The sequence below is a fragment of the Melanostigma gelatinosum genome, assembly GCF_949748355.1.
Source record: "Melanostigma gelatinosum genome assembly, chromosome: 10".
Taxonomy (NCBI): domain Eukaryota; kingdom Metazoa; phylum Chordata; class Actinopteri; order Perciformes; family Zoarcidae; genus Melanostigma; species Melanostigma gelatinosum.
The window spans coordinates 19,837,644-20,042,972 of NC_136643.1; the positions used below are offsets into that span (position 1 = coordinate 19,837,644).

Here is a 205,329-nt window from a genome sequence, read left to right on the forward strand (position 1 = left end):
TGTGTGTGTGTGTGTGTGTGTGTGTGTGTGTGTGTGTGTGTGTGTGTGTGTTTAGAGGTTGTTCTTGCTCTGAATTACACTCATGACTGCATCTCGTAATTACAGCATTGTACTAGTGTGTGTTGTGCGGCGTTGTGCTGCACCGAGATAAGACATCACGCTACAACGGGATAACCGTCACAATGTTGCAATAGCAGACAGATGGAGAAGTCAATAAAAAAGGGTGAAACTTGTGACGCAGAAATTGAGATGATGGTAAATGGGTCCTTGAAGTCACCGGAATATCATGGAGTGATAATGTACAATTATGCTCTGCATTTGAGGATTTTGTTCCTGGTTGTGCTCAGGTGACAGTTCTGCAAGAACTGATCCACCAAACACAGAACCTGATAGAACTGATGACATTAACAATTTACAGCTCCTGAATGTTACTAGCAGGTAGAAAAATCGGTTGTTGGCTCATGAGTAACAAATTACTTTGTTTTATTCTGGTGGCCAAACAAAAATATTACTTTTATATAATTACTGACGTAGACTTCACTTCCTTAAACTTCATCCATTCTGATATTCCAGATGAAACACATAGGTTAGTGTTTGACACATCCTATTGAAAGCTATTAAAATGCATATTAAGTGAATATACGTACTGTATGTACTTCACCTGCCTATACTTTCTACATGTAAAGAGGACTGAGTTGATCAGTGTAGGTGCAAAAGTTATTTGAGCACAACATTGTGGCTACAGAGAAACTGGCAAGACTTTATGAGATTAAAAATAGATTTTCTCAAGATGATCAAGTCTAACATCTATTTTTTTTTAAGTTGTTGAATAGTTTCCCTTAAGGCCTGTTTTCTTGATCGTGACATGATTGGTTGTATCTTACACCCGACGCAAAGCGGCCCAACTGTCATTGCTTGTTTCAGACTGCCGCAGTTGTAATTGCACACAAGCAGAAAATGTACTTGCGTCCATTTGGGTGTGTTGTTCTTAAAAGGGTGGTCAGGCACATTGTTGATGCATTGCTATCTTGAGAGAGCAGAAACTGATTGGGAAAAAAAACCTAGTCTAAAGTCAATGGTGCAATATTTTATTGCTATTTACCTGGCATGTTATTTCGATAGGAAGATGTGCCTCCAAATTGTGAGCGTCAAATACTAAATTTGCACGTCAGACCATGTGCTATCGATCTTTTAAACAGGGCCCGACTTCTCTCTTTGCCCGAACAAATGTCTTGCCATCTTCCGTAATCTTCAAACTTTGGAGTTTATACTCATCTGGATCCTTCCTGAGGTTTGAGAATGAGAACAAAGGCCTTTGTTTGAAATCATGAGGTTCAAAGCATGTATTCCCAGGCACTGAGGAGAAACCGGTGCCTTTGATCGCCACCTTGCTGTGGACAGGAATGGTGAACTGCTGCTTATTGCTTTGGATCTGTGTTTACTTTGCATCAAGGGTACTTTTCAGGAAGAGAGATTTTATATCCTCCGACATTGTGTTAGGAAAGAGAACATACACAAGCACAGGGATTTGGCCGAGTAAAAATAAATTAGTCAGGCTTCAAAGCTCTAAGACATGAAAACTTTATTTTCTCTATTTTACTCTATTTCTTTCCCTCCCTGTCTCCTTATAACGCCCCAACACCAACTGCTGCTCTCTCTCTTTGAAAAGACACATTTTGACAAAGATGATGGCTTCATTTTGCCGGGCTATTGCTAAGGAAATTACAGCTCTTGCATTTCCAGCAGTTTGGCATTTCAGACAAAGCTTGGAAATGCACCAGACACATTGTTACACACAATTATCTGCTCTGTGAGATGTATTTTAGTTTAAGTCTGTGATTGTTGTGAAGCTGTCAACAATCACAGCTTCACAAAACCCAGCTTGGGCTTGCAATCAATTGGAAGAAGAGCACCTCACTCTTTTACCTCCTAAATAATGCATCTCTCGCTGGCTATCGTAACCCAGACAGACAAATGTTTTGGAGGTGGCACGCAGGATTAAAAAGTCGTACAACTTCTAGCTCTCAAGATGGCAGCCTAAACTGAGATGCTATGAGGTGCAAGGGTTTTGATACTTAAAGCCTCATTGTAGGTGTCCCAGACCTTGCCAACTATTTTCCAGGTACACCAGACAGAGTATGCATTATTCATTGCCTCATCATATTCTGGAAGACCCGTCATGTCTTTGTGAGTGGATGGAGAAAATCCTGTTACTGTGTTTGGGCTCCGAACAAGGATTGGCTACATCGAGATTCTGATAATAATGGTGTTGAGAGTCCGGCAACATTTCCGTCTCTTCATCAAGGGCAGAAATGTCTCAGTACTACAAGGCTGCAGCATATGCCAACAGGTAGAGAGGTGTTGGATTGTCTTTGCTGTTGAATGTTGCGTTCTTAAATCTGAGGTCGTGTTCCAAGTGTTGCACATCCCCAGCCTCTTACACATCGGCGCACACATTGTGCTCAAGAGCGGCTCATCAGTGTAAGAATAACAGATCCATCAATCTGGATCTGGTTAGGGCATGTGGAGGAGTACATGTTTTCCTCAAGCCAGAACACTCTGTAGTTCTACCCGTCACCAGAGGACGATTGAACTTCAGAGGCTGATGCACTCACCTTGGCCCTGACAGTTGGTGAAAGCTTTTCTCTCTCCATGTGATTCCCCCACTGTTGGGGTGACTCAAGAAGGAGAAGCTTAATGTTAATGTGGGTTGTGACATCACAAGCAAACGGCATGATTGCTGCATGGTCCATTTTGGCTTGAAACCACCTCCACACTCTAGGAAAGCCAAATGTGGAAGGAGGACACAAGGATGGAGCCAAGCTTATGACGTACTGTCAAAAATCAGCCAACAAGATGTAGTAGCGGAACTTGGTGTTCTGTGGGCTTGGGTAGTCTACAGAAAACAAATAAGCATCGGGAAAAAACAAAGTGAAGTGGAAAGTGGATTGATAATGCCTGGTCACATACTGCCCCCTTAAAGTAAAACTCTGCAGATCCACAGCCGACTTTGAGACAGCACAGCAGCACTTGCAGACCATCTCCTCCGGCGCTCACTTTTGCCGATGGGTGAGCTAGGAGGGGGGGGTTTTAATTTGCTTGCACCACATGTGCTGCAGTGACACAGAGCCGGCCGAAAACCACCAAAGCCTCACCCCGAGAAAGCCCTTGTTGAAGGAAAAGGCAGAGGAATTAGTAGCTAGCCAGTGAATAGCGAAGCTGTCTTTTTTTATTACTTTACGTAATAAATACTTAAATGTCAATTAGATAGTAATCTGCAGGAGAAATAAAGAAAAACCGATCAAAATTGGTTATAATAATTGTCCACACATTATTATTTGACCTGGACAGATGTGATCACTACAAGCAGTTTCCACTGTAATTCAGCTGTTTTCTGACGCCACTGTTGGAGAGAGAGCCATCCCTCAATGAAACACTTCTTAAATGGGGTCAGGTATTACTATTGACACATGTAGTCTTCATGGGACTGTCTGGGTAGTCTTTTCAAAACCAATGGCCAAATCCCTCTCGACCTGTTGTTTATTCAGACAGTGTCGCTGCTTGCCTTACATCAGCCTAGAGGGTGATGAAACAGCACCCCTCTGGAGTGCAATGTGTGGTCAAAGATGGTATTGTGCTGCTATAGCCTAGTCATTAAGAAGAACATATTCAGAGTAATATCCCTATAACCATAGTCATGCTGTCAGCATACCCGTCATTGGAGTACAATTGAGAGCTGAAGTCTTGAGACAGCAGCAGGGGACGCTCTCTGACGTTTTCCAGCACAGCCTGGCCTGGAATCTTATAATAGAGTGATGTGTATGTCGGTGTGTATTGCTAAAAGCTCTCTCCACAGCCACCCCTCCTCCTCTGAAGTCTGTAAGGGATTCACACCAACTTCATTTCAAATTTGTTTTGCTTGCACCATCAAACTCTGTCACCATCACAAACTGTGATATTGGAGGAGGAGCTAGGCCAAAGTACTAACCCCCTCCCAGACAAGAAGAAAAAGAGGCTCGTTAAGTCGCTTCTTGTCACGCAAGCCTCCACTTGTTTTATTTATTCATGACTTAGTCACTAAAAAGTGAGCTGTTGTCATCACTGCCTCTGGTGTTTAAAAGGGAGCAACCTATGGAGCGTTATGAGACTTAGAAAAATGAACATGAAACATGTCCACATACTCCGCTGGATGTCTGCATATATGCATCTGTTAACACGCTTTTTTTGGTGTCCAGTTGCCAGAATCAACAGGTCAGTTTCGTTTCCCCTGAAAGTTTTTCCCCACATTGTTAGTGCTGGCCTTGCAGCCAACTGGGCCGAACCATCTGGCAAATGCCAGAATCGACAGATTGCAAGTCTGAGTCGAGGTGTGCACCAAGTCATTTTAAATCCTCCCTGTTTGCTGTGAAATATGTATGAGAAGCAGAATGGATTCACCAGAGCTTGCAGCCTTTAATGTTAAAACAGTAAAACAGTATAGTAAACTGAAAGATATGTGGCAAACTGTGGTCAAACAGAAACACTAAGTATTATTATGAGGAAGACATTGTAGAATTTCCTAACCATATTATTTCAATATGAAGGAAGATGTTATGGACATTCACAAAAGAGTCCATTTCTCTTACAATGTACTTGACCTTCAATTCTTCACTCATAAGACAGATGAAATCAAAATGTCCTCTCATACAGCAATTCAAAGTCTCAATTATATGATCATTACATCCACATATCCATTTTTTCAATTAATTGGTGACTTCTATGAGGCCGAGCAAGTGGGGAGATGAATAGCCGACACATGAGAAAATAAATGATAGGTGGTGATGTGGAGGAGTGAAGTGGCGGAGTAGCTGTTGTTGACAGTGTTGGAGCAAAGCCTACAGCAGCAGAAGGGTAGACAGCAGCTGTGTGATAGTCCTTATGCAGGTCAGTTGGGTTCGGTTTGGTGGCTCAAATTTATTGTCATGTACTTTGATCAGATAATTCAAAAATATACCTTTTTATCCTATTGCATCCCACAAAACAAAAAATAAAAAATAATGCTTAATTATTTTAATTTGTATTCATGCAATATGATACAATATGCTCTGTTTTATTATTCCCGCACCCTGTCGCATTATTATTATTAGAGTTTTGATTAATAGTCTAATAATTAATGTTCACTATCTGTGACTACAAAATTAAGAAGAGATCTGAGCAGCATCAGGTATAAAATGGTACGTAATAGGTTTATTAAAGAAAAGCAACAACGGGTGTAGCCTAAATTTATTGTTATTATTTTTAAACCGTTGCCCACGTTATTTTTCTAGTGTTTGAATTGAATCATTTAAAAAAGTCAAATCACATTAATGAGCAACATCAGATACATTTACACATATAGTATTAAGGCAAATTTCATCATCACATCACATCCGACAATGTTAAAGCTAATCATGGCATGATTAACAGCTCAGCATCGGAGCAACTTAAGCTGACATTAATCATATAGGATGAAATGCTTCACAGCTCAAAATTCTCAACAATATTATATTATGTACATCTGAACTATTCACCTGAACAATAATGACATTCGATCAGCCAGACGGTTTCACCAGAAAGACGCTCGTCATTATGCAGAAAAATGTCCTTGTCCACTTACTTTTGCATTCATAAATATTGGCTTCATCTGCAATTTATGTTGTATGATTAAAAACATTTTAGAATTGTTTTTGTAGATTCGTATGGCATTCAAAAGCCCAAATCAGACTCTGAATGTATTTTGTTTTTTTCTGCCCTTCTGAACACATCTGTCAATCTGCGAGAGATCGAGTTGGAAGTGCAAATTATCCTCTCAGCATGCCCTTACCCTTGAGGCCCTGTTTTGATTCCTTTGTCCTCTGCCCTGGCTCTTTATCCTTCCCCTTTTCCTCCTTTCTCCATTTAATTTCCCTCTTCACAGTGTCCTGGACAGGTTCTGTCTTTATCATAAGCGCCATTTAATCTGCAATGGAAAATACATTGTACACAATTGGTGGGCCCTAATCAATTTATACAATGTAATTACTCCATTCTCGATCGTCTCATAAACGACAAACCTGGTCCCAGAGCAACTAATTAGAAGGGAACAGGATTTGCGGGCTAATATAATTCATTATTTTCAAATTACAGCCAGAGAAGTTGTCACAACATAATGATCAGGCAAATGAACACAGTTGTTTTCTGCTGCTGGGCCTCTTGCTTTGTTCTGAAAAGAATGCGGAATTGTGGTGGTTGCCTCTCAAGCTGCGGCAATGCTGGGGCTCTCCTGGGGTCTCTCCTGGGGTCTCTCCTGGGGTCTCTCCTGGGTCTATCCTGGGGTCTCTCCCGGGGTCTCTCCCGGGTCTCTCCTGGGGTCTCTCCTGGGGTCTCTCCCGGGTCGTGCTCTTTTGGCATGTTTGCAAGGGAAAAAACATGGTTCTTCTTTCCTTCTATTTATTTGGGAAATTACGGCTAAACACATGATTAACTCCATCTTTTTGCAAAGTTGCAGACTTGAAGTCTAAGACAAGTGGAAAAACCTAGACACAGAAAAATGTCATACTTGAGGTGTCCTTGAACAAGACATGGCGCAACAAGGCGGACAGCCCTCAACCGTGACAGCGAGTTGCTCAACAGAGGTAGGTTGTGGTTATACTCTGAGAATTAATCCAACAGCATGAATGTAATGCTGCAAAAGAACTTGGATGTCCTGTCAACTGGATGAAGAATGCAGTTGTAATTGTATATAATTGTGTACATTCACAGATATGTACCTGTGTTTTGATGTGCATACACATACATGCACATCAAGCATTGGTGTGTATGCTTACATGTATCCAAGTCCGTGTGTGTGTGTGTGTGTGTGTGTGTGCACGCAAGACAGAGAAAACTAATTCATTCGATGCCTGGTGTTTGAACTACTAGAACAAACAGCCATAGGGGTGTGGCTGTCAACAATCATTAGTGCTGCTGTCACCGTCGCAACTCCAATAATTACTGCCACTGTAAACCCGCCAGCATCACTACACCCAGCATGCAGCTACCTGAGACAGCATTAGTCCGGTTCTGTGCAGCCACTTAGGCCTGTCAATTAGCTTGAGTCACAGCAGATTTATTTACATGAGAATGTGCTTTTGTAATGTCCCGGTGAGAGACGTGCCATTTTGCAGAAGCATGGGGTCGACAGCTGTCTTGATGTTGTTTCATTTCCCTGTCAACTTCAATGAATGAAGACGCACGCTGGTCGGTGTGCAGTCTGTGCTCGATACTCTGTGTAAAGCAATGAGGGTTGGAAAAGGGAGTTTTAGAATAGGATTGCATGATGTTTCTTTGTACTTTTTTGTAATTACACGATTCCTTGACATTAGGATTCTTGATAATTGTTTTGTGTCAAGTGTTCTTTGTGGATGTTATATCATGCTGGTAATCTTTTGAAACAATATGACAGTTGTGGTTAATACCAGGACACAAATAAACTGTTGCGGATTCTTGTGTTTACTTTGTTTTGTTTTTCTGAATGAAATAAAAGATGATATTTAATGTTTCTTAAAATATAAATGATGAAAAATGCAGTTTATAATGTAAACAATGCAGTGCAGGGTAAATCTAACATTTCTGGTTAGTTTACATGAATTGCCGAATCCATTTGTCTTTTATGTCATTTTCATATTTCTTGCTCAAATTTCATAGTCTGTGTTTTTAACAGTCGTAGCTTCTCTCTTTATACTCTGAGGTGATTATATTCCATTCGGGTTGGAATTTGCTGCATAACAAATTGTGTACATACGTATGTTTCTTATTGTTTTTCATAAAATAGGAGCATTTGAATTTGGCAAAGCTGTGTGGGGCTTGTTTACCCAGTTATTGTTTTGCAAGGCATGCACTGAGCACATTTAGCTTTTGTAATTTGACATTTCTAATATGCATGTTCTCAATTGTTATGGAATAATTGGTTGGCTGTAATGTGCTGGTTGCTGGGTGCTCTAACGACAGCACGCCATGAATACCAATGTGGCATTCCCAGCATGAAGAGACATGCAGGCTTATTGTTGCCGTCACGAGCCAAAAAATGAGGATTTCAAGAAAACATCGATATATTTACGATTTACAACTTACTTTCATGAGTTTCAAGTGCTTTCTTCACCAAAAAGTTACACAGGCTTTCAATTTGACTAAATATGCCATGACATTGGGAGCAAAACAGAGAGCGAGAACGAATGGGAGAAAAAGTGAGAGAGTGAGCGCTCAGGATAAAACGGGCCAGCGAAGCTGGAAGAGGAGAACCAAGGATAGGTCGATGCAGGGTCGGTGAAGGCCCGGCGGCCATGGATCCTTCTCTAGGAGGACAGACACTGATAAGGCCTAGGTAGCTCATACAGAGCTGAGGTTTAAGAGGGCACCAAGATAACAGCCTGCTGATAGGACCAGCCAACGCAGCTGGACTCCAGATAAGAGGCAAGGACTTGTTGCCCTCAACAGGAACAAGACTTCTAATTTGAGCAGGACAGGTATTCTGCGATGCCAGCAGGGGCGGGCTGGCCATCGGGATACCGGGGGAATCCCCGGTAGGCCGACGGGGTTTTGGGCCAGTCCAATACCGGACCACCTCCATCATCAACCGGCCCTCGCTGTGATATCGCCGACCCCGACTGTATACTATGCTTCACAGAACACGTTAAATTTACTCGAATACTTAAAGCTCATGGTCACTGACGAAGATTTATACTACTCCTCGCGATCTGTATTCACACTCGTGCTTTCCATCTGCGAGCCAGCAACACCCCTACACACACACAATCACACCCAGAATGCAATCTGCCCCAAAGAGGCGGGTCTATGAAGCAGTTTAGCCAATGATGCTTTAATGCTGATTGAAGATATAAATGAGTGAAATACAATTTAGCCAATCAGCGTCCTCAAATAGATTCAGCGCCGGAGGTGGCATTCTGGTCTACAGTAGTTCACGAAGCTTCTCTGATCTGAACTACAGACAAGCCGCCTAAGCCCCGCCTCTTCACGTTTAGAATGCCACATATAGATAGTGACATATCTGCGATATGTTATCCTTCCACAATTAATTATAGATCACTACAGCATTTTATGTAGATATTTTTATTTATCATATTACTATTATTTTATTTTGGGGGGGGAGGGGATTAGTAATGTAATACCGATTCAGCAGCATTAACTAAGGTACCACACTTTTACCTTATTGCTCTCTTGAGTGAAGCGGACTAAGAGTTTGGACTTCCACGCTTCAGGCGACATCCTGCCAGCAACAAGGGGTTTTCTTTCATTTCATTTTTCCAACTTGTGTGTGTTGCGTTTGTTGTAAACTCGAATTAAAGGTAACCTGAATATAGTTATTGTATCGTTTCCTGTTAAAGGGAATTATTACGGTAACCCTCAAGTTACTAAAGGGAAATAGAAAACAGCCCTACCTAGAACATGTGCACCAGCGCCACTGCGTAGAACCATATTCATCTAGCAAACGATACCTACCTTGGAGTGTTACAATAGCGAGTATCATTTTATTCAATGTGTCCATCCGGGCAAATTGGTGGATCCAAATGTTATAAAAAAAAACATATATGATGTAATTTCTTTGTAATCATCCAAAATAATGTTAAGTGTATGGGTATTTTTCCAAGTAGGCCACTGACTGGTCGGTACGTGCGATGCATTGAGTGGGCAACGCGCCGTGTATTGAGTGGGCCGGTCTGACAGTAACTCCCGGGCCACTTTTTCCCCCCAGTCCGCCCCTGGATGCCAGCATTACTGTTTTTTTCAAGTGTATTCTGTGGTATAGAGAATACTATACCCAACAACGTGCTGACTTGTTTTTATGATCCCTGACCATTCAAATGTACGATTGCTTTTAAATTCTAATGCCACCCAAACATTTTAAATGAATTGTTGTTGACTATTCTTTTTAACATAAATGTCCTATCTTGTCTTATTATTTAGGTGAGTATACAGTAATTATTATTTTTTTATTGACTTGTTATTAGAGTAGAAGTTAAACTGAACGGACACTTTCTAAAAAAGAATTGAGCAAAACACTTAATGTTTTGGAATTAAAAGGTTATTTTGCCAGCATTGTTCCAAGAAATTGAATTGGTTTTGGCCCATATCAGTCAAAGCCTAATTTCAGCTGCTCTTATGTGTATTATTTATGACACACAGCTGTGTGTTCTGTACACTTCTACCCAGAGTTGTGCTATTTTACCTTTCTATTTTATTGTGCATCAGTTGAAAAACAAAAGTCAGACCCACAAATGGAGCCAAGGACTAAAGGCGATAAGTAGGAAATGTGTCATTTTGAAAAGAAACACACTTATTCTCTGATCCCTCCCGTTTAGTATTTGTCTCACTCTGCATGCTCCTCCTACAAGCTGTTTGAAGTTAACCCAGGCTACCGATCGTCTCGTTAGCTTGATAGTTTGGATATGCAATCTAGGAGTGATTTATCACCGGGCCACTAAAACAGCCTCCCCACTTACTGGTGGATGTTGTTGTTTTGTATATATTTTTTTTATTTTATGACAAATTGCACCAAGTGGTGCACATTTAACTCAGTCCACACTCAACTCGCACTTGTCTTCTACAGTATGGGCTTTTTCCCCCATTGTGAGATAAATCTGTTTCAACTCAGTGTCAGCTAAATTACAGTATCGACAAAAGAATAAGATGAAATAATTCATCCATGCACATTCTGAATAAATGAATGTTTTTTGAAGAGGAGAATACTATGTGGCTAGACTTTGGTGGAGGTTATAATTACTGTATATAAATGTATATGCGTGTACGTCTCTTGTGTCTGCCATTATGTATTTAGGAGAGATAAATAATGTACAATAAAGAATATCTTTTCAGGACTAGTTACATCCGCTCCATAATTTAATGCCGGCAAAGGTGTTGAGGGAGGCCAGTCACGCAATGGGCAAAGCATTTCAACTTCGGCCAACTTCTGATACGACCAAAGTTAACTCTCCAACTTCACTATATTACCATTCATGCCGCGGAAGGACACTATTAACTGCCTTATTAAGCTGTCTCATATATTTATCTTAACATCCCCTGATCTTTCAGACTACTGTCTGGTGGGGATTTAGAGATTTTTTTAGAACGGATAAATGAAAGTTATCAGTTCATTCTGTTGAAGATCAGGTTCTTTATAAGGTAATAATGAAGAGCTGAGGCAGAGATTGAGAATGAAAGGAAATGTCTTCAACTTCTGTGTGTCCTCATATAAGCCACTTATATAATCAGTAATATAAGGACACAGCCAACGCTTTTACTCATCATGTGTATTTGTACATCTGCTGGTTAGGTTTGCTGCATCTCTACCCTATCAGTATGATCATAATACAAATACGTTGGTATATTTCTCTTATATCCCCTTTCTTCGTTTAATTTTCAGTGAAACATTTGCACACACACCATACAACACGCCATCTGTCAAGGGGGTGGCTGCGGGTTATTCATCAATCAAAGTGAGAATGAGAAAGACAAAGACTTTGTGTGTGCACGAATCTAAAGTATGGGTGTGTGTTCCTCACCAGTACGACTGTACACCTGCAGACAGATGTGTGTGCGTGTGCGTGTGTGTGTGTGTGTGTGTGTGTGTGTGTGAGGCCAGACTCCTGCTACTCTGTCAGCCATCTCCCTGTGCTCTCTCTGTGGCTCCACCCCTGCTGTTTCTGCATAGGGAACAACTGGGGACGGGGCTGGACTGGTATCAATAATGCTACAAACCCCTGTGGATATATGTTCCATACGCTCCACTATTGATGACAGTGTGCTCCCCCCCCCGTTCATCAATGTATGAGGGCAAAGTGTCTGGGTACCAATTCAGGTTGCAAAAAGAGTTTGCAAATGTAGTCAGGCACAAGAAGTGTGTCCGCATATATGCGTGTTCCGTGCATGGATGTAGAGGAAGCATTCATTTGACAGCCGAAAGGAATCATTTCCAACGCACAAAGACGGCGGGTTTGGCAGATGTTCTGTCCAACTGTCTCATTTCATGCCCTCTTGGTTTTCTATCTGGTGGTTTGTTGTGCGCTTGACGTCTTCAAATTTAATCAGAGAAAGCAAAAAAAGCAAAGAAAAACAGACTTAGGTACACCGTCTTATGAGTGCCAAAGATGCAACAAAGAGATCTGTTTAATTATGATTTATGGTGTCTGCCTCTGATGTACAGTATTCAGGATTTGATGACAGATGTTCTTCATCAATGGGGAGCCATATAGGAGTGTAATAGTTTATGGGTATGCCGGCCTGATAATTCAATGCTTTTTTATATTGGAACAACTCAGCTGGGAGCCATGAAAGAAACCTCTGGGTGCAATCTGTCTCGATTACTGGCCAGACACCTCCTAGTGTGCCATCGTGAAGCAATTAGACCGCACTTAAACATCCTCAGTCTGAGTCATTTGCTTCCTTCCCTGTACATCGTTGCTGTCATTTTTCCAGTTTGTCTCAAACATCATTTATTTTTCCCAATTTCCCTCTTCTTAATTTTTCTCATCTGTCATGATGAACTCTATTTATCCATTACTTTAGCCAGCTCTCTTGTGCTATGTATCGTTCTCTCCTGAGTCACCTTCACACTTCTCCTCCTCCTCCTCCTCCTCCTCCTCCTCCTCCGCTGTGTTTTATGGCTAAAAGCTGTTATTCCGCTCGGCTGCAGCCCGACTCCTTCCTGTAATATTTCATTCATCAGAACAATTAAAGCGGAACATTGGTTTCCAGGGTGATAATTAGGGTTTGATGAGTGAACCTGAACGCCACCAGGACAAGACAGCTTGATTACTCTCATTTGCCGGTCTCTGTGCTGTTCCCGGGTTATTATCCATTGTCTTGTCAAGTAAATAGAAGAAGAAAACAGCCATGAAATGGAGTGGTGAGACCTAGAGACACAGATAGAAATAGAAGTGTGGCGGTAGAAAGAGTCATGGGAGAGTTTGTTGGAGATGAGTGGCTTGTAATAGGAGCAGGTCTTCCGGATAGCGATACATCACATTAACCCCGTCTCCTGCTGCTTTTCAGTAAAACACCCATAGCATCTCTAACGTTGTGCCCTGCCAACCCGTTCTCATCGGAAACAGGCGCACGGAGGCAACTTTTTGCGGATAAATGCAATGCATATTGGCTTGCATCAAACTCCAATGTGAACACACCCGTATCCTTCTTACGCAATCAGGGCAACTGAGTAAAGTGTCAGTACGAAAAAAGTTCTCTTTTCCGAAACTTTAGTGGTTTTGTTGCCTCGATTTAAACTTCCAGTAAAGACGGATGTTTTGGGGTGGGAATGTGTTGTCCCTGCACCAAGGAACTTTCTCGCAACATTTCAGCGGACATAAAATTCCATTCTCTGGTTTTACGATGTAATTATTCTGATTTTACTCATAATTAGACTTTTTTTAAGCCCACACAAGAAGATTATTCATGTGACGGTTCACCTTCACCTCCAAACTTATCTATATGCAGATGAGAGTTTCACACCAGACCAAATACTTATGTAATAGAGTTTCTCTGTTAGAAGAGAAACTCAAGACTTCAAGAAGAAAAATATATAAAACAAATGAAATGAAAACAGAAAAAGTAGAATCCTAAAATCTCTTCATTTAAATATTGATGATTAAATCAACCTTATTTATGTAATGAAAAGGCGACATATTTTGAGTATTTCTTTACATTATGAAAACTGGCAGCTACGCAGCAACGTGTGATTGTGACGGACACGTCAACAATGACTTTGCTTGCAATGTGGCATACAGAACAGCTACCAACAGCCATAAAGAGTCCTTGTTGCTGCAAACAATGCAAATTACAATCAAACATGCATGACTTACAGACTTTGACATTGTTTGATACGCTTCAACATGACTGTGTTGTTCTGTACCACTTCAAGTCACACACTTTTGTCTCAATTGCAAAGTTGTAGAGGCCAATTTCAGTACTCCGGGGGCCTGTTGGTACACCGCAGTGTGTGCATACGTGCTTACCTACATGTCAGAACTCAAGTATTCATCGTCAATATGCTCAATATATTCTCTAAGAAGTATCAACCAATCATTTAATCTGACATTACCTATTCAAGGTTGTGACCTGGGAGGATCAACCAATGAAAGAGCTGTTTAATCTTGACCTCCTGAACACCAAGCATCACCGTGTGTTTGTCAATATGCATGTGTGTGTGTGTGTGTGTGTGTGTAGACTGCAGTGGGAGTGACCCAAATGCTCGAGAAGTTTGCATTAGCTCGACAGGTAAGCAGCTGTCAGCCTTTTTTTCCAGATGTAAATGTTTTTGACCTTCTGGAGAAGCTGTTTCTCGCAGCGTGTAGCACTAGAATAATAGCCGTGTGATGCTTGACGCTACAGCTGACCTCTCCGTGTGCACACAAAACAGCTTTCCCACCAAGTGGAAGTAATTTGCCTCCAGTCCTTCTTCCCTCTATCTTTTCTTTTAAGGGCAGCTGAGTGACATTTCGTGGGGCCGTGGCACTTGCATCTCAATTGTAATCACTTCAAACTTGTGACGCTTCATTTGCTTAACGATTAAGCACAGAGTGCAGGCTGAAAGAATTTCGCTGCTAATTCGATGCTTTAATGAGCCTGGTAATTCGAGCTAAATGTTAGTGAACAGTAGGTATACAGTTCAGAGCCCAAGCAGCGGTTTCCAGCTAAACCCAATGGGACAGGATGTCTCTGAACAGCTATGGTGCCATGAGATAAATCAGAACAACACGGAACTCCTTTTAACGGACAGCCAGAAATAACTATCAATAGTCACTACAAAAAATGTTATGGGTGATCGCAGAGATGCGATTCCCAAAATCAAACTATCATTGTAATTGAAAATGATTTGCTGGGAAGCGCGCCAGAATGTAGACCACATTATAATCATGTATATCTTTTTTAAAAAAACAATTTCAGGGACAGCAATTTAAAGAATCTTAAAATACATAAATAGAAAAATGTATCTCAAAATCGAATTGTATTAAAAATGGGTCTCTGGAGGAGTGAGAAGTGGTAAAAAGCTGACGTTGGGTGAGGATGTCAGAGAGAAAGAGGAGGAGAGAGGAAGTGGTGTTCCCCCTGCAGCACTCTGTCGGCTCGGCGTTCACGGTGGCTGAGCAGAGTGGAAGGCTCGGCCGGCCCGCAGGGAGCACTTGGCACGCCATCAGCTCTGCACCGGGCACGCTCGTCGCCCAGCCAGCGCAGCCCAAACACACAAGCATCGGGGATCAAAACAACGCCAAACAAACACGCGCCGAACACACTGACAACGTGTGTGTGTGGGGGGGGGGGGGGCTCAGCCTCAGCAGAGCAGCAGTGTGGGCTACTGTGTCTGCTGCTGTTGCCTCGTCCTGCTCTGCCATATGTGACCACTGAAGGATAACTGCGGAGATTTGACTCACTCCACTTCCAGAGACATGGATCAAAATGTCCCTAACAACTTTAAGTCTCCTAAAGGTTACAAGCACATTTGTAGCCTTCAGATCAATACCTTTAGGTCAATACAATGGGTCTGAAACATATTTCAGACCCATTGTATTGGCTATATTTTATCACAATACAGATGAAAAACAATCAAATCAAAACACCCACTCATTTACTCATGTTAGTTTTCTGTTTTGGCAGCAATCTAACATGTTTACTTGTGCCACTGTCAAAGGCTGTTAAAAGGCGTGAGTAAGTTAATGTGTGCTTCTGATTATATTGTAGAATATTTGAAAAACCATAAAACTGCGTGAAATTACGTTTTTTCCTAATTCTTGCTTTGTACTATATATCTACATGGACACAGTTATGGATGGTAAACAAAATATAGTTATGGTATGTTTGGGTTTTCAGAAGTTCCAACATTTAAGGAGATATGTTTGTGCTTCACAATCACCATTCCAACCTCCACACACCTGCCTCACATAGAGGATGCACTACTCTCTGTACTGGCCTTGGACAACTGGAGCAGAAATGTTGTATAGATATGCAGACAATATAGACATAATTGTTAGGCTGAAATATTTCATATATTAATTTGATTGCCCTTTTAAAAATAACACATCGATCTACCACTTCCAACTGCATATTTCTGAACATTACGTCAGTTTCACATCCTGCAGGGTGCTTGGACATCCAGTGATTAAGAGCAAAGTCTTTTTCTCCTTCTTGGCCTCCTCATAAAGGAGAGACACTGTGTCCCTCCTTTCCCCCCTTCTTTTTACTCAGTGCCAGTTGACTACGTTCCAGTAAAGCAAAATAAAAAAGAGATGTAAATGGCAGCACCATCTGGAGTGTGCCCTGCTGAAGAGCGAACTGAGAGGTGGACGGGGGTTGATTTCAATCAGCTCCTTTACATCACAAGAGTCACTCTATCAGGAACCCCCAGGCAGCAGCTCTTAGAATACTCTCCCTATACTAATTCCTGTCCTTCAAAAGTCCATATTTAATTTGAATTAAGTCATCAGTACATTACTTGGCAAGAATGTGTTTTGGACGAAATGCGTTGTGTTGCAATAGAAAATGTAACACCCAAACAGTAACGGGCAGAGCGGCGGAGTGTAATCCGTAGACCACAAGGAGGGCAGAGGATGCCACGGGGTTTCAGCGGGTGAAAGACGGTACGACATGACAACCCCAGACTGCAGGACCAGAGTTTATATAGAGACAGGGGACTCATTAGTGGGCCCTCAGTCTGGTGTGTCAGGCTGCAGGAGGTGATCGGCTGGAGTGTCCTCAGCTGTGCACAATCAAGGGTGCGGCCATGGGAGGTGTCTGGAGGCAGAGGACAAACAGAGCACATGGCACACAATAACAAACAGGGGAATGACAGGACACATGAGGAGAGGAGATCAGGGGAAACACACACCGGGTCAGACAGGGATCCTGGATCCTGACAGTCCTTGTAAGAGTTTTAGTGTTCCTGAGAAGTTTTTACACCACAGGTCTTCAAAGCACCGATCAACTCTGGCCATGAATAATCCAACACCGGTCAACCATGATACACTAATTAATTAACAACTTCCTGTTTAATCTAATTAAACAGGTTGTCAGCACGGAAGTCCAGCCTTGAGACTTTCTCACCTTTTCTTGGATCCAACCCCACAGAGTTTGACTTGTATATAATTAGACAGGTGTAGCCATCTTAATTGCTTTTTCTTCACATCAATTAGCGATGGATAATTCGTTAAGATGAACACTAATCTGTGTAGGCCACTATAGCTCTTTATCCTCTGGAGCTGAGGGAAGTCACGTAACTGAGTGAAAGGTTCAAATGCCAGTGTCAGCAACACAGCCACCGTCTTTCAGGTTAACACTCGTTCTTTTTATCATTTTAAACGTCAGTTCAGACCAAACCATTTTTGGCACACACATCCAGGTGTGATGAAAGATGTATCTACTTAAAGGCAGCTTTCATTTTATTTCTTTTTTTACTATTCATTGATATAAATTCACAGTGTATGTGTACAATGTACACGTTCTTTTTCTTCCGTGTCAGAGACAGCAGCAGAAGTTCAAGTATGAACAATGCAGTTTTGACCGTTTTCTGCTGTTTTAATGCATCATTCTTCGAGTATACGATTGAAGGAATTGGAACATACTATAATAAAGGTTTCCGGTTGAAAAACAGCTGACTCAAGTGGCAGCGAGGCGACAACAAATCAAATGTAACTTTCGTTTTTCAAACCGTCAGATTGATTTAGGAATTAAAAGTGTTACATAAAAAGAAACGAGACTGAAAGGTAGTGTTAGCAGACAGTCGACTGTACAGGGTGTCAGACAAGCAGCAGAAGTGATGGCCATGGTTATCATCACTGTCAACCACCATTGTCATTACAATAAGCCTCTCTACCTACCCGTGGTTATAAAAGTAGGAACGATGGAGGGAAGTAAATGTAGGAGTGCAGCAGGGAGAGTATAGAGGATGATGATGGAAGAGGAGAGAGGAATATACAGGACATATAAAAAAGGAAATGATGCAGGTCGGGGGGGCGGGGTTGGCAAGAGGACAAGATGAGAAGAGATGACGAAAGGAAGCAAAGTCAGCCTGGGAAGATGTGGAGGGGGAAAGGCTAGAGAAGGGGGACAAAAAAGAAAGGGAAGGGGAGGAGGAGAAGAGTGAGCACTGCGTTCTTGGCAAGTTCACGTGTGTCTGCATCCTTAACGAACTTCACCAGTTTCAAGAAGCCTTTCCGAGTATGTAACACGTACTTGAAGACTTTAGAGATGTTTACACACCATTAACGACCCCAAGATCCGAAGTAAATGTAACAGGCTACCTCTCACTCCTTCTGCACAATCTGAACCATATTCTTAAAGATAAAAAGAAAACCTTTTCATTCCGAATTTAGTTTTAATAGTGTTTTCAACATTCTCTAATCCACATGTATGCCTCAGGGCTTTTTTTGGAGTTGACGTTTTGGGCTACACATTGTATTTGTTAATATGTTTGATGCATATATTTATTACTTTTACATTTATGTTCATGCTGCTTTATGGAGGCACTGTAAAAAAAAAAGAAGAACTGCCATTGGTTACAAATACAACACCCCCCAGTCGGACCAGGCCTGCCTGCATAGCTTGGAGCCTGTCATGTATGGGGGTGTGGTAAAGATTATGATGGTTGTAAAAGGAGGGTCGGGGGTATTGGCGAACACTCGAAAACACATGTGAGACTTGGCACGCCATGCATTGGTCTGGCATACTTGCACACCCTCTGCTGTGTTGGAGTTACTTGAACAGTCGCACGGGATGACGGGTGTGTGTGTGTTTATAGGCGTGTGCTTTTCATAATTAATCGTCTGCCCATCATAAAGTTTACTTATCACATCTGTGTATATTTCTGCAATGCCTCAACTTTGGTTTTAAATGTTCCTGATCAAGGCCACTCCTGACTCTGTGAGGTAGGAGTGTTTCCATCTGCAGGCTTGCTGTCAGCGATCATTTGTAGTGAGCCATCAGTCAAAATGAACAGCCTCATCGAGCATTCAGGACGGGCATCAATTAAAACCAGTGGAGCTCAATATTGTTTTATGGTATATTTACATTTTAAAGCTTGATTTAATTATCCTGGCAGAAGAGCGCTTCCACTGTGGCCCTCCCTCGCTCAACGCCCACACATCACTTCCTGCCATTAAAATATGGATGGTAATAATCGACAGACTTAGTGCTGAGCTGGCCACAGCAACTTCTTGGTGCAGGATGTAGAGTTCAAAGAAAATCTTTAACAATCAACAAATAGGAAAAAGTTCATTCACGTCTGGATATTACATTACAATGTCGTTTTTCATGAACACAGCAGGCATGAAAGACCCTATACTGTCTTGACAGAGGTAACTACTTCATAATGCAGTTGTGCAGCATCACATTTGCATAATGTCCTCGGACTTGTGAAAATGCAGAGGTTTTGTGTCATCAACCTGTGGTTGTGTTTTCAAATATTTCTTTACAGTCGTTCACAAATTACATTTGTATTGACACTTGAAAGTATATCCTTTGTAATTGAATCTTCTGTGAGTTCATCTGTTTGAACATGATGTTAAAATGGCCCATTTAGCCAAAGAAATTACATTCACAAATAATGATGAGTGTTGTAGCCTGTCCAGACTGTGTAGTCCAAATGAACACATACTGCATGTTTCCACATTGCAGTGATTTTGTTCTGTTGGCTCACAGGATACCTTTTCTTTGATCTCACGAAGGGAACTGGTGTGCCTTCTAATGGCTCACCTCTTGATTGGTGTTAAATCACAGTGCAGCAACACTGTTTGTTCATAACATTTGACTATGTGCAAATAGAGTGATCATAGTATGAGGTTATTATTGTATTAAAATTGTGATGAAAAAAATTCACAGGCAAAATTCCATTCATTTTCTAACATCATTTTTTAACGATACTGCATCTACTAAAGTGTATTATTTCCTGTTCCCTAAGTAAGCAGTTGTGATGATGCTTTTAGCTTGCACGCAGGAAGTTCCTCCAATTTTCATGAATTTGTAAGGTGTGGGAGTACCATAAGGTCTAATCCTGACGCCATCCTGAGTCAACAACGATGAATATCTCCCACTTGACAACCCCGCTTTCTGCCCACAGTACAGTGGAGTGCTAGACAGTTTGAGCTCTTTTTTATTGGCTTAAGTGCAAAAACGGAACAACAGTCCTCTTGAAGGCGTAGGCTGGATGGGCTATTTTTACTCATATAGGTGCAGTCGATGTGCCATTTGCCTTCTTTGGCACCCACCAGACAGACACGTTACCTGACATTATACTTGTGTTATACACACTGTGTATGCATATGTATGTGTTTGTACAGCATGTGAATGTAGGCTTATACAATACTGTGATTGTAGGTGTATGTAAATATGTAAATGTGCTTTGGTTTTTAGAATTGTGTCCAGAACGGGCCACTAAAAATCTCTCCCAGTCTAGAGCAGTTCAGATTTGACACAGGGACCCTTTATATTTGTGTTATAGATGGCAATTAAGACTTGGAAATCAAAACAAATCTGGGAGTATTTTTAGTTTTAAGGCCATTGTCTACAGTCGAAGAAGAAGGAGCTGGCACAGACTGAAGGAGCAGAGTGCAGCTGAGAAAACAAAGAAGCTGCAGGAAGATAATGACAAAGGAGGAAGGAGGATAAAAGAAACTCAATGTGGAGATGAATAGAGTGGATTAAAGGTGTGAGAATCTGGGGGGGGAAGACGAAATGGCAGACAACTGAAAGGAGGTAGATGGACGAAGTGATGTGGAGAAAGGATTAAGAGATGGGCCGCTAAGTGTCCATTGTGGGTGGGATGATAGGGGTGAATTGTGAGGAAAGCATCCTACAGGCATGATGTACAAATATTTGGAAGGTAGATGGAAGAGAAAGCGAGAAAGAGAGGGACAGGTGCTGATGGAAGGTGTATTAAGTCAATGGGATAATGATGTGTCAAAGCATGACCAAGCTGTGAAAATGGGGGAATGTCTTTCATCATCACTAAAGTGTCCTCTCCCTGACCTCTTCAGGTGAAAATTAAAATGGTGGGGACTCGATGGAAAAACTGTTTCCATTTACTTCTAAGTGGAGCAACATTGATTCTGTGTTGAAAGCAGGGCCTGGAGGCTTACTGACACAGGAGTCTGTTTCTCTCCCTCTGATAGAAATACAGATCATCATGACATCTATCTGTGTCTGCATATCCCCTTATTGTCTTTCATCACAACATCCTTAATCATTAAATACAAATAGCTGTCCTAATAACAAGGTTATTCAAACATCTTGCACAGTGAGTCCCACAACTTTGTTTCCTGTATCTTCATCATCAATATATAAAATGAATAAAACATTTAAAGGTAAACAGCATCATAGATCATGTAAATAAATGTCTATTTGAACTGATATATCACAATATTGTTCCAAGCTTTATCCCATTCCAAGCAGACCTTTACATTTTCTGTGTTGATGATGTATCTGGAAAAATTGTATCCTAATGCCTTTACGTAACCACTTTCCCATGGCCTTGATGGATAACATTGTGAGACGTGAAGGAGAATCTGTAAGGACTTTGGAAAAGACAGCTAAGATGCGAAGAGAATCCAACTGCTCTTACACTCGGCAATGTATAACGATGCAACGGCAAATGTTGTTGACATGCGTCAATTAAACTGTTGCTGCAGCAAGGAATTGTTGCATTATCTTTTTTCCTTTCATGAAGAAGGGTCCAGCGTGTCTAATGCTATATCTCTAATGAGATAAGAAACAAAGACTTGGATGATTCGTCCGGTTCTTATCATGGCTTCCACTTGTTACATCCCGGTCATTTCTCTCAGTCCGCTTCGCGGAAAAAAAAGACGATTGGACCGTAGCCTATGTCCGGTCCCAAAGCCCCATAGCATGTTGCGTGTGCTGTAACCCAGCATGAAGGTTTAGCCTATAGCGTGACCAAGTAGTGCCTTGAGGGCAAGGGCGAGAAGGTAAAAGAGGAGACAGCTCCAGGCATTCACACACACACACACACACACTCTCACAGAGACATACACACATAAACATAACCTGCACTATTTCCTCAGGTACAAAAAAGGGAGAAGTGTAAAATCGCAGACACACGCACAAACACAGGGATGCCCAATCACACAATTGAAGACAGCGATGAACAAATACATACTGTAGTAAAACGTGTCAACGCAGAGAACACACATCATCCAGGTAAATATGCCAATAAAGTAAATAAAGTCTTATTTTCTGGATTAAAAAATGCTTAATTCTGACAATAAGTCGTGTTTTTGAGCAACACAAACAAATGATGGCAATGCTTTCCTTTTTTTCTGTAAAATAAAATATGCCAACTCTACCAGACGGAGTTGACAGTGAGAAGGCCACAGATTTCAACTAATATCCCTGTTCTACTGTGTTCCAATATTGTGAAGCAATTAAAGTACAGCCCAAGCAGAGGTTAAGCGGTGGGGAATATTCAGAGTGAAGTTGGAGTGGAAGGCTGGATTTTCAGCAGCTAAGGTAACTGCTAAGTGACTAAGATTGAATACGATGAATTGCAAATCCCTGGTGATACATTATGTTCTTTTCGTTCAATAAGGTAAGAATGAATAAATGGATGTGTTCCTCTGACTTCATTGAGGTTCAGTGTCACATAATCTTTGTTCAAATGAACAACGGAGTTGAAAAAAACTACAACAATAAAAAAAACTTTTTGAGATAAAGACCAGCAAATGAACCTCACTTTTCAGGATTTTCAATCTATTTGTCTGAAAACAAGGCCCTCTGATATTCGATTGGCCTCAGTATGCTGTGTGAATGCCCTCACACAGTCACAGCTATGCAACACTTATGAATGCTTTGAGAGAAACGGCACAGTGACACATATTGACTTCCGCTGGGCTGGAGACAGTATTGATTTCCCAGTCAGAGATCCAGAGGCATACAGCGGGGGAGAGAGTGGGCATATTAACTCACCGGATGCATTCCCAGCCACATTGCCGCTTCTACAAAATATCTCTAAACCAGTCCAAACCAGATTTTATCTGCAAAATAAAGATTTCAAACATCAAAGGATTTGGCCTATAAGAAATATTTCAAATTATAATGTGTTTATACTGGTGCAAAGCGTTCTCTTGGTCTGCACTGTAGCTTTACAAGCAGGGAAAAAACACCTTGTCATACTAGAATGAGAGAAAGTGTAATTGTCTATCAGGAAAAAGGCACACCTGACCTGACTTGTGCTCTTGCGTGTGCATTGGTGGCGTGTTTCACATACTTGTGCAGTAGTGTTCACCTTGGTGAAGCGCAATGAGGTTAATGTTGGCCACATCAGCAGGTGACTTAAAAAGCGTTTAGCAGATATAATTGATGATGCAATTACTGTCTGGATAAAGACAAAGTCTGTTTCCCCTCTAGCATTACGCCCAAAGAGACATACATCTTGCTGCCGGCAGGCCTCTCCTCCTCATTCCTCCACTCTGTCAGCAGGATTTTAGTAGTTAGTGCATATCATATAGCCATTAGGTCAATATCGGCAAAGGGCTGAAACAGAGGTAGAATACTTCTCATGTACAATTACATAAAACCCTTTTTTTTGGTTTAATAGCATGGCCAACTGTTATTATCCTTTTAATATAACATCTAAACATTGGTAATTTGCCTTTAATTAAATTGATTTGCATATAGGTTCTCAAAAATCCATTGAAAGGCATGCTAAACAGAATGCAAATGAAGTCAGAGGAACATACTAAAAACAGGCCAGAGAGGTTTCAAAAAACCCTGAAGAAATACAATACAAATCTAAGATCGGTCATATTGACAGGCACGCGCCTGACTTGAATTAAAGGTGATACCTCCATTTAACCCTATGACTACCAGCCACATGACAATAATTAACCCCTGCCCAGGTTCAACTTCCAGGTGAAGTAGTCCAATGATGGGTCAGGACAAACTCATTCACGTCATTGGGTGTGTTGATTTGGGTTTGGATAGTCCACCCTTCACCTAATTAGAGCCTTGTGAGACTCCCTGGCTGGCTGCTGGTGGTAACCTGCAATATAAGCACAACCTGTCCGTGTGAGGAGTGTGTGTGAGTGGCACAGAGTCCATTTCACACAGCAGGTGGGGACTTTTACTGTTATTACCTTGGGGCTGTTATGCAGACAGATGCCTTCCCAGCGGGAGATACTTGAGTGAGCAACACACACTTATGGATTTAGGATGCAAACTCACACCCACCTAGCTTCAATTGTATTTACTCACAAACACACGCATTGTAAGACCAATATTAGTAGGTCTGGGTATTGGTGCTTGATACCTTTAAGGTATCGAACACGATAACCTAGTACCAAGTAGTATTGAAACTTCTCCAGTGTAGCAGGGACTGCCTTCCTGCACATGACTCTGAACATGGAGATGTCTGAGCTAGCAGCTAGCGGCTAATGGTGCTAACAGGGCTAACAACGGCAACAGTGGTGAAAGAGTTAGCCTGCGGGGGAACCAGAGGGTGGGAACTAAGCTTCCGTGAAAACTCGGCGACATCGTTATCAGCAGTAACCGCTGTATGAGATTAGTGCAGCTAATTAGCCAGTGGGACAAACATACCCAGACCTTCCTTTCAAATGACGGGTATCAAATGAAGTACTCTTATCTGTGTTTTTGAGTACTGTTTTGTCATTTTTTCAACCCTAGATCTTGGTTTAGTGATACTGGCCTTTTAATAGAGCTGCAATTAGTAACATTTCATCCTAAACTCAGAAATATATGAAATCATAGGAATGGTATTATCACACTATGTGTCTGGCGGTTCAAGTGGCCATAGCTGTCACAGTTTTACTACGGGTGTTTACTTGACAGTTTCTCTTTAGCTCCATGTTTTTCAGACACACTGTAGGTGGTGGCAGGCAGAGAGACAGGGGCTTGTGGCTTACCAATTTACTAATTGGTAAGCCTGTCAACCTGTGCTGCAGTATCATTGACCTTGTCTTTGCTTTGGTGTTTTCCTGTGCAGGGAGTGTCACTATTATGCCGAGGATTTCAATAGAAGCATTTCACCGCATGTTATGCAATTCCTGCTGTGCAAAACAATGTGACTAGACGTGTTCAGGCGATGAATATGATGATGATGTTCCAATTCCTGCTTTAGAGTGTATTTTACTCGTATTGTCTTCTGGAAAATCCCTTGTGTGTATTTAATGTCAGTCCTCTTGTTATGTCAAATTTAACATTACATTTAAACTGGTGAAATAACATTTGTCTTACTATTCTATTATTGTATCTTCCTGCCCAGTGACTACCGGCTGAAAATAGCAATTTGCTAAAACCTATTAAAAAAGACAAATTCCACGTCCACTTGTTTTATTGGAGGTTAATGTTATCGGTGCATTGTCCCTGTTCAAATAAAGAAACATAATACATCATACTGGACATAGGGTATGGTATAGTATAGCATACTGAAGCATGTATAAACTGTAGTATAGTATGGTAAAGTAAGGTAGTATAGTCAATTATAGAATAGTATTGCATGTGCAGTAATATAGTATCGTTTAGCATAGTATAGAGTAAGGAAGTATAGTATAGTATAGCATACTATAGTATAGTACACTGCAATATAGTATATCATAGTATAATATGTTAGTGGTAGTAGTAGTAGTAGTAGTAGTAGTAGTAGTAGTAGTAGTAGTACAGAGTAGAGTATAGTAACATAGTATAATATGGTTTAGTTCATCATAGTTTATGTAATTATATTACAGTATAGTATGGTGCAGTAGTATAGTATTATATATTAAAGAATATTTTGGTGTAAATTATTGTGCAAAACATAATAAAAAATCACTTGCTCTCTGGATATCCAATTCTTCAACATACTTTGGTGTTTCTACAAAGTTTCTTCAAAAACGATGTATTGTTGTGTTTTATTGATACCAGTGAGACTGTACAATGTGATGAGCTGTGAAATCACCATGGGCTGACGGTATGTCTGTCGTTGAAATGTCCTTACCTGTTAACAAGTCGTCCTGCCTGTGGATCTGTGTGCTTGTATGTGTAGCTTGTTTTCTTTATGTGGTGTGTGTGTGTGTGTGTGTGTGTGTGCGTGTGTGTGTGTGTGTGTGTGTGTGTGTGTGTGTGTGTGTGTGTGTGTGTGTGTGTGTGTGTGTGTGTGTGTGTGTGTGTTCAAATAGTGTGCACTCTGAGTGCTGGGTGGATGCATGTGAGCTTTTTCCCCTGTGAAGGTAGAAATTATGTTAAGTATGGATTCATACATTTGTTTAGTGACAACTAAATATGTATTGATTTGTAGAAAAAAACCTGATATTTATTGATGTTATGGTCGTGTCATTAAAGTCAACCAGCCTTCATCTAATAATATGCTACACAGACAATTGAATGAGTCGATGGAAAAAGGTTTTCTGAAAACATATCTAAACAGTGCCCTGTTACTGATCCGATATCCCAACTCTTTTCCAAAATTTAAAACCTGAGCATGTGACAGTTATTGGTGTGAACCAAGGGCTGAAGACAGGTGAAAATCTATAGCATAAACAGTAATGTCAAACCCTGCTGCAAATGTTATGATTAATTCCCCGCTTCGCACGTGAAGAAAATAATCAAGAAAAATCCTCCTTCCTCACTTCCTCATTAAAAGGTATTTTTTTGCCTCTCTGTCTCTTTTTTTTCTGTCATCACTCTCATTACTCACATAATTCTGTTACCTAGCCCCAAGATGAGACATCAATTCTTCTGCCACTGAGAATTGCAAATTAGCTTTGAGTTAGCTCTTGAGGAGATGGGAGGAGACAGGAGTGGGAGGTGGAGAAGAAATAAGCTGATGAGTATGTAGGAATCATCCCTTATTAACAGTGGGAGAGAAACAGTGCTGGAACATTTCTTGAGACTTTAAGTGACAAATTGGGGCGTTTTATTGTCATGAATGACGATTTGCATCAGAGCAGCGTGCTGTGTTGGCTTCATTCCAGTGTGGTCCGGGTCTCGCGGACCAGGCTCCAGCCAGGGAGAAATTAGCATGCCACCGAGACTCAAACTGGCTTTGCAAGGTCAGTTGAATGGAAAAATAATGAGCAATGAGCTAAACATAGGGGAAATTAGACCAACCTGTCTGCTAAGCGTAAAGCAGAGATGTTATACATAAACATGTTAAAACACACTGATCCTTTACACTCTGGCTATGGTATGCATGCTTTGTCAAATATTGCCTCCTTTTGATATTTGAACATTTTCCCTCATACTCTTACACAAAGGCCAGACAGGGATTAAATTTCAAGCATAAATAAATATTGTGAAAAGGTCACCTTTCCATCTGTTATTTGTGCAGCCTCTAAAAGTAATTACATAGAATGTTGTCGGCAAAGCTTTCGTTGTCGAAACAACATATCTCCCCGAGCTCATTTCATATACACCTCATATTTTTGTGACAGTTTCTATGACTCTTATGGCTGTATTACATTACAAAAATACCTTTACATGAAAGCAATATTCATCATACTTTATAACAAGGATATAAGTATTTTTTGAGTGCTCAAATGATACACTGCTATAAGCAGATAAAACATTTTAAACATATGTATGATGCATAGCCATTGGCATAAGGTGTTTCCAATATTCTTGCTGTGCTAATATGAGTCATATTTTTAATTGACGGAAATTTTTCTTTTCTCTTGGGTCTTACAGCAATTATCCCTTTTTATAGAAAAAAATACCATTGTACAAACATTCAAAGCTTTTAACACCAGAAGAGTAAGGTATGTAAAAACATGTGTTATCGCAGTGCCGTGGAATTAAACCTCATGAACTAATAGGCATTTATGCATGCATTATGAATGACGTAATAAGCTGCGTCTTCCCTGCAGCACAGCATCGCGTGCTTGCCTCCTTTTAGGAGAGGCAACAGAAAGAGGTCAAATGTGACATCAGGGGAAGGCAAGTGATGGCACTGAAGCACCACACTGCACTTTGAAGAGAGACAGAGAGCGAGAGAGAAATTTCTCTTGGGAGTGATTTTAAAGGCCAGGTGGTTATCTTGTGTTGTAACTTTAGAGCCAGGTTACCTTGGCTGTTCTCACCAGGGAAGTTTTCTTCCACAATAGAATTTGGTAGCGTCTCTGAAAAACAAAGCACTGGTATGTCATTAGCAATTAAGACATTTTATTTTTCCATTTGTGAAGATTTCTTTCTTTGATATTTCTTTGATATTGTTTTCGGAATTTATTGATATATTTAAGAGTAGCCTGTGAAAGGCTAGTCAATATTTATACTATACTATACATTGGCTATTGTAATTTCTCATAGACCAAACAGATCCACTGATGGATCTGTAGAACTGGAACAATATTTCTCCACTGTTAAACTCAAATAAATTTACCGTCCTGAAAGCTCCAATCAGGGTGTCTTGTTTGCAGTTACAAAGTAATTAGCATGTAGCAAAGTTGCTCTTCTTATAACCAACATATAAACTGGTATCGTAGCACTTCAAAAACACTAATTAATCTCAATACTAATATTACTGATCCTACATGCAGGCCGAGGTGAAACGATTAAAGACTCTGTATGTGTAGATTTTGTGACAAATTCGAAAGGCTGCATGAAATATCCACTATGGGGTTGTGTAGTGGTTTTTTGACACTCCAGGATTGCAGTTTAAAAGCCTGAGCCATCTGTGCCAAGGTCTAATGTGAAGCAGCTTGTCGTAAACTCTTTGTTGGCCTCACGGTCCAGGAACCATGAGGCTAATAACATCGCTGGTGTTAAAATTTACTGTCTTCCTACTCGCCAGAGTCAGATCCCTCATTGATCAGAGTAAATCAACTCTCACCAAACCGTAAAACATCATCTCAGAGTGATACTGCTAATGATCTGCCCCAACAGACGACACCCGCTGTCTGGAGGGTTGCTGCTGTATCAAAGCCATGCTGTCTGTCTCCTCTACCCCCATGGCCTCATCACACTTCATCTAATAATGGGAATTTACTGCAGGTCTTTTTTTTTTGTCTTGCTCACTTGGCGAGATAAACAGGCGATTGATGAATCTGGCGTAATGCACAGGCTTACGGGCACAGACAGCACACAGCCCACAGTAAATATGTGCAGACAGGATCGGATTTCAGCATTAGCTGTGAGGAGATGCATTTATTTGCCTCTCACCCAGACTCATAACAGCACTGAGTCTCAATTACCACGTCTGAGAGGTGCAGATAATACATGCAAACGGCACCACTCCCAGCCATTACCAGCACATATATACAGTTTGCTTTTCACACTGTCTGTCTGAACTGCACTTCATTTAACGATGTTTGTAACATCTGCAGTATCGGGATTATTCTCGGAATGATGAGTGAGTGTGTGTGGTTGCTACATGTGCTTGACCATGTGTGTTTACATATGCCACGGTACCCAGCCAGTACATGGAGAAATAAAAGGATCAGATGGTCTCGCTCTCTGCTTGAAAATGTCATTGATCACTGTCACATCATTTAAAATGGGTCTACTCCAGATGAGAGTCCATGTGTAATGAAGTAGCACGCTCCAGCTACACTTTCTCATGTCACGATTTATTTTTATTTATGGGGCATTGATAATTAATGAGGGCTACTAAGTTACAGAAATTACATTTTTTTTACATTTTGGCCCTGGGATTCTCACTGCATCCCAAAGTAGTACTACATAAAAACTCTACCCGGGTTCCATAGACCGTTTTTGCAATAGGAAAGTGACAACGTTACAACGCAAGAGAGAGGCCTTGCATAGCCAAGAAGCTTAAAAATTGAATTATTTGGCCCATACATTGAGCAAGTAAGTCGGTCTAAAAACAATTGAATAAAGCACAGAAAGGTTTTCAAATATCACACACCCTCGTTTTAATTGTCAGCATTGAGACCTTTTAAACAAAAGCATCTTGACTTGCCATTTCTAAAGTGTAGACCTAAAATAACTGTGAATTGAGACTCAACTTGAGCATGCCCTTTAAAAGGACCTGAGATTGCCTTTCGACTTGACATAAGACTTTCTCTGTCAAAATTGAAACATGACTTATCTGATGATTTAAGACTTGACCTGGAGACTTACTCTCAGACTTGAGACTTGACCTGGACATGCCCCAACAGCTCTCACAGGAATCGCAGGGAACATCATGATACTGTAACTTCATACCCCCTCAACTTCACGGAGTTCTCATTCCTTGGACACCCAGACTCTGTGTTAAGCACCAGGAGAAGGCCCTGCTAAGCCAGGATCTTAGCCGCAGTGCAGTGCTTGCAGCCTGGGTACACTGTCAGGCCCCTCCTCACTCCTCTGCCCACTGGATGTCAACCCTGAATTGTGTTTTGATGTTTCTTCAGACCTACAATTGAGCTCCATTCTCAGCAGCCAAAACAGACATTTGTCGAATCATATGCATCAGGGCACTTTTTTTTCTCCCTCTCATCCGCCGCCACTTTCTCTCTCAACTGTGCCTTCCCCAGTTTTAACTCTACCACTGCACTCAGTAACGTCAACCAGTATGAGGATATGAGTGGCCACGAGCCCCCCTGCTGCGAGCGGTGTCACATGTGATTACCATTATTTATAAAACTCACTCAGGCTTGGTTGCCTCGTCGGCCTCTCCCGGCCCTTGGCCCTGCACACTACAGTCAATATTTGCACGCAATCCTGAACTGTTGAGAGTTTCCATGGTGGTGAGAGCCTCCATTACATGAAATATTCAGGGCGCGCGGAGACTCCCGTGAGGCCCAGCGCAGGGTTTTTATTCCGATTTGATTATACGACATGATTTTTTCATGAGCTATGACAGTCCTGTTGAGTTAGAGTCAGCTCTGAATCCTTGTCATAGTCACGGAAGCCAGGGAGGAGGAGGAGGAGGAGGAGGAGGAGGAGGAGGAGGAGGAGGAGGAGGAGCAGGCTGTCCTATTCCCTTAGTCCATCTTTAACTCTCCCTGTGTGAATAAGGGGAGAACTAATTTAACCACCCCCCCCCCCAAAAAACGAAGATGCCTTCTAGAAAACACAAGATATACATCACGTGGACACATGCTTGGTATTATATAATGACATCATGTCATAGATAAAAGATCATACCAGTACCAAATCCCTTTTGCTCTTTCTCCAGGTGTTACAGATATCAAAGTTTTTAGACTGATGTTGGCCGTGTCCAAAAATTGGTTCTGATATTCAGTTTTTCTTGCTTCATGTTGAAGTCTCTGAAAGTGCTATTAGAGGGTGGGACAGTACAACTCAAAAAAACAACATTAAGAAATCAAAAATTGTCATGATCACAGCTATATTAAACAACCACCAATAGTTGTATGTAAACCAGTACAAATATAACAATACTGTCAGTTTAGGGTATATCGTCTTCATAGTCAGTATTCAGTATTGATCAGTCTTACAGTGAATATGTTACCAAACGAACTCCAGCACATGAAGAAATGAAAGGAATAGATAGAGATAGCCTGTTAACTCCGTCCAAATGCATGCTGTGGTCGAGTCAAGATACTATAAGGTGTTGCAGAAATGGCAGTAAAATTGGTGAGGAATTTTCACTCAAATCTGCTCCTCTGATCATTTAGAAAAGTCCTATAATGAATTGAGTTGCGACGGTTTACTCAGAAAAAAGTTTTGGGAAACACTGCAGGATATCAAGGACTCAGTGCTGGTTAAAATGGTCAGCTTGAGACCTTGAGTACAAGAATACCTAAGTGAGTGTGAATGAGAGAGAGAGAAAGGGGTAATGCATAATAAGGTATTTGAGGATAACAGTGGTGCCACAGACAGTTATGGTATAATGAGCGTAAAATGATCATTAGGGGCTTCTAATGGCAAAATCAGTCATGCTACCACACACAAACACAGACCGTGTTAAGGTGAGTTACCGCTGTGTTGTTGCTGTGTGATAACGTCATGCTCCGTTACAATATTATATATTCTTCTGTTGTGGAGAAGCAGAACCTGACATGTTTGAAACATCTCACAATAGAAACACAACATTTATCATTGAGTTATTAAAATAATTTCACCTGCCGCTAAAGCTACACACCATGCACCATTTGACTGGTTTTAATGAATAGATTCCAGTGTAGAATACAAAACACAGATTGTTTATTAATCACATCACATGAGCTAATATGTGAGAATCAATTACAGAATCAATTCCTGCAGATGTCTGTAGGATGGCAGGAAGAGTTGGACAGGATGAGGATAGAGGGGTTGCTTCCAGCTTTCTTTTATTGACCAATATGTTATATGATAGTTTGAAGTTGATGTTAACGCTTGTTGATGGATTTTGTAAAAGTGCACACTTTATGTATTTATATATTATCGTTAAAAAAGCATGCTTTTTACATTATGACATTATCCGTCAAAATGATTATCATCAGTTTCGAAAATAAATGACCCACCTGAAAGGTGCAACGTTATTAGTGAAACATATTGATGCAATATCAGTCAGAATATTTGATCACATTATTGATCAAGGTACAACAAGAATGGGTTTTGTTCCATTTTTAATGAAACTCGATAATTGTTCAGGTGTTTTCATTATATTTTTTGTAAATGTTTACATCAATAGGTGCTAATCCACTTTTTTTTAGATTTCCAAAATTTGGACGGAAATACCTTGAGAAAAGGTTATCTGAATATTCAGCGTGTTTGTAATATTCAGCGGTGAAGAGTTTCTGTGATATTCTCAGACACTGATACTGACAGTCAAGGTCACTCTCAACACATGCCTTTGGTCCACTGCACCAGATGATTGTCAGCTGAGTCCGACATTGTCAATTTGGTCTTTTGATTCACACAAACACGTATTTAAAGACGCACACATACATGCTCGCACACGCAGAGTGAGAGTGAGAGATTGTTGGCTCCTGGCTTTGACAGACTGAATCCTGGCTTTCCAAACAGGGACCTGTTTATGTGTGACCCAGCTTGAAACGATTTGATTGGTCAGGGCCCACCAACGTGCACAGAATGATAGCAGGGGGGGTTACACACACACACACACACACACACACACATACTTCCCTCTTTCATTGCCAGGCTAATTGCTTTCCTTAGCGCCATGCATGCTTTAGTGACACCAGCTTACTTTTCTAACAACGGCATACATTAATGTAGAGCTCGATTCTTTTTACATCCATCATAGGAACTTTTAACTTCTGATGAATGTAGCATATTCTATAATGTGACCATGTTATTAGAGTTTTCCTTTATGATAATATGTTTTGCATGAATTCAAATGATTTGAAGTGAGGAAAAAATTATATTACTGCCAGAAGTGGATCAGACGTATTGAAAATAACCGTTCTGCACTAAGTAGCTGCGTGATTAATTGTAAGTGTAATCGTAAAAAAAAAAAATGTGTATCTATAGTTTTATAGTTTTTGTAGAATGCCAGCTTGACTAGTCCTTTTAATTGCCATCTTCAGGGCTATCATCAATATTATTCATAACTGTGATTTATTTTATGCTGTTAGAGTGGCCTATTAATCTATTATACACCTGCAGTGAAGTATTTGCTCTAGAATTGTTTTTGCTATCAAATATCTTAAATCCAGGTCTGCAACAATCATCTTATTACAAGATAATAATGATCTTACTTAAATGTCACTCCACCCAACTCCAGCACTTCTGATGCTTGGTCAGTGCCCTTTGGTGTCTGGTATAGATGCGCCGCACTTTCAGATAACTCCAATGTACAGCAAACCAGCCTCATTAGTAGACGCTTGGAGCGACTGGTGAATTAAAAGGAGTGACACAGGGCAGGCGGGAGGATAGACAAACACCGGACTTTCTTTCAGCGAAACTAAAAGTAAACGTGAACATTTTGTCACGTCAGTCATGAGGTCAGTCGTTAGTCACATGAGTCATTAGTGTCATTAGTGACATGACTCACGCGAGTCGCTAGTCACGGGACTCGTTTGTCACTCTGAAGTGACATGAGCCGTGAGTCGTTAACATCAGGGGCTTCATTGGCTCTACAGACTGGAAAGTTCTGGTTTTGAAAGTGCTGTTCTGGATTTTGGCCTGCAAAACCTGCAGATGGAGCATTTTAATAAACCAGGTTGGACTGTGTGAGGAGACATTCATTTTCAAAATATGTCTTTTCCAAACTATAACTAAATGCATATACCAAAAGCAAACTTCACCATGCAATTAGGAAAAAATAAATGTTTTCTAAATACATGTTTGAATTCATAGTGACTTAAAAAAACAGGAATTCAATTATTGTATCATAATTCTCACATTTTTTGGGTTGGTTTGTCTCATATTGGTTGCTCTCTGACTTTGGGAGAGATGGATTGAAAATGTGCATTTTTTCGGTATTTTAATATCTCACAAAACACTTGCACACAGGAAATACACGACATGCATATTTATGTTGACCGTCTAGCCGTTCTTTGCGGGCCATCACAAATCTACGATTCTTCTTGGCTGCTCTCATCAAACCCATCCATGCAGACCTCCAATTAATCAATTTTGTCAGGAGAAAAAGGTCAAGTTTGCATATTTGCTATTCAAGAAGCCATTCTTACCATTTTATTTCAAAGAGTATATCGTGATGGAGGCTTGCTTCTCTGCAGCAAATCAACCCCATCACTTGAGAGTGCTGCTCTTTCTGATGACTGCAGGGATCGGAGTGAGCGACTGTGTCAGATTGCTTGACAATCAGTCTGAGGTAGAGCGCCCCAACAGTGGCAGAGTGAAACAATCGACAATGTTATTGTTCCTCCCCATTCGGGACATTGCATATCCTCTTTGGCACAGCATTAACTTCACCAGTGGAAACAATGTGCACTGAGCTGTGATACAATATGAACATTTATAACGTATTGATCCTCGGGAAATTCATGGCAAAAAGCCAAAATGTAAATGATAAATGATAAACGGTGAGCCGGAATGTAGGAAAAGACTGCTGTTTGTCATCACTGGTCTAATTGAAGAGGTAAGCGCTTCATCACTTTAGCCGAAGGGGGAGGAGAAATGAAGAGTCCAGACTGTGGCTATTTATTACGGTGCTAATTATAGGAATATGCCTTGGGCTTAGCAACAGTCCCTGGCACGACACTATCTGTAATCTATTCCAAAAGTTGAGAGTACTTTACAAGGTTAGAAACGGGATGAAATAGACTGCACAGTGGATGTAGCTGATGCTGTATTATCAGACGGTATTATCTTCAAACAAAAACAACTAAATTAGCTTTGGAATTAAATGAAAGTTGGATTGCTACTGTTATTAGTGTGTTCCTGTTTGTGTGCGCAGCTGTGTGAGGGTGAATATGGTTCGACAGCTGTGGACAGAGAGCCCGACTCGAGGAAAGTGAAGAGGTCTTAAATAAGGCAGTAGCTTTCTGAGCAGTTACACTCTTCTCTGTACATCCTCTCTGAAAGGCTGCTATTACCATGTCAGCTGCCATAATGCTGACGTGAAGAAGATAGCTCCAGCTAATTATTCACTCTCTTCTTCAGTCAGTAGAAAGCGAGAGGACTGGCAAACATATACATTGTGACATGGACAAAGGCATGATAATAACTCCAACTAATGAAAGACTAAATATGATTAAATATTTAATATATTGATCATTAGATCTGAATGATCTGCCAGCTTTGTGAAAATACTATTACACTCTTGGCCTACTTTTGCCCTCTAAGAAAGGGAGACACTGCTGGAATACAGTTCAGGCTTGAAAACGGAGACGCACCTCGACTTCTTCGGCTGCCTCACCTCTCCACCAGGAGGGCTCAGTGAAGCCTCCAATGTTAAAATCAAGTTTTGATATTTAAATTGTGATGCCTTTAAGACTGTGTTAGCAACCACCAGCTTGCTAGCCCAAACTTAAAACTTAAAATGTCTTTAAGCTTAAAGGCCAACGCAAGAAGAAAAATGTAGATTTAAAAATGCCAAGGAGAAGTGACAACAACGATGGCGACCCGCTATCGACAAGACGCTACGATCAAGCCTGTTCTAAATCAGATATAATGACAGCCAATAGCACAAAGAATGCTTTGTCAATAACACAATAATGTCTGCTTGCACAGTATGAATGCTGTTGAAATAAACCAGGATATATATATATATATATGTATATATATATATATATATATATATATATATATATATATATATCAGCATATATATATATATATATATATATATATATATCAGCATATATATATATATATGGCAGTATTTCTAACTTTTTTCGAAGAGTTTTGTGGATGTTACCTTTGAACTTGTTCTTCTACAGTTTCCTGTATTTACATTTTACGTCTTTGCTAATCAAATGTAAGAGTCCTCTCACTGTATATATATATATATATATATTCTTTATTATTATTTGTCTGTTATGAAGTGACTTCTTTTCGAGTTTGGATACTTTGCTTTGAGGAAACTTCCGAAAGCTTTAATAATAAGACCGGAAGTAGTCCTCTCTTCAAAATCACTCAAACTCAAAGGTCTCAATGCTGCTGCTGCTCACAATTCAGCGGGCCCCTGGTGACAAGTGTATTTAAATGGCTTAAAAGATTATATTCTGTCTGATGTTTATCTTCCTTCTCAGTGAAGTTACTTACAAGTACTTGCATTAGCCTAATGAGACAGCTCTTCAAGTATGACTGCTTCTATCCATCCTCTGAAATAACCCTATCCTCATGGAACGTACATCATGTTTATGCTTATAATGAATTGGAAGATAAATGTTGTCCACGTCAAATGTATCAGCTTTCAAAGACGTTAGTAAAGTCTTAAGGCCCTTATACGCTGAGGGTGCTACAAATAAATGTCACAAAGACTATTCATTCCGGGCAGCGATGCAAATTCGCGACAGTTGCAACAATTTTTATGTTAAAAGGTTTGAATAGATTTGCGAAGGCAGAGGGGTGCATGGGATCCTTAACAGAGCAGCGTCTGGCAGTTTATCTGAGGGCAATTGTTTCTTTACCTAACCTACTGTACGTTTGTTTTATTAAGGATCCTTTCAGTCAAATGCTGAGTAAATCTGAGTTCCCTTTGGTAAACAGTTACGCATACCACAAGTTCAGGGCTTTTATTGTGAAAGGTAAACACAGAGGGAGGGGATTTGAAATGCGCTGCTTTTATTAAGGTTGAAAGGAGGAATACAGTTTGCCTTCTTGGTTTGGCCTATGGAGCCTCCATGTTATTTTACAATATATTGCACCGATTGAATATGTCTGATTTGGACAATGTGACGGTTGATTCCTTTATTCGCTGTAGGAAAGTTTAGAAAAATCAAACTCACTCCCAAAAAGATTTGCTTTCAATAATCACATTCAAAACAGTAAAAAACAATTGAAAATTGCCCCCCAAAAAATCCCTGGTGTGTAAAGGCTTTTATAGATAAAAAGATCCTTTGCGTGCTTGTTTCTAATCTATGTAAGAGAGCAAGGCAACATAAATAGCACAAACAGTTATGACTTTTAGCAACATAAGTGTTTTAATGCATGCTCAGGTATGTTATCGTCATGTCACTTGACAAATCATCTGTGCCCACTGTATGATGACAACGTATTTTCAACTCTAAGGCAGGGAGCAGCACAGACACATTGCTATTACATTATTTATCAGGCAGGATAGCACTTAACTATTAGCGGGGCCTTTTACCTCACACACATGCATGTTGGCACTAGAAGCGTATGCACGCATGCTTATCCACACTCTCACACACACGCACACACACGAACCTGCACTTGTCCGTGAGTGACAGAGGATTTTTGCCTCGTCATTGTTTATCCCCCATCCACCATTGATTTAACTGAGTTGGACGTGTCACTCTAATCCCTCAGGTTATTGGAATTTTGTTCAAAAAAAAAAAAAAAGGCTTATGGGAATGGACAGGCATCTTAAAAAGGGACAGGAAATTCTCCCAGGATCCATCAAATCACTGTGTAACAGTGCTGACGTAGAGGTATTGATGCCATCTCCTTGTCTGGGTGATTTTGTCAAACACACAAAGATAGAATGATAACGAATCACCAATATGTATTTGTTACACTTTAGAGCAACATGACCGAGTTACTCGTATTTACTTCTATCAAAGAATTAAATCACCTTCAGTGTTTTATTTCTAAATCAGCTTTATTTCTTTCAATTTGAGCTAAACTGATTCATGCCAGAAACAACAATGTTTAAATCCAGTGTCAGAAGTCATTGTAGATGGATTTGTTTGGTTTGGAGTATTCTCCAAATGTCATCAAATAAACAACGTTTCACCTTGTTATCGCCAAATACTAACATTGGATTTGTCGTAAATATTTGTGTAAACCTAAAGCTGGGAAATAGTCTCTTTTTTTTACGTTCCCCAAACCCTTTGACTGTTAATATTTCAGGAAAAAGCTCCAGAGGGAGTTGAAAGTTGCTTTAGTTCAGGTGCAGACCAGCTGGAAAACCGATGTGCACGCTGCCAAAGAGTCATGGGCCTAACCCAGGTGTTCTTCTGTTGACCAATGGATTTCTGTATGCTCTGTTGACAACTGCTTTGAGCTGCTTTGTTTGTCATTGTAAACTGCAAATAAACTATAGACACCAGGTGAAAATGACCTGATCTACCTCCACCACTCGGCCAATCCTTCACTGACACTCACTAGAAATCCATAACAGATTTAGCATGATTACCACATATCGTCAACTATTAAGAATTTTGCTCTATTTTTCTTAACTTTTTGCTTGCGACTCATGAAGAAAGGATTAGAAGCCTATAAGTAGCCACAACTTGTAAATCAACTTGTCAGTCAGTGTGAAAGAGCAAGGTGGCCCCTTGCTCTTTCACACTGTATAGATGTGATGTTTTTATTTTGTGCATGGATTTTAATAAACAATATATCATTATTTATCTGACGAAAATGAAGTCCAATGCTACCTAGAGGTTGGGTATCTTCAATGACTTGCAAATGTATTTGTCAGTTCAGTTCATTTCAGCTCCATCAGTACACATTCTTGGTTTTAGTACAAATTCAATTAGCTTACAGTTTATAACAGTGGTCTTTTTTTTTTTTTTTGCTGAAATAGTGTTTTTACAGCAGGAAAAATAAAGACAACTGCTGCTGTATCCAGTTAAGGTCATGAGAGCCAGGCTCTAAAAAGGCGTGTCTGACAGAGTGGTGCTCTCTCACCCCATTTAGCCCCTGTGATGGATGGATCATTTTATACTCCATTAATCCATCCATTTGTCAATTACCAATGGAAATTTTGGGGTTGAGGGTGAGGTGTTGGCAGGTTTCAGGAACTGTCAAATTGCTGAATGCCACCTTAGATCACTGCTGACCGCAATTACAGAACCTGTCTAAAAGTAGCAGAAACAAAAATTAAAAAAAGTTGCAACGGGTGATGATGACATTGTGCTACCTTATTATTATCAACATCATTTCCAGTGGGATTCATTTTGCATTTGTACTGTGAACATGATCGGCTGAGTGTCGTTCATTATTTGCTTGTATAATCATTCTCTGCAAGACAAGTGGCTTGCTGATGGCACTCCACTGAGAAAATTATACTCTGTTTCTACTAGAGAACATTGCCTTTACAGACAATGGATAACGCTGATGGATTTGTTCCCGGACCTTTCAGAACTCCTTTAATGAAGGACAATTTGCAGGAATTATGGGAGATTATGCAAATAAGTGTGCAATGTTGTACTCAAGGGTTTGTTGTTCCGTCCCTCTTATCGGAAGAGTAGAAGAGCCTATTAGAAGACTCTTTATTTTCTGCATTATGCTGAATAGCATTCAACTATATACGTTTACAAATGTTGGAAGGTGTCTATCACACTGTGCTGTCTTTCTAATTGGCTATGTAGTATAAACATATTGTACATCTTTACCCTAAAAACGTGCGACTGTAAGGATGTAAATAAGCTTTTAATGAAACAGGTAAATGTAATTAAAAAATGTATCTTTGTCATAGCCAGGAGACAGAGAAGCGAAACAAAGCTTTTTAAATAGCCGAAAGGACATTATGGAGGTTGAAAAAAACTGTTTATGAGAAGCTATCTGCTGTCAGTCCCTGGAAATTACCCCTGCCTGTGAAGGCATCCCGTTTCCTTCCTTCATCTCTGAACGATGGGCGGATGTCTCTTTAACAGCTGGGGTTACCGACACACCGGCTCGCAGGCCTGATGAGCTGCTCTCTCTATTTGCTCTGCTCATTCTCCTGAGCCCCGTGGCCATCCAGATTAGAGCCTATGGCCCATTAGGCAGCCAGGGAGGTGGGCCACCTCAGAGGTGTAGCACAATAGTGTAGCTACTGTATGAGAGTGTGTATATGCAGTAAGATAGACACTGCAAGTCATTCTGGGTGGAAAGAAAATCGAAAATTGGTCTGTATAGGAGAGCTTGTGCTCTTGATTCTCTATTCTTTTTTGGGACCAAATGCCCTAACAGGGACTGAAACCTGAGGAAAATAAAGTTCTCTTTGCAGTTTAAAATTCACAAGGAGTTTTTTGCAAGTATGACAGGTATTACGGTTTAATCAAGACTAGGCTTCATGTTTATTTATTACTGTGAACACACCAGTTTAAGAAGAATGAAGGAGAAAAATATCAAAGTCGGGACAGACGAATTGAGAAAGTCACTTTTCAATTGGTGTCGCAGACTGTTACATTACACAGGATTTCTATGAATGAAATTGCAGTTAGTTCTTTTCATTACATTTCATACTGACTATCCCGGTCTTCCTATTCGCAGTCTTCCATTTGAAACAAACTCCCTCTATCTTAAAGGTAAGTAACAGTTTAAAGCATTTGAATGTGTTGTTCACATCAAATTAAAATGTCCTCAAAGTATATTCATATAAAAATGTACATAGATGTGTGCATCACAAATCAAGTATGAGAACCAAAATGTATGTCACGTTCTGTGTACAATTCTACTTCACGGACTATATAAAACCACTGGGAATGTGTTACTGGAAACTAGTCTTCATGTTTCGTCTTTCTGAGATGCTGGTAGCTTTTACAGACAAAATCAGCCCAGAAAGCTTCCAGCTTCATGCTGCAGTGAAGTAATTTTGTCTTTTTTTCACAGATTTCAGAAATATACACATTGCACATGAATACAAAGCCAAGTCAGCAACAACACTCGCTCTCACGGGCATTTTTAATGTAATTAGCCAATTGAATGGGTGTAATCAGTGGTTATCTGTTTCTGGGCCAAACTGCAACATTGGTGGTTGTGAATGTTAAACTTAACTTCGTGAATTTAAACAAAACAACTTTAGGTTTAGCAAACAAAACAATTTGGTCAGGTTTTGAAAAAGATTGTGGTTTGGGTTAAAATAAGTATGTAAGTAATTTAACAAAGGTAAAATCAGGCATCGTCGGCTTTTGGTTTTACAGGGGACATGAACATTGGTCTCCCGACTAAAGGTCCTGTGTTTATGTTTGTTTGACCCATCCATGGACCCCAACCGCCACCCAATACAGGCTTTGCTGCTCCTTATACCATGTCACCTGACTTTCAATTGTAGCGATGAACCTGCAGAGAATGTTCCCGTAGTAAAGGACACAGCAGGCAACTGTTTTCATGAAGAAAAGATGAAGAAAACCTGTCAAACTGAATTCACACTGCCTATTCAGCACCGAATAGCAAACTGACATGGTTGGGGATTAGCTGGAGAACAGAGAGGAGCATTTCACAGCTAGAAACAGATATATTCGTAGGAGTTGGTAGAGACCAAAATAGAGCTAAAGTCAGACTGAACATTGGACTCACATTCCCCAGTTGGCCTTATTAACTTAATTGATACGTCAACGTTGTGTTCACAGCTTGTCTCCGCTGCCCACAAGTGGCCAAAAAAATCAGTTGTCGAAGGTTGATTCGGATAATTTTCTGCACATGGGACATGCTTGATTTTACCCTCATGGCAATGGAGCTATTCTCTATTTGCCGAAATGACCATGTGACAATAACAAAACATACTGTTGGTTTGACGCTATACGCGCGTAAGAAGTTTAGAGTCGGTGCGCAGCAATGCGTCCACCCATACCTGAACATGTGAAGGTTAATGCTCCACCCTCGGGGGCCTGTGTTTACAGGCCAGACAGCTTCATACCAACGAGTCATGGAAATCAAAAGCTGAGCTTGATTTTAAAAAGCAAATTGGAAGACAATGCGGACTGTAAATTGCTGCAGGCAATTTTGAAGCACTGTAATCATGGTTTCGTTTTTGAGAAATTGTTTTTTTCCACTGTCGCCCTTTTCTGTTGTACGATTTGAAAATAGTCATTGTCATCTTCGTCTTGGGCAACAGAATATATCTTGTCATAGATCGCTGAATGCTTCCTCAGGGCCAATGCAATAATCAAGAAGAGGAAAATGGGTTTAAAAAAAACGTTTATGGAGAATGAGGTGCTATGTCCTACCATGGAAACAAATGTGCTGAAACCCACTAGATCATTGCTGAGTGAATGTCTATAAATTGTATATAATTCTATCAGGACAATTGTGTAAATGGTACACTGGAGCAGTGGGTAATTAACACTGAGATTCAGGTGTCATTTATTTGCTAAGCTAGATCAACACTGTTAACTGCTCTATAACTTGGACAGCTTCACATCCAGTATCTATAGGCTTGAATTGGAGAGTTGGACTTAATTTGGCTTTTGAGGTCGAATGCTATATTGTTATTCAGCTGAGATATATGAGATATTTTTCAACGAGAACATTTTTCTTTGTTTTCTTGTCAGTATCCCCTCAATGTTTAAGGGGATTAAGTTGAAGGACATCACGTAAAAAGCTAAAACTCTTGATTAAAGCCCTTACTCATAAAATGAATAATGTTTATACAAGTGTGTGAGCAGCTCAGTATTATGCGAGGTACATTGCATATTTAACAGAAAGACACCCCAGACGTTGTTGAGATACATTCTTGACTCACAATAGCTTTATTTTATCATTGCTTTTTCCATTAGAGTTAAGGACACTTCTCCATATGATTGAGCCCACCTGTGTCTTATCCCGTATTTATTGCCTGTGGAGCAGTTGTTGTCCCTCAATACCCTGAAGAAGACTGTCATGTCAAAACATTGGTCAAGTACTAAACCCCTTTTTGCATCGTGGCTGGATTGTGCAACTATGTTTCTTTTCACTTGTATTTTCACTGTGGTCAGCACCTCTCCAACACCGCAGTGTGTGCTCCTCCCCTCTTTCATCCTGAGAAGCATTTGGGGTGAAATTCTCCTTTTGGCCGAAGTTTGTAACAGTTAGGATTCAATCCACGTGTGGGACAGTTCTGTATGGGCTGGCACTCCATTGGGAAAAGAACATTAGTGAAGCTATAAGCGGTATAAAGTCTCATTGTCTCTGTCAGTTGTGCTGATGTCGTCTCGTTCCAGGTCTTTGCTCGTGATGAGTACAGATGGACTGAGCTTGTTCTCTCTGGACACGGGGAATCATAGCTCACAGTTAGGCTCCCTGTACACTACAGTCACACCTCATTGACCAACATTACAGCAAAAGACCAAATCACTGCATGGTGGGGGGGGGGGGCGGGGGGGCAGTAGAGGACCTCCTCTCATCAGTTTGCCCTTTTTGCTCCATTATCATCCTCTAAAGGTGTGAGTGAGGATTTAAGTAATCAGCAATATGTCCCGTTTTGCATTTTTAGCTGTAGTGTTAGTAGAAATAGCGTAAGAAGTAAAGTAGTAAATTGTGTATTCCTGAGTTGATTTACTCATAACCATGTAGTTTATGGAAAATAAGCAATTTCTGGCAGAAAGGCAAACATTTGCTGTCATGTAGGTTGCCGTTGAGGTATAAAGGCACAAATTACTGTGTGAAAGGGCTTAGAATACACTTTTGCCATCAGTCTAAACTTTCTACAAAATGTAACCATCTTTTTATAGCATACATCTGCCCGGGGACGTTAATAGCTTGATCCATTTTTGTAGAGTGTGCGGCCTCAATCCAGCTACAATAGACAAAAGCAGGCCGCTGTGGTCAATATATTCTACTCCACAACCCTCCGTCCTCCAATGTGTTTGCACATTGAGCAGCACAAAGTCAGTAGTCGTTTGGCAGCTTCTCCGCATTGTTTGGTGATTGGCTGGGAGCTAAGTGGTGTTGACAGATTGCGATGTTGATGTATTTACCTCCTCTGTGCTGACAGGAAGCTGTCCCTATACGTCCTGATTGACTGGGTCTCATCACAGAGGCCATGCATCGCTTTGTTTAAGCCGGTCAGGTTGGGGAGGGTTTGCTTACTCACTCGATGAGACGTCCATGAAGATGAGAAGAAGACCTTCCCTAATCTTGGCTGACATTGGCCGCTTGGCAAGCAGAGCAGCTCACGGATGCACTGCAAATGTGCGGATGTGGAGCTACACTTCCTCCGAGACGAAGTTTGGTTCTCACAATGTTTCGGAGTGTTCCAATATCAATAGCATTATACTTGATCGGCTTCGATGAAATACAAAATCCATCCTAAACAAATCTTTTTGATGATTTCAATGACTACAAAGCAGGTGTCCGCATGGCCAACATGACGTCACACCATCAGACATGGCCCTTTGCGGGGGTTCAGTTTTCACTTGTCTGTGCACATCCTATAGTTTCCAACTACGCAGACTCGTTTGGGCAGAGGCAATGGAGAACTTTGAGGAGCTTTGAGAATGTCGGTTTGCCGCAGGGAGTATAAAAGATCCAAACTCTACTCATCACAATTCCACATCAGCTTATGTCCGTGCAGCCATCCTTGTGGAAAGTATAACAGAGGCCTGAGTGTGACCCAACCAGTGCCCCTTAGCCAGACATCAGTGCATCATGACTTTAAGTGAGGGATTCATCGGACGACACCTTTTGAATTGGACAATTTGTATTAAATTGACTGTACATTCATCATGTAGTATTGTTTATATGTAGTCATCAAAGAATCTAAAATGTGGGCACATCCCAATAAATCACTGTGCTGCCAATGGAAATTTCCACAATTCACTGTCTGTGGGGGTCCCACAATTTGTCTCCAGGTGACATCACCACCACGGTTCTGATTTACTGATTAAAACTGAGGTATAAGATGATTCTTCCCCTTAACTGCAGGTAAAAGAAGCTGCAGAACACAACGTTTTACAGTAGATTACAATAAATGCATATATTCTTTTTTTTTCATTGGCCATTTATTTCAAACGGTTCAGTTAAACATTATCATTATTTATTTATAGTTATTTAATTCCCTTCATATTTTAGTAACAGGTACTAACGGCATGTTCTCTCCGATGGGGCTCATCACAAGTCTATTTGACCACATTGAGGTCCTTGTGGGACAATTTGGGAAGCCCTGCACTTGAACCAATGAGATAACGCACACACACACACGCGCACGCACGCGCGCACACACGCCGCTGCCTTGTCAGCTAACCCCCTCTAGTGCCGAGCACCCTGCACAGATGCGCACAGTCTCACCACCGTAGCCGCCGCTTCAGCTGCTCCTTCGCTGCATCCCGAAACATTTCCTCTGCTCACCGGCCCCAGCGCGCGCTGCTGCAGCGGACCGGGCTGGAGACAAGGGAGCCGGTAGTCCGCGGCACATTGCTTGTGCTGGCAGTATTTCTAAAGTCTGTCACGAGTCCGTGCGCCACGGAGACGCACTAGATTGACGTGGACATTTTAGAGTGTCTTTGAAACAATGCAACACCGGCGACTGAAGTCCGCGGGAAATCTGCAAAGTTATTCCGAGCCATAGGTGTTTCTCACCTGTCTGAAAATTTCGATTTCACTTTAGATATTCTCGGCCACTTCATCCAAAATCTGTCCGTTCCGCGCCACCGCCGCCTGCAGGTATGGACCGCCTTATGTTCTGTCCCTCGGCAGTTTTCTCCAACCGGAACCGAATGTAAGGACCAGTGGATCGGTGCTTGAGGAGGATCCAGCCGCGCTTTTCCTCTGACCACGTTACCTCTCGGCCAGAAGTCCCTCGTATAAAGACCGGTGATAAATGTTGCAGCAGACATGAGTTTTGGAAACAGATTTTTCCTCGTTTCACTCTTTCTTGGATTTTCCCTCACTCGCTTCAGCAACAGCAACCAAGGTGAGTTTAATGATTCACTCCTCCCTGAACTTGTTTTCCTTCACTTCAAACACGTTAATATGGACGCTGTTTGACACAGACAGCACCGGCGCCACTGCAGGAACTACGAAAGTAACAGACTTACAAAAGTAAGTGGTTCAACCTCAAAAAAGACACATCGAGGCAGCAAACTATCACTTAGAAGAGGTCTTGCACTGTTGATATCCATGTATATGTCTTTGTCCTATGGCAATGTTTTGTTTGTGAAATAAAATATATTATCACTCTTAATAATTGCTACTTTGCACATATGATAAGATTCAGATTAAACGTTTGTTATTTCCCAGTGGAGTTCAATGGATCAGCTCAGTTTTTATCCCAACAGTGAAACAGATAATGAAATGAAACACAGTTTTTATGGAAATCAGTTGCTGAAGTGACAAACCTGAGGCTGCTATAATTACTCACTCTGCATTACACACACACACACACACACACACACACACACAAGGACGGCCACAGACACAGTAGACAGTAAGACAGATCAGCCGCAGATTGAATCATTAAGTGCGCGACGGAGTGATAATCTGCGTGCGCCTGTTTGAGTGCAGACTTGAGTGTCTGTCTTGTGCACACACAGTAAAAGCTTCTGAGCTACCAAAGATGCACTTATTCGTGAGAGTGTGTGTGCATGTGCACGTGTAAATGGCCTTGTGTGTGCACTTTGCTCCTAAATGCACACGATGTCTCTATGTGGTGTGGGTACAGTGTCGAAGTGGCATTGTGCACACAGGGCATCGCTCCTGCACGTGCCCTTCGTCTGCATAAGCTTGCATTCCACTTGTGTTTTTATTTGATGCTCGAGTATTCGTGCGTATGGTCACACGCTTCTCGGTGTGTGTGTGTGTCAGTGTTCCGTCGTACACACACGCAGCATTAATGAGGTTTAAAATGGTCTTATTGATTGCCCCCCCAGGTTATATTTTATTGTTCTCTCAGTTCAATAAGAGCGATGCTACTCCATGTTTGCCAAGACAGCTGCTACATAACAGCCTCACTCTGTGTTTTTCTCTGCCACAGATTGAATGATTGAACCGATGTCTGCTTTCTATTGTACTTTAGTCTCTCATATTGACTAGTCTGGGACCAGGTCCTTGTCTATACCACAGAGTGGTGCAGCTCAGAATAAACCATTTTAAAAAGCTGATGATAACTCAGATGAGAAAGAAAAGTGTGTCATTAGGGGCTGAGGGATTTATGTTTCTCAGCATGACACGCTTGTTTCTCAACATATTGCTTTTGTCCAAATAATTTCAGGGTTCCGCTGTGTGGCTTGTTGAGGGCAGTTTAATGGTGTGCGTGGTTATTGATAAGACTAAATTGCGCAGGGGGCATGAATGAAAGTGTCTTTCTCCACCTTTGCACCCAATTTACGTTGAGATCCAGCCCCCTCATGGCCAGCAAGGTAAACAAGTACCTACACATATTGTTTTTCCTGCTGGGCTACATTACACGGGGGCGTTTTCGGAACTCCAAAGATTGGGGATTTCACAGACAAAATCGGGCGAGATGTCAGCTGTCAGGAGAACAATAAAAACCAATCACCTTTTGCTTCTCGCCTGTGTGCCTCCGCTCACAGCAACGCATCCGATGATCCCTCACATCAACCGACTGGGATTGCAGACAGTTATTAACAAATCTCTACTCACTCACTGCCAAGTTTGAACAAGCCCTTCTCCCCCCATCAATATATCTCTTTCCATAATCTTTACTTTTATTCGCCTTTTTCCCCCCATTTTCCTCCCTTGTGAAGTCGGCAGCAGCTATATTTATTACAATGAACATTCACAAATCTCATTTCATAACCTGATTTCTTGAGCCCTTGTAGAATTTTCCCAAGCAGAAGATTGCTCATAAACAGCAAATCGGTGGAAGATGTTTTTGTTTCACACTTCTGACATTGTTCAGATTATTATTATTATTTTTTTCAGGCATGAAAAATCAAGAAAACAACCAATCCTTGGGAAATGGGAGTGAGCTCAAAGCACCACATGTGACTTTTGTTTGTTGGTGAAATGCATCTCAATGACACACTGCTGGATTGTTGATAGTTTAAAGCCAGTTAGTAACACATAGGAGGAAACTGTCTATTGAGCTGCTTACAAATATAGATTGCAAGACTTAAACAGATCTATGAGATCATCATCTAAATAATAGCTTTTTGCATTTATTCATGTGAATGGCCGCATTGCTTTTGCTCTCATTGGAACCACCCGCAGAGCACCAAGATCAGCAACACTGCTGTAGCAAGGAAAATCAATCAGTCAATCCACAGTAGCCCCAGTGTGTATATATGATATTTTCTTCATCAGTTTCAGTATGCATGCATTGGGGTTTATTCTGAAAACTAATTAAGAAACAAGCAATTGAATATGAGTTTTTACACCTGGATGTTCTTCAGATTTGTCTTCCTAGATGTACAAGGCTGTGCATGTACTAGTAAGCTATGTAATGGCTGTAAAATGTAGTTTTATCCAAGTTTAAGTTCCCTCAGTTTCCACCCTGAAGCACATGCTGCTACATGTAATACAATGTGTTTACACAAAGGTGAAATGATTTCTGCCTTTCTCGAAGGCATTCCTGCATTACGATAATGATTGTTGAGTTGTGCTGTACGTGAGCGTGATGGCTGCCTGGTGTGCAAGATCCACTTCATACTTTACACTTGAGGGAAATAACTCTTATCACTCATGAATAGTCAAGCAAATAGTATTCAGTGAATGCTGTTTCATTTTTAAATGTCATTTTTATGAATTAAAAATGGTAAAAACTGTCCATTGCTGTGTACAAATCTTGAAAAGCAGCTACAAAATGTTCTCTCACTTGTGAGTAACATACATATACACGACTGTATATAAAAGGGCATTCAAAGCTTATCTCATTGAAGACTGCTGGTTGCACTCTGTGAGCACTTCTATACCTCTCATTTACAAACACTTACAGCAGATGACACCCTAGGTACCGCTTTAGAGTCAGAGTCAGGGGACTCTAGCGACTCACGTGACGAACAAATGTCTAAAGAGTCATGGGACTAGCGACTGACGTGTTTGATGGTGGTGCGGAGCGGAAACAGTGTTGAAAATCTTGTCATGCCTGTCAGGTTTCCTTTGCTATGGATAGTCTTCCATTACACCAGCATGTCATCCCCTCTGTTGAGAGCCCAGCACTTTGTTTACACCACTAAATGACAGTGTGCAATCAAAAGTCTCTGTTCATCAAATGCTGTTGTTTGTCATTAGACTCGCTGTGCACTGAAATGGGTGGCAGGGAACCTGCAAATGAAATGGATTTGTTTAGAAGTAAGGCTTGCTTTGCTTTTTGAGTCGTAGTTCAAGGGAGAAAAAACATTTCTACCGCATATAAAAAATGTTGATTAAATATTTCTCCCCAAAAGAAACCAATGTGCTGTTAGAAGCAAATGCTTATAATGCACATAATAAGCCACAATAATGGATGTTTTAAGAGCCACAATGAATTCTTGAATTTTGATTCAGGACAGTCCTATGGAGACACGTTACCCTAACCCCCCCCAAAAAGAGCCTTTTTTTGTAGGACTCCTTGAACGAGGTGAAGATATAGCCTGCACCTTGAGACAGCTGGTGTCACTTTTGTCTGAACACTCAAACTGTTCCCAATTCTAATTTCCACCATGTAACACTGGTTGAGACTGGCTCTGGGTCTTTTGTGCGGGCTGTAGTTATTTTGAGGTGTTTGTGTTGCCTGAGAAAGCTATAGGCCAGACAGGAGATGTCATCATTTTACTGTAGCTCCATATATTTATGAGTAGGCCAGCTCATGTTCTATTTATATCCAACCAGTGGAAGTCCCAAAGGACCCTCAGCTCCAAGCAGGGTCTGTGGGTGCTGAGAGAGAGAGAGAGAGAGAGGAGAGGAGAGAGAGAGAGAGAGATGAGAGAGAGAGAGGAGAGAGAGAGAGAGAGAGAGAGAGAGAGAGAGAGAGAGAGAGAGAGAGAGAGAGAGAGAGAGAGAGAGAGAGAGAGAGAGATCTACCCGCACAAACAGTGAAGGAAAAGTGCGCACACACAAGTGTGTACTAAGATGTGCACATGAACACTTAATTGAATAATTAGTTTTCAGTTTGCTGTTGTTAGTTCACACCTGTAACTCCTCTAATATCAATTCAAAGCACACCAGAGGTGTCTTTTGTGCAGATCAATCACCTCTGTACTGTCACACTTCAATATACAGTATGCCATGATCTTGGTTTAGGTTTAGTTTGTTTCCTGTTTTATTTTGAAGTTCCCTGCCTCTTTGTCCTGTTTTTGTTTGACTTCCTGTCTCTGTTGTTTTCTTTTTTTTCCTGTGGATTCTGTTGGATTTCTCTCGTGGGCCTTGCTCTTTCCCCTTGCGTTTCTTCCACCTATCAGCCTGCCCTCGTGTCTGCCCACCTGTGTCTTGATGTCTGATTAGTTTCTTGTGAATTTACAGTCTTGTCTTTTGTCTGTTGGTTGTCAGTTTGTCTGCTACGTTTCCTGTTTGTATCCCTCCTCGTGCAATAGTCTGATTTATCTGATCCTCTCTCATGTCATTTTGCTCATTCTGTTTTTTTGGGCCCATCCCCTGTTGTCTGTTCGCCAGACCGGGACACAATTTGTTGCGCTGTACAAGTTTTGCAACGGCTGTTTCAAATTTTTCTTAGCTCTTATGAAGTTTAAGGAACACGGTTTTGGCCCAACGCTGCAAAGTTCTCTTTTGGATACTTCTCCACACTGCCTCCTAATGTACATCAGCTGTTCTTTATTTATAGCAAGGTGTAGTGTGAAACTGCTCACTGCAATTCTCAGTAATTGGGCCATCCTCCAGGGACTGTGCTGCTTAGTGCTTACCTGCCCACGGTAGACAAATGGTGTCCATTAACACCATTGCATTGCCAGCTAGTCGCCCAGCATGGAACTGGCACAGACGGAGAGAAATATATTAAAGGAAGCTGGCAAAGCAGAGAGGACAAGATTGGAAGAAGACTGAAAATATCTGCATGATGATTTCTCTTTGCTGTTTTGGACAGGATAGTCAATCAGTAAAATCATCTTAAATCATCATCTGCTACATTTTCATATAAATCAATGTCCATTTTCTACAGCTTAGCCTCAGATTGATATAACTCAAGAGTTTTCCTTAAATGTGCTGTTTGCTTTTGTAAGATCTTCAGCATGACATATCTGCAGTACCTGATTTCATTAACTTTATGTCTTCAAGTTGTCTTGAATAAACAGAAGAAGAACTGGGTAGGTATGAGCAGTTGATGTCATGTGGTCTGACATATAGAAAGGCACAACCTATTGAAATTCAAATTTTCTCAACAAAAAACTACAAGGTCACTCGGTGAGCGCAGACCTCTCAAGGCAACATGCTCTATCTCGCAATGCTAGCGAAAGTGAAGAATGACGTTTGTGATTCAGACTCGCTCCTTTGACCCATGCTTCACCCTTCTACCAAGTTTGTGGAAAATGGGGCGAGAGGTTTTTCTGTAATCCTGCTGACAGACAGACAGACAACCAAACCATATACCAACAAACATAACCTCCTTGGCTGAGGTAATAGGAGGAGTAAAATTATGGAGTTTATGTCAATTATCATAATTTGATAACATTCATCAGAAACCTTACTCAAAATCTATTGGTATTACTCAAAAGGCATATTGGTCAGGCCTTAGATATGACTAGCAAACTGTCAACTATTGCATGCAATTGTCTCACGCTCTTCTCTTTCACTCTTGCTGCACAGGATGTCTGTCTCTTTCCCTGAGTCCTCCCTTATGCTTAGGGAATCTGATTTTACCAATCCCCAGCTGTCAGTCATTCACACAGAATATGGATTTGTACAGATAACATTTCTATAGTGCTGCCTTTAAATCTAAAGGGAAAACACATTTCTCTCTCCTTAAAAAACCCTCACTTATAGCCCAGGTTACAGGAAGCACACATTATGTTTTAGAATACATTCTCTGGGACACTAGGAGTTCCTGCTCCATTAACATGACCTCAGCAGCTCATTGCTTTTACCTCTCCTTGCATATGTCAATGGATCTTTGGTTGGTGGGGAAAAGAGTTATACGAGTCCCTGTATCCCACTGTGAAAACCCCCTTTTTATATTATGGCAGAATCTACAGCAGAAGTTCATATAGGAGCAGGTTATATTGCATTCTTGACTAGTTTTTTTGAGGAATATTTTTTAAAGCAGTTAGCAGATGCTGTTAGCAGAGTCACAAAGTCACGGAATAAGGAATCATTTTCCTGCTGTACAACCACTCTGACGCTGCGAGCATCAATCTGTATGTTTTGACAACTCGGGGTCTCATATCCTGGATGGTTTTCTTAACTCTTGGATGTCGTGATACACCCGTTTGGCTCGATCCAAAACAGGTGTTAAACTATGACGCTGCAGTGTGTCATATATACCAGTTCTCTGGGAGATGGGTGGAAGTGGAGGAGCATTTAGTTGTGTATGACAGACACATACATGCAAGCACAATGAAAAGCTCAGTGAGCAGATGCTTGGACAATGTCTGTCAACCACGCTCCATCAACGGTGTATTGGCTCGTAGCTCGGGAACAGAGACAATCAAAACGGTCCCTTCTTCCTTTATGCTTGCCTTCATCTTGTCAGAGTACATTCACAGATACAATGACTTAATTTCAAAATATTACGATCAATTTGCAAATGATAATACAAAAGAATTTAAAGTAATGCTTCCTTTGATGTACATTCAGTTGTTAGAATTATCTATCCCAAAGCAGCGATGTTAATGGAGATTTATCAAGGAAATATTTCCACTGATAGAAAGTTGTGTTGGCATAATGAGCCCCCCAAGGACCACTTACAGAGCTCTAAGTAGACAGTCTTGACCGACTGATGCTTAAAACTCAGTCGCTATCCAAGTAGAAGAATACTCTATGATCTGTCAGAAATCAGTGTCAGTATAAAGCATGTGGGATTCACAGCTGGACACTAAGTCAATGGCTACTCAAGGACAAGTTTAAAGATGAGATTTGTGTCCGCTGATTTTTGATGACTCATAGCTCGTAAGATAAATGATTGGCTTAGACTCAAGCCTCTTGAGTCGCGTGTTGTAGTCTTTTCGGCCAGCTATCACTCTAGCCCTGAATACCAGTTGGTTCCCTATACCTACTTCCTGATGCAGTGCATCCATGTAATATGTATGGATTTTGAAAATACAACATTTGTGTCTACTATCTGTTCTCTAATGTTGTCACAACTGTAGATAAACATTTGTTTTTTTTATTGAAGTGGAATTATATTGGCATCACACTGAAGGTAAATCCAGGAAGCCATGTCTGCTCCTTTTCACTGTATATCATTTGTCTTCGTGAGAGACACGTACCTCCTGAATTATTAAATATTCTGTCCTTGAGAACAAGACACAATATTGTCAAGGATGGCAATAGTTCCAGTGTAAAATTGCTTTGTTTTTTACCACTACCTGCAAGGTTAGAGTCAGTCAACTGACAATGATATCATGCTGTACCAATATTAATGTCACTGTATGTTAATATCTATCTCAAAGCTCTGATTTACATACCTAAAAAACATACCAGAATATTGATTAATAATTAGCATAATTAAACACATATTCTCAGGGAATAAGAAGGGTTAAGGATAGGTCCATCCCTGAGTTTATCTCTTGAACAGCCTCAGTCATAGGCAGGAGAAAAGCCTGTTGTTGTTAATGAGATTGGGGTAAAGCTGTGAAAGGGATGGCAGGGGAGGGAATGGACTGGACAGCAATCTGACTGTAATCCATCAATCCCCAAATTGTGTCGCAAGTGGAAAATATGTTGCCCCGACTGTATACGCCGCCATGCTCATAAATATTTATCCATGAAACTCAGTTCTGTTCACATAAAAAAATGTCTAAATGATCACGCTTATGACTGATATTTCAATTTCCGTGTGAAAATAGGACTTTTTTTGTGTTTTGACAGATTGCTAATGGTTGTATTTTTCTCTTGCCTCTTTTTCCCCATTTCAGTTGTGCTGCTGGATACAACGTCTGTGCTGGGAGAGCTTGGATGGAAGACGTATCCTATAAACGGGGTAAGGAGAGCAACTCTTGCCTGAGCTTACTTTCCAGTGCGCCTTATTAAAAATGCATGACCATATCTGCATCAATGCCATCAATTATATTGATTTCACCGGTCAGAATGGGTAGCAGGGATCTGTTTCGTATTCACATCCTGGATTTTTTTCAGACCCCTTTGTCCACATGGGAAATACTCTAACTTGGAGAAAGATAATGAGGCAAGGTCTCTAAGGAAGCTTCCCTTATGCTGTTCAATCTTCCCCTGTCAATATTTTGTGTCCCTTTAGGCCCTCAGAAATATTTTAATGACTCTTTAAATGTTAGCCAAAGGAAAGCACATAAAGTCCAGCCGATGCTCACAAAGGTAAATGCATTTTGCAAAAACTTACTGTTCAAGTTTCCCTTTCACCTCTGTTTGTTTCTCAGTTACTAGTGAAGAAATAACTGCATGGCCTGTACCTTATTCTGTATTTTGGTCAGTCAATTTCCCAAAAGAGTATTCCCATTTTGTTTTGGCAGTAAATGCCTCGAGCTCTTTAAAAGTATCTTGTCCAACTGAAAATCAAAACTTTTGACATTGCAGCAAGTGCCAAACTGAAGGTATCATAGCAATGAAATATAGATACGCTGACACCAAACTGTACTATCCTCAGATCAAAACCTTCATGTTGTATCAAAACCTCTCTTATGTTCTGTCAGAATACCTGAGAGATTGAAATTGTCCTCTTGTTATATAGTGCACAACAAATGCAGAATTGGCCTACTTCCACCTCTTTTTTCACCTCTATTGTCCTGGTTTTGTCTCACCTCTGTTTGTGGCACAGTCCAATGCAAGATGGAGACTGATTACAGGATGGTGGCTATCCAACTGTGTCCATGCAACTCTGACTATAAGCAGTCCTTGTTCGACCATGTTTAACTCCCCATTTTCCCCAGGTATACGTGTAGCAAATCTATGGTTCATTGCCAGGAAAATGCCTGAGGAGTTAATCTTCTTTTATGTAGTGTCTTTCAAAATGTCAAGTACTCAATGAGGTTACTGCTTGTGGGTGCAATTACGATCCGTGTGCTATCTTATCAGTCGTGATCTCTCATGACATAATAAAGATTCATAAATAAGTCTGTTGAGGAGCAAAATGGTTGATCATTTTTTTTTTACTCCAGTTGATTGTACAGCCATGTTTACAGTGTGAGCATGAATTGCGTGAGAAGCTAGTGTGATGGGTTCTGTAGTGCCAACACTTTTAACATATGCATCCAAAATAAAAAATATTTTAAAAGTGAATATTTGTCCCCAGAACGCTGACGTTTTCCTCCGTTATCTTCAATATTCCTGCTAAGATCCAGTGACCGTGCCATGAGCCTGTGTTTGTAAAAGGAAAGGACTCAAAGGGTTTACGAGCAGTACCAGCAACACAAAGTAGTGCAAAGATAGCATAGTAGCTCGCTGAAAACCAAATCTTCAAGTAGGGGTTCATCTTGAACTCACTGTTCCATCTATCTCCCGGGAATGCGATAATCAAAAATGATCAAGATTATCAAGAGAAAGGGCAATAACTGTAAAAGAGAAAAAGCAAAGAGATAAATGACCTGAAGGAGCCTGAATAGTCAGACAGTAGGGGTGTAACGGTACGCGTATTCGTATTGAACCGTTCGGTACGAGGCTCACGGTTCGGTACGCATGATGAACCGAATATGTTTGAATTTAAAAAAATTAAATAAAAAAAAACAAAAAAAAACAACCTTTATTTAATCAGGTAGTCCCATTGAGATTAAAAATCTCTTTTTAATCGTGCACAAAACACGTGCACAAAAAATTTAAATACTTGCTCTTTGATTTTTATGTCATATGGTGCATTCTCATCAATAAAGTATATATTAAAAAACAAACAAAAAAAAAATCTCTTTTGCAAGATGTAAGTAACAATACAAGATGTAAGCAAGATGTAAGCAACAATACTACATAACATTAAGGAGCAGTTTTTGTTTTTTATGCTTATGTGTTGCTAAGAAGACACCCCAGAAGATGGGTCACTCAGGTATAGTTCCATCATTGTTCAAAGTCAAAGAATAACTTCATGATGTTAGTTGTAATGAATAAATATATTTTAAAATCAAGTACATTTCTCTGGCATTTATAGTTTTCTACTGCACCGAAACGTACCGAACCGTGGCTCCACTGTATCGTACCAAACCCAACCGTGGATTTTGTGAACCGTTACACCCCTATCAGACAGTGACGGTTCTAACAGCTCCTACTCTTGTTTAGGTTGTGTTTAAATGTTTGAGAGGCCTGGCTGTAAGCACAATTCATTAGATCTTTCCTGTTTGAGCTATGCAGTGTTTCCTCCACCCTCCACTCTTCTTACAACTCCACGTAAAGTCTCCATAGGGTTTTGACTTTACATGATCCTCTGCTGGAAGAACCCTAAGGTCCCCCCAGCCCTTCCCTGTCTCGCTATCTCTCCCTGCAAGGCCCTTGGTGGCCCATATCAGGGTTATGGAGGTGATTACATCATGTAGGTCGTGCTGACAGCCGCCCACAGCATTAAGGAAGAGGAGAGAGGGAGGCTGTTCCCTCCATGATTAAGCTGTCAGCCCTCTCCCATCCTCACTCATCCGCTGTCCTCCGATTTACCATTAATATTTATGGCATCGAGGTGAGAGGGCCTGAGGGAAGGTGTGAAGATCTGGGGCGGTTAAATAGTTTAAATCCCCCTCACTACCAGGGAGCCAGCAAGAGGAAGTCAATCCCCACCATATTAGACACAGCCTGGTATCAGTGCGATACAGCAGCACACCATGTAGCTGCCTATCAGACTCGCACACTGGTTCGAGTTCCGGATATGAACCGCTGTCGGTCAGTCCTGCCCAATGCACATATTAAAATAATTTCAACTGCTCCAGCATGATTACCCGATGATGAGTTCGCCAGGAATATAGCTGGTCGTATGATATGAAGGTGAAGTGGAAATTGGGGTGAATATTTATGGATGAGTTTTCATCAAAAGCCAGTAAACAACCCTTGTAAAGAGAGTGAGGTGAGTGGTTTTGTAGAAGAGGAAGGTGTGGTGGCCTGCCAGCTTTAAAACACAGCACACTGTGGCATTCTTTACATTTCTGTTTTCACCGTGGTCAGCAGCTATCCAACACTGTGTGTTCATCCTCTCTCTCTCTCATCCATTCTGCATACTCCCAACATTTTTGAAGTGCCCTTGAGCAAGACACAGGAGCCCTAGAACTACTTACTCACTGTCAAATATTGTGGGTAAACATCACCAAAATGTAAAATCTGTTGTTAAGAGGATGGCAAGTCTTCAATGCCAAAAACAAAAGAAATGGCAATCACGTTCTACACCAGGGGCACGTTTGAATTGCAATTGGTTCATTTTTTAAGAATGATAATTTCACTACTCTAAGTACCTCTCATGGCAAAGCCTTTAGACTGTGTTAGCTGTAACTTCATTTACTTTAGTATATCGATGTACTTTGCTACATTTAAAGTTGCATCCAGTACGGAGTAAAAAATAAATATTTGTTGACATTTTGGCAAATTATTACCTGTAAAAGTATGCTGAATTAGCTATTAGCATATCTTGATTGCACTCCACCCATAGTTGTACAGACAACTATCACTGGATTGATTTGGACTGAAAAAAAAGTTTTGTATGAAACAAACTTGTGAGATATGCCACGTTTGAAGCGCAATATAATATTTCTTGGGCGCAGGTTAAAAAGTAAACATTTAAAGCACTCCTCATCTTCTTTACAACACTTCCTAGCTCAGCAAATGTGGGATTATAATGTTCACAAGTGCCACATCTTTGCAACTGAGAGACACTGCAGATATGGTAAAATGGTTTTCATTAAAAGGGAAAAATGAAGGGAAAAGACTGAGTAATTCAATCAATTAATTAATTGTGCCCTTTGATTATTTTACCTGCTCTGCTTGGAGAGTAAATAGACCCATTTCTATTGGCCCACAGGGGGAAACCATGCACGGCGGACTGTTGTGTTTGTTAATGACTTTACTCAACGTGGGAATATCCTCAGAGTCAGAAAACACATTCACCCTCAAAGCTTTTACTCATTAGATTTATGCATATTGAACAGCAATTGATTTATTCTATCCCCTGTCTTTCAAGGACTTTGATTTTTCAAAGTTTTCCTCCAGTAAAAGTTAATAGCTGTGCGTGCTTGAGAACGCCAACGGCAAGCTGATTCTTCAGTGGAAAATATGTGGGGAGGTTGTTTTTTTTATGAGGCAAAGATGTGTGTCTCTATTCTCAGCCTTTCCCTCCATGTTCTGAAATGCTGAATAGTGATGAAGAACAGAGCGTCAGAGGGGTGAATGAGAGAGAGAGACAGGGGAGAGGAGAAGGAAAAGAGGGTTGATTTGGCGTCTGCATGCAGCCACAATAAGCTCCACTCAGAATGGGCAGACGCACTGCTGAAATATGCATGAGTCATTTCCCAGTGGTGGGTGGGGGTGGGGAGCAGGGAGAGGAACAGTTTATTTATTAAATTACATGAAACAGCTTTTAGGGATTAAAAATGCCTAATGTTGCCTTTTGTTTTCACTCATTGACATTATAATGGCAACTGAGCATAGGCAGGTTGGACCACAAAGAGCGATGGTTGTCCATCATAAAGGGAGATAATCCTATTTTTATCTGTTGTCAGAGATCCCGAGCAGCCAATAAGTCAAATCTACCGGGGGCATATCAACACTGCATTCTGTAAGCGGGGAGCACAATGGAGCTGCCGTAACACTGCTCAGTCAAATATTAGGCTGTGCAACCTCAATACCTCACAAGTGCTCAGCTCAGAGCAAGTCATCTGTCTCAGAGTGTGTGTGTGTGTGTTTGTGCTTGTGAAGAGGTGAGTGGGTGCAGATTACATCTAAAGGAGTTTTCTTAAATAGCAGCCTGCTACTTTGTCATCACAGTCACCTGTAATGTAGATATGAGGCAGCAATTTGAAAACAAATCTATGAAGTGTCTTCTTTTTGTCAGCCACTGCTGAAAACAGGCCTCTTTGCTAAACTGCCTTGGACTGCCCATTGAAGGTACTGCGGCGTGTGTCTTACCCTCATGACAATATGGTTGCCATGAAGCCCCAAAGGCAGCAACGCTTGAATTGCAATTGTGTCTCGTAAGATGACACAGTGAGAATGGATTGATCACACTGAAAAGAAAAGAGAGAGAGAAGAGAAGGAGATACAGAGGAAGATAGAAGGCCATGTCGGGGAGTGATTGGCGATAACAAACATCAAAAACACATTCAACTGCTTACACACCCGAGAAAGCATTTGCACGCCTTCTCAAGCCTCTTTACTTCACCCCAATGCTAATCCGTAATCTTTTTATTGCAATATTTAACCACAGTAATTGATTGCAACGACACGACCTGAGGCTTATCTCAAAGTACTTCCCGCATCCCTAATACTATTAGCCTTGAGAGTGAGCCCTGGACAACAGAGAGGAGGAGGAGGAGAGAGAGGGAAATCTGTATTTCAGTGTCCTTCATAGCTCAGATAAACTTCTCTAAGGCGTGCTGCTGAGTGATGGCCGGCAGCGCTGCGAAACAGAGGGGGGGGGGGGGGGAAAGGGACTAATCCAGAATCACTCCACTTCTCCCCACGGAAGCTCTAATATAAAAAAGGTATGATGATTTAGCACACCAGTGTTCGTCTCAGGGACCTCTGCCATAACCGGGCTTAAGCAGTGCCGGGGGATTCCTTAATTGGCTTGTTTCTTGTCAGGGACACACCGAGGCCAATATCTAATGCGCTCCCACTCGGCTTCTCGCTGACAGCAGAACATATTCTGACAGCTTTTTGGGCTTAACCTCAGCATGTGAGGAATACAGTGTGGCTGAGTTTGAGAAAAGACACTGGAAGCGAGGGAGATCGAGGCACGGGATGGATGCAAATGGGAAGAAGAGGAGAGAATAAGGGAGGGAAGAGTGAGGAGGTTATTAGCGCCTCAGCAGGAGCTGAATACGTGAATATCGAGGAAAGAAATAGAACATGTTGTTGCTGTAAGACAGGCAGAGTTTTTAAAAGCTCTGAAAATCTTGAATATTATGTTTCAAATACAAACAGGTCAAAAGTTCAGTCTAAATAGAGACATTTCTAGATACGATTCAACACTATTTGAAAAATACTGTTCGTAAAAATGTGTGCAGACTTTTGGAATCTGTCTTTATACAACACTAACCTACTCTGCCTCTGATTGGCTTGCCCTGATATTCTAACCTGAACCAATCTCACCCCTAATGCCTGATTCTGTTTGAAATGTGTTTTATAGTTGCTAAATGACCCTGAAAATATCCTTTCCTTGTTATTTTTTATTACACAGCATTACACAAAACAAAACAAGTAGCAGGTTTTCTGGTGCTGAGTATCACTTTCGCTGGCTGAAATGACAAATGGAGCCGCTGGCAGATTATAGCAGCTGTATTTAATTGACATAATTGCCAAAGTAACCCAAAGGCCAAAATTAGCATATGGGTTACTTTCTCTTCCAACAGTTTGTTGTAAGAGAAGCACTCTGTAACACCACTTTTTCATGTGGCGCTCTTGCATTTCAACAAGACGAACAGAGATGTGGTCTTCTCTGGTGATGTGAGCAGCTGATCATGGCCGCGCACATTGGTATTTTGAATTGACAAGTGTATCTTCCTCTCTCTTAAATAGCTTCGTCTTTCTTCTCATTCTGTTGTCCTCTTCTCCCTGTGTCTTCTGATTCCCTCCACCTTTCTCTAGTTTGACCAACCCTATCCCCTCCCCTTCTCCCCTCGTCCTACCTCTGCTGCATATTGACGTCAGTGCACTGGAAGGGAAAAAACTAGGCGTGTGTGCGTGTGTGTGTGTGTGTGTGTTTGGTTTAAGATAAGCTGACAAATATTGGAAGAAAACTCGAAACACAAAGCCAAAAGGAGATGGGCAACGAGAAAGGAAGACAGTTGGACAGGGAAAGGTTAAAGCCAGGAATCCATTCATTTTTTTATAGGTAGTTAGACGAGCAGTTACACAGTTATACCTGTACTCCACCAGTCTATCTTTCATTAGCACAGACAAGCTGTGTTTACTCCTGTCTGTTTCACTTGACTTGCATTAGAAAAAAAATCATATTACAGTGACACCGTGGCATTTCTACTGTATTCCAGACCTGAACCTCAACTCTGCAATTCACTAGCAATCAATTAACTGCGGTGCCCGGCAGGCTGATCACAGCCCCGAAAAAAGACCTGACATCTTGGTCACACCAGACAGGTGCTTGGCTAACCTATAAGCAGGAAACATGGACATATTAGTGGAAGTACTTAAAAAAACGGTGTTGCTGGTGAGAGATTCAACCAGGAATTATAGCACATGTGTTATTGTTTGTACTGAAGATGCTACATTGTGCCCATATTGCAAGCCACACACGGTCATGTGACTGTAGCTGAGCAGAGGCTTTCTGCTCGGTTATTTCGACTTATAAAGCCTTTTAAAATCAGTCTTTCCTTTCAAATAGTTTTAATGCCTCTAAGCCCTGACAGGCAGAATGCCACTAAATGACACGCCATCTTTATAACATCTCTGACATTTGAGAAATCGTTTCAGTGTGGTGTAGGAAGATTTAGCAATCGTTAATATTTGAGGTTTTGTACAAATTGTACACAAATCTGATTTCAGCTTTCTGGAATACTCTGCATAAGAAAATGATCTTCCTTCAGGATGAGAGCCCAACTCGTTCTATCGACAGTTGAACATCGTTCTTTGTCTCCCAGATTATGTGTGCTTGATTGAAACAGGATTTCTTTCTTTGGAGCTGTCTATAGTCTTGTAATAGCTTTGTGCTAGCAGAGCAATCACAGTGCTCCATCAAGATCTGACACATCCATTTGTCACACTCTCTGTGGTCTGATAGAAAACCAAGGGAAGATGTGCACACACACACTGTGATGTAACTCCCAGTCTACAGTATGGTCTATTGTATTCTCTTGTCAAAATAGAGCAAAATGCATTGTCATCTGTTGTATTGTTTGGGCATCGACATGTCTGTGAACTCTGAAAGAGCTATTGAAGAAAATCCAACCTGACACTTTCAAATGGAAAACAAAAGGCTTCCAGACAGAGATTAATCAACACAAAGTTGACATTTTATATACCAAGTGACAAGATAGAATGGAAAATGCATTATTAGTAGTCGAACTACAAGAAAGTACTTTATATGAATGCTTCCTTTGTTATCAATCAACAATTGTATGTGTCCTTTAATATTTTTTGCCATATAAGAGGCAAAAAAAACCTCCAAAGCCATCCAAATATAGAACAAATACATGAAATAAAGGAGAGTGTAAGGCTTACTGTATGATGAATGGGACACCACTTTATGAAATCACAAAACTTTGATTGAGACATTACTGTGGACCGTAAAAGAATAATCGTACTCATCGTAAAATGAAATGACATGCTCGCTCCCTGTTGAAGGAAAATGGTACTTTTGAACGAAGTCAACGTGTTTGAAAATCCCCACCATGCCATTATAAGACAAAAACACATTGCTCTGCTTATCTTGGAATGAAAACTCTATTTGTCAGCTTGTAACAAATGTTGATTTTTTTTATGCTCATAGTTTGTTTTTTGGGGGCAATTTTATACTTTTACTAGATAGTAGTCTGTAGAGAGATGACAGGAAACGAGAGAGGAAGGGGTTAGGGAATCGTCAACGGCCCCCTTCTGGACCTGAATCAGGAACATTGCGATTTATGGATGTCGCCTTAACCCCTTGGCCATCAGGGCAGCCCTTGGTCACTGGTTTAACCCCACAGCGCTATGCATTGTGGGTTATTTCCTTGAGCAAAGTCTGCAGAATTGTGGATTACAGAAAGGGTGTGTAACTCTTGCATATGTCACAGTGGGACAGTCCTGAGTCCTATATATGACACTATATGTTCAAGCCACAGAACATTAGTTTTGACAAATCAGAAACCCAAGTTATACGATGCTTTCTATGCAGTGAACTACAGTAAAAAGCCATTTTCCGATATTTACATCCTCTAATCACACTCAGACAATCACGGCAGTCCACGAACCGATGGGTGAAGTCTAAGATACAGACTATGTGCGAAAATTTAAATGGCTCCCTTTCATGTTTAAAAAGTAAAATGGTTTCCAATGGGTTCAAATAATGTGCATCCATGTTCATCGTTTGTTTTTACCTTGGTCCCATGAACAGAGGGAGGCAGTGAGAAATGTGCCATGTTTAATGGTCTCTCAGATTCAACTGATATCTGAGCTTATTTATCTTGGTAGCTCTGTAGAGTTAACATATTTCTTTGTAAAACTGCTTACGGGGGAAACAGAAAACCTTACATCTCAGCTCATGCAATCTGAAGATCACTCGCCTCTCAAATCCCAATTCAAAACAGTGGCGGGTACGTGTATGGATGGATCGGCGTTTTGCTGCATGTTGTAACAAAATGCTGTGGTAGAAGATTGATCACAGCACCGCAGGACAGAACTGCCTCCTTTCTCCCTCCTCTCTTCTCCCTTTCACCCTTGGTTTTAATTTACTAAACGCTCAATGATGGCGAAGTCCCCGCATCCAATATCATTTGTCTCCAAGGCTTCCAAAACACACTTGCGAACAACATATCTGGGGAGAAAGTGAAGCAAAGACAGATCAATGACTTCCCAGTATTGGGAAGGAAACAACGGTATTGTAGCATCTGTGTTCATATTTCAGTGTATCTTATTACTGTTCTATGGTGGAAAACATTTGTGCAAATGACTCCAAAGCAACCTTTCTCTGCATGTGGTTGTATCTCATTTATATTCTTCTTCTCAATCCCCTTCAATGATAGAGGGTTGTGATGAACAAGAGACGTGGTCACTCGGCTAAGTTTCCTCCCCTGAAGCTCCACAGTTTATCATCTTTGTCTCTGTTACAAGCAGAGAAAGAAGAATTTGAGAGAGAAATATCTTGTTTTTCCAAGTCCCACTTCAGTGTAGATCTTGAATCCTACATGGTGAGGTGTGTGTGGGGGGGAGGGAGGGAGGGAGGGAGGCGTTTCGGGTCAGATGATGGTTCCCGTTAGAGGGATTAGGTTTCATCTGAGATGAATGTTTTGTCTGGCATGCTCTCTAAAATGCACTTAACATTTTATACAAATTCTGAGGATGCTGAAAGCCGTGCCGCACCGCATGCTTTCTCTGCCTTTCTCCGTGCTGCTCCCTCTGTCCTAATTGATCGAGCCGGCCAGACAATCCCGTTTTGTCTGCACTCATTTCCAGTCAAGCTTGTTTAAGCGTTACAGACTGGAGTCAGATGGCTTTGCTAAGGGAAGATGTCTCCTGCTGTCACCAGACAGACAGGCAGGCAGACAGACAGGCAGCCAGTTTGAGAGGCAGCAACACACTAACTTTAAACCCAGAAGGCAAACATAAAACAATGTTGTTAATCCTGGAAGTAGCAAAGAACCCTAATAGGTATTTGGGCTAACCTTTACATGCGCATTCATTGAGATGTCTATATAACTGCTGCTTTTAATTCGGAATTTCAGGGTTTCATTTAAAATCTCTTTCCAAAATGTGTTGTGTATGTTCTTAATACTTTACAAATAATACAAATGCCAAAATGAACGTTTCCTTGTTATTGAGACTGTTTTTTAGAGGTGTCCATTCGACTGAATGATCACTGTGGAAGCTGCAGCCTGTGGTGCTGTTGAACTGTATTGTATTATACTGACAGGAGATTCTGTTATTTCATTTCCGACGGTTGGTAAGCAACCAAACTCTCTAGTTTCTTCTGAAGATGATTATCATTATTTTCACAGCAGGGAAAGGTCACTTGTCAGGAAAATGTATTGGATTAATCTTTATAAAGTCTCTCTGTCTTTCAAAAAGGCAAGACAATTAATGGATGGCATTGATATTATCAAAATAGCAGAGGACTATATTTTGGACCTTTCTTTGGAAATGTTATGGCTTTGAAAGGTATGTATTCTTTTTCCCCATTTTGTGTTTTACTGTTGCATTTAATTCAATGTCAGGTGTCGCAGGCTGTTCACGGCAACAACTGTGCTGAAGCTACATCCCACCAACCTAAGCCTACAGTAATCCTAATTTTCACCTTCACCTTCAATCTTTATCCAAAAGCATCCCTTGAAAACTGTCCTCCAATTTCTTTTCCTTATCTTTTCTATTGTTACGAGAGAAGCTTTGGCCCTCAAGCATACAGCAGTCCTGCAACACACACACACACACACACACACACACACACACAGACAGACACAGACATTCATCCTCACACATTGTTACAAACAGCTCTGCATGCACCACATTCTCTTTACCCCTTGTCCGCTCTGTCTTACTGTCTTGTGACTCCGGTGCTCTTCACCTTCCTTGTTCCCCGTCCTCTTGGTATCTTTCTCCCATTTTATTCCTTTTCACTCCCCCTCTTTCTCAACTCCCTCTCTCTGTCTCTTTGACAGCCTCTTCTTAACAGCGAGCAGCAGACTGTGAAAACAGGCGAGAGGCAATGTGTTGCAGTTGTGTTTGTGTGTGTTTCATCCTATATGTCTGCAGAGGGAGGGCAGTTTAATTAACTGAATGAAACGTTTGAATACAAGTGATCTTTATAATGTTACTCCAGATGACGCAGTTATTTCACTTATTCGGTGTAATCATCGCTTGTCTCCTCATAATACTGCTGCCCTGAGCTGTACTTTGAGGTAGTAATTCAGGAGTTCTTTAGTCGGAAATGAAATGGCTGCTGTAACAACACTTACTTTCGCCTGTCAGACCAAAAAAGCAGATTTGAATTGAAGTGAATTGGGGCAGCGAATGATATTGTGCTGACCTTTGAAATGTCAGAGTTGTCGTTATCATTGACTCCAGTGTTTGGCTAAAGTTGATACCAGTTAGACCCCCGCTTTTGAATCACGAGTGCAGATTAGAAAAAGATTTGCTTTCAATGCTGAATAGGTTAAAGGGTAGACAGAACTAAGAGTCTCAGAGACTCTTCTCATTATTTAAAGAATCACAGCATAAAGCACAAAATAACATTTGCAGGAGCTCCAAAGAACCTTGTTTGAGAGCTACATTTTTGTTTCGAGCTTAAAAAAAAACTCGAAATTGAATCCATTTGTGTGTGTCTGTGCAGCATGCTTTCCTCTACCTGGGTGACCTGGTGTTATCTAAGCTGTCTCTGGTTGCACCCTGCTACCTCACCCGCTGGCACAGTCTGTGTGTGTGTACCGCTGTGTGCAGCCGTCACTGTGATCTCACATCAGTCAGAGGCTGCTGAGCCAAACATTGACATTCCAGACTGCCTGCCCGCCCGCCTCTTTGGCAAAAATAGATATGTAAAACGACAAGCTCTTTTCCCCTCGTTTTTCCCCACGCACAGTTTGCCTGAGCTGGTGGGATGGGGGGGGGGAAGCTGTGTCAGCTCAGATGAGACAGAGTCAACGTGTGTGGAGGGGGAGTGACATCTCACCGTTTAGGCAAATGAGATAGAGGAGAAGAGGTTGAACGGAGACAAGGTTCATGCCCTTATCCAGTGTTAAACCTGCAGGTAGATAGGGTTTTACTGGCATCTGGGTTTTGAGGCTAGTGATAAATTATAGTGTCGCCAACAGTGAAGATGCTGTTTGTTCATTGTGACTTGAGATCCGGCAGTTTTCATGTGCAACCATCAAGGGATTCAGTGCTTTTGTTAGCCTGAGGGTTGAATTTGTTCTAAGACGATTGTTAGTTCCAAACAGACATCGTAATTGAAACAGGGACATTACATGAGTTTCTCTCATTGCAGAATAGCGCTCTGACTCTTAGTCGAGCATTATATTTCTGTTTGCTACATTAAAAAAAAAAAAAAAATTCCTATCACTTTTGCTCGAAAATACACTTTGTTTTGCTACGAAGGAACAACTACAGATTTACTTTAACACAGATTTAGAAGACACTTTAACAAGACACAAACAATGTGTCTGAAGCTGATGGGAATACCATATTTGCAGGTATTTGGTCTTTAAACAAATCAGACAAATTATAATTTTAACCCGATGACGGCGCTAGATTAATTAAATGAAGGGATCACGCAAGTTATGAAAGTTATTAAAGCCCTCTGAGGCAAATTAGTAATTTGTGATTTTGGGCTGTACAAAAATAAATAGAATTGAATTGAAAGGTCATCCTGAAGGAGGCATGAATGTGTGCACCACAAATCACGACAATACATGCAACAGCTGAGATATTTCATTCAAAACTATAACATCAATCTGCTGTTGGTGCTACAGGTCAAAGTCAGTGCATCACCAAAGTCTTTACAATGTATTGTGAACAGCCAATATCAGCGTCTTGAGTCGGGCACTAAAGTAGGCACTACCAACTGAATTGATCCGACCATGTGACACAGTGGATATCTTTTTCGTTAACGTTGCAATTAGGAGGTCAGAGGTGAGAATGGCAGCCCCAGAGGGGGTGGGGCTCAGTATTTTGTTCATAAACAATTCATAAGGGTGGATGTTGGTGATGCAGTGTGGGGAACAAGGCTTTCTTTTCTTAAAGACTTGAAGAAATGTGGCTAGTTTGCATCCATTAATGCCAGCCATATTTGCTTTTTTAAGGAAAACGCATGTGTGGCTTTACATAGCAAATTCATTGAGCATAGATGAGCTCTGTTATGCCGGGATCAGAAATGTTGAAATAAGGGGGCTCTGATCACTGCACTGGGCTGGTGGAATAGTTGCCACATACTGCAGCAGGCTCAGTCTCAACGGTGTTTCTTCTTTTCCCCATTGTCGTGAGGCTTGAGGTTAAGTTCAGGTTCAGTTGTAATACATTTAGAAACGTGAAACTGTTCTTCTCTATTCTGTACCCCCAATGCCTCAATGTAATATCTTCTTATCTCACAGAAGTGCATACAAGCACACTCTGCAAAGATGTCACAGAGGGCAAAACGTGGAATAACCTGCTTCATACTTTCAGAAGGGAGCTGTTGGCTTTGTTGTTGGCTTTTGCTTTGGTCTGTCATCTGTCAGATCAGTGCATTGTGAAAGTTTGCTCCGTGTGCTGCAGCTTCGGGAAGTGTTGCTTGACCGAGACGGTAAAAGTGGAGTTCAAATCGGGTTTTAAAAACATATAGAAAGCCAGGGTTAGCCACTGTATTGTCAGAACATGGGCTGATATTTGACGCGAGCAGCCAGGCTGTGCTCACCTCTGATAATGATAGAGGTGTATGGGTAAATTATTACGGTGTCAATGTCTGACCAAAGAAATAATTCCTGGGTAGTGGGCGGAATTTACTCAACAGTCTGTTAAACCTGCAGTCAAATGCCTCAAGGGAACACTTTGACTTTATTTGTCTTGCTCACTGGTTTGTCATTCATTTTCCGAGGTGTTTAAACCACGGCCAGAAAATACAGCTCTGGAGGAACCACTTCATCTCTGTCATTTGGCTGTTTTCATTGCTCTAAAAAAAATATGCCACACACAAATATAGTGGATATCAGCTCCAAGCAAACACCAGTCCAACACGAGCAGTCTTTAAAATGTCAACACAGGTCGAAGTCTATCTTCAGTGCCCTCGGCTCTCTTAGGAGGATGACTGAGGCCGTCGCCAACGGGGGTGTCACTTTGTGAGAGCACCACGGGGATGACAGATGGATGCGGGTGCTCTGGCTCCACCCTGCTGGCCACCCATCCACTGTGATGGATGCAGGACTGAGTGAAGCACAGGGCCTTTGGATTTCATTTGCTCACCACTGTTCACTTCTCCTATTGATTTGGGGATGTGCTGGTGACAGGCGGTGGGATACTGTGTGTGTGTGTGTGTGTGTGTGTGTGTGTGTGTGTGTGTGTGTGTGTGTGTGTGTGTGTGTGTGTGTGTGTGTGTGTGTGTGTGTGTGTGTGTGTGTGTGTGTGTGTGTGAAGAGTAATGTGGGTTACATTCTACTTGTTTTAAAATGATGAATCAGTCCCTAAAGAGCAGGGACAAACAAGCAGATATCCAAGTTAATAACAATGATTTAATAAAAATGCATCCAACTTACAAGTCAAATGATAAGCAGCACACTCTGGTACAAACAAATTATCGAATAGAAAACTATAGAAGCCATTGTTTGAAGTGTTAAAAAGTCTAGTTTCTCAAAACAAAACTATTGTGACGCAAACGGACTACAACTGCATTTCATTCTGCATCCCTGTGTTGCATAATGAAAAAAATGAATTATCCTTGAAATCCTTGAATATGGAGATTACTAATCAGCTGATCGCCACACAGCTGTGAATGGACCAGTGGTTGTGAAGCATGCATGAAACAGATGATGCCAGTCAGCTATAGCAAGTGCAACTTCAGTGTCCTGTCTGAAGCAACACTGTGCTCCATCTGGCGTACAGGTCTGGGTCTGAATGATAATGATTATAACGATAATTTACTGAAATATCAGACTTCTGGTATTTTCAGTCAGCTTCTTTCAGAATTTTTATTTCTGCATCCCACCAGCAAACCCTCATAATTATAGATTGCAATTATTAGTAATTCTGCTTATGGATCCATTAAAGAGAATAGAGTAAGTGTACATGATGCATGTGTCCTCCTCCAGAAGTTAGAATATAAATATAAAGCCAACCTAATGGATTGATCTAACTCCAAAGGAAAGTGTTTCAATATTAACAATATACAGTTCTCAATCATTTTACACCAACCTAACAAACTGACCGCTACACAATAAGGAGAAATGCAAAGCAAAGAGATAAAACTGATTACAAAGTTCGGATTCAAACATTAACGTGACTGGCTACGTACTCACAATGAGTAGTTCCACCACCCGGCTGTAATATGGAAAATAGGCGGTTCATTCCTTTTGTTATGGTGTCAATATTAGGGATTTTCTGACATGTTCAATATTGTTATGCAGGTTCTGTCCAGTGTCCAACGATGTCAATATTCCTCATTGGCACACCTTTACTTATTGAATTGGAAGTCCTAAACACAGTGGAAATCTATTTCCATAATTCCCCAATCAAAGTATCGATTGTCTTGTTGGCACTGTTAGCCACAATCAGTTTAGCCCCACTTGTCTCTAATGAGCCCTCTATAGACCAACTTCTGAAACACACACACACACACACACACACACACACACACACACACACACACACACACACACACACACACACGCGCACACAAAATGCACACACAAGGGCTTAGATTTTTGGGCAAATAATGGTGTAATGCTTCTGACTATTGAGAATGATTAATATTAAGCTTGTACTTGAAAACAACTTCGGCTTTGTCCGTCTATAATGTGAGATTTTTAAATATTAAAATATGTCAGATATCATATTTGTAATTGTTCAGCCTTGCTGAGAGTATTTAAGTATAACATTTACAATTCCAATCAAACACCGGTATTGTAAAGTACATTTGATTCTATTTTATGTTATTTGGTGAGTGAGTGAGTGAGTGAGTGAGTGAGTGTATGAGTGAGTTTGTTAGTTTGGAGGTAATAAAGTGGTTTTATATTTTAATGTTCCCGATAGTCTCTGAGAGTAAATCACATTAAATGGTTGGTGAAGCGGTGGGTGCGCTGTGATTTTATTCACTCTCTCTAACGGTCCAAATTCCCAGCCAGTGATTGTTAATATTCATAAGTCGTAAAAATGCTGGAAGAACACATTTAACTTTGCATTTGCCTTTTTTTCTTACTTTTTCCCCACTCCATTCTAGTTGTTTTACTTTCTTTTTATTGTTTGTTCTTTTCTCATAAAGTCAAAGAGCTGACATCAAGTTCCCCTGTGAGCAAAGACTCCTCATCCATCTCCCTCATTTCTATTGCTATCGTGTGTGTGTGTGTGTGTGTGTGTGTGGGTGTGTGTGTGTGAGGTGGAGGTTTTTCATCCATCACTGAGGGAGGCTCTGGGATTAAATAAAAATCTCTCAATCCCAGTGTCAGTGGCATCACACACACACACACACCCACACACACACACACACACACACACACGCACACACAGTTCAGCAAGATGCATGCTTGTGTGTAAGAGACAAAGTGTACGGGGCAAGACAGAGACAGAGAGGGCATCAGATATGAGACAAACAGAAGGACATGGGAATAAAAAGGGGAAAAGTAGAGAAAGATGGAGGAATAATGGAGCGATAGATTAGAGAGAGAGAGAAAGAAAGACAGAAGCAGAGGAAGCGAATATACAAGGAATGTTACAACAGAGAAAAGAAAGGAAAACCTTGGAAGAAAAGCTATTAATTGCTGGATATTAAAGAATGCGCACTATGGAGAAATAACAAGTCACCTAAAAACAATATGCAAAACTCCTTGTTAACAGAAGAACAAATTAAAATGTCCTTAATAGACTCCGGCCCTTCAGATTAAGTGATCACTTTCTGCCAGAGTGTTAAGTGCATCACGTCTAAATTGCCTTTCGACGTGTGTTAACATACCATTGATGGGATTGGATGTGTATTCAGAGTTTCACATGGCAGTGTGGCATGTTGGTAGTGCTAAGTGGTATCTTTTCCCAGACAAACTGTAATGTGATATGTAGTTATAATTTAATCACCCGGCTGTGAAGCTAATGGCAAAAAGGACAGGAGAGATAAATGACCCCACCGGGGTGAGTCCAGCAGAGGGAGTGATTCTCGTTGTTTTAGAGTTAATGAGTTTGTCCTCACATTGATGAAGTAAAGCACAGCAGGCTTTTATTTTCTGCGTGTCAAGTTGTGTCAAAGATGGTGAAAAGGAATTGTTTTTCAGTGTTTTGTGTCGAAATGTTGTCTGGAGGAGGGAAAGAAAACACAAAAAGATAGACAAAAAAAGATGGATAGTGGGAATGATCTGAAGAAATAAAGGAGTTAACGGCGTTGATGTTGGCTACTTTTTTAGTTTTCTTCTTCTCCGCAGTCTTTATCTTTGCTTTAATTGAGAGAGGAAGCCTGGGAAAAACACACCTGCTCCCAACTCCACTGACTGTGTGTGTGTGTGTGTGACCACAGCAGGAGCATGTTTTGTTCTAAGAAAAGCAGGTGAGGCTGCAGGACACTGTGTAGTGTCCTGCAATCCCCTGGTGATGACAAAAGAAAATGAAATTATGAATATTCATACAGATCAAGTCTCCTGTGGACCAAATGAACACCTGTGATTTGACTGTATTCGTCTTTCACACCAACAACATACAATATGCAGTGTCCTTGTTTCCCATAGGACATTTGTAATTCCTCCCTATCATTGCTGTGGGGCCTGCTAAATTCCAGCCACCGGATATAAAGGTGTACTGTGTTTATTTTCATCATTCATTATTCAGGCACACAGATAGCTCACATATTTTTAGGACAAATTCAGTATCCCAATGTCCAAATGTTTATTGTAATTAAATCAAATGTATATTACAACACAAGTGCACACGGTTGTATGTGTATCAGTAAATTGGGGGATTTTAGTTCATACTTCGCATGCATAGACACATAGTTTCATCGTATCAATGAAACAGCTATCAGTTGCATTTCCAATGGCCACTGCTCCACACAGTAACTGAACAAAGTAGAATCTCATGAATAAGAAAAATAGCTAATTGTCTACTTCCTACAGTGGGTATTATACTTTGTGTGTGTGTGTGTGTGTGTGTGTGTGTGTTAGCCAAATCTGTAAAGATTTTAACATTTTTTACACAATGAGCACACACGTCTCCTACCAGTCTGATCGTACACCTTTAAAAGCTCCACTCCTTAACCTACCCCACTGGTTTCATTCAGTAATAGGCCTGATTATTAAGTAATTTTTTAATAGTCGGTCATAACACACTCTAATTTGCACAGAGCGACATTTGACTTTTAAATTGTGTTTTATTCTTTTTTAAGACCCAACCAAGTGGAACGCTAGGAATCGCTAAATGTTTAATTTCAATCGAGGACGAGCGGAGCGGGTTATGACACGATATTTAAAAGTGCTGTTCTCCATCGGGCTGCAGGTTTCACAGTTTAAATAAAAGGAGCTCATCTCCGGGCGACTGGCCAGTTAAATGACTGGCTCTCTTTCATGTGCGAGAGTGATGGGCTATAAGGGCTTTGGTCTCAGGCTGCAATCAATCAGCCACGTTTTCTGACCGTTTTTCAATTATGCATGTTAAGGCTGGATGGCAAGTTACTGAGGTGGCTTCACTTCAAGTTTTCTACTTTGAAAAAGAAGTTCTTATTCAGATGACACATCAGGGTTACACACGCAATAAAGTGGTTGAAGGTCCTGTCAGGTTGGTGATTTCAAAGGCACTTCAGGCTTTGGCCCAAAGGTGTGATGCCGTCGCTGAAACGACCCTTATATTTTGAAGTCAATTAAGAGGAAATCAATTTCATTGCCTGTCAGACATCTTGGAAAAACTCAATTTACAGCTCTTGTAAATGTAAAGCAGCAAGAGTGACTTATTTAAAAGTGCTGACACCACAACGCTGCTTGACATTATCAGCTGACAAGATGTGGAAGTCTTGGAGGCTTTTAGATCATCTGTGAGTGGTATTTAGTTGGGGATTCGAGTAGCAATATGCTCCTATCACCGTGGATCGTTTTCCCCCTTAGGGACAAACCACACGAATATCTCTGCCTCTATCTCGCTGTCTCTGGCCACAGTCTATCTACAGTGTCGTTTGAGCTCATTTAATTGCCTCCGAACTTTAGTAATTCTCTAGTATCTCCTGATGAAACACACATACCTCCATGCATGCTTTACACGTTTTGTTTTTCATCTCTTTCTTTATCTCCTGCTTTCTATCTTCTCTTTCTCGATTTAACACAACTTTCAAACACTACTTTGTCACGAAAGAATGTTTTTAGTCCTAATCAAGATATTAGAACTCCAATCCCTTAAGTATTGAAACCAGCCTTGATACATTATTAAATGTCCTGAGAAGAAAGGCTGAAGGCTATGTCTGACTTTGCTATGTGTTAGCACACAAACACAGCTCTGTAACAGTCACTATTAATAGGCAATAGACTGGGGTTCCTTGGATTGCTTGGTTGCCCTTTAGCAACCATTATAGGAACATACAGTTTAATGAAGACACTTGACACCACACTTCACTTTTGTGTCAGTCAAGCACCATAAACTGAATTTAAAATAATTGGCAGAAACTGAAAATTTGGTGTCGAAAAATTCTGAAAAATGTACAGAATTTCAAACAATATTGATCGTCTGGTTTATTTAAACACAAAGTGTCATCCCTTCTATATATCTCTTAGAGCTTGAAGGCATTGATACACAATATATCTTGTAGAAAGCGCTTTATCACCAATCTCAGTGTGTTTGTGTGTTCAACAAAGACAAGCTTGTTCTCGTTTCCCACATTTAAATGAATTGATTCCCATGCTATGTCTCCGGTGTGGAAGTGTCAAACATTTTCTTTTTAAACCAAGACAAGGTGTCGTCCTGTATAATCTCAATTCCTTCAGTTACGCTTCTAAACTGTAGCGCTTACTCTTGTTTTACTGTTGTTAAAAGAAAGCGTTGAAGCTCAAGGGTGCTGCATCTTTCCGCCTGCTACACCATAGAGGTCGACCTCTGGTGGCCGGACTGTGCTCTACAATATATCACATCAATACAAACTAATAGAAAGTTCAGAGGTATTGAAAATCATTCTGCCCGAATACTGAAATACTGTCCAAGCCTAACCGGCGTTAGCTTCATATATACAGTAAAGACACGGCAGTGGTTTTAATTCTCTCATCTAACTCTCGGTAGGAAAGTTCCTTAATTCCTTAAATCAGAAAATAAACTGACATACAGTATGTACAGTAAAGCAAGGCAAATATGAAGTTAGATATGTACTTATTGGTTAAATACATTGAATCTGATTATGAATAAACTTAACAGATTTAACTAAAATCTAAATATTCATCACCCACTGTTTATGCCATTAATGTGGAAAGCTGGACACAATAGAACGACAATCTGTGATACTGTTCCTTCTTTGCTGCAAAGTTAACAGAGGTGAATTTCCCCTCATCTTTTGGCTTTTCATTACACATGAAGCATTTTTTAACCTTGATTTACTGCGGTTCTTTTGTGTGCCCAACAAAATCCATCGTGCATAGCCTCACAGGTGATGGGCAATATCACATCTAATCAAAATCTATTTGATTGACTGTAATTCTACAATTACACCTCGAGGGAAGAGCAGATTAAAGCCCGTCGTCCTTGGATGATTGAATTAGAACATGTTATTAAAAAGGATAATGAGTGTGTGAAAGCAAACATTTGGCTTTGATTACTACTCTCATCAAGAGGTAATATTTAGCTAAGTGCAAAACAGCTTATTAAATGCACGAGCTTATCAGGCAAATAGTATTGGTGAATTAACCAGCAGCTCTATTGCAACTCTCTGGACTGTGTTTGCCTGTAAAGGAGTTGTTTTCCAGCCATTACTTAGAATGGGTCTCCTCTCTTAGACCGGAGAATGGTAACATAAAGTGTGTGTTTGTGTAGGTGTGTTAAAGTCAGTTCACTTTTTAAACACAAAATGATAGTTATGTTGGTCGGTAATTAATAGCTTCATTGTTGGACTTCCTCACCTCACCTCCCACTTGCATCCATTGCTTGTCTGTGTGAAAACGTGTTGACCGTAGTGTGCTAAGGTGTGCTACTGTGGCTGAAGTAATATTAGGAGTAGTAATAGTTTAAAATCATACGCACACCATATAAAGACGAAGCAAAATGGTTTGACTATCAGTCTAAATATAAAGCCAGACACACACAAAGGCAAACGCTGCAGCTTGTGGAGGCTCCAATGCTGCATTGTACGCGGAGTGATTTGAGAGCCCCTTTTCCCAGGCAAGTTATTTCATTCTTGGAGGTCGGTGTTCGGTGGTTTTGGGGTCGCCCATGTAGCCAGTCCCCATTCTAATAAAACCAGAGAGCCGTGCGGGACCTGGGGGCTGAAAACCCCTATTAACTTCTCTCCCATCAACATGGGGACAGGTAACCTCATGACCCTGCAAAGCTGCCATACGCCCTGATCATGTGACCTGGGAGTTGCAGAGCTGATGACTAGGCAGCTGGAGTCAGACAGCAGGTTTTTTTTTTGTTGAGTGTAATATTCTGTCCGTTGATCATCTGAAATGTCTCGCCAATTAAATGTCTGACTTGATATGATCAAAGGTATTTGAAGAAAAAAAATGGTGTGAATATTCATTGAATACCAATGTCTAATCTATTCTAACTGTCATAACATATAAATCATAGAACTGCAGAAACTAGAATGTTAGTTGGGTAGGCTTGGTTTGACACAAAAAACTATTTTTAGGGAAAAAGCCTGGTTTGGTTTAAGAAGTTTGTAGATACGGTTCGAGAAATTCTGTGGTTTGGTTGGTTGAAATTAAAAGCCAAGATTTAAGGAGCTTTGTCATCATGGTTACCGTTATGAATTCAAAACAAACAGCAGTCTCCTGCGATAAGGTCCAATGTTTTGTTAACCAATCCAACTACCCTGATTAACAACGTAATTCTTCTTGGGAGGACAGTCTCAATCTAATTCTCAATTTACTTTCTAGCCCACATATCACCTTTACACAAGGTGGGTAGAAATAGCCAGATTGCAATAAAATTTTCTGATCACATTCGTCCTCTAAAAGGGATGAACCTTTTGGATTTCAATGACCCCATGGCATATCTTTAAGTGCCACAATCAGGACTACATTTAAATTTAAAACCTTACTAGTAAAAACATCACCATTTATATTGACAGACTTGCCTGTTGGGGCCACCACAGGGACTTAATACAATTGGTCTTATCATTTAATTACTATTGATTGATTAATTAATTACGATTCTTTGCTTCTCCCTCTTCTTTCATCATCCCATTCACTTCTTATTTCCTGTTTAGTGGGACGCCATCACGGAGATGGACGAGCACAACCGGCCCATCCATACTTTCCAGGTTTGCAGCGTGATGGAGCCCAACCAGAACAACTGGCTTCGCTCCAACTGGATCTCTCGGCAGGCTGCCCAAAAGATCTACGTGGAGCTTCGCTTCACCCTGCGTGACTGCAACTCCATCCCTTGGGTGTCTGGTACCTGCAAGGAGACTTTCAATCTCTTCTACCATGAGACCGATGAGGCTCACGCTGTCAAATTCAAGCCCCCACAGTACACCAAGATAGACACCATCGCTGCCGATGAAAGCTTCACTCAGATGGATCTCGGAGATCGCATCCTTAAGCTCAACACAGAGGTGCGCGAGGTGGGACCCATGACCAGAAAGGGCTTCTATCTGGCATTTCAAGATATCGGTGCCTGCATTGCCTTGGTTTCAGTGAGGGTTTACTATAAGAAATGTCCGTTCACGCTGAGGAACCTGGCCTCATTTCCGGACACAGTGCCTCGTGTGGACTCTTCTTCATTGGTCGAGGTGAGGGGGGCTTGTGTTGACCATGCTGAAGAAAGAGACACACCCAAACTCTTCTGTGGCGCTGATGGAGACTGGTTGGTCCCCTTGGGAAGATGCGTCTGCAGCGTTGCGTATGAGGAGATCGATGGCTCGTGTGCTGGTGAGTTTTTCAACCATTCTGTCATTAATTTTGCTTTACATTCATCAATGTAGCATGTGTTACGACTCCAGCAACTCTTGCAATGCAGAGAAAAGCGCGACTAGAAAAGCTGCGGCGTTTAAAAAAGCCACATTTCGTTAAAGTTTTAGTTTTATAACTCTCAATTAACTATCGGTTATAGGTATGGGTCCGGATACAACGGCGCCTTGGTCCGGACTCGGACCCCTGGTATATTCCCGCCTTATCAAATTCACAGTCTTCTTTATTCTTATAATCTTTCATCAACATGGTATGACACACAGTATGATATAGTAGTCCAGGGCGTTAGTTTCCTCGAATTAATATAGTGTACGTATTCAAGCATCAGCCAGTCACATAGTGTCTGATATAATGTCTGATACAGTATGTCTCAGTGACTGTCCATCTCTCTATGAGTCCCTTTTGCTGTGCTGTCATACACAAATGATTAATAAAAGCAAGTTTATCTTTCAGCTCCTCTCTTCATTCCCTTCTGCTCCTCATTACCCCTCCTTCATTTTCCTCCGCTCCCCCCCGGTTATTGCTTCCTGCTAACTCTGTGGAGAATAAGATCAGATCTAATGTGGGGGGGATTAGAGTGTTTAGGGTTGTTAGTGTGATGGCAAAGAGCTTCGCTGATTATGTATAAGGCTGTATTGGTGTATGTGTGCTAGGGTAAGGCAATGTGTTAAAATCTTCCAAACGGCCACCGTCAGCGGAACAACCGGACATTATTGATGTATCCACACGTGGGAGAAGTTTGCCTTCAGGGATTTCTGCTAAACAGGGTTTGTTTTATCCCAAACCATGACCTTTACTTAACCTAACCAAGTAAAATTGTTGCCTGGATTTCTGGCAAAAATTAAATTTCTGGTACAAAGCACTGAGGGGAAATGTCTCCCTCGTAGTGTCAGCTGGAAGATGTGTTCGAGTGGCAAGTTTGTTATGTTCCTCGAGCTCTCTTTCCTTTTTTGAGTCTAGTAAATAAACAAAATGAACTCACAAAATGTCAAGAAAGGAAATATTCTTCAACCTATATTCCTCAATAATAAGAAAATTACAACCACTGAATTTAAGTTGATCTCTTTCACTGAACTAAGACCGGCCTGATTGCCTTGTAAAGTCATTGAAAATAGTTTTCTCACCAAAACCATCTTTGTTAGTCTTTCCACTGTTCTAACAATCACCAACTCTGGTGTGGTCGACATAAACCCTGAGTTTACTGAGTCAGATGTGGAAATATGCAGGCTCTACGGGGCTGTGATCCCCTATCGGGCCAATCGCTGATAGCCGATATATTCATCCAATTGCCCAATCCTAGTTTGTGCACAGATGCATGCATGTCAAAACATTTGCATTTAAAATGTCTTCAAAATGTGATGCATTAACACCTTTTCTATCAAATATATTTCATTCCATGACATTACTTTTGCTACTTGTCCTTCATTGTCTGGCTCTTTTGCATACTGCAGAGATTCCAAAGAGATCCTATTTGCAGGGCTAAGATGCACTCAGCATTATCTCCGGTTATAGTATATGCTCGAATATTTAGGGCCTTGCTGTGTGAACACAAAATACGAAACAGTACATTTTGAAATCGCTACTTTTTTAGTTTACAATTCTCCCAAATGGTTAAAATGACAAAAGTATTGCTCAATGAGTTGGGGGATTTGTTGAGCGCCAAACATGAGCAGTGCATTAGTGAACTGTCATAAAGTGAAACTTAGTGCTGCGTCTTGTGATGAAGATGAAGATCCTAGAATCTGAACTCTTTCAGTGGATTTGTACTGTGTCTGTGTGATTTATATATATATATATATATATATATATATGTATATATATGGAGTGTGTGTGTGTGTGTGGGGGAGGGGGGGGGGGTACCACCCGCTGTCCCAGGGGCTACCTTGGTGTGACAGATTACCTCGGCTGGCTTGGTAGCAGTTTGATCCTCAACTCTCTGATATGAGCTTTGGGTTATCGCTGGTGGTAATACTCACTGGGAATGCAATAGTACAAAAAAGAAAAATACCTTCATGAAGGTCCAATGCAACTTCTTTTCAAGCCATGTACAGGCCTGATGTCAGGTCAACTGGTACACATGTCAGTAGATACAAGCTGGCTAATGTGCTAACAGAGAAACTAGCTACAAAAAGTGCTGTAAGAATATAAGCAACAAAATATGTTATGGTGTTAATTGATTAACCCTGATTTTAACACCTACAAGTTCTAAATTCACTGCAGTTTAAGGTACATACCTGGCACTTTTTCTTATTGAGAGGTGCCAGGTGGACACAAACCCAACCTTTCCTCTGTATTGGCCTGACATTTGTTTGATTTGAATAAAGTCAATGTACCCTCACTTCTCCCAGAATGAACTAGGAGCACAATAGATGGAAGTATTGACACAAATTGGAGGACAGAGTGCAATTTTCGTTCCCCTCCACATCTATCGAACATCACGGCAAACTACAGCCTTGCTTAGTGCTCTTTCCAAAAATGATTTCAAGACTATTCACTGCTCTTCTCCCACCATCCAGAACCAGATGTCCTTCTATACAGTTGATTACGATTCATCTTGTCACACGGACCGGCGTCGTTTCCCAGCTGCACTCGCAGCTGCATCGCAATCAGCGGGTCAGGGGTTAAACTGCAGCTGTGATTAGAGCCGGACTGTACCAAACTTCATTCATGGCTGTCCGTTTTATTAATCTTCCCAATTCTATATATAGTTGTTGAGTGACGGAAAAAGCGTTATAATGATGAACAGACTCTTGAGGACTTGGAGGGGAAAACATACTGCGTAGTGAGTTTGCTTGCAGCTTGAAACATATTTGCAGGCTTGCTTTTCTTTTTTTTTTAAAGAAGTGATGGTTTGATGTGGTGCATACCCAAATGTAAATGTAAAGCAAATCTTAAATCTCTCTTGGATGTGTTTGGATGTCATATCCATCATAGTTATGTTAAAAAACAGTAATTTCTACTTATCGGCATCCCTATAGGCCCTACAGACCACAATAACCCTCTTCCCTTTCTATCCTTCACCCCTCGCTCTCTAAGAATCCGATTTCACAGTTGGGTTAAGTTTAGCCCTTTGGGCAATGTGATGGCATTTTACTGCAATGTCAGACCTGAAATGCAGCCCTTGCTCATTGTTCCAGGATTTAAACAAGCGTCTGTATTAAAAGCCTCCGCACAAGGTACCACTGGAACGCCTTGGGCATTGAAGGAGAAAGACTGAGGTGGCTGGCTAAGCTAATGCTTCAATTCCCGGTTTACAACCAATCGGTCCCTTAAGTGCCACGGCTGCTTGACTTGGCTGGAAAATAATAATGGGTTTGAATGATCTGGGATTTCGGTAAAATACCCTCGTTGATGAGTCTTTTTAAAAGAACAGGATTTACCTTTGTGCTCCTCTTCTTTGGTCGACTATGTGTTATATGAGATGGCTATGTGTACACGGTAGTTACATGTGAATGCTTACCTGCGTCCTATTTGGTTATCCCTGTATTTTGTTTCTTTGTCTATTTCTGTGTATGTACGTTGAGAGCAGCAGAAAAATCGGAGTCAAATTCCTTGTATGTATATGCCATACATGGCCGATAAAGCTGATTCTGACGTAGCTCATGCACCCACTCGACAGTGATACTGCATTCTAATGGATCAGGCAGACGGTAGACAGCAGAGGAACAGCACCCTCTCGGTGGCACAGGAAACACAAACAGTCTAACAGAATGACAGAATGAAAGCATCAATCACACTTGCCAATAGGTAAGGGCTAAAATGTAACTGTTAAATGCATTTTAAACAGAAATAAAAGGTCGAGGTGATTCCATCCTGCTTCGATTGCAACAGAGCTGAGCTGAAGTGTGGGCCAAAGATCCCCATAGTGCTGCCGTTCTGTTTAGTATCTAAATTGTTTAAGATAACTCCAAAAATCAACCCCAAACAAACAAACACTCCAGTTCTGAATTGCAAAAAGAACTGTATTTGTCCCAGAGAAAAGATGAGTCCAAATAAAAGACTTCAGCTCGACTGAAGTAGGAAAACAAGGACATGCTCTCCACCCAGCTAAAGCCAAATCATCTTTTTCTCGAATTCAAACTCAGTGCTTTTGGTCACAATAGTACTCTAATCCCATATTCATTTCCTGGATGAAGTTTGGATGTCAGTGTGCTGCAGTGAGGCTGACGGTAATCAACTCTATCAGCTAACAATAACCCATACAAGCCATGTTTCACCTGGCATGCTCCTCCATGTATAGACTTAGACTGGTGACCGCTTCCTTTTAGCACACGTTTACTTGTTATGGCCTTCTGTAGAATATTCAATTTCATGAACACTGTAAAAGCTACAATTACCCGTTTGGTTATGAGACTAAAACATTAAATGTCATGTTGTGCTCACAACAGACACCAGCTGGCTTTGTGGTACAGAAGTCACAACTAGTGGCACAATGGATATGCTTTCATGAGTGGTCTTGATTGCTCTTGTGCAAGCGCACAAGGACGGATGACCCAATACACACAGTCCTGCTAATGGTTCAGCGCTAATCTGCATGCTGTGACTAGCACATTAGTTCTTTAATTGATTTCATCTGCCCAAATATATTATTCACAATGCAGCTTTGTAATTAGAAGATCCAATGGAAGGAGAATAAAACTGTTTATGAAGAAATAAGTAAATATATTATCGTTTAAAAAATGGTACCACAAACCACTGCGGGGGCAAAGTAAAATATAAAGTCTGCATGAATGTGGGTACATACTTTGACCGAATAGTTCCAGGAACAACAGCGTTGTTGGAGACACACACAACCATGACGATGCAAGCACACAAGAGTCATTGTGTTGTTCTTTGCGTTCACTGTGGAGTGACTCTTTGTCTGAATGGATGTCACCAATGAATTAAAAGGAGACATGCAGAGGTGGACAGGTGGACTGAACTCTCCAGAAAGCGGCCGATTTGCAGTTTCATAATAGAATAACGGTTATGATCAGTTATTTCTTTATGAGCTCTTTGTGACACCAAAGAACATGAATATACACATCGGAGGCATATAAGCGCTGCAGTGACATCTGTCACTGGAATTTGAGTTCCCCACGTGGGCCCAGATGATGCAGGGTGACAATCGTCAAAACTGTCCAATCAACGAGTTCACTGTCATGACTTCATGTTAACTCCTCGTGGCTCTCTTGGAATATGTCAGTGTGTACAGCAACTGGACCAGAATTGAAATGCAACAATGTGTCATTTCTCTTCCCTTGGTCCAGACCTAATGAACAGAACCGCAGGTGTGAAAGTGCCACGTTTTGTGACTTTTGTAATTTAAAGGATTTTAATGAATAGGCTGTAATACTGTCATTTTTTAAAACTGATTTAATTTTGTTGCATTAGATATGCTTGAGCTCGTCATGCTAATTGGAGTTAATGCAGCTTTAATAAAGTTTCATATTGGGTCTGCACCCTGGCATATTCTCTTTGTTTGTAAGGGGACATTGTGTGGTGCTGACTAAAATATCATATTGCCAATTACTCTTTTCTTTATAGTTTTATAGGTGTGTGTGTGTGCATGCCTCTTTGTCTCTCTCTCTCGTGCACGCTCGCTCTTGCTCTCTCTGTATGTCTGTTCATATGTTTATATGTGTATATATTTATGTACGTCTATATTGCTTATGATATACATACTGTTGTTGAATAAAGGTATAATATATACCTCCGCCTCCTCCTTGGCACGCCTCCAGCCCTCCGGGAGGCAACCGGCTAGTACGCCGATGGCTAAATATAGAGCTGCACATAGACGGACACACACAAACCGACCAAAACATCAACAAGAGCAATCCTTGGTGTTAATGCAAGAAGACGCCTTGCGCCTAAATGATTGACACACACATTCATTCAGTCTCTCTCGCGTCGTCCTTCCCCGTCCCTCCATCCCTCTTATTGTAAGACAATCTAGCTGATGCTGTTACCGCTCACTGTTTTACAGCAGCTCTTGTGTGTTTGCTGGGAGAGCTCTCTGCAGCGCTATGAATAATGTAATCACGGTGCGCTTGTGTGTGTGTGTGTGTGTATGTGTGTGTGTGTTTGTTTATATGTGCGTGTGCACCAGTGTATTTGGAGCCGGGTGCTATTTGTTATGTGCTGAAAAGAAGTGGTTCTCCCCAGTGTTGGGCTGGAGTAATAAAGCGATCTATTTTACATTTTAAACTAATGCCGTGCCACACACATTGAGAATTACTGAGCACCTCTTATTTTAAAGAATGATGAATACCCCCAAAGAGTAAAAATAAAACAACATGCGGTGACATTTTGTAACTTGACTTGTGGTATTTTATAGTCCATTCAATCAAAAAATAAAAATAAATATCTTGACAAAAAAATATCACATTAATCTGAGATCACAATTAATCTCTGAATGTTTAAATCACATAAAATGCTGCCATTTTTATTCAGACAGCCCGGGATCTCACTTGATGCACATTGGGTGTCTAAAGGGTGGGCTTCACATCGGTAATTGGACAGGAAACAGGAGCAGCTGTATTCATCTTAATTGGCATGCTGGTTTACACATCCTGGAGAAAGTTTCACACAAGACATTTTCAATTACACCATGAAGACAGTCAGACAACAATTACAGCACATATCCTTCAACCTGTCAGCCCGCCAAATGAGATGTCAGACACACACACACACACACACACACACACACACACACAAACACACACCAAAGAGGGAGGCTGCACAGACGAAAACACACATAATGAAACCCACGAAAAACACACACGCCGAGGCAAAGACGGGACAGCCCGTACCACACACCAAACCACCTGGCATCTTGGTCAACAACAGCCACGACACACACAACAGCCCAAAATGCACTCAAGCAGTTGGTGTTAGTGCAAGAGGCAACATTTTGCTCCTACAAAATATGCTCTAACAAACACACACACACACACACACACACACACGCACACGCACGAGGGGACGCACCAGGGGGCTGAGCAACAGAGCTGTTTACAGACGTGCCACACTGCAGGGAGACACTGTGACATTTCAGAAAAGGACAGTTTTAGTTTAACAAGCATGACCCTTCAGGATTAATTGGGAGTGTCTGGAAAAGAGAGAGAGAGAGAGAGATGGAGAGGGCTTGTAGCGGATCGGAGATTGTTCGATAAATTTAACCCCACTTCGTTCAGAATCAACACACACACACACACACACACACACACACACACACACACACTAAGAGTTCTGAAGGACAAGTCTCTTCCTAAGGGCAAAGCTGAGGTATATCTTCGGCAGGGTCTCGAGTTTCTCCTCATACAGCATGAAGACGACTATCTTAGTCTTTTTCTCGTTCTCTCTCCCGACATATCCATCGCTCCTCAGGACATTTCCTATCAGACATGAGGACGTCTATAAATTTCCCATCATTTAACTGAGTTTTTGTATTCACAGTCCTGTGTACTTTATACTTACGTGAATGCGAAATCATACAGTGCGACTGTATTTCAATACATAGCTGTTTGTTTGTTGTCTACACTGTCATTGTATTCGCATTTGCCTCGGCAGCCATGGATAATATAATTGAAAGCTCTTTGAACACTGACGGTATGCTAATGCTTCCTCATTAAGCTCAGTGTGCCACTGAAAGGCGGAGCTTCCCTGCCAAAAAGCATGATGTGGCTTGAATAATGCCCAGTGTAAATAGCTGCTGTCTGCCCACTGCTCCTTTGTCTGTCACTACATGCTGTCAACAACTTGACTGTATCCTCGACATGTGGAACTCCTTTGTCCCACTGCAAGCTGTTGACCGTGCAGTTGGGATCAATAGCCTCTTGGCATAGTGAATAATGGGTGCCATTTGTAGCAGGCCACGGAGGCTGTCGTGTGGGTGGCAGTGAGTGAAGAGCGGTGGGGTCTTCCTCATGAACTCAGTGGCCATCTTCCCACTCATGCCACAGCTTGATCTTGCCACTGACTCGCTTACTCGCTCACAGTTGCAGACGGGGAGAAACCAAGTGTGACCCCCAACATCGCTGACACGGCTTGAAACCAATCGCGATATGTGTTGAATAGCAGAGTATGCATAAAATAGAGGTAGTTGAACATAACGCTGGTACAGCGAATTGCAATGTTTGTAGAGGCCAGTGTTCATAAGCCAATGTAACATACTGCTTTATAATAAAGTTGTATTATTGTCAACATGACTATGGTTTTGAGCACCAAATTTAAGCTTGGTTAAATATTTGGCACAGACAACTATGTATCTGTTTAAAAGGTCCGCTCTGACTCTTCGGCATTTGACTTGATGTGATAATAGCTGTGTTCTGAAGAGCACCCATGAACAAGCAGAAATTCAGTGAAAACTCTCAAAATGGATCAACGCATGCAATCACACAATCAGTATCAAGCTAAGACACACATGCATACAAATCCATTTTCTTGTCTGAAATGTGTTGCATTGATAGAACTGGAGAGGAAAAGCACGTCGATAGGTGAGTGTGGGTTTTCACGAGCGTGTTCACTTCTGCGTGTCCTACAGCTCATTCACGTCGTATATATCAGTTACATTTCTCCGAACCGGTGGTGCCTTACCTTCCACCGTCTCTCTTTAAATCAGTCACTTGATGAACATTAGGAGGCTCTCATGTTGTCGCTCTTCAAACTGTAATTATGGAGAACAAATGTGGAGAGGGAGAGTGAGATCTCCACAACTCTTTGCCATTTTAACAGTTTAAAGAATGAATGATGCAGATTGCAGTTTTTTTGCGAGTCCTAGTTGCGATGTGAACTTGCGGTGACTTCTGCTTGGCTTCCGCCCCCCCCCCCCCTTCACTGACAGTTACTTCAAAGCCGGGAAGTGATCAAAGACAGTTGAAAAAAAATAAAAAATTCCCCAGCGTACCGGCATACATACATACATACAGCTCCTGCCTGTCTCGGCACCGCATAATAATCTCTCACTCAGAAAAACAAAAGCAAGCGACACCGTATGATGTTTTTCTTTCCTTTTTTTGTTTTGTTTTTCTCCTCCAGCACAGTCCTGTCAGACATTTGCAACATTTCAATTGATTTCCCTTTTTTCTCACATGTGTGTGTTCTATTTTGGTACGTAGGCGACCAAGAGACTGAATTAGTCATTAAAGGGTACGTATAGCGCGACATGGCCCAGATAAGACATCACAGGGCTGGATTGAAGAGCAGACTTGTCATAAATGAAAGAACATTTTAGGAGCTGGAGACAGCTCCTCCCTAGCAAAGAAGAAAAAAAGAGAAGAGAGAAAAAAACACGAGGGTTATTGGGGGTTCAGCGTCTGTGATGACTTTGTTCGTCTCAGTGGCAGTTTGTTTATCACACAGACATAAAGTAAAAGAGTTATTACTTGTGTGTCCAATAATTAAAACATACATGTTTCATCAGCCATGTAAAAAATGAATGATTTATAAGCAGCCCTCGTTAGCAAGAGGGATGGAGACGGGTTTTGAAAGTTGTTCGAATTAAGATGTCACTATCACCATCCAGATTTTTCTCATGCATACCGATACATGAGCCACAATTTCTTGACTTACCGCCCCATCAACACAATTACCCATCTAATGCACAAGCTAACTCCTCACCTGTATACAGATATGCATTTGCTCCATCGTTTTTTCCTTCCTTAAAGCAATGATTTTGTTATTTTAGCACACAGATGTAGCTGACTATTACCTCGTTGATTTTGAAGTGTCTTTTGCGAAATACAAGTCAAACATATTTTTTAAATAAAATAGTTTTGTTTTTTAGTTTGCCACACCTCAGACATCAGTGTCACATTTTATGACAAAATGTGGGGCGATAATTAATCTGCCAGTTTGTTGTTAAAGGTTGACACATTTGTTGAAGTCCCAGGAAGTGACTAGGTTTTCTTTTCCCTGAACTTAATTATGACCTTCATTTTCATGCTGGCACTTATCTGAGAGTAGAGTAATCGCATCAGGAATGGCACTTCCGTTGGCCGTTTGTTGATTTCTTTGCACCGGCACCTGTTTTTCTGGCTCCAAGCGAGCTTACTTGCGCCAAAGTGGGCGGAGCGGCACAGATGAGGCTGTGTTTTTGCCGAACAGACGGCACAGTGCTATTTTGATTCGGTCATGTTGGCATGAAAATGTACTTGTAATGCATTTCCACCTGCTCAAACCACCTCTAATCAGAAACGCAAGTATAAATCATCGCTATTTTAGGTTTTGTTTGAACACACACGCATGCTCTGAACAACCACAAAACACCATTCATGTGTGCAATTTAAATCTTCTGACAGTAAGTTGTCATTTGGCGCATCAAATGAATTTTTTTACAATCAGGACGTTATATCAAATGTTGTGGTTTCCGTACAGCTTTTGACTGAAGCATGTTTTGATTTTAAAAACTAAGACGATCTGATGAAAAGCTTCGCTGCATTCAATATGTTGCCATTTGACAAAATATGTGAATTTATTCCAACTTTTACAAAAATGTCAGCACCTTCACCTCGTTGATACTCTGCGTAACCCCATGAGAGGCAGATGACCCCGGGGTATGAAAGGCTTTCACTAGCGGTAGGTGTCTCTCAATCTGCTGGACTGCAACAGCCAAGCTTGTTAGTCACACTGGTGGAATTGCACACACACACACTCACTCACACACATGCACAAATGTCCTGTGGATAGACTTAATCCAGCCGCTGAATGTGGCAAGCAGCGATAGCAGAACTGGGTCAGTTCTGGAGAAGGCCGTGGTGTGAAACCGTTCCCCTCGGGGTGGACTGAGGTCTGAACTTTGGCTGACCCTCCCCCCCGACAAGTCCAGACGTACAATGAACCCTCAGAATTTGCCGGATGGAATCTGTTTGAATTCATGCTGACAACTTCATTGATCAGGCTAAAACGTGGGTTTAAGGCATGGGAAGAGTATTTTGGACATGGATGAAATAGAGTCGCTGTGATTGGGTTTTCTTCACGGTGAGATTAACTAGAGGGAAGGAAGTTTAAAGCTGAAGAGCTGGGAACGATGGTGACTCATTCCTCTCGTGGTTTGTACTTCACGTAGACATCTCAGGAATTACTTTTCCTGGTAGTAATGTTAAGGGTGATGTCAAGTCGCCATTTTTTAAGTCTTGTAGCAGTTGAGTGTAGCGCGTCTCTTGGGTTCTTATTTCTCTTTTCAGTGACAAGAGGATTCATAAAACGAGTTAAAAGGAAAGGAAAGAAGGTTAAAATGAAAGGACATGTTTAGGTAAGACCAATTATTTTGTCATGCATGTCATATATAGCAAAATGTTGAACTGATTTTACAGTGTGAAGTTGTAGATGACCTGATCATGTTCAGTTTGAGGTAATGGTTGTAAATCATGCTCGAGGTGATTTTCACCCATATTCAAGACACATGAGATCATAAAACACTTTATTGCAGTTAGACAACTTCCTATGGCTGGAACACACCATCCCCAGCGTGTGTGGAACTTATTCCACAAAACCACCACATCCTTCACTGAGGGTTGTTGGCAGCCATAATGCAATATGTATACGATAAATAATGCCAGTATCTAAATGTGTTCAGCTATTGAGCAGGAATAGTACAGTTACGGAGGAAAATGACAAAGGTGTGCATGCTGTACGTCGTGTATATTCTTTTTTCTGTACGCACACTTTGAGTTTTCACTTTTACTGGTTCCGCCCGTGTACAATTTGAAGTTGCAATTTAAGTGGTAGTACTTGGCCACAAATCAGCTGAACGGTAGAATATTGCCCTGAGTGGAGCCATTTCAAACCGTCATTACTCTTTGTAATGGTAACGCTCTGCACCATTAGGCTTCAGCAACTAGTCAAACGGATGGTTCATCTGAAAGTCCTATAACCTCCAAAAAGGCAGAAGTGTCTTTTGATGCCACAGTAAAGGCCAACAGTTACAGAGACAAAAGAGCACTTTGCAGTGTTATATTTTCATAATATATGTGTGTGTAGGTGTGTGTGTGTGTGTGTGCCTGTGGAGGAGAAGAAGGAAAAGCAGTGGCGTATGAGTATGATTTTTCACGTGCACACTTTTAGTGAGTCTGAGTGTCTTTCGCTACGTGCGTTGTGATGTATGGTTTTGTAAAGGAGATCGTGTGGTAGACTGTGTGTCTTTCTGAATCTCCTCTACACATGTTTGTATGTGCATGTGTGTATTTCTTTCTCCTATTCTTTGCTGTGTGTGTGTGTGTGTGTACTATATGTGGTTAAGCGTCCTCATTATCTTTAACCAGCTGCAGCTAGCAGGCAGCTCATCCCACTCAAGCTGATGTATGCTCATTGGGCAGCCGGAGGCAGAGACTGGAGACCTGATTTATCAACCAATACAGCTTGTTTCATGGGGGATTGATCTGCCTGTGTCTCCATCAGTGAAGCATTCTCCTTGTCTTTATTCAGAGTGACAGCAGGTAATAAAGGTATGGAGGTGAGAGAAAACGATGAAAGTGTTTACAATTAGACTGCTTAGTGCCATCACCTTTTCTGACATTCACACACTATATTATGCTGCATTCCAGGTACGTCAAAACGTTGAAAGTACTTTTTTGTACCAGGAAAACACAGCAGGGCACACACTGGAGATATACACGTTTATATATTATGTATTAACCCCAAAACAATGTAAAGGATCTAATACAATCACACTAAAAGTGTTAATTAACTCAAGATAAATGACTAATACATATTCCGTGATAAGATAAGACTAATACATGTTCCGTGATAAGATAAAAGACTAATACATGTTCCGTGATAAGATAAAAGACTAATACATGTTCCGTGATGAGATAAAAGACTAATACATGTTCCGTGATGAGATAAAAGACGAATACATGTTCCGTGATAAGATAAAAGACTAATACATGTTCCGTGATGAGATAAAAGACTAATACATGTTCCGTGATGAGATAAAAGACTAATACATGTTCCGTGATAAGATAAAAGACAAATACATGTTCCGTGATAAGATAAAAGACGAATACATGTTCCGTGATAAGATAAAAGACAAATACATGTTCCGTGATAAGATACAAGACGAATACATGTTCCGTGATAAGATAAAAGACTAATACATGTTCCGTGATAAGATAAAAGACTAATACATGTTCCGTGATGAGATAAAAGACTAATACATGTTCCGTGATGAGATAAAAGACTAATACATGTTCCGTGATAAGATAAAAGACGAATACATGTTCCGTGATAAGATAAAAGACGAATACATGTTCCGTGATAACAGGTACATTTATGATCTGCGATGCATTGTAGTACAGTCATCTACGATACAGGATATAGGTAACAAATCCAAAAATGAGAGAAAATACAATTGATGTGTTGAATAAGAAACAGATCATATTCTCTGTGCATTGCTTTACTTAGCTTACTTTTGCAAATCAATACGGACAGCCTCGACAACGTGCTTTCAGCTGAGAATCAGTCTCACGTTCAGGTTCATTTTGTAGCTTTTCTGTAGCTTTTTATCATAAGACATGATCTTCCTCAGCAGATGGAATTCTCCCCGCTGTCATTGAATTGTAGATGTTCAATGGTATATGTACTGTATGGTTTGATTTCTTTTCAAGCCATCCATGTTGCCTTACATTAACAGATTGTAATTTTTGTGCGTATGTAATTTATTCGTCTGGCCCCATACTCTCGTCGAGCTTAAAATAAGTTTGGGACTGTAAATGAGTCACTTCCTCCTGAGTGTTAACAGCATCACAGTGATTAACATTACGTGGGTGTCAGAGCATCAGAAGGCCCCAGGGTGTCAGACCCAAACCTCTAAACCTGACTACCGTCTGTTTGCCGTTCCACACACAGCGATAAAAAAAACACACACACATACATACATACACACAGACCTGCCCACAGAATCAATGAAGAGGCCACTCACTGGCCACCTGGGTCTCTCTCTCACCATTTCTCTTTCTTTGTCGTCTTTCAATCAACGCAAGTTAAAAAGAAATGGTGCTGCAAGTGAAAAATACCTGCAGCTGCTGTTGTTTTCAAAGCTCCAGGCAACAGAAGAAACACACACACACAGCCTCAGTATCGGAGTTGCAGTGGTGCAGAATTAACTGGGGTCCAGTTCATGTACGGGGATATGAAAGGGATCATTTTGATTCATGTTTGATCATTTTAATTCATTCACACATGATAATGTGTGTGTGTGTGTGTGTGTGTGTGTGTGTGTGTGTGTGTGTGTGTGTGTGTGTGTGTGTGTGTGTGTGTGTGTGTGTGTGTGTGTGTGTGTGTGTGTGTGTGTGTGTGTGGTTCGCCCCTGCACTAATCCAGCTGATACTGATCTCTCTTCCAGGGAGAGACTAAAAGATGGGCAGCAGCGCCGGGCAGGAATTCATTTATCGCCTCTTCATAAGTATCTGATCTTGATTTGTTGACGCTGGGACATCATATTTCCTGTATTTCCACATCCTAATTATTTAGGCTGACAATACAAGGACATTTAATTAAAACTTTATCAAAAAGGTGGACGGGTGCGTAGGAGAGGTACGTCCTTGCAACACAAAGTAGTGGACTTCTGCATGTTGTCAGCACTATCACCGTCTCTGACCAAAACATTTTTTAATAAACCTACCGCTGAGGAGTTCATTACCTTCATGTGCGAGTCTACAAGGGAAAGCTGTTCATCTTCCTACTGACATGTTCGTTCAAACCTTAGAAATTATTCAGTCGAATTGCAAGAACGGGGCAGCTGGGAAGGCTCCATGTGGAATTGGTGCTCATCAGCAAGGGGCAAGAAGTCAACTAAAAACGGTGATAATGTCGAATGGGACTGTTTACAGTATGTTAGCTTAGAAGCAGTTTAATATGCTGATGTAGTCAGTGAGAGTACACGAAATAAAGTGTAAGTACTGGAACGTGCCCAAATGAATTTAAAGGCCATAGCAGGAATTTTGGATGATATGCTTTTGAGATATGTTCAGAGCATAATTATGACTTAATAATCCAGAATCCGGTGCTTGAAAATGTCACTGAATATCAAGATCAGTTATTCTAAAGAACTTGAAATGAAGAAATACAACTTCTACTGTGAATGAACACAATACAATTGTGTATCCCTTTAAGTCCCTTAATAGTAGAGCGTGTAACTATATTTGCAAGCGTGAGCGTCTGCGTGTGTTCGTGCTTGTGTCTGTCTCTACATAGGATCATGGCCAGGTACCGCACTGTGTTGTGTGTCCTTTGTTCTGGGTTTGGCACAGGCACAGAGAAAGGTGGGGGATTTGAATTAATGCTGCAGCGACGCCGTTTCTGTGTGCTCGCTTGTCATACAGTTACACGGAGAGACCTTTATGTTGTTCAACAGTGTTGTTGCACAGTTCAAAGCGTACGGTTTCAACTCTTGTTTTCCAGCAAAACGAGAGTTCGGCTGCGTTCCTTCCAGCAAAACTGAGCGACAGACAGAGTTTGTGCTCTCCTTTGCATTTCGGAGACGTTTCTTTCATCCAGACACTTTCCTCAGATCTGCGGTTTGCTCTTGCGGGGAGGAAAAGAGAGGCTTTTTTTGTCACAGGCCGAAAGAGAGAGGAGGGAACACAGGTCTGTAGCCTCTCTGTGCATTCCACTCAAGAGGGGGGGGGGGTACAGGAGGAGGAAATCCTCAGCCTCTTCTGGAAATCCAGCAGGCAAGAGAAGATAAGACAGAGGAAAGGGACAATGGCTGTGGCTGATTTCAGTTGAAGGCTTTTTTAGACTTCTGTTTGAAACCGTTTGCAGCTGCTCGGGTGCTCAGGACGGTCGCCTGCTGGAGAACAGGTGTTTGTCGGAGTCACAGCTGCCTGCAGCTTCTTAGAAAAGGAATTATCGTTTTTATGACGACTGATTGCGACGGCGGATACCTGAAAGCTCTGAAATTGCTTTTATGAGATTGTGTTAAAAAAAGTTGCGTTGCGTCTCTACGTCGCTCATTCGATTTTGACCTCTTGCTTCATGTGCAGGTTACAGAGCAAATGCGGGAGGACCTGCAGGTTACTCAAGTGCTTTTTCTTTGGGTATTTTTATTTTTTAAATCTATAATCAAAAGCCTGTATCAGTTAAACCTTGCTAACTATACTACAATTGAAGATGCTACTGTATAGATCTGGCTTTGTATTGCATTATATAATGCATCCATCCAGCGCACAGAGTACTCACAGTCACATTTTTCATCTTGCATTTCCATTTCTTTTTTTTTTTTGGGGGGTCTCGGATCGCCCACGTTTGAGCTCATCTCCAACTAAACGGTAGGACGTGTGTATTGCCGAGCCTCAATCTGCCTTTCTCTCGCTTCTAAGCAATCACACAGATGTCTGACCATCCTGAACCTGCTATGTTGAAGGCTGAACGGCCCACACACACACAACACACACACACACACACACACACACACACACACACACACACACACACACACACACACACACACACACACACACACAGAGACACACACTCCAGTGTTCTGATAGTGCTGTCAGTGAGACTGGATGTCAGAGAGAAGGAATCTATTACAGGATCGATTTGGCCATGCAATTAGGTGGCAATGGGAATTTCTCATTTCACTTTTCTCTCTGTAACAGTCGTCTCTCTGGAGCTTTGAAGGAGGGATGAAGTGATGTACTGTGATGGCTAGCAGATGAATAGAAAAGAGGCAGAATTACGGGAAGAGAAGGAAAAGTGTGTGCGTAGCGTAGTGTTCCTTCGGTAGATGTGGGAGGAGTGTATACAATGTAAAAGCACGTAAAGACAGAAATGGTATATGGGATCACATTCATCCCTCAGTCTGTGTGTTTAGAGCGAGATGCAGACATTATATAACTTATTCACTTCGTAAATGTGCCGCTACTCATTCTCTTCTTCAAATGCTCAGCTCATCTTATATGCTCATCTCTTTTTCACTGTTTAGGAATCGCTCACCAATTTGTTCTGAAAACTTAACAAGAGCACAAGCATCATTTCTCTCACACTTGCCTTTCAATTGACATCCCGGTTATATAACTGAATAAAGATAACTGCGACGGAAGTTTGGAAACGGGCCAAACACTTCTTCCGTTTTGCATCACAGGCCTTTCTGTATGTGTGCTTTGCTAATGTGGGCATGTTTGTACTTGAAGGGAAGCCTTTAATGCACATTCATGTTGTTGGCAATCGTGCAACCTGGAAGTGCTGTACTTCCTCAGGATAGTGCGAGAATATCAAGATGCAACACAACGATTAATACTTCCCAGAAAAAGGAGAGTGAAACACCTGCAACTGAAAAACGAGTGGAATGTAGAATAAAGGAAGCCCCTGTTGTGCTCTGCCTTTACATTGTTGCACAGTGTTTGTTCTGCAATCTAAGATCTCAATGGAAATTACTTGTATTATCTCCACACATAACAGGAAAATTGCCATGCCATCAGCAGTGTCAAGTGGAAGAGTTATCTGATTTCCCTTTGCCACTATGTAGTCCTAATGGCAGTGAGAGTTTCGTATCAGGACAGCGCCTGGCAGGATGGAAAAGGAGAGATTTAATGAAGCTTCCTCTGCTGGCTAATTAAAATCTTCCTCTCCCCCGCTCTGTCATTAAGCTATGTTTTAACAGGAAGTTGGAAGAAAAGAAAATAGCCTGGGAGTTTTCATTTAGCAACTTTCTTGCATTGCCAGGTTTGTGTGTGTGTGGTGCAGTAGGTACAGTACTGCATGACTCTGTATGTCTGTGTTTGTATGTTTATGTGTTCATAAGTGTTTGCATGTCGTGACGCTATCGGTTTCCCTACAGTCTGTTTTTTTTCCCGATTACATGGGACCAAAGGGGGTGACTTTGAAAACATACATACACAAACTTGCAGCCAAAGTGCTGCTTGAAAAACAGAAATAAAGTCTTATCCAATATTCATCCTTCTCCACACCCTCTCTGTGCCTGTGGATAGGCTAATGGGCTGCGGCATCATCCTCTGACATGAGACATTTTTCTAATATGTTTGAACTGCTGGAGGACTCCACTGGGGTTTAATTGCAAGGGAAGCGCACAGATATGTACATAATTAAATCCCTTTACCGAGCCATGTTGTCTGATATTTGTATTTTATTCAGAGGTGGAGCTACTCTGTTAACGATGCTGTGATTTACATAAGAGCTCGTCAGTTATTCAGTACGGAGTATTAGTTTCTCTCTCTCGCTCTCTGTTTTGATTTCATTCAGCAAAGACAGGGTCTGGCTCAAGGGAACTTTTTGTCTCAGTGAACTTGTTGGAGAGCTGAACATTCAACAACTTTTGAACAATTTCAAAATGCTAATTGTGATATACTTTATGTCTGCCGGAGGGAAGCTTCACAGTGCCATGCAGTGTGAAGCTCAAATATCGTGGTAATAAACTATTAGAAAAATGGGAAAAATCTCAAATTTGGCCCTTGAGTCATTTGTGCATTGGCTTTCAGGTCTTCAGTCTGCATCTCTCAGTTCAACAACAGCATTGTCATGGCAGCTTGGTCAATGCCGTACAAATTGGTCGCAGGCGAATGTATATACTGCATCATGAAGCCACAATGACCACGGTTCCACTCCTGCCATATTGTCATATCATTCCCCCATATTGTTCTCCCCATATTCCACACTGCGCAGCCTTTGGTTTCCATTCATATCAGTAGAATATGAAAATAAGAATGTAACGCAATATGACGTAAATCCTTGATTTGGAGAGAATACTTCAAATTGAATTCAAAAGGCCTTTATATGAGGGCAGTGTCTGTATGACAGACTATGATAGGAACGGCCCCTTGTGGTGCATCCATTTAGCCATTGGAAGCCACATTGCTCGGGCCGGTGGCGTCCAACAAGCACCAGTGACAGCATTCATTTGGTAGCTGGCGGTCAACATGATTAGCGAACTGCAGGAGGCTTTTACAAAGCGGACCAACTGCCTCCGCCACCCACTGTGTGGGAGGAAAGGAGCACAGGATGAGCAATGAGAAGATTGTGATGGCAGATACACAGAGACTGTGAAGATCATGTGAGGAGCTGCTTTTAACTGGTATGAGTTTTGAGCCACAGGTGTTTTGTTTTTGTTTGACAGCACATACAGGCACCAACAGTATGCACAAACCTTGTATTCATTACGTAAGACAACATGGGTGGAATGCATATAATGCACAGTGTTTTTACATATTACACATAAAAGATATTCCACATGCACAAACAACATTCAGACCTTTATTTTGCAACATTTTGACATTTTGAAAATGAAGCAGAGGCCCAGCCACTGCTTCATTTTCCAGTTGGCAGGGAGTTGATGTGTTCAGATATGATTTATTGATCATGTTGAGCACATTAGTTTACCCACTGTGTTCAGTTAAAAAGCAATAACACATTTTACACCCTCTGCTCCGTGAGAATGCAATAACACTAAACTAATTACGCAAACTGGGGACAGCGGTGTGATTTGTAATAGCACAAGCTGCGTGCCGACTCTGAGCCCTCTTCAGCGAGAATATTGGAAGTAATACACAGATATTTGATGAATTCATACAAACCTTATCGCTCTCAATTCACTTACTGATATGGAAAGAGAGACATAGGACAGTAGCTGTGTTTACATTCCAGAGTAACCCAGCTAATGGCTGCTGTTTTCTCTTATTCCTGTCAATGACACTCTCCTTAATTCATGAATCATTCAAAATCTGCTGTTCAATACAATAACATTGGGAATCAAAATCATCAACAACAAAAGGCCAGGTTTTAATGTCAGTGCACCATACCAAAAAAGAAGAGTTTTGATAGACTAAGCATTTCACGCATAGACTGTATAGAAGAAGTGATAAAGTGGTAATAAATCGAGTGAGAAGTAGGGTCATTTTCCCATAGACGTCCATACAATCGGACGTCTTTTGCTACCTGGCCCCCTTTAATGTAATTTCTACATGCTACAACTCTGCAAAATACAATGAAGCTGCAATCTACAGTGTGCTGTGTGCACTGTGCGTGATGGTAACTTGAAGGCACCAGGGTCCCCAGCAGGTTAATCTGGTCGTGGACATACTGCACACCTCTGAATGCTTTTCATCTCTTGGGACAAAAAGGGGTGAAACTCCAGCGTTAAGAAAACAAGGTCTCTTATCTCTCAACACTCCAAATAAAGTTGGAAAAATTGCCCGTCTGCCTGATGTGACTCCAGCTTTCAAAATCAATAATTTATCACTGTAGAAACATTGCAGAAATAAGAGGATGTTTACCAAAGCCATAACTATTGGCTTTTGCAAACTGTAAAAGAATCTCCTATAATGGCATTTCTCAGAAGTCTGTCGGGAGGCTGCAGCCAGAGTTTTGCCAGGGACTTAAAAAGAGAGCACTTCTGTCCGAAAAACTACATTGGCCTCAAGTACGCACTGGAATTGGCTTTAAGATGCTTTAGGTTGTCTATAAAGACTGAATGGCCTTGTTCCACAATGTTAGACATGCTGAAAAGTCTCTCAGGTCATTTGGCACTGGTCTTCTTGTTGTCCCAATTGTTTCATTTTGGAAGCCTCTGAAGCTGCTTTTGGTATTCATACTCTCAGTCGCTAAGGCAGCCTTCCGGAGAACTTGAAATGTGATACAATTGGCTCAGCAAACCCAATCAAGAGACTTGCAGAATTTCCCCCGATCCTTCCTTCATGCAAATAACATTCGACTGTTTCTTTCTGTCCGCGCACAACTGTAGAAATGAATACACACACACAGTCACGGCCGTACACATTTTGAATGCTCTGCAATTTTGCCACCCCTAGGTCTCATATTAGGCCAATCAGTATAATTTTTTTCCTCATCATATGCTGTTATCGCTCTATAATAAAAAAAACATATTACGCTAAAATGAAAAGAATAGCGAAGGATTTGAGGAAATGTAGCATCCCTCAGCCTTTTCCCTCTCTCACATCATTGGTAATTGATATTTGAGGCCTCGTTTTGCGCCCCGGCCTCCTTTTCTTGAAATGAGCTTTTGGAGCGCAGAGAAAACAGCTGAGGCGGTGGAAATGGAATTGGTTGTGTGTCGGTGCATGAGAGAGCGGGATTATCCCAGCGTAATGTCAGCCTTATTAAACACTATTACACTCTATAGATCAGAGAGGGATCTGAAAAGGATATACTGCCAGCTCATCTGTGTGTGGAAATGTGTGTAAATTGGGATTATATGTCCATAAATTAGAGTTATGATCCAGTGAATGTGATCCACCTTTGATACAATGCAATATGTCTGAGGATGTATTATCATTATTATTGCCATTATTATTATTACTCGTAGTAGTGGTGGTGTTGTTATTAGTTGTATTGATATTATTTTCAGGAGTATTGAAAATTGTTATGTGAACTTCAGCCAGTACAACAATGCAAATGTTTATTCTGTCTTTCTAAGAAGCAAATGATTGATAAACCACACACGCTGGCTGTAAGGGTGACCATGCTGGGCTACATTGATTTTGTAATTGTATGTATGGAAATGATTTCACCACACAAACCAGCTTTGCTGTAAAAAAAATGTTTCGCCGTCATGCTGTCAGATCAAAGTTTTAGAGCCAGCGACCAGCTGCCGTTCTGTATCCGATGTCAGGTTAATAGTGGCTGTTTATCAAGAAAAGAAAAATCAAAGCAATGAAAAATTAATGAGCAACTGTTGGAGAACATCTGACTAATATTAGCATAAAATTAACAAGCACTTTTTCATGACTAGTTTGCCACGCATCACATTGGTCAGGTGAAAAGCTTTCCTTGAGGCCCACAAGATCTGTGGGAAAGTGGGAAACATAATGAACATTGTTAAACCCACGAACTGTATTTCCTCTAGACTTAGGACGCCCTATATCATCTGTGACCGAGTACATGTGTTCTTTATGTTGAGTGCTGGGAAATGAATGCTTTGCAAATGTTTCCCGGCTCTGCCTCATTCTATCGCCCTCCATTCTTTGGTCCATTGATTGACACGTCACTGTAGCGTTCAAAGGAAACAAGATTCAATCAGTTCCACTTGTCAGATGTCACTTGATGAAGCTGCTTTTCATACAACACGACTGTGATGACGTCAAACAACTTTGGTGATATAAATGAGTTTTGAAATGTGTGCCTTTGTCATTGAAGTCAGCATGCAGGGAGAGCCTGTTCTTCAGATCATTAACAAGAGAAGCTCGTGCTCCAATTGTGCTCATTCTCCCCTAATTACTGGCAAATGCTTCCCGCTAGTCCCATGAAGGCGCACTCCATCACCCCAGATGACTGCGCTTGGAGAGCTTTCTGTGTTTTGCTAAGCAAGGTAACTAAGTCACAAATTGCAACTGGACCAGACTAAGTGTAGAGTAGCACACCAACCATGAAGTAAAGCAAGCGCAATACACTTCTACTGACAGAAGCCTAAAGTACAATAACAAACAAGTCAAAATGATGATACTACTACGATTACTACTACTACTACTACTATTACTACTACTACTACTACTACTATTACTACTACTACTACTATTACTACTACTACTACTACTACTATTACTACTACTACTACTACTATTACTACTACTACTACTACGACTACTATTACTAACAGTTATAATAATAACATCTTGTTGTTGCTGTTTTAATTATATAATGGCCTTTTTATTTGATTAATATCAATATTATTTTACATGTTCTATTATATTACAACTTCATACTCTAAGTCTAATTTCGACAGCAATGTTTTTCTACAATGGCTAATAAATTGTATTAATTGTTCCTGGCGGTAACAAACCCTCAACCACTGTGGATAAGTAATGGCTGTAAAAAAAAAAAGAGAACAATTAAATCAGGTCTTTGTTCTTCATGGAGGAAGGCAGCTGGGGTCAGCTTTGACTCATGTTGCTTAAAATGGGTTTCGATAATGAACACAATCGCCTGAACCGTAAAAGAAACTGCATTGCTGTCGGTTTAAATACACTACTTCTGTCTTGTTTGTCGTACATTATCGAGTCTCTCTTCGCCACACCTATCTCATGTTGTGCCTGACAAACCTGCCTTTAGCGCATCGACTGGCCTCAATTCCTGGTGGTTTACAGTTGCGGTTACTTTTTAGCAAAGAGAAAGAACCTTATGGCAAATATGTCATTCAAAAATAATACTAAGTAATCCAAAATGTAATGGGCCGATGAAATGAACTAAGCTCTTCTATGCTCCCCATAGGATAAACCCTGTCTAGAGCTTTCCTTTTGCCATTTTTACCATCCCCTGGCCAAAATATCGAAGCTGCCCACATTGCGTCTCTAATCTCCTGGGCAGACTGTCATACAATTGTCAGTGTTAACACAAAACCATTCATTTAAAACAAGCGTACTGTTCTACCATTAATTGCTGCCATGCAGGGTTAAACTAATCCCCATCAGTAACCAAGTCTTTTCACGCGCCTGAATGCCAAAGAAGAAGATCAGGCGTCTCCCAGCTGATAGACTCAACAGTGATATGACGCTGTCGTCTTTTCCCTCATTCCGTTCTGCAAATCAGAGTGGCTCCATCTAGTTTTGCACATTTGTCCCGAGATATATACAGCGCCTTCACACTCACAATGTGAGAGAGACTTTTTATCACTTCACTCGCACCATGCTGCACTTGTTGACTTCCATACAGCTGCTTCTCAGAATGTTTTGGCACTTTTTTTCTGTTGCAGCATCATTATCATCATTACTTTTCCTTTTACCTTTATATTTTCCTTACTCCAAGTATGATCTGTTTTGGAATATACAGATTTATTAGAGGAGTTATATGGGTTAGGCAACACTTTTTTCAGGCACCTTTTGAGATTTTTCTCATGTTTTGTTCTGTCGCCTCCCTCATTTTTATCAACAGCAACAACTTCTCTCTTTGTGCTGTTTGTCCGTGAGAGACACCGTACGAGCGTGCTTGGCTTGCAAGTCTGAGTGTTACACATCGTGATGCTCGTGGTTTACTGTATACTTCTTTGCATCTGTAAATATTTTTCCCTCATGCATACACTTGATTGGATTTGAGCCTGTTTGCATATATCTGTGAGAGTGAGATTTAAAGGAGAGAGAGAGAGAGAGAGAAAACATCACCAAAGGCATTTAAATTGACTGCTCCATTTTAATTTCACTCCAGCTCCATTATGCTGTTGTTGATGTTACTGAAGGGCTGCCATGTCATTATCTCCCTCCTTTGTTTGTGCTGTTTTTGAGAAGACATTGCCGTTGTTTATTTTCCACAAGAAGGCCTTTATGCTAATGCAACCTCTGCTAAAGACGATTTGCTGTCGATTTAACAGCGTGTTAAAATCCCAATCACCATCAATCATGCAGAGGGGAAGAAGCGAGTGAGGGAAAAGTTTGGGGCTAAGTCATGCCAATATTCATAACACCCTCAATTTCTTAGGGCCTCAGACATTGACATGCATTCTCTGCTTTTCAAGAGACATATAGCCTTGCGAGTATCATAATGAAACTTAGTAACAGGGAAAACGGGGATAGATGTGAACGAAAGGCAAACTCTTTTAGAATAAAGGCTCGTACTATACGGGAGCTGCCTTCTTGTAAATGTAGCAAAATACACGGGATTTATATCTCATATTGATATCACAAAACATATCCACAGCCTTTCTGTTGATGACACCACATTTGCATATTGGTGTCTTCACAGCAGATTGAATCTGCGCTCAGTAAACTGACGGAGGGACAAAATTATACTGCAGATGTATCTGGCAGAGCAAAAGACAAAGAAGCCACACAAACAGGTAGTAAGAATGGGAAAGGATTGAGACACAATGGAGAGTTGTGTCATGAGTACTCGGGGGGGTAATGACAATTCAAAGCAAATTTCTCATAAACCTTTAGCCATTCGTTTTCCAGACATCTTGTCTCCGACCATCCGACCTGACTGCAGCACTTCACCTAAACCAACAGAAATCTTCATATGCGATGCATCAATATACATATCAATATGACCAGTGGTTGTTGTAGAAATAGTTTTTCATTTTGGACTTTATTCTTTATTCTAAGCTAAGCAGTAAAGGTCACCTGGCTGCATCTCATATACCATACAGACATGAGACTCTCGGCAAAAAAAAAAAAATCACATTTCCCAAAATGTCAGACTGTTCCTTTAAGACTTCTTGATCTGGACCAAAACCGTTCAAGAGATGGACAAAGCAACCAACCGACATCACCATCCTTAAACTCCACCGCTCGCCGGGCAACAAGTGTGACATTCCACTCGTAGCTGATGGGGTCCATGCCCACTAGCCAACGATAAGCACCATCATAGATTTACTGTTGATCATGCATTAGAGATATCCTAATACAGGTCAGTGCTTTCTTGGAGCCAGTCCGGACATTATCTCATCAGTCAAGCTCAGGCCATAAAAACATTGCTTTACTGTCCATCCCGAAGCCTCTCCGAGCCCACTGTTTTGTCTTTAAAGCAAGATTTAAAAGGTAGTCTCTGCTCTCTCTGAGTTATCGGATGTCTTTTGTAAAGTTTACTACTCTGTTCGTTCGTTTGGCACGAGAATCTCTCTATGTTGCCATAAAGGGATCAGTGAGGCTGACCCCTGTAAAGTCCATAAAAATATCTGTGTCTCCGATAATGTCACTGATATATAAGCGACGGCTGCCCCTGAATGAGCCCATCCAGCACTGTCTTTGGTGAAAACTGTCTCTTACTCTTTTTTTTTTGTATGTGTTGTCGTTTTTATCTCATTGTCTCGCTGTTAATTAGCTTTTCTGTTTTCTTACGGGGTTTGTCTTTGTTCCCCTCTCACCTTTATCTCCCTTTAAAATAGCTAAATCCAGTGCACCGATACATTTTACTGACCTGGATGCTAACATTGAAACTTTAATGTTTGTTGAATAGCAATCATAAACGAAAAAAAAACACACTTTTCTGTTGATGCCAGGCGTCTCTGATGTTGCTGTAAATAATCTTCCTGAAGTGTAGAAATCTACAAGTCCATTGTTATCACACAACAACAGCACCAGCTTGTATAAAGTGTTAGCGCGTCAGGATCTTTTTGTAACAATGATTTAAAAGAAGGACATGCTGGTTGATGGGCATGTCTCAAAATCACAATAACTTAACACTGAATTTAGTTACTGTGCACACGGTACAGACACTATTTCAGTGGTGTTGATTGTCAGTGAATACCTCTCTTTCCACTTTTCAACAGTAACGGAGAAGTTAAAAGGTATCCTCTGATGTTTTTGAAAACTAGTAGCACAATGGAGCAATGCACAACAATGAAAACTGGGCCTGGAGAAGGAAGAGAGTCAGAAGAAAGGAAAAGGACATGAGTATTTAACAAAAACACTCTCCTGTTGAAGTAGACATTGCATTAAGCAGTGATTTGAATGGTGCTGTAGAGCTTTAAGTGTAAGTGATTCAAATCCTTTATAAAGTCCTAAACATCCCCCTCTGCATGTTGTCAATGGAGATAATTAGCTCTGATTATCCTCGTTAATAGTATTGGGTTTATTTTTCTACCAGCAAAAATGGCCTGCGTTAAAAGAGCTTATTACCTCTATTACCTGTGATCACCAATTATGAATCTCCAGTCATTGTATCTTATCAAAGCCTCATTCAATGCAATAAACCTTTATGCTACAAAATACCAGTCTAATTAAACTGAGGGGGGGGGGGGAGGAAAAAACCAATGCAAAAGAAGAAGTTCAAATAATTGTCGCAGGAGGGTACATAAAGGAAGAAATTAAACGGAAATAGTGAATGATTTGCATTAATGGCATTAACTTTATTCAGAGACGGGAAGCTTGCTGTGTCCCAGTTCGCCTGCACTACGTTGCTGGTAAACATGAGTGCTTTGTAAAGCCACCGCACTCCGGTAGCCGTAAATGCCATGTAGAGATTAAAATCAGGAGGCACTTAGGAGCGAGTGAATACAAGAGGGGTTGCAGCCACTGGGTTGAAAGCCCATACAAGAGAAAGCTGAAATAGCACGTTTTTAAACACTGCTCAGGTCATGCAAACATGTGCATGTGGTGTGGAAGGCAAAGTGGAAGACATATAAGGTCAAATCGATTTGTCATTTCATTTCATTTGTCTTTTTTTAATCAAATTTAGGGGAAACCATGCACTTGTTGCATGTTTTATATAATGCAATACAGAGAAAGTATTCATACAAAACACATATATTCCATGCATACATTATTAAGAGCATAATACCTATAACACACAGGAAAGGAAATATAATGTGAATACACTGTACAATCTACACTATACGACACATAGCGTAGACATAAGTTTTGAAGATGACGGTACTGATTAATGATGACGATGTCGATGATTACGATACATAATAAGTAAAGGAAGGAAGATCAAAGTGTTATAGTTAATAACTGGCTCTCATACACCTGGCCTGCTTTTCCCCTTCTCTCACTAATTGAATAACACCTCTTCTCAACACTCCAGCGGAGATGTGTTGGAGGGAGCTAAGGACAGGTGGGAGTAAGAGAGACGGTCTGACACAGAGGACAGAGAAGGGTTTTTCACCCGGAGTGTTTGAGAGTGTTGTTCCTGAATGGCTCACGGACATAAGAGGACTCAGTACTATTTGTATCACGGTACTGTATCGTCTTAATGTATCTCACTTACGTCGGCAGGCAAGTGAATCAGAACAACATGTATGAGCTCGGACAATAGGTTGTAATTTCCCCCTGTTGGAGTATGATGAATATTCATGAATATAGAAAGGGGGAAAATGGAACAGGCACTATTCTGATAAGATATGCGCGGACAAGATGTGTACCGTGTCAGCACAGGTAAAAAGCAATAAGGCTTTTATTTGTATTGTTTCATAGTTTTTCTTTTGTACAAGGGGCACTGAGGAGGGTAATGTCTGTGTGGAATGAAATTGAAACTAGTCCTGCTTTTTTTTTTTTTTTTCCACATGCAATAAGCTTCCGGCTGCATCTCTCGCCTATAACGCCACCATCTCTCTGCAATGATCTCTCATCCTTTGCATCGCCTCCTCACCACGCTGCCTTTGATTTCAAGAGCTGAACTATTCTGCAACATTTGTTGATGTGGTTCTGCAAGTAAATGCTGCAGAATTGTGCTCCTCTTGGAATTGTTCTTCTTCGCTGACCACCGGGAGAGGCTCCCACCATCACCGGCTGTGCACTGCAAAAAGAATGTCATTCACACGTGCACACATGGGCCTCCAAACACAACACAATACACACACATTATGCAGATACCAGTAGAGAAGAAGCTTATAATATGGAATCTGTTGCGGTGGACTTATTGCCAGTGATAGATTTTACGCTGATAATCAATTCAGTGATTCTCGTTAGGATGTCCATCACAACATCTAGATCCTAATGGGACACTAAAACGTGAACCTTCCAAAGCTAAGCTTCTTGAAGTGAGCTCAGATCCAAGTCAGGGAAACATCCAGTGACTAAGGCTTGATCGGGCCTGACTGCATACATTATTGAAACAAGGTGTAGAGATTATAAAATGAAGCATGTATTTAGTGTCATTGTTTTTGGATATTTGTACGACTTCATTATGTTGCTGTAGTATAGAGATGAAAGGAAGTTGGTAGAGACAGAGAGAGATGAGGAATGACAAAGATATTTAATGGTTTTCACCTAAACATCATTCAGAAACTCATGCTTTTTTATGTTTAAATTTCATTTGAAGGCCAGGATTGCACAGTGTTTTGTCCAATGTTAATGTTGATACCTAACTGAGTGAGTAATACTTTGTCTATTGTAAAGCTCAATAGAAATCTTAAGTAAATCTCCATACAATGTGGAAGATGTTTATTCAACATTTCAACCTTATTGCCTGACAAGAAGGTCAAGATTCTGCAAAACCTCAGGTTCAATGGCAACATTTGTTTTCAAATTATTTTTGTTTCTACAATATGGCATGGCAGGTACAAGGATAGAGAAAGATTTTGCTTTTGGAAATGAATTGCATGCGCGGTAGGTTAGTGTCAGGCAACTAAACCATTTGATACAATCTGGAGAAAGATTGTGGTTGCAATAAAAAAAAACTACTTTTTGCACTGCAGGCTTTGAACGTCATCACTGGACACAAATACATGTCTTGGGATACTGGGCGAACAAATTCCAACCACTTTAAACAAAGAGGCCGCTGCTTAGCGAACCTCTATGTTTAATAAACCAGTAAAGAAGTGTGAGTAGAAGTTCTGGCAGATGGTCATACAAGTACAACGTAGACAGTGGTGGTGACGAACAGTCAAGCAGAGGGAGACAGACAGGTACATGATCTGCCTGCCAGTTGCTCCGGTGTTGTTCAGGTCCAATGAATATGAAGTGGCAAGCCTCACCAACCAATCTGCTGCCTTTGGGTCTCAGGGCCCGGCTCGGGACTCTGAGATGTAGATGTTCTGGTCGACTTCCAGATCTCATTAACCTTTGGTAGAAGGCCGAGAGTTAGATCAGATCTTACCATTAAAATGTAATAATAATAAAAACGAATAAAACGCATGTGTATTCATTCAGCCAATCTTAAATAGCCATGTCTGAGTGCATTATGAAGGTTCATAACTTTATCTATTGCCTTATGCATATTCCATGTCGGTACATTTAGTTTAAATATATAGAAAATAGTTCTCACTTTTATTCATCATTTACATGAAATTTCTATGACCCTGATGAAACTGTTACAAAAAGGGATTGATTTTAGAAACGCACACACACACACATATATCACACACATTCAACCTTGTCCTGTTGCCTCCTTCCACTGTGCTATATTGTATTGACTGTCCTACTCACTGTTCATCAGCAGTCTAATATGCAAACGCCAATACAGTTTTCATCAAACTGCTTAATCGTCGAAATCCCCAGACTTCCTTCCTTTTACAACTTCAAGACGTTTGACGAGTTCAATGTCAATTTTTTGCATTGTCTACTGGTGAGTGTGTGTGTGTGTGTGTGTGTGTGTGTGTGTGCCTACCAGCATGCGTGTGTGTGCTAACCTCCTTGCCACCTTGTGTGTGTGTCCATCCTCTGGTGATGCATGGTCAGTCATCGTACAGCACCACCGTGGCCTTGGAGCAGAGCGCGGCCAGACAGATTGCAGCAGGACACCGCTCCAAAAGGTTCCAGAAGAAACATCCCCTCAGTTCAGCGAAGGTCAGGCAGAGGCGTCATTAGGTTGACAGAGTCTAAAACAGGGTCGAGTGAGGTGGGGGGAGTTGACTGACGCCTTTTGACTCACGGACATGCCGGTGTCAGAGGTTAATGACGGAGGCAGCCTTGGCACGCCGTAGGGGATGCCACTGATCATACTGATGTACAGTATGTGCTTGTGTGAGCTGAATGTGTGCGTGTATGTCAGGTTTTTGAAGGCAAATATCAATTTGAATATTTTGAACTAATCAATGGTCAGTCTTTAGCATTTTTTAATACTCTTTATTTTACTCACAAGACACTAATACTTAGAAATAGAGGATACCAATTATTGTAAAATAGAATAGCGTCTGATCAGTACATTAAAGACCTGATTACAATAAAGGGGTGGCCATTTTCAACTGTGTAAATGAACAAAAACAATTATTTTACAGATGAACACTAAAAAAGTCCACAGACTCGTGTGTGTGTGTGTGTGTGTGTGTGTTAACCTCTTTGCCTCTGTCCTAATTGTCCCCATTTGATCAGAGCAGTCGCGGTTTCAAGCTCTTCCTTGTCCTCCGTACAGTTCCATTTATCACAGCCAGCAATGGAGACACACAAAGGCACTCTGTGCTTCAAGGTGAATTTCCAAATGGCTCAGCTTGTGTTACCTTGTTAAATCGATGTGCCTGGTGACAACCGACAGCCATGGAAATCTCACCAGGCAGTCGACTTTTACACTTCTCTGTGACATAGGAGTGCTATGGAGGTTGAGAAAATGCTATTAAAAGCCATTGCAGTTGGGCTCTAATTAGTTTTGTAAACTCTTGTAATCTTTTAGTTTATTTACTTAGTACTTTTAATAAGGAAAGCTTTTGTGCTATATGTTTAATCAATTAAACACACACAGGAGCAGTCACTCTCTTTAATAAGTGTTTTTTTTTGTTGTTTTTTAAAGGAGTTCCAGTGCTTCCTTTCCTATCTTCTATATCCTAGGAAAGATGTCGAGACACATACTTTCATGCTATGATGGTACAAAACGTACAAGGCATGCATTTTTGGCCGTCTTGCTTTATTTGTTTTGTGAATTTGAATACAAACCAATCTGGGTTTGACAGTTATACATGTGGTTGTGTGAAGGTGTAACCAACTGAGAGCTTCTTCATTGCACTCTTTCATGCAGGGCCCCCTTCAACAGCTAGCACTGGATGAAACAAACACTCACATTTGTTGACAACATTTTCAAACCGGGGAGTTGAAAAGCCTTCTCTTTGTGAGGAGAGAGTGCAGCGTTTTCAACATATTTTCTCAAAAATGAAATGTGAAAAGGTATGCAGCTAACTAACTAACGAAGCTGAAAAGGTGGAAATAATGTCAAAACTATTTATGTTTGCTTTACTTATTTTAACAATGTCTTATTTACTCAGCTTCAACACGTAACTGATATCATTTGCCTGCTCAGAGCAGAGAGTATGAAGAGTATTCATGATATTTTGAATACCGGTACATATTCTTTCTCTTGTAAGAGTAGGAAGAGTATTGGTGTTAACATGACATTACGTGAACATTGTTTTGACACTTAGAAAGGGAGAAGAAAAGTCTGTGTAGGATCCTGCATTGCAAGTGTTTTCGATTCCAGTTCAACGAAGTTCATTCTAGTGAAGAAAAAAAACGAATAAATATCTGTGTCTGTTAAAGTAGCCATGTCTAATCAAGAGGCATTGGAGCAGCCTTGTGTCTGTCATTATTCATCAGGAATTCAGCATTATCAGTAATGCAAACCCTGTCTGGTAATTTATCAGACTTTTAACAGATTTATGAAGATCCGGTTTGTCTTTTCAAATATGGAAATGAATGCAGCAAGGTTCACTCAAATGAAGAGACCATCTGCTCTGTTTTGGGGAACTTTCACTCTTCGTTTTAAAAAGTACGATCTTTATTTGGCGTGAAAGCAAAGGAAGCTTAAACAAACACGATGTCATATTTTAGAAACATTACGTCATTGCTGGTTTGATGAACAATATGTGTCCGCTTGGCTCCTCTTGAGTTGGGAAACATCACGAGGATATGTGATCCTTCCATGTGACGTTCTGACCTGTGTGCCCGTAACATGGTCTGGCTTTGCTCTCATCTTTCTGTCATATTGTCATCCTGTCACCACCAGCATGCCACCCAGGCTTCTACAAGGCATATGCTGGAAACACCAAGTGCTCAAAGTGCCCTCCGCACAGTGTCAGCTACGGGGAAGGGGCTGCTGTCTGCCGCTGTGAGACCGGCTTCTTCAGGGCTGAGAGAGATCCTTCAACGATGGCTTGTACACGTGAGTATACCAGCAGACAGGGCTCGATACTTACTCATTACTCATGAGACGCACGGCCACATAGATGTTCAAAGCTTTTAGTCGTCCTTTGTGATATCATGGGAGAGCGTTGAGCCTCACTGCCATCACTTCTACTATCTAAATTATGAATACTTGTTAAAGATCTCTGTTCTTGTGTGCGTGCCTGACAGTCTGGGTAAGCTATTGGTTACGGTGTCTCAGAATTAGCTGTGTCTTGTCTGCGGGACTTATCTGGTGTAAAATTGTGCACTGGATGAATTACATGGCTTTTGTTCAGCTGCCTCGTCTTCGTTGATGATTTACCGACTGTCATTACGACTTCATATTTGCATTAAATTACAGTTTAACCGGACTAATTCTCCTTTAATTAAAAAGCTATTGAGCTGTCACTGAGATAGACTGGGGCCACATCGTGGAGCTCCACATGGTGGAAGAGTGTATTTGTCTTTTACGGAGAGACAAAGCTAAGTCATTGTGGAGAAGCTGCGAGTGTACAGTTCCCCTGCACGATGCGCTGTGTGTCCAAATCCATGCATTTATACGTGCAGGCTTTCCAGTGCAACAACACTGCTGCATAGTTATTATATAGCTGCTAAATCCCACAATACTGTATATATCTTTCATATACCGATCAAACAGATATGCCAATCACAAGAACAGCAAAAAACCTGTTTCACTAAAAAATAATGTGTTATTTCATTAGACCACAGACCAGTTAACAAAAATAACAATGTATATACAAATATAACACCAGCACCATGACATAAGTCTACTTTCAATATGGTGGGTCATTTTGGAGATTAGGTTTGAGTAACATATACAGTATATAGATGAACTCTGTTCATAGTGTCTTTTTCGAGGGCTCTTCAACAGTTGTAGTTGTTAGTTGTTGGACTAAATCTTCCAGGCAAAAGCACATCCTGAATCTCCAACGCCACTGTTGCTCCCGGTACAAACACTGTGTATAAAGGCTTGTGGGGCGTGTTATAAACCAGCAAACTAAGAGGTGTAGACTACCACATCTACTCTAACAAGCTGTGAGTTCTGTGTTTACCCATAATGCATTTTAATCAGCAGCTTGTTGGCCAGAGCATAAACTATTAGCTTGATGTCTAAGTAAAAAAAAAAAGAAACAGAGATTAAAGACTCGGGGCCTGAGAGGAAGACAAAGGCGGAGAGCAAGAAGGAAAGGATGTCACAGCAGGAGAGATACAGGTGGAGAGAAAGTGTAAAGGCTAGATGGAGTAGACAGTGAAGAGAGAAAGGAAGGAGGGTGCTGATACCAATCTCCCCCTAGAGGAGAATAGGAGCTGATTGATGGCAGTGGGGTTGCTCTGCGAGAGGGGAGGTGGGTGGATTCTCCTCGACGGAGAGAATAGAAGAGGTGAGATAATGGCCGATAGACGCAGAAACAGATAAAGAGAGCGAGAATGGACATTCGCTGACAGAAGTCAAGGAGGGGCAGGAGGAGCTTTACTGTCGACTGGGAATTTTAGCAAAGGGAGGGAGGGAGGGAGAGGGTTGGACGGATGGAGGAGAGGGAAGCATCCCATTGTCTAGGCAGACAGTGGGCTTGGCAGGACGGGACTGTTCAAATCCCTCAGGCTTTTAAACTCCACCCTGTTGACAGCTGGCTGCGTGCTATAGCACAATACTGACCCTGACACACAAACACACACATAGAGAGCACACAAATACCTCAACAAGGGAAATGTGAGGGAGGTGAAATAGCTTAGATGGAGTTTATACATAGAGTTATGTGGTACAGCAGTATAGGGGATCTTTAACAATTTTATACTGCAGTGTATTTAGAGGTAGATTCATATTTTTGCAGAGCATTTTGGACGATGTCTCAGATGTGAGGTATCTCAGGGGTCAATTTTGGGTCCTTTGCTTTTTTTTTTAGTATGCATAATATTAGCAGCTTGGTTACTCTAAGGGACTGCTGTGTTGAAAGTCTGGAAATCCCACCCGCAGATCAATAAGGAGAGATCAACTGGAAATGTATGAATATATTTATTGAGGTGAGCAACAGAAAAATACTTTAGCGATTAGAATCTACAGATTAAAGCATCTGTATTAAGATGGTGGCGGATGAAAACTTTCAGTTATGGACGCACTGTAAGTAATGGCGGTAATGGGGAAGGTGGATTGCGCATTGGAAGGTCTTAAAGACATCAAATAAAAGGTGAAGAAATAGCAGAAATTCACCCTTAGAGGTATAAAAGCAGAAGGTGAAATAAAAGATCATCCGCATTCCGCATACAACTTTCTACAAAGCCTCATTAAAAACAAAACGTCTGCTCGGCTTTTAAATGGTTCTGTAGGAAGACGTCATTGCCACCAGGGCTGATTAGCCATAAAACAATCCATTGTTTAAACATCACACAGCTAATTGGGTATCTTCTTTTCTTAACATCAGCCTAAGATCTTATAACTGATTCATCTGTTCATTAACTTTCTGTCTACGACTGCAGGCCCTCCATCTCCACCGCGCAACTTGGTGTTCAACCTGAACGAGACCTACCTGATGCTGGAGTGGTCACCTCCCAGAGACAACGGTGGCCGCCGGGATCTCACTTACAACGTCCAGTGCAAGCGCTGTGGCCCCGAGTCCGATCAGTGCCATTTCTGTGAGGAGGAGCTCCGTTTCCTACCACGACCGTTAGGCCTGACCGACGCCACTGTCACTGTCATGGACTTCTCAGCGCACGCCAACTACACCTTTGAGATCGAGTCCCTCAACGGTGTTTCAGACATGAGCTCCTTCCCTCGACAGGTAGCCATCATCACCGTCAGCACTGATCAGGGTGGTGAGTAGATCTTTGAATTTGACTTGATGTTGGGAGTTTATTTTGTGTCACTTTAAATGCAACACTGTGACTGTGACTACATCTGCAGTACCTCCTATATACAGCACAACAGCATTGTTTTACTTCATGACTTATAAACCCTGAAGGAAAATGTTTTCTTCTCAGATCTTTAGATTGTACAGAAAATGGAACTATGAAGAGATCTTTTGCATTTGTTAGAAAGCACCTTGCGGAGTTTTTAACCACCGGTAGTAGTGACCAATGTAGCAATGTTTATATGACACAATAAACATTGCTGTACAGAGTTCTCTATTTCCGACCAGACCACCATATCCCAGTGAGCACTGTATATTTTGGAGACCATGCGTCCATGAGTTCTAGATATTTGACATTGTTAAAGTAGCTAAATTTGATATTCACAGCATTAACATAGCAGCAAACAGCTATTTGCAAACATATAGTGGAGTACCGTAATGTCTTTCTGAGCAGAGAATGAAGTCACTTTGTAGCTCTGTCAGCACTTCTGCCATTGTTTGTAATGCTAGCACTGTTAGCACCGTCAGCTGCGAGCCGTCGTCTCAGCAGTCGGCACGTCGTGAGCCGCAATAGATAAGCAATGAATTCTGTATGGCAGACCTTTAAAATAACCAATTTATTGGATTGTGGGGTTGTGCTTTTTCAAATTTACATTTTGAATAAACTGCTGATAACACAATCTTTACTGGATGTAGCCTTTTGATGCAGATGGTAGAGAAATTGCAGTTTATGTTCCTCTGGTATTTCTAGTTTTGCATCCTTAACTGAAAGCCTCATATTTCTTCTGTGACAGTGGTCTGTATGGGAACACTTATGCTTTTAATTTGTGATTTGCAAACACTGTTTTCTGTTTTCTCCCTCCTCCCTTGACTATTCTCTCTCGCCTTTTTTTCCCATCGGTTGTTTGTCTTCCACACCTTTTCTCTCTCCTGTTTTCCTGTTTTCAAACACATTTGTTTTGTTTTTTTCTTTCTTATTTCTTCTCTCTTCCCCCCCCCCCCCCCCCCCCCATCCTTCTGTTGCTGTGGGAGTCTGGGAGCAATACATTTTCTCATACAGCCAAAATACATTAAAAGCATTATTCTGTGTCACAGGGGACAGCTCTTAGCCTTAACAGGTAACTCAGTGTTACATGCAGCCTTTTTATACCATTAGGATACCCAGTTTAGCGCATGGTCTTGGCAGGTCCCCAAGCTGTACACAAGACCCATTTCAGCGCTAATATACCCACCTGCAGCTGTTTAACATGCTCAAGGGAAGAGGCAGATTCCTGGCCATGCGCCACTGATAAGTAGCCTGAAGATGTATTTTACCACCATCACCTTTACAGAAATGAGCGTTTGGTCAGAGAGTCAATGGTCAGTGTCATTCATGTGTTAATATTATATTATAATGAAGCATAAAATATAAATTACCCAAACTAAGTAAAATGATTGGTGTTTTGCTGTGTTTTGGTTTAAATTATGTGATCATCTCCATTCAAATTGCATTGTGCTTATCTCACGATACAACTTACACAAGTGTGACAAGCAGAATTCTGGGAAGTCTCACCAACCTTGTGCTTAATTAATTTCACACACACCATACAGTCAAACCTTCTTTTTTTTTTCACACCTCAACTTGGAGCTCATTTCAAAGGATTTGCCACTGAGGTGGATATAAGACCTGCAGTCTCTTTTGGGAATGGAGGACGATGATTCATGCCCACAAGTAGCCCACACAGTGGCAATTACTACAGTCAGTTGTCCATATGAGATTAACATATCATTATTTATGGATTAGACCAGTCCTTTGTTAATGAAATGTAAATCTCCTTGAAAATGAAATGATGCGTCTCAACAGGGTTTATCCTGCAAACAATTAATCTGAAACATTGAAATACATCATCGGTTGCTTTTGTGGAATATATTTACTGCAACGGTCTTTGATCTCAAACAATTATTTGGCCTCATCTTCAGTGCAACTTCCTTTGTTTCACCAATCCGAAAAAGACTTAGCTTGTTGGGAAAATGAACCCATAACTGGACAAACCCATGTGATGTATCCATACGCACAAACACCTGTAGAAGGAACGGACTGGGTTTTTACGGTGCAGTGATATATACTCTGCCTGTCATTACAAGACGAATACAGACCACTGTTCCAGTCTATCACCTAAACTGCTTACACTGTAAAATAGATTGTTCTGCAGTTGTAGTAAAGGGCCTATTGAAGTGGTGATTACACACAGCACTGTGGAACCCAGTGTTACATTTAGTCTAACCTGAACATCGGTTTTTTTCGACGGTATGTAACCGTGCAAAATGTATGAAGAAAAGGAAAACTCGGATGCAGCAGTGATGTTTGTTTTTCTGCGACTGCAGTGATATGCACACAAACAAATACTTTTGCACACCTGCTTCCCTAGATACATCCGCCTCAACCTCTCTGTGATTGTTTGGAAAGGTGTACGGAAAAATTCTAACTATTAGCATAGCGTTGCCATCAGCAGAAACGAGACGGCCAATGCAAATGTCTCCGTGTTGCAAGGAATCAAGAGTCTCCTGTAATAATGCACGCTGGCCCTAGATACATTAGACATCAGTCATTAGAATGCAGATGGTCCTTTTGGTAAATGCTTTGTGTCAGTGGGGTTAGTATATGATTTGCCGTGCCTGTGATGGGCTGCTTTGTACCGTCCATATTCATGAGTGGCATATAGAAGTTAAGGCCTGTGATAATTCCATGTCAGGCGTAACCTTTTCAATAGTTTGTGATTTAGACAGTGAAGCACATCTGATGTATGCACAAGTATCATTCTTTATAACACACACACACACATGCACTGAGACTATGTGTGGAGAATTATAAAGCATAGCGATTAACAGCAGGGGAGTGTCTTGGCCTGGAGTAAATCTCCTCATATTTGGAGAAAGAGAAGAAGAGTCTGGGGAAATCATGTGCGCATTTGCAGTTCTTGAAGTCGGCACCAGGAACGTGGCACTGCCGTGATCGGGCAGACTTATAAGTTTACACCACGTCTGCCATAATCCATCTACCAACTTTTTTTCTTACCAGCTCGTAGAAACTCTGACGGCCATCATCTGCAGCTGGAAGCGTGGCCATCTATAAACTGCAGCTTGGAACTCCGGGTGGGGAAAAAAATCATCTGATCCTCCCCAGCGTTGAAGTTTTACTTGCACAAAGCTCTAAAATAGACATCAGCATAGCAGACATCAGACAATAAATGTAATTGCCACGTGCTGCCTTGCTTAAGGGAACCCAGGGTGCCTTCTCAAAGTAGGTGACTGGGTCAGGAAGGGAAGGCGAAGTGAACAGAGGAAAAGTAAAATGAGGGAGAAAGCCTGAGAGGTAAATAAAGAGGAAGAGAGATGTTAGGAGAGCAGAAGAAGAGCTGGACAGAGACCGATGAGATGACAGGGAAAAAGAAAAGGGTGAAAGATAGAAAAAGAGAAGCGGAGAAGGGGAGGATGTTTGAGCGACGAGACAATCGAAAGAGCAAAGAAGGGTTGGCAGAATTTAAAAAAGGGTAAACAAGAAATGTGGGCAGGCGATAAAGAGAGTGTGGGGGAAAATATGCAGACACACAGATCTACGCACTTGTGTTGGTGCCACGGATCTCAGTTTAAAGACCAGTGTGTAGGATTCAGCGGCATCGAGCTTGAGGTTGCAGATTTCCCTTCGCTAGAGAGCATGGCAGAAAGATGGCGGTGCAGTACGGCGGACTGCGTGGAAGAGGACCGACTCCATATGTGTAGATATGAAGGGTTCATTCTCAGTTAACAAAAACGGGACAATTCTTAGTTTCATGTGACGATACACTAATGAAAACATAGCTATGAATATTATATTACATTTCTGCCAGTAGATCCCCCAAAGTCCTACTCACTGGCACTTTAAGTTGTTTATGAATGCTTTTAGTTTATTGTCATACTAAACGGTGTGCACTTATACTAAAAAATCTCCAGAAACCTTATTTTTCAGTGATTTGAAGAAAGTTACATGACTCCGGTCTTAGATGACTCAAATAGTCTTTTCTGCGATAAGTAAACAACAATACAAACCATTGTAAAGATAAGTATCTGCTCAACCACTCTCACATACTCTACCTTTGTTAGCCACTTTTGGCACAGCTTTCCCATTTGTGATTCAGCATTGATCATGTGACTGCCAGCCATACAACAATTGAATTGATCAGGCATGAAGCCCAACGACCAACTGATACCAGGTCTTCATTGAGCATACTGCTATGTTGTTGTTTTTTCTAAAACTCGGTTAAATTGAGAAGTTAACTCATCTCACACCATCTTACAACGGTACAGACAAGCTAGAATGTTCTGCATCTCACATGGAGTTGGTTTAGGGTCAAGGGTCAAGTTGACAGAACTTCTTTCTGCGTTAGTGGAAAAAAAAAATCAGACTCGAACTTAAAAAAAATCGGACAAACTTTTCATCGTTTTGTTCAGGAAAAGTTGAGTTTGTAAGTTTCACACTCAAAATCTAAACATTTCTTGGAGATGAGTCAATGTCATTAATGTCTAATATGTGTTTGTGTGTGGTCATGTGTATGTGTGGTTACATTGAATGAATCTGAAAAACATTGTCCATGTGTATAATACAACATATGAACAGGGGCGATCTCAGAAGTAACAGCTGTATTTCAAAATAAGGAATAAGTGGTGAGAGGGGGTGGACAGGTGTATGTCTGCAGAAAGAGGCGAAGGACAAAGAGGCGGAGAAGGAGAAGGTGGAAATGGCCGAGAAACAGGAGTGTTCCTTTAATCACAGCAAGCAGCTGGATAATTGTGTGTGTCACTGAAAGCAATCAGAGACAGATCGGGTTCTCCGTCGCGGCGACGCATCACAATGTTCTTGCAGCAACTTGAGAGACTCTAATCAGACGGTCTTTTGTGGACGAAGCGCCGGTGGGTAAAACCAACAACCTGGGATCTGCATGATGATATGGAATAACGTGGGAGGAGCTGGCGGGGGGAAGTGCTGCTCATTGACTTGGCATTGACTGCAAGTGTCCAGATCATTTTCATTTGTTTCACGCACCTGAAGGATGTCGAAATTGCGCAAAAACACATTATGCCAGCATCCACTAAATCAGAGTCGATATGAAAGTGTGCACGTCTGCATGTAATAACTAACCCGTGCATGACTTCGGGGTTAACGGTGATGTCATGTTGGTGATATCATAGCTAAACGGAACAGAGCATAGAATCAGACCTGTGTATAACCGGTGTAATGTCAGGCTCTCATAAAGCACTGATCGCCTCGGTTTCATCCATCAGCAACTTTATCATCTTCAGCCGTCGTCTACTTTCTCCAGTAAACGGTGCAAACCACACGGATACGCCAACACCGTGCATAATCTCGAGACTTCATCAAAAACGAAATTGATTTGAGAATGTGCTTGCCAAGCAGCACCACGCACACAGAGGGTTTGGAGTTAATGGTGTGCAGAATGGGGTGAAGTGATGAAAGATGAACAGAAATCATGTTTCTATGGCAAAGCTGAACACGTCGGTGCTGAACGCTCTGGGATGCTGCATTACGACAAACCTTATCCCCACAGTGTTGCAGTGTCAGAAGTATATCAAGAGACGATGTTGAGTCATTGCAACATTTTTCATTGTAGTCCACTGTGGGTATTCTGACACTCATCTCAGATTTAAATCCATTCTAAGAAATGGTTCAATATAGAATTAAGAAATTGAATAAATAAAGACACCCTAAACCCACTGCAAGAAGTAAATCGTATTCAAACTATGAAGATGCCAGACTTCACAGGAGTGACAGTTACATTCTTTTCTATTCTTTTTAAAATGTGTCACTGACCTGAGACTGAGAGGATTGTGCCAAAGTGTTGGAGCTGAAACGGTGAAAGCATGATCTCCTTTGGTTCTGTGCTTGGACTGTGGGTCTTTATTGGTTACCAGACATGAGTATCCGAAATATAAAAAGGAGACAGGCTTGAAGTATAATCAAACCTATTTGAATGAATTCTAAAAGGAATAGGAGGCCAATGCCGACCTGGAGACCCTCTGGAGAATATGATTGTATGAGCTTAAGCCTTGTCCCCTTTCCTCTTTATTTTTGTGATGAATATTTAATTTGCTAATGTCAGAAACCAACTGGGGCAAGTGGTGGTCTTGAGCATTTCCCGAATATTGACACTGACATTCCTCTCTGCAGTTGTGTCTTTTTTTATTTTACATGCCAAACTCCTTATTTCTGACTCTGTTTGAAATAGCAGGTAAATAACCTTTGTGGAAATGTCAATGCTATTGTTTTCCACATTTTGTTCGGTTACTCCATAAAGAGCAGCAATCTTTTTTTCGAGCATGTGTATGAAATGTTTTAGCATCTAACAATCCCTGCACTGCAAAACTTTTATCACCGCTGGCACTACAAATGTGTCTGGAGCCACAATATCTCCCGAAAATGATTAACTTGGTTATATGAGTCACATTCCCCTCTTCAGGCTTATTGCAGTTTTACTTTAAAGTCTGTAAAAAGTTAATGAGCTCCTTGTTGCTCCTTGATGCTTTGACACACTCGCACGCAGTTTTCAGGACGCGTCGACATATTGAGAAAGAGAGACAAATATAAAGGCAACAGTCCTTCAAACGCAATTGAAAACACTGAATCAGACAAGAGGGCTTTGACGTGTTCTCAGCTTAAAAGACAGGTCACAGAATAAACACTGGTATGTCGGCACATTTAATACGGTTTAGGCCAAGTAAATGTAACCAACATCGGGTTCACACACTCAAATATATTCAGGACCAATATATAAATCCGTAGGAAGGGGTAAAAGAGAGACTGATGAAGACAAAAAAGCTAAACTAAAGCTTTAAGTTTAAAATGTACCGGTATATTGAAGACTTCTGCACAAAGACAAGAAGGAAAGTTTCCTCTCTGAATTAGCCCTTTAGTGTTAATAACCAGTGGATACCGTATGTAATGTATTCAGTGCGACAATAATTGTTTAAGCGGTGCTTCGCAGTGTGAACACATCGCAGAAATCCCTTGACACTGGTTACCTGACACGTACAGTATTTGTTTTTCATCTGTCCCGGAAGCGTAACAGAGTTCAGGATTCTTTTTTGATCCGTTCATTTGAGTTCAACACTGCTCATTTGTTGTGGTCAGGTGAGCTATCGTCAGTCAGATAGGTCAGTGTCGAGTCCAAAATGCCCAAAAATAATTCAAAATCATAAATCTAAGGGTATTTCCAGGGAATCTCAAAAACCTAGCCAAGGACTCTGCCTCAGGGGTTGACTCAGGTCCCCGGATCACTTCTTTCTTCTTCAAATAAGACAAAGTTACCAACTACCACTTGTTTTAGTTGAACTATAACTCGAGTAGCACCCGTTTAGTTTTTCTTATTCGGTACAGTTAAACTTCTACCTCGAGGGGGTGGAGCTTATTCTCCTTCTCCAATTGGAAGTCGGCATTGCCTTATACAGCCAATAAGAACCACGTCCGCGCAAAATGACTCCGACTGATACGTTGTTCAGCCAACAGAAAGTAATTCTGGGAATAAAGCAACAGAGCCCAACTCTATACTCGGTTACATGAAGATGTTGTCAGTTTCAGAAAAGGGATTACTCGTAAACTGAACTTCAGAAGCTCGGACGCTGTTTGCATTTAGTTTTGTTTCATGAAAATGTTCAGATTCATCAATGTGCATGTCCTGATCATGAACAGTAAAGTCATTTTATCTTCAGCCAAATATCACAAATCGCGGAATCATCTGTACAGCCTACGACACCCTCCGGGTAAGTTTCATTCACCCGAGACAAGAGAATCTTGGTTTTAGAATGAATTAAAGTTGCTGTTGGTCGTCAAACACCCAAGTCTCAAATATTGGCAGCGTTACGTACACAGAATTCTCTAAGTCAGAATATATATGGGAAAACCTCTGGCCCACCTTGATCTGCGATGGCCCTCTGCCATGCCCCAAGCCAGCACCAGCGTAATTATGCAGCACCGGCTATCAATGAACAGTGTGTGATAAACTCCTGCCCTTCTCTGCCCCGGTGCCCCTCCCAGGCAGCCCTCTCCCGGCATCGCGCCACGCTCTAACTAACTATGACAAATTAGGCCCACACTTAATTACGAGCCTGGGAAAATCACAATGATGTTTATTAGGCGCGGCATCATAAAGCGGTGTGTCCGTGCCCCAAGACCAAAGCGCTGTGCCGGAGAAACACTAATAACAACAACAGCCATACAAATTGGCTGAGTGGAATGACCGGGGTTCCTGAGGCGCCAGCCGGGGTGGGGTGAAGGGGAAGGTGACTTTCTGTGGATGAATCAATACTGTTCTCAGCTGTGCTGTGCTGAGCTCCGGCTGCTACCATTATATATCTGCCTGAGATGGCTGAAATCCACTGTGTGCGTGCGTGTGTGTGTGTCAGTGGGGTAGATTTAGCTGTGATCCTTTCTCCATTATGGGTTAATAGGAAAAAAGGAGTCACTGATGAAAAATGCTGAATATATCACATTATACGTTTTTTTTTCTCCATTGACAGACAGTTATATGGGCACGTGTATCTTGGGGGTCTTCTGTCTGATAAAGATTAAGTATATGTATGTGTGTGTGTGTGTGTGTGTGTATGTGTGTGTGTGTGTGTGTGTGTGTGTGTGTGTGTGTGTGTGTGTGTGTGTGTGTGTGTGTGTGTGTGCGTGTGTGTGCGTGCGTGCGTGCGTGCCCACAGCTGGGCTGGTGGCACTGGCCTTGTGGAGAGAGCGGTCGTAAACACAGCCTCCATGCTTGCTGGCTTATTAACGGTTGATTTATCGGCCTCTCTGTGAGGAATTCTCGCCCTTGGCACCCAAGCCCAGAGTTTGACCCCAGGGGATCACAATTACCCAGTGCCGTGCGTGCGTGCGTGTGTGTGTGTGTGTGTGTGTGTGTGTGAAGATTTGTCAAGGGGATATTTTGCGTCACAGTGCCGTGGATGTTGCGTGCGTGTGCACACGTCTTATGCTGCTGTATACATCAATGCAACTATTCAGTCCCAGGGTCATCTTCATCATCACTCTCTCTTACACACACAGGCACCCGCTCTTGATGCCAACTGTAGAGAGAGATACAGGGGGGGACAATAGGATGGGATAAATTTATTCGACAGCTTTCCGCCGCTACAGTGATTTATCAGAGTGTTTATCCTGCTGATGTGCCTTTATCTTTTTTTTTTATCTTCTCTCTGCCTCTCGCTCGTCTATCTTTCTCTCCCACACTTTTACATAAAGACAATGTGCATGTTTGAATTGTGTTGTGTTCATCTTCGTAAGCACTGTCACTACATGCCATTGTACTTTACTGTGTTAAGACAGCTGTGTTGCATTGATTTACTGCGTTAAGGCTGAAGTTTAAAGGCCTCATTTTAATCACAATGTTCCGCTTTATGCCCTTGTGCTTTTCTAGGAGGAGTTTCCTCTACGATCTGTAAATTGTCGTGTTTCAAATTAGTTTTTTGTTATCTCCCCGTCTGATCTTTTTCTCTTACAAAATCAATATTTCCGATAGCTTGCACTTTGTTTGCATCTGTTTTACCACCCCGCCGCCATTATAATGCCAATGCAGTTTGATTATGATAAGTGCAGTAAAGTATGAAGAAAATGAGTTCTTGAAGCCTGATATCACAGGAAATAAATGACAGTTAAGGGATTACAATTACTGTTGTATTCATGTTGCACTTTTTATTTTAATATTATTAATACTCAATATTTCCATGATGCAATCATGTTTTTTGTTTTGTCAGCAGGTTTTTTAATTTAAAAACGATATAGCAGTTTATTTGTGTCTGTAGTATATGTTCCACATAATATACAGTACAATTCTGTCATCAAATGTATATAAAATACTGGATGGTAGAATTCAAGTAATCCGAACTCTTCTCAAAGTTGTGAAGTAAAGATTGTATTTTTCCCTCTTTTACACAAATGTATTACCTGATAGTATTAATTGTCATCCAAAATGTTCCCTCTCTCATCCACTCAGTGATTCTTCGTATTTGAACGCTGTGCTTGGTTTTCATGAGGCTATTCAGTTCAATGTTTGGCCAATAAACAGCTCATGTGAATCGACGTAACATTTTGTTTCAGTTTGATCACATTTGATTTTTGCGAGGTGCACTTTGTGTCGTGTGTTGCACCCTCTTGTTTTCCCCAAGCACCGTACTGGGGCTGCAATACAGTGCTTACGATGATCAGTGAAGTACAAGATGAAAGACTCGCCATACTCCGTGAAAGTGTTACCTGGGCTCTTGTTTGCGTCACTAATGAACCTGTCTGCTCCCGCTGGATGGTGGGAAGCGCCGCAACACATGATGATTCAACTTTGCAGCAGCATCTTCATCACTCTTTGCTCACTCAATCAATGCTCATGATGTTAGCGTGAGCAAGAGTCAAATGTTGAAAGTACATACATGTTTTTTTCTTATTTGTTGGATGCTTTAATTAGCTGGTTCATATGATTCCATGTGTGGTGAAAGGAGTGCTACTTATTGCACAACTGACCACAGAACTAGCTCGAACAGAGAGTATAAAATTGTAAATATCACAACTTAAACCTGCAAGAACTTGTTTATTTTGCTACTTGAGGGCTCTCTGCCTGCAGGGCTGCTGAACTTTCGAAAGCAAGAAGAAAAATGGTGCCTGGTAAACAGCAGAAGTTACCTTTGGGTTCCTTGTGGAATCAAGATCAATCTTTTTCCATCACAGTGATTGTAACAGAACGCTACACAAGCTGAACGATTCACCTGCTATGGAGGTTTTACTGTTGAGTACAACTATCCTCAAACACCAGTGGTATGGTTTCTTTGTGGTCCTATCCAACCCCATCTGAGTGACCACAGCACCCAGGGGTGACCAATCCCATCATATCCCCCGCACTGGCATACCCGCTGCCATCATCTCTCCATCTTCACACTCATTCTTGTCTCTGTTACCTTGGTGATGAATGCCAAGCACATCAGGTCAGGCAGATGAATTCTAAACTAAAGGAGTGAGCTTAAAAACACTAAAACGCTGCTGAAGGGAACTGCAGAGTTGGTTAACTATTATGGGCTCGTCATTGCAAGCAACCCTTTATGCATACAAGTACCATGATCCATTATAAAAAATATGGATTATGGCCGCTTTAAATTTCGAGCCTACACACAGAAGTAGTCCTTGAAGTCACATTCTGTCTTTGAATTGTTAGCTTTGACTTTGTATCCTCGACATTTGGAGCAGGCATGGTTGTATCGTCATCCGTGTGATGTTTACTTGAAGATTATTTTCACAAACTTGTCCTTCTTGCCCTACATCCTACATGTACATGTGCCATGCACATCAGCGCACCTCAGTTGCTCACTTGTCCTCCCTGAGGAGAGCAGATCGATGTAACATGTTGCCCAGCTCATCTTTTGACTTCAACATTTGGTGATTTATATTTACTATTTATAAATAAACAACAGCTGCATTACGTTAGATGTTATGACTGTGATTTATTATAATCAGCTTCATTTGTACGTGGACATTCTGCAGTGGGGGGGGGGGGTAAATGGATTCGTACTGTACAATAACTACGGTACCAAACAGTGTGCAACATGTATTTAGCTTTACTTATTGATATTGCTGGACTCAGCAGCCATAGATTGACACTAACATAGAATATAGCAGTTAAACTGGAACCAAATGCGACTCACTGTCACTTACCAGCCGCCAGCTGCTGTTGTGCTTTGAGTCACAATCTGCGCTGCTTTGAAGGCGTTCACTCTCAGTGTAACCCTGCCCTTCGCCTCTACCTCTTTTCCTCTTCTTCCCTGGTCCATCCGCTGTCTACCCACAGTATCTCTCTCTCTCTGCTCCCCAGTCTGTAATCATGACAGCAACCTTTGAAGTAGGACACAAACAGATGAAAGAGAATAGGGATAAAAGAGGACAGTTTTTCAGAAAAGGCGACGAGAGTGGAGGTGAGGAAGGACAAGATGACACGGTGTCGTCTTTGTGCGGTTGGGTAAAAGTTAATTTAGCATACAAATCTTGCGAACATGTTGTAATTTAGTTGTTATATATGTATATAATATAATCCAGTCCTTGGTGGGAAATGTAAGATTACTTTTTAAGCGGTCTTAATTCTACACAACACTTCTGCGGATACAATATTCTCTCTTGACTCGTGTGAAATCATCAGTAATTCGTTCAACCGTGCCCATATCCCAAACCTATCATCAGACAGACTGTTGATGTTGGATCATCTGCAAAACCTAGATTACCGTCAATTACAATGTGTTTTATTGTCATTGCAAATGTTTTCTTTTATATTACATCCACAACATGTGGGCATAGCAAGTACAGTACGATTGAACTTGGGGGACTTTTTTTAATACACTGCTATACACCACAGCACATAATTCACAAAATGTATTTCCAAAACTGGGTTTTGTTGTTGCATTCAAGTGCTTGGTGTCCACAGGAAGACTGACTTGCGAGTACAATTCCAATCTCTTTATAGTCGCTGTGCGCTGTGATGCTCCTCTCATCTTTATTGAGCAGCATGAGAAGGTCTCAGCGGTAAATATGTGTTTGGTTTTTACACACTTTATAACGCGGACAAACTTTCAAGCTCACCTATCACTTTGAGTGCTTTGGGGGAAAAGGTGGGTGCTTGTGTGTAGTGTGCCGCAGTACGTTCGTTGAGTGTGTGCATAATGCTGTTTGTTCTCTGGCTCTCCTGACTTTGAATATATTCATTCCTAAGTCCTCGAGGAGAACGAGGAGACACGAGCACAAACGATTGGCTCCCACTGTCTTCAACTCTCTTCGAGACATATTAATCTCCAGATAGAAACCGGTCTGCCCATGAACCCGTCAGTTTAACACCGCACCAAGCTCCTTTGGTTGAGTTTATTTTTTATTTTTTATGAAGAACAGTTGGTTGTAAAGAGGCAAAGACAGACAAGAAAGACAAAAGTTGAAACAGTAAACTGTAGCTTCACCCGAACTACCCATTTTTCATAATGTCCGCCCACACAAATGAGTTCATATGAATTCATTCTGGTCTTTTTGCCTTTATTTTTGCATGCATTGCTGTTAATATGTATAATAGTTTACTTTGTTTATGATGGTAAGACACCATGTCATGTCCAAGTCCCCTTCTATAAGCTTCCTTATTGTTCTGTACTATCCTGCAAATCATAGAAATGAAAGCAGCTGACTGAGCTGAGCGCCAGAAAGCTGAGACCTGATTAATTATCACTTTAATGGTGATAATTAATCAGGTCTGCGAGGCATTGTTAAACATTGCAGCATGGCACAAGACAGAATTTGCACTTAAAACATAAAGTTTTAGTAGCAAGGAGGTTTGGCATCATTGTATAGCTACAAAGTTGATTTAACCTCTTTAACTAATAATCTGATCAAATAGCTTACATGTTACATCGTTGTATGAATTAACCTGAAAGTGTCCTCGTAACTCCTCAACCTTTCACATAAGTTTACGGAGGTAAAGTCGCAGTTTTGTCCACGCCAGTTGAATAATGCTGTATTCGTAGAAAATTAGCATGATTGAGTGCACTTGTCAGGAGAGACCACTGTATGTATTGGAAGAATGGAGTGCTGCGCTTGCAATTGTGCAAATAGCACTGTACACACAACACACACACACACACACACACATGCAGACACACGCATGCAGACACACGCATGCATTACAAACTCACAACAGAAGGAGGGCTCTGTGAAAAACCCTGCACACCTGCAATGGAGTGATAATGCTGAGTAAGACACACACACACACACACTTTCCCACACATACACACACATATACACACGCACAAAAGACATAATGACTATAGCTCCATCAAACTGGCTTGGGCTACAGTGTAGTGACCTAAATTAGTGATCATTGGTGATGATTACCATTGAAAGGCTTCTGATATATCGCACCTATAAGCAGTCTATAGGGGAATGAAGTCACACTGGAGAACATAGCTATGTGCAGCTCTTAAGTCTGAGACAAATACTCTATATCCATCATTAAGAGACATCCCTTTACATTGGGTACACAAATAGATATCGTCAACTCTTGAAATAAAAGCAATTTAACTTTTGTAGCAAGAACTACAACAATGGTGGCTTGTGTAATTTATTTACTGTACTGCTGTTGGTTAGTTCACAGATCAGTTGCAGTTGGCATTTGTTGGCAGGACTATCCAGGTTGTTTCCAAGTATAAAATAGTGTTGCACCTTTTGGTCCTCACGTATTATTTGGGCTCTTTGGAGCTCAGTTAATTGTCTCACATTGCTTTGAACTCAGATTAAAGTGCCGATTGCCAGAACTCAGTGTCTGTACAGTGCTGCGTAAGGTCAGCAAACAAATGCAATGGAGGCCAATTTTTCGAAAAGCATTTTGGTCAAAAGACGTATTTTGTTGCGTTGTGATGACGTTTATTTGACTGATTTTTTTTAGTTGATTGACTTGATTGGTCAAGAACATCCCACTGTTGGTTGCTTATGCTGTATCTGTATTATTGTCTTTGTAAAATGACAGACAATGTATAAAATGGCCTGTGAGTTGTACACTGGTCAACCAATTTAAATGTGAAGACCTAATGCACCCTTAAAGCTTAATGTCAGCATGGAAATCATTTTTTTCCGTTAACAGCTAGTTGACAAATGATTAAGCTTTGGCTCCTCTTTCAAACCAAGTACAGAAAACATGCCTTAGTTTAGACAAGAACTGCACATTATGTTGAAGAATTTAAATTACATGAAAAGTCCTACGAGTACAGAGGCAAACAGTGTAAAGGATCAAATAAATCAAGAGTTTGAGGGTCAATCCATGGATGAAAAGAAACAGAACAAGCGACAGAAACTCAGCAAAGTTCTGCACACCAGTCTGACTCACTTTGGTTTCTGGAGAAACTTTCCTTTGTCCATTTGTTTCCATTACACATGATTGATTCTCACACTATTAACTCATTCGAGCCTGCTGATGGCCAGGTATCTGCTATTGTCTAAATCTCACGGAGAAACCACATCTGTTAGTTCTTGCATGTGTGTGTGGACATTAAATGCCCATCAATTCGACTATTCACCACTTTGTGTGTGCAAAGGTTCTGTGCTCGTGCGTGCAACACAACCACAGATGGATGACACACATTACTCACACGCATGCCTCGCTGGCAGTAAATCCCCACAGACTACACAGTCCTGTTACCAGAAGGTTTCCCTGTCAAAGTGTCCTTGAGTAAGACAGTCAACCCCTGCCTGGTCACTCATCGTGATGTGTAAAATATGCTGTGAATATTCTTGAAAAGAGCTCCATAGAGCCACCATAGAAGCACATAGAATGCAGCTGTGTCAGACTGTTGTCACTGTCATAATTTGATCAAGTTCCTCTGGGAAAGAAAGCAATTTTCTTCATCATTTTTGTTTTTTTTATCTCAGGCGTACTTTTCTCTATCAAGCACAACAGCCTCATTGGAAAATGTTGCAACAGTAATTAGTTATCACATCACAGTCATACACAGACTTACTGTTCACTCCTTTACCGGTAATACTCTGACTTGTATTAATTATAGTGTGTCATATTTCAGCATTTTCCTATTTATGTACCTAAAACATTCATACATTGACATTTACACTAGGGACATTTTATGATGATGTCAACTCTGATGGGGCAGATAGTGAGTAAAAACATACCCCTGCAACCAAGTCTTTTAAGTGATTTCTTTTTATTTCGTTTGTTCTCTTATTTGATGGGATTTTATTAAATGCTCTCAGAGGAAACACGGCACAACTCTGAAGCGAAACGTGTCCAAGTGAGCTGTCTTGGAACATCTTTAGGGATTTACCAACCAAAAGCCAAGGGACAGAGGAATGTGTTGAGGGGGTTGACGGACAGAAGACAAAAAAATGTAGTTTGAGAGAAGGGAGACTGACGGATTAAAAGACAGAGTGAGGATGACGGTCCCCTGTGTGATTAGAGCCCAGAGAGACATGAAGGAATGGAGACACAGGAGGTGGGTGGTTTATAAAAAACAAAGCTGGTCCTCTGTCTACTTTAGAAGATGCTCATATCTAACTTGTTCAGGCCAATAACATGTTGCATCATCTGAAATATATGCAAACCTTTTAGGAAAAAATTGTTCAGATAACGGCTAAATTTCTTATTTTGTAAAGATGCAATGTGTCTGAGACCAGCTTACTAGCCTACTCGTCACCCATTCAAGCAATGGCTGAGGACCATTTAACCGAGTAACACCTGCATATTTGAGAGTCTGCTCATGTATGTAACATTTAACACAGTGAGACAAGGAGAATCGTGAAGCCCACAGAAGGTACAGACTGAAGAAAAGAAGACTAACATAAAAACAGAAGTACTGTGTCAGTCAAGGAAATTACACTCACCCTTGCACAGAGCGAGAATGAGTAAGCAGAACAAAGTGCCTCCTTCCCTAAACACAAACCCAAACATGTTCTCTTTCTTGCGTCCTATTATTGCCGTGGCTATATATTTTCCACTGCAACAAGCCAATTCCCCCAAAGGAATCATTAAAGTTTCATCTATCCAAGAGGAAGATGTTGGATGTTGGGGGGGGAGGTGGGGCTGCAAAGACTTGGGAGTACACTAGAAACATGTCAGGTAGAGAGATACAGACAAAAACAGGAGGAGAGAGAAAGAGACAGGGATTTAGACTCAGTGGTGCGTAGCGGCTACCAGCCCATGTTGTCATTGACAGGAAGTGAAGGGTATGCCTGCCCAAAACCAGCTAATCAGACTGACCTCATGGGGACTGTGTGTGTGTGTGTGTGTGTGTGTGTGTGTGTGTGTGTGTGTGTGTGTGTGTGTGTGTGTGTGTGTGTGCATTATTTCATGAGAGACCCTGGCCTCACATTCCTGGCCTGGAATGAATGATGCTCCCAGTGGCTTCACCCCAGTGAACACACACACACACACACACACACACTGAGCTAATGGTGAGGCTGTGGGACCAGATGTGCGTGTCTGTGTGCAGTACTCAAAATTGGGTGCAGATAAACTTCTCACTTGTGTCTGTATGTGTGTGTTTTTGTTTGCTAAATTTGAGAATATACATTGGGACTTGGCCAATGTTTCACCTCGTGGCAAATGTTTGTTTTGTGACCAGTATGCCCAGAATCATAAAGATACAAGATTAAAGCTGCTCTGTCAGCAGGATGCAAGGTCTAGATCTTTGTTCTGTCATGAATTGCTAAAATATCTACTGTTGATAACGAAATGAATAGTAGATATTTTGTCCCAGTGTTCAATTTTATTTATCAAAGACTACATTTAACTCTGCTCTCACACATTTCTAATTATTTTAAATATTTTAATTAAAAGGATCCAACCCACGCTTTAGTCAAATCTGGTAGAACCTTTCCAATGAGGTTAGACAACAATTATAATCTGGATCAGTTACACAATGAAATGTAATAAAAACGTAACGGAACCATACCCATTGTTTCAGCGGCAGCTGACTGGACAAGACCGTACAGTCAGTGGTGGAACTTCTGGATTACCTGAAGAAAAACCACAAAACTGCAGTTTAACTGTTGACTTCAAAGTAACGGTCATATGTTGATAAGGCAATCATAGCAATGACTGCTACATTGACTGTGATTTATGAACACCATTGTCGCTTCTCCTTCTGCATCACACATGAAGGTGGATGGCTGCTATCAGTCAGAGGGCATTAGGCTGTCCACTTAAAGCCCAGTGTGAGCATATATTTTACTCAGTGTGATTTTCAATGTAGCTTTTGCTAGCTCAGTGGTGGCAATTAAAATACTAACACCCTGCAGACTTTTTCGTATCTTTTGATCCATTCCTATTTTGCAGATTTTTTTGAAACCATCTACAGATGTTTAATTGCCCCTGGGATGGTGCTACCACCTCAACATACCTGAAATCTCTACCTGTCTGTCAATTGCTGAGAAACTAAAATTACGTGTGACTTGATGATGCTTCTTAACCCTTTCTATTTTTTTGGAATCCTCTGACTCTACTTTGGGCTATTGGTTTGAAATATTCTTGTAGAATGACATTTCAAGCAGTTCATTGCATTATCTTCAAAACTCTGTACGCTAATATAAAACCAATTACCCTTTGTCCCTCCCGGACAAAATCCTTGCAATTAATATTTCCACACCTGTACAGTTCATTTTGGTAGACACCAAGACACTCACATAACTGGTAGAAGTCTTAGTCCTCACACAAATGTAGGACAAGGACACAGTAAATAGGACATACAGTACGTTACAAGCTGATGCTCGACACAGAAAGTAAGACCCGAAGCAGGGTGCAAAGATTTGAGTTTCAAATGCACAATGTAGAACATGGGATGTTAGATGTAACACACGGCCTTGTCAAGGCCTTGCATCTTGTATTAACTGTCCTAGGCACAATATACGTACATGATTATAAGGGACCTGTTGTGACAATACGGAAATAAAGTACCACACACACACACATATTTGGATTCAGTCTTTTCTATAGCGACTCGTGTGTGGGTTTATGTATGAGTTATTGTATTTTTCATGAGCAGCACCTGTGTGTATTGCCTGATGACATTTTCTCTTTCCAGATGGTTATCCATGTTAGAAGGCAAATCAAACCTCCTCTGGTACCTCTGAGTATTTTGGGATTCAGCTGTGATATTGTGCATTGAAGATAAGCTTTTTCTTCTCTGGATGTTTAAATATGAGAGTTAAAGCTCAGCTTATTGATCTGGGAGTTTGGGCTGCAGTGTGTGTAGCGTTGCTGCATTCGCTTATATTTCACTTCATCCTGCGCTTTTGTGCACTAGTGAGGCGTTGCAGTGCTAGGATGCAGTCTTGCATCATACTCTAAGATGTATTGATGCCCATGTTGTCACTGTACATGTACGCACGTACATACAGCGAAGCTAAAAGCATACAGACACACACACAATCTATACAACAGTTTATTTCAGATACAGAAGTTGAGCTCAGTGAATGCTCTCTTTTCCTCATTGCCACCCCACCACACATGCACACACATTCATCGAGGACTTTTGTACAGAGAATGAAAGCAATGATGTGTGTGTGTGTGTGTGTGTGTGCACGTGTGTGTGTGTGTGTGTGTGTGTGTGTGTGTGTGTGTGTGTGTGTGTGTGTGTGTGTGTGTGTGTGAAGACGTGCACATGTGAGCGTATATGAGTGCATGAGTGTGTGCATCAGTAGGACAGCTTTCAGAGCGGCACCTCTTGGCCAGCTGATTCGCTCCCATCTGAGATCCTGAGTGAGGATTATAAAACCAATCAGCAGACGGTGATTGCTGCAGCCAGCCTGTGATTGGATCACAACCCAGCCTCCGCCATCAGCGCTGCCAAGAGAAAGAGTGAGAGAAGAGAAGAACGAGACGCAGGGAAAGAAAGAGGGTAGAGGAGAGATAAACTAGAAAATGCATTTCCTGCTGAAAATGCCTTGGAATGCTGAAATCTGAAATTAATTGCAAAGACATTGCTGAAAATAGATATCCAATTTTTAAAAAATTGCAAAAAGCTTAATAATTCAAAAAGTTTAAAGATTACAACTATGAAAAGTCATATCACCCCTCTCCTGAAAGAGCTGAACATTTTGATATTCGAATGGTTTCTGTGGCTTAAAAAATTTCATCAGTGGTGATATTTGTAGTGGTAGAAGTTGTAGTAGAAGTATTATTAGCATTAGAATAAGTACTAGTAGTAGCAGTAGATACGTAAGATCAGGATCTTCTGTGTTTCCCATCAGCCATTGCTTTCCAAGTCATATTTACTACTACCAGCACACACAACAGATTTACTCTGTGGGTTGCCTCTGTTGGTTACCTACAGTGTTATATGGACCACTTTTGATCTCTTTGCTTCCCTCCTCAGCTAAGAAAAAGGCTCAAAAAGCATACATTTCTGCTCTACACCCTGTATTAATAGTGCAGGGTTTCCGCAGCATGCTGTATACTTTTGGCCCCCCACAGTCTTCAAGGAAAGTGCAAAGGGCAAAAGCTACCTTGAAAACTACATTATTAATTTGATATGGAAGAGACCTCTTTCATCGACCGTAACAGTAACTCTTCCATGTTATCATGGGATTTCATGCCCTAACAACATCATTAAGTGAATTGACTCAAGCTAGCTTGTGATAGAGGCAACTGGGGAAAGCACAACAACAAAATGAAAGTTGTTTGGCATGTCACTCTAACATTCATGTTCTTACTTATTTATTTCACATTTATCACATTAAAAGCTCTGCAATGCCAAACCACGCAACACTTCTAGTGTGAAGCAGCAGCGTTGATGTAGTTTCTAAATTGAACAGCTACCTTCTTGCTCAGTACAGATTTGAACATTTCCTGGAATGTTAGTGTTCAGTTTTAGCTTTTCTATCTTTGCTCACTTGTTGCTGGTTTTAGCAAACGTCAATACTTCATCAAGATAAGTTCGGACTATGCTATTGGTGTAGTGTGACATTGAGGGGCTTTGTTCACAGGTTTTTCTGGAGGTGGTTTGATCAATATGTGAGCTTGAAGGCTAATTGGGTACTGATAATCAGTAGTAATAACAATAGGTGATTATCGTGATTTTTATTCAATATTCAACGCATTCAAATTACCACTTTCTTGAGAAAAAGAAGAGAATAATCAGTTGTCTCTGCTCAGAAATAAATTAAGGTGGCTTTCACATCGAAAAGTAATGCACGGTGACAAATTTAAATGAATGTTTTTATTAAATAAACTGCATCATATAAGAAGTGACCAGGCAATTAGCTAAATATATTATTCCTACAAGAGTATAACTAGCATAGGCTGCGCAGTACAAGAGGGGCTTGGGTATGTTTATAATGAAATGCACCGTACGTAATGAGGATGTGTGCTTGTGCAGACATAATGAATGTGTGCGTCTGCGATGTGATGTTAGCAGGTGTTTGCTCACTATGTTCGTTGGCAGGTTTGTTTAGCTGGCTTCCCATGGGGCTTAATGTGACCTGGGGCATCTGTTGCCCCCTGCCCATTTTCTGCACTTCAGCGCCCTCTTTTATCTTTGCCCATGACCTGCTGCTACCACACAACACACACACACGCGCTCACACTCGTATACAAGCATACATACAGTACATAAACTCAGACTAGTTGCATGCGTGGAGAAAAACAACAGATGCCGAGTCCCACAATTACAATGCAAGAAGCGATTCTCATAAATACTGAATGTCTGAACTTTGACTTATCTGCAATTTGCTTTTAATTGGAAAATGTGGATCGAGATGATAACATTACATCCAGTGTGTTATACGTTAGATAGGGTTTGGTTTGGGTATACTTTGTGTGGAGGACAATGAGAAAGATGGAGGTGATAAGGGCTAGAAGAAGTGAAAATGAGGTGAGAGGGGGCATATTAGCACAGCTGGGCCCAGTTGGGAGATCTGTGCCTATGTTGGCCTTCTATCTGCTTATTTGTACTCAGACAAATACTCACCTGCTTAATATGGGTAAGGTAGGGTGGGCTAGAGACAAAGTCAAAGAGTCAACACAAACTTTAGGAACACACATAAAGGATTAGTGTGAATTAATTGTGAGATCAGTCTGAAAAACCATGTAATTGATAGGATCTGTGCAATGTAGAATTGCCCTCAAGGCTTATTTTTAGTCATGGCATTGCAGGGTCTGACACCAGTGTCAAAAACATGTCAAAAACGGATTCGCTCAGGGTCAGAGGTGCATTTGTTTGAGGAGTTTGCTACACAGGATGGATGTCATGTATTAGGATTAAACACTGATCTATTGTGATTACTTTACAGGAAATAGCTTTTCCTCATGTGTTGAAGGTGCAGGAGGGCCGCATTAACATGTCCACGATGGATGCTAACGTGCATGCCAGCCAACCAACATTTCAATCAGGAGAGACAAGTCGGATGAAGAAAAGACAATTGTTTATTATTAACAGATGATATGTGATGATAAAGTCTTGACAGAGTCTTGGACCCTACGGGGAGATTTGTAATCGAGGGGCGTCTGCCCTGAGCCGTGTCGTTGTGCCGCTGTCGCTGTAATTGTGTCGCTGTGCTATTGGAGACCAGCTGATCAGAACAAGTGACATCATGATTGATCAACGACAGCAGGGAAAATTATGGGTGAGCATGCGTGAGGAGTAGTAAATGTCAGATGTGTGAGAAATAAACAACAAACCTAAGCATACAAGAGTATAGTCTTCCTGACTGAACTCACGCTAGAGCTTCATCAGCTAATTAGCACTAAACAACAAAATCATGAAAGGCATTTGTACGTCCAAACTGTACCAAACTCCAAGGCAATGCTGTCAATAGTTGTTGAGATATTTCAGTGTGAACCATAGATGCACTGATGATGCATTTGCAGAAATAATAGTGTTGCAACTGTATTTAAAAGGCCATCGGCGCCCCGACAGGAACAGCATGAGTAAATCACATGTTACAATCCCCATCGCAACAAATCTGCTTAGTTTGGACATTCAGCGTCTGGAGGACCACTGAATGTTGGATTTCAGAAAGACCTTCAAGCCTTTTTTTCGCTTTAGGATTTGATAGCCGTCACTGAGCTGCCCACATGTACAGTGTTGTGTGTGGCCATTTACAGTATCTTCAGCCAGCTCCTGTGAGCCCTCCAGACACACAGTAAGTCACCTATTCACCAGTCAGTGTTAAGAACAGCTATTCAGCAGTGTTCAGAGCAGGTGGGGAGTTTGAGGAAAAGAGATTAGCTATTTCTACTCTTCAAAATGATTTATGCCCAGACTTTTATCAGGAAGCACCCCCCCCCCCCCCCCCCCGACTTCACCTCACAACGGGAACTATTTTAAGCATTTTCTCATTAATACAGAGTGATTGGATTCATTGTTCTGCAATCCTGATGGATGTTCTCTGAAGTTTTCTCTCAACTCCCACCTCAATCCCGTCTTCAATCTTCGGGTAGAATTCCCTCCCAAGAATGCAGCCCCATTGTCTTCTGAACGTTAGATGAATCAGTTGCCGCTGCCTTTTGTCGCTTCAGTTCATTTGAATGAATTTGCATTAGCCTCACTCCATAAAACCATTCATAATGACAGCAGTTCTACCTTCAATCTCTGTAGACCTTTACACATTCTAGCAACCATTAAAGACACACTCAGCTTAAGCTCTGACAGTTTATCCTCCATTTCCACAGTGAATTCAAATATATTCAGAGTGAGACATCAAGTACGACTGAAACAATTGACGAGCCGTCTTTTATCAAGCTCACGCTGCCTCTTTTTGTAAAACGCACCATGTACACTACGCGTCAGTCACCACTCGTGCATTTGCTTGTACGTTCTTTCTCATGTCAGACATTTTTCAACTGTGAATCTTTAAATACTGTAGGTGTGATATTATCCTTCATTTGCCACCTTGAGCAGTCGTCAACCAATGTGAGTTGCCACACCAACAAAAGAAAAAGATTAACAGGGACTACAAACATCCCTGCAAAATGGCATTTTCGGTGTTCCACAGAAAACACGAAACTGTGACCTTTTACACATTTCTAGAAGTTGCGGGTGATTGGCCCAAAAGGGAACTTCATTATTCTGCAACATCTTTACTGTCACCTTGTGCATCATGAGTGCTTTTTTAAAGTGCGTGCTCTGTTCTGCATTCGAGCTACTTTAACTCCAGGATGGTTGACTTTGACAGCAGGGTTGTGTACGGAAGGCTCTGCTTGAAATCTCAGCTCTGTATGAAAGAGCGTATTGCCGCTCCGCCTGCTGTGTGTTCTGCTGCAGTAGGTCTGCTCTGGGTGCTATAGGAGGGTCGACTGCTATTTATACTGTACCTCCACTGCAGTGGCACTCCACTCTTCACCCAATGCATTATAATCCAGAGAGGAGAGGAGGTTTGGAAGCCACTGAAAAAAGAAGCAACTTTTTCTTCGGTTCTGATGCATTGCTAACTGTACTTTGTATTTTCTTTTTCTCCACAATTTTGGTCCCTATGTAGGAACCAGCTAAAACAGATTATACATTATGTAAAAGAACATTTGTGTTCTGAAGCCCGCATCATCAAAACCACCACTGCCATCGCCATCACCATCAAGTTCACCGTCATAGTGAAATCTGAATTAAATGCAAATGTTTTGGTTTAGGGCTGTGACTTTTTCTGTTCAAATAATCCTTCCATTGATGGTCCAAAATGTTTCCGTACATTCCTTCACGGATGGTTCAGTGTCTACCAATATGTCATATTGCAAATTTAATTCCTGTAGAATAAAAATACAAGCACAAATGCATGTGTATTTTATCAGACTACGGGTGAGAATGACACCTCTTTTAGGTTTTAATTCTAAAAGGACATTATGCGCATCAACATCTGTGTCTGCCCATATATGTGTCACTTTCCAACGCTGAATGCTTGGTTTCAACCACAATGAAGCTTTTAAGTAGCAGCAGGAGAAGTGGACAGGGTGTTAAGGACAGCGACCGGCAGGGAAATCAGCTGTCAGCGGCCAGATAGTTCCGTTCTTCTCATTAATTACTTTTGGGGAAAGAGAGGTGGAGACCAAATGAGTATTGATTGTGGTGTGGCGGAGTATAGGGCCGATTTTCACTGGCCTTTCCCACACGTCATTGCTTCTCCACGTCCCCATTAAATGGGAACAAGAGGGATCAGTGGCGAGTTGGGACCCTATTAAAGACGGGACCTCAGAGTGTCAGACACGCTAGCTAGCACACAAACCTCCTCCACGAGACAGTAGACAACATTCCTTTTTGCTTTGTGTTGGGAGTGCTCTGATCGGGATTTTAGCACCTTTGCTTTGTATCTGTCTGTACGTCTAAATGTTACAAGCTGTTTGCTGTTTCGGCCTCTATTTTGTCTCTCTGGGTTTCTTATTTTTTTTTGTTACTTTCCCTACTCCTATTGTCTTAGTCTCCTCTCTCCTACAACTCGCAGCCACAGAAACAGGGTGGAAATAGCTCTTAACTTGCAGAAAGGTCTCTTTCCTTTTAGCTTCTTTTTTTTCTCACTTCGCCTCTTGCTCCCCCTGCTTTTGTTGCGTGACTGATGATTTTAATTACCTGTTAACTCCCCGTACTCAGCAGATACACATGATAAATGGTCCGGATGACTGTTGTAACCACCATCTGGATGGGGCAAAGGAGTCTTAGCAGCTTTACTCCAATGTCATACTAGAGACAGCCACCACAGCAGGGGGGGATTGCAGGTGTACCGGGGTAAGAACAAGAAACTGTCACAGTTTAGATCCAGTTGACAGCTATTTAGTGTCATAGGGGTCACATCCATTTTTCCTAAGACTGCAGGAAGCAACAATATGCCTCCGCAAAAAGAAGCCCATATCACCGCAGTAGGTGAGAGAGAGTGCCGTAGACGATTGGCCAGCAAATTGCAGCACTTTATATGGAGATTGTAGAGAAGGAGATAGATGAAGGAATGTGTAGCTACTATAGGTACACAGTGGAATGGATTCAGAAGCAGGCATTATATGCCATGCACAGGTGCTGTGCAATGACCAGTATCCTCTTTAAAGACGAAATCCGAAGCTCTCAAAAGTTCTCGAAGCAAACTTGCTGCAAAAGTGCAAGCAAAGCAGAAATCTCTTGTTGAAATTGATTGAAACTCTCCTTGGGAAATGGATTCACTAATCTGAAAGCTACTATTCACAAAGGCTGTGTCCAAAGGCGGATATTTCATTTCACTGTTTGGGGGGGATAATAAACATAAGAAAATCTCAACAGTAATTCCTGAAGGGGACACTAAAGGTGCCGCCAAAGACTATCACACACACACACACACACACACACACATAACATTGAGGTTTTTTAGAGGAAATGAAGTGATACTGTTGCACTGAATCCAAGTAACAGAAGTCTCCTCCAGTCAGAGAGACAGAGAGAAAGAGTTCATGTGGACGAGAGGAAGAGGGTGTGGGATCCTCTTTTCACAGTGACCAATAAAGTGACAGCTGACTCATCAGAACCAGTCCAACGCAGGTTGAATGTGCAGTTTTAGGTCGACGGATATATTGGTCTGTTGTATGAAATGTCTGTAGCGTCACCCCGGTGCATTTACATGAACTAGGATCATCTCGTCATGCATCACATTCCTCGCCCACGTATGAGTTGGGCTGGGAGGGGACAATCTTTTCAAACTTTCCAGGAGGGTTTTTTTCAAAATAGTCTTTATTTCTACATCTGTTTTTTGTATGGATCAAACAGATGAAATACCACATATTAAATGGCAGATTTTGTACTTTGGACAGACCAAGGCTAGCTGTTTCCCCCTGCTGTTTCCCCCACCTGTACAAATTTCCCCCTGGGGATAAATAAAGTACATATCTATCTATCTATCTATCTATATATGCTAAGCTAAGCTAATTACCTCCTGTCTTTAGCTCCAAATACGAAGGGGAACTTTTATGATTTTCAACCAGCTTTGTATCGTTGCAATGTCGGTGGTATGTGGGGGCAGCTGGGAGGGAGGTTTTTCATTTGCATATACTACTTGCATTGTAGTAACACAAAGCTGGTTGAAAATATGCAAAGTTTACCTTTGCACATACATAGATAGGTATCAACCTTCTCATCTAACTCTACGCCAGAAAGCTGACAGTGTCAAAATATTCCTTAAACACATATCTTGACAGCCCAACAAACAGCCAGATGAAAGGAGATCTGATTTCCAGCTGGATACCACAGAGGTCAGTGCGGACGAGCCAACAATTCCAATTATACTGTGTTTGATTGAGTTAAGCAGATCAGTCACTTATTTATACTCTAGGCCCAACAGTTTATTTGACAGTCCGGTCTCTGCGGTCTGTGTTTATGCATGGAGTTCATGGCAGACGACCCACAGTGCAATGGGAAGGACCTCCAGCATTAATGAAGGGTAACGATGATAGTCCCCAAGGCGGACCCCATGTCATGTCAGTTTGTAAAAGCAGCACACTCACAACTACGGTTAAACACACACAGACATTGTGCTCCAACTGATTACTTGAGGTCCCAGTGTTCACACTGGAGACAACTTCAATTCATTCATTAGTTCCCTGAAGCAACTATGAAGTGCTTCTGAAGCACGCCACATCGTTGTCAATGAAAGGCGGCGCCCGGAATCGATTTGAATTGTATTGAATTGAGTTACTTTGAATCAAATCAAATGAAATTCAGGTGAATTGAATATTTGCACAGCAAATGTGAGCATGCGTGAGTTTGTTCCAGTAAATGTCTTTCATTCTATTCACCCATGAAAACGCATGCTAAAAGAGCAATTTGGGGCTGTCGCAAGACAAACACAACCAGACACCCAGAGAAGAGACAGACATATCAATATGACTGTTGTAAACAAGAGCACCTATATTGTGTATGTGTGTTCTCTCTCTCTCTCTCTCTCTCTCTCTCTCTCTCTATCAGCAGTGAATCAGTGGAGTGTTAGGACATCGTTTAAGCTCTCGCACAGCATCAATACGGGCTCTATTGATTTCTTTCAAACAGTTAATGGAAGCCTTTAGGGCAGGAAAGCTAATTAAAATCATATGCAGGTCAAGCTCATTTAAAGAGTCCCCATTAGTTTATGTTTAGCTTAACCACGCTTGACTGGAAAATCTATCCATCGGGCATCGTAATTGACTGGTGTTTCTAATGGCTTTCCAATGCTCCTGAGTTCCTCCGGCAGATTTCATGCTGCAGCTCTAATAACCCACATACAGAATCATTAAAGACGGTTGCTGTGTGTCCTGTATCCTCAAAGTATCTTGCCGATGCCTGGAGACAGTGATGTGTTTCATACTCCAGCCTTTGGAAATATTCGACCACAATGCTCACAGAATCAGACGTTGTAGTTTCACATTGTTTCATCTCTGTCTCGTGGAAGTGGAATTATTGTGACATGATGTCTGTGCTTGGTTGGATAAATATGTCATGTAGATGAGTATTTATACAGTAACTTCAGGTTTGCGCCTCCTCCTCCTCAACTCTATTATATACTGTATATGTCTGTTACATCACATCGAGACAATGATGAACTTTTAACTGTTCATGAAACGGTCTCAATTTATTACCGATGACTCTGTATGACCGACATAAGTAAATGAGCCCGTCAGCAAGAGAATTAGCTGTTTATCTCGTTGTTCTTAAAGCTTTTGTCAGGGCCATGGGGGTCCTATTCTGGCTAAATCTGACAAACTCACGCAGGTTGACCAAAAACTCATTCAGCTCAGACTCCAGCGGGGCCGCTGAGACTCCATCTCAGAAGTTAAGTAACATAGACTCTGGTCGAAAAAATATCTCCGTATTTTGATAAAGGTTTGATAAAATGACTCAACTAAAGTAACTGTAGCTTATGAGTGATTGTGTTTTTGAGTGCTGTGTCTTTATGAGTTCTCTCTTGACAGAGGGCCACAGCTGCCACATTTCTGCTGGCTATTATTTTCTGCCACCCCTGCCAGTGCTCCTGCTTCTCCAACAAACGCTTTACACACGTCATCTATCGACTATTTTTGTTCGTGTGTTCACACGTCTTCGGTGCATTAGCTTCCTGCAATCTGTGTGCTCTTCACAGCTTGCACAACTCGTGTGAGTATGCTTTTGTGCAGTGCCTTGAGGTAGGAGGCAGATTTGAATCTGTGAGTCAGAGGGAGATTGTATTTAGGTAGGTGTTTATTGCTCCCTAGCAGGGGCCAATATGCTAACAGCAGATGCCAACCATCTTGCTGTGTCTTTGTTTGATGCATCCACTGCACGTCTCTAGCCTCAAACCACACCGCCCTTCCACCGCTGCTGTACCCAGCTGGCAGCGCAGGAAACCCTCACGACGCCGCAGCTTCATCAGAGTGCTTCATTATACAGACTTGGATCAGATAAAAATCCCCCTGAGATGAATTGTCTCTGCCACGGAGGAGGGACGGAGCAGAGGATACGAGCGTGCTCTGAGTAAAACGGGCATATGAGAGGTTATATGTAATAATAACACCTAATAACGTGTCAGAAGCGTTGGCTTATTGTGTTGCTTATTTTCTACTCCGGCTGCTCCGTACTAAATAAATACTCATAAAAACATACACATGTACTCGCATAAAGCACACTGAAACATACACATACAGCGCACACACACACACCCTTTCAGTTTGCTGATTATGCTCGTATTATTAGTCGTTTTCACTCACGCATGATATTATGTTCTATTTTTGCGAACATTTCAGACAACCTACCAAATGTTCAATGGCTATTACGTTGGTGGTTGTTATTGAGAAGCCAAGCATTAAAATGCAGTTCATGTCAGTGCTGGATGCTGCACAGTACTGTAAACCTAAACCCTCAAGCCCCATTTCAACCGTCGCTACGTTTTGATCCCGTTAAAATGATTGACCTGAGTTGTCGGTTGATTGATGAACTGCATTATTTCGTCATTTGTTATCGCGGTCATCATGAGCTTGGCGTGTAAATAATGTTCGACATGTTTGTGAAGTATTTACGTAAAATGAGTTGTTTTTTAGATCGCCGCCATTTGAAACACACACTTACTTTTAGTTGCTTACACAGTGTCCAAATTAATTTTTGTAATACTGTACAATCACAATGCCACTTAAGATTATTGAAATGGTATTCTTATCATATTGGAACCACAGTTCCATGAGCACATGTCCTCATATATATATATATCTATATATATAGATATATAGCTCAACTTGTATCCACAGAGTTTGAGCATTTCTGCTCTTTTTCTACAAGTTGTATCCTACCAACCAAGTTCAAACACTTCAAATTCTTGAGTTCCTGCTTTCCAATATACCAATACTCCATGTTTACTTTCTATCAGATTAGTATCAGTAGGTCTCTGACTAACAAGCTCAAACTCCTACAGCCCACTGCTCTCCTGTCATCTCGCCCTAACCCCAAGATTCACCTCCACAAAACCCCAAACTCTATACCGCCATCTCTGATCCCCCTCCATGTACGCAGCCTCGGACAAAGTGAGGACTGCGTTCCTCAGGCATACTACTCTAGAGTACCTTTTTTTTTTAAATAGCGTATGTGGCATAATTTTACTTTGTATACGCCTGAGAAAAGCAGGCGTTTTACATCCACATAAGGAGTCAGCTCTGTAGCATTAGATGATATACAATCATGGCTCTCTGGGCAGTTACATCTGCTGACCTCTCTTGGGAGCTCAGTGCAATTATTCACACAGCAGAAATTCATAGAGCACAGCTAATGCAATTCAATCCAAGAAAAGAAGATGTAGCTTCCTCAACTTATTTTCAATTAAAACAAGATGATCTTATGGGAGAAGGAAATAGCTGTGTAGATGTTTTCATTTTCCCTGTGACTTAAAAGGACTCCAGCCTATTTTGAAATGCAATAATTGAGTGTCAGCATGGATGTGTGATAATTATTGCTGACGAGGTGGACAGGTGTTAATGTACTGTGTGTGTGTGTGTGTGTGCACTTGCACACACGTTGTCAACCACCAGAGTTCTTGTTGTGCTATACAGCCTCATTGTATACCGGCTGCATCACAGAAAAACACCTCACTCTGTAGTCAGTGCACATTCTTATCAAACTGACAGCTTGCTGAGGTCAACTGGTTCTCCTTAGATCAACAAGACTAAGAGTCTGCAGCTCTGTGAGGCTGTACTTATAGGCTAGAGCATCAGCAGTGAACATACTTACGATAATAACAATGATAGCACACTGATATGTAGCTGATAATGATCATCGGTGGCATCGTTTTACTGTAGCTCCCTCCTAATTTACACAGACAAGCAAGAAAGTAATTCGTTTTACAGGTATTTGGTCCTAAACCAAAGTTGTGGACAACAAAGGAACAACACGCTTCATTATCTCACATTAAAATGCATTAAAACTTCATTTTAATAGAATCCATTATCCAAGGACCATGACAGCGACTTGCAACATAAACAACACAGAACACAAATTGTCTGCAGGCCTCAAGTAAAAGTGAATAAACATCATTTTTACCTTCAGTTGTTTAAATATTTCTCGTTTTGTTTCTTTAGAATTAGATCAACCGCCTTGGTAGCCAAACGGTTACAGCGCATGCTGCCACATAACGGCAACGTCACCTTGAAACTGCAGCGCTACATCGACCACACGCCTCATACATCAAACTGTATCAAGCTGTATGACGGTCTTAAGTCCTTCCCGTGTAGAAATAACCAGCATGCCCAAAGATATTTGGTTTGTGGTATTGTTGTAGTTATTATCTTTGTGGGAAAGCAATTAGAAAGGCTGAATGATTGGAGGGGAGTTATGTGTTCAAATCAGCTTCAATTTAAATCTCCTTTGCAGCTCAGTGCTTGGTTTTTTGCACATCAGGCCAAGTGTGTAAAAAAAAAAGTATGTAGTGTGCCAACCTCTGTTGTAAAAAATCAATAACTATATTAACTTGATGCTTCAAGATACTCACCAAAGATGACCGAGCTTATTGAATTCACAGGACTATAGTAGAGACGATGGAGCTGAAGCGGTGTATTTTGTGTTCATATCAGGTCCGTCCCTGGTTGGGACTCTGAAGAAGGACTGGGCCTCTCCAAACAGCATTGCTCTCTCCTGGCAGCAACCCGAAGTAACATCCCTGCTCATCCTCGACTACGAGATCAAATATTATGAGAAGGTACACTGGCTTCTTTGGAACAATTTATTCAGACAGATTGTTCAGGATTTTCGAAACGGGAAAATAAAGCTCATACAAGTGTGTAAAATCTGTTACAGTTCCTCCATTCATTGTTTTGTTTTTTATAATAAAATCAACAGATATTTCATGGCGCTTCCTGTCTTAACATCCTGGCACAGCAATGTACCGGTAGTCCATTGATTAAAGTGTCACATAAAACACAGTTGACCCGGGATTTTGTCCTGCTAAAACGGCCATGATGTCCAAATAAAGGGAAGTAGTGCGTGAAAAGGAAAGCTCTTCAACACAGCATCAGCGGATACTGCTCATGCATTCAAATCAGCTCAATAAGAGCTCACATTGTGGAGGTTTTGTTGGACAGATATAGTCCGTTGTAGATATATGCTTTCAATGCTGATCAACAATTCAAATTTGGCTTCTTTAATTTGATTGTGTGTTTCCTGAAATGCCTGATTGCCTATGCTTGTGTGATCAGAAAAGTCTATAAGGAGTACAGTAGGTATTTATCCTGCAATTTAAGTCTCAAGGCACAAATAAAGTCTATAATTCCCATTATATGATTATAAAGCACTCCGAATATGCTTCCACGGATAAATAATAACCCTTTTTAAGCTGAATAGACATTTATACTCTCTGTGTATGATTATGTGCACAGCAATATTTTAAAAGACAATGATATCTAGGCAGTACAACTATAGTAACTTGTTGTTCGATTGGGACAGGTAAACAACATGTAAACAGGTAAACGTGAGTGGGAGAGGCGTGACGTGGACTCTTGCAGATGTCTGTTGTTTGTTTTGACACCTGGGCCGAAGAGACATACAGAATTTGTTAAAAAAAAAAAAAAAATGTGACGGAAAAGTGGGCCCTGCTCGTTCGTTTCATTTTTATTTGTTTTTTTATTTTGTCTGTTTTAATGAGTGCACTGTGAAACCGAACCAGACTAAATAGAAAACGAACCAAAAGTATCAATTTCACTCTGATTTGGACGAGCTAGCCAAACATCCTTTGGTTCGTGAAAGCGCCCTAAATTGCTTTGAATATTTGAAACCTCTTCCACTCTCTCCTACAGGAACATGAGCAGTTAAGCTACTCGTCAACGCGCACTAAGGCTCCCAGTGTGATCATCTCAGGTTTACAACCAGCCACCTGGTACGTCTTCTGTGTACGGACCCGCACGCCAGCTGGATACAGCTCCTACACCCCTAAATATGAATACAAAACAACAGGACACTGTAAGTACCTGAGACCATCTACAGCATGTGTTACTGGGCAGGAATACACCGGTCTTTGTGTGAATGTGTGTACTTCTTTTCACAGCAGAATGACAAGATATGGAAAATACTCCAAAGCATGTGGCTGCACCTCACCCCTGCAAACGACTATTAAACCAGGACTAGTCTGTGGTTAGATCATGGTTTACATTAGGCTTGTGTGACGTTCTTCATTGCAGTGAACTTTTCAAGATGAAGCACTCTGAAAAACTGTAAAGTGATGGCAGAAAGTAAAACATCTTACCCTTCGTGTCTCTTAGTTGAGATGATCTTTGTGAAAAGAATCAGCCATCCATTATTAGTCTACAAGAACAGACAATATCAGTCTCAAAAACCACATATTTATTGGCTCTATTAAGACTTTTGCTTGTGCATAAAAGTAAGAACTCCGGCTGAGATTCTGCAGCAGGATGCTGCAAGCATCAGCTCAGGGTCAGCTGAAGTCCATGTCCTGTAGCCTGAAGCAGCGCTCAGGGCAGCCTTCACTATGAGCACAACAGCAAATAACAAGCCTGCATATGAGCCCACCAACAAGAGCAGCCACAGTAGGGTTTGAACTTTTAACTTTTTTCTAGCAACAGATTTACGTTGCTTACAGTGAATAGAACTCCCACATTACCCTGTTAAGTGGGAGTTTTTTTTTAACAGATTTCAAAATTACATTTTAGTAGTTATTGAAGACTACAAAGATTTGTATATCTTTCTTAACAACTGATTTCATTGTATAATGACGCTAAATATCATCAAGACATTTGTTTGACATTATTCAACAGTGATTCCATTGCAGCCAGAACATTTGGCCTCCCTACTGTATGAATTTCATACAGGTTACATTCACAGACCCTGAACCCTAAAGGTCAGAATATCAGTTGCGATGGCAATTGGAGAATTGAATACAATCAATAAGGGAATCCGACGATACATCCTTGATGATGGTCGGTGTATTTTGAGTCAGAGTTTTTTGTGCTCGTCTGAGCAGTAGCTTTATTGCAAGTCTACTCATAAAATACAAAGGTCCAGCTGCCCTTTTATGTTGGTTCAGGTATTGTTGAGCGGTGATTTGGCTCAGTGGCCCTCTCCCTTCCAAAGCTGCAACGCTTTGCTTTATCTGTGGATCAGACGGCGCTTGGCCAAGCCTTTGTATTGCCTGGCCTTTTATCTGAAAGAGAAAGCACATTCGGCCCCTGCCGCTCGCTCGCTCCCTGTCAGTCTGTCTGTCCACATGTCAGTCACGCGCTCGCTTTTCCGTCGGCCTCTGTGTTTGTCCGTCTCTTTCTGTTGTTTGTCTTCACTTCTCTCCTGTCATCTGTTTTCGTCATCCCTCAGCTTCCGTTCGTCATCCTGTCCTCTACCACCATTCTCTCTCTCTCTCACACACACACACACACACACACACACATCATTACAGCAGCATCATCTGCTTCGTTAGTGATGTGAACAGTGTGCGAAGTTGACGTCTGGGTGCATGGTCTCGTGTGATCTAGCCACCGCCAATTTTACTCTTCCTCCCTCTGAGTGGTCTGTAATTACTTTATCCAGCCACACACACACACACACACACACACACACACACACACACAGACATTATTTTGACACCCTGCCTGCGCGCACACACTCACGCTCTTGACTGAACAGCCACACACCCGCATACCGTACAAACCAGCATGAACTTCACTCTTTTGGCTAGCTACGACGCACCCTGATCTCCAATTCATATTCATTGAGCGTGAAATATTATAGAAATAAGTTTGGTAATAGCAATCATCTTTCAATTATCTTGGATTCGTTAGCCTTGTGACAAGACACAGAAAAAGGAAAATCATGAATATCAAATGGGACCAATTTAACCAAATGATCATGGACTAAATCACAATTTCATGAATAAATAATATTAATTAAACAGCAGCAGGCATATGAATCACTCCTGTATGATAGCTGACGAGGGTTTTTTTGCATCACAAAGAGCTGATCAAACATCTCTCCGTAATATTTGCCCATCAAGAGAGCGTGCATGGTCTATGTATGGTGCATTGATGAAGAGGAATATTGAAAATGATGTTGAATGAAAATGTGCCTTTTCTTCTCACTTTAAACGGCCTCCCGTCTAATTTCTTTCTTTTCTCTCCGCGCTGCTTTTACCATCCGAACCTTCTCTTTACATTCACCTTCTCCTGCTTCTCCTCTTCCCGCTCCACATCGTTCATCTCTTCTCCCTTTCCCTGCCATCCTTCTTTGGCTTCCTTTCCACATCGTCTCTGCCCAAATCCCCTACATCTTTTCCCTTCTTCCACAACCAAATCCTCAATTCTCCTTCAGCATCAGACCTCGCCTCTGACCAAGGCCAGGTGTTGGTCATTGTCACAGCAGCGGTTGGTGGCTTCACTCTCCTCGTCATCCTCACCCTCTTCCTCCTGATCACTGGAAGGTAAGAGCACTTCATTCGCTTGATGTACTGTCTTGCCTGTATATTGACTTTTAAAATCAACCAGTCACTGTTGTCTGCCGCTGATATATTGCTACAAATACTGTACACTTGTTTTCGATGCATTTAAGGGTGCATTTCAGCCAAGAGTGCTTTTCTTATTAGAAATATGAATTGTGGTGTTCCTGCAAATCATGTCACAATGTCTGCTTTGAAAAAGGCCTATTTGGTTTATGCAACAACTTTTTGTTTCTTCCTTCAACTACAGTGCTGTAAACACCGTCATATTCCTTGCCTTACAGTGTAATTGTTCTGTATTTCAGGGAATTGGAGAAAGCTTACATTAAAAAGGACTTGATTACATTTTGCTTCAGCAATTGCCTTTGGACTTTCCATACCCCTAAATTGAAGTGACGCTGAAAACATCTTGAGGACGGCTGGTTTGATATGTGCACACGTCTATTCGTGAGATCTGTGTGTGAACTTACACACGTATGAATGTGTTTTGTGAGATTTTCGCTGATGACTCACAAGCCTCACAAGAAACCATTTTTAGAGCAGCCTAGATTATTACATAATCCAATGATTATTATGGTTATTATATACCATGACATTACTTTTGGCCCATCTAGCACAAACAAGACACACATGTATGAACATGGATCTATGATGGCGGAGGTAAAAACACAGACTCACAGACATGGACAGAAATATTCAGAGAGCAAATGAAAAGCAACGCAAGACTCTTTTTTTGTGTGAGGAAAAAAAAGGACTTCATTTCACAAGTGTGAGGCTGAGAAGGTTTGGAGGCTAAATCATGTGCCATTTCACATCATAAATATTATCTTTGTATTTTTGTTGTATTTTTCAAGAGCGATGTTTAAATGTAGGGAGCTATATTTACAACACAAGAGTTCAATCTGCATCAATTCATTAAAATATTCAATCTTCCAACATGGGAAAGTTAATGTAATACCATTAACTTCTACAGATATGCTACAACATCAAATCCGATTCGATAAACCTGCAATCACTTATTTTGCCACTTGGGGCAAATGTAAGTCCAATGTTATTATTTCTTTCAGCTCTGGTTTGGTCTCTACCAACTCCTGAGGAAAATATCTGGCTCTTTAGCTGCTAAATGCTTCACTATATTCACCAGCTAGTCGTTATATGTCTGTATGCTGTTTGTTGCTTGTGTACAGTGCAGGTTTTTAGACATTTGTCAATGAAAACAGCTCTATGAGACCGTTGAGAGTGAACCAAAGCAATAAAGTTGTCAGCCGGACCCAATAAAGCTCCATTTGTAAAGCTGAGGGCTGCTTATTCAGGTAATAATTCTCTGTAGGTTCATCACCACAACCGACCCCTCAAAAGGTGTCACATTGCTTTAAAACTGTCATTTGATACGGGGTTTTTTTTCATAAAACATTGACAATCGACAAAAGGTATGATGGCGCTAATATGGTGTCACTGGTTCCCAGTTTTGCAAATAAACTAAATCCAATCAGTAACAGATAAACCTTTCTGTCAACACTGCTGTTGCTTTAAATTGTTCTGTCATGGTGCCATCTCCAGTAAAACGCAAAGTAAATATGCTCACAATCTGTGTAGACATTGAGAGACACATTTCGAAATTTAAAGTCAAGTTTGCCAGTTGTCTTAAGGACACTTTAAAAGAGAGGGTTGGAAGAAATCAGGAGCAAATATGGTGCTTATGTTTGATTGCACATTCTGCTAAATTTAGGGTCCAGATGATTTGCTGTGGTCGGATTTGCATTTTAAAAAAGCACAGCCTCTGAGAGCATGTGCAAACATTAAGAGTAATATGAAGGACCTGAAATGAACGTTTATTGTAGAGAAATCTAAAAGTGTTTATAGATGATCGATGTTCTATTGTGATATGGGTTCATCTATTTGCTAGAAACTCAGACAACACATCCTAAAAGCACTTCTGTCAGAAATACATGAAAATCCAATGCTGTATGTTGCTTCACATTCTCTTATTCTGGCTAATTAGACATCTGCTCAGGTTGAAGCGGGGTACAGCTGTACTGGGAAATTATGTGAGGTCACCAACTTTGTGAGTCACTGAGAATGACAAAGGCGTAAATTACCCCGGCCTAATAAGTTCAACAAATCAAACAGTAAAAGCAAAATAAGGGGAAACTACATGAACAGCATCAATGGCAAAAACAAGAACATTTTTCTCTGCCTCAGGAAGCGCAGCTCGGCAAATTTCTGGATGCCTGGTCACACTAAAGTTTTTAAAGTTTTAAAAAAGTTTTTGTCGCGTGGGCAGATAAATCCACAAAATGTTTCACTTGTTCAACACACAAATTTGCACAATTGACCAACAGCAAATCATCTCGACAGTAAGCTCTTCTATCTTATAGGTTGTGTTGCACCAACCTATTATTGAACTCTCCTCTGTCTGAGTTGCCAGAGAGTTTCCACGTGTGAGCAGTGAACTTCACAGATATGAGATCAATGTTTCCATCAGACAAGGTGCACTACCTCACAGGGAAGTCCTTTAGCGGTGGCATGATGTGAATGGCAAAAGATTTTTAAGGCCATCACCTTAGAAAAAGCTGAAAGCAATAGAGTTATGGCAGGGATTTATAATTTTCTTCTTATTTGTATGATGTGATCCCAGTGTGTCTTTTTCACTGGTATATGTATGAAAAACTCACACACACACACACCAGATGCAATCGCTAAAACAAGCCCTTTAGATCTTTTGCATTCTAGCACAAGAAGGTCCTTTTTTTACCGTAATCTAGCTAAAAGCAGTCGCTGCAGCAGTGTTTTTCTGACTATATCACGATCCGTCATATCTGTGATCCTTCTGCCCTGAGTAGGAGGGACTTTCGCTCTCTTTCAATAAAATTTTTTTTTTTAAAACTCCAAATACATTTGAGCTGCCAGAGAAAGCTTTCAGTCACACAGCTCTCATCGATGTACGGTCCTACAACACAAGTGAGGATATAAGAGGACCCGCTGTACGGGGAGTTTTCACACCTGGTTGCCCTAAAAGCGTCCTTGATTCCCATCTATGTTTGCATCTGCTCTTCTTAAATTTCTACGAGAGCAAAGCTGTCACGACTGCACACCTAGCTGAAGATTTGTGCTGTATGTGTGCTCTTTATCCTCGAGTTGCCTGTCAGTCTCTGCTCCTCTTTTTTGTTTGTTATCGTTTTATTCATATTATCGTTCCTCCTTCCTTTCTGTGCCCTCTGTAGCAGCAGAGCGTTGTGCCGTGGTGAGGTGACTGTGAGGGATGTTGGGGCCAGCGGGGAGTGGTTTGAATTACACTGATGCTTTGATTAGGGCTCTTGGCAAGGTTGTTTTTTACTGAGGTGCATGTGTATGTGTGGGTGTGTAAAGTGCTTGTGAATATGTAATGTAACAATGCTCAGCAGCCCAGAGAGCGGTGACAGAAGCCACGGTTTTGTGTGTGATAACTGTCTTTGTGTGTGTCTGGATGTGCGGCCTCTTTTCAACATGAACGCCAGTGAGACACAGGGGGAAAGGCGGATAAAGGGATCAGAGGATAGGACTGGAAAAGACTGATAAAGGCACATGCCACCATTTATTTAATGAACAGCTTGACCCCATCACCACAGGTCAACAGTAGCTTTCCAAATCCCCTTCTTGTCCTCCCAGCCCGTGTTGGCCGCCATGTTATCTGCCCTGTCTGTCAGTGTCCAGGATCCCACAGACTTCACTTAGCCCAAGCCCAATCTGGCAACCCGCGGCTCGTAGCCCCCTGACACCTGCTCTAATGTGGCAACCCGGATTATGTTAAGTCTTCAAAGAGGAGGATGCTCACATATGATCACATGAACCCACACACATTCATACAAGCAAGCGCTTACACACACTTTCTCCACTGGTGCATTGTGGCCATTTTGACTCCTGGTTAATTCAATCTCACCGTGCCGTTATCGGATCATTTTGCCGCTTTATTAGGCAGTACAATTCTCTCTACCGGTGTTTGGATGTTGTTTTTGTTGATTAAAACAGTTACGGAGGCAGCAGCCCTTGCTTCACATTATGAACAGAGGAAATGTATCCTTTAGGAAAATGGGAAATCTAGATGCTGATCAATACAAAAGAAACACAAAGAGAAAAAAAATGTTTTGACTCACTCAGGAGTTGGTGGAGACCAAAACAGAGCTGAAAGGAGAGTGAATACTGTGCTGACAGTCATCACGTGGACACAAACGTGACATACTGGCAGGTTCCACATGACTTCATAAATTGATGATAGTGTCAATGTTATGTTTATAGCAATTAGGGTAACGGATCACAGGGGGGACCCACATACATTATTATGCCGTGAAACAGAATTTCAGGCACATTGTACACATAGTCTGACACTTTGAAGATGACAATAACGATATCATTTTATCTAAATCTCAAACGGATTAGCATGAGAGTGATATCACATGACATCAAACACCTCCTTGTTTTCAGGTTTCCCTCTTTTTATTTTTGCGAGTTATTATTTATGTATTTATGTATTCAACACTTTACAGTTGGCGTTCTTTTCAAATATTTTGTGTCAAAGTGTGGTGAGCTCCGAGTCAAATTCATGTCTGCGCGCTGTACTTTGCCATGACCGCTCTTCTTGGTTCTATGTGTGATTCTGACGCGGGTACTTTTGTGTTTTCTTCACTTTTTATTTCAACATCCGAGCATCTATTTGGATAAATTCCTCTCCGGTCTTTTGCAGATGCTGTCATCTAATCTCTCAGCTTTTCAGACTTTCTTGGCAGCAGCTTTTTATCAGTCGCTGACTGTCTCTCGTTGTCTCCGTGCCCAGATAAACACACACACACACACACACAGGAGGATGACAGAGTTTTTGAATCAGTGGCTGCATTTAATTCTCTCTGTGAAAGAGTTTCTGTTCCTTTAAGTTCCGTTTACCTTATTTTCTCAACAATTTTGAATCTGTGTGTTTATGTGTATATTCCTGCACACCACTTCTATTTGCATCACATTAACTTCATCTGTAGACCATCTCTTCCAAGGCCTGACGCTCACCGTCTGCCTACAACGTTCTTCAAATGATGAGCTGCAACAATAAAACAACCTTCCCATATTGTTTAGTTGTATTCTGTTTCATTCCAGGTCATATACACTGTAGCTTTGTGTTGTTTCGCTGCTGTTTGATCCTGTTGAGTGTTGGATTTTTACCTGAAAGTTTTCAGAAGCTTTCATGAACTGCTTCTATTAATCTGTGTTCCAATGAAGATTTAATGGATTGTAGACTAATTAGCCTCTGAGATATGACCGCTTATCGCCATAGGTACCGCCAAAGAGAACGAAAACAGATTTTCGAGATTGTGACTTTAACTCTGTCCATCAATGTGTTTTCCAGGTGTCAGTGGTACTTTAAGGCCAAGATGTCTTCAGAGGAGAAAAGGAGGACCGATTATCAGAATGGACTTGGTAAATCAATCTGTCTACATCTCTCTTCTTTGTTGTTGTTGTTTTTTCTCTCTCGGTGACAGTTTTTTCTTTTTTCGCAAATTTCACATGGCAAAAATATTGAGTCAAGAATTGATTTTCATGTTTATATTACCATAAACATGGTAGGAGGACGTTCGCAAGGTGTTGCGTGTTATATTTAAATGTAAATGTTTGTTTGGTATATTAGTTAGTGTTGAAAATGACTTTTGCCAGTGAGAGAGAGTTTTATTCTGTGTTGCGTCTTTGCAAATAAATAGAGAAGCAAGTGTAGCAGGCTAGCCACGTGCTCTTCTCTTTGCATTCAACACAGAATGCACAAATATTGACTTGCTATTGTCTCAGAACTACCAGGAAAAAGAGTAGGAAATGTGACATTTATATCATAGTCAACGGAGCAAAATTATTTCAACCACCATGCTCCTTCATCCGTCTCCTTCCTCTCCAGCACTCAACATGTGATGTTCTACATGAGCATTTTTCATTTTCATTTCAATTTCTTCTTTTTGAATAATCTGGCCACTTAGCTGCATCCCTGAGCTGTCTGCTTCTGCACTCCTGTACCTTTCTGTCTCTTTTGTCTTTTAATACCCAGCGTTTCATTTCCGAAAAAAAAAGATCTTTGAAAGTGAGCATTAAGACAAAGATTGGGGCGAGACATGGGAAGATTGCTAGAGGAGAAACCGAGAGGAGAGAGAAACAAGAATAGGAAGGGCAACCAGGACTAAAGGTAGAGGAAGATAGCCAAGATTAAAGCACAAACCGTATATGTGAGTGTGCCTGTGTCTTGTCTCAGCCCTGGCTGTGGTAATGAGCAGAACCTTTGAGGGGAATACATGGTTGTTTGGGTTTTGCCGGTGCCAGTTCATACATCACAGACAACTCATTGTGTTTTATTTTGGTTTTGTGACACTTTATCGATCTTGAAGGAGAAACACACATTTTGTGTAGCCAGCCCCTCCCCCTCCTCCCGTCCACTGAGGTCGGGGTCAGAAGGCAGAACAGCAGCGGCCTGTTAAAGAGTCACCGACTTGCTCAAGGACACTTCAACAGGGTGGATGCTTGCTTAAAGCAGGGGCTTCACAGGGGCATGTAATGTCCTGTGATGCGCTGTTACTCACTTGCTGACTAGTTTTAGTCGATAGGATGCTACGGTGTTACAACTTATTCATTCCTGTGCAGTCAGCGTATTTAGTGTTTTTGTTATTTTGACAATAAATATATTAAAGATCAGCCTCACATTCATTTGTTTTCCTATTTGTGTGTTTATTCTCCACCGAAACCAAAATATGTCAATGTATTTTTTATTTATTTTTCAAAATCTTTCCACATGAGTCCTGGTTACAGGAGATGTGCCCGCATGCCCGTGTTTACTGTTGAGTGTATTTGTAGCCACAGCAGCAGCTGCTGTCGTAGAAATAGTAACAATGGCGGTAAAAGCAGTAGCAGTACTGTAGCTGTTATTGGCAGTTGCCAATTTTTTCATACACATCAATGTGAGTTTTTAAAAAAATGGTCATCTAAGTTTAGCCAATTTTACCTTCCAGCCTGGTTACGGTATTAAAAGCACACTAACTCATTGTATCTTTCCCTCTGTCCCACAGTCCCTTTCCCGGGAATAAAGACCTATGTGGACCCTGATACATATGAAGACCCGACGCAGGCTGTCCACGAGTTCACCAAGGAGATCGACCCCTCCAGGATCCGTATCGAGAGGGTGATCGGAGCAGGTACACACACACACACACACAGTTATACACTCGTGTCTTTACCGTTCGCCATGTGGATGGAAGAGGATCGTTTCATGTTGGTTCGAATAACAATAGATTTGAATATGCCAAAGGAGATGATCTATTTTCATTCCACACGTATAAATATTATGATCTCCTTCTACTCCATTGTACACACTGAAGAGGATGACTTTTTTTTCCATTTCCCAGTGTCTCAGTCTCATTTTCTCGCCGCAGACTGTAGGAATATTAAAGCTTAACCGGTTTAGAGAACAAAAGAAAATATAACAATAGATTCAAGGATTTTTTTAGAAGGTGAAAGAGAGAATTTCATGAAGTTAAAGTAATCAGAGAAGAGGCAATAATGCTGGTGTTTAGATGGGAACTGCAACAGTGCCCTCAGGTGGCAGACGGTGCTGCCTCTGATATGTGATGGTGATAAGATGTTTGTGTGCTTCAGGTGAGTTTGGCGAGGTGTGCAGCGGCCGCCTGAGAACACCGGGGAAGAAGGAGATCGCCGTGGCGATAAAGACACTGAAGGGCGGATATGTAGAGCGTCAGAGGCGGGACTTCCTGCGCGAGGCGTCAATCATGGGCCAGTTTGACCACCCCAACATCATCAGGCTAGAGGGCGTGGTCACCAAAAGTAAGTAGGATTACCGGAGATGCCAATTAACTAAGTTCAGATACATTTGGCACTCTCATATGGGTCAGACTCTATTTTAAAATGTTCAACGCTACTTCTGTGGATGTGTGGTGCATTTGTCCATGTAGATTTCCAGTACCTCACGGAGACAAAGTTAGGCACAATTTGTCATTTAAATATTTGCACTTTCCTTAAAAACAACTCCCTCCAGTTTTGTTGTCTGGGGGCGACCCAGATGCTGCACTCGCATTCAGCGCTTCGCTTTAAAAGCAAAATAAATTGAAACAAGAGCATTTGAAATTGCCATCTCTTTATCCACCACAGTGTTAACCACAGTCTGATGGACAAATTCATGGCTTTGGATGTCCGAATGGTAAATTGCAGTAAAACATTTTTTTAAGGTTGCATATTTTTTTTGGTATAGAATAACAAATCAAAGCCTGATTTTCTTGGTATTTACAAGATAAGTGAGCTGTTGTGTTGTTTGTTCGCACCGTTTTGTTTCCTGTTTACGCCTTGCGTGGAGTATGCATTATCTTCTACACATACTCATAGCTCTCGTGCGTTTATATATTGTGTGTGAGTGCATGCATCTTCACGTTGGTTCTCATGCCCCGATTTTTGTGCAGGAATAGGCTTTACCTACAAAAAGTGTGTGTCGTTAACGAGCTCTTTTTTACGGGGCTCACCCTGCACAACATATGTTGTTTTTACAGGGGTCGTATAAACTGAGACATTGCTGTGAATATAAATGTGCACACACACACACACACCCCCCCCCCCCGAATGTAGATAGAGGACACATCTCAGCTTCACCCTGCTGACAGGATTCAGCTGATAAGGGTCTTGAAAGGCTGCTGATTACTGATGTTTTGCATGGATAGATTTAACTGTAGTTTTTATAGTTGATCATCACCGAAGCTGTTAAGTGAAAAAAAATCCTCCCACTCAACACTGAGATGAGTTCTCTGGTTAGACATCTGATGGTAAAAGAATAAAACCATTTTGAGTCGCTGTGGTCGGGAAGAATTTTTCATCACAGCAGAGGTCAGAGGTCAACAGCACCGACAGGCTGCACAGAATAGACTTTCGAAGGTTTTTTATTTCTGAATAGCAGCATTTTCACAGCTGTAGATATCAAATCACAGTAAAATGTTCTATCTGGCCTTACTTATTTATTTTTTTGCTTTTTAATAACACCACAAACCCTTGAACTCTTCATTTCTCTCCTACGTTTTCCCCCGAGAGGCTTTAAAGTCAAATAAAGTCAACTCTCAGTTTTAATCATGTAGAACACTTCGTACAAGTAGTATCATTTTTAACTTGTCAACGATACTTTCACCGAATAATAAATGAAGTATATACGTATGTAATATCACATGAAAAGTAAAAAGCATGAAATATATTCAGGAAAATGGTTGAATCTAACATAAGAAGAAATAACCAATTAAACGGATTGTAAGTCGTCTGCGATTTTTAAGAGAGGAAGTCATCAGAGCAAACCATTTCCAATGGTGCATGCACACACACACACACACCCACACACACACGCGCACAAGACAATACACCAAATCATGCAATCAAAAGCCATTTGTGCTTGGCAGTGGGGGTATCATATATAGAGACACATTATTCGTATCCCTTTTCTGTCTGCCTGCCTCTCTCTCTGTCTTTCACTCACTTTCTCCATCTTTCACTCCCTACATCTGTTGTTTTTCTTCAGAGACTAATTATGGAGTGTATTGTGCTGTGACTGACTGCTATACCTGCTCCGAGATAACAGGTGACACATTTGACTCTGGCGAACAGGTGCTTTTGTTTTGTTTTTCAGGCGCTGCACTGCGTTAGTACACATTGTTTCCGGGCGTTGCTAATTAGCTCAGAAAACGCCAAGCTTGATCAAATCATTTCCTTCCTGTCCCTCCTGGGTTGGTGTTGGGGGGGGGGGAATGTATCTGCAAATTTACGGGTGTGATACATTTTTGCCGATTAAAAAAAGAAAGCAACATCATGTGCCTATTTGGTCTGAAGTAAGTCTTCCCATCCATCCATCCATAGACCCACCATGCCTTCTTTTCTCTGGTGACAGCAGTGTGGAGGTAGGATCAGCATTCCCTTGTTGATGTTGATGCTTGATTCAGCGTTGGTTGTTTTGAATGTAAAACAAATTCAAGCTGTTTAAAAGTGAATCTAACGCAGTCAATATTTCTGTTTTCCCAAAGTTGTAAGCCACAAAAACATTTTCATCAGTTTTCTTCCTCACCTGCAAGAGATTAGAACCCAAAATTTGAAATTGCAACATACACATTCAATGATAACGATAACACAAACCATCATCTTTCTTCTAGCCTGACCAAGTCGTTTTGTTGCCGTAATCTAACCAACCGCTCACAACCTTAACCACCTTGCATTGCACGTTCCTGAAACCTATTTTTGGTTCAGAAATGTCCACACTGAATGTATCTGTGGTTTGCAGAAACGTACGATGCCAACATTTCTTCTGGCGACTGGGGATGTTTGCCAAACCGCCTCGCTCTTCTTTTAATTAAAACATACTGTATTATTGAAGCATAAATCTGACTTTGCGTGGTATGTTGTCTGCTTTCGAGTGCAGGCAGAATGGTCTCAGTGCTGCCAGCAGTCTCACCTGCTGTCTCCTCCAATGAGATGTTGAGGCCGCTATCCCGATCAGTCCCAGCGAGTTAAAGTGAGGGTTGTCCGTGAACAGATTGGTCGATCTCGCTGTCAATTTATCCATCAATAGCCCTGCGAGTAAATGAACTGTCATGCTGGCTTGTAACCCCTCCCAATGTGTTATAATGCCGACCCATTCGGCATGTGCGCATCAAAGTTTGGGTGCGTCCCATTCTTCCTAATTGTTCAGGGAAAAAGTTGCACCTAAAAAATTGTTTTGCTTAAATACATTTTGTAACATCATAAATCTTGAATGCAACTATTCACATCGAATCAATCATAATGTCCAAACGGTCCTGGTTATTCCGGAAGAGAAAATGGGGAATGCATCTATATTTGAAGCTGTCGTCTGAGATTTTGAGGAGCCGATGAATGGAAGTAGCACAATAACATTGTTGGCCACTGTCTAACTGTGGTTGTTATTGCCTGTCTGTCACAGCAGTTATCAGAGATGGATTTGAGGGGGTGAAGTGGTGGTGACAGATGTCATTTAGACCAGATGTAACATGTTACAAGCCGTGTAATATCCTTTTGTCTGAAATTCGGATCTTTAAAGTGAAACTACAGTGAGACTGCTATATGCTCTTCATGAAACAGGAAATACTCCGTATCCCACAAAGCCATTCACATGTATTAAAGTAATCCTTTCACAAATCTTTGCATTGACACTATAGTTGTGAGTGATACCTTCCACCGTGTGATTTTCTTTTTTTTTCACATTCCCACCTGAGGAAAAACGCTGAGTTGAATCTGGAGTGTGGTATCAAGGTGTTACTTCACGACAGTAACACTTTTATTTCTCTTTAGAGCAGCTCCGAATGGTTTACAGCTCACCAGCGGCACACGGGCCTGGACAACTGCCTCCCAGCTGTCAACCAGTCAATCTGTAACACCGTAGGGATACTCTGTGGGGAAACAATAACATTCGGAAAGAAAAGACTGCGCTTGCACCTGTTTCTAAACCAGTGTTTCATGTCATGCTTGAACTGAATACTGAACAGATCCCGTTGAAAGGGTCGGAAGGGTTTTATGAATTGAGCGTCTTGACTCAATGCATCAATCGACTGCTGATGGCCTGTGTGTTTCCCCAACCCTCTCTTTGTCTCAGACTAGCAGTTACACACACACACACACACGGAGTGTGATTTTGTCAGACATTGTTTACCTGAGCCCAATGTGTCACCTACGAACGTTATCTTGTGCTTCATCGGGGGATCATTTGGCACCAGCGTCTCTTGACTAATAGTTTGACGACCATTCAATAATGTATCATGCTGACCAGTCTCCGTGTTGTCATATGACATCTTTTTGCACATGTTTAGATGCGTACATAATAGATGATAATAGATGCAAATTTGAAAATTGTGTGTGTGTGTGTGTGGGGGGGGGGGGGGGCGTCAACAATGTGTCACTTTGTTGAAAATCACATCAGATTTATTCAGCATCATGAACAGCTGATACGATGGATATAATTACAGTTCATTTGCATTTTTAATGGTGAAATAAAATAGATTTTTAATTAATCTTGATATTAACTTTTAAAAACCTGTAAGAAAATCTAATCACAGACCGAATGGAAGTGGCTGAGCTGTCATTACATTCTTCTGCTATGTTTCTTCTCTCCGCTATACACTCTCCTTCGTGGAATAAATCCATAATAGCAAATAAAAGGTCGTTGTAGAAATAAGCAGTGTGTTGTGTTTGTGTGTCTGCAGGCAGGCCTGTGATGATCGTGGTGGAGTACATGGAAAACGGATCGCTGGACTCGTTTCTGAGGGTGAGTGTTGAGACTCGTGTTTATGTCCGCTTTCAGCCTCAGGAGGAGTTTTCTGTGGGGGAAAACTACACAGGACAAAAAAAGCTGATATAAAGTACAGCTTGAAAAAAAGATGAAGCCGTTACATATCTTCTAACGGCCTTTGTCTCAGTCTGTTGAAGCAAACCTACCTTGTGTGTCTTTGTTGCTGGCGGGATAGCAAGATCACCCTCCTTAGGTCCAGGATATTGCTCACAGCTGTGGACCGAGCAAGAAAAACAGGCAGTTTCATTCTGTCTCTCAAGAAGAAGCTGGAATGGGAGCATATTGTCCTGCCAATAAAGTGCCTGCATAAAATCAAGTATTTCAACATAGAATATTCTGTTGCTCCATACGTACCATGAGGTTTTTGTCAGCGTCATACACTCCTTTTCTTTCTCATTGTCTGTGCTGTCTCAATTCTTTTTAAATGGCGACTCATTGTTCTCTGTATTCTGCTCTCTCCTGTCAGCAACATGACGGTCACTTCACCGTCATCCAGCTGGTGGGCATGCTGCGTGGCATCGCCTCGGGCATGAAGTATCTGTCGGACATGGGCTACGTTCATCGAGACCTGGCAGCTCGAAACATCCTGGTCAACAGCAACCTGGTGTGTAAAGTGTCCGACTTCGGCCTGTCCCGAGTCCTGGAGGACGACCCGGAGGCTGCTTACACCACGACGGTACACGCCTGACACAACCCTCTAAAACCAAGCAGCTGATACTAATTTATTACAGGGTTTAACAAAGCTGAGGTCATCCTGTTCCAAGGAATATAAACCCTATAGTACAGGCTCCAAACTGGGATTAAATGGAAGGCAGGCATGTTGCTGAACCCACATGCAATATTTGGGAAAATGTGTTTGGTATTTGCATTCAAAAGCCTACGATGAAAATATATCGTCTACCAAAGATAACTGTTGTCCTCCTTTTCTCAGCAGCAAGTTTTGCATGTTTTAGCTCTGCAAATATAGTGACACAGATAGAAGTACAAATAGCCACAGCACGGAAAACATCTCAGCTCATACTCGCGATACTGTTGGAAATGATAGATCCTGTTGTTGTATCTTATCCCTGTTATTTTCTAACGTATGTTCCTTCTTTCCTCCAAATGTAAGTCGTGTTAGTGTAGAAAGTTATTTGGAATTGATACATTTCCTGATTACAGATTGAGTTTACAGACTGATGCCACTGTGTCTCTGTAAACTTGAGACATCAGCAAACTGACTGATGCTCTGCGCTCTTACTTTTCTGCCTTCTCCCCTGAGGCCAGTGAAAGATGGAGTTGCCTTAGATAGCGAAAAGCTAAACTTCAAAAACTGAAATGACGCTGCTCTGTAAATCTGTCTGAGCCCTGAGTGACCTCCATTTCCTGGTTTGTATTGAGGTCATTGTGGGAGGGAAATGCTGTCTTTACGGTTCCAAGTTTAGCTTTCTGCTCCACAACACTGTGGTTGAAATCGGAGGGTGAGGTGAGAAGAGAGGAGGGAATGAGGAGACAGGAGAGGAGACGGGTGAGGTGAGATGAGGTGGATTCTGGCATTTATAAACACAGAAATATTGATGAAGTTTCAGGATTGAGAATAGGACAGCACTTGGACAGCAGGATTTATGAAATATTCTAAGTGTGTTTTAAAATGGCTCTGCACGCTTTCACAGCTACTTTCTTCAGTCACAACTCTGCTGGAAAGTGATGTTTGCAGGGCTGAGGCTCGTGAGATGTACTTTGAATGATTTCCTGTATTTGTGTGTGAACAGGGCGGTAAGATCCCCATCCGATGGACCGCTCCTGAGGCCATCTCATACAGGAAGTTCTCCTCGGCCAGCGACGCCTGGAGTTACGGTATCGTCATGTGGGAAGTGATGTCATATGGGGAGCGGCCATACTGGGAAATGTCCAACCAGGATGTGAGTATTGCAGTCATAACACGTCATTCCTGCAGATGGAAGAGACTTGTCCATGTTGTTTCCACAAATATTCTCCTCACAAGCCTGGCTCTCTAACCTCTCGCACTGCCGCGTACCTCAATATTGACTCCTCAATTCAAGCCCTGCTCCTCTGAGTAAATATTTAGCTTATTTTCCATTATATCTGTTAAAATTTCTGCCCTTTAACCTGCTCCCTGACTGTTTTCTAACATGAAAAGCCGACCTCTGAGAGAGAGAGAGAGAGAGAGAGAGAGGAGGGGAGGAACAGATATGCTGGTGAGATTCACCAAAAGGATGAAAAAGATGAGTGAGAGGGAAAGGAAAAGAGCATTGAAGGTCAGAGGTTCAGAGGACTTCAGGCCGCTGGAGGGGGAGTTTGAAGCTGTGGATTCAGTGTGGCTGAGCAACCCGCTGATCCCTGGGCTGTGGTCAGGGATTGGAGGGGCCACGGCGGAAGCAGATCCATCCCTCTCTCCGCTGAGTGTGAAAGCTCCACCGTAATCCCTTCAACCCCATACACACAGACTCGTACACATCCATGCACACACACATTCACTGAGGTCCCGGGGTTTGGGGAGGATTTTTGCTGTTTGGGAATTGCTTAGAAGTGCTTTCCAAAGCAAAAGGCCAGCCAAGCCGCAAAACCAGCCAAACACTATCTCTTCCTGCTCAGCCACTTACCACTGCTCCCTACAAGGATACATGGATCTCTACCTTCTCGTAGACTCACAGATATGACATGGAGATTAAATAATAGATGCTTATACAAAACATTACATACGAAGATGCTTGCTGTTCTGCCTCTTTTTAGGATGAATCCTACTGGCTTCATATGTTATGTTATCATTTATATCGCATTTGGACAGCCTCACACAGCCTGGATGTAGACTCTTTGTTACACTACACTGTTAAATCTGCACATAGCCGATGGGAAGCCCATGTGTGAAAGGGGAAGAAATGGCCACACAAATAGAATCTCCTCACTGGATGAATGTGAAATAAAGGCATACGTTCGACATTTTCATTTTGTGAAACACTGTTCCAGTTAAAGAGGAATGTTCTGATAATTTCAGTCGGTTGACTTCGTAGCAATGAAGCTTTGTAAATGAAACCCCACATCCATAGACAAATCCATACAGTGCAGAACAATGCTACATATAGGTCAGTAGGTTTATTGTCTTTGTCTGGTCTGCTACAGTCTGCGAGAGCAAATAAAAATCACAATTTCAAGTCTGAAACTTTCCAACCGAATCGATCCATTTTCAAGTTCATTAAATTCTACTACGGCAGCCTTCTTCCACATTTCGACTTCGTCCGTCATCACATTCGACTGTCTCTCCAGGTGATTCTCTCGATTGAAGAGGGCTACCGGCTGCCTGCACCAATGGGCTGCCCTGTGGCCCTGCACCAGCTGATGCTGCACTGCTGGCAGAAGGAGAGGAGCCATCGGCCCAAATTCACCGATGTCGTTTCCTTCTTGGACAAGCTGATCCGTAACCCCAGCAGCCTGCTGCCGCTGGTAGAGGATATTCAGAGGTACAGTATTGAAGACTTCGAATTTGAGTTATTTGAGTTGCAATAAAGAGTGAGCTATGATCGGACAGCTCTTCTAAATCCAGAGGCAAAGATAGGGTGACATTGCTGGTAGAAGTCCATAACATGCTCTTACTCCTACGCCTTAAAGTAAAACCAAGTGTGTGTCATTCTGAGAACTGTAAACCAGTAAGGTCAGTTGTCCACCTCTGAGATGCTTCAGAAATACTGGCAGGATCTGACATCATCCTTCTTCTTTTTTATCAGTCTTCCAGAATCTCCAGGGGACGATATGGACTACCCAATGTTCATCTCCATCGGCGACTGGCTGGACGCCATTAAGATGAGTCAGTACAAGAGCAATTTCATGGCAGCTGGCTACAACACATTGGATTCTGTTGCGAGGATGAGTATTGAGTGAGTAGCAGAGCTTAAATATAACTATTATTAAGTTGCCTGAAACCAAATAGGAATATCTTTGTCGTAGAAGAGGGGATTCAAAGGGAACAATTTTAGTCATGAAGTTCAGTTTACTTTTTTCGAGGAGTACTATTCAAACTGAATGCATTTTGTGTTTCTATGAGGGAGCTTTTAAAAATAACCCTGATGATGTCATAGTGATGTCATCGGTGTTATCTGAACTTCATCTTGAGTCTTAAACCTTTAACAGAATGCTGGTGGTTCAAACTGTGTGTGTGAAGATTGAAAGATGTGTTTTGTTTCACGTTGACCGAAACGTTGTGTCTCAACTAAACTCGGTGTCCGCAGTGAAATTATTTTGTTAATCCTCACTCGGTCCATATATGACTGAGGGACAATAAATGAAGCTCACAGCACACTTGTCGGTGTAAACACTGCCTGCCCGACTCAGTGGGCCGCGTTATAAAAAACTGCAGTGAATGAAGTCAACGAAAAGTCCTCACGAGTGAGACTCAAAGCGTCCCGCGTGTGCGTTTTTGTGTTTTCCCTCTCGGCCTAGAGATGTGAGGCGTATAGGGGTGGAGCTGATCGGCCACCAGAGGCGGATCTCCAGCAGCGTACAGACCCTCCGCCTTCAGCTACTGCACGAACAGGAGAAGGGTTTCCATGTATGAGGACAGCCTGTAACACAACCTGGGATGGACAGACAGATGGACCAGAGGGAAGTGAAGTCTAGACCTTTGGACAGACAGTCTACAGCCTGTGCCTGAGTCTAAACCACTCATAAAGGAGGCCACTGGACAGACTACCACAGCCGACTGCCCCCTGCTCTCCCTCACATCCAGTAGTAACAGACTTTTTCCTACTATACACCCATTACCCAGTATACCTGGCTCTGCCTGATAGACTTTAAACACTGGCCCAGGCCCTCTCTTAGGGGAATGTAATGCCTTGTTGCAGCAGCAGTATTTTTTGTGTGGAATCTCTTTTTTTCCTTGTTGGTATTCTTTCCTTGCTCCGAGTTATGTGCTCATTTAGCTGCTATTGGGTGTGCAATCGAAACGTATTTTGGAAAAAGTATCCTCTATCTTTTATTTTGGAGTTTGATAATTTGTATCATGATGGTATGATTTGCATTGCTTTAGTTGAACCTCTCTCCAGATAATCTGGTGTGCTAATACTTGAAGTGAGAAGCAAGTGACGGGGTTTTCTTGAATGTTTAAAAAGTGTATAGACAATTAATCAATAATTATTATCATAACCTAATATCTATATATGTGCAGTCCTGTATGTGAAAGCCCTCGTAAATCTGGATCTTATTCAAGATGTTTTATTTATGTAAGATTTTTATCCAAATCAGCAATACGGTATTATGCAGTCACCTCAGTATCTCAGAGAGAAATGAAGAATTGTGCAGAGAGAACTCTTGTTGACATGTAAACATGAGTCCAACATCACACCATCCACCTGTTATTGTCACATGCTAAACTTGTGGAACTGGATCCGTTGCCTTCAGATGAACAACCATACAAGTCCATCCCGACGATTTCTAGCAACCAGCGTGCTCACAGTTGTGTGAAAAGCCTGATTAATTTTGGATTGTGACTGTTATACATTGCCTGAAAGTACACAATCGCCACCGTCTTAACATATGAATGTTCACAGAGCTTAGATAGGAGATGTTTGAAATCGTCCGGAGACGTAACATGGACTTATATGGTTCTTCAGAACGAGCCGAAATGCTTTCATATACTTTCATGTTTTCTTTTTGCCTGCACACACACACTAATGCACCTCTGGGACAAAGTTGGTCCAAGATGTCGGAGCAGAATCATTTGTTGTCGGTGCAAAGCTACTGGATGGATTTTAGAAAGTTATTCTACTCCAGTCTGTTCTTACATTGTTGTAAAGGTTGTGGCAGTGTGGCATACCAGTGTACATAGACGTAGTCTGAAATGAAAACTGTTGGACCTGCAGTAGGTGATGTCAAGTTGTGAGATGTTTGCCATTAGAATCAACATTTTTCTTCATTCGCTTAGTCAGTGGTGAATAGGCAGTGCTGCAGAATATAATCAGTTAGTTGAGCTGGGAATAGCAGACGTAGCTTCCACCCGGTGGATGGAAACCGGTGAGAAAAAGGCAGTAACTCATCATGTGTCATTCTAACATCAACAGTAACAAACACACACACACGCGCAGAATGCCTTACAGTCTGTTAACCATGCAAGACAGGAACACTTTAGAGTGGTTCATACGTTTCAGTGCTGTTCCAGGGACCTAGCCATTCGTTTGAGTTGTATTCCATATTCAAGAGAGCGACCGCCCTTCTACAGCCGTGGATTTCCTTGCAAACCGGGGCTTGATGATTATCAATGACGAAAAGGCAAACCGGATCCAGAGATCTGTGCCTTTCGGTCACGGCGTCGTTATGCATCCCGGCCTGCAGGAATAGGAAAGGTGCCCGCACACATCCAAACACACACACACGCGCTCACGTTCACCACCCCTCTACAGACTAAGGAGAATATCAGATGCTGTTTGTTTAGCATGTTCTACTGCTGAGCAATGTTAGAACGTTCTTTTGTACAAAGTACAAGTATACTTATAATTCTTGTATTTAATTTTTTTATAATTTCCAAAGAGATGTTGTAGATCTTGCACACTGTAAGAGGCAGTTACAGCGAATAGTTATTTGCAAATAAAGATGAACAGTTCTGGAGGTTGACTGCTCATTTCATTTTGTTGCCATTTTAATAAAAACAGCATTGATTCAAAAGAAGAAATGCTGTCCTATGTCTTTCAGGTTGTGAAATGAAAAGCTCGTAGAGGCAATCACGCCCCATCGATTTATACAGCTTTTATTGTAGCCTATTGTTAAATGTATCAGTCTTGCACCACCTCTTTAATAACCTGGTTGCTTCCATGAAGTCGGACACAGAACTGAGAACCAAAAGATGGAGCTGTTGGACCGCTGACCAGCTCCAGACATGACATGTGAGAAGCCCAAATTGAATTCCTGCAATCATTATGGAAATGTAAAAAGATATATAATATTCAGATTGTGATATTTTTTCTGTTGAGTTTGCCTTATCCCTTCTTCAAAAAACCCATTATGATTACATATGCTTTACTATGTCCTCATACATATAGTTTATATACTGACCACATTTAAAGATATTTACGACCTCCTCTCTTGCTGTGACATTTTGGTCTGTTATTTCTAATTCATTGTAGATTTACATCAAACACTTCATCACAGATTGCTCTAATTAGTGTAAAGCAAACAGACCGACACAACAGATAGTGGCTCCAATTAAGATGATATAAGGTTAGGCGTTAGACCAGTAAATCAAATGCATACGATAGAAAGCCGCAACCTCCATGACCAGGTCACCGGGTGGTTCAGAGAGCTTAATTCTCCTTAATAGGATTACCTGCCCAGGCGGCATCTCAGCTTGGGACACTATTCACAGCAAGCACTGGGAACACGCAGTCCACGGCTGTGTTTATCATCGTTTGCTTCCATGGCAACTTTCAAATTCAGCATATTTAATTTACAGTCGTCAGACTATCTATGGGGTGATGCGTTAAACATTTAAATGGTATAACATCGATGAAGTCTAATGGGGCTGCTGGATAAACTGTCGGGCTGGCTCGGCCTGAGGAAGAAAGAGGTCAACGTTCTGTGTTTGGGACTGGACAACAGCGGCAAAACCACCATCATCAACCAGCTCAAACCGTCCAATGTAAGAACATGAAACTGGGACTTATTATAAGAGCCGTTTGTGTACTGTAGTCTACCATGTGGGGGCACAATCTTGTTATGGATAAAAACAAAATCTTATGCCATTATCATTCAGGATAAATACTGTGACAAGGCCTCCTGTCAAAATCTCCTTTATTTAACTGCAATCATTCATCGATTGCTTGTTTTCAGCATTCGAATCATTTAGGCCCATTGTCACCCGACTGGAAACATGTTAGTCAGGTAAAGCCCATATCATACTTTCCTTATACTATTTCCTCGTTGACATACTTTTGCCGTTGCGTGTCTGTTTTTGTGTGTGTGTGTGTGTGTGCTGTCTGTATGAAGACATGTCTTTTTTTCATACCCATAGAACAAATTGCACAGTAAGTATCATCATGTAAAGTCATTGTGGTGGTAGATTGTATCTCAGCATCTCGCTGGATGGGATTTAAGTCACGGTAGGGTAGGCCAAATGAGCATCACCCAAACAGGTGTTGCTGAGTAAAGAGAAAAATCATGTACTATTGAAATTACTCAACCACAGAAATAAATCCCATCCAATTGTATGGTCTGTGAAACCTTGTTATTTTTGATCCCCCCTCTTGTCCAATTTGAACCTATGTGCTGTGTACATTTCCTGATCTGAGCCATCAAACACTCTCCAAACCGGTCGTATTTTAGCAAATAAAAAAATGCTACAAATAAGTTAATAATAAATTTGGTTTTTAAATCTTGAAAAGTAAATCTTCGTATCAATTCCATGGTTTTCAGTTTGCATCCAAACCCTCCAAATCCGTCACATACAAAGAAAGCACAACCAGATTTCACTTTTTAAAAATATCTATTTTTCATTGTTTCTCCTGCCAGATCATATCAAAACAATGAGCTTGTGAATGATTGAAATGCCTGTGACCGTTGACGCGATGTGGATGTGGAAACCGGATCTAATTTACCACTTGGAGTTCTCATCACACTTGATGTTGTAGGCCTTAAACAAAAACGGCACATAGTCTGGTACTTCCTGTGCACGCTACGACTTTGACACCATGTTTTTATGAAACCACAGAATCTAATATTGTAATTGGTATACGACTACTCTCTAATGTGAATATTTAAAGCATAAATATCCTTAATGTTGTTTCTGTATAAAGCAACCTTCAAACATTTTATATTTCATTCCATGATCAACTGAACTGTTTTTGTGTACTATTATATATTTATATATTGTACTACCTGGAGGACAATAAAAGCTTGTTGCTGAGTTTGTGCTGTTTCATTTTTTGTAAGAAGGAAGCCAGAAAATACACAAAACAAAATAAAGACATTATAATTGAAAATACCAATTGAATAAATTATGCAAAAAACAATGTAATCATTGTATCACAACTATATTTACAGAAAGGTGCAATGTCAATAAATAAGAATAAATATTAATGTTACTGAAAAAAATACTAAAGTACAGTTTATAAACATTAACATGCAAGATGTTTAAGAAGAGCAAGATTTAAAAACTTTGGGAGAAATGTGTATAAATAACCATGCTGTTTGTCCAAAGTAGTTAAACAGCTCTATTTTCAACCAACAGTTTTGTTTGTCGTATATAATGAATTGCAAACCAAATTCATCCTTGGGTCCCTCCCTCTCTTTAGTTAACCCCTTCATTGTTGACGTCTGTTTCTTCCCCGACTCTTCCTCGTCGTGTCACATTATCTGCGTCGTTCCTATTTGAGGAACATGTGGAGGAATTTGGTGTGGAAGCGAGCACTGGAGGACATGAGGAAACACAGGGTCTGGAAAATCTCGCCGTCGTTAGGATGGTTTCCTGAAAACACATGATGATTAATTACTTTTTATATTGCTTTTAATGTGAACCAGAGGCCCTGTGGAGGTATTCAAGATAGATCTGGGTGGTCCCAATATGATTAACAAGAAGAAACATTTCTACGTTTGTCTTTTTCTAAAATACTTTTATGATTGTATTACATTTCTCGATGCAAGGAACCATTATTACTAGGAACCAAGAATCATTTTTGAAAAAATACAAAAAAAATGTAATTTACACTCCAGGAAGCCGTTCCTCCTCACCTGTTGCAGACAACGCAAAACACTCCCTGGTGACCTCTGAAAACATGTTCTCCAGCTGCTGGATGAAGCAGAACCTTTCGTGAGCCGTTCTGAACACCTTGCAGATCTGCTGCACCATCTTCACCGCCCACGTCATGTGATAGCCGTCTTTCTCACACACCTGAGGATGGAACAGGACGAAACAGAAAGCTGAACCAATATGCCTTTTCACAGCACAAATGATGTTCAATAAACTGTTATGGCGACCGATTGAGGAGGTAACAGAATAACTGAATACATTTGGCACCATGGACAGCACAAGTGACTCTAATAGCCCGGAGATGACAGTGAGGTAACTGGAGACTGTTTTAATAGAAGAGAGATCTGTCTGACTAGTGCATTCTGGGTCAGGCTGCAGCCCCCTGACCCTGAACAGGAATAAGCAGACGTGGCAAAATGAGTCACACCAGGGCAAGGCGATAGCTGATGAAGTTAAGATGACTCATTTTACTGTTTTCCTCAAGCTATTCCTGGATGCACACTTGTCCTGAATCTATGTTTAATCTGCTATTAATCAACTGTACAATGCTGGCCGACACCTGATTCTCAATTAAAAGCCAATAACGGTCCAACATACCACTACTAACCAAAATGCCAGCTAATTTCCTCGAGCTGATGATGAAACAACTCGTATCCTCACCAGTATGATGTACACAATCAGTCTGGAGACCTCGAGAATTTGTCCGTTGACGGTCTTGCTGGCTAGAACGGTGTAGCAGAGACTGCTGCCACACAGCACCAACAGACGAGCCACATTCTCCATGTGCCATCGCTGAGGGATGACTGAAGATTATAAGGAGGAGGACCATATATATACGATCAGTGGGGGGGTCCGTAACCGTAATATGTGTTTGTCTGTGACATGAAAACATTAGAGGATCACTGAAGTACGATACCAATGAGCTCCTCCAAGATCGCCAGCAGGGAGTTGTCGGTCTGGCAATTGGCGTCTAGTTTGCTGAAGAGCATCAGGACGGCTCTGGCCAGGTCCCACATAGCGCAGTGAGGCAGCCCCCTCGCCACCAGATCCTGCCACCCGAAGGTGCCTGCATGGAGGAGAGCACCTTAATAACCGTGTCATGCTACACCACATCACTATGGTGGAAGAAAAACAAGCTGAATAGGAGGCAAGCCACGCTTTCCAACGACAGTCTCAACTAAACTCAAATCAGCCGGATAAATGTGTTCTCATGAAGTCAAACAAACACACACCACCCTCACCCTCTGGCATCAGAGGTCCGTAGAGGATGAACAGCAGTTGTGCCTGGCTGACCATGGGCCAAGGCTTCAGGAGTTGCGTCAGCCAGAATTCGCACTCTAGCTGGCTCGGCCACGGGTCCAACAGAACCTTACGGCAGAATAGACGGAGCTGCAGCTTCTGGTCCCAACTCACCCCTGAGGACAGACGGAGGAATAGAGAAAGATGGTTTTTTTGGAATCATGTCTTTTAAGACTTTTAACGAGGCTCAAGAGGAAAAGGCCCAGAGCATAAAGAAATGATCCTCTCTGATGGGACTGCTCTCCATGTTACACCTCTACACACCTGGTTTCCCCATGATGACGGCCTCTATCTTTTGCAGCAGATGTGTGAGGTCACTCAGGAAGTTGAACACTCTGTGGCACTCCAGCTTATCCCACCCTGCGATCAGTGTCTGTGAAGTATTCAACAGTACATAACGTAACATTTTCAAAAACAGAAAAGAGTCATATTTCCCTGCTTGATTGTTTCCAGACATTGGGATGACACACAAAGGTGAGATGTGATTCATAAGAAGCCTACGATTTCTCAACCATACATATATTCTGTGTTTCTACATTTTCCTTTAATCACAACCAAGCTTCAGTTTATCTTTATATGAGGCCCTCACCTGGAGGAAGACTCCGTAGCTGGAGAAGCCCATGCAGTCTGGTGCTAAACACTGCTCCATCAGGAAGCACGGAATCTGAAACAGATCAGAGGGACAACTTAATTTATTTTGCCTTATTATTAGCATAGGACATAGGTTATGATCAACAGATATTAAGGCTGAATAATATATCGTTTCAGCTACAACATTGCAATTTTGGCATGTGCAGCATTCCAAAGGTAATGAGGTCAAATGACACTCTGTAAACTGTTTAGCTTTTCAGGACTAGTCTTAAATAAATCAAATAGTTCAGCCTGGTGTGACATTATCTAATCTTGCTGGCTCGTCCTCTCACCTCTCCTTTTCTTACCTGTGAAAACTTGCTAAAGATAAACTTTAACCTGTCCTTTGTTGGTTGCAACAGGGTACATCTCTTGAACAACAAACCTGAGACATTGAACACAAAGTACATTGTCAAATTAAATCGATTTTGATCTTTCCTCTCCCTTCACTTGACAGCGTAACTTGTCCATCGTACTGTACGGTGGTCATTCAAGTGTATGTTAAATGCCGGGATAGCCTATCGGTAATATGCCTGCCACAGATCAATAGGTTGTTAATTATAAATTTCAACTTCTACGGTCTGAAGAGCAATACAAAGTAAAACATTCAGCTAAATATGCATATCCACGTACCCAGGTCTCTGTAGTGTTCAATCGTGGATCTCTGTTCGAGGCAGGTGGAGTGGTGAAAGCTGTGAATGATCGTTTTATTCTTCCAGGCCAGGGTGGAGATGTAGTCCAAAATGTATCTCGTGATTGCCTTGGACACCATGCTGAGCACACTGATCTCCAGCACTGACAAACACACACATTGTTTATTATCAAGTTTCAAATATGTAGACTGAAAATACTCTTTTTTTTCTTCACTAACTTGTACAAATGTGTCCTAAACGTAGTGGTATAATTGGATTTTTGGTTCACACATTCAAAAAATGTGTTAGAACATACAGTTGAAGTACAATTTTATGAATCATATTATTCATATTGACTGTAAGTATAAGCCTTAAATGTAAAATATCCCAAATACATGAACGTTTCAAACAAACTCTGTCAGACATGTAAGTTAAAATTATGTTAGTTCCACCTACCAGACAGTTTAGCCAGGATCATGTCGAACACCTCTGACGGGAGACTCTGGAACAAGAAGCTGCCGCTAGTGGTGTCGACGGTAGTACACTGGCTGCGGGTCACGATGGTTCTGGTCGGGTGTGGCCGACGACGAGGTGTCCTCTTGTGGGACTTGTGTGTCAGTGTGTACTTCACCACATTTCTGGTGGCTTTCCTCACCATGACTTGCACCGCTGAATTGACTGTAATAAACAAGATAAAGCAAATTTTACAAGAAACTTTCAAGCTAACCTAACGTTAGCTTAAAAAAAACTTTCAGGCAAGCGGCTAATGCTCAGTCAGTATAGCTAACGGAGCAGCTAATGCTAAGTCAGTATAGCTAACGGAGCAGCTAATGCTAAGTCAGTATTGCTAACGGAGCAGCTAATGCTAAGTCAGTATTGCTAGCTAACCTGATAAACTAAACTCCTGACAAACTAGATGAATATAGTAGCGGTTTCATTAACATTGAAGTTGGCGTAGTCACTTACTGAAACATATAATCAATAGCAATAGCTAATAGTTAAATTAATATAATATCTTACCAGTACTATTAACTTGGTGATTTTGAGAGGCAGCAAATGTCTTCTGAGATACTGGAGTAAACTAGCGTTAGATGTCTTTGATGACACCGTGTTATTAGACAACGGCGCGAAACAAATGACTTTACTGTGATAGTAAATGGTACTGTGTACATAGTACTACATAGTACTGTGGCCCAGATCACATAGCCTCTACTTAATATATCAGCGTAACAATAGTAATACACGGTAATAATTAGGCAGCTCTGTGTCAGAAAAAGGTATACAATTATTGAATGAGTTAATTAATGTGTAACCACAGACTGTAAGAAGTGTGTAACGATACATTGAGCCGACAGATAAACGTAGGTTGGCTTTTAACTGAATTATTTTGTGCAGGTTGCATGTTTTTTCTCTCAAATATCAAATAATAATCTAGCAGCAACAGATTGCTCCTGCACCATATTTATTTACTGCATAACCAGTTATCTTAAACGCCCTACACTACGCCCATACAGGTGTTTTGGCTGAATAGTTATGAATGTTATGAAAGTCGTCTGTGATGTTAATGTGGCTTTAATTAATTCATGATCTAATCAGACAGAATGGCCAACACCTGTGTGGGAGTGCAGGGCCTATAATGATATGTAGTTCGTACTATATTTTAAGAATGTTGTGTATATCCGCACATATATATCGTTAAAAAGATATGTGCAGTATAAAAGTCCAGGTTTTCAGACCTCTGAAGACATAAATACACACACAAAAAATGAAGAACCGTACTACACACACTATTATGATTGTGTGTTACCCCTCCAGCGCTGTGCACAACAGACCAGCTATGCTCAGCTATGCTCAGCTGCTAATCACAGGATTATTCTGCTTAACTAAGACTATTAAGTGTTCCACATTCAGATGGCGTCTCCCACAGGCAGACCTTGGAGAGGATCATCCCTTCTCTACAGTGCTCTCACAGAGAAGTGCATAAGGGACCCAGGGGAAGGGCTGGGAAAATGCCCTTGTATACCAACAGGATGTCACGGTAGGTTACACTCGGGGCGCAGAGGGTGAGAGAGAGAGAGAGAGAGAGAGAGAGAGAGAGAGAGAGAGAAGAACTGCCAAGGAAGAAGATGGACCTCAGAGGAACCCGTTTTGAATGACCTCACCTGGCTTGCAGGACAGTAGGTACCACACACGCAATCACAAACACATACAGCACCACATCAACAGCTTGGCTATCAACTTGAACCCTAATTGTAGTTGATGTATATTCCCGTTGCCTTTAAGTTGATGCACTCATGAAGTCATTGAATTTTTCATTCTTTCTTTTCATTTTGTCTGTTATCCATTTCAACAGATGTGGCGCTCCAGAGAGCTTAGATAGTGAGGCAAAAAAAACAGCACAACCGGTGAGGACAATATCTCTTCTGTGTGTCTCTGCTTGGAAACACGGCTCTGCCTCCGGGTCCACGGGTTCATCTGTCTAGAGAGCAACAAGCCATCACCGGGACTGTCTCTCATGTCATCTGTAACGCGATGCTCCTGATGCTGACAGGGATAAGGACGATGATGATATCTAACACTGACCAGTCACATATTCGACACATATTCCTTGACTTTTGAGGCAGCAGTGGAGACAGAAGGAGCTGGACAGTGTGGAATCAGTGCCAATGGCCTATTTATTTGGAAGTGTACCATCTGGACACCTCTGATCATGGATCTGTCGTCCTCTTGTGACCTTGTTGGTGAGTATATTCCACTGTGGCGAGCTTTTACTAATAAGTGAAATGTAAAAAAAAGTATATGAACATTACATTTGGCTTTGCTCTTGGGTGGGTTGATTTGTGGGTAAGCCAACAGCAAAAACAAGATGGTCGTCACAGCCTTGCCTTTGTTGCTATTGCTCACTAGTTATGCCTTCAGTGTAGTCAATCATTAAGTAAACACAATGAGGCTTGTATCTGATATTTCAAGAGGCCCCAGCAGTGTCGGGTCTGACACTGACAATAATCAGGCTTTGTAAACAGCCACTGTTCTCTGAGGAAGTTACACAATGTATGAGCGCAGTTTGGTTTCTTTGTTTTGACATTTAAAGTCGCTCTGCTTCATTCTTGCCGAGGCAACAGGGGATTTTGCATTTAAGTTGGTGTTATTCCTCAGTTCATTAAATTACATTTTCATTGTTTGATGTATTTTTTTCGAGACTTTGATTGTCATTGTTAGAAAATGTGTCCCCACATTATTCAGGGTTTTTTCACTTGCGCTATGAAAAAAGAAACTAAGCAGCAGAGAGCATTTTGTTCAAAACATTGAGAAGGAACAGAAGTAAATGCTTAACTACCAAATGGGTTTCTCACCCAGAGTGTATCCTGTGTGAACTTATGAATGTAGAACTGAGCGCCAGGTCAGAGATCAAATATGGCATTATATGAGTTTGTCAATTATTACAACATAAGTCACTACTATCCCTTATTGTCACAGTTTGGGGCTCAGCGCTCTATCAAGTCATTCAGTCGCTCTCTCTCTCAAATACCCTGCAGAGCTGTGACAAATGTTCAAAGTTAGTGGTTTATAACAGTACTCTCAGCTTGGGTGGTTCCTGTAAATGCTTAATTTCCTCTCTCGCTCGCTCTCTTCCTTCCTGAGGGGTGGTGGGGAGCTTAACAAATAGACTGCTGTGGTTTGCCCTCCGGAGGAGAGCGTTAAACAGGTGAAGCTGAACACTGCACTCATTAGTCACAGATGCAGTCACCTGCCACTCACCAGAGACTGATGCCAGAGAGTTTCCGCAGCTATTTCTGCCCGCACTCCGGACACACTTGAGGAATGGCTCAGACTCTGTGACTGGATGTAAGCTCAGTGGAATTGACTGTACTGCTGGGGACCATGCAGATAACAGGAGGAATCCAGCCTCTTCTTCAGCCTGCGGGACTGAAGTTTTGTTCTGAAAGCGTTTCTTTTTTATGCTGCGACATGGCGTTCCTGTGTGTCGATTCTCCCTTTTACTCATGTTATCTGTGGATCCAATAGATGTTCATGAGCCTGCTTGATGACATGCATTTTGAGACATCCAATTGCTCTTAAGTGCCTCCTACGCACTTATAACCAGTGACTTATAAGTGTGACTTTGTGCTTTGCAGTTTGAACATCCATCCCGGTCAGCAAATCATGGCCAGCACGGCGGTTCAACTCCTCGGCTTCTTCTTGGGACTGTTGGGGTTTGTAGGAACTGTTGTTGCAACTCTGCTCCCCCACTGGCGCAGCACAGCCTATGTGGGCTCCAACATCATCACAACCACCGCCTACATGAAAGGCCTGTGGATGGAGTGTGTGTGGAAAAGCACTGGCATTTACCAATGTGAGCTGTACAGATCTCTACTGGCGCTGCCACGCGACCTGCAGGTACTACGCAGCCACCAGTTAGTGAAAGTATTTTATCCAAAGCACCTCATCATGGGAGACAGCAAAAAATGAATTGCTATTTTGATTATTTATAATCTTTTCAGCGTTTTTTCAAGCAACAATGTTCAACAAATGTGAGGATTTTCTGCGTCTCTCTGTTTCATATCATTGTACACTAAATATCTTTGGGCTTTTAACTATTGTTAGTTGCTGCCCTAATAATTGCATTGCCCAGATATATAGATGGATGGTCCGGTATGACCAAGCAGTTGCACTTTTCTAACCCTACGGGCTACAATAGGAATCGGTTTTAATCCCAATGTTGAAGTGCTTGTGTTTTCTCTTCCCTTTAGGCTGCCCGGGCGCTCATGGTGCTCTCCTGCGTCACCTCAGTCCTGGCATCTCTGGTTTCGGTGACGGGGATGAAGTGTACCCGCTTCGTCCGTGACTCCTCGATCAAGTCTTCGCTGGTGCTAAGCGGGGGGATATGTTTTCTCTGCGCTGGCCTACTCTGCCTGGTCACCGTGTCCTGGACCACCAACGATGTCATCATCGATTTCTACGACCCCTTCCTTCCCAGCGGGATGAAGTGTGAGATCGGCCTGGCCGTGTACCTCGGTTACGCCTCGGCCTGCGTCAGTCTGACCGGAGGAATGGTGCTATGCGGGAGCAGCAGCAGCGACAGGTCACGGAGGCCCCTCCATGTGCAGAGGGGTCGACCGTTATCACCTCCCCCTGCCTTCAACCACATATACCCTCCCGCTCCCCCCTACAAGCCCCCCGAGGCCCTGAAGGACAATCGCGCTCCCTCACTTTGCTCCCTTTCCAGCAGCGGCTATAGGCTCAACAACTACGTCTAAGACCACCAACTGCACAACTGCAAAACTATTGAGACTGTTAAAAAGACCAAAACTGAACACTTCTCCCACGTAATATCTTAACAAGTATATCTATACCGGAAAAAAAAGAGTTTAAAAAATGGAAAGGGAAAGAAGTTACACCACCATGTTTGACCAAAAATCTGATTTGGAAAGGATATCAAAATCTGCTCAGGCTTTCCTCTAACTTTAACATGACCAGTTCTAGGCTGAGCTTAATAGCCAAACATAACTCACAGTGTGTGTGTGTGTGTGTGTGTGAGAGAAAACTGAGAGCTCAAACCTTGTTGACCTCTTGCTGTGTAACCGAAGGACCAGAAGGTGGCAATATGTTACTGCAAATAGCCACGGAAGAAACCACGTACAAATTCCTCATCGTATGCTGAAACACACGTTAATGGTTGAGCTATTGTTCTGTCACTTCCTTGTTCTAGCCTACTCTCTTGTTGGGATTAACTCTTTCTGTTGCCAGTTCAAATATTATGGTACTTTTAAAGTAGATGGATGTTTTATGTCACTATGCAATATTTTCATGCCAAAGAAAATAAAAACACAATGGCCATTTCTGATGATTTAAACATAGAGGAGTGCTTTATAAAATACTTTTTTATTGTTTTTAATGAGCCGATAAAGCAGACGTTCTGTCAAGTAAAAGTCAGAAAAGCACAGCACCGGGGTTACTGGGATATATGAAGGGAAAAGACAGCATTAGTTCCACCTGTGCTTTTCCTCCTATGGCATGTCCAAACGTCTGCTGTGACAAAAACCTACAGTAGGTGACAAAGTGACACTTTTTGGCTCAAAAATCCATTGTTGATTATTTGCTTTGAACACTCAGGAAACCCTGCTGCTGTAGGGTTAGAATTTGGCATTTCTCTGTCCAACTTTTCATGCATTGTAACATTTTGAATGTAAAGCTGAAGAAAGCCACTGGATGGCGACAAAGGTCTTTGAAGAAGGCAGCCTAAAGCCTTCAGTTAGAACTCATTTGTATTCATTCATTTTTATTATACAATGCTATATCATTGTCTAGACAATGACACTTTTTATGAATTGTTCTAACCCAAAGTCTGAGTACTTAAGTCAAGTATGGGAAAGATAATTTTTTTACCATTTGTGGAGGCTGAATGTGACTCCTCTGAGGCTTTCCAGGTTGCTCGCTAATTGGAAAACTCTCCAATTAGAGCTGCCCTCTGTCTGGCAGCCACACAGACACTCAATTAGAGGACCCGTCACAATTCAAGCAAGTCACTTCTTTTATTGCCAGTAGTCAGACTAGTCAGCATCGACAAGGAGCTCATTTAAATTGCCGGTAAAGCCCAAAGAATGAATTCACTTTAGTTTTTGACTTTAATTAAGGAAAATGCTTGTTGTACCGATTGCTTGTGGAGATCAACCCTTTGAAACTTCTTTAAAAAATGTTTCGAAGAATGCTACGGAAATATCACATCAAAGTGATTGTTGAAGTTGAGGGCATATTTTCAGCACCATGGCCAGCTCCAAGATAACTTAATAAAGTATATTTACATAGATATAGGTAGCACATAATATTGTGACTCACGTGGCACTTACAATACACAGCGAATACAAGTTTCTCGATGACTTTAATCAGTATATAATAAAAAAAAGTATCTTAAAGAAGAATCACTACTATGTCCTGGTGCATTCAAGTCCGGATTTGGAGACATATAAGACTTCAAGTGTACTAAAAGTGACCATAATGATGCTTTGATATTGATGTAAAAATGCAAAAGCTTGTGATGTGTTATTGGACGAAAGAAACGTGCGTGCGTAAAGTGAGTGACAAAAGGAAAAACATATCTATTCCTGTGCGGGGTTTACATCCTCAACATTACCACCTTACTGCCAGCGTCAGCAGAATAAACGCGAGGCAATAATTGCGGAGCAAGATCATAAATCAGGCCTGAAATGTAACCTGGCAGAGCAAAGGTTTCCTCCATTTCCAATATGATATTATGATATTGGAACGCTTTCCCGAACAGGTTGTGCGTCATGCCACTCTCTATTAGGTGCTATTTTCGTCCTGCCCTGGAAGACATTCATCCACCATCTACTGACAGCACCCAATAAACCCACCACTCCCATTCATCTCCACCCACCTCCACCCTCTCTCCTCGCCCCTCGCTCGCTCCCTCTCCCTCTCTCTCCTTTCCGTCGAGCCTTGGTGACTTAAAAAACAACATAGGAGAATTGTGTTTGTTCGGCCAAGAGGATTCTTTTTCTGGTACCTTAATAATAGTTTTCCAACAAAATCGCCAGTGACACTTTGTAAATCTTTATTTGGAGAACCTGCTGCTGTATTTTTCTCCAAAGGAAAGGTAAGATAATGTCAGTTTGTTATAGTATCTTCCTTTATGTGTTGGCTCACTGGAATTGCATTTGACCATCGTGACAGATGTTGATTTAAAGACAGATCAATAATGCAATGCTGGCCTCCTGGAACCATGGTGTCAGCGCAACCGGGAGCTGAAACCTAAAGGTTTGATTCTAGTGAAGCAGCACATTGGACACAAAACCCTCATGCATCTGTTTTAGGTCTCCTCTGGTAGTTTTTTGACGGTGCGTCGCGTTTGGGAAGCATCAATGGACTTTTACGCACGAAACAAAAAACATGTAGGTCCATTTTATTATGCCACAGAGCAACCTGAATACTTTTTAAGAAACATTAAAATGTACTAGACATCGCGTGAGTAAACTGGCAGAATAATTGGAGTAAGTCATGTCTGTAAAGCGAGCAGAAAGGCGCGCGTAAAACATCTTCAACTGCCTTAAAAGCATAACAAGTGTAACGCTAATAATACGCTAATCTTTTGTTTTGATGACACATGGAGTGCTGTTTGTTCCCCTTCACGCGTCAGTTGGACACGGTACGGTATCCACTCTACAGCTAAAGTTGAAATATGACATTTCGCAGTTTTAAATAAACATCGAAATGAAAAACACGAAAAATGTATGTTTTGCTTTTTTAATCAAAGAGGCTTTCAGCACCTGCTGTTCGTCTTTACTTAATTGTGTTGGTTAACGGATTTGGATTCAAGCAGTGAGGGGAGGAAAAATTTGACTCGAAAAAGCAGGGGATTTCAGCCGGCAATATGGGTTACAAGTTATGATGTTGTTTTCTTTAATTATTTGTAGAAAAATTGGAATTATATATATTTCTCTAATATTGATTCCATCTGTGAGGTTTAACTGGGAAAAACGCCGCTTTCGGGCATTTGTTTAATTATGTGCCTGTATACTTTGGTGATCCGGAGATTTTATAGGCTAGTTGTTACATTTGGAAATTTGCATTAAGCGTGAAGTTGATCAATGCGTGGAAAACATGAAATTCCTATTTAAATAACTTTGTATCCTCCAACTGGAAACAATGGGTGTCAGTTTGAAATATTCACTCAACATGAGAACAGATTACATCTTGTCACTTTTAAGAATCTGGATGCCTTACACAAAGTGTTTAGATAGTATTGTTTTGAAGTTGGTGATCAAATTACTAGTTCATTCATATGAGTTTAGTCATCTCCTTGTAATGCACATGGAAGCACTTTAATTGCCGTTAACCTAAAATGTGTGTGGCACAAGGTGAGGCTTCAGTGAAATAGTTATTTATAAGTCAAAGACCATAGAAATGTGTTTCTTTCTTTGTTTTACTAAAGCTCTTTCCATGAGATTCCAGCTCCCTGCGCGCAACAGTACTTGATCTCGGCGGGAGGAAGCGGACGAAAGGAAGATGGCCATCCACGTCGAGGGTATCGTGGCTATCGTGATCTTCTACGTCCTGATTCTGTTTGTTGGGATCTGGGCCGCGTGGAAGAACAAGAGCTCCGGTGTTGGCGTAGACCAGAGCGAGCGCATCATGGTCGGGGGAAGGGACATCGGATTGTTCGTTGGTGGATTCACAATGACCGGTGAGTTGGTTACGGGGATTCTTTGGATTTTTGTTTGTTGGTAGGTGTTCAACATATGAGGTCAGAAAAAACAATAAATTCCACCAACTCAGTCGTTTACGCACGGGCAGCACTGCGGCCACAAATCCAATTGATTACCACTATTTTCAGAATTACAATCAATAAAGTCCTGAACACTTAAAGACGCTGCAACGTTTTGCTGACACGTTTTAAATCAACTCCGTAAGTTGAAATATGGACCGTGAGTCCGGAGGTCCCGTGTAATTGTTGAATGACTTCAATTCTGTTTTCCCCACACCAAATGTATTCAGTTGGATCTTTACCAAATCCAAATCACATTCACAACTACAAGCCGGTTTAGTGAATCCCTTTCCATCCACAATATACAACCATGACTTGTAGGGTTCTTGTTATTAGAATTGTCTTGACATGCACCAAACTGTTGTTTTTTACAAAATGTTCTTTCTTGGTTTCAGCCACTTGGGTGGGTGGGGGCTACATAAATGGGACAGCAGAGTATGTCTACCTGCCAGACTACGGCCTTGCTTGGGCGCAGGCACCCTTTGGATACGCTCTCAGCCTGGTAGTAGGTAAGAGCCGGTGTCTTTGTTGAAGCCCTTTCTTTAATTATACTGTAAAAAGACAGTGTATTAAATAACGACGTCTAATGAGAAGGCATGGAGGTACCTTTTAAATAACCAGTAGTTTTGCATGTTTTTAGGCCTTTTACGACAAAGTGATCATCATGTCTGCTTTGATTTTTGTCGCTCTGCAACATTGTTGTGTGGATGCAGTGTAGACTTTTCAAATTAATCTGCACCTAAAACTGCAATAGCCTACCAGACAATAATGACATAACTTAGAAATACAGCATATCATAAACAAGAATACCATAGTGCTTCAACCACACACAAACAGGAAGTTCCATATCGGGTCACTACATACAGATTGTGTGTCAAGTTACGATATATAAGATATTATATCATTTCATAGATTCAGCGACCGTAAAATACACTTCAGTTGTCTCTCACCCTATTTGTCTTCCTTACCTTGTTGTTTGGAATCATTCAGGTGGGCTTTTCTTTGCCAAGCCCATGCGTTCACGTGGATACGTCACCATGCTGGATCCCTTCCAGCAGCTGTATGGAAAAAGGATGGGCGGCCTGCTCTTCATCCCTGCACTCATGGGGGAAATCTTCTGGTCTGCAGCCATTTTATCTGCCCTGGGTGGGTGATTATTGGACAGGGACACTTAAATAATAACACCTCCATGTTAATGAACACACTTACACGACTAAACTCATGCTCTGAATGTGTTGTCCTGCAGGTGCCACTCTGAGTGTGATCGTGGACATAAACATCAACATGTCGGTGGTGATCTCAGCCCTGATCGCTATCTTTTACACGCTTGTTGGAGGACTCTACTCTGTTGCATACACAGACGTGGTCCAGCTCTTCTGTATCTTTCTGGGCTTGGTGAGTTTCACAGTCAACGTCTACCCAGCATGCAGGGACTCTAAAGATGGCAATGAATTCCAGCATTGGATAGACTTCTGTATGCATAAACAGGGTTACATACTTACTTACATCTACAGACACTAGTCTACTGTGTACCTAGTATTGAAATACTATCAGATTTTGTAGAAAAATGAGTAGAACCTGGACCCAATGTCAGAGAACTTTAACAGTGGAAACCTAATAAAATCACAGAATATCTATATAACATCAATACTATTTGCATTTTGATACCCTCCTCTCCATCAGTGGATCAGCGTGCCTTTTGCCCTGTCCAATCCCGCCGTGTCGGACATCAGTATTACAGCCAAGGAAGTAATCTACCAGTCACCCTGGCTGGGAAAGATCGAGCCTGAAGACAAATGGCTCTGGGCGGACAACTTCTGTTTGCTGGTAAGCCTTTTTTTTTATCAGATGATTCATTAAGAGGCATTTTACTTTATTTGTTTAAGATACAGGAGTATCGTTTAGAATAACTGGAAGCACGGTTGCAGAACAGCTTTGTCACATTTGTTGTTGTTGTGCCAAGAGTGAGTTTCAGAGCTGTGGAGCTGACTGTGAGGCATTGGTTTGGTGTCTGTATTTACTATGCTGTTTCTGTTTCTAGATGTTGGGGGGGATTCCCTGGCAGGTCTATTTTCAACGGGTTCTTTCTGCCTCTTCAGCTACCTACGCCCAGGTCCTTTCCTTCCTCGCTGCCTTCGGCTGCTTGGTCATGGCCGTGCCCTCTGTCCTCATAGGAGCTATAGGGGCCTCCACTGGTAAATACACACATGTACATTACATTGTTTGGTACAGCTTCATTGTGTAAAATACTGTTCAAATAAATCAAGAGTATTGTCCTTTAGTTGTAACTGGACATAATCCAAGTACTGATTCAGATCGCATAGCTTTGACTTCATGTTGTTTACATCTGGATTAGACGCCTACAAATGACACAAAAATGACCAAACTGTAATAGCACCCAAATTTGTATTCTACACGCACAAAGTGGCGTCTGGATCGCAGCCATTATATCACGGATGAACATATGAACACAAACATATCAGACGCTGCAGATGCATACAGTATCCGGAGGGTAAACAACATCAGATGGATCCTCTCATGACGGGTAGAGGAGAGAGTCATCAGACCATGCCGATTTAGAGAATATTACATCTGAAGAGGAGCGAATTAATCTGGTCCGTCTGAAGCTGTTTCATGTATAACCAGCGCTAAACAACCACTGCACACAATTTTGCACACAGATACTCCTGATATTCAGAGAATATTACTCATCAGAGGTCCAAAAATACGCCTTTATATTTCTACTTATCTTTACCATTTCTTCCTCTAGACTGGAACCAGACTTCTTATGGGTCGCTCGCTCCGAAGGATAAGGATCAGTCAGACATGATCCTTCCCATCGTGCTTCAGCACCTCTGCCCGCCTTACATCTCCTTCTTTGGTCTGGGCGCGGTGTCGGCTGCCGTCATGTCATCGGCAGACTCGTCCATTCTCTCAGCCAGCTCCATGTTTGCCAGGAACATCTATCAGCTCGCCTTCCGGCAGTCGGTAAGAGTAACAATAACAATAAAGAACAATGATGCTAACACACATCTGCACAGTTTAAGCCAGTGGTTGCAAACATCAGTCAAATAATCTACAAATGAATTATAGTTTCATCCCAGTGTCTTACATTCAAACATACAAGCTCAGACTCACAAGAAGTGAAAAACTAATTTCTTTCAAAATAACATCCTGATGACTTTGAAGTAGTCCCTGAAGTAACACATATCTCAACAACTATCACACAGATTGCCACAAAATGTGATAAAGCTCCATCAACCAATTGCAAAACTAATGGTATTCCCATCAGTCTCAGCTGTACTTTGTGTTTAATGCTAATTAGCAAATGTTAGCATGCTGACACACGAAACTAAATTGGTGAATATTACACCTGCTAAACATCACAGAATGTAAACTGACATTAGCATTTAATTCAAAGCACCACTGTGCCTCATGGAGCCACTAGCTTATCTGTAGTCCACATTTGATCTTTTCCTCTTCACTCTGTTATCTCTTTCTTCTCTCCGCCAGGCGTCAGATAGGGAGATCGTTTGGGTGATGCGCTGCACCATCTTTGTATTCGGAGCTCTTGCCACTGCTATGGCGTTGCTAACAGGATCCGTGTACGGCCTGTGGTACCTGAGCTCCGACTTGGTCTACGTCATCATCTTTCCCCAACTTCTCAGTGTGTTATTCGTCAAGGGCACCAACACCTATGGCTCTGTGGCTGGCTACATCTTTGGTCTTTTGCTGCGCATTGGTGGAGGGGAGCCCTACCTCAAACTCCCCCCCTTCATCTACTACCCCGGTTGGGTGACCCAGGAGAGGATCCACCACGTCACTGGGGATGTAGAGCACTTTATCCAGCAGAGGTTTCCGTTTAAGACTATGTCCATGCTGGCATCCTTCTTGGCAAATGTGGCCTTTTCGTACCTGACAAAGTACCTGTTTGAAAGCGGTACTTGGTCACACAAGTACGACTTCCTGGACGCCGTGGTGTCAAAGCATAGCCAGGAGATCATGGACAAAGCCACGCTGGTGAACAACCAAGACAACATCATTCTTTCAGAGATGGCGCCCGTCAAGCAGGTCCTGGGTGCGTCACTCGCTGGGACATTCATCAACACTGAGGTCCTCAGTGATGATGGAGAATCCAGTCCAGAGGCTTTTCACAATGAAAACTAGGCAACAAAGGCACAAAGAATACTAGAACCAAGGGATTTAAAGAAGAAGGAATAATCTAAGGGGCATCCACATTCTTCAGGACACTTGCTACTGCCGCACTAGAAGCCAAATCAACAGAAATCTGCTGTGGCTTCCGAGTGACTCCACGAGTTTGTTTTATGCTGATTACATGGGGCCTCCTTCTTTTTTAATGTCCCTTGCCTAGAACCAGGAAGATGACAGATTAGCTGTGTGTCGAGCATAACATACTCATTCTTTTTTTTTTTTCAAATCGTGACTCTGTGAATCTAAAATCACTACAATCATTTTAATTTAAGTGCTGCAACCATGAGGGACTTTCAGGGGAAAACAAATAGTGGCTGCTGTGTACAATGACGTCTTCAAGGGTTTGCTGCGGGTAATGAGAGTTGTGCAATATCTAACAAAGGAATTGTGTCCACATCTAAATAGCAGTGTGTGTGTGTGTGTGTGTGTGTGTGTGTGTGTGTGTGTGTGTGTGTGTGTGTGTGTGTGTGTGTGTGTGTGTGTGTGTGTGTGTGTGTGTGTGTGTGTGTGTGTGTGTGTGTGTGTGTGTGTGTGTGTGTGTGTGTGCTTGAGTGTGGCAACAAAGCAGTGAATATACTGAAACCTTTTCACAGACTGTGAGGTTTAAGTTTGCATCGAGTCAATTTATTAATAGCAATAATATTTGTAGGATCTATGTTGTACAGATAGATACATTGTACTGGATTTTTAGGTTAGTCTTTCCTTTTAACTTGAAGACCAAGATATTTCTTATTTTATGTTCACCTTGCTCTTAATCCTCCTGTCAATCTCGCTAATTCCAGACACAATAAGTGCTGATTTAAGAACCACATGCCACCGTGATATTACCAAACTCGCCAAACAGACGGTTGATGTTGGATGATTCTGCAGATTCCATTTGGTCTTGACAGCTTCAACGTTCACTGTCAACATGTTTGAAATGCATAGTCCAACGCAACGTCCCCGTGTTGGAGCTACAATATGGTTGAGGTAAAATCAAGGTCCACGTTAGGAATGTAAGTCTAATATTCACTCCGAAAGAGCCTCAGCTTTCGTTACAAACCATCCTGATGTTTGCAGAGTCACGTATCCAATATAAACCTGGATTGTTTAATGTTTTTCCTGTGTACTTTCCAAGCAGCCATTGGCTTCCATTCATATCCATACGTTATGAAAATCAATTTGCAATCGTTGTCTTTGTCAAACTTACGATTGTGTTGAACATCTTTGAATTAATGTGCATTTATAACTGCATTTACGATAACATTGACATTTATTAAAGCACATGTTTTTGCAAGCTCATTTTCACACACATATATATATATATATATATTCTCCATGTCTGACATATATATATATATATATATATATATATATATATATATATATATATATATAAATGAATAGAACCCATAGGCAGCCTGGATGAGAATTCAGAAATTTAAAACACTAAGTTTTAAAAATGATTGCCATTAGCAAACGGTGTACTTCATTGATATATTAAATGGTCACACAGACGCAATTTTGAAACATGCGTGTGTATGTTTGTGTGTGTTTGTGTGTGTGTGTGTGTGTGTCTGTGCCTATCATGGTTTCTTTGCTCATCCTAAACTTGTATTGACTGGCCAGCCACAGCAGGTTAGCGGAGACAGGAAATGATTGTTCCTCCCGAGATGGTGTCAGTAGCACCGGTCTTTATCGATCCCCAGTCGATTAGCCCTCAGGACATTTGATTAATGCTGCAAAGAGGTTTGAAACTGCAGTTTATAAGGGTTTGTTTGACAGTGTGTCATTCACAGCGATGCATTTTCAAAGTTTGTTAGTGATTGAGCGCCATCATTCATAAATTCCCCCAACGTCAGTCCTCACATCTTCCCAGGTCTGGCTGTTTCAAATGACCAGGCACACTGCTGCTCCGTATGACCAGAATCAAAAGGAGTTGTCGCTTCATACCGTGATTTTCGGCATTGTTAAGTGTTACTGTCCAGTTGACTTCTTTGTGTTTCTCTCCTCTAAGAATTGCTGTCGTTTGTTGGTGTCTTCTTAAATCTATGGACTCGCCTTAATTTAAAGGTCAGACATGGAGAATGGGTTTGAAACACTGGAAAAAAAATGACCACTTTTATAGAGATCACTTTTCCAGGTAAAGGATAAGGCTGTTGAAATTCTATGTTTAATTTATTGTCAACCATTAAGACCAAAAACAAAAGATGTATTTGTCTGTCTCTCACTGTTCTCTGACCTCCTGACCCGATCTACGGCGCTCAACCGCAAGCCCATTCATTACGACTTTAGACGTGTAATCTTTAAAAAAGGGGTCATAAATATAAAGTGTCATTTTTTAAAAGGTGGAACAATTTGGCAACATATAGCTGGGCACTGCCGTTTCCAGAAAACAGGAGCAAATGGTGCATTTGTTGGGGTCTATTTCTAAAGTAGGCATCCTATTGGGTATTTAGAGCAGCAGGACAATGAATATGGAATTGACTCAATTTAAACTACATTGCACATGTTGCTCTTACTGAAGGAATATATATTATCCAGTGTGGAGGTGTGGTTCACTGATGTGTTTTCAATAGTTTCTTAGACAACAATGGAGCTTTATGGCTCGGAGGAACAAAGCTATATCAGGCTTTAGCTGCTCAGACGATACTTGTTAGTGGGATCAATTCATTGTTGATTTTGATCTTAGGTATTTGGCGACAATAAGAGAAATCTAGTACAACACCAGCCTTATTCTTTAAGGTGGCAAGATGGCCTCATAGTCAGTCTTTAGAGAGAAGCGGACTTGATCCCTGTAAGCAGCCATATCTGCTGAGGTACAGTAAGACCCACCAAATCCAAGCCTGATCCCATCTCGTCTCTAAAACATAAATACAGTTGTGGGATTTATGATTTGCCACCAAGATGACGTCAGCTTGAAGCTGAATGGGGCGACTGCTGGCCTGATGTTATGCAAAGTGTCAGGCAATCTCATTGGACTCAACTGAATGTTTACTGTGAATGTAAACCTTCCTCCTCATCAGATAAGCTTCACAACGTGTGTCGCACACAGAAAAGAATCTACGTCAGACGTTGAACTGGCACAACTCTGTCTATATGTCGTAAATTGCAATGATGCTGTATTTTTGTGTGATAAATGTACATACCAAAAAAGTATAGAAACGATTTAGTCTACTTTTAAATGCAGCATTACAAATGATGTTTGTTTACAGTGAACTTACAGCTATTTATTTATTCATGCAGTGTCTATAAGAGTATAGTTGTAAACATATGTAAGGTCAGTTTAATAAATTATATTATTTCGCACATTTGTTTTTTTCTCTCTATGTGGACATACTTGCATTATAGCATTTTACATTTGTACACAATTTGCATATATGTCAACTTTCAATTGTTATTTTATTCAACTATTTGAGAAGATATGAAAAAAATATGGAAAGATGGATGTGTGCGTGCTCGTGTGTGTGTAGAGTGTGGACTGTTTGGTGGAGGGTTTAATCTAGAGGTTGCCGCCTGCTTGGGCGCATCAATCAAAACGCCTGCCTCAGAATTGTTAGACTGCAGAAACCCGATGCTGTCAATCTTTCTCACACACACACACAGACACACACACACACACGCACGCACACACACTTCTCAGATCCCAGCATGACTACACCAGTCTGACCCCTCTTTGATGGAAGAAACATTCAAATTTCTCAAAGTAGAAGAGAAAAGAATATATTATATTTTGTGAAGTTCCTTTTTTTAACTGTACCTGGAGTAGCAGTGTATTACAAGGTTTAAACTTTATTGTATTATGTGTATTATGTTATGGAATAATCACTTATTTGGGACTTGACTTAAAGTAATGGGAAAACGACAGGGCTGTATTTGCAATATCAAACATCAGGAAAAATCAATAACAAACCATATTATTTTGTGAAGCAAAATCCGTACATAAAACATATTAACAACAACGATAAACCACTTGTTTTAATTTATCAACTTGCATCACAGGATTTATAAAAGCAAAACTTAGTTGGTCTACTTTAATGTAATTTGAGGGTATTATAAGAAATGAAAGCATGGCGCCTCTTATCTGAGTACATTCGGTTATTTTCACTTTCTCTCGCTCTCTGCCTTTCTAGGATTTTCTATATTTGACAAGTCACCGAGTGCTTCTATATAGATGCTTATTGTCGTGTATGAGTCATATAAGAATCGATGAAAGAGCTCCACGCTGTTTTTTTTAAATCTTCGTTAGTATTTTTTCACTAATGATATGGTTGGTTGTGTCATTATGGTGCCATTCAGAGACACTTCTATCACAATCCCTGATGTGCTTTCCAGTCGTGTTTCAATCTCTAAAGCTGATACGAGGCAGTTGATTCATGTGTAGATGTAACACCCCTCCCTGTCACATGCTTCGTCTTGTGGGAATCATGTGTGCACCCTCCTCGCCTCCAGAGCAACACCTAACAGAAAGCTATTATTCTAGTCTGTAGAAAGAAGATTGAGGCAGGTGGGCAGGTTTAATACATATAAGTGTAAGTGTCAATGAAACCTGCTACAGTGGCAGATGACTCACCTGCAGGTGACAGACATGAGATTGGTCTGATAACACTGAAATTATACAGAGGAATGTTTTAAAGTGTGTTATCATCTCACGAACACACTCTTTGGAAAACAGTTATTCATTTTCAAGTCAATTATAAAAGCAAATTATAAAAAAGTCTCATGCAAGAATATATTCGTATTATTATCTTAATTTTTCCATACAAAGGAAAGAACAATGACATTTTAAAAATTCATCTAAAATTGCCAAACATGCAGTGATTTTTTGCAGAAGATTTACAGGAATTCTTAAAATAAATTGCATAAATTAGGCTACTGGAGAGAATGTATGAAGCTTTTCCCGCCCGTCAACTAATGCTGGCGCATCCACGATCCATCTCGAGGAAAACTTGTGCTTGGCGAGATATGTTGACGATTTATACTCTTTCTTTATTTTACCATTTAATATTTTAAGATAAATGTACGATCATTTATCCCTCCACGCAGAAGAGATTTGCGTTCGAGATTTGCAGGAGAGATCTTGCACAGTGCAAGAACATTGTGCATGACAGTGTGAATTGTCAGGTTAAGATAAACAGATCACAGGTCTGATTCTTCCTGTGTAACGTATTTTATGTTTGATGTATCATTGGCCTTTTCATAATCCCTTGAAGAAAAAGATTAAAAAAAACCTCTAATGAGCTGTGTTCGTCCCTCCTATCCTTATCTTATCCTATGTTAGCTGACCCTACAGCCTAGCCACAGGCTTCACGACTCAAGCTTTGTCATCACTGACGCTTGTTTAAAACAACCGCAAATTCCCCGAAATTCGTCAGTGGCATAGAAAACACACAGAGAGAGAGCGAGAGAGATAAACACACACATACATTCAGCCTAAAAGCTTTTCCTTGCTGTTACATTACACTGACATCCATGCATTTGGAAACACTGATCCGGACTGGCGCTGCTGGGGAAGGTGTTACTTTAATGTTTAATTCTGGGCCAGAAGTATCAATCTACAGAGGCAGCTGCTTGGGTTAATAAACTAAATCAATCAGTCTTCAAAGTGGGAAAGAGAGAGGACCATTTGTTACCATAAAAAGCTATCCATATTTCTTTATGGGGCTTCATGAGCCAAGAGAAGTAGCCTCGTACATTTTAAACTGATAGGATAATAGGGAGAGGTGTAAAAGCTACGAATGGCTTTGGGCCAAGAGGCTTGGCTGAAAGAGAACAAAGGACCAGAAGAGAAGGAAGGAAGTTGTCTTAGTAAATGAAATGCATTGTCGAGATCAACTCCAGTGCCCATACACTGCAGTAGCACGGGTGGAGGATATGTCTTTTACTAGTGTTGCTTTTTAAAATTGTATTTAGAAGTGCTGGCTATGCTAGACTGAGGTGAATTTATCTCAGATAGACAGAATGTGGAGTCCTAAATGCAGCATACCTGGAAACCTGAGCAAAGACCATTTAAAGATAAGACATAAACAAAAAGAACAGAGGTCTAGCTAAAGAAGACAGAGTGGGATGATGTCATTTATAGCAATAAATCTTGGCTCATTTACTGTTTTTTCAATAAGGGCGAGACTGTAAAAAAAGTCATCGTCATTATTCGCATTAGACTAAGTGCTCCACTTCTCAGATCAGAAGTGGGGGAAAGAGGAAGGAGGGGGGGAATGAATGGGGAGGCCAGACATTTACTGTTGCAGCCTTAGCTCATATGAGGCATGGGCTGGACTGAGAGTCTCCACCACCGGCTATGTCCTTGCTTCTGTCCTTTATCATTTAATTAAGAGCTGATCTCATGGTTCTGCAGGAGTACAACCAGTGTCAATCTGTAGAACCTGGTGGGGCTGTAATGCATGTTGTTTGTTTGCAGTTTATTGTCTTTTTATTTTATCCATCCAGAGTATTAATTATAGCACTGCACATCCCAGAGATCACTTGGCAATCCAACAATTTATCAATTACTTTAATGCCCTTTTCCATTAGTCTTCTGCAACAGTCTGTTGGCGAGAGAATTGTGCTTACAAAAGTAACCATCTGCTCTATGTTGTTGCCGATATCCTTTTCTTGAACTTGCCTGGTGTCGGAAAATAACTTTGCAGGAGAGATAGTCTCTTAAACCATTGCTACGTACGTAACTATCCATTTTTATTGTATTACAGTAAGACGTTTCCAGACAGTTGGTGCTGGAATTATTCTATAATTTTCTCATTGTTAACAAACCCGGAGCCATGAGAGACCAGACCCAACAAAATATACACACACACACACACACACACACACAGCCCTCCAGGGTACATTTTATTAATGCTGGCAATACTGTAGACAGGAACATAAATGATTGGAGGTTGTATTATGGAGCTGTGGGCAGAATATTATAGCACCATAACAAACTGAAACTTGTTCTGCAAGCAAACTTTAAAACAATAGATTGTAGCTTATGTGACTGATTATGTCTTTGCAGTAATCTCCTGAAGTGTTGTCATCACATGAGGAAGGCTAACATGAGGTACAGTGTAAATAAAATGACATGAACGTAGCAATACGCCACATAACCTGGTGGGCGGAGTTTGTTTGTCTCTTCGGACAGAGCCAAGCTGGCTGTGTCCACTCTTAAAGTTTACACTAAGCTAAGCTTCAATATTATAAATAATCAACATTATTAAGTAACCTTGCATTACATTTCCAGTTTTTCTTCATTCCTTTGTGTTTCCAGCTCAGCTGCGTCATTAGCAGCCTGCCTTCAGTCTCGAGCGGGTTTCATATGAGACAGTTAGTCACAACAAATACACACAGACGAGCAGAGAGAGCTCTTTCTGACAGTTAATTCCTTGTGGTCCAACCTGCCAGCATTAAAAAGGTAAAAAATAATCAAATGTTCCAATTATTTTCCCTTGACATTTCTCACAACACTTTCTGATTTGTAAAATTATAGAGAACTGTATTTAGGTCAATCATGTGAGAACATTGCAACCATCTTCATTAGACTCTGCCTCATTGTCATGGCTGATTATGTCTAATGCACCTCCTCCAAAAGCAGGTGTTCTTCTGGGAGTGTAATGAAGTTATGCCTGTGGCGTGCGATCTGGATGTACTCTGGACATTACCTTTGGGCAGGTGCACTGTCAGGTTGGAAAATGAGCCATGGAAAATGTCATGTAATTGAGTGAACTCCAGTCATACTGACGTGCAACATCATTCATTATATTCCCTTTTCCCTGCCACGTTTACTGAAGGTATACCGCGTTTCTTGTGGAAATGGAAAAGTAGAAGTAGTTACTTCAAAGCCCATCTTTTTTTGTCAAACAAACATTCACGTCAGTTTAATCACATTTCTCAGAATTCATTCACCCATCAGACCAAAATTGCAAACATCACATTGATGCTGACTAATACGCTTTTTGATTCACTTACTCGTGGAGGTGACTGCGGAGGCGCGTTAATAAGAAGTCAGAAGTAAGTGTGCCTTTATATCATACTTGTGAACAAAATCTGAATATTCGTCTAATACATTAAAAATAGCAGTATTAAGCTCAAAGAACAAAATACAATAATGGCATAATCATGACTATGGATTTTTTTAGGGTTTATGTGTGCAGTCATACCTGCATACTGTGTGTGCGATGTATTGACGAGCATGTCCAGTATGGTGAGTGTTTCTGTTCTTGTCTCTTCTGTCACATAACAGCTTTCAGCTGTCAGACCCACTGGGACCTATGTCGTGTACTTGTTGACATCCCTTTTGTTTTTATTTCTTTGAAGTCTTGAAAAGAGCACGTTTTTGTTTTTTTCCTTTGGACAAACCGCAGGTGTTTTCATTTGTGGGGGCCAAATTAATTGTGCTCCATAATCCGATCGCAAATTGGATTTATTTTTCCCTGAAAGTTCTCAAACAGCTTCTTTTGTTCCTGTTGGCCACCTCAATTTGTGCGTCTGTGTGTGTGTGTTGCATTTGCACTTGTACATTTTACAAATAAAAAATCCACCATTAACCATAAATTCTCTTCCTTAATCTTTATTTTGAATGTGCTGCCACTCTCATCGGGATTCACTGCATGCCATCAATTATATGAATGTGTTGCACTGCACTTTAAGCAAACTTTCATTTTTAGTCATTCAACCGTATCTGGTTCACGTGTGGAAAATTACCATCCACATGATGGAATATAATTCCGCTGCACCTCTTTGTTTTGACAGATTCTGCAGCCTTTCTTATTACCGCTGCACTCACTGCAGTGGCTGTCTATGTGCTGCAGTTAGCAATGAAAATGATGTGTATCCACTGCTGGTTGTCCCATTGATCCCATCAGTGGTAAGTGGCACTGCTCCAATTAGGCCTTGATAGGCCCAAAGGGAGAGGAGGGGAGAGGAGAGAGAAGAGGAGACTGTGAATGGAACAAACTGTATGAAATGTGAAGCAAAGGGTTCCCTGTAACAAAGAACATTTAGCAATTTTTGCCATGAATAAAGCACAACAAATGTCACATGTTAAGTGCAACACGTTTAAAATTGTATAATAAATCAGTGTAACAGGCATGGTGTTGTGGAACAGAAATAAACTGCTCTATTCTGACGGCCAATCATTAAACCTTAACGTTTAAGGTGAAAACAAATGTGCCCCCTTTACTTATTATTCATTAGTTGGTCACAATTCAGAATCAATTATAATCAACTCCTGTTTCTCACCAATATACATCCATCTTCGAAAGCCTGAATGCCTAAAGCTTGCTGTTCCTCCTTGTTGAAGAGCTGACAGGAGCTGACTCTCGTCACAGCATTGCTAACGTAATCAGCTGAACCCACACAACCTTGCCTTCGATCCACAAATTATATTACACCACAGTTCGGGGGGGGGGGGGGATCCCTCAGATTGATTTAGTTAATGCCTGGACTCATATTGAATGTTGAGTGGGGGAAGGAGGTGCAGCCTTGAAGCCACTTTCGAGACATACAGTAAAAGCACATTTACGTGTGTGTCTTTAGTCTCGCTTCACTGCTGCTGCACATCTGGCTTCCTCCAGCAGCAGATACCTAACATCCAAGGCTGAGATAAAAAGATGAGTGCTGGCAGGCATTATGATGCTCATACATTAATGTGGAAGAAATGAAAAGACATATTTTACTTCAAGCTGAAGTTGTCAATTCTCATTCAATAACACATTCACTTGGCACAGACAAAATTATTCTTTATTCATTCTCCACTTTGATGATGAATGGCCAAATAAATGCTTTATCCCGTTTGAAATTATAATTGGGGAGGTTTACTCAAAAATGCCTGGCTGTGCCATTTTAGAAAGAAAAGTAAGGCTCTTAATCTACTCTGCGCTTCTTCCACTGATTATCTCCACTGTGCTCAAAAGGACATCGTATGTAAGACGCACATATGAACCGCATACATAAACCCCATCATTTATACCATACTCTGTTCTTTCATCTACAATGTGCTTACATTAAGCTTGTGCCATATTAACAATAGATCACATGACTACTTGCAATGAAATGGATCATTAGTGATGAACCCACAGAGAATTATCAACCGGCTCTGCTACACTTTACAGCATCTTTCAGCCGGTTCACAGCGTTTCTTCCAGACACTAAAGGCAGCTGAAAAAAAAAACCTCTAAGAACTGAATGTACGCAACCTGTCCAGCTCGAAACAGCAGATAGAACCTATGAAAAGGTGATGATATGTCAGTGTTGAGTTCACAACTTGTTTCCCATGCCCCCTAGTGGCTACTAAAGGTTTTATTGCAGATGGTGTGTATGTGTGTTTAATTTTGCCTTAATGCGCTGTGAGCAACTTTGAAACATTCTGCATTTTGGAGTATATGCGGTTAAAGAAGATTGATATCACTGTCATGTCTGTATGCAACATATGCTTAGCTCAGCATAGGTGAAGGCATCAGCACCTCACCTCAGGCTCACTAATGAATGCGTTGTATCTTGCTTGTTTCATCTGTATAAAAAGCTAAATGGGGAGTTTCGTAATGTAGTATTTCTTGGCAGGATGCAGTCACTTCCTGGAGTCTTGTCGTCACTGTAAAGACTTTGGACAGAGCCAGGTTAGCTGTTTCCGTCTTTATTCTAAGCTAGTCTAATTGCCTCCTGGTTTTAACTCTGTGCTTAGCGCTTCGACGTAAGTCTATAGTTCATAAAATAAAGAATACAGAATAGAATAGAATATAATAGAATAGAATAGAATAGAATAGAAGACCAAATGATCAGTTTTGGTCTCGGTCGAACAGTATCTGTGTTCTTTTATCCTCCACCCAGCTGAAGGGCACCTGTTGCAGCAGGCAGGATGTGTTTCTGATTCGAAGTGATACCAGCTGCTGGCTAACACGGCAGAAACATTCATCTGGCTAACAAAGCCCTGACAGGGCCCCTGTCCTCCACTCTGCTCTCCGTAATGCTTTACGACACTGTCATTTAAAGATGACATATGATAGGACCGGGTTTAACTTGCCAATATCCTCGGCCGTCTCACAAACACACACACACACACACACACCTGCTGAGGAGGCAACCCAGAGAGGCGGACAGAAAGACAGAGATGGATGAGCAGCTGCTGTGTGTGTGTGTGTGTGTGTGTGTGTGTGTGTGTGTGTGTGTGTGTGTGTGTGTGTGTGTGTGTGTGTGTGTGTGTGTGCGTGTGTGTGTGTGTGTGTGTGCGTGTGTGTGTGTATGTTGGCCAGTGTCTTGGTTATTTATTTGATTATATCTTCCGGTTTTACATCTCTCATGAATCAAGAGGAATGGTTTCTTGTAACTCTGGATGTTGGCCGTCTTCTTGGTTATAGAGAAGTGTGTGTGCGCGTGTGCGTGTGTGTGTGTGCGTGTGTGTGTGTGTGTGTGTGTGTGCGCGTGTGTGTGTGTATGTCAAACCAGAAACTTGGTGACTACAACAAGCATAACAGAACACAGTATGTTGGGCCCGGTGATTCCCATGGTCTCATAAGTAATCACTAATTGAACAGACACATTACTTATTAATAATCAATTAATAATTGATTATTAATTAAAAAGTGAGTGCAGTGCTACAACAAAACCTAATTATAGTACATAGCAGAGGCAGAGTTCACTGTTCAGATACATAAATGGATGAATGGATAGATGGATGGATGGATGGATGGATGGATTGATTTTCAATCTTGCAATCAATAACATCTTTTTGTTCGACGCTCCCGTCCTTGTCAATGCACATGTCTTGTCCACTCCAGACCTCCAGTTTGTAACACTATGGAAAGGTTCCTCCAGAGTAACATCTATTGAATAAATTCAGATGTGATCAATTGACACCATTCTCTTTTTGGTGTTTGGTTCTCAACAGCGATGGCCAGTGGAGCGGTTGTTTTTAGTGCAATTTGAGACCATGAAAAGAATGTGATTTATGAGAAACAAAGGTGAAACAGCTGTAATCAGTGGCCACGGTTTAACCCAGGAGAGTCTGTTCATTGAAGTTATTGTTGACAATAAACTTTGAAAATTCTAAATATGTCCGGGTTAGCATCACACTAAATTATATCCAACGCCGTGTTGTTATTACATTGCCTTTGGTCAATTAATGACTGCCTTGACAGCATTATACCTTTCACTTTGCATCTGAATGTGCATATTAAAATGTTCTGCAAAGCTTCTATTCTTATGACATGTTTTCCATTAGTAACAAAATGCCGATTGATTCAGTGCTGGCTCAGTCTTAGAAAGTGCAATCAACAAGGGAGTATTTATGTGTTCCTTAAATGATGCCTCCCATAATGTAATTACTCTAAATATCTGCCGGGAAGAGAGTTCCTTGTTTATGTGGCGAAAACAAGCCCATGTGCAACTTCAGCTGCACTAATTGTGGACGGTTGTCATGAAAGAATTAAATGAGTGGCAGTAATTAGTGTAGAATTAGTTGCGCTTATTTATTTGATATTGTTTTGTAGTTAGTGTGATTGACAGAAACACAAATACGCTGGGAAGAAAAAGAGAAGGCTCGTTCACAGTCACATTTTTTGTACTTTCAGTACTTCTGTTGCAGTTCCAATTCACGTCTCCCTCTACTCCATACAGGAAGCAGAGGATAATGAGATTACCTGTTCTGAAAGGGGAAAAGATAATTAAATCTTCCATGAGCTAACCCATTTACCAATTCATTGCCCCTGTTACGGATTGGGACACCCTTTCCAAATGCAGAGGAATGGCTCTCAAATTGAGATCAATAAAAAGGAAATTGCATTGTTTAAGATTTGTATTCTTCCTTTACTGATTGTAGGGTTAAGACTGTGTTTACATACATGCATTACATTAGTGTCATGGTGGGTAAACCCTTCCTCTGTCTATTGTTCCATTTTAAATGAAAGACGTGAATTATTGTTATCTTCTGTTCATCGTATACATCTTGACTGTAGAAGTTGGTGCTTTCTGCTACAAAACACTGCAGCTCTTCTCTGTCTGCATGCTTCTGTGCATCATCATTGTAGACAGTGGTGGGTTTTGGTTTGGGGAAGTAAGAGTGAGGAGCTAAATGGATAAAGCCCTAAAGGTCGGAAAACAACACACACACACACACTCTGTGTGTGTGTGTGTGTGTGTGTGTGTGTGTGTGTGTGTGTGTGTGTGTGTGTGTGTGTGTGACAGAGGCACATCAAGCCAGTAATTTCAAAAGGACTGCCTGCTCTAGATACAATAGCTGACCCAGAATGGACGCTGGCGCAGTGGCACATCATTTGCATGACTATCTGACTGAGAAGCACACGGTGAAACTGGTTGCATAGTATAAAGTCTAGACATTGTACATATTGGATGAAAAAAGGTCGTACAGCCTTTTTCATCCGAATGTATTTATCTAGGCAGTGCTGTCTTTTATGTAAAAGTAGTTGTGGAAAAAGATCAAGTAAACAAAGGTATTTTTTGTAAATAATCAAACAAGACAACAACTGTAGAGAGCAGCAAGACGTGAAGGAGATAAAACAATTATTTTTACCAAGAAGCACATTTGTTCTCTTTAAGCACATGTATCCCTATGAAACACTCATGTTATGTTGTTTAGCCCTTTGAATTCAATAACTGAATGAATTGTTTTCATTGTGACATGAATTCTTTCAGGCCACATTAAAATCATATCAATGTGAAGAGGTACATTGCATTACAAAAGTTCAGATAGTAACCAAAAACATTTAGATTTAACAAAAATATAGCGATTGGTTTCTTTGAGAAATAGATTGACAAAAAAACTGAAACACGTGTTGCTTTATAAATGTAACTATTAAGTTTTAATACAGTGTAATTTCAAATTATTAAGTCATTTCATTTGGTTTTCATTCAGTAAGATTCCGATCATGTCTGTTTTACCAGCTGACATTTAAACTCCAATTTATGTCATTCATGAACAGACTGTTGTAGAATACATGACTGCAACCTTGAATAACCACGCAATAAAACAGTGTCGCAGAGATTGGCCGTCTCATTGTTAGATATTTTGCGCAATAAGAAAATAGAAGTGTTAAAAATGGTCTGCACCAAGAGACGCTGCACATGACACAATGTGTAAATAATGTCACAATTAGCATGCAACCTTGATCAGACGGGGTTTGCAGGCTCTCTACCCTTTCAGTCCGCTAAAATGTTGCCCTTGCATTGATCCATTTGACAAAGAGCAGCTATAAAAGAAAACAACAGTGGAAGAGAGAGAGGGAATTGATTGGCCTGCTCTAGAAATAGGAGGGAAGCCATACTCACAGAGAAAGCGCTTTCCATCAATCAGAAGGAAAATTCCAGTCGGGACTTTTTGACACCTATAAACAAGTGTGAACATGTGCACTTCCAAGTCTTCACTTTGGCCCGTCAAGTCAGTCCAAAGATAATGAATGAATGCAGCATGCTGTAACGGCATGAATGGAGAAAATAATAATGATAATGCAAAGTTTCTCATCCAATATCCCACCTTTGTTATTGTCACTTCAGCATGCAGTAGAATGACATCAGCAGCAGAGATGCAGTAACATTGTGGAGCAACTCTTTCTGTCAAATTACATGGGTTCCTCTAGAGTCTAGAGAGGCTATTTGTCTCCTAGTCCAAACAAACTGAATCTAAGTAGGAGATCAATACTGATATCTTTAGGCATCTAACTGCTCCTCTAATACATTATTGATGTCTGGTGTCTCGCTGGATTAAATTTGGGCTGCATACTGCAGTTCATCTTGCTCAGCGAACACAGAGGGGAGATGCACCGACAGAAGAATACAAGAATTCCCCTAGAAATATGTGTATGATGTCCAAAAAGCACCAAAAGACAGAAAGGTATAAGGTGTTAAATGAACGTTCAGGGTGAGTAATGAAGGAGGTTACAGAGTGTGATTGTAAAAGGCCATCATAGCCAGTCTCATTTGTCCAGTGATTTGAGTTGAGAACAGGAATGCTTATCCAGGGCCTTGGGGTGAGCCGGGCTACTTATTACTTCCCCGTCACTCACTGTGTTATCGCCACTTTGGTTACATTATCCTGACGAGCAATCCCCTGTGTTCATGTGAATAATGACTCTGAGCTGAGGTAAATGCAGAAGTAGTGTGATGTTTTTATACTGCCAGAAAACCAGTCATAGAAGAGGTCAGGTGGATGGTTGAGTGTTCAAAGTGTCACACTTTGACACCAGAGACTTTATAACATTGCTTTCTTATAACCATGAGCAGAATCTCTGTCTTAGTTGCCTAAACTTAACCACATTTTGAATTGTTATTTTTGACCAACTTGATCTCAAAGAAATACGTTAAATGACCACAACATGTTAGCAGCGCATTACGTGGTGGAGGCACATAATGTGTTACAATTACGTGTGAACGAAACACTAAGTTAGCTTCAGGAAAAGCAGCATGGTTGAGCTTAGTATGAGTACGTAAAGTTCAGGTCAAAACAAAAATGTACCATCACGAACATCACAGACGTCACAATAACTCAGCAACAGTTGGGAACACCAGTCTCGGACGGCGGTCTCATGGTGGAAAGTCTTGTATTTGTTTGACCCATCTACCTCCCCTCCAAATTGACTTTCCATTGGCATTGTTTCTGTGGTGCCGACATGTTTTTTTTTAACAAAAATAGGGGCCACCACCACCACATTATGCGCTGTTAACATGTAGTGGCCATTTCAAAAAATGTTGTGAGACCAAGTTGTTTTCACGGCCTTGCTGATTGTGCTGGTAGAAAACCAGCTCATTATTTTGACATTGTTTCAAGGACTTTAACAAAACATTGCTATCGTGGTTGAAAAATGCCACTGCTAAATGTTGGGACATCAAAATAGTATTTTTGTTGGTATATAGAGCTTAATGTCGACTCAAGCCAAAACAGATGCCTATTCAAACTGCATCAGGGAGACAGTGTGTAGAAAGCTAACTTTCTATCCCCAACAAATCTATTAATAAAGCTGTATTTTGAATGTATTCCTAAATCAAACAGGCACCATGCTGCTACGTAATTAGGAGCTTTTCCTTACTCAATTTGTGTTCTTTTAAGCATTCAGCCAAAGAAGCATCAGACGCAGTCTTCCAGTCAGCCCATCTGGAGTTCCTCAAAAAGGCCACACTGTAATTACTGTTTCTGCCGTCATCCACCTGAAAATGCTAACAGTTCATTATTTACTCCTCATTGTAGACTATACTGTAGGTTTAAGTAGCGTTTTAAGTATGAGTCATTTTTAGATTCTGCTTCACACAGCGAGTGTTTCCTGCTGAAGGCATACCACAACTGATGGATTACCAATTGGAATTCATTAACTTCCCTCGTTTCCCCGTCTCTTTCTGCAACAGTCTCTGAAGCTGCAGTAATTGCACCAATGGAGTGCGTACCATTCAGGGCCAGTTTTTTTGACAGTGACTGATGTTGCCTAATTGCTGAAAAAAATAGAGGGTGGTTCCATTGTGTTGCTAAATACAGCGGTGAAGGAGCTCTCCTCGCGGTACCCACGATGTGTTACACTTAAGCACATCCTGTTGGGGGTCACAAGGGAGCAATATTAAATGATAAGTCTGAACACGAGTGCTGACTCGGGACTTTCCATTTGTCATGAACAAAATAAAAAGGCATTATTTTGCAGAGCTATACACACACAAAAAGGACAATTACACCATGTGAATGTGTGCAGTAAATCACTGAATGCAAACTCGGTACGAGTGAATATACATTGACAAAAATGGGGACAAAAATGATATAATATGATAAAATATATAAGTTTGTATTGTAATCGACTACAAGTGAGACAGAATACATGAATGTGAAGAAATCACAGTCAGTTATTTTTGGGTAAAGCATGTCTTCATATACTTGAATACACCTATTTTGCTGGTTCATCTTAATTATTGAATTAGTTAATTAATAAGACCAAAACGATGCTTCAATTTGGAAACCACTGTCTCATTGCTGAGTAGCATTTTTCTTGAATCTAAGGGAAAGTTTACAGTTGATTGCGAATGCTGAGCTTGTCTGGACGGACTTTATTACACACAGTGTGCATGCGGAGCTTTGGTTGTGTGTGTGCTGAGGACCAGGGCTGATCTGAGCGTTGGCCAGCACTTCCATTAGCTCTGATTAAAATTGAGCCAGTGCCGGAGAAATACAGTTGAGGTTAAGAGTCACACACTCACACACACACACACACACACAGCTACAGCTACAGCTCCTCCAGATTGACAATGAATGAGGAGAAACAGAAAACAGAGGAAAAGATGGAGAGAAAAGAAGCATGAGAGAGGGAGAGACAGAGCGAGGGAGAGTAAAGAAGCATGAGAGAGACAGAACGAGGGAGAAGGCAGTATTTCACTCACACTTAGCAAACGGCTGTCAGTGGTGAAAGAAGACGCCTCATCACTCTTTAAGCCATCAGCTGCTGTTCTGTTTCTCCAATGCTGCTAATGAAATCAACACTGGCCCGCTGCATGCACGCATGTGTGTGTGTGTGTGTGTGTGTGTGTGTATCTGCAATTATGTGCGTTGGGTTGTGTTATTAAAGGACCATGCATTAAACAGGGCTGTCATTTCAGGGCTGCCTCACAAGGCTGAGTGAATGTGTACATTAGCTTCCATGGCCACTGCACAACAGAGTAATGTACAACACAGTGACAATAAAGAAAATGAACATGCTCACTGATGGTCTTACGACAAAGGGTTTGCAATTCTGAAACAACTGGCCTAGTCGAGTGCAAACCTCTGTTAGTGCTCAAACATTGTCTACAAGCTGCTGGTTCCAGACCTCTGAAAAATTGCCCTCATGTCCCAATTTGTTCAGTGATTCAAATAGGTGTGGTGTTGTGCTCACTCACGACTAGTTGGACAAATCAGAGCTTTGTAGGTGGAATTAAGAATGGGCACATCATCTTCCGACATAGCTTCCTATCTACATAGGTGATAGGGGGGGAAAGGTTGCAAGTCGACTTACAAAATTCCATATTTGTGAAGAATAAAGTGTGGAAGCATGGAAAAATTGTGGATAAAAGTAAGACTTTGCAAAACATCCCCCCACAACAACAAACCTGAAGTCACCTGTTGACGTGTCACTCATGTGAATGGAACATGAATTCTACCATCGGGTCAGGCTGGGTTGCATTCAGTATTTACTGATTGCCCTAAATCTCTGTGGATGCAATGTTCAAACATTGAAGTGCAACATGTTCAATGTTTTTACTCAACACATACTGTAAGAGCGCCACGCCAGATACAGATAATAAGAAAAGTTCTACGTTCTTGTTGTGTGTTATCTTGGAGAAAGGTGGCCGTGTTTCAACTCCGCTGTTGGAGGAAACAAATCAGTGAATCTACAGGATGTGCAGAATGTGCCGTAAGCACATCGAAGAGGAGGGCAAAGGAGGGAACTGAGTGGGGGGGAGGAAGAGAGGAAAACTGTTGTAATCAGGGCTGAGCACTAGGGTAAGTGCAGATGGATGCAGGTTGTGCCCGTAGTCCTTGATGAAGTGCTGCTCTCCTGCTGAGCCACCAAACTATTTATAGTCAACACACTGACAGCCAATGGGCATGGAAGAGAAAACTGCTAAACCTACTGCTCTTTCTCGCTCATCACACCCTCACTTATGCTCCTCTACTCACAGTTGCCATTCAAAATTTGACTGATAATTACTGATAAGAAACAACTGATGACTGACTGCTGACACCGGTCTATTGTCTCTGAGTTTTTGTGGTGGACCGGGCGGCTTCTTGCCTTAGAACAACCTGTGAGTCGGATCGCCGCTGACATCAAAGGTCAACTGTTTGGATTCATCAGATCAGATGCCAACGACGGGATGCGACTCTGACATCATCAATTATAGACG

General features: G+C 41.3%; 4 protein-coding genes across 4 annotated transcripts; 3 read left to right on the plus strand and 1 right to left on the minus strand.

Annotated features, from left to right (window-relative positions):
- Positions 1 to 45,696: 45,696 nt before the first annotated feature.
- LOC306783186 (ephrin type-A receptor 6-like) lies at positions 45,697 to 167,266 on the plus strand. The gene is made up of 17 exons (XM_079276730.1): positions 45,697 to 46,024; positions 54,075 to 54,139; positions 77,006 to 77,669; positions 109,962 to 110,117; positions 112,616 to 112,951; positions 144,525 to 144,649; positions 145,743 to 145,905; positions 148,261 to 148,369; positions 153,756 to 153,826; positions 155,449 to 155,574; positions 156,035 to 156,220; positions 160,630 to 160,691; positions 161,182 to 161,391; positions 162,467 to 162,616; positions 163,980 to 164,173; positions 164,438 to 164,587; positions 165,150 to 167,266. The coding sequence occupies exons 1-17, from the start codon at positions 45,946 to 45,948 to the stop codon at positions 165,262 to 165,264; spliced, it is 2,961 nt and encodes a 986-aa protein (XP_079132856.1). The 5' UTR covers positions 45,697 to 45,945; the 3' UTR covers positions 165,265 to 167,266.
- A 2,793-nt stretch (positions 167,267 to 170,059) lies between these two features.
- LOC306783120 (F-box only protein 47-like) lies at positions 170,060 to 173,661 on the minus strand (the record flags this gene model as incomplete). Its single annotated transcript, XM_079276647.1, has 10 exons — positions 170,060 to 170,160; positions 170,424 to 170,583; positions 171,103 to 171,245; positions 171,359 to 171,508; positions 171,684 to 171,857; positions 172,006 to 172,114; positions 172,331 to 172,405; positions 172,680 to 172,756; positions 173,005 to 173,166; positions 173,460 to 173,661. The coding sequence occupies 10 exons, from the start codon at positions 173,659 to 173,661 to the stop codon at positions 170,060 to 170,062; spliced, it is 1,353 nt and encodes a 450-aa protein (XP_079132773.1).
- Positions 173,662 to 175,612: 1,951 nt separating this feature from the next.
- Positions 175,613 to 178,261, plus strand: LOC306783252 (claudin-14-like; the record flags this gene model as incomplete). Its single annotated transcript, XM_079276825.1, has 3 exons — positions 175,613 to 175,744; positions 177,140 to 177,401; positions 177,755 to 178,261. Exons 2-3 carry the CDS (start codon positions 177,168 to 177,170, stop codon positions 178,259 to 178,261), a joined length of 741 nt encoding a protein of 246 aa, XP_079132951.1. The 5' UTR covers positions 175,613 to 175,744; positions 177,140 to 177,167.
- Positions 178,262 to 182,027: 3,766 nt separating this feature from the next.
- On the plus strand, positions 182,028 to 186,453 carry LOC306783320 (high-affinity choline transporter 1-like; the record flags this gene model as incomplete). Its single annotated transcript, XM_079276913.1, has 8 exons — positions 182,028 to 182,205; positions 182,682 to 182,795; positions 183,277 to 183,432; positions 183,533 to 183,681; positions 183,970 to 184,113; positions 184,328 to 184,481; positions 185,057 to 185,274; positions 185,800 to 186,453. 8 exons carry the CDS (start codon positions 182,028 to 182,030, stop codon positions 186,451 to 186,453), a joined length of 1,767 nt encoding a protein of 588 aa, XP_079133039.1.
- Positions 186,454 to 205,329: the final 18,876 nt, after the last annotated feature.

What these genes read in the sequence shown, in the direction of transcription:
- LOC306783186 (XM_079276730.1), top strand. Translation starts at nt 45,946, where the DNA reads ATGAGTTTTGGAAACAGATTTTTCCTCGTTTCACTCTTTCTTGGATTT. An exon ending in ATACAAAACAACAGGACACT is followed by an intron (nt 145,906 to 148,260) that starts GTAAGTACCTGA and finishes ATTCTCCTTCAG; the next exon opens with CATCAGACCTCGCCTCTGAC. An exon ending in AGGCTGCTTACACCACGACG is followed by an intron (nt 161,392 to 162,466) that starts GTACACGCCTGA and finishes GTGTGTGAACAG; the next exon opens with GGCGGTAAGATCCCCATCCG.